The sequence below is a fragment of the Ammospiza caudacuta genome, chromosome 19 (genome assembly GCF_027887145.1).
Source record: "Ammospiza caudacuta isolate bAmmCau1 chromosome 19, bAmmCau1.pri, whole genome shotgun sequence".
In the NCBI taxonomy this organism is placed as follows: domain Eukaryota; kingdom Metazoa; phylum Chordata; class Aves; order Passeriformes; family Passerellidae; genus Ammospiza; species Ammospiza caudacuta.
Window position 1 is genome coordinate 4,499,745 of NC_080611.1, and position 288,358 is coordinate 4,788,102.

General features: G+C 46.0%; 3 protein-coding genes across 4 annotated transcripts; 2 read left to right on the forward strand and 1 right to left on the reverse strand.

The window, feature by feature from the left end:
* The first annotated feature begins 11,076 nt into the window (after nt 1-11,076).
* SEC14L1 (SEC14 like lipid binding 1) lies at nt 11,077-55,000 on the forward strand. Its single transcript, XM_058817081.1, has 16 exons — nt 11,077-11,168; nt 12,960-13,051; nt 35,649-35,798; nt 36,583-36,714; nt 39,164-39,292; nt 39,541-39,775; nt 40,446-40,555; nt 41,267-41,456; nt 44,426-44,514; nt 46,053-46,123; nt 47,631-47,802; nt 48,124-48,258; nt 49,857-49,991; nt 50,463-50,714; nt 51,683-51,861; nt 52,328-55,000. Exons 2-16 carry the CDS (start codon nt 12,989-12,991, stop codon nt 52,431-52,433), a joined length of 2,148 nt encoding a protein of 715 aa, XP_058673064.1. The 5' UTR covers nt 11,077-11,168; nt 12,960-12,988; the 3' UTR covers nt 52,434-55,000.
* Nucleotides 55,001-75,092: 20,092 nt separating this feature from the next.
* Nucleotides 75,093-75,720, forward strand: LOC131566246 (GTP-binding protein Rhes-like). Its single transcript, XM_058817472.1, is given in 2 exon segments — nt 75,093-75,251; nt 75,253-75,720. Coding segments are annotated over 2 exon segments (627 nt in total).
* A 16,492-nt stretch (nt 75,721-92,212) lies between these two features.
* TNRC6C (trinucleotide repeat containing adaptor 6C) lies at nt 92,213-195,246 on the reverse strand. 2 transcript variants are annotated; one of them, XM_058817228.1, is made up of 24 exons: nt 194,635-195,246; nt 173,994-174,093; nt 173,427-173,448; nt 148,421-148,774; nt 127,780-130,365; nt 120,792-121,001; nt 119,397-119,563; nt 118,654-118,758; nt 118,131-118,211; nt 117,475-117,532; nt 117,122-117,267; nt 111,637-111,786; nt 110,280-110,426; nt 109,754-109,876; nt 108,368-108,451; nt 107,586-107,817; nt 105,016-105,183; nt 103,762-103,953; nt 102,865-103,008; nt 100,056-100,172; nt 97,640-97,837; nt 96,294-96,364; nt 94,553-94,692; nt 92,213-92,982 (listed from the first exon to the last, which is right to left on the reverse strand). In XM_058817228.1, the coding sequence occupies exons 2-24, from the start codon at nt 174,054-174,056 to the stop codon at nt 92,622-92,624; spliced, it is 5,919 nt and encodes a 1,972-aa protein (XP_058673211.1). In that variant the 5' UTR covers nt 174,057-174,093; nt 194,635-195,246; the 3' UTR covers nt 92,213-92,621. The 2 variants fall into 2 exon arrangements, with proteins under 2 accessions (XP_058673211.1, XP_058673212.1); XM_058817229.1 differs by lacking the exon at nt 118,654-118,758.
* Between the last annotated feature and the right edge of the window lie 93,112 nt (nt 195,247-288,358).

The following is a 288,358-nucleotide window of genomic DNA, read 5'->3' on the forward strand; positions in this document are numbered from 1 at the left end:
CTTTGCAGCTTCATTGATCTGCCCAAACCATGTGCTGTGCAAGTGCCTTCCTCAGCAGATTTTTAAAGAGCTCACTGCTGCCTGCTGCCAGCCCAGAATGTGACTTGTTTTCTTTCTTTTCTCTCCTCTACCTCTTTATTTTTTGTTTCCTGGTGCAAATGCATGATTTGTTTACCAATCACATTGCATCATTAGTTGCACAGAGTCATCCCACCGGCTGCGTGGGCACGGATGGAGCAGCTGGGAAGGAAAATGTCACTGTCTCCAGCTCACTTGATGTGCTTTGCTCCCAAATCTCCATCCCACGCCATGAAGGCCAAAGACTTTCACAACCCTGGCAGCTGCCAGCAGCTCTCTGCTCTCCAGCACTGTCACCTGTGGTTGTGACACCCCCTGGAAAAAACCTCCTCTCCTCCTGCTGTCCCCAAGTGCTGTCTGTCCCTGTGCAACCACAGCTTTGGATCCTGTGGAGAGGTGTGATGGTGGCACAGATGGCACAGACTGAGGAAAATAGCCTGGAGAGAGCTGGGACTGCCACACCTGTGGATGCAGGAGCAACATGCAGTGCCCCAGGCCTGACAGGGTCCCACAGGGGATGCTGAGCTCCCTTGCTGTGCTTGCAGCCCACCTGCAGGGTTAAAGGGGGTGGAGAGGGGCTCTGTGCAGCACCACAGGGGCACAGGGCAGAACCACAGCTCTGTGGCATGTTTGGTTTCTCTCCTCCAGTGGGGTTCAGCTCCTGTGTTGCCTGGTTGGGCTGAAGCACTGGGTGAGGGGAAGGTCCCTGTGTCCCAGAGGTTGGATACCCAGCCCTGCCTGCCCCACGGGAACCCTATTTTGGGGCTGTCCCCCTGTCCCTGGCACTTCTGCTCCTGGAGGACCCCCAGCCTGGGGAAGGGCTCCATCACAGTATGAAACCCAAGTTTTGGAAGCCCCAAGGCCTTGCTGTGTTTGGGGGTTGGGCAGGCTGTGCTGCACATTAAGGCCTAACCCCAAGCCCATCCTACAGGAATGAAGTGCTGACCCCCAGCAGGAGCTCTGACAGCTCTTCCCAGTTCACAGCACGAGGCAGAGCTGGCTTTTGAAGAGGAGCTTTCCTGCCCAAGGACAGTCCCAGCACTGCCAGGCTGGCATGGAAAACAGCCCTGGCAGCAAGCCCAGGGGTGGGTCTGGGCCAGGAGGGCATGCTCATGTTGAAGGGATGTCTAAGGGGATTGCTTATCACAGAAATGTTCTCCAGAGGGTGAGATTGCAAAACATGGGTTTCCCTCAGCTGTCTCCTGTGCAGCTGGGAATATGGGAGGGACTGGAAATACCCCAAACCCACTCAGAGGGGTGTCTAGTGTCAAGGGTGGAGGTTGGAGAGAAATATCTCCCTCTTCTAACCACTGCCTATGACTGAACATTGTGAAGACACATCTGGAGGGGGGGGTTGGTGCTTCTCTTGCTGTGTGGGTGATGAAAGTGGGAAGAAATCCCTGTCTTGGAGCTGTGGAACATGGGACTGTCCTGCCTCCTGGTGAGGAAGGGGCTTTCTTGGGCTGAGTTTTTGCCCCCAAGCAGCAGCAGCCCTTCCACTGCCTTCCCTTCCCCTTTGGGGATGCTGAATGCCAGGATTCTCCAGGTGCTGCTTCACCTCTGCTGTACAGCAGTGATTTATTTTCAGAAGTTAAACCTGAGGTCTGACAAAGACCCCACAGCTTGGGCCAGCAATATGCTGTGAGTACCTTGCTGGCTGTCAGCATCCAGACTAGGGCTAAATTAATTTCCTGTAAATCTGAAATGCTCTGCCAGTTTCCCAGCTTCTCAGCACCTCTGCTGGAGCTGCCTGTTAGATTTATTTCCCTGGGGTCTTAGGTGTACAATAAGTTTTGCAGAGGTGATGATCCAATCCCATCCCCTCGTGCTGTCAGCACCCAGAGCCTTTCCTTAGTGCAGCTCTTGATGACAGGTTTCTCTTGTGGCCCCAGGTGGCTTCATCTGTCCCCAGCTGCAGGAAGGGCAGGGAGGAAGGAGATTGGAGGCAAGAAGTCTCCTGGCTCTGTCCTGCTTTTTTTGGGGCAGTGTGGGTGGTTCAGCCCCTGGGAGGGGGTGGCTCTGCAGGTTCACCCTGTGCCTGGCAGAGTGGCACCAGGGCTGTGCCAGCCTGGCCATGACTGGGTGCTGGGATGGCAGGGGAGCTCCCCTGTGTCATTCCCCTGCCCAGCACAGCGAGGCTGCAGCAAGGACAGTCTCAGAGTTTCTGTGGTCGAGATGACCCTGAGGTGTTGGAAAGTCTCTATTTCCCAGCCCCGCAATCGAAGAAGGAGTCAGGATTCCTCAATGTGGTTTTCAAGGTTTTTTATTTTCTGTTGTCTATAACATTCTTTCTCTGACCTGCTGAGGTCTGTCCAGCAGGTTGGTCTGTGGCACACTGACCACCCTCAGGGTGGTGTTATCTTTTTATACTCAAAACTACATGTACATTATTTACAGTAATTTTCCAATACCTATCACCTATGCTAGACAGTTGTTTTCTACTCTACACCAATCCAAAAGTGCCACCATCACACAGAAGATGGAGGCTAAGAAGAAGAAAGAAGAAGGACAAGACACACTGAAATCCCTCCATCTTGGCTTCTGAACCCCCATTCTAAAAACCCCAAAATTCTACTTTTCTACCTTGTGACAAACTAACTATCATTCTACTTAAACTCTCATGGCTTGTAAATCTTCACATAAAGTTGGTAATTTTCTCCATGGGTTAAAATCAAAAGCACAGGTGTCTTTGGCTTTATGACAAGGTCTCTGAGCCCCCGGCCAGGGACTCGAGCCATCCAGGGCAGCCAGAGCAATGTCCTGGGTTCTGACAGGGCAGCTGCACTTGGGAGTGCTGACCAAAGGGCTGCTCAGGGGGCAGCTGCCAGGGACAGCTGGATTTAATTGTTGGGAGTGTCACCAAAGCAGCAGTTTCTCTCTGCAACCCGTGAGGGTTTATGTAAAAAATGAAATTTCTGTCTATCTCCTTCCTTGTGGTTTCTCATCTCCGCCAACGGAGCTGAAGATGGGAGAGGATTTTTTCCCTATATTTAGCTTTGGAGAAATTGCTATAACTAATCGGCTTTAGGATTCTGTGTTCTCTCTTTTATTTTATCTTTTCCTGTCACTAAGACCTTGTCATGTGGCTGTGGACTGCAGTCCCTGGCTCTCTGTTTGCTGGGCTTTCATGGAGTCAATTAATAACCCATAAAAATAACACCTCCAGCTGTTCCACTTGCAGCTGCCAGGCTGGAGTCTAATTATGGGGCCTTGGATCCCAAATCCTGCTTTGCATGTAAAAGTGCCAGTGAATAGAAAGAGGCAGAGGAGATGGCAATGCAAAAAAGGAATGTGGTTTGGGGTCTATTTTTAGCCTTTTCAAGCCAAATGCAAAAAGACCCTCAGGCTGCTTGTGTCCTGCTGAATGTGATCACATGCACAATATTGTTCCCATGGCAAAGCGCAGCAGCCAGGATGGGTTGGGGGTTATTTTTGGTAATTAACTTGCCCACATTGCAAACGTCCTTCTGGGTTAGTTTGCACAGTGCCGTGTTGTGGCTCACATCCATGTGCTAATGGGTTTATTGCAATCAGCTCCAGCTCTCTCTGTGTCCCTGAACGTGCCAGGGCAGTGGTGGGGAGGGGAAGCACACAGCTGCTCACCCAGGGCATCTCACTGAGTGGTTGCTGCTAAAGGGGTGCTCAGCCTCCCTCAAAAACTCCTTTCCTGCTGACTGTGACACAAAATTAATTTACCTGGGGCTCTGACGGATAGGTGATGGTGTCTCTTTCATATCATCCTGTCTATTGTGCATCCTCATCTGCTTTCCAAGCTGGATGTTGTCTCTGGGCGAACTGCTGGGCAGATTTGTCCTCTGTTTCTCTGGAGCCTCTGCTGGGCTGGTTCTGCCTCATCTCCCACCACTGCCATATTCACCTGCCTCTTGCCTCCTCCTGGGTGCTTCATAACACTCTCTTTCCTTGCTCCCCACAGAAGTGGTGTGGCAAAGGCCCACAAGGGCCTGTGTGCATGGGGGGGTGTTGGGGATGGGGCACAAGGAAAGCACTGGGCTCGTTTCCAGTCTCTGTCCAGGGAGCTGTCTGGGAGCATTTCAGTCCTTTCCATCACAGGGCTCTTGTTTAATTCAGACTCAGCCTGATTGTGACCAAAAGCAAATCAAACAGCTGTTCATTAGACAATTAAATACTTAGTGGCCACACATTAGCCTGTAGCCAGCAGCTTGTAACCATGACTGCAAATAGGCATCCTGTGCTGGAGACCATCCCCTTTGCCAAAACAAGTTATTTGGAGACTGATACTGAAAGCTGCCCTCAGAAAAAACTCTGACACCTCCCACTTGCACAGGGGCCACAGCTGTGACAGTGCCACCTCTTCCCTGTCTCCTCAGGCTCCCTCTGACAATCACCAGAGCCAGGAGGTGTTAAACACCTTCTCTGGGGGATGGAGCCACTCTCTCAGAGGGTGTCCCTTCAGTGGAGCTCTGCTGTGAGTTCTCTTAACCAGGGACAGAGGATGCTATCAATCCATCCAGCCCTGCCTGGCAAAGAGATTGCAGACGTGGCTTTCCATCACGCGCTACATTAGCCAAATTAATTCCAGGACAGGCAGCCAGCGGTGCTCGAGGCCGAGACTGATGAATGCTGCAGAATGTCAGAATGAGCAGAGCTGCTGCCTGCTCTGTGCCAGCTCCTCAGCTGCAGCCAGTGCCCTCTGCCTTACACCCCTCCAGAGTGCTGAGCTCTCAGTCACTGACACAGACAATTCAATTGCAAGGAACATCTGCTCGGAATTGTGCTCCCATTCAGGCTGCTGCCGCCGCCATGGGGTGACATTCTTCATGTGTCTTGCCTGCTTTCTTTAATCTCCTAAACACAGGCATGCCTGTGGAGCACAGAAAGGTTCCTCCCCCGTGAGAAGGAGAAAGAAATTAGCCAGCAGATCGAGCGTGTACAGCAAATAATGAGATTGCCTTGGATACAGGGCTGGAATTCATGCAAAGCATGATGCTGATCAGAGACGATAAGCAGCGCTTCTGGGGTCTGCAAACAGCGTCACCAAACTTGTGTTTCTCAACTTCTGAGACTCACATGGACGAAGGCTGCCAGCACAGGCCTGATCCACAGACTGCAAGTTAAAAAATAAACCCTAAAATAGCAATACTGGTAGTTATTTTGGTGTGCAAGTGCCTCATAATGCCTCGTTTTCCTCCAGGCACAGGAATAAGCTGTACAGACACAGGCACTGTGGTGCTGGAGGAGCAGCAGTCACAAAGGCAACTTGTCCTGACAGAGCTCCACTGAAAGCTGCTGTGTTTGCCCACAGGACCCAGCTCTAGTGGAGTCAGTGTGTCCTTTAAAAGAAGATGGATTTGTGCAATACTTTTAATAGTAAGTGTTTCTTATTACTCCTCTTTTATTAAAAAAAATAATTATCAACATGTTAGAGGCAAATAGGGACAAAGTTTCTACCTGGTGAATGACCCAGCAGCTTGATTCAGTGCTTGTTGAAGCAGCTGAGAGTATTTGTACTGTCAGACTCATTAGAAGGAGGGATGGTAAACAGCTTTTGTTTTTATTTTTATAGGAAATTTACTCATCGTTTCTGTGAGCCTTTGCCTGAGACTCCTATTTTTCTAAGAAATGAGTGATCAGATGCTGGCAGTGCTTTAAGTCATTTAAAGAGACAACTGGAAACAGGCTGTTCCCTGGAAGGCAGGTACCAGGCAGCTCCCAGGCACATGGACACAAGGGCTGTTTGAAAAGGCAAGTAGAAAAGTCAGGCATCCTCAACATCCCAGTGAACCCTTCCTCACTCACAACTCCAGCTCCCTGTATTATGAGCTTGACATCTTTAGCATCAATAAAATACCTCAGCAAATTAATTATTATCCAAGTGTTTTTCCCTGTATTCCCTATACTTTTATTTTCTTTACTAGAAAAAGGTCATGGAGTTCTCTTTAACCTGATGTCTAAGGGATAAAATAGCCCCCAGAGGGTGTCCCCTGCTCCTCACAGTCCCCCAAGAAAACAGTGCTATCAGCCTTTTCAGTGTTACAAACATCCAACACAGGTATTGTAATAAATGTTGGATCTGATTCTTCACCCAGCATCCCCACTGCACAGCTCCTCACATTTCATTATCTCTGTACGAGCAGCCCCCCCTGCACCACCTGCTCACTTTTGTTTTAGCATCTCACGGCTCCTGAGCAGCACAGACTCGAGGCAGGGAGCCTTGGATGGGTCCAGGCTTTGCAGGGAGAGCTGGGAATAAGGGCTGGGACACGTGCCATGCTCATCCCAACTCATCTATTTTATGAATCAGGACTTGCTCCTATTTGCCAATGTTTGTCTGCGTAACCTTTGCTGTCAATGGGGCCGGGGCTCTGATGTCAGCTGCTGGACTCCAAGCACTGCCAGCTGGTGTCCCTGGCCAGCTCCCAGGCTACAATTCAATTTTCCTACCAGTCACTTGAGAAGACAGGAAAAAACATGTTTCTGCCTGTTTGTGGCATCCAGAAATAAAGGGCTCCAGTCTACAAGGTCATTTAAGGCTTTTCTATTGGAAAGCTCAGATAAATCAAATAGTGGTATGGAGTTAATACACCTTCACTTATGGTGCAATAAACTACAGTAAACGAAGGCTGCTTTAATCCTGAATAAAAATCTCATCATGGAATGTAAAACCCTCTAGGTATTGTACATTAACATCCCCTCTCTGAACACAGGCCAGTCTGCAGATATTTTACCCTTATCCCGATCTGGTGAGTAGTGGAAAACTACTGCAGAGCTAAAAGGCAGGAATTCCTGGAAATAAGGGAACCACCCAGGAAGTGAGGAGCTCTGCTCTCCTTTCTCATACTGACTTTCTGTGAGACTTATCCTGTGGCATTTCGTGAACCTCAGCATTTATACTGCATTTTGGGATTATTAGTGTCTTCCCTGCCATTATAAAGGGCTTTAGGATCTCCAGAGATAAGTGGAGAAATTTTTCCTGCTGTTCACTGTTTCCCAGCATGGGCTGTCCAGGGAGCTTACAAAAATATGTACAGCTGTAATGGATGGGCACATCCAGGTCTGTGTCTGGAGGGCTGAACCTGGGGGTCACAGTTAATTTTAAGGGAAGAGGGGTGAAGGAGTTCACACATCCTCACACCCAGCTTCACCAGTTTGTCTCTCCCTAGACTGACAAGGGTAAAGCAAAAATGGTGACACCTAGTGAAATACCCGTGATGCATTAAATAAAAACTTTGTGCAAACCAGAATCAATGTCCCCAGGGCACAACTCTGTTCCATTAACTGTTTGTCACTCATCATGCTTATTATTATTTCCATCATGCTGGCAGTGTTATCATTTGGGACCATTTCCATGGCTTTGAAGGTTTAGGAGGCAGGTATTTATTTCAATGCAGCCAGTAGTACATAAAAAATCCCACTGACTCAGACAGGACTGATTTGTGAGGGAATGGCTCTTGAAGCACTTCAGTGTGTCTGAACCCAAACTCTCATCCCTTTTCCACTTATTTTAATAAATGTACAGCTTAGCAGCAAGACCTTGAGTGAACACATTCTCTCTTGTCATGAACTGCTGACAATCTCCTCTCTTTAATACAGCAGCTCTGAAGATAAGACTTGATGGACAGTAAGAAATCAGGATGGCTTCACTTTTCTTCACTGCCTGGGATGCAAACAAAAGAAACCAGAGCAAGTTCCTGCCTGCTGAAATTCCAGGAGCTTGAGCTGCATTCCAGCACGGCTGAGAGGCATTTTGAATATTTTCTCATATGCATTCGCCCTGCACTGCTCACAACAACTGCACTTTCAGTTAGTTATTATTAATAGTAAAGGATGGACTTCCAATAGTTGTCATTAATTTCCATGGCAATATTGCCTGAATCAAGATAACAGTTGCTTTAGGTTGTGTAACTAAAGTTCACAACGTGAAGGAATGCAGCCCAGGGAAAGTGCTCGGATGGGGGGAAGTGACCGCCCTTGCATAACCTCCCTCAGGCCAAACTTCCCTTCATATCTAGCAGGCTGTGTTCCTAATTTTCTGAAAATATGGAATGGTTTGCACTTTCAGCCTGTGTCCTCTGGGCTTCAGTCTCCAGCATGCCTCACAGCTTTCCTGAAACATTTCACCCACACATTTATTCATTATATTCCTCCTAACGATGCGTGGCTGGAGCTTCCATAAGAGAAGATGTAACAGGAAAATAAACAACAGCAGAAAAATGTAAACTTATGTTACTTTCCTCTTCTTTGTCTATCTTGCTAAGATTGTTGTTTCTGCAGAAAACAACTGAGACTAAGATTGATTTAGACATTAAATTATGGATTTTCACTCTTATCAATAAACTCCAAATACCTTTAAAAGTCCAAATAAAGCTTTTCTGGTTACCTGGCCATTTGGTGAAGCAGAATAGAGGCAGTCAGTAAGAATTAAAACATTGAATCTAAAGAGGGAAATGTTATGAACAAAAAGAAATCTGAGTAGGCGTAAATTCCTCGCCCTGCTATACCAGTAGGATTATATCTCAGGCTTTCAGAGCAGGAAAAGGATGTTGCAGGCATAATGGCATGGAATATCAATCAGATAACTAAATCTAATTACAGTTAACTCGTTAATTCCAGCTACATGAAGGCAGCTGGCCAAGTGCCACAACAGAAATGAGATTCAGAAGAACAATTTCTCAACATGAAACAGCTTCTTGTAAGGACTAGTTCAGATCAGACAAGGGGCTACGCTTGACTAACTTTAAAAGACACAAGGTCTGTATAAGAAAGAATGGCAGCTTAATCCCTCATTTGTGGTAACCACAAATTCAGCTTTTCTAGGGAAAGAATTGCATCAAAATGTCAGGACATGACTCTGAATTCTAGTAGATTTATATTCTAAGGGAGTGAGCCATTAATAAAAGATGTTGTGGGTAAACAACATGTCTCAGTAGTGCTGCTGAAGAGAGCAGAGACACGAGTTCCTAACTTTCAAGTCCTTATTTTAACACTCTTTGTGATACTCTGGTACTGTAAAAAGCACAATTGTACTTCTTGCTTTTAGTACATCACAGCTAAACCACTCATGGTGTGAGACTGAGCTCTTCGAGGTGTCCCAGAGTGCAAATACCCTGAGCTGGGTGAATGCTGGCTGATTCAGAAAAGGCAGAAAGATGCTCCAGCAGTGAATAAGGTGAGTCCCTGCACTCCCACTGCCCCATGACCCTGGAGCACTGTGCTGTGCCATCACCCTAAACTGACCTTGGCCCTGATGGTGTCTCAAACCCACCCAGAAGCCCCCAGAGCCCTGCCCTGAGGGAGCCACAAGAGGTGTGGGACCACAGGAAGCTCAAGGGGCTGAGGGCAGGGGAGATACCTACAGGAGGTGCCATGTCCCACTGTCCATGCCCTCCTGCACCCACGGTGTGTGTCTGTGACTCTCTGTGTTTGGGTGTGGGAACTCAGGACATCCCTCTGGCTGTCCAGGGCAGGCATCTCAGAGACCCTGGCACAGAGCCCAAAATGCCTGTGTGGTTTTGATTTTGACCTGTGGAGCAAATTACCAACCTTATATGAAGATCAGCAAGCCATGACAAATTAAGTAGAATGATAGTGAATTTACCACAAGGTGAAAAAGTAGATTTTGGGGTTTCTGGTATGGGGGTTCAGGAGGCAAGATGGAGGGAACTGGGCATGTCCAGCCTTTCTCCTCCTTCTTCTCCTCCATCTTCTGCTGTGATGTTGACACTTTTGGATTGGTTTAGAGTAGAAGATCACTGTCTAACATAGGTGAGAGGTATTGAAAGTAATTGTAAATATTGTATATGTTGTTTTTAGTATAAAGACATAACACTGCCCTGGGGGCAGGCAGAGTGCCTGGAACTGTCCTGCTGGATGGACCTCACCAGGGCAGGAGAAAAATTTTTTATAGATAAGATGCAATAAACAACCTTGAGACCAAAACCTGAAGAGCTCCGACTCATTCTTCAAGTGCTTGGGCTGGGAAAAGAGACATTTAACATTTCTTGGGGTCATGGCGACCAGCAAAAGATCCTGAGATTTGGGGGGGCACTCTGCCCCTCTGCTCCACTCAGGTGAGACCCCTCCTGGAATACTCTGGGCATCCTGCACAGGACATGGACCTGGGATGATTGGAGGGTTGGAGCAGTTCTGATCTGAGGAAAGGCTGGGAGAATTTGCATTGTTCAACCTGGAGAAGACTTCAGGTTCAGCTAGCTGCAGCCTTCCAGTATAGAATCACAGAATCACAGAATCTGCTGAGTTGGAAAGGACCCACCAGGATTATTGAGTCCAACTCCTGGCCCTGGACAGGAGAATCCCAGCACGTGAGAGCATTGACCAAATGCTCCTTGAGCTCAGAGAGCCTCAGTGCTGTGAACAAGGTGCTATGCTCTCCCTGAGGAACCTGTTCAGTGCTCAGTCACCCTTTTGGTGAAAAACTGTTCCTCATATCCAACCTAAACCTGCCCTGACTCAGCTCCCTGCTGTTCCTGAAGGGAGCCTGCAAGAAAGATGGGGGAAGAGTATTTACCAGGGCAGGACAAGGGGGAATGGCTTCACACTGACAGAGAGAGGTTTAGATTTGTTTATTCATCAATCCTGGAGGTGTTTAGGAAAGGACTGGAAGTGGCACTCAGTGCAATGGTCTAGTTGGCAAGGTGGTGTCAAGTCATAGGTTGGACTCGGTGATCTCAAGGGTCTTTTCCATCCTAACTGATCCGATGATAAGACATTTGCAAGAAATTCTCTTTTGTGAGGGTGGCGAGGTAGTGGAACGGAGCAGCTGTGCCTCTGGGAGTGCTCAAGGCCAAGCCGGACAGCGTTCGAACCAACCTACTCTAGTGCAAGCTGTCCCTTACACCCGCAGCAGGCTGAAACTCCGTGACTCGTACGAACCCTCCCCACCCGCACCACTCCTCCCTCACGCCCGCCGGCCGCCCCGCGCCGCCCACGGCGCATGCGCCCCGCCCGTCCCCGCCCCCGGCAGCCCCGCGCAGGCGCCGGGCCCGCCCCCGCCCGGCACCGCGAACGACGGGCGGCGGCGCGCGCGCCCCTCCCGCGCAGGACGGCGCTGCCCCGGCGGCATGAGGGGAGAGCGCGGCCGGCTCCGAGCGGTAAGCACGGCGCCGAGCCTCCCGGGGCCCCCGCCCTGCCCCGCGTCCCCCAGCCCCGCGTCCCCCTGCCCCGCGGCAACTTTCCCATTGTCCACCCGCTCCCCGCCGGCTCCTCTCAGCGCTGGCTGCGGGCAGCACCGAGGAGCGGTCGGCGCTGCCCGTGGCGAACGGGGGGTGGTGGCGGTAATAATGGTGGTGGGGTACGGGTGGTGATGGTGGGGCAAGGGTCGCAGTCCTTCTGCGGGTCACGGCGGCGCCGCGGCCGCTGCGCTCCGGCCGCCCCGGGCAGGCGGCTCTGGCCGAGTCCCTCTGGGGCAGCGCGGGGCTGTCACAGGTGTCCCGTCCCCTCCCGGAGTGTCCCGGGGCAATGCGGGGCTGTCACAGGTGTCCCGTCCCCTCCCATAATGTCCCGGAACCCTCTGGGGCAATGCGGGGCTGTCAAAGGTGTCCCGTCCCCTCCCGGATTGTCCCGGGGCTGTCGCCAGTCTCCCTCCATCCCGTCCCCTCCCGGGGTGTCCTGCATCCCTCCGGGAGAGCTCAGGGCTGTCACCGGTGTCCCTTCTCCTCTCGGGGTGTCCCTTCTCCTCTCGGGGTGTCCCGGTCGCTGCGGGTCTGTCCCGGGTGTCCCGGCTCCCTCCGGGAGCGCTCAGGGCTGTCACCGGTGTCCCCCCATCCCGTTCCCCTCGCGGGGTGTCCCGGTTCCGCGGAGTTTCTTTGTTGTGTAACTCTTTTTGTCCGTGGATTAAGAGAGGGTTTGCGTCTGTTTGTGCTGATTCAGGTGTTTTTTTTAAAAAAAAAAAAGAAAAATTGGGGGGTAGTCATGGGTAAATTCTTCTCGGGGCTGGGATGTCGGAGAACTTTCCCGTGGCTCGGGGGTTGTTCTTGGCTCGGGCCGGGGCCGGGAGCGCTCCTGCAGCGCCTTCCGGACAGAAAAGCGAAGCGAACTTGCTGTAGCGAACCCATTTCTTGCTGTAGCAAACTCATTTCTCGCTAAAATGAGGCTGGCTCGCAGCCCGCGATTCATATGCGAGTGCTACTGCCAGGATTTTTCAATAAACGTAATTGCAGTCGAGAGAGTTCGGGTCAAGCGCTTTGCTGGGTAGAGCAGGCACGAAGCCTTTGGAGTAATTCCTCTCCGTGTTGCCAGTGAATCTTTTCTGGCTGCACAGTGGAATTTTTCTCCAAGTTTTTTCCCCCAGTTATAAGTTTTCCTCTAAAGTTTCAATTTTTTTTTTTTTTGAGATGATCAAGGAATGCCATTGATCCATCAGTAATCCATTTTCTTTCCTTCTTTCTGCAAACAAACACTCTTAACACTTTTTTTTAAACCTCTTTTTGTGCTTTCTGTACTTCTTTATTGTTGTTTTTTTCCCCCTGGTCCTTGCTCTGAGCAGGGCAACCCACATACAGTGCTGGGGGACTGGGAAATGCTTCTCTGCCTGTCGCTGGGATGTGTCAGTGTTTGGTTCTCAGAAGCAGCAGCACAGGAAATGTCACCATCCTGACAAAGAGTCATAAAATATGTTGAAGATTTGTTACTAAAAGTGGACTAAAAATGTGCTAATTTTATCTTGTCTTTGGAAGAAGTGATAAGTAATTTCTGACAGAAATATATATAAATATACATAAAGCTTTTCAGGGCCCCTGTTGGGTTTTAAAAGAGGTTGTCAGGGAATTGTGAAGGATTTCCTGTGGAATTGCTAGCGTGGTACCACGCACGGACTAATTGTAAGAGAAAATTGAAAATGGCTTCCTACGTCTGACATATGGTTTTAAAAATTTCTTTTTCAGGTTTGAGTTGATCTCACTAAACTGCAGCCATGGTGCAGAAGTACCAGTCCCCCGTGCGGGTGTATAAACACCCTTTTGAGTTAATTATGGCTGTAAGTATTAATTTTTGCTGCAATTTCCTTCTTGACATTTCCTTGTGTTGCTGAGTTCTTGCTGGGCTTTGTTTGGTAGATACTGTAGAAAATACAAAGCTGAAAACAAAATGCAAAATAAGAGAGCTGTGTGTTTCAATGGTTTCTTCTCTGCCTAGAGTATTTTCTTAGCATAATGTGCTCTCCTTTTCTGCCAAAGTTTAGACAGTGATTACAGATGTATTTGGAAGTTAGAGCAAAAGTAGGATTGAAGTGTGCTGGGAGTTGATTAGTGGGGGCAGACTCTTCTAGAACGGGAGGAAATGTCATGTACACTGATTAAAACATTGTTATGTTGTGGCTTCATCAGAGTTTGTAGGATTAGAGAGCACAGAGAAAGCCATGAAAGCAAGGATATGCCTGAATGAAAAGGGAGAAAGGACCCTGGAAACATTTTGAGGGAAGAGAAGAAAAAACTTTGCAGGGAGGCCAGAGAGATGAACAAAAAGCCTTTTGGGTGCATGTTGCTAATTGGTGTGATAGTGATAGATTTCTTTCTTCCCAAATAGTAATGGAAAGAAAGAAATTTAATTAGGTTCTCTTTTTTTTTTTTCTCTCTTTCCTCTCCCTCCCTTTTCTTTCCTTTCAGAAAACAGAGCAGAAGTAGGTATTTGACATTTTAAAGTATATTCAGTTGAAACCACAGCTGTGGGGCTCTTCTGAGTTACAGAGAGCAATTAAGGAGCTTTTCCCTGATAAAAACAGTTAAAAGTGAACTGTAATCTAAATAATAATTGTTTGATTTCACTTGCTGAAAATACTATGTTTAATGGCTTCAGAGAGAGTTTTAATAGTGCTTTTAGTGTAAATATTTGGATAGATCACGTGGGTTGGAGTGCAGGGTTCCTTACAGAAGTGATCCTTTGCAGTCACAGGGCAAAAAAGGATTGGATCACTCTACAGGGAATACTTGCATTTCTTTTTATCTCACTCCTAAGGGTACCCCCAGTGTTACACATGTAGGTCTTGCTCCTGCAGACACTTCAAGGCAGAGCTGTTATTTTGCTGAGCAGTGAAGAAGCCAACTGTGATCTGTGTAAGGCTTTTTATGACTTCAGTAGCTCTGACAGCTGGGCTTCAGGTGGTCTCAGTGAAATTTGATGGTGTCTGTAACTTTAGCCTTCAGTGAAGTTATACTGGCTCTTAGATCAATCAGCCAAAATTAGTTTCTTAAATGAAATGCCCTGGCTGTTTGGTAAGCTGATAAATCTTTATCTTGCTGCTGAATTGAAGGTAAAAATTTTTCCTGAGTTATTTCTTCAAGGATATTTTGAGTCAAAATGCTGATACCAGGATTGTCCACAATACTTTGCTGGGTGTAATTAGAAACACTTCTGACTATTAGTATTAACTGAGAGTTCTCAAGCTGTTCTGTGGCTTGGGGATAACATCTGAAAAATAATATTTAACAAATATAAAGTCTTCCCTTACATTAAAGCTTTTCTTTGGAAAGCAAGAGGCTATAGTAGGTATGCAACTAGGGTAAAATAATAGTTAAAAATTAAGAGTGAACTAAGAGGAGAAGAATGCTTATAAAAAGGAACAGCCAGACAGAATCCTTTCAGAGACTGGAAGTTTAGCTGAGCAATAATGCATCTGATTTATTTACACTGTGTCAGAACAGTGGGTTATCACTTGTACTTGTTCAGAATGTGAGCACTGGATGAACATCCTCCCCCTGCCATGTTGCTGCTGTTACTGACTTCTAAAACTTGTGAAATTCCTGCTGGTGATCCATCAAAACTGTCCATGCATTTTGTGAAGTGTGTGGAGGAGTCCATGAGCCAAATTCTGAGGAGCATAAACAGTAAATGCAAGTTTGATGCTTTTTGTTACTGTTTTGTTACTGTTTCCTCTTGGTTGAGCAGTGATTGCATAAGTTGATGAAGTGTTTCTGGGAGGAATACTTGTGTCAAATTCTGTGCTCGCTAGAGTGGAAGCACTACATTGCATATTCTCAACAAAAAAAAGTGCTATAATGTTATTTTAACAGTGCCAGCAGCTCTTCTGAAACGAGGCACAGCCTGGCATACACCAGGCTTGAATTTAAAGCACCCAAGAAATGACTTAACATTGTGTGTTGTGTTTGATTTTCCTTTGTACCTCTCTTTTATTTGCAGCCAGCCCTTGAGAGAATGTGTCCTCAAACAGAGGTTTGAACCCACACCCAGAGATTCTCATCTGTTAGTGAAAACTCTCTGGAGAAAACTTTGCTCAGTGTGGCAGCAGTGTTCTGTGTGCTGAATTGTCTTTTTAAAAATCACTGTTTCAAGCCTGGCTCTTGTGTGAGGTCTCATCTTTGTGTTCAGGTGCTGAGTACTTCTAAAAATTTTCTTTGGCCCGTTGTTCTCCCTTCCCTGGGTGTTCTGTGGAACTCCAGGGGTAATTCTTTCTCTGGAGCAGTAATGAAGTTCAGCAGTGTCAGTGAATCCTATGTGGGCTGGGAAGATTCCCTGGACGGATACATGTTGCAATTGCAAATTGTAACTCATTAAATCAAACTAATATTTAGCCTTCAGATGGAGAAATCAGCATGAATTCTTCTGTTCTGGAAGGCACTGAGAGAATGCCACTTGCAGAGTGGGTCATTTACAGTGCAAATTTCCGTTTTCCCCCCCTTTTCCTTCCTGGCTTTCCAAGAGGTACTTGAGGGAGAATGGAGCACAATCAGCATTCCATTCATGCAGCTCTAGTGTGCTCCCAGGGAACTTTGTTCTCTGCTAAAGGTGACTGCAGCTCTATATTAAGACAAAAAACTGAATTTAATTCCACTTTGATCAAAGCCATGATTGTCAAAACAAAAGCGTTTTGCAGGCAATTATGATATAAAGACTTCTAAAATAGACAAGAGTCAAAATTCTTTTCCTGAGTAAAATTGGTGTTGAAAATAAGTTTCTCTGTATACTTCCTGCACTGAAATCTAAAACTCATGTGCTGAAGCCTAATATATCTCTATGACAATATCCTTAAGGCATGACTCCTTATCTCCCAGCTGGGGATTGGTGAGGAGCTCAGAGCTGGGACATCCATGGCTTCAAAGCTTCCTACCTTCCCTCAGCATTCAAGTCCAGCTGTGTAAAATCCAATATCCGCTACTTCCCTTGAAAATTTCCTTCTACTGGCGAGTTGTGTGGTTCCAGATAATGCTTGAGATGCAAATCTTTTAATGGAACTATTCCCTAAACTTGAAAAGATTCTAGAATCATAGGCTAGAAATTACCACACTTTAGTCTGACACACCTAACCCGGGCCAGATGATTTCACCAAATAGTTTCCAACGCTGACATGATGATTTTTGGCTGCTCTGTGGAATATCTGTCATAATTAACTTTTTGGAATCTCTGTGTGTTAGTGGATATGTATTTAAAAAAGCACCCAGAGCAGCAGCTTGCACAGCTGTTCAGGAGACTGAATAGAATTTTGCTTCTCCTCCTGTTCAGAGTTTACGTAATGCTGGAAGCAGCTGAAATGTGGAAAAATGGCTGTTTACTTAGACTCACTTGTCAAGTTACCAAGGTTAAATATACTGGAGAAAAACTGAGAAGCTGCTTTTCTAAAACTTCTAAAGATTACAGATTCCATTTTTTTTATATTAGCTTAAAGAGGTTTACATTTAAAGTAATACAGGGACTTTGCTGAATAAGTAGTTCTTAATATTAAAAGGCAGTTAAGAACTTGAATCTTCCTTAACACACATAAGGGTAAAATTAACTTTAGAGATTCACAGCTCATTTTCAGTCTGACATACTTTAGATAATTCCCCTCGAGTTTAATTTCCAAAGTAAATTTAAATAATGAATAATCACTTGCAATGGCATTTCAAGGGTGGAATTTATGCAAATGGAAAGTAAATAAGATATTTGAAAAAGCACAGATTGGATTGAACCATTGACCAGCGGGATTTTTCTTTTTAAGTTTCTGAAAGCTCTGTGGAAAATGTATTGCTCTTCAGCCCATTTAGAAAATGTCCTATTTACAGTCAAAATCACTTAGCTTCAGAAATAATGTGAATTTTAAAAAATCGATCTCGTATTTTGCCACTGTTCTGATGGAATATCTGAACTATCTCAAGCATGAATCTTTCCTAGTAAGTGTAATGTGTAGTGCCTTTGATTATATTATCATTTTAATGGTTCAAATTTGCTGCTTTTGGACATCAGGCTGACTCTCTTTGGCTTTATAGATCTAAAAAATAGTTCTTAAGGTGTATCTCATGAATTAAAGTATCCCTAAATTACAGGTAAGTAATAAGATTGTAAATGGGATAAATACGCTTCAGTGATAAGAGTAGATTAGAAAAAAAATTATCTCTTTTTCCAGATTGACAAATCAAAGTATAATCCCTTGATCTAGATTGTAATGAGCCTCCTGATCAGCAGTTCATTATTATTTCACTATAAAAGTTATTACTTTAAAAAGTAATTTAAAAAAAATTCAAACTGTATCAAGCTAAGTGCCACACCTGCTCATAAACACTCACCATTTTTATTCCTTCCAGTCTCATTTTGTTTTCCTGGAAAAAATGCATTTCCCACATCATGTGAAGAGGGGTTGAGAGGCTGGGGAGGAAAAGGAAGCTCTTCTGCAAGTGCTTTTGAAAGCACAAAGTAGGCTTTAAATATATAGAGAAGTAATTTATTCCCCTGATGCAGAGTACTTTGCTGAGAATTTGTCCTGGATACTTAAATCCTGAGGAAGGGAATAAACTTGAGTGTTTGCTCCCAAAGCCTCTGAACTGTTTTCCCTCCTGCTGTAGAACTCCCTGAGCCTCATCTGCTTTGCTTCCTGTCTTTGAAAAAGCTGAGTTGAAAACTCAGCCTTATTTGCTGTTGGAAATGCGTTGGTAAAGCTGTGGTGGAGCAGAGCCTTGTGTGGAATTTCTGAATTTTTATTAAATAGCTGCAGTTTCACTGATGGTGGTGGTTCCTGTGTCAGACACTGTGTAAGAAGAAATGATTATTTGGCCACTTGTTTGGAATGAGTTGTGGGTAACAAATGGAAAGTTCAGTACTATGAAAAAATATTGACTTAGCAGCCAGCTCACAGTGCAATTCATGTGTTATTTTGTGTTATTTCTGACCTGCTTAGCTATTTCCATGCTTGGTTTCCTGGTTGTTTTTTTTTGGGGGGCAAACACATGACCTGACTGTAGCTGACAGCTGCAGTTCTCTTGTTCACCAAAAGCTTTGAGTCAGTTTTTAACAAGTCCTTTACACTTTAAAGGCTAAGCCACCACTGCTGTCACACTCTGAGAGGTGTCAGAGAAAGGAAAATATGTATCAAAACAGTTGTTGTGTTTTGTTGTGAAAGCACTCCAAGCTTTTCACCCCTGCAGGTAGGTGTTTCAGCTCTGCTGTGAAGTGCTGCTCCAGGATCTGTTGATCCATCCAAGTGATGTTGCCTTTGAGTTCAAACTCCTAAATATGTGGGAATCTGGCAGAAAAAAAGTGGTTGCACATCCTGCAGAGTCCTGGACACTCAGGGTCCTACAGTTACAGTCTGGAGAAGGTATAATAACTTTCATGGTCATGGGCTAAAGTGTGGCTAGACAGTAAAAAGTATGTGTAAAAGCCTTCAAAACCCTGTGGGGAAAAGGGTGAATTTTTGGGGGATTGATGAAGAAAGCATATCCAGTGAGAAGCCAGAAGTTGCTTAGAGATCAGAATGAGATGTTTCCATATTGTTGGGCACTCTGTGCTGCCCAAGGACTTCACCTTCAGTCAGAGTCCAGAATCTGGAACCCAGAATTGAGGGGGTATTTGTTGTAACCAGTACTGCTTTTGCTTTGGACTTGGTTTGGAGTCAGTATGTTCCTGGAGGGAGGCCAGGGATGGAATCTTTAAGCTCTTGCATTCTGAATGTAAAATGAATCTTTTGAGAATATGCAAGGAAAGCTGTTAATTAGCTCAAGTTGAAATTAATTACAGGTTGGTCTTAAATGGTCTATTTCCTCTTCTCCCAAGTGAATTTGTCTTGCAGTTTTTTCATGTAGTTTAAAAATACTGTGCATGTATTCTAAATTAAGAACTAGGATGTTGAGCTGAATTATTTAACACTTTATTTCATTTCTGTGATAGAGTTAAGACAGGTCAGGATAGCAGCTCCTGTTAAATATTAAGCAAGGCCTGTTACAGGTAGTTTAATAATTTGACTTTGTCACAGTCAAACTGCAGCTGGTTTCAGCCATCAGCAGTCAGTGAGTGTGTGAGATCAGAGCCCTGGTGGGAGCATGGCTGGAGGACAGCCTGGCATCCTTTGGGCACTGCCAAAAGAGCACAAGGCAGCAGTGAGCCATCACAATCTGAGACCAGGTCTCAGGTTCTTGGCTTTTCTCTGCACAGCTTTTGCTTAAGTTCTGCTGATTTCAGCCCAGTTCACAAAGGTTTTCAGCTTGTGGCCTTTTTTTCTAAATATCACCAATATTTAGAAGAGAAATATCACCAAAATGTGGTTTCCCATTGTAGCTAAGCTCATCCACCAAGCCAGCCTAGGGACACAGGCTGGGCCAGAGCTGTCTTGGAAAAAAGGAGGATAAATTCCTTGTCAACTCCATTTCCTTGCTGGTGGCAGCATGGCTGGGAGGACAGCCTGGCATGCTCTGGGCTCCAATGCAGCAGCACTGCCAAAGAGCACAAGGCAGCAGTGAGCCATCACAATCTGAGATCAGCTCTCAAGTTCTTGGCTTTTCTCTGCACAACTTTTGCTCAAGTCCTGCTGATTTCAGCCCAGTTGACAAAGTTTCTCAGCTTGTGGCCTTTTTCTTCTAAGGGTCAGAGAAATATCACCAAAATGTGGTTTCCCATTGTGGCTAAGCTCATCCACCAAGCCAGCCTAGGGACACAGGCTGGGCCAGAGCTGTCCTGGAAAAAAGGAGGATAAATTCCTTGTCAAGCTCATTTCCTTGCTGGTGGCAGCGTGGCTGGGAGGACAGCCTGGCATGCCCTGGGCTCCAATGCAGCAAGCAGCAGTGAGCCATCACAATCTGAGATCAGCTCTCAAGTTCTTGGCTTTTCTCTGCACAACTTTTGCTCAAGTCCTGCTGATTTCAGCCCAGTTCACAAAGCTTTTCAGCTTGTGGTTCCTGGCCTTTGTCTTCTGAGGGTCAGAGAAATATCACCAAAATGTGGTTTCCCATTGTGGCTAAGCTGATGTACCAAGCCATCCTAGGGTCACAGGCTGGGCCAGAGCTGTCTTGGAAAAAAGGAAGATAAATTCCTTGTCAGGCCCATTTCCTCACTGGGTGCCTTTAGGGATGCTGATGAGCCCTGTGGGATCGGGTGCTGATTTTTTTGTGCTGTGGGTGAGCTGCTGGCTGCAGGAACAGGAGTCAGCAGGGCGTCTGCCACTGGGGCTGCGCTCTGGGAGCCCTCAGCTCCCTTGGGAAATAATTAGGGATCTGCACTTTGAAAAATGCAGAAGCTGCTTGTTGTGACACTGAGTGAAGGGGCCATTAGAAACCTGATTCAGCAGCCTTCAGGTATTATTTAGCAGTGCAAAGTACTTGCAAATTGCACTTAATGGTTTGGAGTTGCGGATTCTGTGAGCTGCTTTGGCATAAAGGGGGCTCTATCCTTGCTTCAGAAAAATGAAAATTAAAAATTTCAACGTTGTATGCTGGAACAATCACATGTGAATGGACTGGCTGCCTGTCTTGCTTTATATTTTTTATGTATAAAACTTAACATTTCTATCTTGGATAGAAATTTCTAGCATTTTCTATCTTGGATTTCTCCTGGGTTTTGCTTTATTATAATTAGTTTTGGGTTCTATATATATGCAAATTTGAAAATAAAAATATCCCTGGACTACCAGCTTTAACTCTGGCAGAGGGGTTGTGGGAGGGAGCAAAGAGAAGCGACTCTTGCATTAACAATGAATTTTTGTTTAAACTGTTTTAATTCTCAATGATACATGTTTGGGCTCTCTTAAATTACTGTTTCAAGGTTTTGTCATGGTCAGATTGATGAATTTAAATATCTAAATCTGTGGGGTTATGGATTACTGGATAATTACAGCTGCCTTCATTTTGTTGGTATTTATGCTCTCATAACTTGAGTGTGGATGCTTTTTGGAACATATGCAGATCAATTTGTGCAGGAGTTGAAAGCTGCACTGCAAACCTCACCATCTCAGCCTGTCTGATAACTTTCTGCTGTAGTATTAGATCATATCAGTGTGACAACAATAGATCTCATTTTGTGAAAATGAGTATTTCCCTGGTGATGGTCAGGGTGGCAACGTGCCATTGAGAGTTGTTTATGCCACAGCAGAAGGGAGCAGCTTCCTGATGAGAGCACTTCCTTTCTTGTGTGCATTGTGTGCCTTCATTTAGTGTAAAATTCAAATGCCACAGACACTGGGTCCAGTTCAGGCATAGCAAGCAGCAGGAGCCTTTCCAGAGGATGTTTTTTTCAGGTTATTTCATTCAATGTGTGAATTATACTGTATAATTTGCAAAACTGTCTTTGCTGTGCAATTCATTGGCTTGTAGATAAGTTCTTCATTACTGAATTCAAGGCACTATGAAATTACTTCTTTCTATTGAAGTGTTTCATGGTGTGTGTGGTGCAGCCACCGAAGTTGTAATGAACAAGATTTAAAGCAATTTCACTTGAACTTGTTTGTCTGTTTTGACTAAACCAATTCATGCTTTTGTTTGCCTTTCTTTGCTGTAAAGGAGGGTGAAAGAACTGATTGTCTGTAATCTCTGACATTTATTTTCTTTTTAGAGAAGAATCAAATGACTCTTGACTGTTTGTTTTTATTATTATTATTATTGGCTTATCTTTTGAAGCTAGGTCATGTTTTCTGTCTGTGTTTTTTTTGGGGTGTAGAAGCTGTACCATGGCAGTGATGGATCTTGCACTGGTATTACCTGGTTATTGAGATATCTGGATGATGAATTTGGATTTTTATTCTGTGTCTTAATTGAGGAGCACAGGTCTGGATTGCACCATGAGGCCTCTCTAGTGCTGCCTTTCAGGCAGTGGCCAAGGGCAGTATCTGCCTGCAGGGGAGAAGATAGGAATGAGATAAACATATGGTAACACTCTCTTAGGATACTCTCTCATCCTCCAGCAATGTGTCTTGACAGCCCTTCTGGTCCAGAATGTGCCATTGTCAGGAATAACATCTCATGTGCTTGGTTTCTTGTGCTCCCAATCCTTTCTGGAGCCCAGTGAGCTCTGTGCTGACACCTCCAGCAGGAGCTGCTGTTCCATGACACTGTCAAGAGATGGATCCTTTCCCTGGAGCCTGGCAGAGCCTCACACCTCCTGCTCCTGTGGCAGCACAGGCAGCCCAGCCTGGCTCAGCCCTCCCAGAACTGCCAGGTGCCTCCCTCAGGCCATAAATTACTCATTTGCATGGTGCTGCTCTCAGTTAGTTCAGTAGTTTATGATTTCACATGAGGAATTGCTGCTTGTACTCTTGGTTTTCCACCATCAGTTTTTTTTACCTTTTTGAGGGTCTTCTGATACATCAGACATGATGGAAGGTATTTTTATTACATTTCCTAGCTTGAGATAAATAGTGTGCAAACTCCTGACCCTATCATGCTGCATTTTGCTGGCATTCCATTGACTTAAAACTTATTAATTTGTTTGCTTAACATAATATGGCTGCTGTCTGCCTGGCAGTTGATATTTTAGTGATCCAAAAGCCAAACCAAGGTGTTGTTATTTATCTATTTATTTAATTTTGTGTTCTCCTGCTGCAGCTCACTGCACTGACAGTATTGGAAGAGGGAAATCACTGGTGCAGGGCTTAGAAGCCAATTGCCTCTGGGCCAAATGAAAACCTGGTGGGTGAAGTCTGAGGCAATGAAGTCAAACCTGTTCCACTGAACCTTCATGGAGGGTGGGGGAAAGTCTGGAGAGTTTTTTCCTTGTGCTGGTACAAGTCTTTAACCTCTCAGGCAATGCTTTAATGAGGAATTCTGCACCCACACTGTAGCAGTGCTGTAGTCATCCTGTCCTCCTCCACTCATAAATTAGATTTTGTCTGTACAGTAATAATTTTATTTAAAATAGCCTAACATATTCCAGATGTTAAACACGTTGTAACAGACCTTCTTATTGAAAGTGTCTGTGATTCTAAGACCAAACAAGTGACGAATATTAATTATAGGACTCATAAAAGTGAGGCTTAAACGTGGTACAATAGAGCAGCAAGGAATATTTGACTGTTCTAAAAATAGATCCTCAGTGGACACAGTGAGATTGCAGCTGAATTGTAAAAAACTGACTGCAGAGGAACCAAACACGCAATTTTGTTAACTGGAAAAGAAAAGGGGAAGCCAAGCACCAAATTCTGCTTTCAGTGTGACAATACCCCGTGCCTGTGAAATGCCTGTTGGCAACACAGAGCAGTGCTTGTGATTGTTCAGCTGCTGTAGGACAAGGAATGGTAATTAAAGAAACGGTAGGACAAGCTTAATGATTTACAGTTGTTTTTATGTGTGTCTCTTAAAAAATTCACAGGGAGATATGTTCCTGTGTTATGTAAAGGGATGTGCATTGCCAGCGTTGCAGAGAATTAGGAAGTGCTTGGGAATAGCTCCCATTCCTCAGTAATCACGTGTGAGGCTTTCCTGGCCTGTGGCCAGCCTTTGCTGTGATGCTCTTTTGGAGGTCAGCCTCCTCTCCAGAGAGCTTTAACCTTCAGCCAAAACAGTCGTGTCCTGTGCAGTTGGGGTCAGAAGCCAAGTTTCCTCTCGGAGGAGCTCCTGAGGTTGGCTTTAATTGCAGGGCACATTCTGTCACACAAAGTGCTGTGCCCAGGGCTACGCGGCTTCTGGGCCAGGCTGATTTCCATCTGTCTCGCTGGGAACACGGGCAGGGCAGGCATTTTTCTCTGAATATACAATAATGTTGCAAATGTATTTAATACAAACGGGTTCCAGTGACACTGCAGGTCCATCTGGGATTGCCGTGGCCCCCACGAGGCCAGGTAAGATCTGTGTGGGGTGAAGAGCAGCTTGGAGCTGTGAAGTCTGTCCTCGGTGTTCCACCTTCAGTCTAGACCAGAGCAATGCCAGTTGTTTTCTAACCAGCAATTTGATCTTGGGCTCTCAGTCATAAGCCAGCCTAACCTGAATGGTCAGGCTTTGCCAGCTTACTCCAAAGGAAAGGAAGATGAAAATTATTTTATTTGCATTCAGTGTGGTTGTTGGGCTTTCTGTCCTTAACCTTTTGTTTTTCTTGAGGAAGGAGTGATTATTGCCCAACTTCTCTATTCCAGCTTCTCATTTTAGAGGTTTGTGTTTCAGGATTGTGCAGAGGCTGCAGTTGAAGTTTGTCTTGCTCACTCTTCAGTGAGGGGCACTTGGGCACTTTGGGCTCTCTGGACTTCCAAAGGGAGGAGGAGGAGAATTAAGAATTCTCTTGTGTGTGCCTGGAAGGGTAAGCAGGTGTAACCCAAATTCCTGCACAGGCTATCCACTTTCTCCTCTGTCCTGCCCTCACATTAAGGTGTCTTCTGAAGATGGACATTTAGGTTCCCATACAAGAATCAATTATTACACAATTCCACCTGTGCAAATTTATTTAAGCAAACCACAGATGACTCAGATCTGTTTTAGAATAACCACTCTTCAAATTAAAGTCATGTTGAGGCATGTCTGTGGTTACTGAAGATCATCTTTGACAGACAGAAGATGGAATGTTAACCCTTTTCTTGAGGTTGCATCCTTTATCCCCAATTTATTCTACCTGCTAAATTGGTGTACCTTTAGCCATCAAAACTTCAAATAAAATTGCATTAAATCATCAAAAGTTTAATTTTTATCTGGAAGGAGAGGGAATCTGTGTGTAGCAGAATGGTTTTCAGGTAGTCATGAGCCAGTCCCCCTTCCAGTGTCACTCCATGCAACATGAGGCCCCTGTAATTTTGCTGGTAAAACTTCCCTGAGCACTTTTCTGAAATGAAAATGCCCAGATTGAATGGGAAGGGAGCACTGAGGGGGATAGAGTAGGAAGAGCCTGCATGGGTGGCTTGACTGGTCCCAGCCCTGATGAGGATTGAGGTTTCTGTGTCTGGCTGTTTCCTTCTGCTGCAGAATGAGGTTCTTTGCTTGCTCTGCTGAGTTGGTGACCACAGCTGAATAACTCAGCAGTGAACTACCAGTAAAATTCCACTTACCGAGAACAGAACCTCTTCTGAATCTCCTGCTTTATTTATAAGGCCTAAATTATTTTAATGAAATATTAAAGCATTAAAATAACTTTAGGCATGCTTGAAAACCCTGAACACTAAGGCTGAGGTTCTTCAGCTCTGTAGCCAACACATTTATGCTGCCATACAGAGGAAATTTGTGCAGACTTCCTGTTCCCCAGAAACTCCTTTTTTAGCTTCTATTCCCTTCCTTGCTTTTGGTTTTGGGCAGTGTTAAGTGAATCTATGCTATTTTTAGTATAACTCCGATTTGTCAAGAATGCTTAATGAACATATGTTGTCAAGTATTTCCTTGGACAGGCTGGGAGTTTTACTGATATTTAGTTGCAGGTGCTGTCTAAATGGAGCATTTTTTCAATCAGCTTCCTCTGAAATCCTTTTGATTTCTGGTTTTTGTGCTGGTAGAAAAACAAGCACTTCTTTGCTTCACATTTACTTTGCAGAGAACATAATCTAAAATTCTGAAATGTGTGTAAACTTTTAAATCACTACAAGAAAATGTGCTTTCCCCCCCCTGAAATTGTTACTATCTTTTTGATAGTAGGCAGGGTTTGATGTCTGCTGTAACTTAACAGCAGTAGAAAATCAGTTCTAAATCCTTTCCTGGAAGTGATACTAATATGCATAATCCCATCTAGTTGATTCTTAGCCTGAATTTCTCCAAAACATTCTGTGCAACAGCTACCAGAGGTGAATTTGTTGCTGTGTCCTGTGATTGACAACTGAGATAATGTCCCAAAGCCCTCATGGTTTGGGGTCATGTTTGGTGCAGTAAGAATGTTTTGCTTTCAGTAGGAATCCTGCTGCTTTCTCTGTGTGATGACCTCAAAGGAAAGAAGTTTAAACACAAGCAAGACAAACTAAAATGGGCACCAAATTTTGGGAAGATGGTGTGGATGCTGTGCTGAGTTTCCTTGGAGGTCTGTCCATTTCAGTGACATTTTGCAGTGACCTGGAGGATGCTATGGGCAGTGTGGTGTTTTCAGGGCAGTGCTGGGTTAAGGGTTGGACTCAATGGTTTTAAAGTCTTTTCCAGCCAGAATGAGTTTATGATTCCAAGTGCATTCCACCTCAAAGCCAGGTTACAAGAACTGGCCTGCTGGGTTGCCTTTAGAGCTGTTTAAAATGCCAAGCTATGCATTTGGTCTGGATTTGGAATGTAATTAAAGCCAATAAGTGATCAACACAGTAACCATGGAAATGCTGCCTGAACCACAGAGAGGAACAGAAATGCCAGTAATTGTGTGTTGGTGCAGTTGCTTTCACTTGGAAGTGCTTTGTAGCAGATTAACACATGAAAAGTCCTGCTATCAGAAATCCAAGGTGGTGTGTGATGTGTAAGCAGCACTCTGAGCTGCAGTTTCCTTTATAACACCATTTCAGTGATATTCCATGATTTTTGTGATTGGCTGTGTGTATCAGCTATGGTTTTGCCTGACATTTAACATGAAGCTGTTCCTTTTGCACTGCAGAGGAATTGGGAGAGATAAAATAGGTGTGAAGTAGCCTGGATTGTGTCTCAGAGCTGTGTGGAGATAAAGCTCTGTTCTCAAAGGTTGTTTTGCTTCCCCATGCACATCCCTGGTGTTCTGGATGAGTGGTGCTAAGTGCTGTTTGAAGCCAGGAACCCAGAAAAAATTGTCTCTACATTTTTATGGCCTCAGAGTAACTCAGTGGAGCCAAAGCACAAGGAGAACTTCTGTGCTGTTTCCTGTCTCCATAGAGATTTTTAATTTACTGAATCAAAGCCCTTCATGCAAGATCACAAAGCAGTTATTGAATTTGAGTTTAGTCTGTATACTGGGTTATTTTGTAGTGGTTATGGGCAATGTCCTCATTGTTTTCAGGAATTTGCAGAATGGATGTGAAGCTGGGAGGTTTCTTGCTGTGTTTTTCTAGGATTTGAGCAGCAAATTGCCTGCTTGGCACGTGGGTAGGACTGTTAACCTCTTTGGTAGAACAAATAGATATTGTTTGTCCTGTGGTGACATCCACTGAAGACAGGATCACTTTAACAGGTAGAGTCTATTTGAAATGTGCAAGAAACTTAACTGGGTATTTACTTAACTTGAAAGTACTGTGGGCTTCTAATACAGCTTCTAGTATGTAAAAATGGACAGAGCAGTCTTACCCTCTCCTTTTTATAGGAAGTAATAAAATCTGAGGCTTTATATAGTTAAGCTAGGGGTGAATTTAAATGTGTTGGAATAAATCTGTTCATCCTTTCTTCCTCTTTCTTTATGGACATTCACAAGGCACAAGTGAGTTGTTCATAGCAGTGTAGAGCCTGAAATCCTTTCCAGTGAAACTTGACTAAATCAAGAGAAGTCCTTAAACAAGTATAGGCACCAAGAGAAGATGAGGACAAGTAGAGATGATGCTTTTCTGGACACTTAATAAAACCTTTTCTTCCATGCAGGACTCTTGAGTGCCAGAGGAGCTGTTGAGGGCAAGAATTAATGGCTTTGGTAAATGCCAGGAAAAGAAATGTTTTCTTATTCACCTCATTTTCCTCAACTGCTTTAATGGTGAATTTCTCAGGAATTTCATTTCCATTCCACAGAAGGAGAGGTGAGCTGGGGAAGCTCAATTTGGTGGCTGCTAAGCCAGTTATTCTTTCAGATGCTTTCTTGAGACAAGGATACTGAAAAGTCCTTGTAGCATTTCATGATTGAGCAAGGCCCAAGGAAGCCCTGGTGGTGTTAATGAAAAGGTTTTGCAATGCCCTTCAGTGTTGGGTGTAAGAACAGCTTGGAGCACAGATTATTTAACATCTGTGGGTGTTGGAAGCCCAGGGAGTGCCCACAGACTGTGCAGGGTTCTGTAATGCCTGGGAGGTCAGGGCTCGTTCAGTGTGGGAAATCTCCCTGGATCTTCTGAGGAGAAGAGATGCAAACCTGGGCTGTAAATTTGAGCACCACTTCAGTGCAGTGGCATAAATACAGCGTTTGAAGAATCTGAATATCATGCTGCAGTAAGTTTTTGAACCATTGACAATTTCTCTTCCCAGATACTCAACCTGAAAGCTCTGATCTCTGCCTTGGAGAACATCCAAGGTTGTTTTCAAAGATTGCTTCTCTTGCTGTTTGAGAAATAATTAACCTTCAATTACAACTCATGAACAACATCTGTGCAAAGTAGGTTCTTGTTAGTACTTGTCTGATTTGTATAATAATGTTTGTTGGTGTATTAAAAAAAAAAAAAAAGACAAACCCCTAAACTTCAAAAACAAAAAAGCCATTGTAATTGTAGTCCAAGGATTTGATGCATCATTATATAAAACTTTTACAGCGTTCTTGATGAAAATTTTTACTAACTCCATTGTTTATGAACTTTAAGGTAGGAATGCACTCTGCAAAGCAGAAGGAGCTTGGCCATTTTACCAATTACTTGGGAATGCTTTGCTTTGGAAGACTGGATATGAACAGTGCTGTAAACTTACACTCTTAATGCACTAAAGATCATTTAATTAGAAAGTTCCAGGTCACTTCTTACACTCATGTAGTAAACAGGAACTCTTTAGCCTCTAAAACGGAGCAGAATGTTTGTCTTACTGATATTGACTTGTCCTATTGATTTTTTGGTGTAACTTACACAAGGGTTATTTATTTTATCTTGGGTACACTTAATAGGCATCATTAATACTGAGATGGCCAAATTTCATTGTACCAGGGAACAGAACAGAGGGTGAAGACAATCTATTGTGTGTTTGAATGACTTGTGCCATTCCAGGGTAAAATGGACTTTTTTGGGACTGTAATGGAGGGAGGATACAAGAGGAGCAAAGTAAAATCAGCTCAGGATGCAGTTGTAGGAAAGTGTGATGGGGAGAAAGGAGAATTGTGCAGTTTTTTTTCCTGTAGCTTAGAGTAAGGGTCCGCTCTCATTTGCCAGGAGAATGTCAGCTCTCATTTTTGGAATCCTTTGGGATTCATCCCAGCCGTGGCCAGATCTGCCTGCAGAGCCAGCTCTGCTCCTCACACCCTGCCCAAGGACAGCTCTGCTTGGAAAGGCAGGATTTTCCTCTCTTCTGTGGAATTCTGCTCTGCATGGAGTGGAAGAGCTTTTTCCTGTTGTAAAATGAATGCATTTAAACAAAGGTATATTTGAATGTGGGGCATTGGGATTTAGTTTCCCTTTTAACAAACCAAGATGAATCAGAGCTTTCCTTTTTAATGAATGCTTGCTGCCTGCTTCATCTGTCTTCATCCTTAAAATCTCTGCAGTAGCTCTCCTTCAGGTGAAGAGTTATAATTTTTAATTCAAATTGCTTCCACACAAAGTATTTCCTGATGTACTTTCTAATTACTTACTCCAGTTCAGTGATAAATTGTTAAGCAAACATTTTGTTTGTTGATCTTGCTCTGGTAGCCAGCAGGTTCACCATTGGTGAATCTTGCTGGAAAAGCTACAGTGTATTTGTTCTAATTCTACTTGAACACTATTTTAAAGTAGAAATTGCAATGGAAGGCTTAAATTCTTTTTTTTTTTTTCCCTTTTAAAGTAAGTCATAGTGTTCTTTACACTCTGGTCATGTCTTGGTGGCATAGACTGTGCTAAGATTTACAGAGAAGTCAAAGGACTGTTAAACAACCTCATATTTGTTGAGGACCAGAAATGGCACATAAAGGAAATTTTTGTTTAGAAGACACCCAACCATTCATGGACAGGTTGTCTTTAGTCCCCACAAGCCTCAGCTGTGGTCTGTAACAAAAACCTTCATCTTTTCCACAGAGAGTTCTAGAACTGGGTGCCTGCCAGGCAGCCTTTGTTTCCCAGCAATAAGAAAATAACTCCTCTCTTTGTAAATGAGAACATTTAATGAGGTGAAAACACAACAGAGAGAAAAACCACTTAAACCTCCTGAGCAAGGGCTGCTGTGGGGAGCTGCTCTGAGGGGAAGGTCCCTGCACCAAGCCAAGGGGAGCAGGGCCTGCCTGGCACCCTGAACGTGCCCTTGGAGTGTGGAGGTGTTTGAGGGTCCCCAGGATGAGGGAAGAGATGAGAATCTTGACTCTATGTTTCAGAAGGCTGATTTATTATTTTATGATATTATATTATACTAAAAGAAAATTATATACTACACTAAGAAAGAGAAAGGAGACATCAGAAGGCTTGAAAAGAATGAATAATAAAATCTTGTGACTGACCATAGTCTGACACAGTTGGACCATGATTGGAATTCACATGGAACCAATCAAAGATACATCTGTTGGTAAATGTATCCACAGCCAGCAGATAGTTATTGTTTACATTTCTTTTTCTTTTCTGAGGCTTCTCAGGAGAAAAATCCTAGTGAAAGGATTTTCATAAAATATGTCAGTGACACTTGGAGGACTTTTCCCTGCAGAGCTGCCTTCCCAGGGGAGGCTTTTCCCAGAGAGCTGCCTGTGTGTTAAAGATGTTTGTGCTTCCCCAACGTGCAGTTTGCTTCACGTTCCCTCTCCCCAGTGCCTGGGAGTGTTACCTTACCCCAACCCCTATTTCTGGAGCTGTTTGAGGTGTATCCACTGTAACCATCTGCTCCCTTGCCTGCACGCCCCCGAGCTGATCTCTCCCATGTGAGCCAACATCCCTCAGAGCCACTGAGATCACTGCTTTGTTCAGGTCTCACGATTTTTGTGCTGCTTTGAACAAGTGTCATGATTTTTATACATATGTATGGGTTGTGAAGGGAGTGATGGAGAGCTCTGAACAGCAGAATACAAGGCATGAAAAGTTATTTGCTGATCTGTGAGAGTTCATCCAGAATTGCTTCTTTTCAAGTTCAGCTGCCAAGAATATGAAAGCTCTTGGTTGCCCTGCTGTGGGTTACTGCTTTTCCTATTGATCTGCAGTGCTCTAATGCAAGGGGAGGAGAGGATATAGAGACACCATCCCAAAAAACTCACTTCCTTTTCAAACCAGGACATGCAGGAATCATCAGGCTCCTGGAATGCATCCTGCCTGAGTGACCCTTCTTGTTTCTTGTGTTTGTGAATAATTCACAAATCCCACACGCTGGAAGTGGATAGGGGAGCACAGTGAACTTTGCTATGCACTTGGATTTTGGTGCCCACACATGGTCAGGCTCTGCAGGCAGAGATTAAAATTAGCACTGAGTGCTGCAGATGAGATTGGGCTGCCAGGATGAATCTGTTCATGGCTTCTCTTGAGGTGCCCCTGGAGAATGTGCTGCTGCTCTTGGAATATTGCTCAGCCAGGAATTTTGGACAGAAAGCATCAAAAAGAAAAAAAAAATCTTAACAGCTTGATTCATGCCATTGAGCTGTTAAAGCACTCAATATGCTTAATTTCCTAAATGGTAATTGAAATTCCTCTGTATTTCACCAGGTTAGAATTTCTGTTTGGAGGATTCACCTACTAGAGCAGCACAGCATAAGATTACTTGGAATATTTTTTTCCTCTTTTAGTTAGTTTTGAGTCATTTAATGGAAATACTAAATAATCTCTGTCCTGGAAGGCAGGAGACTGGGAATATATTAATCTGGCCAGAGAAGCTGAGTAATTTATTTGCATGGATGACTGACTCTCCCTCCTGAGGACTGAGCACATGCTGATTATCAAGGGATTTTATTAACCCTAGGCATGGTTTGAGAAGCAAAAAAGCCAGAAATCTTTGAAAACTGGGTTGGGGGTCATACCTAAGTGCTGTTTTAAAAGTGATATTTGGAAAGGAACTTGTTATTCCTGATACTAGAATTCCAAAATCGAAGGGCTGTGGCAGCAAGTACAATTCCCTTGGCTATGAAGAACGACTGCAATGGGTTTAAAATAGTCTGACTTCTGAATTGCTTTCATGTCTTCACACTCAGCTGAAATACTAGCAAGGATAAAAGTGGTATAAATCCTGTTATTTTGACTCTACTCTGAGCATGAGTTGCTAAGGGAAGCAGTTGGAAAAGCAGCTTTATTACAGTGCTATTTTGGTTGAAATTATGCTTGTCAGTGCTCTTGCTGTTAACATGCATTAAGAAAGTTAAATTTGTGGTTCAAGCTGCTTCACCAGACTGTGTTTTTCTTGATGCACAATGCAGCTTCTAATGGATCAGGGTACACAAATGTTCCAGAGGCTGGTGGGAAATGTAAAAGTACATTATTGAGGAACTGTAGAATTGCAGGCTCAAAATCACGTTTTGTCAGATCTGTACACAGGTGTCTCAGCCACAGAAGTGTTGTGACTTCATGTCAAGCCCAGCAGCAGCTGCAGAATTTTGGGGATGAGCACATCTGTGCTCTTGACTTGTGCTCTGTGTCAGTCTCCACACACCCTGTGTGTTAAATGTGACAGTGACAGTGTCATGTCCTTGAAATGCCATTCCTGGCTGCACTTAGTGCTACAGCAGCAGCCCTTCACTCCTGCATGGAGCCCTTCAGGGTTTTCTGCAGCTGCTCATCTTTTGAGGAACTAATTGTCTTTGATTGTATCTGTGCAGTGAAATTGGAACACTGAGACAAAGGTGTGGAATATCTGATTTTATTTGTGAACAGAGACCTATCTGTCCAGGTTTTACCACAATACTGTCATACAAGGAAGGAGCAATATTTTATAATAAACTCTGCTTTATCAGCTTGCTGGAGCAACACTGCATAATGCAGTTATTTCCTGTCTGCAAAGCTGGATTTGAGACAAAATTTCTGGTTCAAAACACTTCAATAATGCAGCAAAATCCCTTCAGTTCTCTTGGAAAATAAAAGCAGTGTTTGATCTTTCTTTAATTTTCTCATGCTCCTTGAATAGCTCGGTCTTGGCCATGCATGTGCTGCTCTGACTCACGTGGCTCTTGCTGTGTTGCACCACAAATTACAGGTTTTCTTCCTGTGCTGTGTAGGTTTGTGGTGGAAGATCTGTCAGTGTCCTGTAGCCTTTAGCAGCTTTTTCCTGCCCACTCTGCACTGTGAAAGTGCAGTTTGTCCCTCATGGAAGGCACAGCTGTGCTTGAATCAGATTGAGTATTTTGACATGGTTTGCTCTGATCACCTTTTATTCAAACTGGGCTGTACTGGGAAATGGTGCATTACAAGGATGTGTTGGCAGTGAGGCATAAAGAAATAAAATCTGATTTAAGAGCCCAGTAAATTTGACTGAACAGTTTTCTGTGTCTACTTTCTATAGAGAGAAAGAATCCTGAGTTGCTGTTAATCTCTTGGAAGCCTTCACGATTTTTTTTTTTTGCTTTTCTATGAGCATTCAGCCTGCCAGCTTTTGGCAGATAATTATTTTATTCTCTTCTGAATTGAACACATTCAATTCAGTCTTGCCATTTAAAACAACATATTCTTTTTGGGCATTTTTTTGTTCACAGTTCAGGGGCAGGTAATGCTCTGAATTGCAAACATTCACAGGGCAAACATGAAGTGTTTGGAGGACTGAAATGAGAAAAGTGTCAGTATGTGCAATGAAGGAGACTTGCAAAGGCTTTTGCATAAAGGGGGCTGTTCAGATGGGGGAAAACTCCTCATCCAAAGGTAAAAAAGACTGAAAAAAGTGAGAAAAATAGATACCTGCCTGTTAGATACCTACCTATTAGGTACCTACTGCCCTTGTCCTGTCTATAAAAGAATTGTAACATAAGGTCCTTAAAATAAAAGCTTTAAATGAAGCAATCTGAAACTGAGAAATGCTTCTAAATTCTGCTTCTTCTAGACATGTTTTCTTTTTCTGATTTCAACTACAGTCATTGCAGTTAAAAGGGGGATTAATTTATGAAGAATGCTGAGACTTTTTCAGGGAGAGGGCTGAGATACTCATGAGCAACTAAAATGTGCAGCCTTCTGTCCAGAGCAAGAGCCTTGTAAAAGAAATAAAGCTGCTTTGCCATCCCAACAGTGCTGAATATTGTGTTCCAGCACCAATGCTCTGTCCCTGCTGTTGTGCCCCCATGTCTGAGCCCAGGAATGATTGCTGTCCTTCAGTCAGGCCCAGCAGCTGTGCACAGATGGGCTTGGAGCAGGGACTGTGTGTGACCCCTTCCCTGGCTCCACTTCTCTGCCTTACACAGCAGCTTTATGAACTTGGGACAGTCATGCTGCAAAAATGGTTTAAAAATATGCACAAAGGGGAAAAAAGCTGATGCTGTTTTAGTGCCTTACACCGCTGTCACCATAGAAACACTGCCTTCAAACTAGGTTTGAACACTGGTAATAAACTGAAGTATTTTAATTGTTCTAAAGGGAGAATTAAGAGATCTTTTCTGTTCCAGCCCCACCATTGCATACTTTGTGCAGCTGCTGCTTGTTTTGTTCCCCACCCTCTCCCTCTTGGTGCTGCAGCCCAGCTGTTGTCGGAGTAGTTGAAATCATCTAAAAGGACAGAGTGGATATTTACCTCTTTTAAAGATTTGTTTCATGATGCCCTCTCAGATTTACTTTATCTAAGCTTTCTTCTGCATTGGGGCATCTTGCAAAATCCTACCTCTTCATCAAAGCCAATGAGATTCTGACAGTAGCAAAAATGAAGGGAAAGCAAGCTAAAGAATTAGTTGCTTCACTGCTACCCCATGAGGAGAAAAAAAAAGCCAAAGAGAAGCAGAGATACATCAGAGAGTGTGAAAGAAAAAGAAAAAAATAAGAGCTCTCTTGTATTCTCCAGCCACAGTGGTTTTAAAATCAAAATTCTACAAGTTTACCAGTGGGGATAAAGCCCATTTTCCTCTTATTTGTTTTACTGATCCCAAATCCTTAACTCTCCTGTCTGATATAATATCATCTTCTCTCTGTGTCAAGTATTTAAGGGATGAAGATATTTACATTACTGTGGTTTTTAACCAAAATCAAAGCTGTTGCTAGCTCTGCATTATTACAAGAAGTTTTACATTTTCACAAGTGTGAAATGAGCTCATTGTATTAGACTGACTGTTGTTGGACAAAACTGGGAACTGATAAACTGCAGTGAAATCATTAGGAACACTCTGTGCCCAGGGAGCTTGAGAGCTCCATTAGCTTAAGAAATAGCTTTTGAAATGTTTTTATTAGACCTTGGGGAGCTGTATGAAATCCCTCTAGACAGCTTGGTGAAACACCGGTAATTAGTAAGTGGGTTTTTTTAATGCAAGACATAATTGTTTTGTCTTGTGGTATTTTAAGACTGGAGGGTCTGATTTTCCTGTTATCAAGGGGGTTGTCATGGTACAGAATGAATAACTTCCTTTCCAGAGGGAGGGGAGGAATGGGTTATTTTGTGTGGTTAAAAACTGCTTACTGGCAAGGAACATATTAATAACTGGATGGTTTGGAATGCACTGTGACTCTTTCAGCTGTCATGTGGGTTCAGGAAGGTTCCACAGAAGCTCTGAAGGGCACTGAGCCTCCAAATGCTGGAGGAGCTGTGCACACCCTCAGGAATTAATGGTGATGATTGTTTGTTCTCTTTCCATCGTGACAGGCATATGAAAGGAGGTTTCCTACGTGCCCTCTGATCCCCATGTTTGTAGCCAGTGACACAGTAAATGAGTACAAGAGTGAGGATGAGGCCATCCACGTGATCGAGCGGCGCTGCAAGCTGGACATCGATGCACCACGGCTGCTGAAAAAGGTGAGGAGCTCTGAAGGGCCTGCTTTGTGCTTCTGGATATCCCTTCACCTGAATGCTGTGCTGGCTTGGTTTTACAGACAGGTGTCTGCTAAGGGAAGGCAGGAACCGCCCTTGAAATGGAAAATATAAACCCTCTCCCTCTGAATTATTATAATTTGAAATTAAGGGGTTCTCAGGCAAAGATATGGGAATAGGAATAACAGTTCTGTACTAGAAAAACTAAAAATACAAATGTAATAGTACAAACAAAAAAAAAAAAAACTAACTGAGAATAGGAGCTGTGACCCCCTGTGTGTCGGGGGTGTCCCAGCCCCATGCCATGGGGGCTCAGCCCTCCTGCAGTGCCAGCTGTGGCTCTGCTGCAGCAGGGATCCTGCACAAGGGGGGAGTTTTCCTCTGCAGCTCCAGGGCTGCTGCAGATGGGCCTGGGCTCCCTCTGGCCATGCAGGGCAGCAGAAAGCTGCTCCTCTGGCAATGCAGGGGGCAAAGGCTGCTGTGCTGTGCCAGGCTCAGATTGGATCCAGGTAGGAATGCTTGGCTCCTCCCCTGGGCGGAGCATCTCCCCATAGGATGCTGGGATTGGATCAGCCCTGCAGGGACACTCAGTGGCCATGGAGAGCAGAGATCTCCTGCAGGGAGGGTTGGCTGTGGGGGAGATAAAGGAAAAACTGCCCAAAGGACAGCAGAGAACTGCCCCAGCTCTGACAGAGAGGAGAAGAACACCCCAATCTCCAAGGTCCAACCTAAGACATGTGCCTTACCAGAATCTGTGCCTCTTCCCCAGATTGCAGGAGTGGACTATGTCTACTTTGTCCAGAAGAATTCTCTGAACAGGAGAGAAAGGACTCTGCACATAGAAGCCTACAATGAAACCTTCTCCAACAGAGTCATCATCAACGAGCACTGCTCCTACACAGTGAGTAACACCAGGCCCTTGCTGGGGATGCAGATGAGCCAAGGCACTGTTCAGATCTCAGGATTCAGAGCTTGGGTTTTTCCTGGCTTTTGCCTTGCAAGAAAAAATAACCAACATGTTATTTGAAATGAATTTGTAGAGAATGTACACGTCTGTGTGCAAACCTTGAGATAAGAAATGCTGACTTAGAAATGCCATGGAATAAGACAGACATTGTTGAGAGAGAAATGGAACTAGAAACAAGTTTCAAAAGGTGGCCTTGCAAGAAAGACTGATACTGTGGAGAAATAGAACTATGAAAGATGCATTGTAGTAGGACTCACAAAGGGTAATTTTAGATTGGCTTTAAAGCATTTACAACATCATGTGGCAAAAGCTGATAGGCCAAGAAATGCTTGTAGTGTATTGTAATTAGAAAAGAGTTGGCTTCTGATTGTGATGGTGTGAATTATAACATTTGTATTTTCTCACCCTTCACATGAGTCTGAAAATAGAATAAAAGTTTTTAAAACACCTCTCAGTTACTTAATCTCTGGGTCAGAAAAGAGCTTAATCCAGCACCAACACACTGCCCTGAGTGATAATTGTTAGTGTTAAATGTAATATACTTACTTCAAAAACTGAGACATGTTTGGCACCCTCTTGCTTGAGCAGCTTCTCAGAGGGCAGAACACAACACAATTTGCTGTGTTTGACAGCCCTGTTTAGGCAAATCTGTGCTTTGTAGCAGCAGTGTGGGACTTGGTGAGGCTGTGACACCCTGACAGAACTGCCAGAGGAAAGTTCAGCTGATTTGCCTTCTGCTCAGCTCAGACAGGAGTTCACTGAGTCAGCTCTGTGTTTTAACCTACCTTTTTTCATTGTTCTTGGTCTTCAGTGCAAATGTTGATGCAGAGGAGTCTGGTGGCAGGCCTGCTGCTCTGCCCTGCTCATGGTTTATTTCTGAATGGCTCAGCCCACCCTCATGGGCACTTACAACATGTGCTGGAGCAGTAGAATTTCAAATTGATGTTAAAGGTCAGATCAGAGCTAACAAATGTGACTGATTTATCTGTATTGTAGCACTTTTTCTAGGTCATAAAATTTTCTGTTGTGTTTAACCTGTGGTTAAAAGATCACTTGGTGCCAAATCCACTTGACACTATTATCTAATATTTTTATAATTATTTCTGCTGTAACTTCCAGGGTAAATTTAAGAATACTCTTTCACTTACCTGCAGTTTTTTTATGTGAAAGCTCTGTTTAAACAGGGGAAATGCTGTACAGAAAAGTGCATGTGGTAAATATGTACAAAATACAGCACTTCTTTATGCCCATTTGCTCTACTCAATTGAGAAATTAGGTAAATACAAAAGCAGGTTTTTAATGGAAGAATAAATTGTTTCTTAAAGTTCATTTTTATTCAAGGTAACTTATAATTGAATTTATGAAAATACAGGAAGATTCTTAAATGGTGTTATTATGAGTTGTACTTACTGAGGCTGTGCAAGCTATTCTTGTACCTCCCATTCCCTAATGCAGAAACAGAAAATGAAGGTAAAAGGGTTTTTTTCTGCAGTTGTCTCCTCATAAAGTGTTGATTCTGTTCTTAGCCAAATTTAGCATGTTTTGAGGGGGAAGGGAACCCTAAGGCATCAGGCCAGTTACATGCTCAGAAATCCAGCCTTTTGTGATGTTTTTGTAATGACAAATTCAGAGTCCAGCGTAGAAATTGCTTGAGCAAATCTATTTCAGCTGAAGAGAGTTTAAAGAACAACTTTTCTGTAACAGTATCAGTCATAGAATTGTTTAGGTTGGAAATGCCCTTTAAAATTGAGTCCAACTAAAAGTCTGTTTCAGGATCATGTCAGTAAAGCAGGAGATAAGCTAAGAGGGAAGGTGTCAGCTGAGTGAGGAGTGTGCACTTCTGTCTGTGGCATTATCATGGGAGAGCAAACTAAACCAGTTTTCATTCTACAGAATGCTGAAATACCTCCTAGGTCAGTGTGGGAACAGTGTTTTGGCTGTCTTGAAAATGTTGGGAGTGCTGCCCCTGCTCTTGCTGCAGGACTCAGCCTGGCTGAGCTGGCCCTGGGCTGTCAGCCACAGCAGAGCTCCCTGTGGAGGCTTTTACCCTGTTCCACACACACCCTGCAGTCCCAGCCCTTATCTGGACTGAGGGACTGTAGAAATGTGCACTCCTCTGGCTCTTGGCTGGTGCACTTGTGTTTCTCCACCCTTCACTTTCTTGTTTAGACCAAAAGAAAATGGCTGTGGGACCAAAAGCTTCTCAGCTTTTTGTCCTTTGGTGTTGCCTCTTCCCAACTGTGAAGCAAGGGAAGCAAATTCCACTTGAATGTTTTTGACTGTGTGAACCTGTAAAACAAGAAACATTTCAAATATGGTGAGGGAGAAAAGGAGAAAACAACCCTCAATGGATAACTGAGCTGTATGATCTTCTGACTTGCAGGTTCATCCTGACAATGAAGATTGGACCTGTTTTGAACAGTCAGCAAGTCTGGATATCAAATCTTTTTTTGGTTTTGAAAGCACAGTGGAAAAGATTGCCATGAAGCAATACACCAGTAATATTAAAAAGGTGAGCCTGCAGTTGGGAAGGATGTGCCTGGCTCCAAGTTCCCAGAAGACAATGAGGCTGCTGCTAAGTAACAGGCTGCCCTGCTCAGAAACCTGGGCTGCTGTGCTAAGGGCCTGGGGCACTGTGTCTGTGTAGGGCTGTTCCAAGTGAAATCTTCAGAGATCTGATCACTTAATTTTCATCCCAGTCCTTTCTGTGTCTAAATGTGTGGGTTTTTCAGCAGCTGAAGTAAATTTTCTTTTTTGAAGGGAAAAGAAATAATAGAGTACTACCTGAAGCAGCTGGAGGAAGAAGGAATAACCTTTGTCCCTCGCTGGACTCCTCCTGTTGCATGTAAATCAGAGAGCAGCACATCTCACCCAAGGAGACCAGTGTCACCTGCCATTAATATCCCAGAGTCTGCCACAAAGGAGGGCTTGAGCAGCAAGGAGATCCTCAACACCTCCAGCAGCCCCTCGGAGCCCACTGCAGGAACACCTGATGGTATGGGGGTCTGATGTGTTCTACTGGGAAGCTTTGGGCTGGAGAGGCCCTCAGCACTGGGCACTTCTGGGCAGCTGAGGAGCTCCACATTGCTCCTGAGTTGGGGACATGCAGTGTTCAAGGGTGGGCTCACCCAGCAGTGACACGTGGCAGGGCTCAGGCAGCTGTTACAGGCTGAGCTTGTGAGTAGAGGTCAGGTGTGAGCAGAAAAACTCTTCTTCTTTGGGTTGCAAATGAGCATTCTGCTCTTATCCTGAAATTCAGAGATGGGTGTAATTATAGGAAGGATTGGGAGGAAACAGCTGAAACTTCCCTGGATAGTCTTCTGGGAATATGGGAGAATTCTTGCACTGGGAGATCAAAACTTCTCTAAGTATTTCTAGAAGCAGCAACCCCAGTGGTGCTGTGAATTGATGAATCTGAGTAGACTGGCAAAATGCTTTTAACAAATGCCTGCTTTTGCTCCTTCCTTAGCTGCAGAAGGAGAATTTTATATTCTTGTTGAGGATGACTGTGTTTGTTGCCTTACTCATCTTTTCATTGATTCAAAGGAACCTTATTCAGTTCTGACTGTGCCCAACACAGCAGCCACTTTGAGACAGCAGCAAATCAGACCACGTGGTGCTTGGTCAGGTCAGGATCTCTCTGATCACCTGTAATCTCTTTTCAGATAAGCTGGATGCAGACTACATCAAGAGGTACCTGGGGGACCTGACCCCCATGCAGGAGAGCTGCCTCATCCGCCTGCGGCAGTGGCTGCAGGAGACACACAAAGGCAAGGTGAGCTCCTGGGGTGTCCCCTGGCTCAGAGAGAGTCACACACAAACTGAGCCTGAGGAAATGCCCTGCCACACCCCCTGGGGCTGACCCTTTCTGCTAAGTGGCTCTCCGTAATCAAAACCTAAATAGGAGTTCATTGTGACTGTCCAGCTGACTTTGGAGCTGTGGTGCTTCAATAATTCGCTTGAAAAACTCTCAGACTGTCAGTTAAACTGCCACAGGGGAATAACATCAGTTTTATAAGTCTTCCTGGTATCTGCAATGACCTTATTTTTATATTTGTTTGTTTTGGCCAAACATCATAGTCTTAAATACTGATTGGTAGGAGTAGAGCACTGATAGCAAGGCTGGGGTTTTTACAGTGCCTTGTGATTTGCATGTGTGTCTCAGCTTCCTCTAACTTAACAATAAAACACAGTGTGTGTTCTGTCCTGATTTATTTAAATTGGACTGGCTTGGTATGGTCATGCAGGTGGAAATGATTACATTAGAGTTCATGAAATTTTTATATCCCTTATGAAGGTAGCTGCAGTGCCTGACAGGGCTCATGATTTTGTTTCAAACAAAGGCTGATTTTCTTGACTGACTCCCAGTGTTACACACCATCCTCATGCATTGGTGCAGGGCTGCGTATTTTTCAGCTTCTATTGTTTGGCTTTCTGTTCTTGTTTCATACCTTGAATACAAAATTTGGTTTGGTTTTGTTCATAGATCCCCAAGGATGAGCACATTTTAAGATTCTTGCGTGCCAGGGACTTCAACATCGACAAAGCAAGAGAGATCCTTTGCCAGTCACTGACGTGGCGTAAGCAGCACCAGGTGGATTATATTCTGGACACCTGGAATCCTCCCCAGGTGCTCCAGGATTACTATGCAGGAGGCTGGCATCACCATGACAAAGGTATGGTTTCAGTACAAAACATGTATTGAACAACCTTTTTGCATTTTGAATCAAAGGTGATAGTTGCTGTCCCTCTGTTAACTAGAGGTGGCCGGTTAGAACTTCTAGAGACATTTAAATTGATAGAATGTTTTGAGTTGAAAGGGAATTTAAAATAATCTTGCTCCATCTCACTCCATGGACAGGGGCACCTTCCACTAGACCAGGTTGCTCAGAGCCCTGTCCAACCTGGCCTTGAACGTTTCAGGGGCATCCACAGCTTCTTTGGGCAGCCTGTTCTGGTGCCTTGTCAGCCCTAAGGGGCTGGAGGCAGAGCCCTGGAACAGAGTCTTTCTGACTAATACTGACATACTTATGCTTTGCCAGGAGCTTAAAAAAAGTGATTAATTTCACTTCTCTAGTGCTCTGAGATACTTAGAAGGGTGTTAGGCAAATGCTGAGTGTGCTCTTTCAGTGATTAAAAGGTGTTTGTAAATAAGTATATCTTCGTAATCAATTTATTTCTGATGTTGAATAAGTCTGCTGATGGCATAAATGAATATTTATTTGATATTACAATCAGCTTAATGATGAGAAGTGGAATGTTGCAAAAACATCAACTAGAGCGGGTTTGTTTAAGAAGAGAAGCAGCTTTGGCTGAATTCCCTTTGTGCTGTGAGCCACAGCCTGCCACACTCCCCTGTCCCTCTGTTTTATCGTGCACCGATCTCGTTGCTAATACATACATAGAAATGAAACACGTTGGAATTTGTGCCTTGAGGCAAGCTGGGCTCTTCAGATAAGGAAATGATCTCTTACTGTGAGCGATCTGGGCTCTGATTGAGTCTTTTCCCACCAGGCACCATTGTTTCTGCTCAGCTCTTCCTTTTCCAAGCAGCATGTGAAACAGGGCAGGATGCTGTCAGCAGTGGTGGCCAGGAGACAGGGAGGACACAGCAGAAATTTAATCACAGAGCTTGAATGGCTCTTCCCTGCTGCTCTGGGTTTGACAGACCTCAAACTGAGAAAATGGAAAATGAGAATGTGCTTGTAAAGATTGTAGGGAAAAAGACCTGTTAATAAGTTCTCCCTTTCAGCCCGTTCCTTGTCTGTGCTTTGCAAAGACTTCCTCTGTCAATGGCACACAACTGGGTCCTGCCAGTGAGCAGAAAGGTGCAGAATGCATCAAAGCCTTGTTTAATGTTCTTCTGAGAAGTTCTGCAGTCTTGTGGTGAACTTCATGCCCCCTCCCTTCCCCTGCAGTTCCTTTGATCTCTCTTGCAGCATGCCCACAAGTAAAGCATGGCTTTGTCAATAATGGAAACACCATTTCAGAACTGAGCAGTTCTTTATAATTTAAAACTTTACAGTGGTAGGTTCTTTTTTTAAACTCTCTTTTCTAGTATTGCTCCTTTCCTCCTACATATGTTAAATGTGCCAAACTTAAGCTGGCTGAATGCTGTGTGACTTTTAGGGCTACAGCAAGGGCAGCAGTGATAATGAAGCATGTTGTTTAGAATGAACTATCAGTGCTAAAGAAAGAAGTTATTATTTTGGCTTGCAATTAGCACAGATTTGTATACATCTGAATGGCTCTTATTTTGACAGGAATGCTTCAATCTAATGTCTTTTTAAAGCCACAAAGCTCTAATGGAATATAAATTGTACAGTGATAACAGAGCACTGTCAGCTGAGAGTCTCCTTCATGTGTCATTTGGATGGACCAGGGTTACTGAGCTGTTGGTTTGGGTTTGGAGAAATCTCTGTCTGGGAGGGAGGGAGGGAGACCTGCCATGAAGCTTAATAGCAGTTTTTGTTTAGTGTTTCAAAAGCTAAACAGTACATTCCAAGATAAGTGTGTGCCCATGTTAAAACAACATTTTCTTTTAGTCCACCTGATAAAACATAAAACACTGTGAACTTTCATGGGGGCAGTGTCTTTGTCAAGTAAATAACTGGCCTTGACTCTGCAGTTTTGGTTGTTTGTTGGTTTTCTTAATAGTATGTTTTTTGCAGTTTCTCCCCTTGTGCCCCAAAGGTAATTTGATAACCTCTCTTGCAGCTGTTGGAGGGAAGTGAAGCTGCACAGACAACAAGACTTGAGGGAGATTTTTATGTAGAAAGCTTCCTCTTTTTCTTCTTTTTATGTTGTATGCTAACATATTCCCTTTTATAAGATGGTGATTGTTTAGCCTGTGTATTAAAATAGATGAAGAAAAGCCCAACAAGTGCATCACAACTTTAGAGGGAGGCTGGGAGCTGTTTTCTACAACTAAGAGCCAAAAAAGCAAACTTTGATTATCAATTTCAGCCAACACAGTAATTCACCTTGATGCCTGAGTATGCTGCCAGTGTCAGGCTGACTGTGGATGGGCAGGGCTCTAATGCAGAAGGTCCAGCAGAAGCAGAGTCTGTTCTCACCAGGCTAACCTGCATTAGCAGGGCTGTGTGCCAGTTCTGCACAGCGTGCAGGGGCAGAGCTGAGTGTGGCTCCATCCAGCACGGTCTGCAGAGGGCAGGCTCTGGGTTAAACCTTGGTTTCTTTGATTCCCAGATATCAGGATGGCTATTTCTCCAGAGCACTGGAGAGTTAAAAAATCACATGTGATAAAAGCCTTGGAGCCTTCCCTGCAGCTCTGCAGTCACAGGAAAGCTTCAGTTCATTGGTGTACCTGAGCTGTCCTGGAAGCTAAGAATAGTCTGTGTCATTAATTGTGTATACCAAGGTCTGGAGTGAACTGATGCACTCCAAGTCCTTTGAACTTTCCATGAAGGTCAGGGAGCTATTTCTCAATCAGGATACGATCATTTTGTAGCTCATTTACAGATAATCTGTTGGTGTGGCTGCACTGAGTGATGTTTATGTTGCCGGCTGCTCTTGATTCTTCCTCCTACAGGGGAGGTTTAACTGTTATGGTTTGTTTCCGTCTGAATTTTTTAGAAGAGCTCTCTCAAATGTCTCGTGCTGTGTTTTTTGTGTCTCTGTGCAGACGGGCGCCCTCTGTACGTGCTGAGGCTGGGCCAGATGGACACCAAGGGCCTGGTGCGAGCGCTGGGGGAGGAGGCCCTGCTGCGCTACGTGAGTGTTCCCAAAGCAACAGCACAGGATTGCAGCCAGAAACCCCATGTGAACAATGCCAATGGCTTGGGTGGAAAATTTTAAATGTTTAATAGTAATAAAATGGTTAGAAAAATAGTAATACAATTAGAGTAATAATAATCTGGACAATTTGGATTAGGACAATATGAGACAATAGAAACAAAGAGTTATGGATGTCTGGGTACCTTTTTCTGGGCAAAATAAGCCCGAAAAAGGACCCACGTTAACAAAGGATTAACCCTTAAAAAACAATAACCTGTTGCATGTTCATACACCTCATACATGATGCATAAATTCCATTCAAATACAGGATTCTCTCTGGTCAGTGTCAGCTTCTTCCTCTTAATCCTGATGGCATCATCCTGCCCAAGCAAGGCAGGAAGAAGTTCAGAAGTTCGTTTCTCCTGATAATGGAGCAATAAATTCTCTTTCTCTGAAAGATTTAGGTGTCCTGTGGCTGCTATCTCAGTGCCAGTCCTTTCTTTAGAAAAAAGGTGTCCCACATAGCATAGTTTCTATTTTAACATTTTGTTATAATCTAAAACTATATTTAACACACTACTTAAGGGAATAAACCAGCATTACTTTCTAACACAACACATATAATATTCATTTCAATATTTGTGAAAAGCCAATCATAAAATACACATTTTTCACACCCCAGGTGTTCTCATAATGCTTCTCTTGGGGCTGTTTCTCTTGTGCTCCCTTCTGCTGCAGAGCAGTGCAGCCCAACTCCCAAATCTATTTGTGGGGGAGATTTTCCAGGCACTGGGCATTGGTGCAGGCTGCCAAAAAATCAGGCCATGACAGTGTTATGGGTAACATTTCCATCAGTGTTTGGTTGGAATACCTCTGAAAGCCCCTGGTAACTGTTCCTGATGTGTTCTGCAGGCTGATGGAAAGGTGGAGTTCATGGCAGCTCCTGTGGTTACTGATGGGGATTTGCACAGATTCTTCTGCACTTGTGCAGGGTTTCAGACTGCAGTCTCTGCTCTTGTACAGAAGGGAAAATGCCACACTCAGCAATTTGTCCAGTCTGTACTCCAGGGATAAGAATAATTTATTTTTAAAGATAAAGTGCTTGCCTGTACTTCTGCCTTCTTCATCACTCAGACTGTTACTGTGGTTCTGCTCAGCTTCCAAGCAGACAGCTGGCAGAATTCCAGGTTTGCACTGACTTTTTTTGACTCCTAGTAATGACAGGAGTAGCCATAGTGACTATTAAAAACAGGGAGTGGGTTTTAGTTTTCTCTCCTAGTAGCGTTTCCAAGCAGACACTAACTTTTGTTTGCTTGCCCTAGTTGTTTCAAGGTTACTTTCTGTGATTTCAAAAGGGGCTTTAATTTCTGAACAATTAAGGGTATTTGTAGTGATTTTAATGAATTCTTTGGCAGGGGGGCAAGTTTATGCTGGTTTGATCTTGTAGTTTCAATTAATCTTTGGATATAAACATATTTTCCTTATCCTACTGAATTTGAGACTGTCTTTTCTAAACCCCACTCTTTTTTGTGCAGGTTCTTTCAATAAATGAAGAAGGGCTGAGGAGATGTGAGGAGAATACAAAAGTATTTGGCAGGCCAATAAGGTAAAGTCTGCTCTGTGGGAAGGAGCTGCTTTCCTGGGATGTGGGGGGAATGTCAGGCAGTGGAACAAGCAGAGGGTAGGCTGTGTCTCATATGCAGGTACAATCATATGGTTAATTAAGAGCCTCCCCAATTAGTGGGGCTGGAGGGAATGTGCCTGGGGCAGCCTGAGGGACGCACATCACCTGCCCAGCAGCCTTGGCCTTGTGCTCATCATGGTTCTGTTGCGGCTGTTTCTCTTCTGCTCCCTTCTACTGCACAGCAGTGCAGCCTAACTCCCAAACCTGTCTGTTCTGTGGGGGAGATTTTCCAGGCACTGGGCATTAGTGCAGGCTGCCAGAAAATCAGGCCATGATGGTGTCATGAGTAACAGTTCCAGTAGTTTAAGGTGTGGCTTCCATGTCACTTGTTCATCCATGACTCCAAGGCTCAGTACACAGTTCTGCTTTGCATTCTCCATTTATTATGTGTGGCTACTCAGCTGTTGATCCAAGGTGAGGTCATGAGGCTCCTGTAAAACCTGGGATCTAGTTTTCCAGGTTTTGGCCTGACTTCATGTGAAGTTCAGTCAAAAGTGGTTTTCTAGCCCATCTTGAAGTCATTGTAGGGGTCAGTTGTGAAAGTGGTAACTGCAAAATGGATTTAAGGGCATGGAATGAAGGCAGGACCAGCCCTGAAGAGATGCCACGTTTCTTGAACTCTCTCCAGTTTCCTTCTCCTAATCTGCAAGGTCCAGGGTGTGGGGTGTGCCTGCTTATCATTTCCTTGTCACAGACCTTGCTGCCCCAGCTCCCCAAGGGAGCTCAGATCCAAGGGAGAGCTCCCACGTGTTTAACAGCTGAATGGTGCTGCCTCCTGCATCTTCATTTGTAGCCATAATCCTAAAGGGCTGTGTATTAAACATTTAAAGTGAAACAAAGAAGGGTTTGGTGTTTCATAGGAGCCTTATGCATAATGTAATGTCTGCTGGCTGGTACAGCACAGCTGTAAATCTTGAATTCCTGCCCAGGGCAAGACCTGAACTTGGAAAGAAACTGAAACACATGCTGCAGCTCAGTGGTTAGTATTAAGAACATATCTCTTCCTATAGAAAAAGCTTCCTTCCCTGAGATCTGACAACAGAATTAGCTTTGACATGTATTGGCACTGTTGTGCAGTAGAAAATCTGCTCTGAGAATGTCAAATTGCTTCAGAGCAGCATTGTGGCCACTTAAATGATCTCTCAGTAAAAGCAATGGTTTAATCTCTGGGCTGACTGTTGACAGGATCCTTTTTTGGCTTTATATGAACTGAACTTTTATCTGGAATCTAAAATGTCTGTAGGAGAGTGTGCAGAGTGATCACTGCACACCCCTTAAACTCCAGTGCCTACAGGCAGCACAAAGGAGGTAAAACAGAATAAAGCAAAACATGCACAGGGTCCCCACATTTCAGTGTGTTGGGCACTTGCATAAGCAAGGAGAATTTTGATGTTATTGAGATTTTTCTTTTTATCTCTCTCAAATTCAGCTCTTGGACCTGCCTGGTAGATCTGGAAGGTTTGAACATGAGGCATTTATGGAGACCTGGTGTCAAGGCCCTTCTGAGAATCATTGAGGTGGTTGAAGCCAATTACCCTGAGACCTTGGGTCGTCTGCTTATCCTAAGAGCACCTCGAGTATTCCCAGTTCTCTGGACACTGGTATGTGTGTAATCCAAGGTGTTCCTCAGCTCCCTGAGTTTGTAAAAGCACTTCAGAGATCGGGCTGCATGTGCAGCAAATGTTCCCATTTGGAAACATGTCCTTTATATATAATTCCTGGAGTGGATTAAAAACCATCACCTAAGAAGCTGATTACACAGTTGGTTAATTTGGCTTGTTTGTGCTGGGGACTTTGCATAACCAGGATGGTAATGCTCAGTGTGATCAAAACTGATTCCTTCAAAATTGACTTGGAAACAATGTAAATTGACTTGAGAAAAACATGAGGGCCTGATCTGTTCTGTTTTTCTTTCTTTGTAGGTTAGTCCATTCATTGATGACAACACCAGAAAGAAATTCCTTATTTATGCTGGAAATGACTACCAGGGTCCTGGAGGACTGCTGGATTACATAGATAAAGAAATTATCCCTGATTTCCTCGGTGGAGAGTGCATGGTATGAATATAAACTATTGCATATAGCAACTTACTTGTGGTTTTTTTTTAATTATTATTTTTTCTCTAAGCAAAGAAGTCTTTAAATACAGAATGATTGTTGGTGCAGTTTAGAGGTGGGGGTTATGGTGTAGGATTTCAGGCTCAGTGCTGTTTTCTGGATCCCATTTAAAAAGAACAGTACAGTGCTTCTCTTGGATGAGTATCTTGATCAAATACCTTATCAAAACAGCCAAGCACAGCTAAAAGCCACACTCTGTTCCCTGGAAAGTTCAGGCAAACATGGTAGCAGAGCTCAGAGCAAGAGCTGTCACCACCAGCTGATCCAGAGAGTCTGTGTCACCTAAAAATCTGATCCCATAAGGAGCCCAAGGAACATGAGGCACATCTGCTAGGAGGGCTCAGCAAACAGCCCAGTCTCTCCACACAGAGTGTGCAGTTACCCCCAGCAAACCAGAAAAGTGGTTTTACTGCAGGATACTGTAATTTCTCAGGCATGTGACAATGCTGCTGTTTCCTGCCTGGACCTTGGGTATCAGTTGGATCTGGCATTTAACATCTCACTGATAATGTAAGGTTTGTTTCACATGTAATGCTTTTGACAACACTGGTTGGGTGTGTTCTCTCAGCCCCTATACACTCTCTAAATTAATTTCTGTACCATTCTTGAAAATTCAGCTGTGTCAGTTCCAATAGAGTCTGAAATGATAATGAAGTACAGTTGGATGTGTTGGAGTGGAGCATATGTTTATCTCCAGTGGGCTGGTTTTCGTTGCAGCAGTAGCTTTCAGTGTTATCTAATTTGGAGCTCAAAACTGGCAAAATCCACGGTTTATGTAAGCAAAAGTGAATGTTACCAGAAAGCAAATTGCTACAATACTTCCTGCTAGTACAGGCAGTCTCTCCCTTCTTCTTTATTTCTGAGTATTTGAACAAAAATGACTTCTCTGAGATCTTTTCAGTTCTCTGTTGTAATTCAATTACCAAACATTTCTACTTCCCCAGACACTTCTATGGAACCTCCTGTCAACTTCATTGTTACAGGCTCCTTAAAACAGAAATTTGCTTAGGGAAGTTGTGTAACCACTTCCAGTTCTGAGCTGTCAGACAGCTGTAACTTCAAAACTGTAAATTTTCCTGGCTGCAGTATATTTTTACCTGCTTGGAAACTTTTTGTATCTGCCCACTATCCATCCTTAAATTTAGCTACCACTGTTCTTTCAGGTTACTGTAGCTCTGTTTTTCAGACTTAGTCACTGTTGCCACTTCCCTCAGGATTCTGAAGTGCCTCCCATCTTTCTTCAGTGTAAGGTGGTATAAATGATAATTACAGCCTTTACACAGTCCCTTTCTGGGTGCTGGCTGTTGTGTATGACAAGATCTGTTCCCCTGGTGTGCAGTTCTACCTCACCCAGATAATTTGATAAAGAATTACCAATATATCATGTACAAGCTGTAAAATTACTTTCAGACTGTTCCCTTTTCCAGAATATTGCTGAATGTTTGTTTCTGAAGCTGGAAGGCAGAGAACATGATGGGATGGTCACAGGAGATAATTTTTAATGGTTTTTTTGGGTTTTTTTTGTTTTTTTTTTTTAGTGTGAAGTACCAGAGGGTGGGCTGGTTCCCAAGTCCCTCTACCGGACAGCAGAAGAGTTGGAAAATGAAGACATCAAGCTTTGGACTGAAACAATCTACCAGTCTGCAAGTGTCTTCAAAGGAGCTCCACATGAGGTACAGCTCCAGCTGCCCTTTGCTTTCATTTTCATCTCAGCCCTCTGCTCTGAGCTGTCTCTTGGCCTGGGAATGTTTTATTGCTTGTTTATTTAGCTCCTGTGCTTCCACCTTCTGGAGCTGGTGCCTGCTGATGCTTTAATAGCTGAAGTTTGTGATTGTTCCTCCTGTTATTTTGTTGCCATTTAGAGACTATCACTGGTTTTCATTCTATTCAAAGCCATATTCTTCTAAGCAAAGCAAACAAACTTCTCAGAAGCTGCTTGAAAGCTTCTGAAAGTAAGAAGAATAGGCACCCCCATCAGGTGAGAATGTGTATCTGCAATGTCTTTTTTTGATTATTAAAAAGCCCTTTTAAGAGTAGAAACTATGCCCAGCAACAAAAAAGCTCTGTTCTTTGTATTTTTTTCCTGTAGGAGTTTGTTTTTAGAGAGCAAATTGCTGTTGTCTAATGTGCCCTTCCTGCCTCAGGTTCTCATCCAGATCGTGGACGCCTCGTCGGTGATCACGTGGGATTTTGACGTGTGCAAGGGCGACATTGTTTTTAACATCTTCCATTCCAAAAGAGCCCCACAGCCTCCCAAAAAGGACTCTCTGGGAGCTCACAGCATTACATCGCCTGGTGGGAACAACGTCCAGTTGATAGACAAAGTCTGGCAGCTGGGGCGTGACTACAGCATGGTGGAGTCTCCCCTGATCTGCAAAGAAGGGGAGAGTGTGCAGGTGAGGCAGGCAGAGCCCTGTGGGGGCAGATGGAGCCCAAACTGCCTGTTCTTACTCACAGCACTGATGACTGAGTGCTGGTGACTCAGTGCTGGGCTTGCTTTTGGCCAGCATTTAGCTGCTGTTCCAGGCTGGGTGCTGCAGGGAGCAGGGATGGGATTTATGTGGGATCTGCTGGGAGGGGAAGTTGCATCAGGTCTGCTAAGGACTGAGATGGATCAGTAAGGAACATGTGGAGGAACACCTAAAATGCACAGCCAGAAAGTAACAAAACATGCTTTGGGCTGTAATTCTGACAGTTATTTCCTGAAGCAAATATTCTGTGTTTGAGGAATATCACAGTGCCTGCCCTCAGTGATGAGAGAACGCTGGAAATCAAGGCTGAGCTTCTGTGTGTTTGCCCTCTCAGGGGCAGTGTAAGAGCTCCTGATGGCCAAAGCTCCTGAAGGATTTTTTATGCCATTTGCAACCTGTCCTTTAATTCCAGGTTTGATATAACATGCAGCATTTTTACAGTCCCACACTGCCACTGCTGTTCCTGTTGATTTGAAATGAGACAAACGAGCCTCTGAAAAAGCAGCTCCTTAAGTCACCAAGATGGAAATGTTAAACTGGAAATATGGGCAGTGACCTCTTAAACTGTGAGGCAGAAGCCTTGACTGCTCTTTTCACAGTCTCAAAGGACAGCTGTGAATGAAAATAAATTGAAAAATTGATATTGTTTTAAAGCAGAACTTGTCCTTTTAGCATATTAAATCCTAACCTCTTGACACTGTAGAACTGCTGGTGTTCCATCCCAGATTTGATAAGGATGTTGTGTGGGGGGAGTCTTCCAGCACTGCCAGTATTAGCATTGGGCAAAAATTCTGGGCATGTAGGCACTTTTTCTAAGCTTAGAAAAGCAAAGTCAAGCCTACAAATCTCTGTTAACCGAGTTAATTTTTGATTTTTGTTGTGTCTGCTTGCAGGGCTCCCATGTGACCAGGTGGCCTGGCTTCTACATTTTACAGTGGAAATTCCACAGCATGCCTGCCTGTGCTACAACCAACCTGCCTCGTGTGGATGATGTGCTGGCATCTCTACAGGTGTCCTCTCACAAATGTAAAGTCATGTACTATACAGAAGTGATAGGATCTGAAGATTTCAGGTATGTCTGGCCAAGGGCAGCCAATGTCAAAACTTCACTTAAATACAAGTAAATTGTATTTAAAAAGTTGCACTGATGGCAAGTAATTTATAAAAGGGATTAATTAGTTGTCTGGTGGCAATATCACTGGTCATTTGGCTCTGCTTTGAGAGTTTGTTGGGCTTGGCAGCTTGTCCTGTAGAAGGAAGTGCGATTCAAATTCCAGTTGTTGAATTTCATTTTCTGCCAGTGGATAAATTTGACTGAAATGAAATCTCTGTCTCTTTGAACAGCATCTGGTTTTTGAAAGAAGTGCAGTGTCCTCATTGCTTTATGTGGTGAGGCAGAAAAGCTTTTGAGTATCTGCACCAAAGCTGTTACTTGCTTTTTATTCAGTGTGCAAACATAGTATAGATACAGAGCAGAAATCAAAATCTTTGTGTGTTCTGAAGCTTTAAACTGCTTTCTTCTTTTTTCCCTCCTGCAGGGGATCTATGACCAGCCTTGAATCAAGCCACAGTGGATTCTCCCAGCTCAGTGCTGCCACCACCTCCTCTAGCCAGTCCCATTCCAGCTCCATGATTTCCAGGTAGTGCCACAACAGCTGAAAAGCAAAGGGATGTGATGGCTGGACCCTCGCCCGTGGCAGCTGACTGCAATACAGCATATTCAACTGGCAATTGTGCAAAAAAATCCCTACCCCAAAAAGCCTTTTCTAGATAGTAAAGTAGCTGTTTGAATTTTACACTTAGTGGTTTTGATCTTTGTTAGATCCAACAGCTTGTCTCTTAACTTTAACCCTTTTTCCTAAATCAGCCATAAATATTTTTGCAAGTGTGCTTGCACAAATCCTAACTCTGAACACAAGGGCTCTTACTGAAAAGGAAAAACAACCAGTGCATCAGTTAAGGATGATTTCTTTTTTTAACTGTGTAGATGTTAAAAAGGGAAAAAGAAAAACCCTACCAAAAATGCTCCGTAGTGCATTAGAGATCAACTGCAAGTCTCCTGTCAGGACATTTCTTTCCATCCTGAGAGATCCCCTGTGATATTCCAGTGCTGCAAACTGTTCTCCTGTTGCCACTAATGATGTCCAAGACAAAGAACAGCAGTTGCTGGATACTTGACTTTGTGAGTCCATTTTTTTCAAAGCATGCCCACAGAGCTGTGGCCAGGCTGTAACACTGAATATACTTTTTGTATGAGCACATTTCTGGGGAATTTGAGCTCTGGGTCTTGCTGGGTTAAAGCAATTTGTTCTTTGCTTGGATTTGTGCATGGAGCACAGTGGAGAGAGAGGTGGAGAGCAGGCTCTCCCTCACTGTGTCACTCTGGGCTCATCCAGAGCTGCTCTGAGCTTCTTTTCCCAGCCCTGTGCTGGAGCTTCACTCTGCTTCCTTAGTGCATTCCAAGCAAATGGATTTTACTGAGGTTTTCTTCTTGTCAGGAATTTATGCAGAGCTTCAGCTTGCTGCTCAAAGCAGTCTGAAGGAGGTGTGGCTTCCATCCTTCCTGAGCACTTCTCCCTCCCTGAGACCTCCTGTCTTTCCCAGTGCCTGGCAGAAATAGAGCACCTCAGTTCTGGTCAGCCTTGCTGTGAGCAGGGAGCACAGGGATCTTCCCTCTGAGTGATACAGGAGAAAATATTTAAGGATTTTCTCCACCATTTTCACTACTGCCACTGCCAGAGGTGATCTGCCATTTGGGATTCTGTCCCTGTTGGCCAGGGATTTGGGATTCTGCCATTTGGGATTCTGTCCCTGTTCCAGGCCCAAGCTGGACCCTTGCTGAACTCTGTTCAGTTGTTCTTCCTTCTCCAGCCCTCTCTCTATGCACAGCAAAAGGCCCCAAACACTGAACTGTCAGACACAGACCACACCTGGCAGTGGAGCAGAGAAGATTTTGTTCTCAAATGCAGCAGGATTTGCACAGTTAGACCCTTCTTGATCTTTCCTTACCCTTGCTAGAGCCAAAATGTCCCTGCAGGCACAAGGAGCTTCTGTGCTGGCTGCAGTCCCATCTGGAAAATGGGATAGGGTCTGGCTTGGGTAAGGGGTGGAGGAGCTTCAGGAGGTGTTGCACTTGGAAAGCAGAACTCACTAGAGATTCTGGATCCCTGCCTGAGGGATGCTGGTCCTGAACTCAGTGTGAAGCTTTTTTATGCCTGCAGAGCTCTGGAGAGGCAGGTGACAGACCCCTGACAGGAGCAGCTCTGCTGCAGCCCCGTTCTGGCTGTGGCACCAGAGCTGACAGGTATTTTAGTAACAGAGGTGCTCAGAGACCAACCTCCTTAAACTGAACCAAGTGGATCTGTTCTGGAGCTCTTTTAGGACTCAGAAGCTGAAGGTGGAGGTTTGGCTGTTACTTAGGGACTCAGGTCACTGCTTTGGTGTCACACAGCTCCCAGCCACTTGCACAGGCTGTGGCTCCAGGGCTGCTCCCAGGACCTCTGCCCAAATTCCTGACCCCAGGAGCCAGGTTTGATAGCACAGGGAGAGCAGCTGGAGCACAGTGAGGTTCACCTGCTGACACTCATGACACTCACTCTTCCATTCACCAGGCTGTAAGGGCTGAAGATGGTCCCTTTCTCTCTCTCTCTCTCTCTCAGATGGCGATTTTGCTGACAACTCTAAAGAATCTGCTCCATTCAACACTCCACATCTTGTCCAGGTGTCTGCCTTTGTAGACCTTTTTGAGTTGCAGTCCCTTTTCAAGTCTGAAGAGCTATATTTTTGTTTTTCACTTGAGCTGGCTCAAAAGTGGCACTTTGGGTTTTTCCTGCTTTTGATCTTAACACATCATTTAGAGCTCAAAGCACATTGCAGCACAAACAACCAGGGAGATAAAATTCCAGAAAAACAATAGTTAATCTTCCTGTAAGCAAAGTGCTGTGGCAATATGACTTGATCACTGCAGTCTAACTAAATTTCCCATACCCTGGTCTTTCTTTGTGTGATACTGCTCTTCCTTCTCTCAGCCAGTGACTCTTCTGTTGGCACCTTTCCTGTTATCAGTGTCCTTCACTTCCCTGTCCCTCCTCATGAACTGCATATCAAATTCTGTAAATGTTTTGTATACATAATACCTCATTCTTGGTAATAAAATACAGATAGTCTTTAAAAGATTTTTTTATTGTTATCAATAAATGTTAACTGTTTGGAAAAAAATTAAAAAGGAGTGAAGTGTCATTATTTCATTCATCTGCTGCAAAGCTGCTGCATTCAGGTCTGCCAGTGCTGGATGAAGGAGGGGCTCCTTGGCTGCCCCCACCCCTGCCACCTCAGGCAGGAGGCCCAGACAGTCACACTCAGGAAATTATGGTTTTTAATTAGCAGAAGTAGAATAAGCTTCAGCTATTTCAGAAAAATGAGCCAATAAACATCAAACTGGGTTTTCTAATTCCTGGAGCTGGAGCAGAGGCTACAGCAGGTTTATGGTTGGTCTTTCAAATTTGATCCAAGCTGTGAAGTTTCTCTAAACGAGAATCTTTGACCATGGTCATGGAGGTCTGTCAGCAAGACCAGATGGCTGCCTGACCTACTAAAGGCTTCAGCATGTGGTCAATATTTCCATGCCAGCAATGGGAATGGACCAGCTCTCAGCTGCTCAAGGGTTTGCTGAGTGCAGCAGCCCTTGAGAAGGTGCTGTGTGAGGAGGTGGCTTTGCTGGTCAGCTGGAGATGAGGGGGAGCTGCCTTTCTGGCCAGTGCCCCTCTCTGAAATGGCAACTGAATAATCCTGAGCCTCAGCCCTGGCTTGACCTGGGCAGGTGAGAACGGTGCAGGCCAGGGCTGCATCAAACAGCTCCTCTGGGAGAGGGGTCAGTCTGAAGTGTGTGGTTAGAGATTTTTTTTTTTTTTTCATTTTATTATGGACTTTTATGAGACAAAGCAAAACTGAAAGAAAATTCACCTCTTCTTTTTTTCCCATCAGCATCCCCTGCCCCACAAAGCTGAGGGCTTCCTGTTCTTTAGGTGTCTCCATCTGCACCCTTGGTTTGCCATGGAGCTGTAAATCCCCAGGGAAGGATCCTGAGCTGCCGTTCCCAAGTGTCCCTGTAGGAATGTGCCTCTTGTTGACGGAGTGACAAAACTATCCTTTGTCCCCTTAAAAGGAAAGAAGTCTGGAAGCTTCTCTCCTTGATTAAGTGAAAAGACACCTCGTAAGACTTAGGAGACTTCACCTACAACTTAAGGACAGCTAATTGGACAGAAGCCAAAAAGTCCCGCCCAAGCAATGAACTAGAAAAAGGAGCGAACAAAGAAACGAATCGATTTTGTGAGGTGATTTAGGAGGAGCAAGAACGTCTGGCACCTAGCTCAGTTTTTCTGTTTGTTATTTTGCCTTTTGTTACACCTTTTTGTTTCCAACACTGCAACAGAAGCCATCCCGCTGATTGTTGTGCCTCCAAGAGTAGCTGGGCTATCTTGGGTGTGTTTGAGGCCAACCTGGAGCTCATCAAACCCAGCTCGAAGAAGTCACCAGAACATGTCCCCGTGTGTGAACATGTCCCCAGTGTGTCCCGGCCTGCCCAAACAGCAACACCCGGGCCCCCAGGGATAGCTGCTCTCTGTGAAAAATGCCAATCGCTTGGTTTTAAAATTTTAAAACTTTAATAGTAATAAAATGGTTATAAAAATGGTAATATAATTAGAGTAATAAAAATATGGATAATTTGGATTAGGACAATATGAGACAGTAGAAACTAGGAGTTATGCTGAGGAATTTAAGGTTGGGGTTTTGCAGCTGGTTTTATTCCCTTCCCTGTGAGCCCTGCTGATCTCCTCCCACTTTGTGCCATCAGCCTTGGTCCCCTAGCAGCCACAGGCCAAGGGGAGCAAGGAAGGGACCCTGGATTTGGGGCTTTTCCTCTGTGCACAGGAGGGAAACCAGAGAGACAGAGCTGGGCCTCCCCCAACCCTCTTCTTTATTTAACCAACCCACAAAGAAATAAATCTCAAGCTTTTCTTGGTGCTGATGGAGCCTTTCCTTGTGCCATGGATGACCTTAGCAGGGCACTTCTGCTGGGATGGGGAGCCTGAGGAGAGCCCTGAACCCCAACATCCCTCAGGTGGGGCTTGGGGTTTGCTGTGACCCCAGCACTGCCCCACACCTGGGAACTGTGCTTTAAAATGTTGGCAAAGAAAAGGGGAAATGAAGGAGAGGAAGAAGAGAAAGAGGAACAGGGGAAGAAAAAAAAGGGAAAAGAGTTAATGTCACACAGCCTGCAACTAAAAAGGTGTAGGGCAGCCCCAGCCCCTGGTTTGCACACTCCCACTTCTCCTAAAGGCATTTTGTGCAGGAAACGTCCAGCTGGGTGTTGAAGGGCAAGTGCAGCGGGACCCTGGGTGACTCCCCCACAGAAGATCCACGGCCCAGCCCAGGATCAGGGTCTGGATCCTCTGTGTGGGGTCAGTGGCTCACCCAGATGTCACCCCACAGCCCAGTGTCCCCAGTGACCCCTCAGACCCCGTGGGGAGGGTGAACAGGATGAGGCCAGGCCATGCTGAGCCCGTCCAGGGGGGACCCAGCTCTGCCCTGTGCCCCCAAACCCACCGTGGGGCACCCCTGGTACCGTGGGGCACCCACGGGGGACAGCGGGCACGAACCCACCCAGCCAAGCCCGGTGTGTGGGATGGGCTGGGGCAGACCCCCAGGGGGAATTGGGGCCGGGCTGGTGCCCAGGGACAGCGCAGGGACACGGGGCTGTCCCCGCACCAACCCCACTAGATGGTGCCAGCAGCCCGCGCACGGCCCCGGGCACCCGCACTGCCGGGAGGACTCTGTCCCTGCTGTCCCTAATGCCACCGGGGACATTGTGCCTGCTGTCCCTGCTGTCCCTAATGCCACCGGGGACATTGTGCCTGCTGTCCCTGCTGTCCCTAATGCCACCGGGGACACTGTCTCTGCTGTCCCTGCTGTCCCCAGTGTCACTGCTGTCCCCACTGTCCCTGCTGCCAGGGGGACTCTGTCCCTGCTGTCCCACTGTCCCACTGTCCCTAATGCCACTGGGGACACTGTCCCTGCTGTTCCTTCTGCCACCCGGGACACTGTCCCTGCTGTCCCCACTGTCCCTAATGCCACCGGGGACACTGTCCCTGTTGTCCCTGCTGTCCCCATGTCCCACTGTCCCTGCTGTCCCTGCTGTCCCTCCTGCCACCAGAGACACTTCCTGCTACAAAGCAGGGACAGTCCCCACTCTCTCTATTGCCACAGGAGACACTGTCCCTGCTAGAAGGGAGGGACACTGTCCCCACTGTTCCCACAGTCCCTGCTGCTGTGGGGACACTGTCCCTGCTACACTGTCCCTCCTGCTACAACAGATAATGTAATGGTTGCCAGACATATTAATTATCTTACCATTTCCTAGGAACTTATATTTCAATTCCATTTTACGCATTCATTTTTTTTTATCTTGACATTTTTTATTTTTTTTACCAAATAATCAAACCATATATCCCTAAATTATCCAAATCATTTGTCATCAATACACTTTCAATGCACTCACTTTGGAGCTGGGGCTGGAGCACTGGTCAATACTGGGAGCCACAAATGGGGCAGGGGACCCCTGTGTGACACCTCTGCCCCTGATGCCTTGTGCAGGCTGACCTAGAGCAGAGGCTGGACAGAGCTAAAGAATAAAGCAGGGATTTATGAAAAGCATCTCCTCCATGGATCCACCTTGGGCAGCACAAGAGCCCAGCCAGGGCTGCACCCAAGATGAACCAAAATGGTCCCAAAATGCACGACCGGGCACGGGGTCTCTCACTGTGATCAGTTCTGCTCCATTTGCATCTTGCAGTTCATTGTCCCATTCCAGCTTTAGCCCATCCAGTCCCATCCTTGTTTTTCTCTCTCCAGCCCACGGTGTTTGTGCTCTTGGGGCTGAGATTTGGGTCATTTGTCCTTGGTGCCCAGCTGGAGCAGGAATTGTTTTGTCTCCCTGCTCTGTGCACAGAGCTCACATCCCCTTATGTGAACCCAGACCCACACACTGAAGCAGCACAGAATGTGAAAAATAGAAAAGCCAAAACCTGAGGCATCACCCCCAGCAAGGACAGCCCATCATTCATGGAGCAGCTGCCACTCCCAGCCCCTGTCCCTGTGCCCTGCATATCCCAGAGGATGCTCCATTCACCTCCAGGCACCATCCTGGCTGTGGGTTTGCCCTCCCACTGCTGAGAACCTTCCTAAGCAGTCACCATCTCCCAAGAGTCCTGAGAAACTTAATCACCACTGGAGAAACCCTTGAGGATCTGATGGGAGAAATGCTGTAGAAGTGCAAAAATATCCTGCTAATTTCTTGGCTCCAGTATGGATTGGCCCACAAGCTGCAGTGAGCTGTATCCAAACATTGAATTTTAATTATCAGCAGGATTTCACCAGGGACAGTGAGATGAGAAGAAGAGCAAGCCAGTGAAAAAGATTGAAACTGAAAATGCAAGTTCTCCCAAACAAAGAGCCTTGAAGCTCTTTTGTGGAAGCCTTTGTTCAGCAAAACAAAATTTTTCTCAAGCATTTTTGCCTTTGCATAGATATTTATTATAATAATATTTATTGCAGTAACATCCTGCCTCTTCCTGGAGGTGCTGACACAGCAGCAAAGGGGAGGGAGGACCCTCAGGTCCAAAATGTGTGTGGCAGAGCAGGGAGGGCAGGACCTGCTGCTGTCTCCATGGCTGGCACTGGCACTGCCAGCTCCCAGGGGCTTTTCCAACCTGGGGAGCAATGGGCAGGGCAGGGCAGGGCATCCCTCTGTGGCACTCACATTCCCTGAAAAATCCCTTAGCCCAGGATGTCTCTCCTGGGAAGCTGAGAAGCCTCAGAGAGAAGGAAAACAATTCTCATCTCATTTGCTTCTCCTGTGCTGTGCTCATGTGGAATGTGTTTGGAGATTGTTCACCCACAGGTGATTGTTCCATTGGATTCTGCTGTGAGTTGTTTTCACTCTTTGGCCAATCAGGGCCAAGCTGTGTCGGGACTCTGGAAAGAGTCACGAGTTTTCATTATTATCTTTTTAGTATATCTTATACTAAAAATATATAGTATATATTTATACTTATAAAAGTATCTTTTCTGTATTCTTCAGTATAGGATAGTATATTCTGATTACTTGGATTGTGTTTGGAGATTGTTTACCCACAGGTGATTGCTTCACTGGATTCTGCTGTGAGTTGTTTTCACTCTTTGGCCAAGTGGGGCCAAGCTGTGTTGAGACTGTGGAAAGAGTCACGAGTTTTCATTATTATCTTTTTAGCCTTCTGTAAATGTCCTTTCTGTATTATTTAGTATAGTTAGTATAGTGTTGTTTAATATAATATAGTATCATAAAATAATAAATTAGCCTTCTGAGAACATGGAGTCAGATTCATCATTCTTGCCTTCGTCAGGACATTCCCAGCAATACAATATCCCTGCTTGGAGTTTCTGCCATTCCCTGCAGCCTGGAGGGTCCACAGAGCCCCAGCTGCTCTGGCCACATCCCAGCAGAGCTGCAGAGCCCATCTGTGTGCAGGGAGGGCTGCAGTGGATGCAGGATTCCCTGAAATCCCTCCCCAGGCACTGATGGATGCTCCACAGCAGCTCCCAGACCTCCTGCCATCCCAGTTTGTGCCAGCAGAGCTCTGCCAGCTCACACTGAGTGTGCAGCCCCTGCCTGGCCCCAGGGGTGAGGCTGCCCAGGACGAGGTGCCCAGGCCAGGCTGTGCCCACACTTGGCATTGGCATCAGCCCAAAGCCACATCCCCACCCTGGACTCTGCCCCCTCACAGAGCTGTTTGGGGTAGGGGGCCCTGGAGGACCCCAGCACCCACTGACACCCAGAACAGACCCAAACAAAGCAGCCTGGAGGATTTTCTTGCTGGACATGACTCACTCTGGGGATGAAGGCTCTGAGGGCAGCTCTGACCCCACAGAGGAGCCAGCTGCAGATGGAGGCTGCCTCCACATGGTTTCCCCTAAAAATCCCTATTTCCTGAGCGTTCCTGGGGCCTATTTCTCCATCACCCATTCCAGCAGCCCCTCTGCAGCTTTCCCCAAGAGCAGCAGGGACACAGTGGCACGATGACACTGCTGGCCTGAGGCAGCCTTGGGCAGCCACAGCCGCGGGTGTTTGCTCATCCTTCACAAGAAGTTAAAAAGAAAGGAAGCAGGGAAGGATGATGTGAGGTGCCCCCAGGAGGGCTGGCACTGCCAGGGACATCACCCAGGGCAAGGTCACTGGGTCCCTGCAATGCACTCAGTAACTCTGCCCTGTCAGAACCCAGGACATTGCTCTGGCTGCCCTGGAGGGCTCCAGACCCTGGCAAGGGGCTCAGAGACCTTGGCATGGGGTCAAAAACACCTGTGCCTTTGATTTTAACCCATGGAAACAATTCCCAACTTTGTGTGAAGAGTTACAAGCCACAAGAGTTTGAGTAGAATGATAGTTGATTTATCGCAGGGTGAAAAAGTAGAATTTTAGGGGTTTAGAATGGGGGTTCAAGAGGCAAGATGGAGGAATCTGGGTGTGTCCTGTCCTTCTCCTTCTCCCCCTTCTCCTCCTCCTTTCTTCTTCTTCTTCTTCTTCTTCTTCTTCTTCTTCTTCTTCTTCTTCTTCTTCTTCTTCTTCTTCTTCTTCTTCTTCTTTATTTTCTGCTGTGATGGTGACACTTTGGGATTGGTTTAGAGCAGAGACAGACTGTCTAACATAGGTGATAGGTATTGGAAAATTATTGTAAATAAAGTACACGTAGTTTTTAGTATAAAAAGCCAACACCACCCCGAGGGCAGGGACTGTGCCACAACCCGACCTGCTGGACAGATCTCAGCAGGTCAGAAAGAGAATGTGACAGATAAGAGGAAATAAACAACCCTGACAAGCAGAACTGATGAATCTCAACTTCTTCGGTTGCAGGACTGGGGAAAAAGAGACTTTTTAACACCTGGGGGTCATCTCAACCCCAGAAACCCGAGATCTGCCCTGCTCACCCCTGCAGCTCCTGGGCCTCACAGAACCATCAGCATCCCAGGGGTGCAGCAGCCTGAATTCTGTCTGAGGATACCTGAGGCTGTGCTGTGCCTCAGAGAGGAGGGGGCCTGTTCTCCAGCTGGGCCCTGATGCTGCTGAGAGGAGCCCTCACTGCAGGTGAGCACAGCCCCCCTGCATCCCAGCCCCTGCCTGGGGCTCACCCCACACCGGGGCACACTTTCTGTGCCATTCTGTGCCATCCCTGCATCCCAGCCCTTGCCTGGGGCTCACCCCTGGCCCCAGGGCACACATTCTGTGCCAGTCTGTGCCATCTGGAGGTGCAGCCAGTCCCTCTGGTGGGGCAGAGGATTGCCACACACATGTGGCAGTGCCAGGTCACCCCGCCCGGGTGGCGCTGTCACACGGCGCTGGGACAAAGCCTCGCCTTTGTTTGCTGCTCCTTGGGCGCCGCAGCAGCTCCTGGGCAGCATGAGCTCACCCCAGGCTCGGTTTGTCTTCATGCTAAAAACCCTTCCTGGAGATGTCAGCTGCCAGAACGGGTCATTTCTGCTTCACAGCACTGCCTGGGCGCTGCACGGCTGTGACAGAGTGACAAACAGACAAACAGCAGCAGCATCCTTGGGGAACGGCTCTGGCTGGGGGCTCTGAGCTGGGCTGGGCTGGGCTGGGCCGGGCTGGGCTGGGCTGGGCTGGGCCGGGCCGGGCTGGGCCGGGCTGGGCTGGGCTGAGGTGAGCCAGGCCACGGTGGCTCTGCAGGGGCTGGGGCTGCCCGTGGAGGTGGCCGTGGTGGGGGGAACCACTTGGGGACTTTCCTGACACAGCCTCGCTCACTGGGATGAGCGCTCCCGAATCCCCAAGCAAGGCTGGGGCTGGCACAGCTCGGTGTCAGAGCTGGCAGGAGCGGTGGGACCCTGCCCTGCCACACCCCGGGGGTGCTCTGTGCCCACCTCTACGTCCCAGGATCCTGCCCTGCCACATCCTGGGGTTCTCCGTGCTCAGTTCCACATCCCGGGGTGCTGCCTGCCCTGCCACCATCCAAATCCCGGCATGCTCCCTGTCCCCATCCACATCCCGGGATCCTGCCCTGCCACACCCCGGGATGCTCCATGTCCCTCTCCCCTTCCCGGGGTGCTCCCTGCCCTCCTCCACATCCTGAGATGCTGCGTGTCCCCCTTCACATCCCAGGATGCTCTCTCTCACATCCACATCCTGGGATGTGCTCCTCCTCTCCACATCCTGGGATGCTCCCTTCTCACCTCCCCATACAGGGATCCTGCCCAGTTCCACATCCCGGGATGCTCCCTGTTCCCTATCACATCCCAGGATTCTATCTGCCCAGTTCTACATCCCAGGATGCTCCCTGTTCCTTCCCCTCCCCATCCCAGGATTCTCCCTGCCTAGTTCCACATCCCAGGATGCTCCATGTCCCTCTCCACACCCCAGGATGCTCCTTCTCATCTCCACACCCAGGGATGCTCCTTCTCACCTCCACATCCTGGGATGCTTCTTCCCCTCCTTCACATCCCCTGTTCCCCTCCACACCCCAGGATTCTCCCTGTTCCCCTCCACATCCCGGGGTGCTCCCTGTGCCCCTCCCAGGCTCCAGTGACTCCCAGCACATCCCCCTGGGAACCAGGATGGCACTGGGAGGAACTGGGTTGCTCCTCTCCGTGCAATGGGCAGGCTGGAATGGCAGAGTCAGCTCTGGGAGATGAAATCCTGGGGGTCTCTGCCTGTTGTATCTGTATTTATTGTGCTCATGGGGTTCTTTGTTCCTCTCCATGCCAAGAAAGTGCTTCCCCAGTGTGAGGCTGCCCCCAGAGCCCCAGCACAGCCCCTGTTTCTGGAATCACAGCCTGGTTTGGCTGGGAAGGGATCTCAGATAGATCCAGCCCTCTGCCAAGGTCAGGAACACCTTCCACAGACCAGGTGGTTACTCACAGGTTACTCCTGGGATTTGATCTCTGATTTGAACCCTCTGATCGTCCCCAGGCTGGAGCAGATTTCCCAGAGGTGCTGAGTGTGGAGCAGGAGACCAGTGCAGAGCTGGTCCAGCAAGTCACCCCTGCTCCCCCGGGCAGCTCAAGGCATCCTGAGGGATGCTGGGGGGCAGTGAGGAGCATTGAGGGCACTGGGGTCCAGCTCCTGGGGACATCTCTGCACTGCAGCCCAGAGAACTGCTGGCATTTTGGCATTTTGCAGCTTTGCACTTTTATTTTTACCTGCAAGAAGCTGCTCCAGGAGGGGGGGACGCAGCAGTGCCGTGCCCTCCTTGCCTCAGTTTACCTTGTGAAAACAAATCTCGGCTCTCTGCCCATGCTGAGGTTTGCTGAGGTGTTCAGCAGCTCCCTGCAGCTCTCAGCTGGAGGGATGGAGCTGGGGATTGATTGTTGATTTTCCCTTCCCACATTCCTGCTGGGTGAGCAGAAGGAACTTGGCCAGCAGCAGCACCAGGAGCCACATCCATCAGGGCTGGGTAAACACAGCCAATTGTTCCCAGCCCTGCAGAAGGGACAGGAGGGAGCACAGGAGCACCCACACAGGTCACTGCACCAGGAAAACACAGGCAGGGCCATGGGAGGGCCTGGCTGACCCACGGCCCTGCCTGGCAGATGGGAAATGGTATCCAGGTCCTGTGTTAGAGCAGCATCCCTGTCACAGACATCTTTTATGGAAAATCCTTTCCTTAGAATTTTTCCTCCTGAGAAGCTGAGAGGCCTCAGGAACAAAATGTAAACAATGATTATCTGCTGCTGTGGAATGCAACAGGTGCATCTGTGATTGGTCTCATGTGGTTGTTTCTAATTAATGGCCAATCACAGTCAGCTGGCTTGGACACTCTATCTGAGCCTCAAGCCTTTGTTATCATTCTTTCTTTTTCTATTCTTAGCCAGCCTTCTGATGAAATCCTTTCTTCTGTTCTTTTAGTATAGTTTTAATATAATGTATATAATAAAATAATAAATCAAGCCTTCTGAAACATGGAGTCAGATCCTCGTCTCTTCCCTCATCCTCAGACACCTGTGAACACCATCACAGATCCCCTCCCCTCCTGGTGCCACTGGGGCCACGCTGGCCTTGACAGAAATGAGCCCTGAATGTGAGCACAAGGCAGCAGCACAGGAAACCCAGCCCAGCCAGCTTCCCTCTGTCTCACAGCACTGCAGGGAAGGCTGATGGAAGTGCACATCATTCCCATCTCCAGAGCCAGGGAAGAGCCTCAGGGCTGGGCTCAGGCACCTGGGGGCAGCTCTGATGCAGCTCACAAAGCTCACAGCCTTTCCCTCCATCCCTGCAGGGAGGGGACTCTGAGCCCCCATCTCCAGCAGTGTCCCCAGGCTGGCAATGTCCCCTGCCCTGCAATATCCTCCTGCAAATGTGACTCTGGGTTCTTCATGTTTCAGTCCCAGAACATCACCTGCGCAGCCTGACCTGGTGGGTGGCCATGGCAGGAAGTGGGAATGAGATGATCTGTGAGGTTCCTGCCCACCCAACCCGTTCTGTAACGCCATGGTTTTGGGATTCTGTGGTTCTGTGATCTATGGGTCTGGGATTCCATGGCTTTGTGGTTCTGTGATTTCATGGCTCTGGGACTCCATGGTTCTGGGATTCCATGGCTCTGTGATTCCATGGCTCTGTGATTCCATGGTCCTGGGATTCCATGATTCTGGGATTCTGTGGGTCTGGGATTCTGTGGGTCTGTGACTGCAGGGTTCTGTGATTCCATGGTTCTGTAATGCCACGAGTCTATGATTCTGTGGTTCTGTGATTCCATAGTTCTGGAATTCCATGATTCTATGATTCTGTGGTTCTGTGATTCCATAGTTCTGGAATTCCATGATTCTATGATTCCATGGGTCTGGGATTCCATGGTTCTATGATTCCATGATTCTGTGATTCCATGGCTCTGTGGTTCCTTGGTTCTGGGATTCCATGATTCCATGATTCTATGATTCCATGGTTCTGGGATTCCATGGTTCTGTCATTCCATGGCTCTGTGATCCCATGGCTCTGAGATTCCATGGTTCTGGGATTCCATGGTTCTGGGATTCCATGGTTCTGTCATTCCATGGTTCTGGGACTCCATAGCTCTGGGATTCCATGATTCCATGGTTCTGTGATCCCATGGCTCTGTGATTCCATAGCTCTGTGATTCCATGGTTCTGTGACCCCATGGTTCTGCGATCCCATGGCTCTGTGATTCCATGGTTCTGTGATCCCATGGTTCTGTGATTCTGTGGTTCTGTGATTCTGTGGCTCTGTGATTCCATAGCTCTGTGATTCCATGGTTCTGTGATCCCATGGTTCTGTGATTCTGTGGCTCTGGGATTCCATGGTTCTGTGATTCCATGGTTCTGTGATTCCATGGTTCTGGGATTCCATGGCTCTGTGATTCCATGGTTCTGTGATTCCATGGTTCTGGGATTCCATGGCTCTGTGATTCCATGGTTCTGTGACCCCATGGCTCTGGGATTCCATGGTTCCATGGTTCAGTCATTCCATGGTTCTGCGGTTCTGGGATTCCATAGTTCTGTGATCCCATGGTTCTGTGATCCCGTGGCTCTGGGATTCCATAGCTCTGGGATTCCATGGTTCCATGGTTCAGTGATTCCATGCCCACTCCTCCTGGCTCAGCCTGTCCTGCTGGGGTCAGTCCCCAGTGTCCCTGCTCACAGTGGACGCCCTTGCTCTGCTCCCAGTGACAGGAGGGGGCTGGAGCAGGGCACTGCAGAGTCCTGCAGGCCTGAGAATGGCACAGCCCATCCTCCAGAGCAGGGACAGCCCCTCCACAGCAGCCAGGCCAAGCTGCCATCAATGGCTCACCAGCTCCGCTGTGATTCCTCCCGAACAAAAACCCGGAGCAAACCAAAACCTCCAGAGCCGTGTGGATGCCAGAAACTGGGAGCCAGCTTGGAGCCAGGCTCAGCAGGGCGGTGCCCCTGGGCACAGCCAGGCCTGGCTGCTGCTGATCCTCCCCGACAGGAACAATGTCACAAACATGAGATGTGCTGACAGCGCCGGAGCCGCCGGCTGAGGCTGCGGAGCCGCCGCGGCGCTGCCCGAGCGGGGCTGTCAGGAGCTCTTAGGGTGACAGGGGCTGCACCGGGGGGCTGCTGGGCACTGGGGGGGCAGGGGCTTCCTCCCTGAACCCAAACGATGAGAGGTTTTGGGGACAGGCAGTGGTTTCTCCTCTGAACCCCAAAAGATGAGAGTTTTGGGTTCACGCAGAGGTTTTCTCCTCTGAACACAAACGATGAGAGGTTTTAGGGCTGGGCAGAGGTTTCCTCCTCTGAACCCAAAAGAAAAGAGGTTTTAGGGCTGGGCAGAGGTTTTCTCCTCTGCCTGCCCCCAAAAGAGGAGAAGTTTTAGGGGTGGGCAGAGGTTTTCTCCTCTGAACCCAAAAGAAAAGAGATTTTGGGGCTGGGCAGAGGTTTTCTCTGCCTGCCCCCAAAAGATGAGAGGCTTTAGGGGTGGGCAGAGGTTTCTCCTCTGAACCCAAAAGATGAGAGGTTTTGGGGGTGGGCAGAGGTTTTGGGGGCATGCAGAGGTTTTCTTCTCTGAACCCAAAAGAGGAGAGATTTTAGGAGGGCAGAGGTTTTCTCCTCTGAAGCCAGAAAATGAGAGGTTTTGGGAGTGGGTTTCAGAGTTTCCTCCTCTGAACCCAAAAGATGTAAGGTTTTAGTGGTGGACAGAGGTTTTCTCCTCTGAACCCAAAAGAGGAGAGGTTTTGGGGGTGGGCAGACCAAAATGCTGAGACTCCACAGTGAAGGAGCAGTCAAGGAGCTGCCACCCTGTCCCCCACACTGTGGGGCCTGGCACATTCACAGGGAGCATCTAACTCCCTTGTAAAATGAATGCAAGCCTCATTTTATTTTAACCTTGCTTTTGGCTAGAGCTGTCCTTTGCTCCTGCCCTGAATTGGAAGGAGCAGTTTGACCATAAATGTGTCTAGGGCAATAATCAGCTCAGACTCAGGACAACACTGAGGTCACTTGTGCCCCATCATGTGAAGTTTATTTGGTTATTTAAGGACAAGAAGTCACTGGGGGAAGAGTTGGGAGCTGTGGCATGAAAGCCCAGGGAGCCAAGGCCATGCAGTGAGTGGGGAAGGGCCCCTGGGCGGTGACAGGCAGCCCTGGGCAGGCAGAGCGCTGGGGGATGTTTACAAAATGACATTTTCATGCACTCTGGAAAGGAAAAGAGAAAAGCAGCAGTTTGTTTTCAGGGTGAGAGCATCAGGTCTGGCTGTGCATGGCATGGAGCAGGACAGGGGCAGGGGAGGCTTGGCTGCCAGCACTGCCCTGGGCAGGGGCACAGCCTGGAGCTCTGGGGATGGGGCAGTGCCCTGACAGCCTCGGTGACAGCCTGGCACAGAGGGATCCTGGCTCAGTTTGGGCTGCAGAGCACCTTGGAGGGGTGAGGAACCTCTCTGTGCTCCTGTCTGCCAAACCTGGGGTGTTGGGCATCCCCTGCCAGCACCAGACTCCCTGCACCTTGTGTTAATGCTGTGGATCTGCTGAAGATCCCATCTCCTTCTGACACTGCCATGAGAAGCTTCAAACCCACTCCTGCCTCCCCAAAATCCCTGCAGCCATCCCTCGAGGGTGCCAGGCTTCCTCTGAGCTTTGGAGCAGCTCCCTCTCCCTCTCCCTCTCCCTCTCCCTCTCCCTCTCCCTCTCCCTCTCCCTCTCCCTCTCCTCTCTCCACATTTCAGGCTCAGGATTCAGTCCCACATGGAGGAAACTCAATCCCAAGTGGAGGAGGCTCAGGGCTCAATCCCAAGTGGAGGAGCAGCATGCAGAAAATCAGCTACAACTGGCTGCCCATGTACCTGGTAATACCTCACCAGTCTTTACTGGGCCCCCAAGCAGATCAGCACCAATATTCAGCCTTGTCTTGTGCCTAGAGAGGTTCAGGCACCTGCCAGGTCTGGGCTTCCCTCCTTGATGCCACTGCAGTGGGCAAAGGCAGGCAGAGCCAGGCAGAACAGAGCTCTGGGGCTCTGCTCCCCCTTGGCACCCCAGGGCTGCAGGAGCCCTCAGTATCACACATTTCTCCCCCTGATGGCCTGAGAGCTCTGCTCTGTCACCCCATGTCACCCGAGGAAAAGCCGTGCTGGTGGCCTGGAGAGAGGCGAGCTCTTTGCTGCAGCCAATAATCCAGCCAGAGCAAGATAAGGGATGTTATAGGAACTCCTCTGAGCCTGAGCACAGCTACACTAAATCCCTCTAGTCCCTGCTGAGGTGTTTGTTTACAGGGAGGCTGGGTTCTGTTACCCGAGGTGGTTCAGAACAGGCTGTCCGTGGTTCCTGCCCTCCCCAGGGAACAGGGCTGGGGTCAGGGAAGGGTTCCACACCCCAGATGGTCTCCTAGGCATGGAAGAGGATGAGGGGCAGAGCAGCCATGCCAGGGTCATCCTATGCCTAAAACTGGGTGTCACAGCTGAGTTTCTGTGCTGCTGGCAGCACAGGTGACCCTGCTTTCCATGAGCCTGGCTGTGAGAGGCCTCAGCAGGTGAGGATTCAGTTCCCCTAAGTGATGAGTGATTCCAGCAGGGATGTCCTCCCACAGCTCCCTTCAGGGAGCTCCCCAAACCCAGCCCCACTCTCCTCCATCCCCACTGACCCCCAGCCCGGGGCTGTGGGCAAAGCTCAGCCCTCAGCTCTCACACCCGGCTCCTCTGAGCCCAGCTGGCCCTGGGGGTCTCAGGCAGGAGTTTGTGGGACCCTCTGTAGGTGCTGCACCCCCGGCTGTGCCCCTCGGGGTGGCAGGTGGCCCTTGGTGGCCCCGCAGGGAACAGGATCCGGGCTGTTCCAGGCGGGAGCAGCACGTATGGCTGATCCATGTATGCATCCCCTCCAGGGGGGTGGCAGCCGCAGGGCTCGGGTTTCTCCTCTCACCGGCCGCTGAATCAAAGGCCATTCGGATTTCATCTCCGGAGAGGCAGCTTTAACCCTTTCGGGGGAGGATCTGCCTCGCTGACCCTGCGCCCTCCTGTGCCTCACACAGCCCGGGCTGGCCCTTTGCTGTCCCTCAGCAGCTGCTCCTCCCTCTCCTGTTTCACCTGGGCTCATTCCAGGTGGGAGAAGCCACGATCCACCCTCCAAGGTGAGGGGCACAGCTGGGGCACAGCTGGCAGGGCAGGAGGGTTCCCAGTGCTGCCACTTCCCTCTCAGCACCTCAGCTGGAAACACAGCTGGAAACACAGCCAGCCTCCCATCCACCATGGATCTATGGCTGGAGAGGGGATGGGGACACAAACCCTGTGAGGAACCCCCGAGGGAGCTGGGGGTGCTCAGCCTGGAGAAAAGGAGACTCAGGGGTGCCCCCATCACTCTCACAGCTCCTGAAAGGTGCCTGTGCTCAGCTGGGGCTGGGCTCTTTCTGCAGCAGCACTGACACAGCCAGAGCACACAGCCTCCAGCTGCACCAAGGGAAATACAGGTTGGATATCAGGGAAAAGTTTTTCACAGAAAGAGTGATAAAGTTCTGGAATGGCTGCCCGGGGAGGTGGTGGAGTCCCCATCCCTGGGTGTGTTTAACAAAGCCTGGATGTGGCACTGGGTGCCAGGGGTGAGTTGAGGTGTTGGGGCTGGGTTGGACTCGATGGTCTTGAAGGTCTCTTCCAACCCAGGGATTCTGTGAATTCTGTGAATTCTCCAAGGGGAGGAGCAGAGGCAGGGGCACGAGCAGGTGGGGTGGGGTGGGAGCATCCACCCAGGCTGTGCTCCCTGTCCCTGTGCTGCTGTGGGGTGCAAAGGCTGCTGAGGCACTGGGTGCCCTTTGCAGGACTCAGCAGCAGCTCCAGCAGCTGGCTCAGGCTCCTGGGAATGCCCCACGGTGCTGCAGCCTGCTCACCAGCACAGCCACAGTGCTGCTTCACTGCCCGTGAGCTATGGGCCAGCCAGGGCTCTGTCACCCTGTGAGAGCAGCAGAGCTGATCTGGGCACCGTGTCCAGGGCTGGAGCAGAGCCCAGCACCAGCAGCTCCAGTGCTGAGAACATCAGAGCTGCTGTTCCCTGTGAGCACCGAGGCAGGAGCTCCCCAGAGCACACCAGGCACAGCACAGGCTGTTCTGAGGGTGCACATTGTCTCCCTCCCATCTGGGAGCAGCAGCAGAGCTGGGGAGCCCTTGGCCAGCGGGAAGGGCTGCTGTGCCCTGCTGGCTTTCTCCTCACTCAGTCACTTTCAGGCACCAGACATAAGCTGAAAAGTGAGACAAATATTTGTAAAAGATGTCTCAAACCTTGTCAGGACATCCGGATGATTTTGGGGAGAGCACACCCCTCCAGCAGAGGAGCTCTGAGGGCCGGTGCAGGGACAGAAGAGGCACCACGTTGTTCAATATTCCTGCTGGCAAACAGCCTGTGAGGGGAGCACACCCCAGGCTTTCTGCTGTGCTGTTGGCTTTTCCCAGGAGCAGGGTTCAGCCCTTTCCTGTGTCCCTGTGCTCCCTGGCCCCTGCACCAGCTCACAGTGGGAAACAGCAGCCCACACACCATTTCCCAGCATTCTGACCCAAACTGGCCTCTCCTGTCTGCCAAAGGCTGCCCAGCCCATGGGGGCTTGGTTCAGGCAGGAGCCATCCTTTACCCATCCCTTGGCTCAGGCAGGCACCAGCCCGTACCCCAGGCTGGGCTGATGGCTCTGCCTGAGCCCTGGGACCCTGGGGAGCATCCCTCTCCTCCCACAGGGCACCCCCTGCTCTGTCGGCCCTGCACAGGGTTGGATTTGGGGTAAGGATGACCATGAACATCTCCAGGCTTGCTCCAGACCTGCCTGTGATCATTGGGGCGGGGACTGCACCCGCCTCAAACCCACCCCACACCTCACCCTGCCCCAAACCCACCCCACATTTCACCCCAAACCCACCCCACATCTCACCCTGCGCCAAACCCACCCCACATTTCACCCCAAACCCACCCCACATCTTACCCTGCCCCAAACCCACCCCACATCACACCCTGCCCCAAACCCACCCCACATCTCACCCCAAACCCACCCCACATCTCACCCTGCCCCAAACCCACCCCACATCTCACCCTGCTCCATCCCAGCTCCTGCTCAGCTCTGCTGCCATCCCTTCCCCATTCCCCCTCCTCCCTGCCCTGCTCAGGGCTCCTTTCCCTCCCTCCCTGTCTCATTCCTGTGTCCCTGGGGTGTCACAATCCCCTGTCCCCTGGGCTGGCTCTGGCTCAGCCCTGGCAGAGGCTTTGCCCTGCCATGCTCCAGTGCCTGTGGGTGCAGGATGTGCCCTGGCTGCAGGATCCAAACTACACCTGGATCACAAAAGCCCACAGATGGATGCTGGGCACTCCCACGAGCCATCCCAGCCCCACTGGGCAGCACACAGAGCTTTTCCATCCATCACTGTCCCCATCTCCAAGTGCCCATAAAGGCCCTGTGAGTCTTTCCCTGGAAGAAACACAGACTGATTTTTTTTTTTTTTTGGGGGGGTAATACCTGACCCAAACTGCTTGAAAAATTCAGAATTTAGGGACTTTACAGTGAGCAAACAAGTCACTGTGCTCATCCTTCCCTGCTCAGTCCCCCGTGCTTTGCTTTCCCTGCTGTCAGGGGCCATAAACTCACAGGGAACAGCTATCCATGCAAAAGGCCTTTGGAAATATTCATTGCTCATCTCCTAACAAGATTACCCTGAAATCCTCCATTGCTCTGAGGGAGATTTAAAACCTCGCAGGCTGTTGGTAACCATAGCAGCACAGATGTGAGAACTGAGGGGAGACAAGTGATGTGAAAAACCAGGGGGGCTGCAGAGCCTGGCTCTGTGAGGCTCTGTGTGACTCTGGGTGTGCCCACAGTGCCACAGCTCTGTGCCACAGCCAGGCTGGCCCTTCACCCTGCCCACACTCTGCAGGAGTGACCCACACCAAGGGCAGTGGTTGTGATGTGCCCCAGTCCTGCCTCCCACAGCACCAGGGTCCCTCCCCAAGCCCAGCTCTGGATGCCCTCCATGGATGGCATTGCTGCCTGGCATTTGCCTTCCCTGGGTGCCAGCAATAAGGGGGATGGTTTAGAGCCAGGATGGGGTGCCTGGAGCCCAAGGTTCCCATTCCCTCCTGCCATGGGTTCCTCCTTCATCCTGGGCATCATTTCTGCACCTGTCAGGGAGATGCTGGGTGTTGTGAGATTGCACATATCCATGTTTTGAGGCCCTTTGGAATGAAATTCTGGGAAAATGAGCAGCAGCAAGGTCACCACAGCCCCAATCACATCCTGAGAGCCTGCAGAGCTCTGCTGCAGCAGCTGGGAGGGACTGTGGGAAACCCTTTCCATCTCTCTTGAAAACCAAATACAAAGAGGCATTAACCAAATTCTTTCCTATTAAAAAAATTAGGGGGTTGGCTTTAAACAGCTTCCAAGGGCTGGCTTGAGATTACTTGTCCTGCCTTGCTGCCTTCAGCTCCTCATTTGCGCTGGCACCAAGCCCCATCACTGCTTCCTTCATGCACCCTCTGTTCATCCACTCCATCTCCTGGCTTTTACCCTGCCATCAAATCTTCTGCATCCCCAGCTCCTTCCAGTTCCCACAGCTCAGTCCTTGACAAGTGGGATCTCCTCATGGCTCAGGAAGTGTCCCCAGAAGGAGTTTCACGTTGGTGAGGGAAGGTGCATCACCAGTGATGCTGTGGGGCACTGGACACCAATCCCACTGTCAGTCCTGCTGGGACCCAACCTTTCCCTTCTCCCAGGGCAGGCTGACACCAGGACACGGCCCTGCTCATCCTGATATAATCTCTTGGCTCTCCTGATAATAAGATCAGCTGGGAAAGCTCCTAACACGGCTAAAATGTACAATAACTGGAGAATGAAAAGGCAGGAGCAATTCCAGTGAAAAGGGTTTTGGAATCAACAGAACAAATTCATCCAGAACTAAATTCTGGACCTGGCACTTGGCTATGGAAGAAAACCTGAGTTAAAGCTCCAAAAAAACCACACATCCGCAAATTTAGGTTAGAAACTTGTGACAGTGCTCACAGGGGTCTGAGGATGAGGGAAGAGATGAGGATCTGACTCCATGTTTCAGAAGGCTTGATTTATTATTTTATGATATATTAAAACTATACTAAAAGAATAGAAAAAAGGAATAGAAAAAGAAAGAATGATAACAAAAGCTTTGGTCTTGGACAGAGAGTCTAAGGCAGCTGACTGTGACTGGCCATTTATTAGAAACAACTGCATCAATCACAGATGCACCTGTTGCATTCCACAGCAGCAGATAATCATTGTTTATATTTTGTTCCTGAGGCCTCTCAGCTTCTCAGGAGGAAAAATCCTAAGGAAAGGATTTTTCATAAAACATGTCTGTGACAGAAACTTATTTGAACTTCTGTGCAAGCTCCCTTTGTGTTTGTACTTGGCATCAATCAGCTTCTGGGACAGCTCCAGGCTCCAGCGAGGGATGGAAGGTGAGTGCTGAGCAAACACACCTGGCTGGGGCAGCCTGCACCTCCAGAGCAACCCCAGTGCTGGGTCAGGGCCGTGGCTCCGGCATCTGCTCCCGGTGAGCCGCGCGTCGTCTTCGCGGAGATTTCATTTCCCCCTCTGGTTAAATATTTCACAAAAATCACCGGTAACTGACAGCTGAATGAGGAGGTTATGACAGACGGGAGAGCTTATTTTCCCCTTCCAGCCAAAGATTTCATCGCTTCACTGGAGATTGGGCACGTTCACAGCAGCTCTGTCTGCAGACGAGTGCACAGGAAATGCCGCGGGTGCCACTGTCCAGCGCTGGCCACGAGCCACTCCAGGGCTGGGGATGGGCACTGAGTGTCCCCCACGCCAGGGCTGGGGATGGGCACTGAGTGTCCCCCACGCCAGGGCTGGGGATGGGCACTGAGTGTCCCCCAGGCCGGGCAGCTGCCGTGGCTCTGTGGGGACTGGCGGTGCTGCGCTTTCCTGCGCTAGCGGCGGCGATGCAGCAATGCTGCTGCTGCACTCCAGGGCTGCGCTGTGCGGATTGGCCCGCAGCACCCCGCTCTCCTCCCTCCCTGCCCTCCCTCCTCCAGCACCCACAACCCTCAGAGATTGGACAGCTTGGTGCCACATGGCACAGAGGGACCAGGATAAAAAAATGAGCCGGGCTCGGGGCTTGTGGAGTCCGCGGAGAGAAGTTCGCGGAGCGGTGACACCAACATTCCTTGGCTGCGCTGAGTCACAGGAGGACGGGCAGACGGACACACCACCGGGGCTGCAGGCACCCAGGGACACCTGCAGGGTGAGCACCAGCTGCGGAGCATCCTGTCCCCTCCGTGCCAGCCATGTCCCTGGTGGCCAAGGAGAAGAACCACGTCCGCTTGGTTTTCCTGGGAGCCGCCGGCGTGGGCAAGACCTCTCTGATCCGGCGCTTCCTGCTGGACACCTTCGAGCCCAAGCACCGGCGCACGGTGGAGGAGCTGCACAGCCAGGAGTACGAGGTGAGCGGGGGCCACGGTCAAGGTGGAGATCCTGGACACCAGCGGCAGCTACTCCTTCCCGGCCATGAGGAAGCTCTCCATCCAGAACAGCGACGCCTTCGCCCTGGTCTACGCCGTGGATGATGCCGAGTCCTTCGAGAGCGTCAAGAGCCTGCGGGAGGAGATCCTGGAGGTGAAGGAGGACAAGTTCCCTCCCATCGTGGTGGTGGGCAACAAGGCGGAGAGCGGCGGCGAGCGGCGCGTGCCCCTGGAGGAGGCGCTGGCGCTGGTGGAGCTGGACTGGAACGGCCGCTTCATGGAGGCGTCGGCCAAGGACAACCAGAACGTGCTGGAGGTGTTCAGGGAGCTGCTGCAGCAGGCCAACCTGCCCAGCCGGCTCAGCCCCGCGCTCTGCAAGAGGAGGGAGACGCTGCCCAAGGAGCAGGCGCTCCGGCCGCCCATGAACAAGACCAACAGCTGCTCCGTGTGCTGAGCCGCTGCCCCGCGGCTGGCACCGCCTGGAAACTCAGGTGGGCTGGGTGGCAGAGGCTCTGCCTCGGCCAAAACCTCCCCTGCTGCCTCCCACCCCTTCCCTCCTGTTCCCCACCCAGCCCACAGGAGCGGAGAGGGTGGGAGGTGACAGGGCGGTGGGATGCTGGGTGCTGGATGGGTGTGGGGAACTCCCAAAAAAGCAGGAGGCTCACCTGGGGAGCAGCCGTGGGTCAGCCAGGGCAGGACGGGCAGGGGGCACAAACACCAGGGCTCTGGCAGATGTGGGCACCTGCAGCTGCATCACCGCTGTCCCAGGGCACTCAGGTCCGGTGTCACCTCGTCCCAAGCACCTCCAAGCTCCTGGCATGGCTCTGGCACCCACAGCACATCCTGAGCCTGTACCTGGTGTAGAGCATGTGATAGGGTGGTCTGTGCATCAGTTTGGTTTTCTCTATTCTCTTTCTGTTTGGTTTGTTTGGTTTTTTTTAAGCATTCCAAATAAATAAATTGTTGCAAAGTGGAGCTGGAAAATGTCTTGGTTTCTTTCTCCTGTATTTCAGGTGCTGCAGTGCCTGCTATCAGTGTTTTATGCTCTTATCACTGAATTTTGCCTTCTCTCCTCTGTGCTCCAGCCTCATGTGGAGTGTCCTGGCACTGGAGGAGCCTCCCCTGGCAGTGCCAGGACATTCAGAGTTATAATTTTTCTAATAATTTACCTACCCTGAAGTTTTTACCAAGCAGCAGAGACCAACAATAAAACACCTTCTCACCTCTGAGCACAGAAAATAACACCCAGCCATTAAAAGACAGCTGATCCACCGAAATAAAAACACAAACATGTTGAAAGGACATAATAAATGGCACAGGGGGAGGCACAGAGGAGCCGTGTTTGCTGTTCTGAGTGTGCCCTGAACTGATTTACTCTCCCTTCACACAGCCCAGCCTGGCTGTAATGAGCACTTAACCTGCTCAGCAGCCCCCCCCACACACCAGCAATGGAGATATCAAAGCCTGATGGATAAAGAGTCACCCTCCAGACCCACAGGGGATGGGTGGTTTGGGGTCTGCAGCTTTCAGCAGCCCAGCCCTGCAGGAGGGGGGGCCCTGATCAGCTGGGGAGGCACCTGGGGGTCCCAGGGGAGCAGGTGCCAGCAGGGAGAGCTCAGCCTGCCCTGGCATCACTGCTGGCACACCCTGGTGCCACCCCTCCCGTGGGCACTGCAGCCACAACAGCGAGCTCCAGACAGGGAAAACCCTCCCAGGGAATGGGGTGAGGCTGGGGACAGCCAGGGCAGGGCACAGCTGGGGGGGACAGGCAGCACATGGGACAGGCAGGTACCACCAGGACCCGCTTATCAAAAAAGTGAGGATGAGGAATCAAATCCAGCTTGTAATAATATTTCCTGAATGAGAGAAACTGTGGTTTATGTCTTCACCCCATAGAAATTGCCAGCTAGGTGGCCAGAGGATTGTTACAACCTAGTCTGCAGTTTATTAAAAAGGAAATTTGTCTACTTCCCCCTCCTCCAACTTCCTCATTGTCCAACCAAAATATAGTATATCCATGGAATAAATAATTGCCTTTTTTTTTTTTTCACAACTTGAATAGTCCAGAGTAAAACCCTGTGCACATTGGGGATCTGTGGATTACAGATGAGTATTTCTGGAAAATAAAAATACCCAGGTTGCCCTCACCTCTGTCTCACAGCTGTGTGCCTCATGCTGCCACCAGGACGCTCTGCCCCAGGTGTGTGGCTGTCCCTTGTCCAGAGGGTTGGGGACACACAGGGCTGCCCAGGATGGAGCCTTTCTTGGGGAAAGGGGATTCCCTGCAGGGAAGGACCAGGAACAGCTCATTTTGGGCAGCTGACCCAACCTGGTGCCTGGGGAAAGGGAATGAACAGGACCAGCTCACTTTGGGCAGCTGACCCGGCGTGGTGCCCCCTGCCCGCAGCAGGGCCGGGTGTGAGGGATGCAGGCACAGGGATGTGCCCACCAGGGACCCCTGCCAGGGCTGTCCCTGTCCACCCCAGCCATGCAGTGCCCCCAGCTCTCAGTAGCAGCCAGCCCTGCCCCAGTTCCGCCCCTCCCAGGGCGGGTTTTGGTTTGGGGGATGCAGAATCAGGAGCCCCAGGCCCTTTGGTTCACAGCACTGTGCTAAAAACAGAAGGAAAATCTCTCTGCAGTGTGGAGAGAGGACGATGGGATGGGCAAGGCTGGCTGTGATCCATGGCCATGGCCTGGAAACAGCCCCTCTTGGGGGTCCCAGCGGCCTCCCCAGGCTCAGAGCCCCCCGAGCTGCCCCCTTGTGCCCATCTCTGCCTTCCCTGGGGGCTCCAGGACCCCAAATCCCAGCCAGCCCAGCCCACGACCTGCGGGGTGCAGCAGCCACTGCTCTGCAGGTGGATCCTGACCATGAGATGCTGCAGCTGCAGCTGATGCAGGAACAGGGACCCTGGAGGTGCAGGAGATGCACAGGGAGATGCTGGAGGCTCGGAGCTGCAGGAGGAGGCGATGGAGCTGCTGAGGAAGGGGCCGGAGCTGCAAAGGGACATGCAGGAGATGCTGGAAGTGCAGCGGGACATGCAGGAGGTGCAGAGGAACGTGCAGGAGGTGCAGGAGGTGCAGAGGAAGATGCAGGAGGTGCAGAGGGACGTGCAGGAGATGCTGGAGGTGCAGGAGGTGCAGAGGAAGATGCAGGAGGTGCAGAGGGACCTGCAGGAGATGCTGGAGGTGCAGGAGGTGCAGAGGAAGATGCAGGAGGTGCAGAGGGACGTGCAGGAGATGCTGGAGGTGCAGGAGGTGCAGAGGAAGATGCAGGAGGTGCCGGAGCTTCGCACGCAGCTCCGGAGCCCGGGCCCGGCCGCACCTCCTGCCCCTGCAGCGCGGGGCTCCAGCAAAGAGCGGAGCCATTGGAGGAGCTCTCCAGCACCCATCGCCCCTCGCCCAATGCCCGCCAGCCTTGTAGAGCCCCCCCGCCCCCTGCCAGCCTTGGAGAGCCCCCCCGGGGCCGCCCCCAGCCCCATCGCCCCCCGGGCAGGGCAGGGCAGGGGCAGCGCACGGGGATGGGGTGGGGATGAAGGGGTGGTGTGGGGTTAAAGGGATGGGCCAGGGACACAGGGATGGTGTAGGGACACGGGGATGGCGTCGGGATAAAGGGACGGTGCAAGGACACAGAGGGTGCAGGGACACAGGGATGGTGTAGGGACACAAGGATGGTGCAGGGATACAGGGATGGTCCAGGGGTGGTACAGGGATGGTGTAGGGACACAGGGATAGTGTAGGGACACAGGGATGGTTTAGAGGTGATGGAATGTTGGGGGGACACAAGACAGATGATGGACTTTGGACCTGGTTAACGTAAGAGATTTGATAACAGGATGCCTTGGCAAAGGCAAATGGAACTTTGAAAATTAGACCTGGATTGCGAGAAGATTTAATTAGACAGGTTTACCAGAGAAAGAAAATCCCATTAAACTCTGCAAGCAAGAGATGTTATATGCAGAAGTTTGTATATGTGATTTAAACCTCATCATTGTAGTACACATTACTAGTCTCCTTGAAATCGTATATAAGTGTTTGTATCCCACAATAAAATCGGATTCTGATCACCAAGTCAGTCTCCATCTCTCTCATCTCCATCCCCTCACATGGGGGTGGTGCAGGAATGGTGTAAGGGCACAGGGATGATGTAGGGATAAAGGGATGGTGTAGGGGTGATGCAGGGACAGTGTAGAGGTACAGGGGGAATGGCGTAGGGGGACGGTGCAGGGGTAAAAGGATGGTATAGGGGTACAAGGATGGTGCAGGGACACACGGGTAACGGGGTGCAGGGATCCCCAGCCCTTCAGCCCCCACCTGCACCCCTCTCTGGGCACTGTGGGTTTGGGAGGGCGTTTCATGGCTCCCATGCAATGCTGTGGCTGAGGTGGCTCTGCTGGGGTTGCAATCACCTTGTTGGGCCTTGGGTCAGGCAGCTCTGCCCTGGAGCACTGGGCTGTGCAGAGGAGTTACCTGTGACCCTGGGTACCCACAGCTCCTGGGGCTCAGGGGAGCAGCAGGTGGAGGAGATCTGACCTTCAGAGCAGCTGCTGGTGCCCCCAGCCCACAGGAGATCCAGCATGTAGAGGGGAAGGTTCCCTGGTTGGGCACTCAGGGCTGCTGCAGGGGCAGGGGATCCAGGGAAATCTGGAAAATCTGCAGTGAGCCCTGTGCAGGCAGCACCAGCTGTCCTGGCTGCTCTGTGATCCCATCCCTGGGGCTGCAGGGATTCCATTGCCTGGCTCTCCGTGGTCAGGTTAAAGCTGGAGCTGCTTTTCCCTGCCTGGGCTGGTGTGATGTCCGTGTGCAGAGGGATGGGAAATGTTCTGCAGGGGACAAAGGCACAGTGGGACAAAGGCTCTGCCTCTGTGGGGTGGCCATGGCTGTGGCTGTCCCTGCTCCTGGTGCTCTGGAGATCCCAGAGCAGTGAGGGGTGTGCCAGGACACAGCCAGATCCCCAGTGCTGCCCTGCCTGGAGCTCTGGTGCTGTTTTCTCTACAAAAAGCATCACAGTGAACTCACAGAACCCAGGGTTGCTCTTCCAGTTCCCAAAACACCAGAAAGATCTGGAACATCTTCCTGTTGTCCCTGTCCTTCCCCCAGCTGCACCACTTCACTCCAGACTCCTGCCTGTCCTCACCTTGGGAGAAAAGCTCCGTGTGATCCCTCCTGTTCTGTTCCACATTGTCAGGAAGATTAATCCACAAACACCAGAGGTTTCTGTCCAAAAGGGAGACAGAGGAGTCCTTTTACTTCATTTGAATAAAGGGAGAGGCCATGGGGCATTCCCCTGAGGCCTCTTAAGTTTTTGGAGGATGCAGCCTCCTTTTTATCCAATTTCCCTTCTCCCTTTGCCCATTTCTGAGGTACCTGAGAGGTACAGACTTCCTGAAATTCTTGATACCAGAGATTTCCCTCTAATGTACAACCCTAATTTTTAATTCTTATAGAATTTATGTTTTTTCCCCATTATTTCTTTCATCTTTCAATATCCAATTCCATTTATCAGCAAACCTACAAACAAACAGTTTAAAGGCAAATCTCTTTTTTTCCGTCCATTAATCAGCAGAATCCTTCCCATCGTTTCTTTTATACTTTTATCTACCAGCAGCCCCACAGTTTGTTTGTGAGGACAAACCCGTCGTTCCTCTCAGCATCATGTGGCACAACCCCGAACAGATGAGAGATGCTCGAGCTTCATTTGTGAGCACAAACAACTCGGGAAGGGGCAGAGGCTGGGCCAGGAGCAGCTCTGATTAATTGGCTTTGATTAATTGGCTCTGATTAATTGGCTCTGGCTGCTGCTCTGGGCTCAGGCCCTGGTTGATGGGCACTGAAAAACGCCAACCACTTGTTTTTAAAATTTTGAAAGTTTAATAGTAATAAAATGGTTATACAAATAATAATATAATTAGAGTAATAAAAATTGGACAATTTGGATTAGGACAATAGGAGACAATAAAAACAAAGAGTTACAGATGGTCCAGGTACCTTTTTCTGGGCAAAATAAGCCCGAAAAAGGACACACATTAACAGAGGATTAACCCTTGAAAACAACAGCCTGTTGCATATTCATACACTTCATACATGATGCATAAATTCCATTCAAACACAGGATTCTGTCTGGTCATCTTCAACTTCTTCCTTTGAATCCTAACGGTGTCTTCAGGGTTGAGTGAGGCAGGAAGAAGTTCATTTCTCCTGATAATGGAGCAATAAATTCAATTTCTCCGAAAGATTTCGGTGTCCTGTGGCTGCTATCTCAGTGCGAGTCCTCTCTTAAAAAAAGTATCTTACATAGCATAGTTTCTATTTTAACATTATGTTCTAACCTAAAACTACATCTAACACACTACTTAAGAAAATTAATACAACATCACTTTCTAACATAACACATACAATATTCATTTCAATATTTGCGAAAAGCCAATCATAAAATACGCATTTTTCACAGGCACGAACGCCCACGCCAAGGACACACGACAGAGGAGCAAAACATTTCAAACCCCAGAGCGGCTCTCACTCGTTGAGGGGTAATTAAGGGTGTTTGCCTTGAAACGCTGAGTGCTCTGCAGAGAACAAACCCCATCACATGAGCCCCATTAGGGCTCTCCCGGCGGGCTGCCATTCGGGGAATTGTGGCGTTGTTGAGGCTGCAAAAGGCCTGGAAGGTCGCCGAGTTCCCGGCGCTGAAGGGAGCAGCGGGAGCATCCTCGGGGCTGCATCCCCGACACGCAGCTCCCGCCTGGGAAACGCCCCAAAACAGCCTGGGGACCAAAACGTGGGTCCCTTCTGCCAGGGGGATGAGAGGGAACGGCCTCGGGTTTCTACAGGGGAGGTTTAGATGGGACACTGGGGGAAATTTCTTCTCCAAAAGGTTTGCCCAGCCCTGCTGTTATGAGTAGAAAAGTTGCCCATTTTTTTACAAAAGGTTGCAGAGTTCTCAGGTTGGGCCAGTTGCTGCCAGGGTGGAGTTGTAACTGTTTGTTGTTGTAATCACCTGTTGTTAATAGATTTTCGTTAACTGCCTGTCGTTGATGGTTGAGAATTCCCCTTTTTGTCGAGTGGAGGATGGCACACGGGACGGTGAAGAGGCGGGGACATCGGGGTTGGCATGCAAAGGAAGAAGCCCCTCACCAAACCTAGCAAAACCCCTAAAAACACCGAGCCAACACTGAGGGATCGAAGTGATGTCTAGACGTGAGGAACAGAATCCGGTGTCTGCTAAGACCCTTTCACCCCTCACCCTAACCTCAAAAGATGTTGACTGGACAGAGGACCCTGAATATCAAACCAAAAACTGGGAATTTTGTGATGTTCTCATGAGGATGGAGCCCCCGGCTCTGCCTACAGACCAGCAGACAAAGCTGCGCTTATTTTCCTCCTTCTCTGTGCCACTCCTGGGAGCAGTGGTGACATATGTGTGATCCATCCATTCTTCCCACCCAAGCTGATTTTTAATAAAGGCATTAAAAGGAGAGAAATCTCCTGCCCTGTTTATTTCACTGGCACAGGGCAGTGGTGGAGTCACCGTGGCTGGGGGGATTTAAAGGACACGTGGATGTGGCACTTGGGGACATGGGTTAGAGGTGAGCTTGGCAGGGTTGGGTTGGCCATCGGATTTCTTGGCCTTGGAGGATTTCCCCAGCCCTGGTGATGCCATGGCTGGATCCAAGCACAGCTCACGGTCCTGGATTCACCCTCTGCCTGTGGAGCCAGCCCCGTGCGGGGCGACCCCAGCGCCCCCTGCTCTGCAGAGCGGCCTCCAGCACACGGAGCTCCCCCGGCAGCAGCGCGGGACACAAAACCCACCTGGAATTGTGTCCTAGAAAAGAATTTTATAAAGAAACAAACAAAAAAAAAAAAAAACGAAAAAAACCCCCAACCCCAAAACAAAACAACCAACAAAACGGGGCCGGGGCTCGGAGCGGTTTCCTGGCGCCACCCTGTGGGAATACCTGGAATTGCAGCAGGGACAGGCGGGGGGCTCGGTGACACCCGCGACAACGGGAACCTGTGACCCCTGACCCCTGCGACAACGGGATCCTGTGACCTCCGACCCTTGTGACAATGGATCCTGTGACCAGTGAGCCTTGTGACAATGGGATCCTGTGACCACCAATCCCTGGTACCGCCAACCCCCCCCCCCATCATCAATCCCCTGTGACCACCGACCCCTGCAAACACCAGCTCCTCTGACTGACCCCCTGTGACCACCAGTCCTTCTGACCACCAGTCCCTCTGAAACACTGACCCCCCTGGTGTCCCCCTGTGACCACCAGCTCAGGCATGGAGCCACTGCAGATTTCTTCCCCGGGAACAGAACAGATTGCAGGAGCTCAGGGAGCCACACACTGCAGGGCTCCAGGTGTTTGCAAAGAGGATTTACAGTCCTCTGCCTTTTAATTGGCAGCTCAAAGCTCAGCGTGCTGTGCTTTGCTTGACACAAAGGCTTTTCAGAATCAAGGGGCTCCACGAGGAGCTGCTCTGCAAACACCTGTGTCCATGGCTGCATCCTTCAGAGTACCCAGCAGCCCTCAGGACAGCTCTGACCCTGCAGGCTCATGGTTGTGCCTTCACAGAATGGAGATGGGCTGCTGCAGAAAATGAGAGGAAAAGTGGGGTTTGTTCCCTGGCACAAAGCTGTGCCCTGCAAGGGCAGGGCTCCCTGAGCCTCGCAGCGGCTCCTGGGCTGGGCAACACCACCACAACCACAGGAATCGTCCACTCCAAGCAGGGCCTGCCCAGATTTCACTGCAGGGCTGCTCATTCCCCATCCTGGCTCTGCCCTTAATCCCAGGGCAGCAGAATCCAGCCTTGTCTGTGCTCTAGGAACCCTGATGTCCCTCTTGCTGCAGTCTTGGAACCCATGGGGACATGCCAAGGTGCTGGCAAACATTTCTTGTTTGCAGACCATGGACTTTCAGAGATTTTCCGTGATAAATATGTAAAAGAAAAAGTGAAAAAAAAGAGTAAAAGTAAAATACTTGATAAGTCCTCTGATTTGTTATTTCTGCTCTCAGGTCCCACACAGGACAGCAGCTGGGCACACAGCTGATCCCTCTGTGGTGACAATGAAACCAGCAGAGCACTTTTAAGAATGCATCAACCTTGCTGTGCCAGGGGAACGCTGTGCTTTAAATGTCTCCTATTGACAAGAACTCTAGGAATAACCCCTTTTGAAAAATGTGATTTTTGGCCTCTTAACTTTGTTGAAGGTCCAAGTAGAAAAGGAGACTGCAACCAATTCCCTTTAGACTCACTTCAGAAAGTTTTCCTCTCATCTAAAGACGGTGCCCACAGGGGGTTCCCATGTCCTAGAACACCTGGATTCTCTAAAACAGATCAAAATTCAGTGTTTGAGCTGCAAGGGCATAAGGATCACCATCTCTGCTGTGAGATGGCTGTACTAGATGACACAACCTCCTGTCTTTTACTGGGTCCTGTTATTTCTTATTACTTTGCTTTTCCTTCTGCCCCCCCCCCCCCCAATTTAAGGACAAAAGCAAAAATTACCAACACTGTGTCTTAAATTTTCTATTATGAGGGTTTAGTGTTTTGTGCTTAGCTCACACTAAATAACAAAAAATACTTTTGTGCTGCAGACAGAGTTTTAAAGCTTTATTCTCGACTAAACCCAGTTTGAGTCCCTGAATGCTGCTGTGCCCAAAAGCAGCACCAAGGGGTGTCCAAGGACTTGTCCTAGGCTGCAGTCACTGCTGGTCCCAAGTGCCCAACTTTGTGTTTTGTGCTTCAGAAGAGCCCCAGAAAAGGATTATTCCAAGAAAGGTGCTGAAGCAGTCTGAGGAAATGATTTTGAAACTACTCCCAGCTGTGCTCCAGCCAGGGGACTGTGGAACCCAAAATTCACAACCCAAGAGGCACAGAAAGCTCAGGAGCAAGAAATAAAGGATGTGAGTCAAAACAGTGACCTGGACACAGCTCCAGAACCAGCTCAGTGCTTGTGTTTACACAGTGCTGCTGTATGAGAAATGCATCACTGAGCCAACAGGGAAAACAATTTTTTGTTTTTGTTGTGGCTCCTTTCCTTTCCTTTCCTTTCCTTTCCTTTCCTTTCCTTTCCTTTCCTTTCCTTTCCTTTCCTTTCCTTTCCTTTCCTTTCCTTTCCTTTCCTTTCCTTTCCTTTCCTTTCCTTCCTTTCCTTTCCTTTCCTTTCCTTTCCTTTCCTTTCCTTTCCTTTCCTTTCCTTTCCTTTCCTTTCCTTTCCTTTCCTTTCCTTTCCTTTCCTTTCCTTTCCTTTCCTTTCCTTTCCTTTCCTTTCCTTTCCTTTCCTTTCCTTTCCTTTCCTTTTCCTTTCCTTTCCTTTCCTTCCCCTTTCCTCTTTCCTTCCCCTTTCCTCTTTCCTTTCCCCTTCCTTTTTTCCTTTCTTTGTTTTTTTTTTTTTTTTCCTTTTTAATGTAATTTTTAGTCCTTTCAGCAATGAGTCTCCCCTATAAACCTGGCAATCCCTGTGCAATTCCCTGTCCCTGTGCTCTCCAGCTCCATCCTCCCTTGGATGCTGCAGGCTCAGGCAGCTGGGGAATTGTGCTGGCAAACACAATCCTGGCAGGTTTTTTTTGGGAAAATCCTCATCAATAAAGGCATCACAGGGTGATCAGAGCCATTTGCAATCTTTTCCTTCAGGATTTGTGATTTTCCCAGCAAAGAGCCGAGGGCTGCTGAGCTGTGGGGGCTGATGTCTGTCCCCTCCTCTGGCTTTCAGGTATTTTGTGCCTCTGCTCAATCTCCCACTGGGATTACAGCTCTAATTAGGCAACTTCCAGACTTCACACAGGCAGAAGCTGCCATTCTTTACCTGGGGAATAATCAGCTCCTCTGCCTTTATCAGAAGTTCCCTGGCATCTGTAGGTAGGGAAGAGATGGGAGGGACAGAGACAAGTGACAGGAAGAGGCAGAAAAAGTGGGCCTTGCTGGAAATGGGATAAAATAATGAAAAAATGTGAGGTTTTTCTGCCCCTGTGGGGTATTCCTGTGAGTAAAACATAATTGTAAAGCCTGAATATTGTAACCAAAACAAGGAGGCCTACTGTAAAAATGGAAAGAGGATCTGCTCTTTTCCAAAACCACCAGTCACACAAGTCTGCAGCCTGTCTGAATATGTTCTCAGTATAAAAGAAGAATTAATTCAGATAAATTAAGAACTGGGCAAAGGATCCAGGAGGTGGAACAACAGAAAAATTACAGAGGAATTTGCCACAGTGGTGAATATTGTCAAGACCATGCCTTGAACAAAACGAGCATTTAAAATCATGAAGTATTAACTCAGGACAGACAGATGGGACAGACACACCTCTCCCAGGAGTGAGCAGCCCCACAGGTGGGTCAAGGCAAACCCCCTTTACCAACATCCACATTTACTGACAGCAGAGCAGCTCATTGTGTTTGATTCCATTTTAATATCCCTGAAACCAGGACTGCGCCGGGACCACAATTTCATTCACAAGTGACTCATTTCCAACACATGGGATGGGAAAAAACGAACATGGGGAGGGCACACAGGACAAAAATCATCCAGAAATCATCCAAAAATCATCTCCTCTTGGTGGAACATCCTCCTGGGAGAGTGGGAGCAGAGCGGGCACTGTGATGTGGGCACAGGAGCTGGAACAGGGGAAGGCACAGGAGAGGGCACAGGAGAGGGAACAGGAGCTGGAACAGGAGAGGGCACAGGAGAGGGAACAGGAGAGGGAACAGGAACTGGCACAGAAGGGGGCAAAGGAATTGGAATAGGAGCTGGCACAGGAATGGGCACAGGAGCTGGAACAGGAGCTGGGTGTGCCGGGCTCTCTCCCGAGTTACGGGCACGGAGGCAGGGGGGGCTGAGGGATCAGCGCAGCTCCCGCAGGTGAGTGAATCTCACGGAGGTGACACAGGGACACGGGGTGACAGTCCCGGCTCCCGCAGCTGAGGTGAATCTCACAGAGGTGGCACAGGGACACGGGGTGACAGTCCCGGCTCCCGCAGGTGAGTGAATCTCACAGAGGTGGCACAGGGACACGGGGTGACAGTCCCGGCTCCCGCAGCTGAGGTGAATCTCACAGAGGTGGCACAGGGACACGGGGTGACAGTCCCGGCTCCCGCAGGTGAGTGAATCTCACAGAGGTGGCACAGGGACACGGGGTGACAGTCCCGGCTCCCGCAGCAGCTGCTGGAGCCGCGGTGGCCCCGGGCTCGGTGGCACCGTGCGGGGACACCCGGAGGTCCCGGAGCCCGGTTCTGCAGCGCTGCCCGGCCCCGCAGGACACCCAGGGTTGGACACCCAGAGCAGCACAGACGGGTCCGGGGCTGTGACCGTGTTCACAGGGTCTGAGGGAAGAGATGAGGATCTGACTCCATGTTTCAGAAGGCTTGATTTACTATTTTATGATATATATTATATTAAAACTATACTAAAAGAATAGAAGCAAGGATTTAATCAGAAGGCTGGCTAAGAATAGAAAAGGAAATTAATAACAAAGGCTTGTGGCTCGGACAGTCTGAGCCAGCTGACTGTGATTGGCCATTAATTAGAAACAACCACATGAGACCAATCCCAGATGCACCTGTTGCATTCCACAGCAGCAGATAATCATTGTTTACATTTTGTTCTTGAGGCCTCCCATCTTCTCAGGAGAAAAAATCCCAAGGAAAGGATTTTTCATAAAGATGTCTGTGACATCGTGTGACATCGGGGGATGCTCAGCTCACCTCGGGTCCTCCACGCTGTGGCTGCCCACAACCCAAATCCTAAAATGTTTTCTAATTTCATTTCCAGACTCTTCCAACTGCCGTAATTCTTAACATATACAGATAGCCATATACATTTTTTTTGTTGTTTTTAATTTAAAAGCTCCTTCACATACACAATCATATATTGAATTAGCAAGAACAATAATATATTTCTGGGAGAATAGCAAAACATCTGCTCTGCCAGTGCCACCCACAAACTAGACAAAGAACTAAGAAATCTGACAGTTTCAGACCACTTAGGAAAGAGAAATTCTCTTGGCCTAAAGACAGGGAGCCATGCAGTGAAGGTGCCATGGAGGGTACAGCAAATGCAATATACAGAAAAACACAAACTGTTAAAAATGTTTTCTTGTAAAGATTCTGCAGCCAGAGGGTGAATCCTGATCATCAGGAGCTTTCTTTACAATTTAAGAAATAATGGATAGGATTGAAGCAGAAGAATGACATTGAAAAAAATAAAGAGCTATGCAAACACTGAAAGATCAATTTTGGCCTGAAGCTGAAATTTCCTTTAATGTATCGGGAGGGGTTCTGAATTTTAAGAGTGCATCTGGTTTACAAAAAGTTGTTGCTGCCAACCTCATGGAAGAATAAAACATCTGACTCTAAGGGACCTCAATGTCTTGGCAACAAGGCCCAGAGACACCAAAACTGAAAGCCCTCCTTACCAAGGACAAAATGCCCAACAAAACACAAACGCAAGAAAGAATCAGAGAAGGAAAAGAAAAGGCAACTCTCTTTTATGTTTCATTATAAACACCTGGAAGAGAAAAAAAAATGGAGGTAAGAGTGGAAGCAGCTTCCAGTGAAAAACAGCAGCGTGATTTTGGGGCCAGATCAGTCAAATTGGCAGAACAGGCTCCAGACTGGGAGGTTTTGCTGTTTCCATATCAGAAGTTATCCCAAAGGTGAATTTGAGTATTTTAACTATATCATATCTGCCAGCACAACTCAGACCCAACTGCCCACTGGGTTTTTCCTGGGAATTCTGGCTCATGGACAATCCCAGTAACTTTGGGTGGTGCCTCAGGGCTGGAACAACCCTCAAGGACCCAACTGTTCATGGCAGGTTCTCCTTCCCAAATGGAGGTGGGGAATGAGCTCCTCTGCACAAACTCACACCCCTGAGACCCTGCTGAGCATCACCCCCAGCACCAGTGGGGGCTCAGGGACGGGTTTGGGGAGGCAGAAACCCCAGGGAATGGAGCAAGGCTGGGATCTCTCCATGAACCCCCAGCCCCGCACTGACATCTTGGGGCTAAAAGAACATTGAAGTGGTGAACATCTTCCTAAACTAAAACCCTGCAAGGCCAAACATGAAGAACATGTTTTCATTAGAGCTGCAATGAAAATACTTTGCTGTTTCTCCCCTTTTTAAGGGCTATTGCTCACCTCAAAAAGATCAGATCTGTAAAATGGCATTTAGAGACACCCAGGGCCAGAAACTGGGGAGGAGCTGGGGGAGCCCCAGCCTGGCTGGAGAGGGTAACAAACAACCTACTGTGTGACTGGAGACATGGATAAATGAGAAAAAACCAGAATCTGAAGGCAAAAATGGGATCTGCTGGTCCTGGATGAGATGTGCAAAGTGTTGATGGAAAAGCTCATGAGTGTCACCAGCAGAGAGCAGAGGGGTGACCACAACAGGAGGGGTTTGCCTGTCTGTACACAGCATTCTCATTCAAAATTAAACTCCTTCCATGAAATACCTTCACAGATTTAACAATATATATATATATATATTTAGTATCCCCTGCATAAAAGAAAAGTACACATTATTTCAACAGCCAAGAAAAAACTGCAATTTATTAAGTTTCAAAGAATCTTCGTACTCTTGAAAGCAACTTTCGGTGCATGTTCTTTTAACAATCACATTCTATGAGGAGAATAAACATTAAAAGCCACAATTGTTGGTTTTCTTTTTAATCTCAGAGTTACAGACATCTTGAATTCAAAAGGAAAGGCAAAAAAAAAAAAAAAAAAATAGCCCCTAAAAACAAAACCCACCCGTTTCCCCCACCCCAACCCCTCCAACAGAAATTTTCATTCCCAATTTGAAAATATCAGGAGTTTTTCTACAACTCAATGCTAAACTTCAGCATGGAAAATTGTATGTAAACACGCACATACACACATACATATTTTATATAAGTGTGTGTGTGTATATATATGTATATATAAAATATATATGTAGGAGGCGTGTAATGGCAATGAGATGCAATTACTCTGAGGAAAGGTTATTCAGCTAAATACACTACTAAAACTTGAGGAAAAACAAAAAAAAAAAACAAGTCTTGAACCCAGTTTGTGCATAGTTCATGATCCTCTATAAAACCAGCTTTTGTTAATTTGCAATCTTGCAGGACCCTTTAAATCTGATAAAACCATTAAAAAGCTAATCTTCCAAAAAAAAAAAAAATGTAATGCACAAGTTTCCTGATCCAAGCAGGCAGGGAGCACAATGTTCATATAATTTTTAAAACATACTTGAAGTGTATGTTATTCCATTGTCTTTCTTCCTTTCAAAACAATCAAAAACATTGATCTTTTTTTAAACATAAAGCGATTTTTTAATATATAAAGCACTCTTCAAACATCTATTTCTTTTGAGTCCATTATTTGGTAAATATGTAACTGCTACACATTAGATTAGGTATTTTTCTTCTTTCTTACTGTCTTTTTTTTTTATTTTATTTTGTTTTTTAATAATATCTTCAGTGCTAGGAGTTGGGTTTTAAAAATACATGAAATGGTGTGGAGTTGCTCCTCGGGAAACCCGGCTTTCCTGAGACATCTTCCACCATGTGCAAGATAGTGATCACAAAGTTTTCGCCACTTTGACGAAGAGGAGGAAAACAACAACAAAAATAGTACACAGCAATGGCCAAAGAAAAGGATAATACAACAACACTGTTCAATCCCAGAGCTCTGAAGTAGCATATCTTCATTCTGAAAATAGTTTTCTTTACGATGGAAGTCTTTTTTTTTGTTTTGTTTTTTCTCTTTTTTTTTTTTTTTTAATTTTTTTAATTCCTTTTTTTATTTTAAAGTTTGAAGGAGAAAAAAAGGTCTGTAAACAGGTGGGAGCCAAAACTCCTGGCTCCTCCAAAAGCAGTCAAAACTTATGTCCAAGTGCTTGTTTCTGTTCCTGCTTGCAAGGGAACTATCAACTCTTTACAATTATCTATGGCCACAGTTCAACAAGAGTATTTTTTTTTAAACTTTATATTCCGAATGGAAAAATGGTGCAATACTCCGGTAATAATTTTCTTGCATTAGTCCACAATAAAAAGCCGCTAAAGGTAGATATACATATTATTCTCCAGAGATACACACTGTAATTTTAAAATGCAATAAGAGTCCTTGAGTAAACATTTACACGTGAATTGTCGCCGGCCCCTTCTATCAGTTTCTTTCCTTTTTTTTTAATATTTCCTTTTTTTTTTCTTTTTTTGTTTTTTGTGTGTTTTTACCATTACAGGATTAGCTACAAGAAGGGCTGCGGACACTCAGTGCAAAGTTAGAAGCTAATAACAATTAAACATTTGACCAATGAGCAAATAAAAAGCATATACTGAACCAAAGGAAAAAACTTCACACGTTGAGTTAAACCACACGTGGGCACACGCACACACAGGCACACACGCACACTCACTCACATCTGTCCCAACAAAAACATAGTCTGAACTTTTAAAAAACAAAATTCTTAGAGCCTGTTTTTTGTGTACTGATGCTGACCTGGAAGTGTAATAATTCAACTCAGAAAGTGTTCACATTTTGTTATTGGCCTGCTGGATTCAAGTATTTGCATGTTGATATGGTTTGTTGCTTTTTTTTTTTTTAAGTATTTTTTTCTTTCTTTGTTGATTTTTTTTTTTTTTTTTTTTTACTTTTTATATTTTTTGGGATTAAAAAAATGACATGAAAAAGTAATGAAACAAGGGTAATGTGCATAGGCAGATCCATGGGAGTAGTGGACACAGAGATACCCCAACCCTGCCCTCCCTCCCCCCCTCTCAACCTGTACAGTCCAGAGTTGCCACTGGGAATCGTCACTTTTCTGTACCAATGGTAAAATATCACACTTCACCCTTTCTGATTATTGGGTCCGCCTCTGTAATGTGCATAATAGTCACAGGCTCATTTAAATAGGCTTTCATTTCCCCTTCCCACCCCCCCCAAGTTGATAAAATAACCCTTTCCAGCCCAAATTCTGAAAAGTGCCCTTCATGATAGACCTATTCTAAGCAGCTTTTATACTTGGTTTTGAAAAATCACCATACAAACATAAAAAGACGACATAAAACAAAACAAAACAAAAAAAAAAGCCATGAAAAAAGTAAAACCTGTCATTAGCATGTGACACTGACCAAAGGAGCCCATACTGTTTCAGGAACAGTTCACAAGGACTTCTGCAGTTTCAGATTCAATATTGGACAGAGGTACTAAGGAGGGCTGCCAGTCTCATGGGTTAAAGCTGGATTCTTCATCAAGCCCGGGACTGGAAAGGGTTACCATTTTTGAATTATTTTTTTTTTTGAATTTTTTTTTTTTTATTTTAAATTCTCTGTTCTCCTTTAGTGCTGATGATTGTTACTTCCACCGTGTCTCCTAGATGGACTCGCCGCTGAGCAGATCCCCCGGCAGGAGGGTGTTGAGGGGCGTGGGGCTCCCGATGACCCTTCCGTCGTCGGCGCTGGGGGGTCCCCAAAGGCTGCTGGAGTACTGGGGCACCCCCCCCCAGAGCAGGTCGCTGCTGCCCTTGCCCCCCAGGCACGGGGGGTTCCAGTGGCCGGCGTCGGGGCGCACCAGCCCGTGCGAGCTGCCCGAGGAGCCCAGGCGGCCGGGCGTGGATCCAGTGTTGGACTGCCAGCTGGAGGTGGGCGGCAGCGCCTGCCCCTGCGCCAGGAACCGGTTCACCTCCTCCTCACCTGCAAATTCCGCCAGGATGGTGGTGTTGCCCAGGACACACCTGAGGGACAGCAAGGTGGGAGTGTTGTTCCAGATTGCAATGCAAGACCATCGCTTTATGTTTTCTATTACCATCTGTATGGCAGATTAGCTTTTGTCAAGCGGGCAGTTTGCCTTATCTCTCTCTGAGTGCCCACAATCACACCTCCCTCAGGAGGGGACATTGCTGATAACAGCTATTGAATGTCCCTGCATGGCTGATAAGAACTACAGCATCCCATTGGGAGATGTGAGCCCAGGGGGAGGAGCCAAGCATTCCTACCCAGATATAATTCAGAGGTTTTTGAGACACCAGCACAGCTTCTCCACTGGATTCCCAGAGGAGCAGCAGCTGCCTCTTCTTCCACTGGATCTTCAGAGGAAGAATCCATCCTTCTCTACAGGATCCCTGCTCCAGCAGAGCCACCCCTGACACTGCAGGAGGGCTGAGCCACAATTCCAATGGGACTGCTGCCAACACCCTGACCCACAGGGTGTCAGGCTGGGTTCTGACTCTGTCAGTGTTGTTCTAGTGTACTGCATTGTTTATTTTATCCTTTTATTTGTTTTCTTCCCTATATTTCCTGCTCCCATATTTTTTGCCTGAGAGGCCCTTAATTTAAAATTTATAGCAATTCAGAGGGGTGGGGAGAGGGTTTACATTTTCCATTTCAGGGGAAGCTCCTGCCTTCCTTAGCAGACTCCTGTCTTTCCAAACCAAGACAGGTTAAAGGGTGCTTTCTGTCAGGAATGGCAGAGAGAATTGGGATTGGTGCTTGTTATTGTTTATTTAGTGGGGATGGAGGTAGTGTTTGTTTATTCAGCGTTGTTGGTGGTGGATCCTTACCCAGAAGCCTGGGCTAACTGGGGTCTTGTTGGTTATGGCCTTGGGATAGGTTTGGTTGTGTTTGGGATAGGGTTGGTTGTGTTTGGGATAGGGTTATGTGGTTATGGCCTTGGGATAGGGCTGTTTGTGATGGTAGGGCTTGCTATAGGGGGTGTCCCCAGAACCTTCCTAGCTCCTCCTTCCATTAAATGTCAATCCCTCCCAGAACCTGCCCTTCCCTTTAGAAATTTCCCTGTCAGTTTTGTATCTTTGAAACACCATTAGTTCACTTAAGCTGCTCTCCTCCCTTGAAATCCTCCCCATGGTATTCCCTGCCTTGTGTTCCACCCCAGTTCTCAGACTGGTTAAAGATTGTATCCTCCTCTGAGACCTCCCCTGTTTATAAGCTGTTGCTTGCCCTCAGTTTGGGGTCCTGTGACCCTGGATTTGGGGAGTTTTGCCATCAAATAAAGTTACCCCCGTTCACCCCGGGCCCATGCTGCTGCATTTTTGATTCTGCAGAGTTTGAAAGGGGGATCTGTCACACCCCTGATATCACCTAGCTGGGACTTAGGGTGCAGCAAGACAATTATTTATGCTGAACAAAATTTTCTAACACCCTTTTATTCAGTATCTACCCCCAGTTCACTTTTTCCTCTCTCATTAGGTAATCTTGAAAACCAAGACTGAATTAACTAGTGATCGGTTACGCCTAAGAAAATCTTTTCTGGCTTGGTAATCAAAGAAAAATGGAGCAGGAACTTACATGTGCAGAGACTTCTGGGCCTTGGCTGCTTCCTCCTTGGAACTGTATCGGACCACAGCATTGCCTTGGGTCAGGTTCAAGTGGAATGTGATGAGGGGGCCGTGCTGCAGACACAGCGTGCGCAGCGTGGAGCCATCGATCTGCAGGGACAGGGCACAAAGGTTACAGCTGCTCCTGCCTTCCCTTCTGCTCCTCTTAAGGGGGGATTGAAGGGTTTCACATGGTCTTTTGTGTTTAGACGTGTATGTTTATTTTTATCCATATTTATTATTATTATTTATCTTTATTTATTATTATTATCCATATTATTATTTTTATCCATATTATAACTTGTGAGTTCTATAGTATTTTACTAATAAGTTAAAAATGGTTAACTATTTTTCTAGATAAGGTTTTTTAAGGCTAAATTATCTAATTAAGAAATGATACCTAAATTATTTTTACTTTGAACTCAATAACTAATCCTTCCAAGTCCACAATGTGGACTTTTCTATCTAATTACAAAATATTACTCAAAACTATGGAGAAGAAGAAGGATTAATTACTATCCTAAAACTTCTATTTTGCTTTATATTACCCAAAACTATGGAGAAGAAGGTGAAGAAGAAGGATTAGTTACTATCCTAAAACTCCCATTATTAATTATTTTTATATTACCCCAAACTATGGAGAAGAAGGTGAAGAAGAAGCATTAGTTACTATTCTAAAACTTCTATTTTGTTGTATATATATTGCTATTTCAAAACTTTAAGTTTTTAACTTTAAGTTTTTAAACTTTAAGTTTTTAACTTTAAGTTTTTAACTTTAGATTTTATTCTTTAATATTGTTTAAGTTTTATTGTTTAATAAACAAGTTTTTTCCCACTTTTCTCCAAAGAAGTATTTTCCCCCGAACTGGTGATATTTCACACGTCTAATTAAACTACACACCCATAATCCCAGTGCTATTAATTAATTTTTGAAGCTTTTTTTATGGCTTTAGGTTAAATGTAGTATTTTCTAGTGAGTTTGTGCCTTTTAGTATGGAAAGTTTAAAATTCTTAGCATCCTGAGTTCCAACAGGTTACCTGTGGTATTGTCATTTTACCTTATATGCTTAATTAACAAGTATTTAAAAGCTAAAGAGAGAGTACAAGTGAAAGTAAAGTACTTAATTGCACAATTATTGCTCTCTTCATTGAGGGAGACATTCTGATTTTTAAAGAATTCCTTAGAGTCCAGAGCACAAATTTTCTCAATTTAGGTTATACAAATTATATTTATCATTAGACATCTATAGAAATCCAGACATAAGTCAAAGGGAAAACACACTACATAAATGTAATTAAAATTTTCCCAAGGTTAATTTGGATGTCTGCATCCAAGGCTTTGTGGCTTTTGTTCTCCCTTTGGAATGACACCATGAAGGACAAGTAGAGGATGTGACAGACACATGAGAAGAACCCAAAAAACCCATAGGAAAATCAGATTTTACATCTCTGTCTGTGCTTTATCATTCACCTCCAAAGTTACACACAGAGAAATGGTGCCCACTGAATGACTAATTACAGGCTTGAAAATTCATACTTGATTTGACAGCACTTTGAAAACATAACAAATTCCCTGTAGAAGACAGGTGATAAATGCAGAATAATTATTCTTCTTTCAAATGAATCAAATGGCCAAGGCTGCTAGATGTTATTCTCATCATCTCTTATACTGCAGTGTTTTTTCCTGGCCAGTTTTGCAGAGTTGCAGTTACCTGGGGGGTGAGGTTCCGAAGAACCAGCCAGCTGCTTGTTCTCCCTGAGCTGTCAGTACTCCATGCAGAACCTGCAACACAAATTCCACAACAAAACACTTGATCAAGGTCTCTGGAGAGCACCTTACAGGCAAATTTATCTGGAATCACAACAGACTAACAAGCCTCAGCGCTGCTGAAAACAAATCCTACAGCAGTTTCCTCACATCGTGATTTACTGCCTCCCTTGGAAGGAAAGGCTGCTGAATGAAAAGCTGCTCTTGTTACTTTTCAAAGATCTGTGGCATTTTTCATACTCCCACAGTAAATATTAGGGAACTAACAGATGCAGGTATGGCACTGCAACAAGCTGGATCCTCAGGATGCATTGCAATTAATCTGGAGGACACATTTTAAAAGCAGTTCTGATGTCCAGGCTCAGATTGCTGCCGGCTAATGAAGATTTTTATAGCACTGCAGCACTCTGCTCTCTTGTCAATGACAGATTAATGTGTATGACTTATTCAAAACAGGTATTTCTGCACTGACAATGTCCTGATTGAAGATACAAGAACATAACCAAAAAAACCTGCCCTAACAACCTCAGCCTGGTGCTTTACAGTAAGAAGCTGTACAAGCTTGATATTTATGAGTGGCATTTGAGAGTCACAGTGCATTCTGTGGGTGCTCCAGAGAGAATCCTGGAGCTTTATCTGACCTTCCAGGTGTGGGTTTGGTGAAGAAATATTCAAAATAAATGGCAGGAAGAGGGAAGAACATTTATTCTCAACTAAGTGTAAGCAGATTATTAAAAGAGCTTTATAAAATAGAAGTAGTATCTGCATATATATCTATATTTATATCAACAGAGATACCTAAATACAGATATACATATTTAGCCAGATCCATGGCTTCTCAAATTAATATTAAAGCAAACAAAGGCATATAAAAAAAGGGGCCAGCATGAAAAAATTAAGGCATTCCCTGAGGGCCCTGCAATGCCATCAGGGCCTAAATGCTTCCCATCCATGGTTTCCATATAAAATTCCACAGGCTCCTCTTGGAGTCTTAGATCACACCACAGAACAGGACACATGTTTGTAAGACATTTTTAGAAATTAAGGAACTGGGGGAAAAAAATCCTAGTTGAGAGTTCAAGAAATTGGGCAATTCCTATGTAACATCACCACCATGACCAGCTGAAAGGTGCTTCATTTACAACTCATTCAAAGTGAAATAAAGAGACAAGAGATGCATCCCCAGCACAGAACACTCCAGCTGTGTTAAAGCTCTGGTTTCTGGAGCCTCACAGGCAGAGCAGAAGCAAACAATGCTGAAAAGAAAGCAGAAAAAGGAGCTGTGAGTACCAGAGGAGTAAGAAGAGCTGGTCCAGCCCAGGGGACTGGCACCCCACGTGGAGGATGGCTTGGTGTTGGTTAGGCCTGGAGGAGGTCTGGTTGGAGCTGTAGTGTTTCTGGGTACCTTCCAGAGTTCGTGGGACAGAGAGGCTTGGGTGTGAGAGATTGGGCCAGAGGACCACGTGGACTTGATGTCTGACAGTTTACCTGCAACAGAAAAACATTTTGGTGTACATTGGGGTGTTCTTCACCAATGGGCATCCTGGGCTACATCCTCCCAGCTTCTCAGGAGGAAAATATCAACTTTCTGTACCATTAAGTGCTATAAATCCTGTATTTTTTGAACCTACTTAAACCAGTGTTCACAATTTTCAGTACTTCTGTGTTTACTGAGCCTCACACTACCTGCTACATACAAGATCCCTTTTGAAAATCTATTGTTTTGTTTTCTTGTAAAAGATGATACATGGAAACAAGTCCAGAAAATGAATGTAGGTATTTGAAACCTGATTTCACCAAAATTATAATGAAAACTTCAAGATTGTCTCTCTCAAAGGTTTAACAGGACTTAAACACTTTTTCTTGCACAACTCATTGTACCTAATATGAAGAATTCAGTATATCTATGTGTTCTTCTGATGCATTATTAAAATTCTGAAGATCAAAGACCAACAAAAACTTTATTTCTGAATATCTGAAGTAACCTATATTCTTTTTTCCAAGTATTTTTGAGAAAAACTAAGTCTTCAGAAGATCAGAGCACACCACAACCGTTCAGTCTTTATAACTTTCTGTTGTGCTTGTACTTTCCCTGATCAGTTTTCAAACTCTTACTGCTGTAACTGCCAATTCAAAGTTTTATAAAATAACACAAACCCAACAACAGCAGACACATTACAGCATTCAGAGGGGCAGACTGGATTGATTTAAATAATGGATAACAAAACAAATCTTTATTCACCTTTAGCCTTTCTTCCTGATACCAACATGTGCTGTGCAATCGGAGCCCAATTTCCCTGTCACAGCCCAGTCCTGCTGTTGCCAGCACTGGCAGCACATGGAGGGCTGGAATGGACTGAAAAGGACACAAATCCTGCATCTTCTGCCCCAGCAAATGATGCTGTGACTGTGCTGCCCCAATGTTTTAATGCTGATTGCACAGAATAAGAAAATATTTGGTCTGATAAAGTCCAAGATGCAAAGATCTTGTGAATTTTTATAAAACTAGAACTGGCAGTTTTAATTTTCAGTGCTTAAGACATCAGGCAGGCACTGAGTAATTTTATAAGTCCCAAAGCCAAATTTACCAGTTGCAAAATCCCAGGCTCAGTTACACACACACACACATTCCCCAAATTGCCTCCATTTATCTCAATCGTTTAACTCAATTATTTCATATTGAATCATAACAATTTAAGTGAAAGGGCAACCACTCTCCCATCTTCTGGCAAATTGTAGCAACAGAAATAATTTGACAATGACAATGAGGACATCAATGAGTGTAAAATGGTGAGAGGAGAGGAGGAAGTCTGAGTTTGAGAGCTCAGAGCAGCCCCCAAGACTGGCACAGCACCACAGGCCAGGTGTTGCAATGTCACTACTTGTCATGGGGGGTAAAACAAACATTAGATGACACTGCAAAAACAACTGCAAAAAAAGGCAGCAAATAAAGCAGAAATGCATGGCAGATAAAGAAAAGCAAGCCACTCCTTTATTTTCCTTTCACTGGAGGAAAACATCCCAAATAAGTTCTTTTTGTTTTGCCTTCTGCAGCCTGACCCAGAGGCTGCACCCTCAAAGAAGTGGAGGGGCTTCAGCGGATCAGCATTTTCTTATCTAATTCATCTACACAGCACAACTTTATAATGGGACACAATGCATATTTAGGCAGCTAGTTTGCAAGCAAATTTCCATGTTTTGCAAAAAGGAGCTCCAGAATTTAGAGCTCAGTAACGAAAATGGGGTAATTATTTAGCTCACCCATATAGGGGAGCATCAGGCTTTGGCCTGACTATTAGAAGACACTGCAGAGCCCCAAACCCAACCCCCAGAGCCATGACAAAAGTACCCCTTGGAGGTACTACTGAAACTGAGGTGTTTCACTTTTGACAGTGAGTTTTTTACACAAATTTCACATCAGGTCTTCCAGGAAGGGTCTGTTCCTGCTGAGGCCCTGGGCAGTGTTCCTCCCCCAAAGATCTTGATGCCAGAGTGACACCAAGTGGGAATAAATCCATTTTTCCTCAGCACAATCCCAGGCTCACCATCCACCACTCCCCACCGCAGAGCTGCCAGGAGAGCTGCCACCCAGCACAGGGCTCCAAACTCACTTCTGCCTGGGGTAGCCCTCCTGTCAGCACTGGAAAAGCACTCCCTAGGGGCTTTTCCTGGGAATGCAGAAGCTGTGGAAGCAGAAAGGCCGTACCTGCAATGCTAGGTGCAGATGCAATGCTGCTGAAAGAGCTACTGTAGCCGGAGGCACTAAGCGGCCAGGCACTCGATGAAGGCAGCGTGGCATTCTGAGATGATGTTGGGGATGACCCTGCAGAACCAGCAGAGAAGCAACTAAGAAAGATGGGCATAATGATGTCTGGTGTGACATAAGCAAATCTGTTATGTGCAAATACAAACCATGCAAGGAATTCTCCTGAATTAGCCTGGTCTCTGAAGTCTAGGAATGAAATGTTGCTGGAAGCGTGATAAAGTAGAAGGAAAGAGAAGCAAGCTGGCACAGGAACAATTCTAGTGCAGAAGGTAAATTCTGTATTTCCTTTAAGATACATGACTCAAACAGTCAGTGTTAAAGTGTTTAGTCTCAGAGGAAAAGGCTTCATTTATAAATGTCCTCTGCCAGCTGACTTAGGCAATGGGAAGTGTAGATGAGCAGAGATGTGTATGATAAATTAACCTCTTACCATGGGTGATCTGTCCTAAATTACTCAAGGTAAACACTTCCCCTACATCCTAATGCCCACAAGTATCTTTAAATTTTTGCAGACTTTCAGTAAAAGCAAAGATATATTTCAGCTATCTCTTCTCAAACTGATAACATAAATGAAACAGCACAAAACCACCTCAGTAAATCATTGATAATCTGAGCAGCTATCTAAGCACATGTACAATTTCCTTACTGGCAGCAAATGAAAGAAACTGAACATAAAATCAAAAATCTTCATTGCAAAGACCAGGAGAGCTGGAACTACTCTCTCTAGCCACCAACAAAATCAAGTGTGTATCCTGGGTGAGTTATCATTTCTGACACACAGAGATGGGCTGTGATACTGAAACATCTTTAACTGACTAATAAAAATAGGTGAGCTCTGCAGCAAAGAGCACTGTGTTGAGGTAGAAGAGAAGAAGTAAAAGGACAATCTCATCCCTCACAGCTCAATAAAAAACACAGGCTTTGTTTTCAAATGGAACAGCAAGCAACCAAACTTCACCTTAACCAGACTCCCTGTGCTCCAAGGGACACTGATGCAGACATCAGTTTAAGGCAACAGAACTCTGTATCAAACCCTGTCTGGAAATAATCTATTCCCAGGCAGGAAGTATGGAATTATAGCAGATTCAAAGGCTCACAGAGATGAAAATGGTGCTGATTCCTTGTGGCTGCAACTCTCAGCTCATAGAAGCTGACCTTCCAAAGTTCTACTAGCAAACAGGGCAAAGTAAAAATCAACCCAAAAGCTGAAGTTTTACCTGTTTTTAAGTGCACAGGGCAAGGACAGCACACCCCACAGCCTGACCCTCTACCTGAGGAGCAGCTCTGTCAACACAAGCTCTGTGCTTAAGGCTGCAGTTATACAAGCATAAAGAAACAGACTCTGCAACTATAGTTCTTAATAAAGTTCTATTATTACCAAGCTAAAAAGCTAATCAGGAAAAGAAGCACACACTGACCCCCCAGAGGCACTGGTTTTAAGGTCTGACCTCTTGAGGGCCAGTTTACTTCTGCTAAGACCATCTTTGTTGACTCTGTCTAATGAGAGGAGCTATTTCTTCAATCCACAGGCAGATTGTGCACCCACAGAGCTCATGTTCCTTCTCTAAAGCAGCAAGACCTGTAGTGGATATCATCTGATTTTACAGGGAGAGCTCTGCAGGTTTAGGTTTTTGGCCTGAGGAGTATTTCTTGGGTGAACTCTATTTGAAGTGTCACTGAATTAAACATTTTACAGCTTTTCTTTTTCTAACTTCAAACCTGCCTGTCCCCTTGGAAGCACTTTGGAGTCATTTAAGTTTATTCAGCCTTACTCATTACCCAAATACATCGTGTTTCAGCTGAAAGAAAGGCTGCTTCTTGCTAAGACACAACCAAAATCAACACTTTGCATTCCTTTCCCTCATGTTTCACAGCCTTTACCTGAGGTAACAAGCCCAGAGCTGGACCCCCACTTCAAGGGGGTCACAGATTTACAATCTGGGCTGGCATCACAGATGTAACTGTTAGAACAAACCCCACATTTTCACTCCTGACAGGTCCCTCTGGACAGCCTGGTTATGCTATTCCTGTGCTAACTGCAGTGCTCTGACAGAGTGCAGGTAACTTGGCTATTTTGGCACTCAGATCACAATTAACCAAGCCACCTTTCCCTTGATCAACTTCCAGCACATGTGGCTAACAAGTATCACAGTCACAATGCTTTCTTGTTTTACAGAATTCCCTTTTTATTCTGAAGCAAGCATTGCCAAGACAAAAGGAATGGAAACAGTACTGGGAAATACTAGTTTACTAGTCAATTCCCAATTTTTTCTTTTATGGTTTTGGAGATAAACCAATTCTAATTTATTTTACTTATTGATCTTCTAACAAATCTACAATTAATTAATGTACCAGAAGCCTGCTGTCTCTGCAACAACTGTGGAACTTTGTATTGAGTCTTCTGAGAATTTCACTAAGTGTGGAGGAGGGTGGGCATTGTGGAGAGCAAAACATTGCTCAAAACCTTGTGATACAGGTCAGAAAAACTTCCAGTGACCACAGAAGTTTAAATTACATCTCACAGCCTTTTCCAATATAAAAGTATTTACATTCCCATGGAAAACAAGAAACTTCTTAATCCCTTCTTTTAAAACAATTATTTCTGGATATTCAGTGACAGTTCTGAGCAGAAGCATTATTAGATTAGGAGCACATGCAAAAAATATGTTCGTCTGTAACAAATGAGGCCAAGCCTTTTTTGGAAGGGAAAAGAAATGATGCAGAGATGTGGAAGCAGTTTGTTGTTTACCTCCACTCTTGAGCAGATAGCGATTCACATCCTGGATCGTGGTGTTTATGGTAGGCCCAGTTGGAACACTGCCAGGAGTAACATCAGGGTCATTTTCAGGATCAATATTCTGCAGTCCTTTCCATGGCACTCCTGGGTGAAACTCTGTTTCAAACACAATAAAAAGGGAAATGTGTGAGGCTGTAATTCTCCAAAGCTTCTGTATTGTATTTACAGGGTGTCCCGATGAAGGGAGGAATGATGAATCTGACTCCATTTTCTCAGAAGGCTAATTTATTATTTTATAATACTATATTATATTAAAGAATACTATACTAAAGAATACAGAAAGGCTGCTTACTAAATGCTAAAAAGATAATAATGAAAACTTGTGACTCTTTCCAGAGTCCTGACAGAGCTTAGAACTGACTGGCCAATGAGTCAAAACAACTCACAGTGGAGTCCAATGAAACAATCTCCAAACACAATCCAAGTAAACACTATATACTATACTGAAGAATACAGAAAAGATACTTTTATAAGTATAAAGATTTAGTATATATTTTTAGTATAAGATACACTAAAAGGATAATAATGAAAACTCCTGACTCTCTCCAGAGTCCTGACACAGCTTGGCCCCAATTGGCCAAAGAGTGAAAACAACTGACAGCAGAAACTAATGAAACAATCACCTGTGGGTAAACAATCTCCAAACACATTCCAGACAAGGAAAATACAAGAAGCAAATGAGATAAGAATTGTTTTCCTTTTCTCAGAAGCTTCTCAGCTTCCCAGGAGACAAATCCTGGGCAAAGGGATTTTTCAGAGAATGTGAGTGCCACACTCCTGCACATCGGGAGGACTCAACAACACATTTGAGGGACAGCAGCCCAACAGCAAGGCTTTGGATTGAGTTACCTGGTGGCCAGTTTATGCTGGAGCCATTGGATATCTTATCACTATCGGATTTGGCACGTGACCAGCTGTGAGGAACAGCTACAGGTGGGCTGGCAGGAGATTCACTGTTCTGCATCAGATCATAGCGGCCGTAGGAGTCATCGAGGGAGGACTTGCCCGGAGGACCAATGCTCAAACCTCCAGGGATAGCACCTACAAGGAGCCAAACAGAGATTGTAGGATGGAATTTCAGCAGGATATATTTTGTTATTATTTGCCTTTTTTTGTATCACAAAGATAAAAAGAAAACTAAAATGCAAACGCAGTAAGCCAAGCTTAATGGCATCTGAAGCCTTAGGGATTACAGCTAACAGACACATTGCTGGTACAATCTAGATACTCAAGTTAAAGAATTCTGCATTAAATTCCTGCCAAAAAGAGACTAAGTAATTCAAATCATCACTCTGTTGGTAAATAGGAACTTGCTGAGGCAGCATACCAAGGAATATCCCTCATTTCATCCTTCCCCAAGCATTCAGTGCTGACAGGATGGATGATTTGAAATGGCTGCTCTCATGTTCCTACAAACTATCAAACAACAATTTGGCATCAGCAGTGCAGCTACTTGCAGAATAAAAAACTGCTGTAAAAGAAGTAATTCATGCTGCTCAGAATAAAATCCAGGATATAATAAAGTTAACAGAGCCCCATGTTCTAACAGAATAAATTTGATACAGGAAATAAAGGAATAACTGGCTCAGGATACTTGAGGTGTTAAGGATAACGGTATTCAAACAGATTAGCAATCACTTCTGGAAAAGTAAGAAGTTTTTACCCCTAATTCTAGGCTGAGTAACTATGTAATCCATCATACTTTGCACAAGGAAAGGTTGATGATACTGGAAAAATTATGGGAGAAAGCCAATGTAAAGTTTTTTTGGATTAAAGGTATGCAGGTCTGGAATAAGGGGAAGATTGTGGGACTTGTTTTGCCAACACTAAAGGCTTGTTTTACTTGAACTCCATGTTCTCAGCAACAAAATTCAACACATGAAAAATACATTCCTACAACTGCATGCAGGGAGTGACAGCTGCAAGCCTTTCACTGCAGAAATCATCTATAAAATCTCACAGGCTCAGAGGCTACCAACCTTTTGTGAGCACTTACACAAAAAAGGAACACGAGGGAAATAATTCCAATTGCACTGTGGCTGGAATCACCAAAAGCCAGGCAGGCACGGGGACATGGGGGGGAAAAATGGCAGGGGACATTACCGTGCTTGCTGGAGTTCTGGTCAAGAGAAGAAGCAGCACTAGACAGATTATCCATTGAGTTGGGGTGTGTCCACTGAGGAAGGCGAGACTGGGACTGAGAAGTGTCCTTCACTGACAAACCACCAGTAATGTCCATGTTATTTACATTCATGTTCGGGTTCAGTCCAGCTGGGAAGGGAAAGAGATCCTTAGAAATCCATCAGACACTGAGGGATTGAAAAGCTGGGTTTGAAATCCAGCCACAACATTGATTTTCTATCTGTATGCATATGTGGCATTTTCAATGCACATTTTCAAGAATTTTTGCTTTTATGGAACACCAATTGAACTCCCATGAATTCAGAAAAAAGTTAAAACCTTGCTAAAAAGAGGGCGAAACAAGATGCAAGGCTAATATTTAAAAGCTGTCAGTGTTTTTACTTGCAGTCTCTTCACTTGTCTCAGAAGAATGTACTGGAATCTTGAGTTTAAACCAGTCTGCACCATTCCATGGCTAAGCCAAAATATTCCTAATGTCTCCCCAGCATCCCCCACAATGTCTGCCACTTAATTTTGCTAAAAATCCCCCAAAAAATGAACTAATTAAAGGTCAGAAAAACAGCTGCTGTTTTTCATAGCAGGTTCTGCACTAACTGGTTTCTATTTTGTATACATAGAAGAGAATCACTTAGACTGTTATTAAGGGAATAATTTTGAAATGCTTCTGTGACATGAATCTGGGTCTTTCTTGATATATAATCCTGAATGTTAGCAGATCACAGAAAGCTGAGATATCATAAGAACCTCTCAGACTTAGGCCTTTAATTCACAATTTTTTTTTTGCATTCTGATGCTGCCAGGCACAACAGCTTACCACAGCAGTCAGAATTACCTTCTTAACTGCTGCATGGCAGATAAAGCTTGGCAATGCTATTGTATTCAGCATAAAGAGAGTCACAAAGAGATTAAATTAATTCCTTTATGTCAGAAAGGAAGTCTGTAGCATACATCAAACAATAACACAGCAAACAGGTCTGAAAGGTTGCCCTCCTCCCTCTGTATCCAGGCCCAATCAATTATTTTGCCTTCAATCATATTTGACAGATCTATGTCTAATCTACCACAAAATGCTGGTGAAGATTTCAGGAACTTCCTAGATCATTTATTCCAGTACTCTACTCTGCTTAAGTGATCCTTAATGTCTAGATCTTTTAATAAACTTAACTTTATTACCTCTTGCATTAGGAAATCCAAAAAATTATTTCTAGCTCTCCTTTACATTTTTGAAGATTCTTAAATCTCCTCTTTAGACTTCTGAGCAGAGTATTTTATTTTTTCCTTACCACTTGTGTTTTTGAAATGCTTAATCACCTCCACTACAATCTTTCTGCATTCCTTCAAACTGATCCACGTATTTCTTGAAATACATTGACCAAAACTGATCCCTCACCAGTGCTGACTACAGCAGAAAGATGACTTTGCACAACATTTTCCTAGATGATATTCCTGTTTATCAATATGACATTTGTATATTTTACAGCATGATGCTGTTTATATTCAGTTCATAAATAGCAGCATAGGGCATGGGTTGGACTCTATGATCTTAGAGGTCTCTTCCAACCTCATTATTCTGTGATATATAAGTAGTTAATTAGGCAAATATTCTGATATTTGTAGGCAGAGCACAGGTGAGCAGGTACAGCTACCATAAAGGCATGATTTTGTTCTGTGATTTCAGTGCTATTTAATTTAAATTAAAACAAACGCACATATGTATATTTAAAAATTATAATTACATATATATTTTTCTCTCTCCATATATCTATATCTATCTCTATATATTTTATGTATATATATATATATCTGTTCTATACCTATACATCTATATATCTCTCTAAATATCTATATCTATCTATATATATACATATATATATATACACACACATATCTATACATATATATATATAGATATATATAGATATATATATAGATATATATATATATATAGATATATGTCTTTGTTACAGTGTGGAGCATAATATTGAGGTGTAAATTGAGCAGATGCCTATACATCTATACATCTATATACCTATCTAAATATCTCTATCTATATCTATCTATCTATCTATATATATATAGATATATATAGAGTGATATATAAATATATATATAGATATATGTATTTGTTACAGTGTGGAGCAAAATATTGAGGTGTAAATTGAGGAGATGCCTATACATCTATATACCTAAATATCTGTATCTATATCTATCTATCTATAAATATAGATATATAGATATATATAGAGTGATATATAAATATATATATAGATATATGTATTTGTTACAGTGTGGAGCAAAATATTGAGGTGTAAATTGAGGAGGTGGCTATACATCTACATATCTATATATCTATCTAAATATCTATGTCTATATCTACATCTATCTATCTATCTATCTATATGTATAGAGAGAGAGAGACATATAAACATATAGATATAGAGATATGTATTTGTCACAGTTTGGAGCAAAATACTGAGGTGTGACTGGAGGAGCTGGGCTCCCTGTGAGGAGCTGCTGCAGGAGGAACTCACCAAGAGGGTAAGGAGCAAAGGTGTTCGGTGAAGACTGTTGCTCTTTGGTCTGCAGGTCAGGAAGGCCGGGAGCCTGGGGATGGGGTGAAAAGCTATCCATGGCTGATTTGCCTGCAGAGGGGTGCAAAGATAGATGTGGAGGGGGAGGCTGCTGCTTCATAAGCAGGGCCTGGGCCAGCTGGCGCTGGTGCTGCTGGATCTGCTGCTGCATGTTATTGATTGTACGTGCAACCTGCAGGGAGAGAGCCAACAAACAGCTGTCAGTGGGCAATCCACACAAACACACTGCGCTTCTCTGCCTTTCCCTACAGTGAGACAACACACTGCACATCCTTACAAATACAAACTGCCTGTGCAAAGGGCTGGAGAGCTTTCCTCCAGCAAGGCTGTGAATCAGCCTGATTTTTGATTTTATTGTACTCAGCACCCTCCCTGCCCAGTATTCAAGCCACACACTGCATCCCAGATTTAAAGATGCTTTAGCTGCTTTGCTGTAACAACAAACACTCTGCCTCTCCCTACAGTGAAACAACACACTGCATATGTCCTTACAAATACAAACTGCCTGTGCAAAGGGCTGAAGAGCTTTCCTCCAGCAAGGCTGTGGAACAGCTTTATTTTTTATTTTATTTTTACTCAGCACCCTCCCTGCCCAACACTCAAGGCACGCACTGCATCCCTGATTTAAGGATGCTTCAGCTGCTTTGCTGTAATGTCACTGAGCTCTCCAAGCTACTGAAACCAACCCCTGAAGCAGAGATTGAGCTGGCAGGGACACCTACTTGCTGCTCCTGTTGTCTCATGGGTCCGGAAACGTTACGCTGAGCCTGTAACATCTGCTGCTGGATTTGTAAACGTTGGTACGCCTGTGGGGACAGGGACAGTCAGACACAGCACCTCCCTTCAGCTGCTCTGCTGCACCACAGCTCAGAAAAGGCCAGCTCTGCAGTGCTCTGAAAACACTCCACCAAGCAACAGTAATAATCCTGCATTTTAGAGTGCATTTATTTAAGTCTCGTGTTATTTTTAAAACAAAAACAACCAATAAATCCACGTGGCAAAAAGTGGTCTATAAAGAGAGGAAGCTACTTTTTTTCTGAGATAACTGTAACAAAACAAAAATTAAAATAAAAGTTTATGATATTATACAAATAGTACAAATACTGATGGTTGTTTTTGATTTGGCCATTTCAAGTTCTGCCAACAGTTTCTAGTTAAATCACTTGTGCTGCTTTATTCCTGAAAAAAATCCACAATTTTCAAGTAGCTGGCTTGGCAGCTACTTTTGCAAGGCAAATCCTTTTGCAAGGTTAAGTTCCTCTGAAACATCTTGATGAATTCATCAACATTTTGATAAATTCAAACAAAGGAATTCTGTACAGGTATTTTCATGTAGCTGGGTACTGTTCAATTATTATGAGAATAATGCTGTGCTCCTCAAAACTAGAGAAAATAATCAGAAATGAGTAATAGTATCGAACACTGAATGAAAAGAGTTTGACTAGCACACTGAGATCAGCAACTAAACTAATCTGCCATCTGTAATTTTATTTTTAACCCTGGCCAATACTGAGTTCACAAGATTTCTTTTTAAAATATTCTTAAAATCCAATTAACTATTTTCATATGCATTAAAAATACAGATGTAAAATTTGCAAACACAGCAGAAGTACGCAGAAGTAAGCAGTTCTTATCACCAGACATGTTTAATATACACTCCATTAACTAAAGAAAATTCACCCTAAGCTTCATTTTTCAGTGAGGCAAGTGAAGAAGTTCTGTAGGTAGCTCAGGTGACCAGCACTGCCAAGATTTCTCTTGTTCTGTTGTGACACATGTGCCCAGTTTAATCTTTCCACTGCCATGTAACACACAGGCCAGTGCTATTTCAGAACACATTGTGTTATTCACACCAGTAGGAAGACAGCTGATTTTTAGTTCCACTGATCAGCTGTAAAGGATAATTATTCCACAAATGACTATTTATAAAGCCTGAGGCAAAAAAAAAAAAATTACTGTGCTTCTTTAAAAAGAAACTTTAGCAAAGAAATCAGCAGCTGATTGTTTTGAAGATCTGTCACGTCATTTAAAAATTTAGTCATTCTGCTATTTTATCTTCATGCCTTCAATTCTGATTTAGAGCTTATCTGCCATGTCTTTTAACTTACCAGCTGCAGCTGATAGAGCTGGTTCAACATCGTCATATGCTGAGGATTATTAATTGGCGAGGTTAACTGTGCAGGGCTGAGACCAATGTTTTTTGCTGCAAACTGCAAAAGCTGTGCTTGAACCTAAAGGAGAGAAGAGTGTTAAACATTCTACATTTAATTCTAACAGTGGTAACTGTGCGAGCCATTAATAAGAGTCACATCAGCTGGAAAATGTTATTATCACCATGAACTATCAAAAAAATAAGAAGAGGCTCTAATACAATCATAATAGTCGTAGTCAAGTGTTCATGTATAAAAAAAGAGATGAGAATAAATGCCTCAGAAACACCATTGTACAAAAAAGAGGATAAGAGTGTGCTCTCAGAGGTAATTATATGACATGCAAGTAAGAACACCGCAGCCATGCCACATCTCCCTGCCTAGGAAACAAACACATAACACAGACACAGCCAGGCAGCAGCATGACAGAGCACCTGGGAAGAGTTCCAGGGAAAGGGAAAACATGAGTGAGGTGTTGTCTGACCTGAGGGGATAGAAACTGAGGCACTTGAGCACGAAGACTAGGCTGGGATGAATTAAGAGGTTGCACTGGCGGTTGCTGCGGCTGTTGCATGGTCCTGGCTTGTGCTGCTCCGCTATTGCCAAACATACCCAGATTGCCACTCGGTATCTGCAGCAGGACAACAGTGACACAGGCACTTAGTGACACAACCTGGCTGCTATTTGTCTGTGCAGGCTTTATTCTTAGTGATTATGACAGGCAGGAATCAAGAGACCAGCACATACAAAATTTAAAATTAGGCAAGGCAAAGATTGCCATGTACCCAACATCTCAAACCCCCAAAACTTTTTACAGCTGCCTGAACAAAAGGCAGCTGAAGTTGGAGACGGCTTTTATAAGGATTCAGGACCCTAGAGGGTCACAAGGTGAACAATCAAAACTACTTGCCAAAAATGTTTGTATTTGTATAGCAAGGGACAGGAGAATGGAGGCATTAAACTCACAGTAACCCCATCTCCAGCTGGCTAAGCAGTTTTTTTACTTAGTCATTTTACAAAGCTACTGATAATGGACAAGCTGTTAGTGGAGACTGCTTTGGAAAGCTGTGCTTAATGGGCTGTGGGTGCTGGACAAGTATTGCCTTAAGAAAACTGACTTTAAAAGAATATACATAATAAAGAGCCGCAACAGAATGATGAAGATTTTCAGTGTTGTTATTTCATATCTTTGCTGGGACTTCAGTTTGATGGCAAAAATATCCTTATCATAATCAACAGTACTTAATGGCTTCTCACTCTCATGGGGGTTTTATCAGTTATCATCCCCTTCATCTCCTGTCCTTTTTTTTCCCTCTCACCTGTTCTACACAGGAGCCACAACACCCCCTTAACTCAATGCTCTACCTGACCCAGGTGCTGAAAGCCCCGTTTCTTTCTTATCACCTGTTAAAACCATGAGATGCTTTGACACATGGAGAGGGATAAAGAAACCCCCATCACATCACAGAATATTTATACTAGCCAGGAAAGATGAATTAGAGCAATCTCACTGCCTTACATTCTGGGACAATTAGCAATGCCTCAAAAAAAGAGATTTCTCATCAATGGAGGCAGAGCCACACCAGGGTTCAGGGGTATAAATCCACAACATTACAGTCTCTTCTGGATGGATATGTGTCATCAGATTACAGTTACACTGCTTTTTATGTCCTGTAAGGTGAAACATTTACACAGCAGGCAGCTCCTCTCTGATATTTCACATGAACAAAGCTGTTGCACCTCCAGTTTAAACCCGTTTTTCCTGGGGAAGAGGCTGACAGGCACTAACAGCTACTCCAAGAGAGCCAAATTCCCCTGGGCATCTCCCCCAACAGCCTTACCTGTCTAGAAGAATTCAAGTTTTGCATGCCCAGCCCTGAGGCAATCCCGCCCAGGGTCTGATTAGGGAGTGCACTGTTTGAAAGGGGGAGCTTCAGGCTTGGTGAAGGCAAAAATGGTGAAGTAGTGGGCTCTTCCACTAGGCCGCCATCCTGATTGGAGAAAGAAAGGGTGAGCTGTGTGCATGCCACGAGCCCACAGCACAAACCAGAGTCCCATGGAGACACAGGAGGATGAGGATGAGTAAAAAGAGATACATAAAAAAAGGGATGAATGGCAGGGAATGGAAATTATGGAGTGAAGGGAGAAGAAAGAGAGAAACAGGATTAAGGTACTGTTTTTGGTAACTTTGTTGTTACTTCATCCCCCAAATGCACAATCACCCTCACCCACCTTCCCAGAGGAAAGGGAGAATTTTAGCAGCTGATGGCAGAGCTATCACGTGGCCACTGCCTCCTCCCCACTTAGGTTTTCTCCTTTCTTCTCCACCAGACTGAAAGGTGGAAGAGGAGAGGCCCAGCACATTTCAGGGAAGCCCCTCTGTCTGTCTGGAAAACTCCAGACATAACCCAACACTTTAATAAACCCAAGACTTGGGAAAGGCCAAATCAGCTTATTTGACACCAGTCTGGATTAGGTTCCACATCATAGCTCTGCTCATAAAAAAGCATTTTTGCATTAATCCCCTTTCCTAACTGAGACACACGAGCCTCTTTTAATATTCACACAGCGCTGAGTTATTAATACCACACTCTGAAACATTACACTGCAAGGCAGCCAGTGAACACAAACCAGCAACCCCAGTAATGACAATATCAGCTGGGCAGCCTTCCTGAACATCCCCAGGAGGAGGCAGATTTTAGCAAGGCAGGAGGAGCCCTCTCTGCTAACTGGGCTGTGAGGAAGCACAGCTGAGCGTGGATCTGATGCACAGGAGGGGGCAAACAGCAAGGCAGAAAATAAAATAAATTACAGCACCCCCAATCAAACAGGTAGATCTCTCTGCTCGTGTTTCAGTGGGGCACTGAGTTCCATCTCAAACTGTGCTTTGATGTCTGGGAAGCCTGGGGTAAGCATGATCAAATAACACTGTGTACAAAGTAGGGCTCCAGAAAAACAGGCAGAGAGAAAAAGCTTTGATTTGCAATGTGCTGGGTTGGTGCTTTTCAGGCAGTATAATCATTGTAAGGAAAGGATTTTTAAAGAGGTGAGGAGCTTTATTTCAACCAATAAATTCAATGCCCCTGAAGACTGTGAGATACTGGTGAGGCTCCTTTGTTGAAAAAGAAGCCCAGTCTGCTTCCCACATACCCAAACAGATGACCTCATGCAGCAAGCATGCTCAGTGAATTATATGTTTTAAGTTAATCCTGAAAAATGCATTTTCTACAGCTGTCCTTTGATGCAAAGGAAAAGTTTCTTTACTATCAGGCAAAGTGACACTTGACATCCTATCTGACTATCCTGAGGGGGACACTGACATTTTCTAATGATATCCCCAAGGCCTTTCAGCTTGAGATATTTTACATTCTACTGGACATCAGTCACACTCCACAAACAACTGCAGCTTGCATGACAGTAACAGGTTCAAGGATTTCTCTTTAGATCACAGACACATGTTTACAATTCTACCCTTCCCCCTTTAAAGTGAAAATAATTTCAAGCTTGGTGCTCGCTCTCCCCTTCAGATGCCATTGTTCCCTATGTGACAGACCTACTGACCATGAAAAACCCTCCCTGCCCCCCAAATTTATTCAAGTCTTGCCTTGCTGACATTATTTTTTCTCAATTTGGATAGAGGCAATGCCAAGGGTGGTGAAGGACACACTGGAGACTCAGGCATTTCATTTCCAGACTCCTTCACAAGTGTGTTCCTTGGCTGAATTGCAGCAAATGGCTTTGTGTGAGTTTATAACATTTTATTCATATTCACCTGGTTCTATTTTATTTAATTTGAACTTGTTGCACTGTGCTGCACAAATCTGTGCTCTATAACTGAACTAAAATCAATTTATTTAACAAGAAGTATTTTAGTTTGTCAAATTAAGGCACCCTTTAGCATTTTCAAGCCAGACTAGAGGACAATTTTACTGCTCACAGTGGTTTCTGACCCATTATTTCTCAGGATCCCTTATGTAATAATTGTTTCCTGAAGAACAATCCTTTCCACCTAGCCTTTCCTCTTCAGTGATTTTCTTACAAATTTATGTTACACTTCTTCCTCAGGCTACTCAATTAAAAACTGAGTCATCACATAAATGCTCAATCCAGCACTGCTTTTAACTTTATTTTAAGGGATTTGGCACACCCACAAAATCCTACTGGTAGCAATGTTTCCTACTATAGTTATCTAACACAAAGCACCACACTGGAGTTTTTTAGGATTTTAGGAAGTCTCTCACAATAGTCTCACATATCAAATGTGACAGAATGCAAGTGGAATTATTCAAAGGTTTTTAGTCTTATGAGATATGGACAATTTAGCAGAGGACGCCTGGACACTTTGGTAGTCACCTGCCAACAACTGCCACTTCATGAATCAAAATGTCTCAACAGGCAGATGAGAGGCTGATGAATCTGCCAGAGCTCTTTGTATAAAGTCACTTATAGAAGTAGCTGGTGGAAAATATACACTGACTTCTTAAAAAAAAGATTGAAATAAAAAAATCCTTTCCTAAAAGAGGAAGTTAAAGTAATAAAATCTCATCTAAAATAAAGTTATCTTCCAATCAAACAGGAATTAGGCAAAAGAAACCTGGAGGAAATGCAATAGTCAAAGAACTGCTCATCATACAAGGGGTGATGAAAATGGCTTCAGTCACTGGATCACAGGTGGCAGAGATGAAGCAAAGAAGAATTGAAAAGGAAACTTCAAAATCCTAGTGATCATTATCTAATTGTGACCTCTAAAAAAGTTTCTCCATATTAACACAATATTCTCCTTATTGTCCCAAAGATGAAAACCAATCACAGTCCCCAGAGATTACTGGGCTCAGAATGTGAGGCTGAAAAATCCCAACAAACACCATGTTCAAATCAGAAACAAGGAATAGGTTTAGTCAGAAGATTTTTGGAAGATTTTTTTGGATGCTGAGAGGCATCAAAGCTTGTAGACCTGAATTTTGCAGTAGTAGAGCAGAGGAGCTGATCACTGACTGTGAGGGTAGGGGAAAAGGACACTTCATCTGCAAGGTAAGAATTTCAGAGTCACAAGCCAAACTCTACACTTGGGGAAAAAAGATCCCTTCTCTAGGCTTATTTCTGGTATTTTAAGGATGTTTCCAAGAAAATCTGACATGTTTTTCTTACAAATCTGATGGCTCCAGAGGGCACCAGGTAACATCTTCAGGCAAACCTGACACCTAAGCACAGCATGCCTGCCACCATGTGTGACATAATGTGCTTGAGATCACGTATCAGGCCTGCATCTTTATTCCCTCAAGGCCACTGGATATTCTCCCCTGTCCTTTTATGGTGCTACAGGTCAAGATAACATCCTGAGGAATAATAAATTAACAAAGCAATGAGTGCTGAAGATTGACTCAGTGTGACATGGAATAAAGAGCACCTGCAGCAAGCAGAGAAAACAAACACTCAAAGGTGATGTTGAATTGCACAGATCACTCCTGATGCAGAGAGAACAGGGAGTTCACTGGGTCCACAGGCAAATGTCAGGGTTGGAAATTTGCCCTCCTCAAATGTATAAAGTTAAAAAAATATTAAGTGCTGGCTTTAGCTGTTTAGAGAAAAATGATGGTGTTTTAATGGAGCTGAGCTGAGTGGTAACAATGAGCCAAATTACACCACCCCAAATTACAAATTCATGGAGAGGAACCTTGCAGAACTTATTGAGGATTAAACAAAAGGATGATGAGTTGATAAAGCAGTAAGTAAAACAAGGAATGCTGGCTGGAGTGCTCTGTCCAGCTGTGTGGAGAACTTGTTCCTCACCAAGGATGACCTAAACAGAAACAAGACAGCTCCAGACTCATGCCTGGAAACAGTACCTCAAAGGGCAAAAAGGTTTTGGAGGAACTGCTTAACTAGCATGAGCTGTAAATCTGGAAAGAATTTCTTTGGAGGAATAAAAACTCTGTGTTCTTAGAGTAGGAACTATATTTATTTAATTCACTTAGCAAGTTGCTCAACACTGTGATAGCTAACAAATACAGTGTGGGATTATTTCCTTTGTTAGAGCCAAGTCACTGTGACAGATTATGCCTAGACTGATAGATTTTACTTACTGTATGAATATTAATGATTTTAGTGCTCCCTTCTCAATAGTTGTGTTTAACATATGTTTCCAGAATTATGCATCATGCTGCACATAATGCACCTCTCTCTCTGGCAAGGATTTCACTGCTGAAGGTATTGTTATCCAAGAAAAGGAAAGGCTAACTGGCATGCATGCATCTTTTGTGGCCTTCAATTAACACATTCATTAAAGTCTGCCATGGCAAAGAATGAGCTTTATATGAGTGGATTTCATTACTGCCTCACACCCTGTGCACAGCTCATGTGAAATGAATTGGTTTCAGCACAGTTTGTCAAAAGCACTGATTTCTGTGGTCAGAATCCTCTACCACTCATCTGTATGAACCTTTAAATAACCTGTGAAACACAGAATGACATCTGAGATTCTTCTTTACTTATCAATAATTTTCAGAGGGATTCTTAGGTGATTTGTTAAGTTTCTGTAGGATTTTCTGTCCAGGCTGTAAATCTAATTTCCTAATGAAATTTTGGCTGCACTTTTCCATATATTCTTTTCTTTAGTAACTTTGAATCCCTGACATCACAAACTTCTGGAGCCTTTTCCTCAGTTATTAAATAGTGCTGGAAAATTTGTCATATGTGATCACAGAAAGGGAAGCTCATTGGAGAAGCTATTTATGACTGTGCATGTCTGCTCTGAGATAACAAAAATACCTGAACTCTTCCTTTGTATTTAAGCACTGAAATTTTCACTGAAATTTTTAAGAAGCTCAAATCTAAAAGAAGAGAAACTAAGAGCCTAATTCTTGGAATATTTTGAACTCCTCCTTCATATTTAGGTACTGAACTTCCACTGACATTTCTAAGAAGCTCAAAACTAAAAGAAGAGAAATTAAGAGCCTAATTCTTGAAGATTTTGGCCTTGGTCCTGCCTGATTGTGAATTTGAGCAAGGTTCACTGACTGCACTCTCATAGATTGCTGTGGTTAATTTTTTTGCTCTTTTTTTTTCCATTTCTAGTTCTACTGTGTTCCTGATTCCTTAGCAAGTTTTCAAGTGTAAAACTGGGGATGATCATTCTTTATTTCTATGTAAAAATCAAATCACTGCTCCTTTCCACAAGAACTGAATTCCCCACAAGACTGAAAAAACACAAGAAAAGGAACAAAACCACATTCATCACATTTCTTTCTACGCTTTCTAAGCAGACAGTGGAAATCATCAGCATTTTTACACTGTGACTTGTGCACCACGTTCCTGTGCTGAGCTCACCTTGTCAAGGAAGGTGGGGCGGTCCATGGAAGACTCTTTGGAGATTGGTGGTGGGCGGCAGCCAAGGGGTTTGGTGACCATTCCATTATAGTCGGTCACTCCCATTCCACGCTTGTCCATTTCCACCTTCTTTTCCAGCAGAGCACCTGCATAGAAAAGGGAAATATATTGAAAAAAGTGAGGTAAAGGGAGCAAAGTTGCCAACAACAGTTCAGAGAAATTCATCTTGCTTACGAAAGCAAGGCAAGAAAATAAATATTTTCTAATCAATTGGAGTTTAATCAAATGTTTATAATCATGCAGGGTTCCTGTGTTGCTTTAAAGACAAAAAAGTTACTTACACAGATACTTACTCATGGCCTGATCAAGATTCATACTGTTGCTCTTCAAGGCCTCTTCCGCTGGCTCTCTCTGTTAAAAACAGGAATTATGTTAAGAGGAAAAGCAATCATGTCCATGTGATTTCAAAGTAACCTGAGAAAACAGACACAACTCTTAAATACTGGGCTTAATGTTTACTCAGCAGCCTAAATAATGTCTGTGTGTGGTTTTTTCCTGCTTTCAGCAATTCTCACAATTCAGGTATTTCAGTTTGTCAAGGAAGTACTGGCTCTACAAGGCGAAACACATTGTTCTGTTTAAACATCTTCCTGTTTTCCATGAACAGCTCAAATATCACAATGATATGACTTTCTCTAAGAAACAACCCAGCTTTACTCTCATTTCACCTGTTTAATGAAAAAAGAGGAATGGGAGGGGATTATTACTGCACTTCAAAGTAATACCTGTTGTTATAAAACTATGAACTTCAAAATCTTATCCCAGTTCATCTCAGAGCACTGAATACGTTTAGAGTAGATTTCTGAAATCACAGTATGTTTCAATGCAGGTCAGAGCTACTTCCTGGCCTGGAGACTGAAGATCTTGGTGTAGCTACAGTCTGAAACAGCCACAGTCAGAAGTACAAGCTAAAAGCTAAGGCACAGTGTGCTGCCTGAGCACTACTCACAGGGAAGCCCATGTCTGTGAGCTGTTTTATCAGACGGTTCATGATCCAGGCCTCATCCTGCTTGCTAGATGTCTTCATGCCCTTAGTAAATAAATGGGAGATTCCATTAATGGGCTGCTTGCCACGTTCATTGTAGTGAGATGTACATAAAAGAAATGGTAAGTGGTTTTTATTAATAGCACATGCTACTGAAAGATGTATTAGTACATTAATTCAGAAAGTATTGAAGAACCCTCCGAGCAACGCGACTAAGATTCTCTTCCCCCAAAAGTGTAAAAATTTATCTCAGCTGAATAGGTGTTCAGTGTACTATTTAGTATTTGATTTGCTGGCCACTGAATTAAAGCCACCTTTGAATTTAAGTATTTCATTTTAATCCTTGGCAGAAAAATATAACGAAATAAAGCTGAAATAGTACAACACTTCCTGAAAAACATTCCCAAAAACAAGTTTGCAACCTTGAAGTTAAGAATGTTACTCAGTGTATTTTCTTAAAAACAAACAAGAGCGTCTAGATAAACACCTTTAAAAGATCTTTGTGCAGCTTTTCTATCACAATATCCTTAAGAAGTCTCTTCTTTTCAGTTCTCCAGAAAGTACCAAGGGACAAGCGCGGATTTGTTTTGGGCTGTGGACAGTACAAGAAACAACCATACTTGATCAAATCACCGGCCTAACTGTTGGCTAATGGATTAACAAACAAAGTGGCTAAAAGCATTCCCAATTCCTTTAAGTTACAGCCTGGCCTTGTCCTGAAATAAAGGCTGTGCAATGGAAAATTTCCTCACACAACTGTCTACGTTCTCGGTTGAGTGCAGCATTAACACAAGTTCACTTTGTTCTCACACACACACACACTGTCCTCACAAATAGAAAACAGCATTTTGTGTTAAACAGCTCCATCACAATGTTTGCTTTTCCACCACCATGGGAAGTGTCTGAAAGCCCCCTTAACACCTTCTTCTCTTTCTGTTAATACATTATAATTTCTTTAGAATGCATGGAAGTTTATAAAACTTAGAGAAAACAAAGGCAACAACAACAAAACTCCCGAAGCATCTGACATGCCTAAATTCAAAGATCTCCCATTTTCCCCTGAAAACAAGGTAGGCTGTACTTGAACCACTGTAGTGGCAAGCTGTGCTTATGTTCAGGTGTCAGAGCTTTAATTTCAGGTGTAATGCACCAGCAAATTTGTGACAACTTATTCCACAAACGTTACACTAATTCCACTCTTGCAAGAGAGTGTCTTAATTTTTGTCTTACCTTTTGAAGTCCTTTCTTCGGGGCATTCCCCCAGGAATTACAGGAGGAGCTGCTCTCTTGTGAAGCAGTATTATTCCACATATCTCCTTCTTCATCTTCCCACTGACTAGTACTGAGATTCACATCATCCCCACCACTGCCCCAGCCTTCTTGCATAGATTTTGAAGCTGGAAGGAAAGTGGGAGAAGAAAAGTATTATTCAGTTTCCTGCAAATTTCACAGAAATAGTCTTTTGTGCCATATCCAGTGTACTAATGTGAGCATTTTCAAGAGACAAAGTTGTTCATCACATAGCTTAGAATGTCTTCTTTGAAGCTAGCAACAAAAAAGGGAAGTTTTTTAAGAGAAGAAAACATCCAGCAACTTCCAAGTCCTGCTTTTCCCAGAACCAGTAAGATCTGTGGTCATGGCCACTCCACTCTCCCAGGAACAAGGAAGCAAAGTATGAGCACACATTTGTTAAGTGCTATTTTGCTTTCAATAAATCTCACCATTTTACCTACCACATTTTTCCATGAACAAACCAGATTTCCAAGTCATTAATGCTCAGACACTCATTCCCATCTTGAAGAATGAAGAATCTGAAAGGAGCTTGTGGGCTGCAGGAACACTTCACATTCAGTGATGAGGTTGTGTCACCTCAGTCTGTTTTTTCCTGTTTACTCTGTTTAAAGCTGGGATTACTCATCTTAAGAGTTCTCACTCCCTCTTTTATGTTTTCTGGGAATTCTAACTATGTCTCACTATGCAGGAGAGAATCTCTAGGCAACCTGCAAAGCCAAGAGGAGAGTCTAAAGCAATCACAGTGGCCCTCAGGACATTCAGAGATGGAGGAGATTTACTAAATACCACGAGTTAGGAATCACAAAGCAGGAAGTAGTTCAGGATGTTCCTGAACCTGGCAACAGTTTTAATGGCTGAAGAAAACACCCACTCACTCAGTTTAACCCAACATGAGGTTGTTATCATTAGTGGGTCTCAGGTGTTGCTTTTCCTACCAGAATCAATTCTATCTTGACTGTTCTCCACTGCTTCTCATCCCAATACAGGTTTCTTTTAGACACCAAGGGTTTAAGACCTAGTCACGTTCTTCTGCAGTTTCACAGTTTCCTGCACCTCTGCCATCCTGCTTTTCAATCAGACAACAGTACTCTCCTTTAAATTTCCAGATGGATGCACCATATTCATATTTTTGAATTAACTGGGTATTTGGATTAGTGTGGCCTTGTGACAGCTAACAGTTTTGAGAATGAAATAATGAAGGCGGCCCTGTGACTGAAATGCAGAGAAAAGCAGAAGTGGCAAAGCAAACTCCTGTGACTGAGATGCAGAGAAAAGCAGAAGTGGCAAAGCAAACCCCCTCCCCTGGCAGGACAGTGGCAGCCCTGTGTGTACCTGGTTTGCACAGTGCTGGGGCAGCAGCTGGAGCATTTGTTCTTCCATAGGTCCCTGCAGGCTCGGCAGGATTCTCTCCCCACCCAGTCCCACTGCTGGGGGGCTTCCCCCAGGCTGAAGTGCCATTATCAACTGCAGCAGAAGGGGAGGAAGGCTCTCCCCAGGAAGCTTCACTCTTGGTGTGGACAGCAGGCATCTCTCCCCAGCCTGCTGGAGCAAGGCAAGGAGAACAGTGATGAGAGGTAAGGTTTCTTCATCAAATAATACAAAAAAAGTTTAAATTTTGCTCATGAGTTTCGCAGGAAAGAGCATGAACCAGTAAGTACATACAGTGATTGTAGTTAAGTGTGTTTAAAAAAATCCCTTAAATTTGGTTTTAGGAGTTTTTTATTAATTCAATACTAATGCAATATTGTTAACACAACAGAAAGAGGGTTTTTCTCCAGCGCCAGGAGCAACCAGGCTGCCAAGTGAGCACCACACTGGTCCCAAGGTGCAGCTGCTCCCACCTGCCCAGGGCCAAGTTCCAGAGACCAAGACCCCAGTCTGACTTGGGCCTTGCTTCCTTGAAAGATCTTAACCTTTTTTATTTCCTTTTCACTGTTTAAAAACTATAAAATTTCTTTTCTCATGCCCTGGCAGTAAGATGCTGTTTGATTGTATCTAATCTGAGTGAAGATTATCTGTGCTGAATGTATTCCTTAAAGCTATTATTACAGCTCATGGTTACCTACCTATCCCTCATCACTGACCCTAAATATTATAATAAATATTATTTTAAGGGGAATTAATCAAGACTGCAATGAGAATCCATAATCAAAGCACAGGGAATGGCAGGTAGAAGCCACTGTTTTCCTACAGAGCATTACATGAACTCACTGAAGACGTAAGCTACTCCAAAGAAACAGCTTTAGTCTTGCTGGCCTTGAATGTAATGCTCTTAAATCCATCTGACAGGATTTCAGCCCTGCAGCAACAGCCACAGGGCTCCTGAGCCTACAGAGCAACCTGACCAACACAGCAAAGGGGTAAACTGAATTTACAGCCATTGTTACCAGAGATTTTCTGGAGAGAGGACTTGGATCACAGGTGGAGTTCAAGGTACTTTGTAAACCAGCACAAAGAGAGGAACAACAAGCAAGAAAACAAAATTCTTACAGATACCTGACACTAACCTATTTTTCTACAATTGTAAAAAAACCTACATCACATTACATGACAGCTGAGATCTTCACAAATATTGTAGAATTCAGTCTGTTTAAAAATTCCACTTGTAACTAGGCTGCTAAATTAGGAACTTTTCCCTTTTCATTGGAGATGAATGTTATTAAGATGAGTATTTTCGAAGTGAATGACCAGATGCTGCTTTGCCACAGCATTATTTCCTTTTTTTCGCTCCACAATGGCATCTGTAAAAATACTCTGGAAAGGTTTCAAAAAGCAGGAGTAACATTTTTTGTACAAATTGACACCCAGAATAGGTAGGCAATGGCAAGGGAGTGTCTAACAGCACCTTGAAATACACTGGAATACCCAAACATAATGGTTCACTGAGCAACAAGTCCTTGCAGAACTCACTGAATGCCACAGAATTCCCCTTACCAGAAGCTGCAGCAGCATCCATTGCCAATAACAACTCAAACATTGCCTGGCAGAGAAAACAATCAAATAGATGGGCCCAGAGCTGTGCATTGATACCATGTTTCTCCATTATATATTTATCTTAGGCTCTATTCCTTACAGCAGCTCTCTCAGACACTGATGCCAGTGCAGATGGCACAGCGAGTGCCAAAGTCTGCACTGGTGTGTGGCAGCTTCAGAAAACTCCTTCTCTACCAGCAAGAGGCACTGAATTTAAAGAGAGCTCCTAAATTAACTCAAAATATCACTGTTTCATTCAAGCTATTTCCATTTGAAACAAAAATGCCATGGTTTAGGCTCCAGCAATGTACCTTACATTTCTGGTTATTTTAAGGTGTGTAAAGAAGATAAACTGGCGGATCCACAGATGTACCTAAATGAACCTGTACTTAACATGACAGCTTCCTTGGTGTTGCACCTGAAATGCTAATTTCAAGGTTCCTGCTTGTATTTTCTAGGCAACTTTATTTAAGGGAGGCTTTGTTTGAGTTTCTGCCTCACTACTCAGGAGGCAACTGGCAGACAACTGTGAGTATTAAATCATATTGGCAGCTGCAAAAGATTAACTGCAGGCAAATGAAACACTAAACAAAACATCTCCACAACACCACCCAGACTGCAAACAGGGACAGTGCAGAGTATTAACATCCCCCTGGCTTCATGCAACCTCTACTAGAAACTTTACCTAATTCAATTTAGGAAATCATCCTTAAAACACAATTTATACATTAAAAAGCCAAAGTGTGCTATGCTATAGAGTAAAAACCTCAAAAAACCTGGTTCCTCTGTTGCCCTTAGAAATTCAACTTCAACTAAAGGCCACAGATGTGTCATGTACAAATTATTTTAAGTGCTTTTAAATGCACTGAGCGGGAAATAATATGGGATTACAAATAATGGAAGAGCCAGCCTTTACTAACAGAAAATAGTACAAGTACATAAAAGCAAACAAAATAAATCTACAAAAAGTTTTCCAAACTATCTTAACAGATAAAATTAAGTGCAGGAAATTAGTAAATAAAACCTGAAGGCTGCTGGAAAAAATAACCTGTGCACTGCAAAAACCTGAAAAAACCTGAACCTGGCCAAACATTTTCAAAAGTTCTGCTTGGAGAAAACTTCCTATTTTCCGATGAAAATGATACAGATTTAGGCTGTCCTGGCAAAAGCTCCTCAAAACCCACCCAGATCTTCACAAATGTTGTTTCACAACAGAATGTGCTCCATTTAAAGGCTTCTTTGGCAAGAAAGTGAGGTTTTAGTACTGAAGTTTTGAAACATTGTTAGAATTGCAAGAAATGAAAAGATCCCAGTAAGTAATAAACATGGACACATTGGCAGAGCTTTGTTTTATAGAAATAAAAACATAATTAACATTGGACCACAGCCAACAGGAAATCCTCAAGGGAAAGTGAAATGTTAACTAAGCTGTGGCAGGATGCAGTTGTTTTCCCTCAAAATAACCCTATAGCTATTTGGATGGCAGAAATTGTTTTCTTTCAAGTTGTTGGTCTGTGATAAATACCAAAGCACACGAGCACAATACAGGCAACCCAAAATTTTAGAACCTTATATAGATAAAAAAGAAGATATCAGGCAAAAAAAGAGGTTGTTTACTAATTACACACTAATTATTCTGGGTTTAATATATATACATTTAAGAGCCATCTACAAGCTTTAATCTTTCAAATTCTCATTTTCTGAAAGGGATTCCAGTTCATCACTGAGCATTCAGAAAGCTCTAATTTGGGTTTCAGCAGTGACATCACCCTTGTGTGAAAATCGAGGGCAGCTCTCTCAGCATCACTTGGCTGCCCCCCAAAACCTGGCTATTCATGGGCTGAGCACCCACCAGAGGGTTTTAGGCTTTCACATGAGCACCCTAAAGGAGCCCAAAGCTGAGCTGCTTTCAAATCCATTCTGATGGAAGTTCAAAGTAAGAAAAGCACTGCCATGTGAGCTTCCACTTAGCAGCACAGGATTATAAAAGGAACAGAGATGTTTGGAGCTTTCAGAACTTAGACCCAGTTCAGGTTTTTAAAACTTAAGCTCCTCACTCTCTAGTAACCACAAAGACCTTAATTTGTGACCTACAATCCCCACAGGAAAGGCTGTGTTATCTTCTGTTGTTTCTTTCCTCAGCTGGAGGATGCTGGAACCCTGCCAGGCTCTCCTGATGTAATGAGCAGGAAAGCATCAAGCCCACTCCTCAGCACTTGGAGGGAGGATCTGATGCTGTTTGTGATCCAAAAAAAATCTCTTTAAATAAATTCTGTTTGCAAAGCCATTTCTTATTTCCTATTCCCCCCATATCAAAGCTGCATGAGTTAGAAATGTTAGGAAGAATTATGCACAAGTAATTCTGATTAAACCCCAATCTAAGCCAAACCCACCAGCTTTCTGCCCCTCTTTCTAAATAATTCACTAGTACCTTAAAAATAAGCTCCTATAACCACTAAAGACTGTATCTATCACATCATCTATTTCTTTCCCCCTCTTTTTTCCCTCTTCTTTTCCAATGGAAAATGAAACTCCTTAGAGCATTCCTTATTTTCACCAAGTGTTTACCAACATCTGCTTCCCATCAATGGCTTTTAAGTTCTGCCTTCAAAGGATCTGGAGAACTTCTGGGGATGGGTGACAACTTGAATAACAAGACTGTAACTTGGCCTCTATTTCCACACTAATAAAGCATACACTCCAATCCCAAAAGGAACTGTTAATCCTTTGTGAACTCCTAACTAGGGCTGTGCAGCAGAATTAAAATCCACTTCTTTGCCTGCAGGACGTGTGACTGTGACAACTTCCATCTGCCAACTCCTCTCTACTTATACAGGAATGCAATCCATGATTCCTTATTATTTATACTCCCTGAAAGTGACTGGCAGAGCTCATCATGACCCACGCAGGTGACAAAAGCCCATGGTAACTACAGAGTTCAAGAGTTGCAGGATTTTAGATGAGTGTGCACTGTAGAACAGGCTCTAATAACACAATCATGCTTTGCATGGAAAAGAATTGCTGCTGGATGAACTTTGGTTGTGGATTGCAGAAGTTTCCTGGTGACAGGATTCTCTGCAGAGGCTGCAAATGCTCATACAAGTGGAGAGGGATTGGAGTAGGAAAAAGAGTTAAACAGCACAAACCCAAAGTGCAGGGCCCTGTCTGTGTGGGAGACAAGACACTCACTACTTGCTTCCCATGTTTTGGATGATTTGTGGATGTTTCAGGTCCGTGTACATTTCCCCCAGAGCACGAGGATGCTGCTGTGCAGCTGCCCTGGGAAAAGGGGGCTCCTGCCCAATTCCTGAAGGGAAACCCCTGGGATCCATCCCTTGGAATTGCTGCTCTGGGTGGGAGATAAGCACAGCTCCCTGTCTGGCACAGCCACAAGCAAACACAGCAGAGCTCAAGACACAAGGAACTGCTCCTTGCTTCCATTTAGACAAAAATCCTTCCAAATATTTCCATGTTTCACCTTTATACTTGTACTATACCAAGAGTTGGTAATACACCTTTATATACTTTATGTACACTATATCCAGAATTGCTGTACTATAAAAGTATAAGGTTTAATTTATGCCTGCTACAACTTGATCTAAATTTTCATATCAGAACCGTATTTTTAATTGTCTTCACTATTACTCATTTTGTACTTTTCCTGCATGCTGACTGAAATATATTCTGAGAGCTGGCTTTGCTTATCTTGGAAAATTAAAAAAAAATAAAGGAGAAGATCAATGATCTGTTATCTTAAAAGATCTTAGAATCTTTCTAGCTCACATTTTTCAAGAAGCCCTACACTCACTTGAACCTGGTTGGGGGCAGCTTGAGCAGGTTGGTTATGTGCTCATAGGCAGCTTTCTGAATATGTAAACAAATTGCTTCAAAGAAACCCTTCCTTTGCTGCTGTCCATGCTCCAAAGGAATCACTGCAGATTAACACCAGCTTTTAAATTCCATTTTCGAAATCTGAAGGGCTCAGGACCGTTAAGTTTTCCTCTATAAGGTGATAATTATTTGAATAATATTAACAATGCATTGCTGTGTATGAACAGTTTCACAAGCACCAAAGTAATCCTCCAAAAATCACCTTAATGAAAAACAAAACCTCACCTCAACTCAAACAAAAATCCACTTTCATGATACTTCCATTACAATTCAGGAATCTGAATTGTTGTTTCATGGATAAAGTTTTAAATATGGATTACATGAGGCAGTCACATATGTTGGGCTGACCAAGTACAAAGCCATTTAAAGATTCTCCTTCTGGAGCACATTATTTCATTAAATAGGTACCCTCTACTGTTAACATATTTGACCAGAGTGGGGAACCTAAGACTATTTTTATACAGACATTAAAGCAAATTTGAAACATTCCAAAACATCAAAGAGAAAAAGGATGGGAATGAGAGAACAAATCCCACTTGGAGAAAAACGTGGCTAAAAAGTCAGTTCTTAGCCATGACCATGATGAAACAAAAACCTGGAAACAAAACTCAGATGGAGAATTTAAAAGAGTACTGCACGATTAGATTTATTTTGGAGAGGTCTGTGGTCATGACATAGATATGGGCTACTAGTGTAACTTTTATTTAAATACCTCTCTTTTAAGCATTTTTCCCATTTTTATTCCTTGCTGCTTGTCTGCAACAGCACCTTGCCTTTGATTACAAAAATTCCTAAATGTCTAAATTCTTGTCTTTGAAACACAGCTGAAATTAGGATAACCTAACTTCAGCAACCCTAAGTAACACCTTGAATCAGTCCTGCTTTTTGAGAACCACACAAAATCCAGGATGCTGCCTGTGCCTGACCCCTGTCTTTTATTCTTCATAAAAGACAACAAGCTGGACAGAGAAACAGCAGCAGCCTAAATTCATGCAATTGTTAATAAACATCTGTTGCCAAGAGATGTTTTGCAGAAAAGAAACAGATGCAGACTGTCTAAACACATTGAGCCTGCGCAGTGGGGACAGCAGAAAATAACAGAAGAAAGGTTTGCCAAAATCCCCCAGCCTCTCAAATGGCTGAATTAAAAGGTGTTAAAAAACTGTGGAAGAGATGTTAAAATGAACATGGATCCTCAACCTAAAACCTACCATGCTAATGACTAAATATTGCTTCAAGCCTTTCTTACATTCATTTAGATTATGGAAATTTGTGTCAGGTTCCATGGGTTCTGTCCTCAAGACAAGACAGAGAAAAGGAACAAACATATTCTGGACATAAACACAGGATTTCTACCCAACACACCAACAGAACAGACAGCATTCAGCAACTGGTACTGGTATAAAGCATCTCTTAAACCTATTTTACGAAATATTTCACAAAACTGTTGCCATACCTGGGCCAAGCAGCGGGGACCGGTTCGGCTGGGCACTTGACTGGTGCGATGGCTGAGGTTCAACCATGTTGGTGTTGATAATGGTGCTAGTGGTGGTGGTGTTGGTTGTGGTACTGCTCTGAATTATAGGATTATTTCTATCCCACATGTTTACAGTCTTGTTGTTGTTGTAATTTGGGTCGCCCCAAGCTGAGGTACCATCATCGATTTCCATCTTGCGGCGAATGGACGGTGGAGATGGCTCTTCCCAGCCAGTTGCCTCACAGTTCTCTTTTTGTTTGGCTGGCACTGGCCCACCAACCCACCCTGACCCCGTCTGTTTTACAGAAGCAGCTCCTCCCCAGTTACTCACATTGTTGTCCTGGGGTTTATTAGCCCAATTTTGTTGGGGGCCTGGCTTTAAAGATTCCCCCCAACTTGTACCTGTATTAGCCTTGCTGTTTGTGCCATTCCCCCACCCACTGGTCCCAGACTTTGTGGAATCATTCCAGCCAGACCCCGATCTATTGTCAGAATCCCATCCAGATCCATTCTTCTTCCCATCACCCAAGTGTCCAGGAACAGATGATGAATCTGTCCAGTCTCCACCTCCTGAAGTCCAGCTTGGATTTGATTTCTGTCCATCTCCCCAGTTTTGAGATTTGGGTTTCTGAGGTTCACCCCAGGTAGGTGATTTGTCCTCCTGATTTGCGGTCCCACTCCAAGTGTGGCCGCTTTTGGCAGCAGCAGCATTATTAACAGTAGTAGAGCTTGCTGACTCTCCCCACCCCCCTGGGCCATTTGGTGCTTTGTTGTTATTGTCTCCCCAACCTGTATTTGTTGGAACAGCTGCCGGTGGAGAGTTGACCCACCCAGATACTGAAGAGGTATTTGTACTGTTCATGATGGACCCATCGTTCTTCCCCCCTGAGTTTGAAGATTGAGTAGCTGCACAACCCCAGGCCTCAGTTCCATTGTCATTCTTCCGTTCAGACCTTGGGGACTCTTCAAATTCCCAGGCAGTGTTTTGCTTCACAGGGGTCTGTCCCCACCCCGTATTGGACAGGACCCTGGGGTCAAGGTCATTTCTTGGCAACTGAACTTGCCCTTGGTCTATCATCCCTTTGTCTCTCCTCCTGCCCTCTCCAGCCCCCTCCCTCCCAGTACTGCCTTCATTTTGACTCCCACCGCTGTCGTTGCTTCCTTCACTAGCCGTGGTGCCAGACGCCGCAGCTTTGGCCCAAGAGTTCATTTGTTCATTGCCCTGCTGCATGGCAGGATTGGGACTGGTAACACTCGAGCTATCCCACCCTGTTGATCCTTTCCCATTGATGTCGCTATTGGAATGCTGGTTTGGGGGCTTGCCCCACTCGCCGTTGACGCCGTTGCTGGCGCTGCGGTTGGGGTGGCCCCAGGCTCCAGAATGCACACTGCCAACCCCGCCACCGCCCCTGCCCCACGCCAGGACCCCGGGGCCGGAGGGAGGCCCCGAGTCCCACGCGTTCGCTCCGTTTCCTTCCTTCTGCACAGCGCTGCTGGATCCGTTTTGTTTAGCACTTAATGCTGAGTTCACAGTGTCTCCATTCCCCTGACTGAACCCAGAATTGCTGTTTCCTGCGGCAGGATTACCTGGGGACATCCCCCATACTGAACTGCCCATTCCTTCACCACTGCCCCCGCTGACTTGAGAAACCGCTGTCCCGTTAGCACCAGGAAGGCCTTGCAGGTGGGGCGGGATGATGGCCCCCATGCCCACGGCCATCCCCCAGTTCGGCAGTCCGTTTGTCTGCATTGCATTGATAGGGTTTGGTGAAGAGTTCATGGGGTTAGTGTTATTTGGTCCATCAGTGTTAAGGTTCTGAGGTTGTACGCTGAAAGACACATTCTGAGAAGTGGACGTTTGTGGTTCTGTGCTCTCTTGCGGCAGCAAGTTTCCCCAAGCACCTAAGGTGCCTGGTGGGTTCCCATTCTGGTTGCCCATGTTCTGACCTATGGCACTGACTGGACTGCAAATACTGGAAGGGTTGCCTGCTCCCACAGTTCCTTCATGTCCAAGTACAGGCCAGGCAGCTGGATTGGCATTAGGGTTAAGGTTAAGATTAATGCCAGCATTCGAGTTGGAAGCACCCCAGCAGTTCTGACTTCTACCGTCTCCCATCATGTTGTCCATCTTTCCATCCCCACCACTGGCAGAGCAGTGAGCTAGGCCAGAGCTGGAGCCCGCAGCCACCCCCCACACCCTGGCCGAGCTGCCGTTGCCGTTGGCTCCACCAGCTCCAAGGGCACTCTGGTTAGAAGTGCTTTGGACGAGTGCTCCGTTGGCGCCATTATTGCCATTAGTTTTCTTTGTATGTCCAGTGAAGTTGCCTTGGGCACTCCCTGTAGCCATGCTACTGTTCTCTGAGCCACAGTTGGAGGCAGAGTCAGTGTCTGTAGTACATTCTGAGGCAGACTCAGTCTCAGCTCCGGTAATGGAAGGCCACGCTTCCTTGTCAGTCCTGTCTATTATCACTTTATCCCAGCTGCAGTTGCCTTCACTCCTGAAAGCGGGCTGCTGTCCCCAGTGGGAATTCTCATAATGGTCTCCCAATCCACTGTGGCTGAGATCTGAAAGGATCCAAGGTTAAAAATGAGTCCACTGTTCAAGCACTGCAAAAGCCCTCTATTAAAAGCGCTGTTTTACATCACTAGTTACAACATTACATTCTGCTAAAATTTAGAGTACATTCTCTAACATAATGCAATTTTCCTCACTACAATGCTACAATTTTCCTCACTACGATGCTCCTATTAACTTGTTTGGGGTTTTTTTAATCTGAAAAAATTATCAATTAAAATAACTGAACAATTTCATTTTAGAACAGAGAAGTGTTTTGTAGCCCTCAGTGTACCAGTAAAAATAAAAAGCAGGCAATAAATAAGAAGAGCAAATATAGTAATTTATGTGTAAAGTCAAAAAAGCAAATTTGGAAAAAAAACAGAAGAGTACCTAGCAGACTCTTACCATTTATCTTGACTCAATTCTCATTCTTCAGAGAAACACAATGAAAGTGCATTCAATAAAAAAATGTAAAATGTCATCCTGCCCTGAGATATCACATACACACCCACATCACAACACAGAAAATTCATACAGTATTTAAGTTTGCAACCCTTCTTGGAAACAAAGAAACAAATCCAGACAGCAACCTTTACTGTTAGGTGCCAGTTATAAACACCACCAATGTATATTTTAGCAGAGAACTTGGGCATCTCTAAATAACTGACAGCTTTGTCAGGAAACTTACCTCTCCCAGGCTTTACTCGTGGTTAATACATCATTTGGGATTTGTACACACAATCCCCTGTGTCCCCAAGCCAATGAAAAGTGATGCTGTGCCTTTTCAACACTGTCACAGCCTCAAACACAGACACTAACCCAAAAATTAACCAAAAGCTCTTGAGCAGCTGCTTGCTCACCAGGGTATGACGATAAACTGGAAGGCACAACACGTCTCATGTTAAGAACTCAAGCTTTGGTCAAGGCTTTGCATTTCCTTTCCATCCCAACTGCTCTGTGCAAGATTATTTCTCTCAGTTTCTTTTGACAGGAATTTGATAACAAGTATTTCAGTCTGATCCAATCTGCAGAAGAGCTCGTCTTAAATGCTTGCACATATCAAAGTAACGAATTTTGGATGTCAACTATGTTAACTTGCTTTGAATCTGCTGCAACATGGCTTGTACTCTTTTTGTGAATAAAATGAATATTTTTGTGGGGAAGATGGATGCAACAAATCTCCCAAACAAGTTGTTAACAACGAATGCCTAATATGAATTAATTTAAATCGCAAATATGTTGGTGTGATGAGCTCCTCTAATTAGAGGTGTTCTGATACTGCAAAATTTACTCCAGAGATGAGAAAAAGCTCTTTCTCTCTGACAAAGTCTTGTTCACACATTTTACCTGTAGCTTTTTAAGGTGGTTGCTTGGTTGCCTTATGAAAATTTTGCAAGATGAACAAATAACGTGCTAAACCAACCCAGATTGCTTTTTAAAAAAAATTTAAATTAATTGAAGCAGAAGAAAGGATTTTAGAGAAAGGAAAGGAAAAACAGTATTAGTTGATTATCTATCTTTTCATCATACCAGGAAAAGACCTAAATAATCACAGAAAATAGAATTGCTTGGGTTTGAAGGGACCTTAAAAATCATCTCATTCCACCCCCTGCCATGGGCAGTGACACCTTCCACTGTCCCAGGGTGCTCCAACCCTGTCCAACCTGGTCTTGGACACTTCCAGGGACCCAGGGGCAGCCACAGCTGCTCTGGGCACCCTGTGCCTTACCACCCTCACAGGGAAGAATTTCTTCCATAATAACTGACAAGCACATGAAAAATCTGAAAGAATGTGAACAGAACCACTTGGATTTACCTAGATTCCTTCCTCTACATGCAATGGCTGGAAAGGAAGAAAGCATCCAGTTATTCCTGGATGGATACAGTCACTGCTACAGCACGTTAAACATTTACCTGATGATCTAAGATTTGCTACACAGGTGTTAAACTGAGCCCTGAATCCCAGATAAGACATGGAAGGGGAAGGCAGGCTGTGCAAGGACTTAAAAAGGGGTCAGCAGGGTCAGAGAAATGAGCCGAGGAACATTCTTAGCAGAGTAGGAATGAACAAAGGGAAAAAAGCAGCAGCAGGCCAGGCCAGAAGAAAAGAAGTTGAGGCAACCAAGGAATCAGATAAGAGGAGTTACAGGAGATTTTATTCAACCCTGTGGGTGGTGGGACTCAGGGCTGCGTTTGAGGCTGACAGATGGATTTGAAAGTGGCTGGAAATCCATTGTTGCAATGAAAGGTCTCCTCAAAGCTGAAAGCTCAGCTCTGTGTGCAGGTGCTGCCCCAGCAGAGCCCTGCAGGGCAGGCTGGGGAAGGAGGATCAGGAGAGCACCCAGGACGTCTCCATGCTCACAGCACCATGGCTGATGAGATGAAAGGGAGCTGTTTGTTTAATCATTTTCTTTCTCCTCTCCCCAAAGACATTGGTTAAAGCAGTGCTCAAATTTGAGAACACTTTGGAGACAAAATAAAGGGAAGGAGAGGGACTGAAGATTAAAAAATAGCTTGGAATGATTGCTGAGAGTAGGGAACAAAACAATTTGTTAAATACAAGACCAGATCTTCGGGAGCAGTAAGAGAAACCATGAAGAAAATAAAATTATAATGGAGAAGAACTGTTAAAACCAAAGAGATGACCATATTAAGAGTAGAAAATGGCCAAGTGCCTGGGCTTGGTTGGCCAAGCACAGCTTGGCAAGATCCCAGCAGGAACGTGCAGCTCCAACCCCTGGGCTTCCCAAGGCTTTGCAAACCCAGGGGCTCCCTTTCCTGTCCCACTCTCCCTGAGGTTCAGATGATTCCCCCAACAATACCCATGGGCTAATCTGGCAGTGGTGGCTGTGGTACGGATTACAGGAATTCTGTGGAGGGGATGTGAAACCAGGGATCCACTGTGGAGCAGCAGTGGGGTCCTGCTGGTACCTCCCACAAATCACAGCTCAAAAATCACAGAAAAAACTTCACAATAACCTCAGAATGTCCAACACACACTGGAAAAATCAGTTGTAACACCAAGGCTGCTGTCATAAAGCTCGCAAGAAAAGGACATATGAAGAAAAGGGGAAAAAAAATTCACAGCATGAACAGACACCTGCAAAAACTGGGGCTTAGCTGTCAGACAAACCAAGAGCTTGAATACAGATCTTGAATAAAGTAATGTAAGTTTGATATTCTTGTCTCTAGAAGCAAATAACAAAAAGGCTTTTTTCCATTTTAACTAAAAGGGGCTTGCTGCTATGAAATAAATAATGAGTAGCACAGTCTTACTTAATCTGTAACAACCTTAAACATTTGGGAAAAATAATGAATGTGAAATATTTTATATGATTAAATCAAGAGAACTTTTCTGCTTGTTTATTTGCTTGTTTTTTGAAAAAACATATTTACTCCAACTTTCTAGGAAACTAACTGTTCACAGAAATTCACAATATTTTGTTTTCTTTTCAAAGCTGTTAAGATTGAAATGGGAAACTCATTTTCAAAATTCTTAAGAATGGGTTCCTCTTAATTTATGCAAAGATGTGAAATAAAAGCACTGAGTCCACCAGAAGCATTTCTACCACTCCTCTGTGAGCTGAGCAAAGACTGTAAACAAGGCACAAGGAACAGGAACCACAGGTATTCTGTGTTAGCAAATCCTAGTGCTGGGACACCACAGAGTGAGAACTATTTTTAAATTAATGCTTTGTGTTTCAATATCTTAATTATGCATCTTTTATAAAATATCATTCCCCTGATCAACAACATTTCTTCAGCCATCAGGAAGGAAATATTAATTTGAGGATAATGGCTTAAATTTGTTTTTAACAAGCACAGAACTTCTGTCCAACTGCAACCATACACATGACCTGGAAAATGCACAGCTCTGAGCAGTATAAATAACAGCATGAGGGAGTTGTTTTGTTTTGGATTGCTGTTTTTTAAAATAATATCCTTAATGGGGTGGGAGGAGATTGCTGGTGTTATTATGCACTGTAGCCAACATACTTGACCAGCTTCAATTCAGTACTTATTAAAAACAGAAAACATTTTTGGCTGTGTTGGGTAATGAATAATTAGTTACAAAATCAGTTTAATGTTTACATAGATTACAAGTGCAAAATATGAGTAGAGTGAAATGGGAGAAGCTGTTGCATGCATTTCTCAGAAAAGAAAATACTCTGCCTGCACAAGTAACTGACCCCAACTTCCCTCCTCTTGTGAAAATCTCATTTACAATCATATTTAATTTTTTTTTATTCAGGTGAGTTAAAACTAACTGTATCTTCATAGCTTCCATTGCAATAATTAGTTCAAATGCTGTGCAGTAAAACCCTGTCTCCCCAACTATAACACAGCATTCAGCTGACTTTGGAACCAAAGCACGGGCAGGGTACGAAATGGCAAAGCCTGGGATGAACTTTTAATGGAACATTATTAATAAATTGTGCTCAGCCCATTTTAAATCAGATCTAACAGTGACTCCTCTCTTATGACTTGTTTTGTTTTTCAGCCCACGTCTGTCACGTAACAACAACCAGACCCCCTGGCTCGCCCTGTGCTGCCCAAAGGACAGATGACAGACGGTGCTCCCTGCTCTGACATGCAGAACACAGAAAAATCCCAAGGGCTGCTGACAGTCCCACTGGGGATTTTCCTTGGCACATAAAGGTTAGTGATCCTGAGTCAGAATAGGAGGAAAAAAAGGGCAAATTATTTTCTCTCCCCTCCTCAAAATATAGTTTTCAATTCAACGTGAGCAGATCTTTAAAATACTACAAATGAGTTTTTCCAAATCTGAATCAAATAGGAATCGCCAGGAACATTTAAAGTGCTAAATCAAATGTAGCCTAATTTCATAAAGAAAACATGACATAAGCATCTACTCTGAATCACAAAATATAAAAAAGCAGAAAATTTGGGCACTGTAGTGCTAACATTTCAGGTTACCTGCTGCATCCAGCTCTAGGCACAGAGACAGATTTGAAAACTGGCATCTATCTGAAGCCCCTAAAAAGCTCACTCACAAGTCTCATGGATTGAGGAAGCTGAAATCTTGCACAGCACACACAATGTGGAAAGGCAGAAAAGAGATGGAAGCATTGAATAAAGCAGCTTTATTTATTTTAAAACTAAACCATAGCTAAGCCCACACGGGGGAAAGCCTGTTATCCCCTTTTCATTTTCCGCACTACGACATTCAAACGTCGCTCCTTCCCTCTGATGCTGAAAGCTTTCAAATGCATTAAGAAAACAAGCAAAAAAATAAACAAGATTTTTCATTATTACTAGAGATTCCACTAAATGCTACCCCTCTGAAACAAAAGCAGCAGTAGAAAACATCAAATCATTGCATTTTTCGGCTCAGTGCAACATATCTTTACAAGCAGCTCGCTGCGAAGACGCCATTTTATCAAACCTGAAACGCAGCCAAAAGCTCAGGACGCTGTGCTGCTGCTCTCTCGCTGAAATGTTATGTAATAAATTGATTTAACAGAAGCAGATGCTATTTTCTCAGGGTTAGGGTTACTTTCTCTCTTTTTTTGGCTCTAAAAAGGGCTGATGGGTAATAAAATACCTGAAGAAAGGAGCCGCCCAACCATCCTAGGAGACGCTACATTGTGTGCAGAGCTGTTTCTACTCCTGCCTCTACGTTCTCCAGGGCTCCCGGCTTCAATATGTCGGCTGTGTACAGTGTAAGCCTCATCCTGTAGAGCTGCCAAGAAAATCTCTCTGTGCGAGCGCGCGCCCAGACAACCTGCGAGCTCGGCCGGGCCTCGGCTGCACTGGCTATGGAAATGCCCTTTCCAGCACAGCCCTCCTCCTCCTTTTCCCTGCTCCGCTCCCCGGCTCTAGGTGAAGGTATCAACAGAGCAGGATTTTTAAGCTTTGATTATCTAATTGCAGCTGACACTAAACCGATCTTCCTTCCTCTTTAAATTCTTTCAACTGTCACAAAACATTTTCACTTTGGGACCTGGCTACAATTAGCGCCCGTAGCTGCTTTTCTGCCGCTTTTGAAAGTCAGCCAAGACAAGATGCGGGCGCTGCTGAACGCCTGCCCTGCTTGGAGTCCTCCTCCTTTCTCCTGCCCCTGCTCAGAGTCCTCCTCCTTCCTCCTGCCCCAGAGCTCCTGCCACTTGCCCAGTGCCTTCCTCCCTTTCCCAGCCCCATCTCCTGCCCTGTGTCCTCATCCCTCTCCCTCCTATCCACTGCCTTCCTCCCTCTCCCAGCCCCATCTCCTGCCTCCTGCCCGGTGCCCTCCTCCTCTTCCCAGCCTCATCTATGCCTTCTCCCCTCTCGCAGCCCCAGCTCCTGCCTGGTTTCCCCCCCCTTTTCCCAGCTCCATCTATGCCTCCTGCCCAGTGTCCTCCTCTCTCTCCCAGTCCCATCTCCTGCCTCTTCCCAGTGCCTTCCTCTCTCTCCCAGCCCCATATTCTGCCCAGTGTCCTCCTTCCTCTCCCAGCCCCATCTCCTGCCCATCACCCTCTCCCTGCTCCAGTACCAGCTCCAGCCTCATCGCTCTCCTCCCTGCCCCGGCTCCTTCCTGTGCCAAGCGTCCTCTCCCCTGCCCCAGCTCCCTCCCGCCGCCCTCCTCCCTGCCCCAGCGGCAGCTCCCAAGTCCCAGATGTACCCTGGACTGCTGCCAAGCCCTTAATGACTTCCCTGCCTCTATCTAAACCAGCTCTAAGTGGCAAATGCGAGCGCATTAATCAGCGGCACGGTTGTTTATAGAGGCAGGGAAGAGCTGCCTGAACAATGCGGAGAGAGGAGAGAGGGGAGAGGGGAGAGGAGAGAGGGGAGAAAGGAGAGGGGAGAGAGGAGAGAGGAGAGAGGAGAGAGGAGAGGAGAGGAGAGGAGAGAGGGGAGAGGGGAGAGGGAAGAGGGAAGAGGGGAGAGGGGAGAGGGGAGAGAGGAGAGAAAGGAGAGAGAGAGGAGAGAGAGGATAGAGGGGAGAGGGGAGAGAGAGGAGAGAGGAGAGAAGGTTAGAGAGGAGAGAGGAGAGAAGGGAGAGAGGAGAGAGCGCTGCCTGAACAGCCGGACCAACCATCTTGGAACACTCTGGGCTGGCAGTCTCAGCTCCCTCCACAGCATAGGAATACTCACAATGGGGTCAGCTTTACATTTTTAGGGCCTAAAGATCATCATAAATGCATAATTGCACATAGAGGGCTCTTATCAGTGCAAATCTCAATGGCTAATTCACACAAGCTTCCAGCATGCCCAATATGCTCCTTTACGATGATTTCCCCTCCTACCTGCCCCAAATACATATTAATGATGTGGTAAATGGGGCACGTTTCAGCTGTGCTGTTTCACTTCTCATCAGAGCAGTGTTGCCCCTCTGTCCTGGATCTCACCATGGCTCTTTAAAGCTTTGGCCACGCTCTCAGGGTCTCTGCCACTCCATCACTGAGGCACAATCACTGCTGCTATTCTTGGCTAAAGAACTGCTCCACTGAAGGACTCCTGAAAATAGTTGGTTTCCTCCTGAAGACATTTATTTTCTGTTTCTCTACAATAGTCTCTGAATACTGATCGAGTTCAACCTCATCTCAGAAACAACAGATAAATAGAAATGAAATCTGTTTGGTTTTGTTTCTAGTCAGAAAATTATTTCAAATGCACCCAGGAACTAGGCTTGAGAGTCAATTTTGCAAGAACAGTTTTAACTGTAACTATTGTTGTGGTATTATTACATTCCTTTAAAACTAACTATATATGATGGGAATTTCCATTAGTTAAAAAGATTAGTCAAAACTTGAGTTCCTTGTATTTTTCCTATAAATGACATAAACTTCCTATAATCAACTCCAATTTATGAAGATCAGTACTTATATAGGGCATCTATTGAAGGGCACTGTTTTTGCCAGTCAGGGCACACAGAAAGGCAAAGAAGAACCCCAAGAAATGAGTCACAGTCCAATAAAAAGCTTGGGAGTAAAAAGAAGTGCAGCTTCCAACTAACTGTGCTGGCAGAGCTCATCCTTTCCCTTCCTGTCTTGGGCCAAACTTTGATGGGGAATGTGTCTCATAAATTTAAAATTCATAATTATTAATACCTGAAGACTAAAAATGGGGATTTGAGAGGTGATGCAGCCTGCTCACCTGGTCAGAGGAACTATTCCTGATACACACAAGGTGACATTATCCCAGCCCAGCAAGGAAGCCTCCAGAAATGGAGCCTGCACATTCCCAAGTGCTCTACCTCACTTCTCAAGATTGCTTTCATAACAGCAGGATTTTCCTAATGTCCCCCCTCAATCTTCCTTGTTGAAAGTTTAGCCCATAATTTTTTATCTGATCCCTCACAGGCACGTAGAAAGTGTAATTTCCTTCCCTGCAGCAGCCATTTAAGTATCTCAGCATTTATAATTCCAATCTTCCTTTCAATCAGAAGCTCTGATTTCTTCCATCTTTGCAAGGCTTTTCTCCAGGATTTCTTCCCATTCCTGTTGCATTCCTCTGCTTCTTCCAAGTGGTTCCTTCTACCTCCAGCTGGAAAGTTCAGAGGCCTTACCCACATGTCCCTCAGGAACAGCTCTGCCTCTATCCCTCAGGCTCTGTTCTCTTTTTAACACATTAATCAAGCTTACCCTGTGACCAGACCCGTTTTTGCACTGTGAGACCCACACATCTGTATTTGGGTACAGAGCTGCTCTGGCCAAAATAAAGAAATTTTATATTTCTTTATTTCTTACCCAATTATCCAGTTGTATCACCAGTATTCCATACTGTAATTTTGCCTTTCTGTTACGTAGCACTCTTCTCCAGTTGGTTTTAACCAAAAATTTATTGAAGGCTGTTGTTTAACCATCCCCTTTGGTATAACCTGCTCTCCACAATCCCCAGTGACTCTGCATTTCTCTCCTGAAAAGTTCAACATGCACAGAAATGGCTGTTTTGGGGTTTTTTTTCCTCCTGGGATCATTCTAACAGTTACTCTGGCTGATTTACACTTCCTCAGTTCTATCTTCTCACCTCTTAACATGGGTTGGCTTTTTTCTCTTTTGTAGTTTTCACACTCTTATAGTGACCACATTGCTCCAATCCCTCCTCTGCTCAGTCTGCTACATGATGAATGATGCACATGATGACATGTCATTATTTCCACACAACTGGAAACTTTATTTCCTGAAGTCTCTAACTCACTCTAGCTTTAGTTCTAAGTTTACAGATGAAGGAGAAAGGTATTTAAAGTATTCCTGATGCCACCCATCAGTGGTTCCCTCTGTCCCACTGCCCTTGCTCTTAACTACTGACTCACTTATGAAAGACTCAGCTTTTTGTTCTTTGAGGCTCTTTTCCCTCCAAACTGCTACAAATGTCTTTATTTCTTCCTAGTATAATTATATATAATTCCTGAGCTGTAAAAATTCAGGTTTCCAGTAATTTTCACATGACCTGAGTGTGCACCTGGGGCTTTCTCATCTTCCCAAGGACTAAACTCCTTCCTACCCCTGGCCACTGTGACTTTAAGTTGTGTTGTACCTTTTACTTCTCCACCATCAGGACAGCTCCTGCTACTTGGTCTCTTCACATACTTTATCAGAGGCTGCCACCTGCACATTTGACCACCTTGCCAGGCTTTTTCTGACCTTTTCTTCCTCACAGACACCTCAGCAGGGCAGTTCTGTCCCTGGCTGTCCCTGCAGCACAGCCATCCACAGTGAAGCTGGAGAAGAGCTGCAGCTCCTGAAGCAGAAGCCAGGTTTTTGTACAGCCCCACTCTTTGAAAGTGAGGACAGCAAAAGTACAAAAGCACCTCAGTTATTTGTCCTTCCACAGATTTCTATTTTTCTTTCTCCCTGTGCAAAATTCTAATCACTGTCAAAGAGATTTGAAGCAGCAGATTTATTTTTCATGCTCTGCTGCCTGATGTCAGATAACATCCACAATACAGAAAAATTTGTTCCAAAGATTAGTTTACTGATGAGTTTCTACCATTTTTCATTCCTAATGCCCATATTTGGGCTAGGAGATTGCCGTTTTCTTGTATTCAAAGCATTAAAAGGAGTTTTTTAAAATTTTAATGGGAGACAAAACTCTCAAGTAGCTGAGACTCACTTCCCACAACTTTCCTCTCACTGCAGTTCAGAAAATGTTCCTCACCCAGGAGACAGAGCCATGGGTTAGATCCCTTATCAGTGTTATCTGCTACATTTATGGCCTTGTGTGGTGTTTTAACTTCCTTTTGTCTGAACCTACACCTGGCACTAGTGGCAAAAAATGCAATCAAGCCAAATTCTTGATTCTGGTAATTTTTCAAATTTCTGGTAATTTCTCAAATTTTTTAAATAACCAACATTTGCCAAATTCTGGTGATTTTTCCCATGTTTTGATCCCAGTATAGGAAAACTTTTCCACAGCCACATTACAGAAATGTGTGGACATTGATGTACAGGGGACTGCTCTGCAAATCATGGCAAACAGAGGAGAGTAAGGATTGCAGCTCTCAGGAGTTTCTTGCAGGATGGAACTGTGTGTTTGTCACACACAGTCACCTTCCACTGAAGCAGCATGAAGAGCCAATTCCTGTGTTTCCAAAAAACATCTCCATTTGAGATCAACAGTCATGATTCTATGAAGCACATCATCAAGGTATTGTGGATAATTTTTTTTAAGTGTATTTTCTATATAAAGTGTTAAATTACATACAGAGCAAGTGTGCAAACACAATGAATTAATATTACCAAATTTCTACTTTAAAGCTTTTAGTGTTTCAACTATTACAGATTAAAAACTCTGCTCTGGGAAATCCAGAATAAATCCATTTTAAAGTCTCTGGTTTTAATTGTGTAACTTTCCAACTAAAAGCAAAAGCACAGTAATGTTTTGCCAGCAAAGATATACTGCTAATGGAATTGCAGAATATGAGCCCAAAGAGGTGAAGTTCAGCAAATCATTTCCATAAAAGCACTTTCCACATGTGCTTTGTTTGTCAAGGCTCAGCCTGTTTGCAATGCCTCCAGGAGATCAAGTAAAATCTTATTTCAGACTTTTGAAATTAAACTTTATTAATATATTTCAGAACCTCTTTGGCACGTGCAAGCCTTACCTACAGCCCTCACAAATCACAATGAGCTGAAGTGCTCAAGCTGAATTCTTCAAGCATGACTTTAGCAGAAAGGTCTCATCACTTTGCTGGATCTGATGAAACAACTGTATGTCAAAGCTTATCAGTGTTTTCCAACCATATTGACTGAAGGCATGATAATCTTTGTCTAAAACTTCTCTCCAAATTTGATTTTACAACCAAATAAAATTCTGAGGGAATTCTGAAGTAACTGCAGTTAAAGGATTGGAGTTTGGAATGAGTATTGTCAGACATGATTTTAACAGTAACCAGCATATTTTAATCTTGCTTCCTAAAAAACTATTAAAATGAAAGTTAACACAAAGGGATTACAAGAAGAGTTACCCTGTCACAGAAGAGCACTCAGCAATTTCCAGCTGCCCACTTCAAGGTGCACAACACACCATGCCATGAGCATGAATCTCTCAACTGCAGCTAAAGAAATCTTCAAACACAAAATAAACCTTCCAGCTCCAGAGAAAAGAAGAACAAAGTTCAGCACAAAATCTGGCATCAGCCCACACATGGAAAATAAATCTCTGTTTCTAACTGCTGTCAAATTCTCACTTCGCAACAAACAACAGATAGAAGAAATTAAGAGTGTAACTCGAGTTCCCACAACACTGGTGTGTTTACTCATTCTGATTTACTGCAGGAGTTATTTGCTCTCATTTCTTTCTGGACTTTGGAAACAGATAATGTGGATCTCCACTGCAAAATAATCTACTTGCCAATAAAAAGATGCGCACAAGTTCCACCCTGACTCCTGCAGGTTGCTTTTGAGTTGACAGATGGTGATTTCATATTCCTGAATTTCAGGAAAGTCAAAGATATCTTGGAGAACTGATTACTTCTTTTGATCTCTACTCTAATAATCATCAAACACACTGGTTGCCTGGAAACTCCCATATAAAATTCATCATTTGTAAAGAAACTAAAATATCTCTATTACTTGTTATTTTTAATCTCCCATGGTAGCTTCCAGAAATGATCCTAATTCTTTTAGATCACGTGGCAAAGGATCATTCCAATAATTCAATTAATAGGAAAATGCCTCAGACCTTAATGAGGGAAGTTATTTACTCACCTGTTTGGTGGAGTTAGATGACAAAGTGGGAAGAGATAGAGAGTCACAACTTTAAAAATAACAAACTGGACTAGATAATGGAATACTGCTCATAAATTAGAGATACAGCTTTCCTTCAGTGTAATCCTGGAAAGGATTACAGAGGGGGCAGGTCAAGAACAAGCTCTGTGGCTCAACACAGACATTCCAGACAAATAACTATTCTACTCCAAAGTACTTCAAAAACCAGTTCCATAATTGTTAACAATGAATAAAAGACTGTTTTCAAGGGGTAAGATTTCTAAAATATTCTATGCAATCTGAAATGTTTTCATTTCATAACAGTTTGTCTGGTTAATGTTTTAGAGATTACCTTAAGAGAGAAACAAAAGATCCCTACTCTCTTCCACTTCACTGACACTTCCAGGTGATAAACCTGACAAAGAATATATTAGTGGCCATTAATTTCCACTTGCCTTACATTGGCAGAACATCCTTTTTAATTCATGACATTGCAGTTAAATTCTGATAAGTGTTTTGGATAGGCGGAGGCAGTAGATAACAGGGGCTGCTGATAAGAGAATAAAGAGATAAAATAGTGTGATTGTTAGAGTGGAGAGACTGGCAGTGACTCTCTAACAGTATTTCTTGTAGCTGGGTAGTTAAAAATAAGGCCTGAAAGGAGCATGGAGGCATAATTACAAATCAACTCGGAAGGGATATGAAGCTGTAAGAAGAAAAGCTACAGACATGAACTTACATCAAAAATCTTCTGGGTTCAAGATGCTCATGTAGGACAATCCTGACACTTTGATTACACCAGATCATCCATTAAAATGTGCTGCTGTGGTTTGTGATGAGCCTAAAGAAGCCAGCCCACGTCTGAGGGGCTCTGGGCAGGGTAGGACAGGGAGGGAGCCCTGAGCGGTGCTCCTTTGCCCCTGGGTATGGCCAATAATGCCCTGAGCACTGCTCCACCTCTGCCTTTACACCCTGAGTATGGCCAATAATGCCCTGAGCACTGCTCCATCTCTGCCTTTACCCCTGGGTATGGCAAATAATGCCCTGAGCACTGCTCCATCTCTGCCTTTACACCCTGTCCAATAACGCCCTGAGCACTGCTCCATCTCTGCCTTTACACCCTGTCCAATAACGCCCTGAGCACTGCTCCACCTCTGCCTTTACACCCTGTCCAATAACGCCCTGAGCACTGCTCCACCTCTGCCTTTACACCCTGTCCAATAACGCCCTGAGCACTGCTCCATCTCTGCCTTTACCCCTGGGTAAGGCAAATAATGCCCTGAGCACTGCTCCACCTCTGCCTTTACACCCTGGGTATGGCAAATAATGCCCTGAGCACTGCTCCATCTCTGCCTTGACATCCTTGGCATGTCCCAATCATGCCCCTGCAGGGATGCCTCTCCCACACTTCAGGTGCTGTTCAGGCAGACAAAATTCCTCTTCAAAATTCCTCTTCTGGACAAGTTGATTTTTTTTTTCCTTCCCATCATTTCCCCAGAGACCTTTTACCTGCAGACTCTTCAGTAAATTAAATATCCAGGGAGCAAGAAACAGACATTTAAAGAAAACAGTTCCTACTGATGCTGAGAGGAGGATGGTAAAAAACTTTCTTTTGATTAAGTATTTCTTGGTGAGAATTCTCCTGTTTAAAATTCTTCATTTTCATATTCACAAAACCACACCAGTTGAAGATTTCTGGGAAAATCTTCATGTTTATAGGACACAGAATTCCCTATTTTTTCTAAATCTAACAGTCACTCAAACCCCAACAGCTGTGATAAAAAGGCTTTGGCCTTCCCTGGATATTTTTCCTACTTCTTTCCTCTTCGTGCTTGACAAGATTAAAACCAAAGCCTGTATGAGAGATTGAGTAAGATTGTGGATATGTGCAATTCATGGCAACAAAGGTCTCTCAGGAGAGAGATACTCCTCCTGGGCCCCCCAGGGCAGCCAGGCACAGAGCTGCTGTCATTATAAACTGAGCTGGACATTTCTTTTTTCCTCCTGTGCCTTCAGTCAGCAAATGAGCTGATGCTCCACCTGCTGGAAAGAACTACGTGAGCTCCAGAATTCAGCAAGTTCCTTCTGAGTGCAAAAGGGCAGCACTGAAATCTCCAAACATTTCATTCTCCAAAAGAAATCTCCACCTTGTGTCAGCAGACAAAAGGTAGCCAAGATTTAGTCTGTTTAAGATCCTGTTCCAAAAGGTGCAGATCTTGTGGTGCCTTTGAAATCTTTTGTTTTGACTTTAGAGAGTAAAGAGCAACAGGACAATTGTGACTCTATGGACAAACTGCTATGAGTAATTAAAATTGCAGCTTTAGATTTGAAGCGAGGGAGAAATTATTTACTCATAGTAGTAAGGTCAGAGGAGGCCATGGAAATGTCTCTGCTCTGGAGCCAGGCTGGGAGAGCTGGGAATGTTCACCTGGAAAAGACTCCAGGGAGAGCTCAGAGCCCCTTCCAGAGCCTGAAGGGCTCCAGGAGAGCTGGAGGGGACAAGGGATGGAGGGACAGGACACAGGGGATGGCTGTAAGCTGAAGGGTAGGTTTAGGTGAAATATTAGGAAGAAATTCTCCACTCTAAAGGTGGTGGGACACTGGTGCCAGGTTGGACAGGGCTTGGAGCAAGCTGGTCTGGTGGAAGGTGTCCCAGTTTTTGAGATGAGCTTTAAGGTTCCTTCAGCCCAAACCATTCCATGATTATGTTGCCAAGTAGCACTTTTACAAAGAGTTTGATCTTGGTTAACTTGTTTAGGGCAATAAGATAAAATGAAGCTGAAAAGCTGCTGCACTGTTTCTTTTCCTCTCATTTCTACTAACCTTGACTGTCCTCTGAATTTTTCCAATGGTAACATAAAAGAAGCAAAAAAATAAAACCCCCTGAACGAATTCAACAGTGTAAAACATCTGCTGAGGGTTGCCAATACTACACATACAGCAAGTTAAAATAGGAATTGGGAAAAAAATAAAGCCTCAAGGTAGAAATGCATCTGGCAAGATCAAAGTCAGACAGCTCGTACTATACTCTTACAAGGAAAGTTCTTTTATGAGTTATGTTATGATTTACAGTGGCCTTTGTTTCATTAAATTCAAACACAGATGCTTCAGATCCATCTACAAGGATGCCTGGAAGAAACCTCCTGACCCTCAGGCAGCCTGAGCCACTGCAGTTGGCTGCTCTGAGTGTGCCACATAAATAAAGATGAGAGGGGCAGCTCCAATCTCAGCTCCCCAGGAGCTGAGGGATGGCTGGGGCTGTGCCAGGGGAGGTTGGGATGGATTTTAGTGAAAGGTTTTTCCCCCAGAGGGTGCTGGGCACTGCCCAGGCTCCCCAGGAATGGGCACAGCCCCCAGGCTGCCAGGGATGCCCAGGGTGGGGCTGTTGGGGTGGCTGTGCAGGGCCAGGGGCTGCACTGGATGATCCTTGAGGGCTCCTTCCAGCTCAGAATATGCTATGATTTCTATGGTTCCAGAGCTCTGATAATAAAATAATAAACATATCTCTGCCACAGAACATTAGTCTGACAGTTAACAAACATTTCCCAATCCAGAAGAAGCCAAGAATGTCAGAACCATCCCTGATGAACTGGGATTTGCAGGGAAGACTGCTGTCAGAAAAGTTAGAGAACTGCTGGGAAATGATTACTTTCCATCACACTAAAGCCAAATACTTGAGAATACAGAAGCAGAATCTCTACCCTTCCTAAAAAAGAACCACTTTAATAAATAATAAATTGTTTCATTTTGTCTGTTCAGTTTTAGGTTTCTGGGGAGTAGCTGAGTGATATTTTCAAATGCATTTCAATAACCATAGAAGCTGTAATTTCAGAGAGAGATTATTCTCTTATCTAACTAAAACTTCTAAGGACAACACCAAAGAATTTTCTCTGTTGTAGTTCTGCTCAGCAGCAAAAATAGTGAAAGATTCACTAATGCCCAAAGGGAAAAACTGCAGACAGTTCAGATCCAGATTTTGTGATGTTTGACAGTGCTAATGAGTGATAATGAGCAACACTTGAGATCACACAGACATGACGAATATTCAAGATATCAAACCCCTCCTTTATGATTTAGTCCAGATCACTTTGTTAAGCCATGGATAACTGTATGGCAGAACAATCCCTGCTTTGCCTGACATCCACACAAAGCAGAGATGGAAAAGGGGATGTGCAGCACTGAGCCCATCCCCACTGCAAAGCTCACACCATTGAAGAGAGCTCTTATTTCCCATCAGGAGCTTCAGGAAAATGAAGAGATTTATTCCTCAACGTCCAATTTCCAACAGCCAAAGAAAGGCCTGTGAGTCCGAGAGCCACCTGCAGTGCTGTGTCCAGCTCTGGGGCTCCCAGCATCAGGAGGATGGAGAGCAGGAGAGAAAAGTCCAGGGGAGGCCATGGAGAAGCTCCAAGGGCTGCAGCCCCTCTGCTCTGGCCAGGCTGGGAGAGCTGGGGATGCTCACTGCAGAGGAGAAGGATCCAGGGAGATCTCCAGGGAATGCCTAAAGGAGCTCCAGGAGAGCTGGAGAGGGACTGGGGACAAAGGATGGAGGGACAGGACAAGGGGAATGGCTTCTCACCAACACAGGGCAGCATTAAATGGGATATTGAGATTAAATTCTTCCCTGTGTGAGGGTGGGAAAGCCCTGGCACAGGTGCCCAGAGAAGCCCCTGGATCCCTGGAAGTGTCCAAGGCCAGGTTGGACGGGGTTTGGAGCAACGTGGGACAGTGGAAGGTGTCCTGCCCATGGCATGGGGCTGGAAATAGCTGTTCCCTAAAGTCCCTTCCAACTCAAACCATTCTGTGACCTGCAAAGGACAGAATGAAGTGGTAAAAAGGCCTAAGACACTCAACTCCTTTTCCCAAACTATTCTTTTCCTAAGGTGAAAATAATAATTGAGAGCATAACCAAAGGTATAAAAATGTCACGACAGAACATAAGTTTCTATTCCTTATTCACAAACTTGCAAAACACTGATCAAGAAACATTAAAATTATCAGAATGATAGATAGAACCTGTAAACACCCAAATTACCAATGCTTCTGTAAGAATCACCACTAAATATTTACACTTCCTGAAGATCCATTACAGCTACCAAAGAAACACGAGAGGGGAAAAAACCAAACTGGAGGAAGACCCCACAGCTTTGAGCACATGAACAAACAAAAAAATATTTTACAAGTGGATGCCAGAAATGGCACATTGTGTCAGAACAGGAGTATATGGCCAAGAATTACAAGTAATCCTCAAATAAGAAGATGTTACGAGAAAGAATATGAGCTGGAATTTTAAAATGCCATTCTAAAACAGAATTTTAAAATTGGAATTTTCAAATGGCATTTAAAAAGGGAATTTTCAAATGGCATTTCAAGACCAGAATTTTCAAATGACATTTAAAAACCAGAATTTTCTGATGACAATTTAAAATGAAATTTCAAAACGGCATTTAAAACCAGAATTTTAAAACGGCATTTTAAATGGAAATTTTCACATGGATTTCTAAAGCAAAATTTTTAAGTGGCATTTTAAAAGGAAAATTTCAAATGGATTTTTAAAGCAAAAATTTCAAATGGCAACTTAAAAATCGGAATTTCAAAATGGCATTATAAAATGAAATTTTCAAATGGAATTTTAAACCCAGACTTTTCAATTGGCATTTAAAACCAGAATTTGAAAATGGCATTTTAAAACGGGACTTTTCAAACGGCATTTTAAAACGAGAATTTTCAAATGGCATTTTAAACAAAATTTTCAAATGGCATTTTAAAACAAAATTTTCAAATGGCATTTTAAGACGAAATTTTCAAATGGCATTTTAAAACAAAATTTTCAAATAGCATTTAAACCAATCTCAGCAGTGGAGGAGGCAGCTCCCTGCTGCAGCAGCCGCTCCCCCGGTCCCGCCCTTACCTGGCTGCGCCTTGCCGGGATGCTGCTGCTGCTGTGCCGCTGCTCCCTGCTGAGGAGGAGGAGGAGGAGGAGGAGGAGGGCTGGCTCCCGCTGCTGCTGCCGTGCCCGGCGCCGGGCCGGGGGCACCGAGAGCCCCGGTGGGCAGTGGCTGCCCCCGCTTTAGGAGCTGCTTCTGTTCCTGCTGGCGGAAGCGGGGAGGCACCTCTCGGGGCAGGTAGCGGGACGCCGCAGGCTGCTGCCCGTTGGCAGACGCGCGCTTGCCATTGCTGCTGTTGGTGAGAGTGCTGGTGGAAGTACTGGTACCGGTACCGGCAGGTTGGGGCTGGCTTAAACTGGTCTTAATAGGTTCTGGCACTAGGGGGGAAAAAAAAGAATCGTCATTGGTTTAGGATCTGAAAAGCTATCAGGTTGGTTTTTAACTAACAGGTAAACTGATGGCTTGCCGCCTTGAGGAGTTGGCAGTGTGTTGCTTTCTGTGTAGGTTTGCTCTCTGTGATGATACTGGAAGCTTTTATGCCCTACTGAAATAAATCATCTGTATGGTTTCAAACAGCAGGCTGCTGCCCTTTGGCAGACACACGCTTGCCATTGCTGCTGGTGATAGTACTGGTACCAGTACAAGCAGGTTGGGGTAAACTGGCTTAAACTGGTCTTAATAGGTTCTGGCACTAGGGGGGAGAAAAAGAATCATCATTGGTTTAGGATCTGAAAAGCTATCTGGTTGGTTTTTAACTGTAACAGGTAAAACTGGTCTTAATAGGTTCTGGCACTAGGGCAAAAGAAAAGAATCATCATTGATTTAGGATCTGAAAAGATATCTGGTTAGTTTTTAAGTTTTTAATTGCTAAACTGATGGTTGGCAGCCATTGAGAAGTTGGCAGTTTGTTACTTTTTGCATAGGTTTACTTTCTGTGATGGTACTTGAAGCTTTTATGCCCTACTGAAACAAATCATCTGTATGGTTTAAAACACCAGGCTGCTGCCCATTGGCAGGTGTGCTTGCCATTGCTGCTGTTGGTGAGAGTGCTGGTGGAAGTACTGGTACTGGCAGGTTGGGGTAAACTGGCTTAAACTGGTCTTAATAGGTTCTGGCACTAGGGGGGAAAACAAAAATCATCTTTGGTTTAGGATCTGAAAAGCTATCTGGTTGGTTTTTAACTAACAGGTAAACTGATGGTTTGCAGCCACTGAGAAGTTGGCAGAGTGTGTTACTTTTTGTGTAGGTTTGCTCTCTGTGATGGTACTGGAAGCTTTTATGCCCTACTGAAATAAATCATCTGAATGGTTTAAAACAGGAGGGAGGAGAAAAGAAAGCTTTGGCAATTCAGTATTGAACAGAACACTCATTTCTGCTGCACCCACCTTGAGCCCCCACTGCCTTTTTTAGTCCGGGGGTGACCTTGCCAATATTAACATCAAATCCCAGGGCCTACATCCATGAAAACAAACATTTTCAAGCTTCTAATAAGCTCCCAAACAAACAAGCTAAAAGATCTGATCCACCAGCTTATTCAGCACTCACACAAACTTTGGGTTTCTTGTGGTCTTTATCCAAACCTTAGGACATCCCAGCCACCAACATCTGCACTCCAGGCATTCATGTGATGCCTCCCACACTATCCCAGCCTGCAGTGAGCCAGCCAGGCCGCCCTGAAATGTGCCTGCACACCTGGCACCAGTAACCAGCAGTGCCAGGTCCCTCTGGGACAGGAGGGAGTGGGCATGGTGCTGGGGGATGGCAGCCCTGGCTCAGCTCACCTGGCAGCAGCTCTTTGGTCACACAGAGAAACTCTCTTCATCACAAGTTACATCCAACAAGTGCAAAACTGCCGCTCTCTCAGTCACAGAATATGCTGAGTGGGAAAGGACACACATGGAACATCCCCCAAATGCTGGCCTCACACAGGACCCTCCCCAGGAGTGCCCAAGGACACTGTTCAAATGTAGCTTGAATTCTGTCACAGCCACTACAAACCCACAGCCTCTCTCCAGGCTCTGACACACTGAGAAAAAAGAACAACTTCTACAGCTGCAGCAGTGATCAGCACCAAGGGAATGCCCAGGGTGGCTTCAAAACAAGCAGGGACTTGACCAAGTAAAATATGCCAAAAAGTCTGACAGAGCCATCAGCACTTCACTTCTCCAAGCTATTTGTTTTGGAAGCCTAAATACTTTCACCTGTGACTCTGTCTGAACAAAAAAGGAACTCTAAGAATATTAAAAAATTTGAAGTACTACTAATACCTGAAGAGCAGAGAACAAACCTTCCTTAGCTTTGTCACCTAAACAGACAGTTTTGAAATTTAAAAAGTAGCTAGAAAGAATTGTGGTATGCAGAGTAATTATTTTCAAATACCAAATCTGCATATTCAACATGCATATGAAAACTATTCTGTTTCCACAATACAAATAGATAATTGATGTGAAAGATATAAGTCTGACTTCATTGTAATGGATTTATTTTAGCTCCTACTGCTTCTGCTACTACTGGTACTGCAATGTAAGCATTTACCTCTACTACCACCACCATCACAGAGATGCAAACATTTACAACCAGTGAGATCTGAAGGACTCAGGATTTCTGCAAAGTCATTTACCACAAGGTTCACTCAGAGCACTGCAGACACAGGCTGATCAACCAAAAATAACCCAGCATGGCAGCCAGGGAGCTGCTCCAGCACACACCCCCTGGTGCCAGCAGCTGAGAGGGAATGCCAGGCAAGAGGAGGAAAAGGACAAGAGAATGGAAACCACTCACTGGCACCATGCCAGCAGAGCTGGGATTTGTCTGGCCCCGAGATTTTCGTGAGGAATATTAATTAAATGGAAAGGTATTTTAGAGAACAAGACAGGCAGCTTTTTAAAAAGCATTATATTCTCAATATTGTATATATAAATCACATCTGATACTTACACAGAGGTGTGCATATAGATATATCTTTTAGAAATCACTGTTCTATCACTAAGTCATAGAATAGACAACACTTTTCACTTCAATGTAAACAAAGGTGTTTCATCACAAAGGTGAGGCCAGAGAAACCCATTTTCCCAGTGTTAGAGACAATGTTCCCTCCACATATCTGAATTACAGATGAGAGAAAAGAACAAAGAAAATCAAATTATCACAGTATTTTAGAATGAAAATATTTCTGCATATTCATGCTCCTGGTTTTTTTCTCTAATCAACACAGCAAAGTAATTTTTATTTTGTACATCAAAATCTCTTTAAAGAGTGCTTAAATGGAAGCTCTTGCAAGAATACTATGTCTACAAATCATGGTAGCTGGAAAAGAACTGCTTGATTACAAAATGACAGGGAATAAAGAAAGAAGAGTGCACAACATCACAAGAATGGGCTTGAGCCCTAAATTCCAGCTTCGTACCAGACTGGAATTTAGACTTCAAACACAGCAACAATACTTAAAGAATATATATTACAAAGACAATATGACTGTGTTCTAAAAGCCATCCTCAGCAATGTTTAACCAGCAATTTTCACTTGATATGCACTGTGAGAAATACCAAATGTTTCAAGTGTCTGCCCTGGCTGTCCTAATTCCGAATTTTGCTGTGTGATATTGGCAATAACAGCATCTTTATGAAGCCTTGAGCCATCCCACACCCTGAGATGGTGGGTGCCCCTTGCAGCACCCACTGTGGGCACCAGGGCAGAGCTGCCAACCCCCAGAGAGCCCTGGCAGCCCCAGGAGCAGCCTGCCCAACCTCCCACCTGCAAGGAACCCACTGTCACTGCTAATGGCATGTGGGCAGCTGCTGGAAAGGCAGGAATTAAAACACAGATTTTAGCCATTTTATAGCTGAATGCAAAAAATGTTGTTTAAATCATGTGGGGGAAAGGATTTAACAGGCAGTGATTTTCATAACCAGCACGTGATTAAAGAGCTAAAGCAAAAACATTTAAGTGGAAAGGCTCTTGCAAAAATACAATTAAAGGCATAAAATGAAAGCCTTGAGATTGCTTGCTCTTAAGATGTTTGTGATGGGTATCTGCTTACTCTCCATTCCGAGCTGTACACACACTAAACAATGAGCTTGCTTGTAATAATTATCAGTACTTAATGGTATCTAAACTTCTTAATCCAATTTTACCCAAACAAATCCAATAATTACTCCATATGCTTTTTGATGATTACAATCTCGGGAATCCCAACTGCATAAAAAAGTGTTACGAGCAATTGTAGGTGGATTTTATTAATATAATGAATAGGATCAGTCCAACAGATTTCAATTACAACAATAGCTTTTAAGTACATTTCTATGACATAAGGAAAGAACATGCATAAATGAAAGAAACTGGTTAAGCCACATAATACTGATTTATGGCAGCTTTTTCCTTTCATTCACCTCATTAACATGTCTCTGTATTTCAGAATCCCCCACTCCAGCTCTATAAAACTTGCATTTCTAAAGCCTTCCAGGACCAGACATTCCAGAAGAGAAACAGTTAAAGCCAGAAATGCATTCTTGGCTGCTACTGTGACAGGATTTATTTACAGCTTCTATTAAACACAGCAGCTCCATTACAAAGTGCTGGATGTGAGGAGAATTTTTGATTATACAATGCCAATGCCTCACTGCGTTAAACATATCATGCCAGTGTATTATTTTTTTCCTTCAGCAATTCGTTCAGGTCATTGTTTGATGGGTTTATGAATTCATTACAGGAAACAGATGGATCCCATAATTCAGAGCTATTCTCCCAGCCAATCATTTGGGCAATTTTTTCCCTCATCTTGCTCCCCCCTCCAAATCAACCTTAATGAAGCCACTTCCTCCACGGCCAGTTCCCTGCACTCACACACACACTGCAGCACATCACTGCTGCTTTCACCTCCCTCCAAACACTAAAGGCTTTCCAAATAAAGCTGAGCAGCAGCACAAACCCACAGACACCCCCTCCAAGGTCACACAGAGCACCAGGAACTCACCCAAGTCTGGTGAAGGCAGCCACCAAACACAGCATTAGAGTGGGCAAAACCACAAGTCCTCATTAGGGAGAAACCCATTTTTATTTGCTCACAGAAGTCTGTTGCTGGAAAAATATTCTTGCCTTCCCCCCCCCCTCCAATCTACTTTCAAAGGCTGAATTTTCATTTAGCAAATTACCTCCTTTGTCTCCTAAATGCTGGGATTTGCTATCCACAGTGACATCTGCTGGTAACAGCAAAGGTGCTCACAACTATTGCATAAAACCCATTTCTAACGCTTTTACACATAAAATGCCAAATTTTCTGCCTGGATCATCCCCTCCCCCAAAATCATGAACTTCTGGGGAGAAAAAACCTGCAGTCTAATGCCAAGATAACCCCCAAACTTCTAATAGCTTTAACACTGTAACCAGAAGCTGCTGTTAGGCATCAAAGCCCACACTGAGTGATAAAAGTAAAAATACATGAGTTATTGTGGCTTTAGAACTTTGTCACCATTTATTTAAAGAAATGCCTTGACCTTGGGCCAATTCCTGATGATATCATTTATCTAATACCCAGAACAAATGAAGTCTTTTCCTGGTTTAACTTCATTTCCCCCCCTCACAGCTGATCATGGTGCAGCTTCTTCTGCTTCCTCTTCCAGAGGTTTCCTCTCCACCTTCTTCTCTTGTCCTTTACAACATTTCCTTCCTTCCTTAGTCTTTCACCACCCCAGTGCAAAAATCTCATCTAAAATCCATTTCTCCTGACAGACTTCTGACTTCTACCAACTTGGACTTACTATACAGAACTTGATTTTTTTTTTTATTTTTTTTTGGCCAGGCAATTAAAGTCAGAGTAAGAATTAACAGGAAGGTGCAAAATTCATGGAAAATTTCTAAATTAGTTATTGGAATTTCTCAACAATAGAAGGTCTTATGTTCTTAACAGCTGGCTTTATGCAAAGCTATGAAATAGAGAAGCATTGAGGACTCCATTCCCCACCTCCACTTTGACTCTAAAGCAATGTATCCACAAACCCAGCTGACCCCAGACACTCCTTTGTTCCTCCCACCCCTCAGACTCTTTCATTCACCTCAGTTCAAACAAGTTCTGTCTGTTTGCTCACATTTCCCACCCATGTCCCACCAGCCAAAGCTCACTCTATATATCCTAACTATGTAATGGCTGCTGAAATGACATTCTTACTTGATATTGTCATAAGCAAAGTGGGGAAATGTGAGCAAAATGTGAAATTGGTTGAAATGTTCTCTGGGAGAATCAATGGCTTGCTGTCAAAACAGAAAATGTTTCAGAAGAGATTCCACAGGGACTTGATCCGAGCCTACGCTGTTCAATATTTCCTTAACAGCTGGATGATGGACTAGAGAATATCCTTATTAAATCTGCAAATGACACCAAGATGGGAGAAGGAAGATGGGGGTGGTCAGATCACTGTGTGACAGGATCAGAGCTCAGCAGTGAGGAACTGGAGAAGAGATGTGACAAAACTCCTACAATTCAATAAGGAGAATCACGTCATGAGCAGGGGGAATTAATGCAGAACAGCAAACAACTCACCCCACAGCACTTCTGCAGAAAAAGAAGCAATGTTTTAGCAGATCATAAAACAAAAAGGAGGAAAAGATCATTTTAAAAATTGTAACAATTCCAATTTGGAATTTTCCAATTGGATTGTAAAGATTCCAATTGGTGGAACAGGATAAACAACCAGTAACCCATCTACTGGAGCCTGGCATCACAAAGCCTTCCCTGGCTGTACCCACAGCTCTTCCAGATGGAGCTGGACCACCTGAAAAGGGCACAAAGGAATTGGGAATCTGGAAAAGGAACTACCACAGCAGGCAGAGGTAAGGGAGTGGTCAGTGTACAAGACACTGGGTACACAAATTTTAAAAAACACAAAAAAGAGGAAATATTTTGCTCTGCCCCACAGTGAATAAAACAAGACTTGATGGGTTTAAATGGCAGTCAGGGAGATTTGGATTTACATTTCCAACAATAAGGATGATTAAGGATTATCTGCAGACATGATACAGGTTCGGTGATCTTGTCTCAGGGCAAGAGGATGGAATAAATGACCTCTCAAGAACCTTTAGAGCACATTTTCTACCACTCTACATGTAAAACAGAGCTCCAAATCCATCTTACTCAGTTCTCCTACTTCCCTCAGCCATCACAAAGAAATCCTTTTTCCCTCAGGCTGATATTCCACAGCACTCTCCCCCCCAGCTTCTGCTGGTTTTTAAATAAGTTTCAGATGTGGCCTTTCTTCACTAGCCCTGCTTGCAGATCCTCTCCATTTTGTTCTTGATTAATGTAAATTTGAAATTATATCAGTTCTGAGTGACATTTTATCCATCCACCACCACAGTGAATCCTCTGTGTAAGCCCAGCACAGCCCACCCTGAGGCAGAACTTCTGTGCAGCAAAGGGTCAGAGCCCAACTCTATTCACAAATTGAACTTTTTTCTTAAGAGCTGGACAAATTCCTAACAAAAACACAGATTCTTGAGTACTTCAGAGCTCAGACATAGGATTTTGTTTCCCTTTCTAGAAAAGCATCTACATTTTTTCTTTCAGATCTGTCAGCAGAGATGGTGACAAATACATCTTTTGACAGAAAGATACAAAACCTGTTTTGGGTGACTCAACATGTATTTTTATGGTTTTTTTTCAATCCTATTCTACATTACTCAGGTTGGTGTCACATGCAGCAATCTTGTGAAGAATACTTATACTTTTAACAGTTTTAATATTTGCCTCACTGCTTTCCTCCATGTTAACACTGATTATAATTTTAATTTTAAATTCACAATTAATTAGCTGTGCCATTAAAAATGGTACAGCTAATTAGGTTGATAGGTTGTCATCAACAATAGATTGATAATCCAAAGTAAATATGATGCTCTCCCACTGCAAGCCAAACTCTCTCATGTTTATTGAAAGCTCTGAGTGCACACACATGGGGTTTGCCATCAGCTAATTGATGAGCACAAATTGGACTGTACACACCAGGCAAAAACTCAGCAGCCCAAGCAAGGAACCAGAACTGTGGTTAAACAGTTAAATTCACAGAGCAGCATTCCTGCAGGACGAGAACTGAGAACAGATGGTAACTTTCAAGAATTAACAATTCATCTGTTTCCTTTCAAGCGAGAGTTCTCCAGTACCAGCATTAATCATGGACATCTCTGCACACAGACCTGCCCGAATGCTACCCCTGAAAAGCAACAGATAAAAAATCAATGAATTCACCTAACTAAAAGCTGCTCTCTGTCCTGAAGCCTCTGACACCTCAGCACAGGAGTATTTCCTTTAACACATCATCACACTTGGAATTCAGACTCCTGCAAACCCAACTCCCACCTCCAGAGAACTTGGCTATTCTAAAGGAAAATAATGAAGCTATTAGAAGTTTTTAATCACCCATATTAATAACATCAAGAAACAACTGCATTAACAACTGTCTGAAAAGGACAGGAGGGAGATAAGAGTCATTGCTGAGATGAATTAACTGGTGCAGGAAATTACTACTGTAAAATTTAAGTGAGAGGGCAGCTCAGATTTAAGTGAAGGATTCTCAGCAAGTGGTTAGAAATGCTGGCAGAGTATTTTCAGGTTTTATAACACTTTCCTATAGACTGTTCAGAACTCTTCACAGAGAATTCACATCTTGTATTCCTTCTCAGAGTATTTAGGAACATCTGAACTCCATCAACTAATTGCATAAAGACCCACTAGGGAAAAATATAAGTTCTATCCCACCAACAGGACATGAGAGCATCCCAAACACAATCCCAAACACAATCCCAACGATTCAGGAACACAGCAAAGTATGTCAGGAGCCAGCCATGGGCATGTGCTCCCCCTTGAATCCAAACCCTCCTCAGTGCTGCTCCAGGCAAGGTACCCCCAGCAGGAACTACACAATAAAAGAGTCAGAGAAGACAGGACACAGTTTAAAGTTAAATGACACAAAACCAACACCATCATCACTGCAAGTGCCAGTGGGAAAATTCAAGCATATAATAACAGATTAAATAACTTCATACAGAGTCACATGAAAAGTCTGGGCAGACCCAGGAAGTGAATCCTTCAATTTTAAACTGACTGTGTGCATTTAATCTCATTACACAATGTTTTACACAGTTTTCATATGCAAAAGAATTTTTTAAAAACAAATTTACAAATGGCACAGCCATCACACCTGACGTGTTCTTCCTCCTTTCCACAGAGAACTTCCAGGCACAGACTGAGGAGTAAATATTCTTTACAGCAGAAATCAAATTGTTAAACTATACACACAAACAGTTAAATATGCAAATTCCCAGTAAATAATACATTCCTAAGAAATTGAAAATGAGGATATTCTCAGTATCCACTGATTTACTGGATACAAGAGCCTGAAATTTCCTTCACTTTGAATAGTGATGAATCTACACATACAGCTCACTCTTCAGCTGAGGCTTGAAGAGTGAATCTGAGTGAAAATGCTTCCAGTTTCATACAGATGTGGTTGGGTATTGTAAAGATACCCCACGCCTCACATCCCCCTTGTTTCTGCTGGGGTTGCTCCACAGAGATCACTCAGCACTGGCACACACAGTGCACAGAGTCTCAGACACAGATTCCCACTTGGAATGTGTGCTGTACCATGGCCTGTCCATGCTGGGTGGGTGCTCCTGGAGTTTCAGGGTGTCCCAGGGCACAGCCAGTGCTGCCATCCCACCCAGGACAACTGGGAATACCAAACACTCATGCTACAGCAGGTACAACACCTTTATTTCCACTTGGACATTGGAGCTGGAAGGAAGGTAAGGGCTCTCTGGGTGTTTTCTGGAATGCCTGCAATCACCAGTGTGTATTTCTGGATCAATATCCTAATGTGGATAGAGAGATCAGTGAGTGCAGGACACCTCTGGGCTGCCAGGTGTGCCTGTGTGATTTTGTGTACCCAAAATTCAGTGTCCAGGGAGCCCCAGGCCTGGAGAGGGTGGACACACCCAACAGCCCAGACACATCCCATCACTACACACAGGCACTTTCTTCTCCTGGAAACCACAAATACAGCTCCTCCAGGTATTTTATTTCTGTTTTGGGGGATATTTAATTCCTCTCAAACATGCCCATGGCAGCAGGTTGGGACTGCCTGCAGATGACAGGGCTGCTGCTCACATGGGAAGTGTAATGTTGCCTGACACTGCCTGTGCTGCTGGAACCATGGCACTGGGCACACATGTCACACTGACTAAAGGCTGTGCAAACACCAAGCCTCAGCCCTCCTGTCATGGGCATTTATGGTACCAAATGAATATTTTATGTGTGACACTAAAATAGCAACAATTCTGTGAGCAACCAGTAACCGGCTTCTGTAATTTTGGCATAACCCTTCCAGTTAATTTTCTATCTCAAAAGAAGACTTAATATGTTTATACTACAGCTCTAAAGATAGTGTAGAGTTATCTGAGCTATCATTTTAAATCAGTCAGCAGGAAAAACTGAAGCAGAGCCAAGAGAGTGTCCAGCATGGAGCAGCTTCCCCCACTCCTGGGCAGTGTGGATTTATTCCAATTTTCAGGTAGCATCACCCTGAGAAATTGTGCCAATGGAGCCAAGTCAGTGAAAGGTAAACCTAATATATTTTGGCCTTACCTGTTAAAATCTTGTGTCCTTATTAGGATAACTGAAGATGTGTTCATTTATGTTTCATAAAATTATTTTGAAAATTGTTGCTTTGAGCAAGTAGGTCTTTGACATACAGAACCCATAGGGATATCATTATCACTTTAGGGAGTCTAATAATAAAATGTCATAGACTTTCTAATATAAAAACCTGTTTGGGGCTCTACATCCTCCTTTGGATGCAGTTCCTAGCATTTGAAAGACATGAAAATGTCATTCTTGCCTTCAGAAAAGAGCAGCTGAGAAGAACTTGAAGCCCAGAATGAAGAGTGATCCCTTATTCAGCTAAACCAAATGAAATTAAAGTCATGCTCTCGAGATAAAACAAACTAATGAGTGTTTAAGTCTGCATACAGAGTTGCAGTGGGGGAAGGAAGAAAATACCCTGAACTTAAAAATCATATTTCAGTTTCTTCAATACTTCCTTTTAAACCTAAACATGACATTTCATATGCAAGTGTTTTTCTGAATGAGCTTCTCAATGCTGGAAGGTTTTTGTTTGGAACTCTAAGCTCATCTACCTGACAGTCAGACCTGGAGAGTCAGAAACAAACTCTTCATTTCTGATTCAACACCAAATCTGAAGCAAACTCTTCATTAATTCACTTAAGCTGAACAGATTTTTTACGTTTCCAGTACCATTGTGCATTAATGCTACATAGGAAAAACAGGATTTAAATTATTCAGGAATGCGAAGAAAGCACTTCCAGAAGTTTACACACCTTCTCCTACTCAGGTTCCTCAGGAAAATTTCTTCAAGAAAAGCAGACTAAAAGCTGATGGGAGCTCAGCAATCATTTCCCTGCAGGTAAGGTGGAATCAAAGGAAACCCCAAGTGAGTTCATTTGCTGAGCACATCCTGCAGGACAGTGTCACAGACATCTTTTGTGAAAAATCCTTTCTTTAGGATTTTTCCCCTTTCTGAGAAGCTGTGGCCTCAGCAACAAAATGTAATCAATGATTATCTGCTGCTGTGGAATGCAACAGGTGCATCTGTGATTGGTCTCGAGTAGATGTTTGTATTTACTGACCACTGTTCTTGCTTTCTGCCTGGACACAGAACTTTGTTATTTATTCCTTTTCTATTCTTAGCTTACCTAGCTTCTGAGAACTTTCTCTCTATTTCTTTTGAGTATAGTTATAATGTAATATATATAATAAAATAATAAATCAAGCCTTCTGAACATAAGGTCAACATTCTCATCTCCTCTCTTCACCTGCAACCCTTGTAACAGGACAGCCCAGTCCCTCAGTGAGCAGAGCCCAGGGAAACTCTTCTGAGATCCCAGTACCACGTGGAGCAGGAGAACAAGGCCACAGGATCCACCCCATGTTTCCAGCAGGGTTGTTGTCCCAGTGACAGCCCTGTTGTAACTTTCATGTTTTTCTTTGCTGATTTATGTCTGGAGATAGCTCAGGGATGCCACTTGCTCGGTTTCTCAGCTGTTTAGACTTGTAAGTTTTCTGTGCTGTCTAGGTGGCCTGGAAAGGCCCAGGGATGGCCTTGAAGAGCCGACGCTTCAAAGGACGAGGAGAGACTTCTGATCTTGTCTCAGTCTCGGTGTTTATTAATTGTTTATCTAAAAGATTTTCTTTCAGCCCGACAGAGGTCTGCACAGCAAGTCAGCCATGGGCACACTGCGAGCCCCCGGGGCGGTCACTTATCATTATACCCGAGTTACGTGTACAATATTTATCATTTCTCCCCAATACCTTCTACCCTTATTAACCGGTGCACTTCTAGTAATAACCAATCCCAAAGTGCCACCATCACCACAGAAGATGGAGGCCAAGAAGAAGAAGAAGAAGAACAGGACACGCCCCAATTCCTCCATCTTACTTCTTTAGACCCCCTTGTACCAAAATCCTAAACCCTGTGTTTTACACTCTAATTAACTTATCCCTTCACCATTCACCCAGTGGAATCCTCCCAGTCCTCATGCAGGTGTCATCTCCTGTGTAGGATCAAAGTCCAGCCACCAGACACTTCTGGCAACATTCCAGGACTCCCGAGCCCCCCAAGGGTGGTCTCGGCCTCTCTGCACCTCCATCCTGGGGTGCTGAGATCCCACACCCTGTGTCACCATAGCAACTTTCACCAAGAACTCACAATGCACCCAAACCAACTCCGAGCTAAATTAACTTATTGCATGTCACCAGTGAGAAATGACTGTTCAGAGGTAATTTTCTGTACTAATATGTAATAGAGTTAACTCTCTAAATTGAATTAAATTAATTAAATGCCACTCCCAGTAAATCAGATTCTATTACATGAATGTTAAAAGAAATTAAAGATGTTTTAATAAAGATTACTAATAATAACTTAATATTATTACTTCATTTTAATTCAAAAATTCTGCTCAGTTTATTTTAGACACATGTCTTTCCCTCACTAGGAAGGAATACCTAATTACTCCACATGCATTACACACAGTTATTTCATAGAAATGGGCTTAGACTTAGCTAAAAGAAGTAACACCAGCACTTTAAGAAGAAATACAGCTTGGTTTAATGAGTGGTATCCTAAGATTCTTCCTCCCCACTCACACTTTGGGTAAACTCCACACTTTCAATGAGTGTGTCCAGTTTCCAAAGGGTTTCATTCCTGCTTTTTGCAGAAAAAAATGAAAATGTCTTGCAGTAAAGCCAATTGCAAACAAAGAGGAAAACACCATGTCTGCCCAGGCAGGGTACAAAAAACCAGCCCTTTAATGGCTTTGCAGATCTATCCAACAATGCATTATTAAGTTTGTTTTTTAAGGTAGAATTTTGCACTTTGGAGGACAGACAGCTGAGAGGCAAATCTATCACGCTCCAAATTTCTCATGTAAATAAAAAGTGAAAATTGCAGCTGATGGTGTTTGTGCTGTCCCACCACCCTGACTTGAACTCATGACACACCAAGACACTTTGGGCAAAAACAGGGGCTATTTAACAAAAATCACTCAGAATTATGAACCACATGATCCAGTTTTATCCATTATTGGGGTTTCAGGAAGAAGCTGTGCCTGTGCTGAGAATGCAGCTGGTGACAGCAGAGGGAGCACACGGAGCTGTCACATCTGCCACTGGCCACAGGGTGACAATGACGTCAGCCCAACACCCAGAGGAAAGGCAGCACTGCCACTAAAAGAATAAAAATGGTAAATAAGGATTAAAACATCCCCTGAATCTCCAGCAAATGTGAATTAAGGCTGTGACAACCCCGTGGGGTGGAGCAGGATGAGCTTCAACATCCCACCTCCATTGCAGGTATCAGTAAAATGGGATTATGGATTTAAGTGTTCAGTGTTACTATGCTTTTAAGTTATCAGCCACAGATTTTAAGTTAGAATTATATATATTTTTTTAAAGTCTTAGTAGCTATAATAAGGCAGCAAATCACAAAGTCTTCCACAGATCTTTTCTGGGTAGGAATAGCTGAACAACTGAGGAGGCTGAAGACAACCTCTCACCTGATTTCCCAGAGTGATCACTGGACAAGATTAGAGATAACTATACAACAAAGGAAAAAAAATTAAATTATTGCTCTTGGAAACTGGCAGGAAGATATAGAAGCTGTAGCAAGATATGAACTACAATGGAGCCTGTGTAAGAAAGGTGGCACTGAACACATTTTCATCCTGGTCCACTCTGAAGCCTTTCTCCTGTTTTGAAAGGAAATTCTAGGTGTTCACACAGCAGGACAGAACTGCCAGTGCAGGACAGGAGAGCCTGACACCCCCAGCACCTGCAGGAAGGGTGCTCATGGTTTGTCAATCAAGCCCAAACAACTGCAGTGGGAAATTATAGCAAGGAATAGATTTAAATATATACAGCAGGGAGAAAATGGGTAGTGAATAAACAGGAGAAATGGGGATTGAAAAAGAAACTGCACATTATCAAATTGAGGTTTTTATGGGATAAGGTATTTGAAACTTAAGAGTTTTTCATGAGTTTGGGGACAGAAAAGTGAAAGAGAAGGATTAGCACTGCCCTGAACAGCCTGGATTACAGAGTTGTGCAATGGGGTGAGCCTGAAAAGCAGAGACAATAAATCAGCCTCAGGTTTTACCTGTGAACAGCAGCAGGTTGCTGTCCACAGATCAACTCAGGGGCATCTTAATAACTCTCCAATAAGAGCTGGTTTTGGCTGGGACAGAGTTCGTTTTCTTACAGGAGCTGGTGTGGGGCTGTGGTTTGGATGTGTGCTGATAACCCAGGGTGGTTTTGTTCCTGCTGAGTGGTGCTCACAGAGAGCCAAGGCCGGCTCTGCTCCTCTCCCCTGCCAGGAGGCTGGGGGGACACCAGGGGCTGGGAGGGGACACAGGCAGGACAGCTGACCCCAGCTGAGCCAAGGGAATACTGCACACCAGATGGTGCCATGGTGACCACACAGAGCTGGGGGAGAAGGAGGAAGATGAGGATATTTGGGGTGGTGGTGTTTGTCTTCCCTCAGGGATGGCTGAGCACCTGCTTGCCATGGGAGAGGGGAATCAACTCCCTGCTTTGCTTTGCTCTGTGTGACTTTTGCTCTACTTATTAAACTGTTTTCATCTCAACCCACGAGTTTTCTCACTTTTACTCCTCCAATTCTCTCCACATCCTGCCAGGGGGGGAGTGAGCCCCAGCTCCTGCCTGGGGTTAAACCACAATATACAGATACTGCATTTTAAAAAAATAATTCTCCACTAACTGGAAGGACTTCCAAAGAAGAAAAACATAAATTATAATAGTTTGAAAAACAGCCTGAAAATGGTAGCACCAGGGAAAACTGGATGGGCTGTTCAGTAAACAACAGGAGACACAAAAAGGTCTCTGCAGTAGAGGGGAAGATCAGCTCTCCTGGGCCAAGCAGGAGAAGGGGTTCTAACAAAGAAGGGGCTTAAATTAGAGCAAAGACAGGCTGAATATGAAGATGCCTTTCCAAGAATAATCAAAATATCTTTCAAGAACATCTGTTGGGCCTGTCTGAGAGAGGGGAGAGGGTTAAGACCATCCCTTTTTGCCCATCTAAAGTGATATATCTAGTGCTTTGATAATAAGACCTCAAGGTGGCATTTGAATTTTTAACAGAGTTGAAGAATCATCAATTCTCACAATTAGTAACTGATGTGCTTCAAAACAGAAGTCCATGAGAGCTGTCTGGCCTCCTAAAGGTGAAAAAAATCTGGTTTATGAAAAAAAAGATAGCAACAGCAGCCAAATCAGAAATTCTGCCTGAAATTGTAAGAGCATCCTGGTAACAGGACAGGTCTTTAGGAGACTATGCTAAAACACAGAATAATTTCTGTTAACATGGGCAAGGTCACCAGGAGCCTGAGTCACACCAAGTTCAGCTGTTCCCATGGGGCAGGTGACAATAACAGTGGCTGCCACGCCCAGGGCAGGATCCAGTGCTGCTGTTAAACACAGGTCCCACAAGAAGCTGAGCATGAGCCACTGCTGGCACCCCACAGGGGCAGGATGCCTGCAGGGAAAATCACCTCCTCTCTGGATGCTGATGCACTCTGCACTGCCTGAACCAGTTCAGGAATAACCTGAAGGATCAGCTGCACCATGCACACCTGAGCAGCAGCTTTGGAGCATTTACCAGAGTGAGCGTGGTTGAAGAGATATTTTAAATAGTCCTGTAGGATTTGTAGAGTATGGGCTACCACCTTTAACAACTCAGGAAAAACATTAAAATAATCTAGCAAAACACAGGGAAGCCAAGGGCTCTCAGAGTAGAGGAATGTCAACACCAGACAGTCAACAAGAGAACAAAGGTCCCTCAGGCCAAACACTTCACACACAGTGTAAAATAATCAAAAACACGTTTTCATTCCCTTCCTTTTCCCAAGATAACCCTCTGCAGCATTTGTACAGTGACTATTCCAGGAGCACCTACTGGTGTTACAGTTCAAAGTGGATTTCATCCTTCCCTTTGCTTAGAAACCCAGCATGTATCTCAAAACAATCATTACCAAAGAGAGCTAATGCATTTCCTGATGAACCTCTCCTCCAGCTCACAGTCTGCAGATCTTATCAACATTATATTTATATGCCTTACAAGCCTCCTCCAGGTAGCAAGATGATAATCTAATAATGGAAAGTGGTCAGCACACTGCAGATAAATCAAAGCTGATAGGTCATTTTTTAATGGGATACTGTTAGCTGCCTTCTCCATGAAAACCTGTGTGAGCCAGGCCTCAAGACAGAGAAGAAACTGCCTTCATGGACATATTTCTCTAAAAGAACAATAAAGTGAACAGCAGACTTCAGTTCAGAAAGTAAAGAGAGAAAGAAACACACTGATGAACAGTGCACTTATATTTTTGCTATAAAATCACTTCCAAGGAAACAAATCTCTGCAGGGTGGGGAGGAGATGTGGGATGGGTGTTTGTTGCTATCAGTAGTTACAGAAGTGGCATCTACAAAGGAAATACTGGGGCATACATGCTCTGATGGAGGGCAAATATCAGACAACATTCTATTTATAATTGGAAAACAGTTATTTTACAAGCAGACTGACAGAAGAATAGAGCATTTGCCAGTGCCTGGGCTGCTGCAATGCCAAAAGAGCAGCAGTTTGGCTATTTCACAGCCCACAGCCTCCACACACTGCACTGGGGAACAGCAGCAGGGAGCAAAGCACCCACTGTGGGCAGATAAATGCCCATAACCCAGCGTGCAGTTTGAGCATAACCAACACCATGAGCACTGTGCAGCTGGGTTAAAATTTATCCATTAAATACCCAGTTGTCCACACCTGCATTGGCAGTTTTGCTGCTGGGAAAGCAAACTGGGATTTATCTGAAAGCATTTCCCACTGACAATTAGTCTAAACTAGAAAAGCCTAGCTGTGTTACCCGGTCTCTGCTTGCTCTCTCTTCAAAGGGTATTCTTGGAGAGAAAATGTCCTAGGCTAGAAGTGCATCTGACAATGGATCATGTAAAGAGAAATCTGATGATGCACAGGGTATCAACCCTTACAACCTAGAGCATTTGAAAAGTGCTTTTAACCAATTGTGTCTAGTGTTGGAAAATTCCCATTTTTATCTAATTTTAGAACTAACTATTTACAGGTCAGGCTCTTGCCATCTTCAACCTGATAAACCCATATCATTCCTAACTGAGGAAACAGAAAAAGCAATATTCTGCCTGTATTTATATTATGAGCACATGCCAAAATCTGCAGAACAGCAAACTACAACAGACCATCTCTAAGGAGAATAAAAACTACCTGAGGAGCACTAGGAGTACCTGCTTGAGCCCTTACCTGCTTTTCCATTCCTAGATGAGGAATCTGCAAAGCTCACAAGGCAAGCACTGATCAGTGATGCCTTAAGTTTTACCTTTCACATTTTTCAGATTCTATAGCGCCTTAGTGTGTGACTCTGAACTTCATATAAAGTGTTGGCAGGTTCTCTGCACAGTTCAGTCACACAAAACAATCCTTTTCCAGTCTGAGAAGACTATTGGGGCTTTTGGGCTGTTTCAGGACAGAAAGTGTAAACAACAATAAATTGAAGAGAGCTGTTTGGGAGGATGGGACTGCACAAGCTGGAGCTGTAATTGGACAATTAACCCCAATACCAAAATGGACCAAAACCTATAAAAGTGTGAAAACTCATGACTCAAGGTCTATCTTGGGTGTAAGCCCAGACTGGGCTCTTGTACTGCCCCAGGTGTATCCTCTGAAGGCCTTTTAATAAATATGGTGTTGTGAGGTTCTCAGGACGAGGTGAGAGATGAGAATTTGATTCCATGTTCTCAGAATGCTGATTTATTATTATATTATATTTAAAGAAATACTATACTAAAACTACAATAAAGAAAGAGAAAGGATACATCAGAAAGCTAAATAAAAATGATAATAAAAACTCGTGACTGACTCCTCAGAGCCCAACATAGCTGATGGTGATTGGTCATTTATTAAAAACAATTCACATGGAAGATGCACCTTTTGGTAAAAGATCTCCAGACCACATTCCCAAGCAATCAGATAATTATTGTTTTCATTCTTTTCTGAGGCTTCTCAGCTTCCTAGGAGAAGAAGTGCTGGCAAAAGGATTTTACAGAAAATATCATAGTGACAAATAAATCCTTCTTTTATTCCTTTAGCTCTGTCCAGCCTCTGTTGCAGGAGCCTCTCCAGGCACCACCAGGACTGGAGGTGCTTCACTGGAGCAAAGCAGCAGCAGCTCCAGGCAAGGACATCAAAGCACCTCTGAGGGGCAGCTGTTCTGTAAATCCAGCTCAAGCTTGGAGTACATTAGGAAGAATATATTTCATGGTTACTTCTTTTATTTTCAAATAACCCCAGAGTTATGTGTTTGTTTGTTTTCCTTTAAGAGATAAATGTTTCTTCCCAAAAGCCTGTACTAATTGCTCTGCTGTCTGAAAAGAGCATTTCTTTGAAAGCTGGGGAATCTGTAGCTTCCCAGGAGCTACAGAAGATTTAAACCTTCAGAAGTGTCAGTGCTTGCTTGCAGGGCTCAGGCTGTCCAGCCCCGACAAACCCTGCAAAAATTATCAATGCAAATCTCTCTTTGGGCACCTTTGACTTGCAAACAGCAAGACACACTCAGAAAGAGCTACAAACCCAAATAATGTTTACCACAGATTATTTATACATTTACTGTTTACCTTTTATACTTCACAAAGGCAATACTGAAGGTACTCATAATATTTCTTGCACTTGTGAGAGCAAAAAGCTTATTAAATACCTCACAGTCACTCCACTTGAAAGAAAAGCAGGTAGGAAAGCAAAGTTTTTTCTTTAGTATTTTAACTCCAATTCTCCCAGCTCATCCTTCTTGCTTTGTCTCCTTGACTATGCAAATTACTCCTCCTCTCTGCTTCAATCTTTTTGCATTTTCTACTTCTCTTCACCCAGTGCTGGACTCACAAATTACCTCCATCCTCTGTTCTGTGCAGGCTGTAAAATGGTAATTACTGCTCTATCAGAGAAGTGATATCTCAGTGGGTTTTATGAACAAATTCATGTTTGTTTAAAGATACTTATAGCAGCAGAACACCCCCATGATAACGTTTATCAAAAACAAAACATTTCTGTGTTACAAAGCCTTAACGTATGGCCACAGGTTATCATTAAGTTATCAACTGACTGCATATTAAGATCTAATTGAAGAACTTATTGCAGGGCTCCCCCTCCTTCTGCAATGATGATTTATGGCACATTTTGTCACTACAATGTGCAGCAGTTCAGTACAAACACAGCACTTAACTAACAAGATGACAGAGGCAGATATTCCAGCACAAGCTATAAATACTCAAATGAGTCAGAGGTTGTAAATCTGTTGTAAATCATACCTGATTTGTAGGCTGGAACACATTTTCTAATCTTATGGAAAATGCCTCTGCTGGTTCCTACAATAATATGACGCAAACTAGAAAAACTCAAGACTTTTCTTTTGAAAAAAGACTGATTGTGTTACACTCTGTCAGAATTCTACTTAAAATCCTGATGAGATTCTCTAAAAAAGTTTCATTTTCCCTTTTTCCTATGGAACTACCACTAAACATCAGTAACATCTACCACAGCCAGAAGGAGCATATTATCAATATACACAAACTTCATTTCTGTATGAGCAGGATGGAGGTTACAGGAAGGTGATTCACACACACATGAGCACAGGCAGAGAAAATTCTAACAGCCCATTTGAGCAGGGTAAGTAAAGAATCAATTTACAAATATGCAATGATCTACATGACTGATTTGGAAATAAAAATAACCCAGCTTTGGAAACAGGTATGCTGCAACTCCTGTCATCCCAACAGAAATGCCAGAGCAGGGGGTGGGATCTCAGATCTTTTCATCCATTCTTTTTTTCCTTTTAACTCTCTTTTCTAATAGAGCAGAGCATGTTCCTCCAGGTAAAATATCCAGCTCTGCCTGTGGGGTAACAGATAACCTGAAGGAAGTATGCCAACATTTGTGACACCACAATGGTTTACCCAGCAACCACACACTGTTACATGATTTCTGTTCAGTCCCCCAAAATAAAATGTATGAAAGCATAAACGTTGGCAGAGCAATCTCCCAGCCTGCAGACAAGCTCCCTGACTCTGCAAGCTGCATATTAAAATCATCACACTCTGAGGAGTCCCAAGGCACACAGCCCAGACGGCCTGGGGGAGGGGACAGCTCCTCACAGAGCACAGATGGAAGGGGATGATGCTCAGCTCAGGAGCCACTGCACCTCTGGGACAGAGGACAGCCAGTGCTGAGCCCCAGGGTCACTGCAGCCACTCCAGCTCCTGCAATCCTGCTCCATCACTTCCCAGCATGAGCTGAAATTCCCATTTTCCCCTTGGAAAGCCCACCTCTCCCTGCCTGGTCCCATGCCATGAACATGCCAGACAGACCTGCAGGGATCATGGAGGTTCAAAGGCACAGATTGACCAGCTCTGCTTTACAGTCAAGGGATAAAAATATTTTCCAGCTAACAATTCTAATAAAAATATTTACCAAAACACTTTTTATGTTAGACTTACTGCAGTATATAGGCTTAACTGTTTTTACTTCTCTGTTTGCAGATTTAGCACTTACCTTTATTGCATATAAAGCTGGAGGGTTGGATGGATACTTTCCCTTTCAATTACCAGGGTGGATGTTTGAGTAACAAACCACTTAAGCTATTTTGTATCAGCTTTAAACAAATGCATTCAGATGAGGTGGGAGTGGAGCAGGCCAGGAACTGATCGCCTGTGCTGACTAAACCTGCAGGAGGATGGCTAGAAGAAAAGCAGGCAGCAAAACCCACCCTGGCAGTCTTTATGACAAGCCCAGTTCCCTGAAAGCCCCTGTGGTTATTAAATAAAAGCCATTCCTATGCTAGTGACCCTTTACCACACAGAACAGAGCTCACAATTACAGCTGAATGTTTTCATTAGAAAAGCCTTTATACACAAAGTTTCTTGATCAAGTGCACATAAACTGGCAAGAGTTTATACATGTAAAATAAACACTAATAGCCTGTGCTCAATAGTCCTGTTCTGAAAAAAATTACCATAAAAGAACAACAACTTGAATTTGCAATAAAAACCTGCTCATTTCCCACCTCATCTAATTCTGCAGTGCTTCTCTCCAGCTGAACAGGAAGACTACTTTCATTTGTTTTCAAGTAATTGAGAAACATTTCAGGTCTTTATCAGCTCTCCAATCTCTTTTCTTTTCACATTCCCTAGAATTGTTGCCAACGGGGTATTTATAAAAGATCCAGCCTCACAAAAATACTTAGGCAAACAACGCTGCAGGGAAAAAAATAGAAACTGAAGGAGCTGTAGAGAAGATTTAAATGGTTGGATCATTGTTAAAAAAGAGAAAAGAATTTATTTCAGTGGATGCAAGAGCTGTGTGAGGGAGCACTGCTAGCCTGGGCTCCTGCAGCAGCACATACCTTTCCCCTAAGGGTGGAAATGTGTGTTTATTTTGGAAGGGTTTGTGCTCCACATCACAAATGGAAACATTCAGCTGGGGCTGAGGCCTCAGAGCAAGGCTGAACTGACAACACACCACAAACACACCCCCACAGGAAACCTCCTTCCTCTTTCTTCCCTTCTCTTTCCTGAGGCCTCACCAGAGACTGAACCTGCAGCAGCCCAGACCAGCTCCGAGCTACATGAACAAACCACGCGAGTTCATTACTGGCCAGCACAACAACTCCACGGCTCTGGGACAGACAAATCCATGAAAAACTAACTATTAATTAAAAACAATTAGACCTTGGTCACAGGTTTCTAGCACAGAAGAAGCCAACTCCTCCCTCCCTCTCAAGCCTCACCACCTGGCCCTTCCTACCCACTTCAGCCAAGTGCCTTCTCCTCACAAACACTGCTGAGAGCAAACAGGGGCTGCACAAACACCCTGCCCCAGCCAGCTGAAAACAAACTGAAAAACCCTGCCAGATCCCACCTGCACTTGTGTGATTTCTTTTTCTCCACTAGGACCCAACTAGTGCAAGCACCTCTCACTGCCATGGCAACCCATTTGCAGAACTCAGTGACACACACATAAAACTAAGCAAATTTTTTTTTAAGTTACCACAAAGAGCTCCATTAAATAATATTTATAAAGATCTCACCTACCAAAATCTACATTTTGCAAAATGTCCAGCTTTAATCTCTGATTTAATACATCCTGCTCACTGGCATGCATTACCTGCTGCAGTCCACTCACTCAGTTTTGCTGTGCCATGCTGTCATCAAAACTAATTTAATTGCTGTGTCTCAGATAGGAAATAAATTAACTAAATTCAATGATAATCCCTGTGTTGCCTTTTAGTTCTAGTAGCATGTGTCACTTATCCTCAAAAATGTATCCAAATAAAGCACTTGGTGCAGCATTGCAATAAAGTTTACAGTCAGCTCTGAATATTGTAGGAAAAAAGTTCAGTCAGATTCCTCCTCTCGTTAATTTTGTATTAATATTTTATCTATTTTAAGAAATTCCTGCTACCTCTCCTAAGCTCATGCACATCCCTCCTAAAGATAAATGTAAGGAACTGCACTATAAAGAGGAAATAAAACATTTCCACAAAGCAACCTGAAAAGTAACAAGGCATTTGGCAGACAAAGGAAATTCAAAGAAGGGTCACTCACAGGACTGTAAATAACCCCTAGCCCTTGCCCTGAGCATGAACAGGAGGTTTGGGTTCTCTGTAGGACAGGTCCCCCCTTCCAGTGATGCTGAACCACAGAAAGCTGCATCACTGCTCTCACAGATGAAACAATAAATGCCAAAGCTGCTTAATCTCTAACACAACTATCCTGATGCACTGCTGTCTTCTCCCTGATCCATATTTTATGGCAATAGAAGATTCTTAAATACATGGATAATGAACAAAAAAATCCAACAGATGGAGAAATGCAGTCCCTAAATTTGAAAGAAACAAACTCACAAGCATACCTGAAAAACTGAGGTTATTAACTAGAAACTTAAACGTGGCAGTTTCAAGCAATTAAAAGCAAAGCTGTCACAACACAGACAGAAATAGTAACATCCCACAGAGGGAAAGCAGAAGGCTCCGTGTCTCACTCCTAACAGAAATGAAGAGCCACTGCATTACCACGTGAAAATGAATTTAGTTACCCTGACAGCAGAAACATCTGCTGCTGAATTGTGATATTAAAAAGTCATTATAATCCATTATAGAACAGTGAAACCTTTTCACACAGAAATGAGCTGATACAGAGAACAAAACAAGCAATGCTGTGAAAACAGAAATATTCCATTTAGATAGAAATTGCTCCTATGTATCTGAATTCCAAGGTTTTTCATGTACCTAAGTTTTGGTGGGACTCACATACCTCTGCTCCCTTCTCCTGAAAGTAAAATCCAGTGTTATAAATGACATGAAATCTCACAGTGCAGATGCTACAGAATTTAAACTAAAACTTTCTGACCTCTCCCTTTCTACATAAGAAAAACTCAGAAAGAAAAGGACAAGGTTTTGATAAATTACTGTTACAGTATCTTCATCATGCAGTTATTACTTTATTTTTCTGAATTCATCTCATCAGAGTAATATTTAATTTCTGCTGTATAAATCATAAGTGTTTGAAACATAAATACATCATAAGTGTTAGAAACATAAGTTGTTTAGTCCAGCCCTTATGTCAGGCTTGGCTCTTCCCTAATTCTCATTCTTTGGGACTCTGGGAAGCTCCACTTGCCTGGTTGTCACCTAATTACCCACCAAGAAATGACAATGCATTTGAGCTGCCTCAGAACTGAGACACAAAAAGCTCTGTAGGCCACCAGATGCAGAAGAAAGACATTACCTTGCCTCTCTTCCTCACCCTTCTGAAAGGCACAGCTTCATTAACTTTTCTCCCAGGGAAGCTGGCAGCCCAGTGCCCCCAAAGAGAAAGGCATTTCTTACCTCTGCTGCTTCCTGACCCTGCTGCAAAGCAGCTCCACTCACTTCCCAGGCAGAAAAGCCACACAGAAAGAAAAACAGGCAGCGGTGGCAGCAGGGGAAATAGTTTCTTCTAAGCTCCATGAATTGAGTTTACACATTAAATTGAGTTGAATTGTGTAAGGGGAAAGGGGCAATTACTTGTCTTTGAAACAGATAAATAACTACTAACAACTAAATGGAAAACTGCATCTGTCTTGACAAAAGAGATGACACATGCTGTGTTATGGTTCACAGAAAATTAATCCATATATTCTTGTCAAAAGGCTGCCATAGAATACACCCAGCAAGATAAGCCACAGCTTATGCTGAGAATCCCAACAAAACTTTAGGAATATAACAATCCTAGTAAGATATACTCCCCTCATTAAACCGACACAATGAATAAAAAGTACAAGCACATTTTTTAAACAAGCTTATCAAAATATCAAACATTTCACAGAGAATAAACATGAATTTACCTTTGGTTTTTTGTTCAGCAGCCTGAAAGAAAAGAAGAACAAAACAAATCAACCACTTGTCAATACTGCAAATGATACCTACCAATTATAGGGCTGCAGGCCTAACTTTTTGCAGAAACTGCTTACATAAATCAGGCATTGGTTTCATTTAAGGACTAGAGAATTTTAGTTTAACTCCATGTGACAGAAATGTCTGCCTGAAGCCAGAAGGAGATGCCAAAGAGGAAGTGTAAAGAATGACAAGAGAGGGCAGCAGCCCCTTCCACCCAGCCAGCCTTCCCTCTCCTGGGGGGCAGAGCCTTTCTGGGCCCTTGAGCACCCAGCACAATGAACTTCTGTGACTTTATCCAGCATCCCTTTGAACCCACCCACACCAGCACCTTGCACAGAGGACCTGTTTATTTTATAATCTGTCTGGAACTTTTTATGATGCCTGATTTTTATACCAGAAAAGACAGCCATCGATTCTTATTTCAAATTAAAATTCCCACAAGTGGAGCTGCAGCATCAGTAGCCATAATCACATTAAAAAGTGAAAGGATTATTACAACAGGAACATGAACAAACCTTTTTCTGAGCACCTTCCTTCTTTTTCTTTTCTTCCTGCTTTTTCTTTTTCTTTTCTTCCATCAAATGTTCCTCTTCTTGTGTTTCTTGTTCTTTCTCCCTGGTAAGAACAAAAGTTAGGAAGAGTTTTCCAGTAAGATGAAGTTTCTCCAGGAAGGTGAATAATCCATATTTGCATTGCTAACTTTCTACATCTCATGTCTAAAAAAGGCTGCTTCTAATGCTGCAATAAAAGCTCTAAAAAAGAGCTGTTCCAAAATTGAAACTCACAACAAATAAAATAGCAGGCAGTGAGAATTCAGAAAGGACAGATTTTATTTGGAATGTCTTTCCACAATCACTCATAAGCACTGTTCAATATTAGCATATCCTGGGTAAAGAAAGTTTGAAACTGGAAAAAAAAAAAGGAACAAAGTAATGAATGCAAGTTCTGCTGGCTTTCAGCAGCTGTGATTCACAATACACCTTGAAGAACATAAGCAACTACATTACTTTCATTACTTTGCAACTATTTTTCTCTTTTTGATCAAACACATGCTGCATTAATTTTCCACACGCATCAATTTTGTTCTCAAGAGTTGTAAACTAAGGCCCAGATGAATTCCAATAATCATATTTTGTGCTCATCCTATAAATTCTTGCTGAAGAATTTGCATTAATGCAAAACAAGACTGTTCCAGTATCATCTTGATTAAAAATTAACCTGAATACTCCCAAATCAAGAAGGAAACCCATCTGAAACATTTTCTCTGCTTCCTATGTCCATCACTGAAATAAATGGTTATAGCAATGACCCTCCCAACATCCTTTCCAATAAATACCAATGCAAATAATTCATTTACTTCTCTATAACTGCTTTATCTTCCTTGACAGCTCTTCAGGTCCTGATCATTTATCAGTCTCACAGATCTTCTGAGAAGGCTGTTTCCGATGGGCTGAAGCCATTACCATCACTATTATTAGATTCAAAGCCTTCCAATTACTCCTCAAGATCACTTTTAGCCTAATTTACTATTGCTTTACATCTACCTTGCCAAAGCCTGTAGCCCCCCCCCCCCTCCCTTTTCTTTGTTTGGATCTTTGTTGGTGTTTAAAAAAAGAGGTTTTTAGTTACAAAACTCTTTATTTTTGGTCACAATCTGTCAGACTGCTCTTTACCTAAAGAAGAAAACAAACCACTCTTCAGATTTTGATTGTGTCTTCAGACATTCCCCATGAAACATTTTGCCTCTTAACAAGTTTCCATTTTCCTACATAGTTTCCCTTTGTTATAAAAAAGGGAACATTGTAACTTCTGATATTTTGGTTCTGGAGGGCGTTCTGGGATTTGGCTTTTTCCCTTGCCTGTAAATACTGACCCTGGCCATGCAGATGCTTTAATGCTTACACAGATCCTGTATGGAGCTCCAGACTAAATTAAAAGCAGATTCCCTTTCCTTGTGTCACCCCAAACTATAAACACTACAGAAAGCAATTCACAGCTCTAAGCTTAGGCGTTGGTGCCTTTTTAAGGCACTTTACAGCACTCAGACTATTTACAGAAGTCAGAGATATGGCAAGACCCAGGGCCTGGAACAGCAGCCAGAGGTTGGGCACATCTGGGAGCTCTTGGTGCACCACTGGAGGTCCAGGCAGCTGGGATGGCATTAATTATCTGCTTTTAAAATACTGATTCACCCTTCTGTCATGGCCAAAAGTTCACACCTGCTCAGCTTCTGCCATTCCCAAGGGGTCACCTTTTAAACCCTGAGGTTTGGGAAACATCTGCCCTTAGGAACTGCAGGTGGGGATGTGCATTACACTAAAAAAATGTTAAATCACACTTAAGACAAAGATGCATGGAACTGAACTTCTAAATGCCTTCTTGTAGGACTTTGCAAAAAGTGATGACTTAGGTTGCCAAAAGAAACTGAGTTGGAACTGTAACAGATTTGCCTTTATCCCTATTAGCTCAGTGGAGAATGTGGCATTAAGTATCTGGTTTTTAAATACTGATTTACCTTCTGTCATGGCCAAAAATTCACCACCTGCTCAGCTTCTGCCAGTCCCAAGGGGCCACCTTTTAAACCCTGTATGTAAACTGAGGTTTGGGAAATATCTGCCCTTAGGAACTGCAGGTGGGGATCCAAAATTGTTAAATCACACTTAAGACAAAGGTGCGTGAAACTGTACTTTTAAATGGCTTCTTGTAGGACTTTACAAAAAGTGATGACTTCGGTTGCCAAAAGAAACGGAGTTGGAACTGTAACAGATTTGCCTTTATCCCTGTTAGCTCAGTGGAGAACTGAAGTCCCCAGGACCTCAGAAACTACAAAGAAACAACATCCAGGCCCTTCATTTGCAGTGCTCCCTACCCAAGTCACAGCAGACTCTACAAAGGCCCAGTTCCAGTGAACTCCCCCAAGCCCTCACACTGCTGCCAGAGGAAGTTCAGCTTTTTCTGGTTTTTGAAAGCAGGTGAATGAAACAAGTCCATGTAAAATGAGAAACTTTTTGGTTTTCTCTTGCTGGTATTTAAGAAACCCCATGCCATTACAGCCATTCCAGAACACCACAGTTACATTTAAATCCCCTTCAATACTCAGGGCAGTATTTAAAAACAAAAACAAAAAACCACACACAAAAACAAACCACCATCACCACTCTGCCTAACATGCAGAGTTTTCTTTAAGCTATAAATTATCTATTACCCAACTTCCTTTTTAAGCCTCCTTTATAATATCAAGTTCTTTTCCTAAAATACCAAGTTGAAAGGGATCTTAAAGATTATCTGGTCCAACCTTTCTTGTTCCAGCCAAGTCTTTAAAGGGTTGGACATTTTCACCACTGCCAAAATCATTCCTTACACTGGACTCCACTATCAATTTTTGTTTCCAGGCAATGTAGTGGAATTTCCAAATATTCCAAATCTCAGGTCAGTGAAATTTGGAATAGTTGGAAATCCAAGAAGAGCAAACATTTTCCTCCACTAAGAATCCAATGTATTTTATGACAATATTAGCACAGCAATTACAACATCAGAGGTAGAAGCGCCGCTCCTCACAAAAACCTGAGGTTTGGTTGTGGGGTTATTTTTTCATTTGTGAGATTAAAATAGCCTTGGATTAGCTCAGAAAATGATACTGCAATTTTTAATGGAGCTCAATTTTCAAACCTGATTTACATAATGACACTTGTGAATACATGTGCTTTAAATATGCTTAAAATAGAAATAAAGCTCCGAGCGGCCTCTCAGATGGCAACTCTTGCTGTCACTTTTAGGCAGAAATTAGTCATCTAAGAGCAAAACAAAAGGAAAACAATAAAAACATGGCTATATAAAGTTTGATTACGTTGTCAAAGGCACATGTTACAGCTTTGCTTCCTGAGCGACAATTTAATCTTTATTGCAGGAAACTGGCTAAAACATTTCTGAATACAAAGCTCAAGTTCTAAAGCAGGAGTGTCTCAGAATATCCCTGTAGGAGTTTGCCTTGTTCTTACATATGGATCTGAATGGGGAGGGATTTTTATGAGCAAGGAGTTTTACTACAGAATGAAGTGGTGTTTTCACAGATTGCAAATTGCTTATGAAATCCAAGCCTAAGCCAAGGTTATCTTTAAAGTGGATGTGCTTGAGAGCTCTCTGAGAGCAGGAAAGCAAGAGGAGCTCAGGTCATGGCCACAACAACTCCAGCACTGTGGCTCTGTCATTGCCTGCTGCTGAAAGGTTTATTAATCCCTTTAAAAAATTAACAAATCTAGCTAAGTAGGAACTTGAGTTTTCCTGCTTCCACAGCTTAAGGCACAGCTGGCATTGTGGACCAGCACTGAGGGGACATTTTGGATGAATACTGCATATTTTGCAATATTCCTTTTGGGAACAGTGTTCTTCAACACCCTTCAGGTAGAGTCTATTTGTATTATTGCCCACACAGTGTTTTAGAGTTCAGAAGTTCCTGCAGTAATTGTGGGCTAAACACAGACCTGTCTCTCTTGTCATTCCATGTCACACTGCTCCTAACCTCAACAACCTCATTAATTTTGTTGTACAAGCAAGATGCTGAAGGTTTATTTACTAACATAGGAAAACTGCCTTTTCAGCACAGCATTCCTAATCCCTGCCTACAGATGCCTTTGTCTGGTTTAGCCACCATACTTTAATGCCAAGGTACCTCTTGCACCTTAAATCCTATTTTATGCTGGAACAAACTCCCCTGACAGTGGTGGAAGTTGCTCTTACTGACAGAAATCCACAATTTGCACACAGCTGCTCAAGCACTGCTCTGGTTTTGACTTTCCTCACCATACAAGAGGTCATTGTGCATTCCTGCACAGGCATTTTTACTAACAGTGATGATAGCAGGGGAAAAAATGGGAAAAAAAAGGAAAATCTTATAACTGGAATTGTAAGGAACTGGCAAATAATCATCCAAATGCAGGGTGTAGAGGTTTTATGGAAGGAATGAATAGATCCATGCATGGTTACAGGAACAGATAACAGAGGGTTTGGACAGCACAGACATGAGCTCTCAAAGACAAATTCTCCAAATTTGGTATCACAGTTTCAAACAGAAAGGAAGAAAATGGCTACTTAAGAAATTCTTCAAGATCCCATTGCAAGAAAGAAGTGGCTGAAATCTTTAGGGCAGAAAAGAGCTTGAAGGGTGGTGATGAAATGGGATTAAAAATTAACATCAAAATAAGAGTATCAAACTCTGGAAAGGCAGACTTGGATTCCTTCAGGACACCTGAAATACTGTCCCACATGAAGAGGCAGGTGCTGTTTCTTGGAAGTCACCAGGAATTTAAACAACAATGCAGATACCCACATGTACAGCAGGAATCCTACACAAAGCAGGAGGTCACCAGAGCATCTGCAGTCCTTGTTTTCACAAGTGCTGCAACAGATAAACCAAAAATCTGTATTTGCCTATTGCTAATTTTGTTTCCTGCTTCATCTTTGCACGGTGCAGCTCTGTGACCTTTGCAGAGTAACTATGGGTGAAGGGAAGGAGCTGGTGTGACTGGTAAAGTGCCAGCTTTGTTCCCTTGATATCCAGGCTCAGTCATTAATCAAAAAGAGTCAAGCTGGTCCCTAATTACAAGCTCTCCAATCACCTCAAAAAAGAACGCAGCATGCAAAACTAGGTCAAATAAATAAGAAGGAAATATGAAAAAAAAAAAAAACAGTGCAAACACACAGGGACAAACTGAGAAAAGCCAAAAAAATATCAGCAAAAAGCAACAAATCAACCTTTAAGTGCTTCATTAACATGCAAGAGGAAATATTAGTTTTGATTCTTTCTGGGGAAGGGGGAGCAGTGACAGATGACCCTGTGAGGGCTGAAGTGACAGCACTTGTCTCTCTGTTCAGCCCTCCCTAAAGAGGTCAGCAGGGAACAGATGGCCAACAACGGCCACGCTGCTGTGGTGACGACACCGATTTCTGCCAGGGATTTCTCCTCTCCCAGGGATTTCTCCTCTCCCAGGGATTTCATGGGCTCTGGCCAAGCTGGTGCCAGGGGCAGCAAAGCACCCACAGCCAGGCCTGCTCCTGCTCCACTGTCAGGATCTTTTGCTGCTCACAGTGACCCAAGATGTGTTAGAAAGTCTCTTTTCCCAGCCTGGTGCTTGAAGAAGGAGTCAGGGCTCTTCATTTCTCTGTCTCAAGGTTGTTTGTTGTTTCTTATCTATAAAAAATTTTCTCCTGCCCTGCTGAGGTCCATCCAGCCGGACAGTTCCAGGCACTCTGCCTGCCCCCAGGGCAGTGTTATGGCTCTATATTAAAAACTACATATACAATGTTTACAATTACTTTCCAATACCTCTCACCTATGTTAGACAGTGAGCTTCTACTCTAAACCAGTTTGTAAGTGCCAACATCACAGCAGGAGATGGAGGCCAAGAAGAAGAAGGGGAAAGGCTGGACATGCCCAGATCCCTCTGTCTTGCCTCCTGAACCCCCATTCCAAAAAAACCCAAAAACTACTTTTCCACCTTGTGATAAATTCACTATCATTCTACTTAACTGTCATGGCTTGCAGATCTTCATCTGAGGTTGGTAACTTGCTCCACAGGTCACAATCAAACCCACAGGTGTTTTGTGCTCTGTGCCAGGGTCTCTGAGCCCCCTGGCAGGGGTCTTGGCCATGCTGGAGAGCCAGAGGGATGCCCTGGGTACCCACACTCCACCTCCATCCCTGCAATGGCCCATTCTGGCTTCCTTCCCACAGCTCTGATGAATATAGCACTAGCTATATGTGGGAACTTAGGGGACAGAGAATATTTTGAAGTACTGGTTTTGATTTTTGCTTACAGAGAGGGCTACTAAGACTTTGAGATAGACTAAAGTTCACTGGAGTGTAAAACAGATAATAGAGAACAGTGTAGTTTGTTATTAGGTGAGTGTAGCCATGATATTTTCTGAAAAATCTTAGGATTTTGTCTCCTGAGAAGCCTCAGGAACAAAAAGTAAACAATGATTATCTGCTGCTGTGGAATGCAATAGGTGCATCTGGGATTGGTCTCATGGGGTTGTTTCTAATTAATGGCCAATCACAGTCCAGCTGTATTGGACTGTCTCAGTCAGTCACAAGCCTTTGTTATTAATTTTTTTTTCTATTCTTAGCTAGCCTTCTGATGAAATCCTTTCTTCTATTATTTTAGTACAGTTTTAATATAATATATATCATAAAATAATAAATCAAGCCTTCTGAAACATGGAGTCACATTCTTATCTCTTCCCTCATCCTAAGACCCCTGCAAACACCACCACAGGTGAGAAATTTAAGTTTTAGGACTTTTAGTATAGACATAAATAGGAAATAAGATTAAATATTTTAATGTTGTCTTTGTCTTCTTACAGTGCTTTTCCTGTACACTAAATCTAGTACAGACAATGTACCAAAACTTGTAATAAGATAACAATAAACAACAAACTGAAGACCAAAAAAGTCCCATAGGTCTCTCTTTCCTAACACAAAACTGTTACAAAAAAGTTTCCCCCATCAAGAGAACCAAACAACCATACAGGCAAAACACTCAAGATGTGTTTAAAAGTCCCTTTTCCCAAAATCTGAGATGATTTGGCGTCTCAGGAAAACTTACATGATATAGCAGGGAAGAAAAGGAGATGGAGATAAACATTTTGCTACCACTCCAAAGAGGAAACCAGGCCAGCAAAGGCAAGAACAGCTTAAAAATTCCTGAGAGAAATGGGATGTTCCCCCCTGGCTGGGCCTGCTGACATTTTACCATCTCTAAGTCATTGCAGGGTACCTAAAGCACGAGCAGGTGGATGGATGGCACTCTGGAAAAGCAGCAGATGGCAAAGACTGCACAAAACTTACAGGGAAGAGAGAAAAATATCAGCAAGAGATAACAAGGATTTGTGGAGGTTAAAAAAAGCCTGATTTTTTCCCTACAGCACAGTCCTAGTATTTTTGGAAAAGATGAAAGAGAAGCAACCAAACTACTTTTCAATCCACATGGAGATTTTTGTTAGTAGGAATATGATTGCTTTATTATTTAATCATTTTAAGAACTATTATTTAGTAATTTAAGGTACATACCAAAATCAGTAGTATGTAAAATAATAAAAAAAAAAATAAAAACCCACAAAACTCCTCCCCCAAGGCAGGGACCTGATGAATTTCTGTTGCAGTGTGCCACATGCCCAGCAGTAAAATTTTAATGAACCACTTGGCTGCTGGGAAAATGTGTCCACTTAGTTTCTAGAATATATCAAGTCATGGGGCTGGAAAACAATTAAGGAGGGACAATACTCAGAACACCCTGATTAACTCAAAAAGGCAGAGAATCAGTGAGAAAAAGCACAAGGTACCATGTTTGGCAGGAAATATCCTATATAAATACAGCATAGGGAACAAATGGGAGAACACCAGTTTTGGGGAGACAAAAAAGCAGGTGCTGCAGTGGATTTCACTCCAAAGGTAAATCAACAACATCACAGATGGTCAGAAGTTCTTTAGCTGATGTGCTGTGTCCAGTTTGGGACTTTTACAGCAAGAGAGACACAGGTCAGCTGGAGAAAACCCAGAATACAGCACCAAAGAAATCAAAAAAGCACAGGCTCTTGGTAAAAACTTCACTTAATCTAAAGAAATAGCAACCCTGCTATTCAAAAAGGTGTTAAAGACAGAGGTAGAGAAGCAAGGAGTAAAATCTTTCTCCTTTAGCTGTGGTAAGTAGCACTGAATTTAAATTGCAACAAAGAAGATTTGGATTAGGTAAAGAAAAATCCTCCACACTGAAGCATTTTTAAAACTCCCAACATTAAAATGTATATCAAATCTTTATAAATATACATTTGGAGAAGAGGAAAAACATAAAAAGAAGAGATTATTTCTTTTTTATGAAGCAAAATTGATATATGGCCACACCAACTCCTAAACACAAAAACAATTAGACAGAGAACTGGAGGCCTCTGCCCATGTACAAAGTGAAATCCTACAATCTCCTTTCCAGGGAATTAGTGGGGGAAAGCCCCCAGTCACACCCTGTGCACAAGATAAATCTATGGAGGAGTTACAGGTACAGTTGTGAGCACTCAGATTGAAACTTCACCCTGTAATTTGAAAGTCTGGGTGCAAAATTTGTTCCTGTGGGGAGTCATAAGTTCAATGAGAGTTTTTGTTTGACCACAATTTATGATTCCTTGATGCCATGTTTTGGGGTTTCTCACTGTCCAATTATGTCTCTGTCCTGCAATTAACCCTCATTAATAGATTATTTGCCTTGACAGGAGATTGCTTCCTCTGAAACATCAAGATATCATCCATTGCTAACAGATGTGGGCTGGGGCTTTGCTACCTCCAGTTTCTGATGAACTTATCTTGAAATGTGTAACAGAAAATTCATCTGAACAGGGGCAGCAGTCAGATTTCTGCATCCACTCAGAAATTCCACCAAACCTGGAGTCTGCAGGAGCAGAATGGAGCTGCCATTCAAAACCAACCAAGAACATCACAGCATTAGCTGAGAACATGGTGTGAAAAACATTCTATTAAAACTGCTGAAACTAGAGGCAGATTTTAGGTTGTCCAAGAGATTAAATTAATAATCCTGCTCCTACAAAGTGTAAAACAGAAATTCCAGGATCAGAAAGTGTCTGTGTTCCATGCTCTGTCTCAGTAGCACACAGTGTTTCTAAGATGTCACTTTGGAATATTGGTTGAAGAGCAATAAAATCCTGGCAGGACCCCAAGAAGAGATAAAGAGAACTGCAGCTGGTGTGAGCTGCAGGACCTGGGCTCCCACTGGTAGTTTCCAGCTCAGCCAGTGTTAACTTGCTGTGACCCTCCTTTGTGTGCACATAAGGTAAATAACCACTCAAGCAGATTAGATTAGAACAAAAATAAGGCAGAACAGGTAGTTACTATCATTCAATTCAAGGTATTTTTCAGAAGCACACCAACCTGGCCTTGTTTTAGCTTCTCCTGGTTATCACCAATGACTGGAAGAGGAGGGAAATTCCAGAGAAGAAAAAGTTTTATAAACTAAAGATGCAGATGAACTATGACTGGCAAACCAGAAGTTTGAAGAGCCCATATTTGAACACTGTCAAGTTCCAGCAAATGTTTGCAGGGTTTGGAGTTGTTTTTTTTTGCTCATCTAAAGACTTCATTTTGGTTTTGTTAAACACTCCAGTTTCTCCTGGTGTGTTAGCTGAGAGGGATGGGTGCTAAGGAGAGCACTGGAGTAAAACCAGGAATATTGCAGGTGCTGTTAACCCTTTATTACTGAGCAAAAGTGACACTGCAGAGGATTTCCTACTGACACCATCCCTGCTCCCGGTGGAGCCAGCTCCAGCCTGCTCCCATGCAGCAGGAGAGCATTAACTGCACCCTTGGAACTCATCACCCAGTGACATCTGATTTAAAAGGCATCTGAGAACTGCACTCCAAGACACATGACACCAATCAAAGCACAGCAAGTGGGGACAATCACCTGATCAATCATGAAGTTGCAATCCAAATGAAGAGATTCATGTAGATAATCCCACAGGGATGCCAGCACACAGGTCCATCCCCGCTCCTGTGGGAGTGCTGCTCTCCACAGTGCAGGGACATTAGTGCTCATACAAGCTCCAATATGGAGCAGATCAAGGAGTTATAGGTAAATGTGGCCATGGGCAGTTCTAGCACCCAGTTCTACACCAAACCTCAGCCATTTGTGCATTTCAGGCATGAACCATACCAGAATTTACTACCTCAATCTGCTGACAACACCACAGCTCACGGGCACCGCTCATGCTATGCAAGCACCAAAAGTAAAAAAGCCCCACATGCCCAAAAAAAAGCTTGCCTTAAATTCATCACTGAAAGCAGGCTACAAACAGCAAGGAACACACTCTGAAAAACAACTCTCCTCCCCCAGCAAACACAGAGTGATGGAAAAATTAAGCTCCACACAGTGAAGGGTGCAGATAACCAGATTTCCATTCCCTCCCAGGCCTGATGATAGTTACCAGCAGTTGATCTGGCATCTGCTCCACAGCTCGTCCCAAATCTTCCTGGGACATAATGCACAAAGGAAAACAGCTTTGGAATCCAGCAGCTCAGCAAGAGCACAGCATGTTTGTCTCTCCAGATACTGCTGGCTATTTTGGTTTCTGGAAATACTTCAGAAGATGAGAGCCCTGTGCCAGTCCCCCTCAGTGACCAAGTGCCACCCTTTAGCTGACCCAGGAGCCACAGACAAGCTGATGGCTCTATGCAGCTGAACTCCAAGAACAATTTAGAGGAGCTCTGCTTCCTGGGGCAGCTGCACAGACAGACTGCAATGTAGGAGGCCAGGAAATTGGAACAGGAGCAGCAGCTCCGCAGGATGTTTTGCCATTCCCAGGGAGGGAGGCTGCTGGAGCCAGTCAGTCACCTGTCATCCTGAAGGGACAACGGGGTCAGGAGGGACAGGCCACAGCTGGGAGCACTGTGCAGTGAACCCTCAGAGCCCTCCAGCAAGCAAAGCTAAGCCTTCATGCTCCTCTATTGAAAAAAACTTGAAAATCAACTTTGTGTTACTACAATGATGCACCATTTTACCTCTAAGGATTTCCACCTAATCCTCCTTTCCCCCTTCCATTACAGCTAGGTGCCAGTGCTCAATTATCTCTGAGCCCAATCACTTTGTCAGCAGCAGGTGAAAGCACAGTGAACTTATTTATTGCCAGAGCTGAAGACCAGGTTGGTGCTGTCACACAGGTGGGGTGGACAACACAACTCACAGCATCAAAAAAAGGAAAGAGAATTTACTCTGAAGCCAGGGTTTGTGGTGCTACCGTTGTGATTATTCTGGGAAGAAGGTGGTGTTAACACCTTCAGCAAAAGACCCCCAGCTTACAGCAGCCACAGCTCCATTGGGTGTCCACCTTCATGAGTGGCTCGGTGTGATGACACAGGCCCAGGAAGGTGAGCAACACCTCCCCTGAGGCAGAGTGGAAAAATGCACACACACTGCCCTCACTGCAGCCACAGGCAGGGACACTGCACCAGGCAGGTCCAGGAATAAAACAGCACAGCAGCAGGGACCTGACACACATGTGTCACCCCAGCCGAACACTCATCTGCCCAGCTGAGATGACCTGAGGTCCCCTCCAGCCTGGGCTGTCCTGTGACATTAAAATAATTTCCTAGATGTGTGGCTGAAGCTGTAGAAGCCAATCTCTAGGAAGAGAGGGGGTGAGCCTCTGTTACCACAGCACTGAGACCTCCAGGTGTCACCTTGGGGGCACAGGTGGGTGAGATGCAGGACACTGGGTGGGGGAATCACAGGACAGCAGCCCCACAGGGAAGGGATGTCCCCAAATCTACAATCAGAAGAAAAATAAGGACACTGCTCCTCATGCTGCAGAGCCCAGGGTGGGCAGGATGAGGTGCTCTCTCCCCACACTGCCTTGGGCAGCTGAAGTCCCTCTGTCCCTCTGTGCTGTGACACCTCACCACACCTGCTCCACAGGCACAGGTAAACTAAGGCAAGCTAAATCCACAGCTGCTGACACAACGAGGCAAAACGAGATGAAAAAGGGAAAAGAGATGTCAAAAAAAACTCCTTGTCTTAGAAACCAAATGGGAAATACACTCAAAGCAAATCTGAGGATGGAGATCTAACTTTTTGTAAGATGTTTATTCTTTTAGAAGATTTCAGAATACACAAACCCATAATTTCCTTCTGCTGCATTTTTAAATTTGCTGAGTGAGCTCATTGAACATTCAAGCTGTTGTCTTCAAGTTTTCCAAATACCATTCTATTTAAAGGCACTGTGAATAGGGAATTCAATTTATCAAATGAATGAAAGAAGAATTCTTAGCAGGAACCCTGGTGAGCTAATCAAGAGTCACAATAAAATGTCAGGGGTCCTGGAATTCTCGGCAGGAGGTTAACACCAAATTTGATCCGAGTCAAGGAAGACAAAACACACTATAGACTAATAAACTGTACTAAAAGTTGTGCACTGTGAATTTCTGAAAGTTTAAACACAAATGAAGAAAATTTACTTGGTCTGTGCACTTTATACACTCCTTGTATTTCACTGCAAAAATCAAAACACACTGTTCACCCTAATAATGTCATTTAACTTAAAGAAAATACTTTCTAAAGCTTTTAAGTTTTTGTTCCACTGCATCTTCAGCTGCAAGACTGTTTTGAAAATTAAGATGGCAGCATAATTTGAGTAAGATAAGAAACAAAAACTCTGTACCTATCTTTAGGCTGGAAACTGGATTCAGTTCAAGATTTATCCTGTCATCCAAAATAAAGGAAACAGCATAATCCAACCACCTTTCCTTCCACAAACCTACCAGAGTTTAAAAGATTAGCCCTGGGTGCTGAAAGGGTAATCCTTAAAACTTGTGCTTAATGAAAATCAACTTCTCTGCTCCTCTCCTCACTTTCCATACTAAAAGCATAAATTAGAATATCAGACCCAGCATCAGAATGGGCCATCATGCATTTTTCAACTTAGCAAATGAATAGCAGCTCCACGGGGGAGGAGAGGCAGGGTGGGGGAGAGATGGGCAAAGGAAATAGCCATAAATGATCTTCCAGGACAGGAAAACTAGTTGCAGTAAATACCACTTTGGAAATCAATTTATGGTCAATTATGATCTTAGTAATAACTATTTTATGCCTTCATTTAGTGCATGAAATGCCAAGGGGAGCAAATATTCTCAGAAATATATCCAATATGTCTCCAACTATTTTATCTGATCAGTAGATGCAGCCAGAATCCCAGAAAAAGCAACTCTTGCTTGTCTGGATGCTGAGGGACTGGGGATGGGGCAGGATGGAAGCACAATTTCAGGGCAGGTGGACTATCAGTGCTGCAATATCACCTAGATAAAAAAGATTTTATCAGTCTGGGTTGTTGGTTTCACAAGCAATGAGTTTTGTCATCACTGCAGTATTTCACCCAGAGATCTGTGAAGTACATTTCATTCTCACAAATGTAAGAAAAATTTAAAGTTAAGGGAGAGGATTTCTAAGAAAAAATTAAAGGGTTTTTTTTTTTTAGGCAAATCATTACGTAAACATCCATCCACTAAGCCAACCACTGCTTTATTCAATTAATACATGTAAATGTGGTGGCAGAGTATAAACACTGACATCTCTAATGCACTGTTGGTGTAATGAGACTTATTTGGACCATTCTTTTCTCAAGTGAAGGAGTTGATTCTATGAGATTGATTAGAAGAATAAAAATAGTAAAAATTCACCACATTCACCAAACTCCACCTAGATGATAAATCTTTCACCTGAAACAGAGCTATTTATACAGAGACTGCTTCTCAACAGCAGCAGTTCTTTTGCTGTGAGACACCAAATTTAGCTCCACACCTGGATCAGACATCTTTTATTATGATCATACTAGAAAACATTAAATAGCATTTAGTTTGCTACCACTAGGCTCTCCTCCTTCCTTATCAAAAGATGTTGCATTCCCCATATTAATTTATTTTTGAAAGATTCAAGATAAACATATACTTCATTATAGTTTACATCAGCAAAGAGAAACCAAATAATTTCACAGGCAGGAAGATGTGAACAGCACATGTATGCCAACAGGTTATTTTTAACTAAGAGCAATTTCTTCTGCATCACAAAACAGGAATGAGTACTGGGCACTTACAGCATTCCACCAGAAGGAGATAAGGATGATTCAATTTGCAGAGATGGAGCATCTTTTGTAAGAGAAAGAATTTCAGGGTAGCACCCATTTGAAAGCTGCCGATGTGGTAAAAACTCAGACAATACAAACACTGGGAGCAATTCTCTTCTGTTAAGTTTGGGCACTTGGAAAGTGCAACTAAAAACACTGAGGGAAGAGGAAAGTTGAGACCTGCAGATGGACAGAACTATGTTAGCACAGAGATAATGAGGAATCCTGCTCCTGCCTTTGGTAACACACTCGTGTAGTGTAAGGAGTGATTTACTTGTCTTACACACACCCCCATTAGGTTATGCCTGCAGTGCTACTGAAGATTTTAGCTCCATATTTCATGCGCAGGATCATCCTCAAGGCTACTGTGAACACACACTGAGTTCAAGCAAAAACATTACAAACACCACCAAGAGCACCTTCCATGGTCTACGAATGACCTTGTAGGAACACAGGAAAATGGCAGTCAGCACATTATGCATCTGTACAGCTGATTTTTATTTTTTTCCCTTGGCATTCTCCCTGAACTGCTCCTTTTTTCTAGAACGGTTTGTGTTAAAGCACTGGGCTGATGCTCTTTTGTTTACCAGTAACCAGCCACTGTTTAAAAACAAGGATCTCCATTGTCAGCACCAATGAATGACGCGAGCATCAGCCATGAAAACACTTTGGAATTCTGAAGAACTCAAAGACCTGAGAGTTGGAGGCTTGAGCAGGACTGAAATCAAACTGACACAACACAGATATCTGGCTGAGCTTAAAATAGACATGGCAGAAGTCAGCCTGGACTAACAATCGATCTGTAGACAGACACACTGACCACCCAGAATGTGTTCAAGCCGCAGCAAGCACTCCCCATCCCTCCACCAAAACAAACAGCTCTCCCACTTCCCATGGGGAAGCTTTGGAAATGCAGGATGAGAGAGAAAACTGTAAACTTTGTGCATACAGAGCACGGGAAGGGAAGAAAGGAATAGGAAGGAAAAGAGCACAACCAAGAAAAATCAGGTAATGTCATTCTAAGAGACTCCTCTTGGGCAACACTGTAACAAAGGCAGCAGCACCATCCCTACAGAAAATCAGCATGGGAAAACACGCACAGACCCCAGAACAAGGAGATGGGGGAGAGAAATAGAGGGAGGAATGGATCTCCCTCTGAAAACACCCATGGGCAGCAACTAAACATAGCCCAGGGTGGTTGTTTTCCTTGCTGTGGAAGGGGGGTGGCTGTTATCTTTTCCTAAATGAGCCTATACCTGGTAGCTGCATGATAACTATTTTGAGATATATAAACATATTTTTTCTCTAGGGCTTAATTACCACAAAGGATGCCAACCGATTTGACAAGTCAATTTTTCTCTCAAATAAAAAAAAAAAAAAAAAAAAAAAAAAAACCACCTGAAAAATCTTATTGTCTAGCAATGCAGAGCTTAAAAAAAACAGCGCAACATCCAAGGGATAAATATTAGGTATTTTCAATACAAAGCAGTAAGCAATTGTTACCATTTCTCATAACCAAGTTCCTAAAACACAGAGGTTCCGGACTGAAATCTAAGTAAATGTACATCTGGTTTGCAATTTTTTAAATGGCTGTACATTTCAAACCCCAGAAAAAGCAGGCTGCAGATAGCTGTTTATTACAAATGACTTCCACCTCCTCCACAGCCCTCAAAGGCAAACTATAAAGCTGTGTGCAAAGCCAGACAATCTGGGCAGCCAGCCATAAACCATCACTGCTGCAGCACAGATAACTGTTCTCCCTCTCAGCCATCCCTGGCTGCAAACCCACGGGGAAGAGCTCCAGAAACCAGACCTCAGGACTGCCAGGGCTTCTAATATTTTATGAACTTGAATTACAACTACGTTTGAGACCTCAGCGCTGAAAAATTACAGCGCTGATTCACACCCAGGGCTGAGACCAAAACTCACTCGGATTTGCCCGGTACCCTGAACCTCGAGATGCAAGAACAGCCAGTGATTTTACAGCTGCCTTCAGTGACAGAAGCCTTTTTATTGGGAGGAAGAGACAGACATGCTACTCTCTTCAAAAATAAGACAAAAGAATCAGATGCATGTTTTAGAGTAGTGCTGTATTTTCCACCATCTTTGACACGACCTCAAAGAGCCCAGGGACTGCTCGGTGCCAGTTTCTTTATGATCAAATCCACACATTTGTACCTTGGGCGGGAGATTTTAAAACATATTAGTGACGAGGCAGGAAGGAGCACAATGAAGTTTCAGAAAACACAGTTGTAACTGTATTTGGGAATCCACAGCGAAGTTAACCATGATTAAGTAATGATAAAATAAGCCCAAGTACATCTCCTTCTGGTATTTAAGATGTACAACTCAGCCATGCCTTCAGTTGACAATTTTCCTAACTAGCACAGATTCCTAAAGGGAGATCAAATACTACTTTGATTCCTCTGCTTTCATACATTAAGAATAACCATCTTTCATTTTACCAACACCATTTGCCAGTGAAGAGACGGCACAGAGCACATAGATCATTTAGTAATGCAATTTACTGTCACTTCTAGATCATCTCCCCATTCAATAAAGTATACTTCTCTTCTAAACACTATTTGCCCTGGCTGATATCTTCATAATACAGCTGAAAACCTCAAGCCATTATCACTAGAAAGCATCAGCTGATCCTAAATTGGCTAGACTGCAGCGTCACAGGCATTTAAGAGGTTTCCTTATCATTCATCTTTAATACTGAGGGATCGACACATTCCTACCTGCAGCTTCCAGGCCAAGGGGAAACCTTCTAATGGTATTACCATTATCTTGTAATCTGAATTTTAAACAATTAAAACAATAGTACTTTTGTGTTGCAGGTCTCTTACTGTTACCAAAGATGATACATTTTTTATCAGTTGTCGTGTTCAAAGTCTTACATAAAACACTGATTTTTTTTAAAAAATGCAGAAATATGCACTCTGCACTAAAGCTGCTGAACCTTCAAAGAGAAGCAGCACTGTAACAAGGCACTTAAATTTAAGCCATCAAGAGAGACCATTTGATTTACTCAGGAAAGGTTTGGTCATTTTATTTAAAATCTGCAGTTCTTTTAGTCAATACGATCTGGCAATTCTTTCCAAATGAAAGCCTCTTTTTACTGAAGCAGGGGATGGCTCCACCCCTGACCTCCTCCTTCAGCTTGTTTTGGAAAGGGGCCAGATGACAGCATTTGGAAAAGCGCATGTTTATCTCGGCGAGGCCAGCTGCTAAGTTAACATATTACCCGTTCCCACATCCCCCGCTCTTGGTTAAGTCTTCACAGCTAAAACTGAAAGTAAACGCTGCCATTGGGCTTTTAATAAATGTAACATGAAAGAGAAAAGGAGTCTCCATGGCACGGAGCATCTGAAGGGGCTGCAGAGGTCCCGGTCATTTAGAGTGAACAGCAGGCAGTAACTCTGTCAATAAAATTCCTGCCCTTTCTGAATGAAGTGAATGAAAAACTGAAAAATAAGCGGGTTTATTTCTAGATTAATTTAAGGCTATGCTCTCTATAAGACTGCCACTCAGCAACAGTTTGCTTGACTACACAAGATTATAAACCCCTGCTTGACAAAACCTTTCACTCGATCTTGTTTTATTGTTAGTCCATACTGGGCAAGGTATGGAACATAAGAGCTTTGAGAACTTCAACAAAGAATCTTCAGATTAAAATAGTCTTATGCCCAATTCTTTCTTATTTTAAGGAAACTTCATCTCATTATTTTCTAAGTCTTAAAAACCTCTTTCAAGCAAAAAGAGTACAGAATTACCTTACTTCCTACAAACATCAGCGAGAGACCTCAACTTATTAAAAGCAGAGTGCGAGATGTTATTAGAAAAGGCAAATCCTGGAGAAGAAACCAGAAATTAAGGCGGAGCTGGGGTTTTCATTGATCTCATCAAATCCAGCAGGCTTTGCAACGGGCAAACCCATCCACTCACAGGCGATCAGAGACAGATTTTGGAGGAAGCCAGGATTCCATGGCTGAGGGTGAACCTCCAAGTCCCCAAACGGTTTTCAGCCCAAGGGCAGTGTCCCAGAGCAAACTCCACTGTGCTGTGGCCAGCGGGGAAATGGCACAGCCCAAGGCTGCCCACAAGGACATTCCCAGCACTGGGACTGGCAACCTGCACCGCTGACAGCCCCAAAATAATCCATGTGCTGCAAAGCTGATGTACAGCACACGCACAACAGCTCTTAGGCTGATGGATCCCAGACTTAAATCTGTCAATATGGGAATCCACACATAGAACAGAAAAATGAATATATCCTGCTGCAATCCAGAGGAGCTCTCAATAAAAGGTTTGTCTTGTTTCTTTCATTGCTATGAACAAAACCTTTAGACAAAAGTACAAAATATTGGCTAAAATGAGCCCCTACTAATGCCCACCCCTTTCCCCCTGGAGCAAGTCCTGGCTGCAGCAGTTTTCCCCGTGGCAGCACCTGCTCTCCGGGGGCTGGATTGCAATGAACCCTCCTCATCTCAGGCAGCCAGGCAGATCACTTCCACTCAGAAATGATCCGTTCCCCTTTGAAGATAAGGACAAAGCCACACAAGGCATTATTAAACTACTGCTGCTGCCCTGAAGCACTCATTTTCCCTAAAAAAGTTGAAATTAATCTGATTTACTACAGGTTTGGTTTTTTCTCACAGACTGAGTCCAGGGCTCAGAAGCTGCCACGTTATCCACGAGGAATCTCAGCCAAAAAACACCAAGTGTTCCCCAGAGCAGCCCGAGCTTCCAGAGGCTGGAGCCGCTTCCTCACTGGGGTATCCAGGGCTGACACTGCTGCTTTCACCTTCTGGAAAGAATTCCAGAAGCCACAGCAGGGACGCCAGCACATCCGGGGGCTGTTGCTCAGCACACACCATTTTGAGCTCACAAATAACACACAGGAGCAGCCAGCCAGACATCCCCGGGATTCCTGAAGCCCAGGAACCGCGGGAAGGAAACTCTGTGATGTGCTAAGCACAGGTTGCAAGTCACCTCCTATTTCCTTGGAAAACACCAGGGGAAGCAGTGAGAACCCGTGTGTACCTTGTCGAAATTTTTTTTTTATTTTAATGTAATATCTGAGAGGAAACTCCATTTAAATTCTCATTTAAATTTGCTGGGGAATCCAAAAAAAAAATCCAAAAAAAACCCCACCCACCGCAGGGAAGGAGGGCAGGATCCGGAAGCCGTGCCTGGCTCTCCCAGTGCACCCAGCAGCAGTGCAGATGTTCTCCTGCTCCTCAGCTCTGGCATTGTCCTCAGGTCCACAGCACCACCAACACCCACCTGATTTAAAGCTTTGCACCACTAACAGCGGGATTTATTGGAATTTTAATTACCTTAACCGGCCTAATGTCCACAGCAAATTTCTGTACATAAATTAGCATAATTCGCCAGATACATACATATGCAAACGAGAAGGAAAAATATGCAACAGACATGGGTATGACGTCCCAAAGATTATTTCTAAATTTAAACTGGTTGTTAGAATAATTGAATAAATCTCATCTCGCAGATACACTCGAGTTGTAGCAGAAAATAAACTAGTCACAAAGACCTGCAGTATTATTTTTAATGGGAAAAGAGGGGGGGGAAACCCAATTGAGTTCAATAAATCCCATAATTGAACCTTCAACTAATTACATATTAAGAAGATTAACCTTTGACACAAACTTGTGATACAAACAAAGAAGCCTCGAACAATTAATAAACTTCCAGTGTTTCAGGATTTCTCAGGTTAACAACTGAGCCCTCCCCATTTTCCTACCCTTCTGCGTCGCAGTTAAAGGAATAAAACTCTGTTTACTATTCTCTCTCCCCCTGGACATTCCAGGTTTAGACGAAGATCTCTCTGTGAATACTCAGGAGAAAATTACTGCGGATCCTCACAATCTCATTTCGCGGAGTGGGGGGGGTTAAAAAGAGGAAAAATAACCCAAAGCTAGGTATTTGAACTTTTAAGAGAAAGCAGCTATGAAGGACAAAGCTGGAGCTCATGTGCTCGCCCACAGGGCAGCAATGCTGGCCATGCCCACAATTTTCCAGCCCTGGGATCATTTCCAAGGCGCTGTGCGATAATTTTCACACGTGTAAGTTCTAAAGCAAGAGCACACGGCCGTGCCTTGCAGCAGGAGCTGCCTTCGTGTCATGTCTGAATGGCACAACACGCTCACAAATGGCACTTTCTGCTCGCTGTGCGGGGAGAAACAGCGATTCCGGACACAGAAAAAACACCCAGTTAATTCTACATTTAAAAAACATCCGGAGGTTGCTCGTATTTTTAAAAAAATCGTATAAAAATAAAAGATTTTGAAATGTTCTGGGGTGTTTCTTGCTTCGCTGACTAATAAACAGTTTTAAAATAATAATAATCTAGTTTAGACTTGTGAAAAAGGAGCAATGCACCGGCTTTGCAGGTCTCTTCCCCTGCTAACTTCTACCGTGCCCGGATTAAGAGATGCTCTTACCCCTTCTTACCTTTTAGTCTTTTCTTTATGGGGCTCTTTGGCAGCTTTCGATTCAGTCTTGCTGTAAGGAAACAAGTGAGTATTTTGTCTAGCGTGTAGGGGTCTCTCTGACGTGTTCCTTTCTTATTTTTAATGCTTCTTTTTTTTTTTTTCAATTTTTTTGTAAGTGTACCCGTAATTTCACGAATATGAATACGAAAAAAATCTCACACGGCCAAAAAAATTAAGTTTTTTGTTGTTTTGTCGTCGTTTGTTTACCCCCCTCAGGGAAAAAAAAAAAAGTCTGCCACACAGGAGATGAAAAAAACCCAACAGATCAACAGGAAAACACTATCCAAGTAGAAAAGCGAAGAGCTTCAGTGTTATCCAGCCCAGAGGAGAAGTGCAGCAAAAGCAGGTCCAATTCCAAAACAAGCTTTTGATTTCCAGTGAAGCAAAATTAAAAAAAAAAAAAAAAAAAAAGAAAAATAAAACAACAAAAAAATAACCAAGACCAAGAAACCAAGACAAAATACACGTTCAAGTCCCCAGCTAAATTTCTGCACGAGTGTGTCTTAAATACAAGTTTGCTTTCATGTGTTGCAGCAAAACCCACGGAAAGCCAGGATTTGGAGTTGATCGGGATGAGTTCTCGTGTGTGTGTCTTGATGGGTTCTCAGTCCACATGGAGGAGCATTTGAGGGTTTTTCAAAAAGTGCAAATCAAAAAAAGAGAAACCGGGATCCAGAAAAAGAGTTTTAAGATGGATCCCCCCTTCAAAATAAAAGGAGGAGGGGGTGGAAAAAAACAAAACAAAAAAAAAAAACCCAACTGAAAGAGCACGGCGGAGGCACGGGGGATGCGGAGTCTCACATGGGGCTGCGGGCAGGAGGAGGATCCCGCCGGGAGCTCCGGGGGGGCGGAGGATCCAGCGGAGGCTCTGCCAGGGGAGGAGGGTCCGCGGCTCCGCAGGGACCCCGCGGGCGATCCGCGGCGGGAGGAGGATCCGGCAGCCGCTCCCGCAGGAAGGAGCGAGCGCGGGGAGGGGATCCGGGGAGGAGGATCCAGCAAAGTCTTTCACGGAGGGAGGAGGGAGCGGGGAAACCCGACAGTCTGTGTGCCTGGCTCGCAGCGGGATCCGCGGGCAGGCGGGAGCGGGGCGATCCCGCGGCTCTCTCCGTGTGCTCCGCAGGGATCCGGCAGAGACCGGCGGGGAGCGGGGCAGCCGAGGCGGCGGCGTGTCCCCGGGGAGCCGCAGCAGCGCCTCGGGCAGGGTCGGTCGGTCCGCCGGGGTGCTGAAGGGGAGGGGGGAGGGAACGCAGCGTCGCTCGCCGTCTCTCCCGCTCGCTCTCGCCTCGTCCGCTCGCAGGGCAGGCGGTGCCGGGCTCAGTGCCGCCGGGCCGGTCCCCCGCTCCTCCGCGCCGCCGCCGCCGCTGCCGCCGGTGCCGCCCTGGGGAGCAGAGGAGCCGCTGCCGCCGCTGCCGCCGCCGCGGCCATTTTGTCGCTGACTGACAGAGCCCCGCCAGGCAGCGCGAGACCGCGGGGCGGCTCCGCGCGCGCCCCCTCCCGCGCTGGCTGCCAACAGGAAGTGCCGCGCTCCCCCTCCCCCCCCCGCCCGCCGCCACCACCACCACCACCGACCCGGCCCCTCCGACCACGTGACGCGGAGAGGGGAGGGGGAGCCCCCGCCGGTATGCAAATGAGCGCGGCGGCCGCAGCCGAACGGCGGCGAAGCCGCGCGCGCGCGCCGCGGGCCACGCCCCCACCCCGCCGAGGCGCGCGGGGGGAGGGGGGAGAGGGATGTGACCCCCCCCCCCACATCCCCTCACAGCCCAGAGGGGAACAGGGGGGTCACCCCCACCCCGGCAGGCCGGTGCTTTCACACACACACACACACACGCCACCCCCGTGACAACGGCAGCGAACGGCAATTCACTCCTCCCTCGCAAACCTCCCTCCACCCCGTGCGTGAGGGGAGAGAGAGGGCGACAGAAAAGTGTCCCCCCCAAAGGGGTTGTGTCCCCCCAGAAGGGCTGCGAAAGGGATGCAAAACATGCACACACACACACACACACCCGTGCATATGGGTGTCGGAGCATTCATCCCTCGGTCGCACACCCCCACGGAGAGGTGGTGGGAGCGGGAGAGCTGTGCCCCCCCTCCAAAAGACACAGAGGGGCTTCACCGCCACCTCCGTGCAAAAGGGGGTCGGTGCCTTCACACACACAACGGCAAACGGCGTTAGGTGTGTTCACTCCTTCCTCACAACCCCTGGGAACGGGGGTGCAGGAGAGCTGAAGACCCCAAAGGTGTATAAAGGGGTGCAGAGGGCTCCCCCCACCCCCTGCAAATGGAGGTCGGTGCATTCACACCCACAAACCGCAAAACAGGGTTGAGTGCATTCATCCCTTCCTCACAACCCCTGGGAACGGGGTGGCAGGAGATCTGACCCCCCCAAAGGTGTATAAAGGGGTGCAGTGGGGCTTCACCTCCACCCCCTGCAAATGGGGGTCGGTGCCTTCACCCCTCCTTACACCCTCCCGCGGGCAGGGGCTCTGTGGGGCTGGTCCAGGGGTGGAAAGGGGGATCACACACACATCCCTGCTGCACCCCAAGAGCACCCCTGTTTGTGGCAGGTGTGAGCACACACTGCAGGGACACACCTGGGGACACTCTGGGCTACCCAGGGACACGGCCCTGCCCTCCAGGGCACCTCCCTGCACAGCCCTGCTGGGCTCCGGGCCATCGGAGGGGATCCCCGTCCTAAACGGGGACTCCAAAAACAATTCCCCAGTTTGAAATGCAACCCTGGCTGAGCACATGGAAATGTCACATTTCAGAGTGGCAGCGCTTGACTTGTCCCCCACAATAACCACATTAAGTGTTTCTGTCAGGAGAAAGTCAGGGTCTGATCTCAAAATCCCACGGGAAGAGTGGAATGCAAAAAAAAAAATGAGTCTTTTTTTTTTTTTTTTTTTTTTTTTTTTTTTTTTTTTTTTTTTTTTTTTTTTGCTAAAAATTGTTGTGTCTGGGTCTTCCAGCAGATCTCCGGTTCCCTCTCCTCTCCTGTTTCCTCTCCCCCTTCTGCAGCGAACGTTTTGGGAACTGCAAGGAAATCCAGAGCCTCAATCTTTATTTTCTCGGGCTGTTCCACTGAAATCTGAAATGTGAATGGAGCAGGGGTTACAGAGCAGGGGTGGTTCTGCTTCCTGGCACCCGCAGGGGGATTTGGGGGCAAAGAAGCACAATCCCAGCATGATTCCCGTTGGCATTTTTGATGCCAGCCCCAAAGCCGCCCTGTGCCAGCCCCTGGGCAAACAACACCGGGAGCCCGGAGCCCCTTGACCACTGGAGGGAGCCCATATTGTGCCAGAATGCAAGAGAAACACTACGGGGAAGACAAAAAAAAAATACTAAAATATGAAATATCAGATCATTGTAGTCAGAACAAAGTGTCTTCTCCAGGTCAGACCGTGATCTATAGCAATGCAAAATGTTATAAAAAATCAGATTTAAATGTCCCATTGTACTTCATCAGCACAAAGAAGAGAAAGAATTATTAAGAACTAGGCTCTTTTTTTTCTCCTCTCTTATTTTGAATGTCAGTCTGGCACCTTTCACCGGGAGTGAATTCATACGCCAGGATGGTGACAGACCTGGCTTGGAGGGAAAATGCCCTTGTGTCATCCCAAGGGCCAGCTGAGCTGCCCCTCATTCTCCTCACTTAAATGTAGGTCAGCACCTATAGACTCCTTCCCAACACACCCCCGAGCTGCAGCAGCGCACCACTGCTGCTTTCCGAGGAGACTTGGAAAGGAGATTCCTTTTGGAAAGGAGATTTCTTCTGTTCTGCCTTTCTCACTCCAGAGATGTCATGTTTATGGCACAACATGCACTTACAGGAGGCTGCCCTGCACCAAAAACTCTGCTTGGCAACTGTGCCCAGGAATGTTCCTGGTCCCCTAAATTCCGTGGTGTGAACGTTGAAATATTTGTAATTCAAAACACGCTCTTAACACACAAATATTTCTGGCTTCGCAGAGTGATGCCAAGTTGCTGGAGACCCTGAAATGTCAAAATGGAATAAAACTGAAAGTGATTTGTGTACTAATCTGTTTTCTTGGCCCTGGAGAAATTACCACCAAAAGCATGATATAACCACAGCCCCACAGAGAGCCTGTTGTGTTTGACACCCCTGTTCTGAAATACTGTCCTTGATTGTTCCAGTAAACACATTCCAGTAAACTTTTCCTGTCTTACCTGAGCTCTTTGCCATTGAATACAGGGCTATATCCAATGTAATTTGATTTTTTTTCTCCCCTATTTTGGTCTCCCACTGGGGTTTTGCCCTCCCACTCTCCTGGGGAGCTCACACAGATCCAGGTGGGTTTGTCACCCCAGCACCTAGGGCTCTGTAGCAGCTGGTGGCTGCTGTCACCACTCATGGCACATCTGTCCCCTAATTGCCCTGAGCTGCAGGACCGTGGCAGGGCACAGGCTTCTCCTTGAGCTGTGTTTTTCCAGAGCTGCTCCAGCACAGGAACCATCACTCCAGGCAGCCCCTGCTGCCTTTGAAGGCTCTCCTTCTCCCCAGCAGCCAGGTAGTGCTTTTGTCACATGTGGGTAAGAGCAGATGTCAGCTGGGGTGAAGGGAGGCCAAGGGACAGATGATCCAGGGCTCAGTGCTCACAGAGCAGGAGTTCCTCTGCTGCCTTGTAAACCTCCTTGCCCAGTCTGCCTGTGTGTTAGGGAAAGGGCTGTGACCACAGTGTCCCCAGGGTGGGTGGCTTTGAGCACACAGAGCCAGGCACTCACACAGATACAGCTTTTTTCTCTGCTGAGAGTGACAAAACCAAGCTAAGCAAAGGTCTTCACACGTTCAGGGCTGTGTTGGAATGGCTCAACACCCAGGCAAAATATTCCTTGCTTGGTTTTGTATCACCCAACCGAGCACAAAATCATCACTCAGCATTTCTTACAGTTCTTACCCAGTATTGCTGTGCTGAGAAGGCCCCAACGATGGAGGAATGATGAGGAGGACTCCATCTTATCAGAAGGCTAATTAATTATTTGATTATACTCTATTATTCTATACATCTAAAACTGAACCTGCCAAGCACTCAACCCTGCACACAATTGCACTCCAGCTGCACTAAATCTCGTGACTGTCACTCAACAGTCCCCACACAAACACACCTGGCCCTGACAGGCCAAGGAAACAAAACACCATCACTGTGGGGAAACAATCTCCATATTGCATCCTACTTTTGCACAAGCACAGGCACAGCAAACGAGATAAGAATATTCTTGGGAAGAATTGTGCCTTGCTTTTCTCTGCAAAGAGAATTGTGGGGCTACAACCCAGCAATAAGGAGCACACACAAAATTAAAGTGAAAGCCTTGTGCTGTGCTCCTGTGAGACAAACAGCCCCATTCCTTAAGGAGAATCCAGTCTCTGGTGCTGAACAGGATTTCCCAGAGCCCACACAAAGTGAAGCTACAGCTCCAAGGCTCTCCCTTGTCTGAGGTGATGCTCAGAGGGCAGGATCACTCTGGGAAGCCAGGATCCAGGACACCACAGGCTCTTCCCAAATTTTCCAAGGAAAATATGAAAATATGAATGTGCAAACCATTTGTACAAAGTCCCTCTGAAGGATGCAAAGCACATCCCTCCCCGACCACCCTAACACAAATGGTGTCTTTAGGGTGAACACTTAAATAGAATCACAGAATTGTTGAACTGGAAAAGACCTCAAAGGTCTTTGATTCAACCATTAATGAACTGTACTGAGCTTATACATAATTTTTTATTGGAAAAATTCACTTTCATAACTTATATTTCTTTCCCCATGTTTTCCTCCCACTTGCTGGGACCATGCCCTGCTGTGACACCTCCACATCAACTATGAAATGTCCTCTCATGGCACTGGCCCAAGCAGAAAGAGCTCCTGAAAACCTGGTACCCCATGTTCCTCCTGATGCCTGGCACAGACATTTCACATCAGCAAACCCACTGTGGTGAGCATCATCCCAGGAGTCTGACACTTCACCTTTTACCCTGCACTGGATGAGCTTGTTCCCCCTTTTTTTGTGTGTAACAACCAAATACTTGAAACATTTGCCCAGAAAACACCAGTTCACCTTTTACCCTGCACTGGATGAGCTGGTTCCCCTTTTTATTTTTGTGTAACAACCAAATACTTGAAACATTTGCCCAGAAAACACAACATCTGGATTCAATTCCCTCCCCAACCCGAGAGTCTCCAACCTGTATTTCCCACGAGACAGATGTAGCACGATGCTAAACAGCAATCTGGCAGGGGGGAAAACATGGGATTTTTTATTCTTGCTCTCCAAGCAGAGCTATTGTACAAACAGGAACACAAGTGTCCTGAGGCCAAAAAGCAAGCAAGAAGCACATGACTCCCTACCCTGCCTGCCACAACAGCAGTGATAACATGTTCTGCTTATTATCAATAGCTGTTTTACAATAAATACATAATCTGCCCTGAACAGAGGGCTCAGAGCCCAGGATTTGCTTGCCCCATAGCTTATTTTGGGGGGGAGGAAGCAATGATTTAGAGGTTGGAACCTTTGAATGTGGCACCCTGAGATAAGTCTATAGGCTGGAGGAATGTGCAAAGATGCAAATTTCCCGTTGTGCTTCTGAGAATAAAAGTATTGCCATTAATCAGCCTCTCCTCCTCTGTTTTTTAGGTCATCACATATTGGTACAAGGGGACTGGAATAAGCAGAGGGAAGACACAGGGTGTTTCAGTGGCACAGGCAGTGCTCATCATCCAGGCACTGCAAATGTTACAGAAATCCCTGGTTTTGCACAGAAAACCCTTGCTGAGCATGTGAACCCCAGTGAAATACTGGAGTTGTCACCCCTGGTACTGACAGGGGCACCAAGCCAAGTGTTTGTAATAAAAATCCTGCAGCAGAAAGGGAAAAAACCCTGATTACCCAACATTTCAATTAACTGGGAGGAAGCTGCCAGTGCTTCTTTGCTGAAAAGAAGCCTTTCCAAAAAGGTTTTTCCAAGTCTCCTTCAGCTTGTAGATTTTTATCTTCACCCCACACAGAGCCTCCTGCACATGGGAAGCACTGGAACTGTTTTCATGATGTGCTTAAAAGTCAAGGTGCTTTTGGTTTTCTTACCTGTCTGCAAGTCTCTCACCCCAGTAAAAAAAAAGCAGATTTGGGGCCACAAAAAAGGTTAATTTGCTGTATACACCAGTCTGACTTTTTTTGGCAGCTCAAACAGCTGCACCCAAGAAGCACCTAAGGGATGAAAACTCTTCAGAAACCAGGGCTAGGGAGAATACCTCCTAGCACCCCATCAGCCATTAAAGCAGTGGTGAAAGAACGTGCAAATGCTTAAGTTAAAAAATAAACCTCGGTCCCTGCACTGTTCCCACACTGGTTTGAGCAGTGCCTGTGGCAGCCCAACACCATTTCCTCAGGGCAAACCAGCCTTTGGTGGGGTTTTGCAGCAGGACTTTATAATATCCAGTCATCCCATGCTGGCAGTGGAACAACAGAACAGATTTCAGCCCCCACCATTTCTGTCAGAGGATTTCTTCATGTCACATATGCTGAGTGTGGATGAAATAAACAAGGGCCAGGAGACTTCTTCTCCTGTTTAACGCCTTTATTAAAAGCGATCAGCTCAGGATTGGGTAGCTCGGCGGGGCTGCAGTCTCCTGTCGTCTCTCCCAGGGCGACTCAGAGGAGGAGGATATGCACAGCTCTGTCCACCAGGGGCAGAGCTGGGGATCAGATCCTCTTGGGAGCCTTTAGGGCCTACTGATCCCGTCAGATGGTGCCCCTCCCATTCCGTCAGCTTGGTCTCACCGCCGGGGTCAACTCTCGTGGTCAGGGCGAGAGGGTCCGAAGGTGTTCCGCATCTCTGCAGGCTCAGCACTCGGCTCCTCACGTCCAGACATCACTCCAGTCTCTCAACTCTTTGGTGGCTCGTTGTTTTTGGGGTTTCTCCGTGGGTTTGGAGTCGGGGGTTCCACAAAGCATTCTGGTCTTGGGAGTCACTTTGAATAACCCCCGCCACCCTCTCAGGTGTCTTCACTATTCTGGGAAAGGTAAAACTTAGCCTTGGGAAGGTCCCCACCCGTTACAGTCTCAGGAGAAGGGCCATTAACTCGCCCCAGCCAGGGCTTTTACTAATACAAAAACAACCATTAACGACAACGACCCGTGATTACAATAACAAAGGCAGCAGCCCAGCAGTAGTGGTAACTTTTTCTCACAGAAAAAAATATTAACCGAATTTTTGTTCATAACAGTGGACATCACCCTCCCTCCATCACCTCCTAATCCTGGAGCTCTTCAGGGTAAAGCATGGCAGAGTGGCAATGCTTACAGCTGCAGCTCCTTCCTGAGCAGTTACTGGGCCAGCAATTTCAGTCTTCAAGGTAAAAATGAGTTATGATAGCCCCTATGGATGAGAAAAAAATGAGATTTTTGGGCAGTTTTTATGGGACCCAGTGGTAAAGGAGTTTTTCCCAATGTGCTGGCTAATACACATGGGAATAATTTGACCTCTGTAAAATCCTCAGAGAGCCACAACATCCACTGCTTTCTTTCTTTTTTTGATTAAGCTGGGCACCCTGGCTGCTGCTTTCCTTCTCTGTCAGTGGCAGAGGACGTTTTGAAGGGGATTGATGCCAATATAATGTACATTTATTACATGCCTTGGGAACTTTGGGTGAAAACACTGAGATGTGATGACTGCTGCTCTGCACAGACTCACCAGGTATCAACACTTGGGGTTGGATTGTACCTAGGGCAGCTTCTGTATTCCTGCCAGAGCTGATATGACTTATCCCTGGGGTGAGGAGGTGGGAGAGAAAGAATTGCTTCTGACAGATACTAGTCATGTTGCTTAATGAAGTTTTGCAAGGTGTTCAGAAACAGCAGGATGGGGTCAAATCAGGGAAGGTCACACTGCTGGAAGCTGCAATCCTGAGTCAAGACCTGGCTTGTCCCCAGAGCCTGTCACTCTGCTCCCTACCCGGCTGGCGGAGCCGCTCGGATTGCAAAGAATTTATTGACACCCACCCACCATCCCTAAAATTTTATGGCAATATAGATCCATTAGAAATCCATTTTACAGAGATATTAAAATAATGAAGGTGAGAATTAAGAGAGCAGCACGCTCCTTGGAAAATCCACTGATCATAACACACTGCTTTAAAGAAAGTTATTGTGCAGTCCCCTTAAAGAAAGTTATCAATTAGTCACTGCATCAGACATGGGAGAATTGTTCCCTGAAGAGGATTTTAGGAGGAAAGGCAATGACTAAGTGATGAATTTGTCACTGGGGGTTGCTTGGCTCCATGGATTAAGATGACATGGCACAGAGGGCTCGGAGAGCTCCTGGTGGCCCTGGGGGGGTTCAGGCAGGAGCAACATGGGCTGAGATGTGACACAGCTCCCAGGCAGGGTGATGGCAGCTCAGGGAGGAGACACAACACCAGTGGGGTGGGTCAGAGCTCTCACACAGGCTCAGGGCACTGGGCAGATGCTCCCACAGCGTCAGGATCTCTGCTTATCAGCGACCCCGAGAAGAGTTTGAAAGTCTCTTTTCCCAGCCCAGCACTTGAAGAAGGAGTCAGGGCTCTTCAGTTCTCAGTCTCAAGGTTGTTTATTGTATTTTACCTATAAAATTCTTTCTCCTGCCCTGCCGAGGTCTGTCCAGCAGGACAGTTCCAGGCACTCTGCCTGCCCCCAGGGCGGTGTTATGGCTTTATATTAAAAACTACATATACAATGTTTACAATTGCTTTCCAATACCTCTCACCTATGTTAGACAGTGAGCTTCTACTCTAAACCAATCCAAAAGTGCCACCATCACAGCAGAAGATGGAGGCCAAGAAGAAGAAGGAGAAAGGCTGGACACACCCAGTTCCCTCCATCTTGCCTCCTGAACCCCCATACCAGAAACCCCAAAATCTACTTTTCCACCCTGTGATAACTTCACTATTATTCTACCTAAACTGTTGTGGCTTGCTGATCCTCATATAAGGTTGGTAATTTGCTCCATGGGTCATAATCAAAGTCACAGGAGTTTTGGGCTCTGTGCCAGGGTCTCTGAGACCCCTGTCAGGGATCCTGGCTGTCCTGGACAGCCAGAGGGATGTTTTGGGTTTCCACACCACAGCTGCCTGTACCTGCTGCAGTGCTGGTTTGGCCATGGTGCCTATGCCCTCCTTCCCCACAGCCTTCCAGAGCACCACAATGTGCTGTGGAGAATCAAAACAGGATGGATTTTCTGGTGCAGATGCCCCAGTGAAACGAGGGGAATCAGGGCTGATGTCAAACTGGCCCTGGTCAGGGGCTGGGTAGGGGAGGTTTGTCTGTCCCTGCAGAAATGCCCTGGAGTGAGCCAGGACAACAAAAGCTGAAGTCAAAGTACAAAGTACAAAACCTGCTTGGCTCCTGCAGCTCAGATAACTGAACATGGACAGAGGAAGGAGCCACTGGGACATGGCTTTTCTCTGTGGGCAAACATCACCTGGTAACATCCAGACAAGATGAGCACACATGAGCCTGTTCCATCCCAGCGACCTGAGGGAGACAGCACAAAAGAAAGAAGGTTGTCAAATGAAAAGGTTGTGAATGTTGCCTAAAATTGGGAAAAATCACAGGATTTCCATGGAATTGGAATAAACTTGCAAAATACTTTGTTTTAATCCAAACCATCCCTGGAAGTATTTAAAAGATATGTAGCTGTGGTGCCGAGGGACATGGTCTAGTGGTGGTTTTGGCAATGCTGGGTTAATGCTTGGACTTGATCTTAAAGGTTCTTTCCAATCTAAACAATCCTGTGATTCCACAAATCTACATTTCTCAATGCAGAGGCATTTTGGGAGCCCAAAGCTGCCCTCCTCTATTGCTGCATGGCTGAAAGGGCTCCTGGGGTGACCACAGCAGCCACTCTCTGCCCACACCTCACTGGGCTCAGCTGAGAAGCTCAGCAAAGCCCTGACAAATTGCCAAGCTCTCCTGAGATAAATAATCACAAACAAAAATATTTGTGTTTACTGTGGGGATTTGTCTGTGCATAATTATGCATTAGTCATTACGAGGACTACAGGAGAGTTTTACACATGTAAATATGTTCAGTTAATTAGACAGGACTGCTTTTGGTTTGTTTCTTCTCTGCAGTGTGATCCTGAAGTCATCAAACACTCCTGGATCACGAGGCGGGGTGAAGGATGTGTGTGAGGAAAACAGCTCTCTCCCTGCTTGTAATGCAGCTCTGGGTATCAATATCTATTCCTTTAAAACACTTCTTGTAGCTTTTCTGGTACAGCCTCAAGGTACTACACACGAACAGCACAACCTTCACACTGTTCTCTCATGTTCATGTTTCAAGGGGAGATCAGATGGATTTCTCAGGTAATACAATATAAGACATTATTTTCTTCTGAAACATTTTTAAGTGCAGCAGCTTTTAGTAATCTTCTAGCATCTTCTCCTATGTATGACAGAGTCTATTAATGTCATTTGCATGAGAAGTTCACAATAAATCATTCATGCACAGTTTAGTACAGGTTAAGTGTAACAGCCTAACTGTGATTTTCTATAAGAAAATCAGAGCAGCTCATCAACTGGTGTAAATCAGCAGTTGTTCCATCAAAGCCACTGAGTCACACCAACTAATTGCTTGGCCCATGGGAAAGATTTAGGCAAAAAAGCAGCAGGGAAGAGCACGATTCCTGCCTCATTGGAAGGACCTTCTCCTGAGAACTTCTCTCCAAAAAAACACCTTTCCTAAGAAAATCCAGAGTGGATTTTCTGTTAATCCTGTGGGGCCTGCTCAGCCTGGCTGGTCCAAGGTCATTGCTGTCCTGCTGACAGCCCTGGACTCTGCTGGGGCCACACTCCTGCAGGGTGAGGAGTGCTCAGAGGAGCCAGCCTGGAGCAGGGCCAGCAGCTCAGCAGGAAACCCTGGGCTTGTCCAGGCCCTGAGAGCGGCAGGAAGATCAAATTCCCCAAGAACCTGCAGCTGTCATTTAGGCAAAATCCTGGAAAAACAGTGAAAGCACTTCCATCCCCCCGTGGTAGGGATTGAACTCGATGACCTCTAAAGTCACTTCCAACCCAGACCTTTCTGTGACTCCATGATTTGGGACAGTGTGGTGCCCACGTACCCATCTCCATTTCAGTGCTTGGTTATCCTCGTGTTTGGAGCACTGACCCCTTTGGTGATGGCAGGAGGAGAAGGAGGAGGAGAAGGCATTCCTTGCCCCCGGGGCAGCACAGGAAAGCCCCCTCTGTTTGGAGCACGGACCCCATTTGCTGATGGCAGGAGGAGGAGGAGTAGGACGAGGATGAGTAAGAGGAGGAAGAGAAGAAGGAAGAGGAGGAGGCATTCCCTGCCCCCTGGGCAGCACAGCAAACCCCCTCGGGAGATGCCAACGGGGAAGGGGCCACCCTGCTGCACCCAGCCTGGCCCAGTACCTCGGGAAGTGAAAGGAAATTCCTTTGCAATGATGTGGAATTTGTCACCCCTCTGAAGAGGGGCCGTGTGGGCACAGAGGAGCGAAGGGTCCCCGAGGGGGTGGCTGATGGAAAACCCCACACTGTCCCTGGGCACAGCTGGCAGGTGATGCTGTGGCTGGGCACCGAGCGGCTCAGTTTGCCCAGGCAGGAGGGGCACACGGGCACAGCTTCGCTCAGAAATGAGGATTTTTCTCCTCCCCTCCTTCTGTTTTTGCTCTCTGTTTTTCGGCCTGGTTCTTGTTCGCGCTGAGGCGGCGCTGGGACAGAGGCTCATTGTTCCCGCTGCTACTCGGGGAAAGCGCCCAGCGCTGATCGTGTTAGAGATGGGGCGTGCCCGGCCGGCCCGGGGGAGCCAGCACAGCCCGGGGGACAGCCTGGGGACATCGGGGGGACAGCCCGGGGACAGCCTGGGGACATCGGGGGACAACCTGGGGACATCGGGGGAACAGCCCGGGGACAGCCTGGGGACGTCGGGGGGACAGCCTGGGGGACAGCCCAAGAACATCGGGGGGACAGCCTGAAGGACAACCTGGGGACATCGGGGGGACAGCCCGGGGATATCAGGGGGACAGCCCGGGGACGTCGGGGGGACAGCCTGGGGGACAACCTGGGGACATCGGGGGGACAACCTGGGGACATCGGGGGGACAGCCCGGGGGACATCAGGGGGGGACATAATGGGGGACCATCAGGGGGGACATCCTTAGGGGGACATGGGGGGTACAGCCTGGGGGACATCATGAGGGACAGCCCAGGGGACATAATGGGGGGACATCCTGGAGTACATCATGAGAGCACATCCTGGGGGACATCATGGGGGACATCCCGGGGGGATAGCCTGGGGGACATCAGGGGGGACATAATGGGGGACATCAGGAGGGACATCCGGGGGGACATCCTGGAGAACATCCTGGGGGGATATCATGTGGGACATCATGGGGGGACATCCTAGGAGACATCCTTAGGGGGACATATCCTGGGGGATATAATGGGGGGATATCCTTGGGGGTATATCATGGGGGACATCCTTGGGGGCATATCCTGGGGTACATCCTCAAGGTGACATTCTGGGAGTAGGTCCTGGGGGTACATCCTGGGGACACGTCCTTGGGGACACATTCTTGTGGGAACACCTAGAGAGAAGCCAGGACAATGTTTAGATCCTACAAATGTGGGGGAGAAGAACTAGAGGAGGGTCTCTACAAAGTGCACAGCAACTCCCTGGCTGTGCTCCTGCTTCAACTGAGAGCCAGCCAGGCTGATCGAGATGCATCTTCTAAATGCTCAGATACCAGAAGGAAATTGCACAATCTCAGGCTATTTATTTGTTACTTATAAAGAATATATTTTTAAATGTACTGGCTAAATAAGAATTAATTGTGTTTAAAATTCAGGTTAACAAATGCTGTAAGGGGAAATAAAGGGGAACAAACAACAACAACAAAAAATCTCAGGCACTAATGATTAGAGCAAAACCCTGATGTTAAGAGGACTTTGTCTCAGTGGAAGAAAGTTGCTCATCTTTTCCAGAAGATACACGCATGCATTGCAAAATGTTTATTTTGTACTCTCTGAAGTGGTTAATCTACATGCAAAGCAATGAAAAGGTGCCTTATTAGGCTAATTGCTAATAAAAAAAAAAAAAAAGAGAAAAGAAGCCCAGAACTACTGTGAGCAAATATTTAAAAACAGATGCAGAAGGCTGTGAAAACAAACACAATCTCGTTTTTCCATGAAGTTTTCCCACCAGAAATCAGAGAGTTCAAAGAGACGTCCGGTTAATGCGGTACCTCCAGGCTCCCGGCGCTGGAGCTGTTCATTAGCTGCTGTGTAATTCTGTGATGCAGAACTGGATTAATGGAAAGGTGACTGGGAAGCCACCAAGGGACCTGCTAATGAAACTGCTGTGTCCTCAGAGAAGTCCTCTCTAGCCTTGCCCACGTGCAGCAAAACACACACACACCATCAGGATACAATGCCACATTATCACAGGAAAACACTTTGGAGAGGGGAGGAAGATGTCATCACCGAGTGGTGCTGGGAGCTGGTGAAACCCAAGATGGAAAAATAATTGCATGCATGTTTTTTAATACAACAGGATTCCCCCAAGCTCATTAAAGCAGATGGAAGTTTTAAAACCTGTATTACTTTAAAAATTAATTTACAGCTGTGGGGCTTGGTGGCCCAGAGAACATTAAAATGATAAATCTAGAAAGGTGATGTGAGCAGAAAGGAGGATTGGTCATAACGTGGCCTTGTGCAGCTGGGAAGAGGAGATGGCACCGTTTTGTTGCTGTTTGACATTTACCTCTGCTGAGCCATATCTGGGCTTAACCCAGATTTTAAAACACTGTAACAAACCATTAAAATTTCCTCCCAAGTGATGTGTCAGCCAGAAACGATCTTGGTGCCTCTCTGCTTCATTAGATACTGGCTGGCACTGTGAGGGAGCTGACATGGACAGCTGCACTTTGGAGCACAGGAGAGCCCTGTCAAAGCTGGATGGGTTGTGGCACTAGGTCACAGCCTGGACATCCATGGCAGAGGGTCACAGCCTGGACATCCATGGCACTGTGTCACAACCTGGAAATCCATGGCACAGGGACATAGCTGGGACATCCATGGCACTTGTCACAGCCTGGACATCTATGGCACCATGACACAGCCTGGACATCCATGGCACTGTGTCACAGCCTGGACATCCATGGCATTGTGTCACAGCCTGGACATCCATGGCACTTGTCACAGCCTGGACATCCATGGCACAGGGACACAGCCTGGACATCCATGGCACTGTGTCACAGCCTGGACATCCATGGCACTTGTCACAGCCTGGACATCCATGGCACAGGGACACAGCCTGGACATCCATGGCATTGTGTCAGAGCCTGGACATCCATGGCACAGGGACACAGCCTGGACATCCATGGCACCAGATCACAGCCTGGACATCCACACCAGCCCATGGTACTGGCTCCTGGCACCAGCTTTCCACCTCTGAGGGCTGAGCAGTGCTGCTGTGCTCCCCCTGCTGCAGCCCCAGCCTCCAGCCCCAGCCATGCCCGAATTCCCCACCTCAGAGCTGCCTCCCAAGACAAGCTGTGCCTGTCTGAAAGCACAGCAGCGTGGCAGCGTGCCCAGGGCCAGGATGGGGCAGGGGACAGGAGCTTGGGGCAGGTGCTTGCACACAGCTGGCACAACAAGCCAGTGCAGGAATAGAGCCACCCCCCTCAGCTGGGACATCCCTGGCTCTGGGAAAGGCCATGAATGGATGGAGTGGTGGGACAAAGCCAGGCAGCTCCTCTGAGCCCTGCGGGGGCTGGACCATCTCTTTCCTGCTGTATATTTGCCCAAATGCCGAGCACCAAGTGCTGGGATGGGCGAGGTAGCACGGAACAAAGGCTGGAGGCAGGTTGTATTCAGCTCACACCAGCTACCTCTGCTTGCTGGGAAGAAAGGAGCCCTTTGTTTGGAAAGAGCAGCTACTGCCACCAAACCACCACAGGGCAGAACCCCGTGTTACACACAGGAGTGGTTTGGCACAAAATGGCCCCTGTTCCCCCCTCCCCGTGCTACCCTCACCTCCACAGGTCTGTGCAAGGAGTATATCCTGGCTCTCTAAAGACTGGAGTGCTTGGCCAGGGATGGGGATGAGATCACAGCCTGGGAATGAGCCCCTTTGTGCAGCCCCACAGAGCCCACCCATCCTGTGGGCAAAGCACAGCTGCTGTGGCCGAGGTGCTGCCTGCCCCTGCCTGAGCTGCAGCCCCCAAAACACACACCAGGTACACACCAGCTGGGGCTGACATGGATCGGGGGCAAACACACACCAGGTACACACCAGCTGGGGCTGACATGGATCGGGGGCAAACACACACCAGGCTCACTCCCACCTGGGGCTGACATGGATCTGGGGCTCGGGTGGCAGGCTTGGGGCTGTCCCCAGTGTCAGGCTCGGAGCTGTCCCCAGTGCCAGGTTTGGGACTGTCCCCAGTGCCAGGCTCGAGGCTGTCCCCAGTGCCAGGTTTGGGGGAGCTCATGCCCATCCCTTCCCTGGCATCACTCCTCTGCTGCTCCAGGGCATTCCTGGGTGAAGGAGGTTTCTCCCTGCAGAGAGTTTTACTGGGATCCCTGGCTGTGCCCTTATGGTAGATGAGTAATGGGATGGTTGACTCACACAATTAAAATGCAAATATCATGTGTATATGTTAGGAGAAGTTTTATAGATTTATAGTTGTGTTTTACCCCCTTGTGTTGTTATCAGGGGACTGCCTGGATTTGGGACATTTGGGAGGGTCGGCTTGTAACTATGGCACCATCTGACCTCCAATCAAGATGTAAAAAAGTAAAACTCCACCACTGGACAGTGAAGAAGAAGATGGACAGAACTTTGGGAGGGGCAAAAGGGTTAAAAGGTGAAACCTCCATTGTGTGGATGAGCATGGTGGGGAAAATCCTTTGCTCCTGATGCCATAATATTTTCTCTATCCAGTCTTCTGTTGTATTTTTGATAAGGTTTAATAAACCTTTTTAAACTTTGGAAGTGAGCAGCATCTCTCACACCCTGAAGAGACCCAAAGCCACAAGGGCCCCGTTACCCAGGCACAGCCCTCACTCAGAAACTCTTCCTGCAGCCTCTCTGCTGCTGAGTTTATTATAACACGATTCTCGTTTCCTTTCTCTCACCCAGCAAATTAACTTTAACAGTAAATTAACTTTATTCTGTTGCTGGTCAGCTGTGGGATGGGAGCAGGGCGGGTTTTTCCCCCTGGCCGTTCTGGAGGCCCCGCAGCCCTGCCGTGACTCACCGGCTTTCAGGCTGCCTATTGAAGGGACAGAGCCCGAACAAAGCCCCCATTCACTCCCAGGCCTCGGCTGCTTTTCCTTTGAGCCCTCACTGCTTTATTTTTATTCTTTCCCAAACACTGTTGGCTAATTTCATTGACAAAATTCATAACTTGGGGTTGGAGAGCTCGCTCCTATTCAGCTGCGAGCGCTGGGGGGTTTTGTTTTGTTTTTCTTTTCCATGCTGCCCGTCCTGCCTCACTCCAGTTTCCAGCCTGAGCCATGCTGAGGGATGGAGCTGAGGGACACAGCCCTGCACAGAGAGTTTAGGTGCTCCTCAGTTTTTTATTAGGCTGGTGTGGAGGGTGGTGGCAGCTTTGGTTGCTATTAGTTGTAAGTTGGCTGGTCCTTCTGGGCCTAGTATTCTGTATCAAGAAAGGTCAATTAGGTGAGAGGCAATATTTTGTCCTCCGTTGAGGAAGTTAGTTATGCTTAGGCAATGGATTGAAGGGTTAAAGTATCCTGGGGATGTGGAGAAGTTAGAGAAGGTTTGTTTTGTGACAATGAGTGTTTGGGCTATTTTTGAAATTTCTAGGGCCAAAGTGATGGAGATGGAGTGGAAAAAGCACCACAGCAAGGTCTGAACCCGAAGCACAAGGTTGACTCTGAGGGCAGCACGGACAGGACTGAAATCGTGCACTACAGAGCTGAGTGACCCCTGGAAGGACACAGCAACTATTTAAAATCAAAAGCCTGTTAAACTTTTATATTTGCAATACTCTGCATCCAATCCAGTTAATTATAGCCCTTTAAGAACATCTGCATTTCATAAAGGACTAAGTTTCCTTCCCCTCAGGCTGCCCCTCCTGAGACATCCCTCTCCAGGCTGCTGGGTTACACAGTAATTACAAGCCACAAGTACCTGACATCACCACCAAGTGCAGTGCATTATGGTTTCGAAAACAAGAGGAACAATATTGCTCAAGATGGGGCTGAGCCAAAACCCCAGCTCCAAACACCATCATTTTTTCTGGCAGAGCTGAGAGCCAGGGCCCTGCGTGGCAGCCAGGGCCCCCTGGAAATGTCACAGGCAGAGAATGAAGGAGCTTTGGGAAGTAAAGTGATATTTCTTCTGCCTTTAAATACATGCAGGGCATCACTGGGAGACCTGCAACCCCTCTGCCACCTCTGCCCTGGAGGCAGAGCCCCCTTTGTCCCATCCAGCCCAGGGAACATGAGGGTGCTGGAATTGCCAGACATAATTTTGGGAAAGGATTTGGGCTGGATCCAAAGCAGCTCTGGGATGGGAGCAGGCAGCACCAGCCCCACAGCAGCACAACATCCCAGGGAGCTATGGGGAAGGCACAGTGTGAGAGGTTTGGGTTTGTTCTCTCCCTTGGGAGGAGGCAGAGCCTGCCTTGAGAGAACCTGCAACAAGCTTTTCTGTGTTCCATACATACACACATAATAGATGCACATCATTTGGCTTACGGCCACCAAAGTGCACTCAGCTGGTACCTAAAGCAAAGCCCTTAATGGTGTTTTATGTGGTGAATCCCTCTCCTCCTCCCCTCCAGAGACAGGGGCTGGTTCTGGGGTGAGAGCAGGGCAGGAGCATTGGCCTCACCAACCTGCAGGAGCAGCCTCCATGACCTACCACCTCCTTGCTTTGCTAAGCTCTCGAGGCCAGGTCTCTTTCCTTGTTCATTTATCAGCTTGTTTCCCTGCAGAGAGGAGCTGGTTAGAGGAGAAAGAGTGTGATTTTCAGTCCACAGAGCAAGCAGTTTGCTTTTTAGAGTTGCTTGCCAAAACCACATTCCTGCTTCAGCTCCCAGCCCAAGCAGAGGGGAGACTGAGATCAGAAACAGGAGCCAGGGACTGATTTTGCTCTTTCTGCCTCGTGTGAGAGCTGAGCTCACTCAAGGGTTGAGGCATCCTCTGTACCTTCACATCTGAACAACAAGCAGAGAAAGCAAAAACCACAGGATTTCCTCTGCTGTCAGCAATACCCAATAAATTCACAGCAAGAGCGAGCCTTTAAAAGAAAAAATAAAACTAAAAATCCCCCAAACCAAACACTTTATCCTTTCCTGGTCTAATTGGGGAATAAACTTAATATCTAATTTTAAGGGTGAAGTGAAAAGGGAAGGGATGAAAGGGAGCTGAGGCATTGCACCCAGCAGTGATCACAGGCAGCAGGCTGGGGCTGCAGCTCCAGAGGAAGCAGCAGCTCTGCCTTGATGTGCTCTGAGCCAGTGGGGCTGGGGCACGAGTCAGGCCCTTCTCTGCCCCATAGGGCTGGTGGGAGCCCGTGCCTGCCACCACCAGAGCCTGGGAAACCATGGGGAACAAGGAGCAGCCTCAGCTGGGAGCTGCTGTGTGCTGGGAGGAGCTGGGGCACTGTGGGTGCTGGGTGTGAGGGGCTGAGCTCAGCCTCCCTCATCCTGGCTGCAGCCCCACTCAGGTTAGTGGGGTGGCTCCTGGGTGATAACCCATACATGGATTATCCCTCTGTCCCAAAGTAGCCTTTAAAAGGCCTTAGAACTCAATTAAAGGGTGCTCTGGTGGTGCAGGGACTTCAAAATGGCTGCTGCCTTGCACCTGTGTAGGGAGCCAGGCTGGGGGTGGGAAGCCCAGCTGGGGACATAGGGCCTGACCTCTCTTCCCTCAGTCCCCACTCTGCTGCTCACTAGGCTCCCTCTGCTCTCCTGCTGGTTCAGGACCATATCTCCAGCAGGATGTGCCCAGCTGGTGACACAGGAGTGTCACAGGAGTGTCACAGGAGTGTCCCTCACCATGGCTGCTTAGCACAGCCATGAGGCCTGGAAGCTGCACACTCAGCTTTCCCTCACTTCTTCCCAAAGCCCCACCAGGCTTCTGAGCATCACAAAGCTCTCCCTGCTCCCCATAACAGTGGGGACAAGGGGCTGCTCCTGGGGAGCCCTGGACAGGTCACCTGGGGCACTCCTGGGGCTGTGTACTCCAGGTCCCCTGGGTTCGGTGCCACTGAAGCAGTCCCCAGGGAGAAGTGGCACAGCCCCAGAGTGGGGACCTTGCTGACAGCCAGCCACCCCTTGCAGCTCCCCCTCAGCTTTGCAGTCCTCCCAAAGACACCCTGCAATTCCCAAATGGGGGTGATTCCTTAAGGAAAGATGAGAATTTTGTGCTTGCTTGTCTTTAAAGAGCAGTTTACCCAAGTAATGCCTACTTTTGAGATCTGTTTCTTCTTTCTTTGCTTTCTCTTCCACAAACCACCCCCTACCTCTGCTGCCTGTGGAGCACCCAGCCACGCTCCAGAGCAGTGCTCCCATCTGGGGTGCTGGCCACCCTCTTGTTTTTGGGTATGATATCACTTCAAGGACAGTTTAACATGCATTGCATACTGCTCCTCAAAGGGTTTTCCATGTGCATGAAGTGAAGCTCTGGGTCCTGCAGGGAGGTGCTGTGAAGTCCCAGGGATGGGGTCAACAAGGTCCTGGCACCCTGGTCCATCCTCTGAAAGAGCTGGTGGCCCCTTTCACCAGCAGTGCTGGGGTTGTTCTTAAAATGAGTCTCTTGGCTAATTATTCTGTCTCCCCATTGCCCTTCCCTTCTCCTGTCTATAGCCCTTCCATCCTGTGTGTTTGCTTTGCTGCTCCAGCCTCTCCTCCTGCACGGCTGCTCAGACATCAATGGTTGCAGCAGCTTTTGTCCAACCAGGAGCATCCCAGAAAAGCCTGGAGCTGCAGGGGGAAAGCCATGGTGCTCCTCAGTCCCCCTCACAAAGCCAAAATGCCACCCAAGGGCATGAAAGCACCGCTGGGCTGATGCCCCCCCCTGATGCCTCAGGTTTTGGCTTTTCTATTTTTCACATTCTGTGCTGCTTTAGTGTGTGGGTCTGAACTTCAGATCAGGGGATGGTGAGCTCTGTGCACAGAGCAGGGAGACAAAACAATTCCTGCTCCAGCTGGGCACCAAGGACAAATGATCCAAATCTCAGCCCAAGAGCACAAACACCGTGGGCTGGAGAGAGAAAAACAAGGATGGGACTGCATGGGCTAAAGCTGGAATTGGACAATGAACTGCAAGATGCAAATGGAGCAGAACTGATCACAGTGAGAGACCCCGTGCCTGGTTGTGCATTTTGGGACCATTTTGGTTCATCTTGGGTGCAGCCCTGGCTGGGCTCTTGTGCTGCCCAAGGTGGATCCATGGAGGAGATCCTTTTATTAAATCTCTGCTTTATTTTTTAGCTCCGTCCAGCCTCAGCTCTAGCTCAGCCTTCACAAGGCATCACCCACTTAACAGTTTCTTAACATTCAGAGGTTCCCCCTCCATTTCCACAGTGACACAGGGACAGAGGGCACGGCCCAGCTTGGTAGGCTGGCATGTCTTTAGGGCAAATACATCCTTCAGTGGGAAGGAAAAGGATTTGTCTGTGAAGGATTTGTCTTTCTACATGCAGAGAAAAGATATTTATATTAAAAAAAAAAAAAGGCTTGTAATGTACCAGAATACCTTCCTCCCTCACCAAAGGTCAAACTTAGATCCAATTTCAGTCAGGAGGGAGACGTCTGTCAGACAAGCACTAATCACTATTTAGTATTCATATTCACCTATTAGAAGCTCCATGCTGTAAACATGTCTATGAATTAACAAGGCATCTGGCCTCTCTTATACAATATGAGCAGCTTGGATCATAAAGTGTCTGCAGAAAATAAAAAGTGCCTTCCATCTGTCTCTCCCAAATATCACTGCTATCACCAAAGCAAACAGAGCGGCTCTTCCAAGGCAGCGCCGGCCCCCTCCCCCAGAACGTGTTAGTCAAACAAAAACAAGCGATTCACCCAGAGCACTTGACAGATCTGAAACGGCTCCGAGGAGGAGCCAGGCGCAAATTAAGAACTGGGGAAAAATTAGCTGAAAGATAACTGGGGGGGGGGGGAAGCTTCCTAATAACAAGGTCTTTTCTTAGCTCTGTGAGTAATTACCCACAGTGCTGGCGCTGCTGAAGCGTGGGAAGGTCAGTGGTGCCCGGCAGAAGATGCATGGGCATGCCAGGACCTGTGCCAGGCCAGTGCCACCGTGGGAATTGCTGTCCCCAGCTGTGACACCTCTGCAGCTGGTGGCAGAGAAGGGTGCTGTGGGATCATGGTGACCCTTGGAAGGGCCAGAGGGTTCACTCAGCCCTGCAGCGTGAAAAACCAGACAGAAACAGAGGACAGAAACTCTGACAGAACCAGAGGACACAGCCTCAAGCTGCACCAAGGGAAATTTAGGTTGGATATTAGGAAAAAGTTTTTTACAGAAAGGGTGATAAAGTTCTGGAATGGCTGCCCGGGGAGGTGGTGCAGTCCCCATCCCTGGGTGTGTTTAACAAAGCCTGGATGTGGCACTGGGGGCCAGGGTTTAGTTGAGGTGTTGGGGCTGGGTTGGACTCAATGATCTTTAAGGTCTCTTCCAACCCAGTGATTCTGTTAAAAATTGAAGCCCAGGTGGCCCTGAGCCATCAGGGAAAGGCCTTGTGCATGGCTGCCCAGGGGACAGCTCAGCTCCAGCAATGCCACCATCACAGACTGGCTGCAAGTCCCATCCCAGCTCCATGGGCTGTGTTTTCCCCCTAATCCAGAGCCCTTCAGCTCCTCACTCTGCTCCCTGGGTGTCTGTGTGAAATACATGAGAGCTGAAGGTTGGTAATTTGTGCCTGTTCCCAGTCCATGGGGCAATTCCAGAGGAGCTGTGCCAGTGCAGGATACCAAAGTGAGCTGCAGGCACCAGTGAGGATGGGAGCTGCCCTGCTGGCTGTGGGAGGGAAGGGCTGGGGCAGCCCCTCTCATGGTCCCTGCTGGGTTTTTGAGGTCAATGGGGACAGCCAGAGGCTGGTGGGACAGCAGGAGCAGCATCAGAGGTGGGGCAGGAGACCTCCCATCCCCACAACATCCACTCCCCTTGTCTCCATGCTCCCTGTCTCACCTGTCTCACTGCCTTTCCTTGCCTGCTTCCCCAGCCCACTCCAGATTCCAGCTCTGGTGCTTCCCAGGGAAACCCAGAGTGGCTTTCTGCTGGCTTAGCTCCTGCCAAGGACTGCATGGGCCTCAAGGTGAAGGCAGGACCTGGAGCAGAGAGATCATCACTTTTGGGGGCAGCTGCTCACCCGAGAGGCTCCAGGTCCCCAGGACATCACTCGTGCCCTGGTTAAAGCTGGTGGCCTTAAACCAACTCAGGCTTCTCCATCTCAAGGGAAGGGAAGGTCTGCTCTAAACCCCGGCTTTGTTTTCCAAAGATAAATTTAAACCAAGGGGAAGGAAGAATGAGGTTCATAAATCAGGCAGGCCTGAAAATGAGGCATGAAAAATGAATGAACAGAGTGCATGTGCGAGCGCTGCCGCCCAGACCCCACTGGCACAGCCCACCCTGGCTGGCAGCCCCCAGCCCAGCCCTCCCACAGCCCCCAGCCCACCACACTGCCCCAGGCAGACGTGATCCTGCCATTGCTGCCCCTTCCCCAGCTCAAATCCACACACAAACACCTCTATGGCCTTTAAACTTGAGCTGCCCGGGCTGTGATGGGCTGGGTGGGATCCAACCCCTGTGCTCCAGCTCTGCCTCACTCCCCTTCCCTTCCCAGGTTTAAATGATGTTTTTAAGCTGATTGGACTTCTTGAGATGTTTAAACTTAAAACCAGGGGAGGAGAGGGAAGACATGGCTTTCTGGAAGTGCTTCTCACATCCCCCACATGTGTGGATGACAGGAAGAAGAAAACCAGGAGGCTTCCAGACCTCCCAGCTGCAGACATCTGAGGAGTTGGCTGTATCCAGTGAGCCTCTCTCCGCTCCCTGCCTGGCCAACAAGCTGTTCCTAAAACAGCAATGCAGAGTAGTCTGTCTCCTCAAAATCATCTCCTGGGACAGCATCTCCCTGGGAATGGGGCTGGAGCAGCCTGGCTTGGTGACGGACTCAGACAGGGGGATCTGCACCTTGCCCTAAGGCTTTGCTGTGTGGGGTCCTCAACGTGCAGACCTGCCTTGGATGGCTGAGAAACCCTCACACTTTGCAGCTCCAAGTGCATCAGGGGTTGGGGCCACAAATATTTGCATTTTGCAAAGGAAAGAGGCCCCAACCAAACAACCAAACAAACCCAAACTGGCCACAGCTGCTGTGCTGCGATGTGACAAGGCAAGTTCTGAAAATACCCACTTTTGTCATTTGCCATGCAAATAATTCAAAGAAATAATTCAAGCTGGGGCTTAGGGAGAAATGGTGGGAGAGTGGCCAGTGGCTGAGACAGCCCAGAGCAGCTGGTATGGAGCTGGAAAAGGTGGGAAGGAGGGAGAAGGAGGAATAATGATGGGGAAATTTGATTTTGGCTGCCTGCGGGGTGACCTTAAGTGTCCCATCTGAGAGACCTGTGGCTGGGAAAAGGCCTCATTGAGCATCACCATTCAGAACATTACCAGAATCCATCCTTACATCCTTCTGCTGGGGAAAAGCCTCTGAAATATCAGTGTTTTCCTTCCCATAAGGATTTACCTGCCTCTGTTATGCTGTGTTAAGCACTTGCAGTGCTGCAGAAATCTGCCACAGAAGATTCCCAGCCACTTCCAGGGCCAGGCAGCACCTCCACAGTCCCCCTGGAGCCCAGGACAGGAGCAGCTGCTTTTCCCAGCTTTGGGATGGCACAAAGACCCAGGGCTGCCCTCGGCCACGCTGCTGCCTGACCCCAGTCCTGGGCCAAAAAATCAATAGGGAATTTGTCACCAGCCCCAGTGGGGCCAGGATCAGGCTCTGCATGCACAAGGAAACCCCTCGAGCATGAAAGCTAATTTAAGAGGAGCTCATCTCCTGGTGTTCAGAGACGTGGAGCAAGGAAAAAGCATGACAGATTTTGGTATATTTTAACTGAATTATTGTCCACTGGGGATTGAGCCAAGACCACAAACATTATTTCACTTTCTGGCGAGGCTGCAGTGATGAATATGGGTTTCAAAGGAGAAAAGCTGGGTGGTTCTTGTTTCTAATCTTAAAGCATTCCTCCTCTTTTGGAGGCTGAACACCACAGCACAGAGATGCTGAAACAAAGACTTCCATTCCTTAGCAAGGCATCAGGGTCTGCAGGTGAATGCAGCAAGGCTTAAAACACACATATCAAAATGCAACAGAATTTTGCACTAGGCTCTGTTAAAAATATTCTGTTTAATTGATTTTTTAAAAAAATCTATTATGCTGCTCTAGGCATGGCTATTGATCTGCAGTGCTGGAGAAGTAATGAAGAAGCCTTCAAATCAATAAGGCCAAAGTATATCTCAAACTATATCTGCTCCACCAGCACAACAGGGATGTGGCCAGTGAAATTCCCCAGTCAGGACCGGGAGTATGAACAAACCTGTTCTGATGACTGCAGAGATTTATTTCTATTGGCATAAACATAACTAATGAAACCTCGGCGACTCTTCACTTCCGTGAAAGCTGATAATATATTGTGGTGCTCACAATGAAATGAGCAAGAACACATTTGCAAAGGAAGAAAAAAAACCCAACTCCCTCAACCGTGAGCTGTATTTTCTTCTTGGTGCCCTTGATTCTCCTCCACCCCCTTCCCCCAGACAGGGTAATATTTCTTCAGAGCTCTGGTACGGGTTTTAACAAGGCTTTTGTAAGTCTCCAAGGCTGCAGTTTTAGGTTTTCTTTTATCCCTCGCTGTCAGGATGGAGTAGGTAGGCAGCTAAAATCACAGGCTGATAATATTGTTTGGGGCTAACAGCCTTATCTTATCTTGTTCGTATTATTCATATTACCTTAGATAAGCCACCTGGGGCCGCACACAAGCAAGATCCAGGGAAGTGACCTCATTACAGTTCAGGTGCCTATTTACTGTAATAAGAACAGCTGGACTAACACAGCCACACTTTGAACTTGGCTGGCACTTTCCATCTGAGCCTTTGACTGGATCCCTTTCACACTTCAGAGCACAGAGGAATGGAGGAGCTGGAGTTAATCAGCACCACCACTTTTCCTCCAGAAGGGATTACAGGAGGGTTTTGGCCACTGGACATGGAAGGGCTGTGGAAGGGTGAGTGCTCAGCACCCCCAGAGCTGGGGGGGGCTTTTGCTGAGAATCCCCATTGATGGAACAGAGATGCTTAAAGCACCATCAGCTCTTTATTCCCCATCTAAAGCTGAGGTAGGAGATATCTTGGTTGTGCATTTCTACCCCAAACAGATCCAGCACAGGTTTTCCCCTGCACAAGGATTTCCTGTGCCCAGGCTGGCAGGAATTCAGACAGGTTTCCATGGGCAGAGCCGTGTCCAGGGTGAGATCCTGCTGCCTGGATTGCCCAGCAGGAACAGCAGGGATGGCAGCTCTGGGGCTGCCCCAGCAGGCACACACTGCTCAGTGCCACGCTGGTTCCAGCTGAGGACCGTGACACTCACTGAACACTTCAGGCGCTTTCAGCCAGCAAATTAATCTAATTTTTTTTTTTAAAGGAATCTCCTAAGTTTAAAAATATGGTAATGCAATTAGTGGCTTTGGCAGGCTAATGAAGCCACTTTAAACCCTTGCAAAAATACCATTAAAAGAGAATGCTTAAGAGCCTCTTCAAACTTTCCAAAATGAGAAGTACGTTCGTATTCAGAAGATGCCAATCTAGTCTCCTTTCTCCAAGGTTCAAGATTAATTAGGGACTTGTTTAGTGCATGAATGAGGAAACAAATGAACTCTTGGATCACAGAGCACTGGAACCAATTTTTTAATCATTTTTTTTCTTTACAATTACATTCCTATCAAGAAAGTCTCCATTAGACTTTCTGTCACGGGGCCACATCATGCCAGGTAACTGTTACAAGTGCTTGGCTTCCACCCAAAGACTGAACAATATGAGTTTTCTGAGAAATAAATACACGTGAAATGTATTTAACGCTGCATTTTCTCATTAAAATGTTATTGCATTTTTGTAATAAATACATATAACCTTTCCTACCTCAAAACAAACGATTTAGAAAAGACCAAAAACATCTTCCCCTTTACAAAATCTGCCTGGGTATTTAAAGATTATCTTTAAGAAGTACATTAATGTCTGATCTAAAAAGCACCATACAATAGGTGCAGATTACTCAGGTAAGGAATAATGGATGGGAAGAGAAAAAATATGTAAAAATGATGGGGTTTGCTTGTTTAGTAAAGGAGAAAGGAAAAAAGTAACTGCTCACTTCTTTCTTTTTTAATGAGTTACAACCTGCCCTGGAGATTGGAGGGATTGGTTTGGCTAATCCCATCCAAAATCAAATGCAGATTTGAATCAAAATGTACCAAACAAAGAAAAAACTGTACCAAAATTCAGGCACGAGGATCAGCTGAGAGAACTCACTCCTCATCACTCCCTTACCCACACACCAGGTTGATTTTGATGCTGAGAATTTCTCCAGAAAAAAAAAAAAAGCATTAAAATAGATTAATTTGCAGAAAGATACTGCTGTAGTCATGCAGAGAAAGGGAACCAGAACTCCAATGAGGCTGAGCTGCCAAGCACAGACACACAAAGCACGTCACGAGCAAATGCCAACGACATGTTCCTTCACTGCTGCTTACGAGCTTTACTAATTAAAAAGTTTAATTGCGCTTAGGTGAGCTGCATCCAAAACACAGATTGCAAAATCCGTGGTGCCAGGAGCTCCCTGGCAGTGAGAGGGGCCCTTGTGTGCCCAGGTGTGCCTCTCATTTTCCTTACCCAGGTGATGAAGAGGAGGAAGGTTCCCCACACAGCTGGGGAAGGGATGGGGAACACGAACCATGACTGGCACATCTACTCCCTGCTTGCCCTTAGCACCCATTTATACCAGCCAGACCTCCACCAGAGTGCCCAGATAATGTTCTCCTAAGTGGAAAGGCAAGGGTGTAATTTCCATAGCTGATTTGTTCCTCTCTACCTCGCTCTGTCCTTGGAGCAATCACGGGGCAGAGCGGCGCTGCCCTGGTCTCCCTTCCTTGGGTGTTTTTATATCAGGGAGTTTCACCTCCTGCCCAGCCTCCCTGACCCCCCTGCTGCCCCACAGCTGATAAAGTCCCTGCAATGGATACTCCCTCTGCAGGGCCAGGCTGCAGCATGGATCACACTCTTGACCTCCTTAGCACGAAATTTGAAGATTTCTGTGGAGGATTTTGTGCAAAGACCATGAGGACCTGCAGGCTCTTTGCAGAGTAACTATGGACCAGCACTGAAATATGGACTTGTTTTGCTTGTAGACTTCACAGGACATCTCTAAGAAAGCACCAGCAGGCACCTGAGCAGTGGGGAAGGTGCCCCTTTGCACAGTTCTACCACCACCAAACCCCCAGCTGGGACCCTTTGCTGAAAGGCCAGAAGTCTTTGTTTCAAAAACCTCTCCTTCCAGGATTATTACATTAATCCAAGTGATTAGATGGGTCCAGCTGCTGATGTTTTATGTTGGATGAACAGGTCCTGGGTGCTGCAGTAGCTGGCTGGGCTGTGCTGTCTCCAGCTGGGCACTTCAGTCACGTCTGTGACAGTTAGTGGTGGTAATTTATAGCTCCATAATCCACAGTCCCAGGATGCCAATAACCTAAGGATACAAACCTCTGAATGTTCTGCTAGGAATGCAGAATAACATCCTGCTTGCCTGGATCTTGTCTTTGCCAATACTCTGCATCTCAGGCAGGCCTGAAGTAGTTTGTGAGATTCCAGAGACCTCACAGAGTTCTGCATGTTTTGGTGGTTCTCATTTCATTTCTTCCATCCTCCTTAGTGCTAGTGACACTCATTTCATGCAGTGACACTCATTTCATGTAGCAGGGAGGTGTTTTTGTCAGATTCCCATATTTCCTGTCCCTTTCCAGAGAAGTGGTGGAGTTACCATCCCTAGAGGTATTAAAAGAACGTATGGATGTGGCACTTGGGGACATGAGGTGCCCTTGGTCTTGGGTTAATGGTCCAACTTGATGATCTTAAAGGTTTTTTCTAACCTAAATTATTTCATTATCATCTCTGGAGTGCCACACCCCAGTGGATCTTAGATCACTTGAGGATCTTGTTTGTTGAATTTAAACCAATTCCTGGAGGTTGACTGTGTATGTGGTAAAATCTGGCAGGCTGCAGCCTCTGCCCAGGAAATCCCAGGCATCAGGATCTATTCCTTTCCAGAACTGACTCACAGAGGCTGTGTGAGGAACATCCTCTCTGCCACTCTTAGCTAATATATCAGGCTGTGATGAACAACACAGATTCAGATTTGCATGTCTGTCCTGCTAGGTGGCTGCTCTGTCTGTCTCTGAAGGGAGAGATTCTGCATTCTACTTGTGTTACAACCTGTCTGAAACTAACACAGGGCAGAGAGGGGGAAATTTCCCCCAAATTGCCAGTGTACCCAATATCTCCTCAAAAAAGACATTCCAACTTTCACCTTTCACATGACTGCTGAGTCTGCTCCCACCAAGGGATGCTGATGCTAGAGCAGAGCCATTTAATTAGAAGAAGAGCCAAAGTTTTCAAAGGAAAAGAAGAAGGGAGTGTGGGATGCTGGTGCAAGAGTTATGGGATAATAAAGACCTCTGCCATCCTCCAGTGAGATGCACAGATCTCAGCAAGTTGGTCAGAGATCACTTATTTATATCAAAATTACAAAATACTTGACTGAAGGAGAAGGACTGTGTGAATCTGCCAATCTTCCAGTCCCATTATAACCCCAGGAGCCTTAAATCCAGTTCAGTGCAACTCTAGGGATGTTTTGCTTTCTTCTAAGTCTAAACTTTGTATCTCAGATCCCTCCTTGCCATAAAATATCTGTTTGCATTAAGTAACTGTTTACCCTGTCCCAACAATAACACTGTAAATTGGACAAGGATGTAAGAATTCCCAGTGAGGATGGGGCTGTGTTAATGCAGCAGTTTGAAGATCAGGCTCACTGAAAAGGCCAGGAAAGATGGTTTTATTGCCAGTGCAGGTGCACTTTCCTCAGTGCTTTGTTCTAAGCTGCCTGGATGGACAAATCTGTGCTCACCTCACAGCAAAGGGGCTGCTTTGCCAAAAACCAGACCCAGTGAAGAGGAGTTTTGCATTGCAGGTGCCAGACATCAACCACCTGAAGGTTTGTGCCCAGATTTTTCCTTCTCCTGAAGGAGCCATCTCTGCTCTGTGCACAGCACCTATTGTCCTGGCATCTTCCAGTGGGGCTTTTCCTGGGGCAAAACCTGGGCTGCCAGGCTTTGTCTTTAAAATGTTGGCTCCTGCCTGTTGCAGTGGGAATCTTGCATCTGTGCTGTGATGTTTTGCTGGGTCTGGCAGTGTTTGATCACACCAGGCACTGGCAGACCTGCCCTGAGTGTGAGGAGCAGGTCCCTGAGAACAGCAAGTCCTGGAAGTGGAGTGTGGAAGGAGAATTTGCAAACTGCTGTGGCTTTTTACTCTTTGCAGCTCAGGAATATGGAGGAACACCTACAGCTGGACTCTAAATAACCAGGTTAACTACCCTGTGCAAATAGACCAAACCTGCTGCCCTGATCCCTGCTGCTCTCATAGTGTTTTAATAGCTCCTGCAATAAAAAACAGTGAGTCCCAAAGGAGAGCTCTCCATTTATTCAGAAAGATGTTGCTAAATTCCCCTACACAACAGATTCCACTGCTGCAATAAGTGCCTCTTCCCTGGCAGCTCTTCTTCCTGCCAGCCAGGCAAAGGCAAGGCACAGAATTATCTGTGTAATCTGATTTGGAAGGTTAACTTCCCTGGATCATAAATAAGCAGGGATTTATGACCATAAAGGTGCACTACCTACAGCTTCAAGGGAAAAGCTCCACGCTCACACCTCCCTCCTTTCCCACTTCTAAAAAAGGGAGAGAAGGATGCTGAGACCCAGAAATTACCATGGTGTAATGGAAGATCCTCAGATAGGCTCGGTTTAATTACACACTTCTATCATTTCCTGCCTGCTCCCTGTCCCATTAGGAAATTACAGCAGTAACTCAGCTAATAGAATCTCACTGTGCAAACAGCCACTGGCCTGCAGGCTCCTGCTCCCAGCTCCTGCCCCCAAATCCTGCTCAGCTCCTGATCCCAGCTCCTGCTCCCAAATCCTGGATCCCAGCCCCTACTCAGCTCCTGCTCTCAAATCCTGCTCAGCTCCTGAACTCAGATCCTGCTCCCAGCTCCTGGATCCCAGCTCCTGGATCCCAGTTCCTGCTCCCAAATCCTAGATCCCAGCCCCTGCTCCCAGCTCCTGGATCTCAGTTCCTGCTCAGCTCTTGATCCCAGATCCTGCTCCCATCTCCTTCTCCCAGCTTTTGCTCCCAGCTTCTGGATCCCAGCTCTGCTCCCAGCTCATGCTCAGCTCCTGTTCCCAGATTCTGGATCCCAGTTCATGCTCCCAGCCCCTGGATGCCAGCTCTTGGATGCCAGATTCTGGATGCCAGCTCCCAGCAATGGAGCACACATCTGGTGGGGAGTGGGAGTCCTTCCTGCCACAGAGAAGGGGTTTTCTTACTCTGAGGAACATCCAGTCTCCCTGGAGGGAGATGCAAGGCCCTTTTCCACATGCAGGCAAAGCTGAGGGAGCCTTGTGGTCTGGGGTCTGTGCTGGGAAACACCCAGAGGCTGCAGAGTTCTGAGCTGGGCACGAGAAGATTTGTTGCACAAGGACAGGAGATAAAGGCTATTAAAGGAAAATGTCATTCACCCCCCAAAAAAGAAAAAGAAATCCTTTTTTGCATATTTCTTTGCTGCTGAAGGTACAAAAGTGCCTGCTGGAGCACAGCCTCTGCCCATCGTGTGTGATACAATAGCACAGGAACTACAGAGGGAAGGACGGCCTTAAATCAGGCACCAAATCTCTTCAAACACCACGTTTTCTGTTCAGCCTTTCAGCACTTCACTCATCCTTGGCAGTGGAGCTGACCTGGTCATTTTTCCCTTTGTACTTCTCCCCGCCACATTCCATGGCATTTTCATGAATTAACGCAGCAGTGTGGTTTTGTGCTTTACAGATGGAATAAAACCCCCCTTTCCCTATTTAAATAAAGACATGTGGCAGCTGACATTTCTTGAAAACACTTTGACTCATATTAAGCTTTGTAAGTCCTTTCATTATCTTTAAAGACTCGTAAAAGGCAGGTCTGTGGCAGCAGGAAGAATGGAGGCAGGCAGCCTACCTGGGGGAGGTGGAGGGGCTGGAGGTATTTGGGGCTCCAGGCTTCATCCCCAGCCAGCTCCAGGGCTGCTGCTGGGACACCCAACATCTCCCGAGCAAAGAGAGGCACTGGTGACCACAGCAGCTGAAAAATGTGACAAGTGACACCTAAGTGTCACCATCCCCTTTGTCTTGAACTAGGGAGGGAAGCACAACCAGGGGAGTGAGGGTGGAAGGGAGGCACTTTGCTGTGCAGAGGATTTCTGGTTTCCTGCTGGGTTTTAAAATGCTCTTCCCTCCACTCCAGGCTGCCAGCTGCCATCCAGAGCAGCACAGTCACCCCCTCTGTCTCAGCTGGGGTGATGCCTGCAGGGCAGAACCTTCCCTCGCTGGGTTCCTGCTTCCCAGCCCTGCTGAGAGGGGCAGGGGGTGCTCTGCTCCCTGGTGCTGCCTCTCCAGACCTGTCCCTGGGCACAGCAGCTGGCACTGAGCCCCCTGGGTTTGAGCCCAGTTGAATTCCTGAGCTCTGAGCAGCATCCCTGATGGAGCTGGCACTGCTGTGACCCACCAAAACTTCCCCTGCCCTGTGCTGGAAAACATCTACAGCTTCCTAAACGGTCTCTAAAAAGCCACAAACCAAATTATTTGGAGGAATGAATGAGGGGCATAAAACTGTTTTCAAGGGTGGTGACAATGCTGGTGCCCAAGCAGAGGTCAGGGTGAAGGTCTGTGTGCCCAGCCCATCCCATGGCACTGCTGAGCTGCCAGAATGAGGTGAACCACCCCTGCCCTGGCACAGCCTCACATCAGCCTCCTCTCTGGAGCTGGGCAGGGTGTGGGACCCCAGCTCTGCTCCTGTGCATGGGCAGCCCTGCCCAGTTCTCTCCACTGGCCCACTCCTGACTGGCAGCAATATTTTATTGCATTTATTAAGGCACAGACTGTCCAGAGAAGCTGTGGCTGCCCCCTCCCTGAAAGTGCTCAAGGCCAGGTTGGAGGTGGCCCTGAACCCTCTGCTCTGGTGGAAGGAGTCCCTGCCCATGGCAGAGGGATGGAACAAGATGTTTAAGTCCTTTCCAACTCAAACAATTCTGGGATTTCTAAGATTCTATTCCAAAACCCTCCTTCACATCTGTCCCTTACGGCTGTGCTCCCCAGGACAAGGCTGCACTGACCCCTTTGGCCTGAGAAAGGTGAAGCTCAAAGGGTGGGAGGTTAAACAAGAGGAGGACTCAGGAGGAAGAAAGCAAAGGGGAAGCAGGGAGGGGAAGGGGTGGGGAAGCACTGCCCAGATGGGCTCTCAGCTCATGGAAAGGCAAAAGGGGCAGTGCTGGTGTGTGGCTGGTGCCTCATTGCACCTGCTCAGGTAATGGAGCTATCACTGCTGAGCCACACACATCCACACTGTGCTAACCCCACCACAATGAAGGAAATCAGGCACTCTGCATATCATTGTTTTCTAAAAATTAAAAGAAATTTTCTACCTCCTTGTAGTTTTCCTCTCTCCCTCCTTCTGTGCCAGACTCCAGCTGCTCTCATGGGTGACCCCCCTGCCTGGCAGGGGACAGGAACCCATAAACGGTGGCCCTGAGTCCATGACTGAGGTTGGTGGGTGCCAGACTGGGGTTGCTGTGGCAGTGGTCAGCTCTCACCCTTGGCTGAGAGGATGGTGCAGGTAGGGGACATCCCAAAGGAGCCAGTGTGGAGCCCAGGAGTAATGAGACCCAGTGACACCACCCCAAAATGCTGCTCAAGGGCTTTCCCTGGCCTGGAGGGTCCTGACAGGGGTGGTGGGTGCCAGGTGCTGCTGTCCCAGCTCCAGCCCCATCTAACCCCAGCAGCAGGCTGGCAGTTCTGCCTTTCCCCTTCCCCACCACACAGCAGGTACCCACACTGTCATTCCAGGTGGGGTTTGGTCCCACAGAGTCATTTCAGGTTGGGGTTTGACCCCAAAGAGTCATTTCTCAGGTGGGGTTTGGTCCCACAAAGTCATTCCAGGTGGGGTTTGACCCCAAAGAGTCATTCCAGGTGGAGTTTAGTCCCACAGAATCATTCCAGGTGGGGTTTGGTTCCACAGTGTCATTCCAGGTGGGGTTTGCTCCCACACAGTCATTTGAGATAGGATTTGGTCCCACAAGTCATTCCAGGTGGGGTTTGGTTCCACAGTGTCATTCCAGGTGGGGTTTGGTTCCACAGTGTCATTCCAGGTGGGGTTTGCTCCCACACAGATATTTCAAGTTGGTGTTTGGTCCCACACAGTCATTTGAGATGGGATTTGGTCTCGCAGAGTCATTCCAGGTGGGGTTTGGTCCCACAGAACCATTCCAGGTGGGGTTTGGTCCCACAGAACAATTCCAGGTGGGGTTTGGTCCCACACAGTCATTCCAGGTGAGGTTTGGCCCCAGGGAATGGCTGCAGACCCCATGACCCCACACCCTCTGCCCCAGAGGTGAAGGACAGTGCTCAGGGCAAGGAAAACCTTTCCATGGGGCTCTCCAAATCAAACCTCCCCATCACCACCCCCATGGCTTCACACTGGGATGGCAGCACCAGCTAAAATCCCTTTGTTAGCACTGACCTAGTTTATGGACAGGATGTCTGAGGCGACCCCAGCCCCTCGTGTGCCCTGTGCATGCTGCTGGCATCCACGGAGGCACAGAATGATGAAAGGACACAGATTCCAGCACGAGTTTTCCAAGGGGAACCAATTAAAAATAAAAGAATCAGCAAAAACTGTTCAAAGCCTTGTGAAAAAAAAAAATCACTGGGCAATATGCTTTTAAGAAAGGATCATCTCACCTTCCTCATGTGCTGCATCCTGGGGCAGCCTACCCAGCCTATTGAAGTGGGCATCAGAGGGATAGGGACAATTAAAATTTACCAGGCTGCTGAATAAACTGAGTGGCACTGGGGCTGCCACAGGGGAAGGCAGCATGGCAGGGTGGGCTGGTGATGTCCATCTCTGTCCTGGGCACCTTTTTCCCTGGTTTTCCATGAGGAAGAAGGTCTGAGCCTCAGCAGCTCATCCCTGCATTGTGTGCACAGGGTTTAGTGCAGATCCAGGGCCAGCAAATGGGGTTTGACCCTGCCTAGGCATGGCTTGGGGGTCCTGCTGCCCTTTTTCCAGCTCTGGTGATGGCTCTGCAGTGCTAAACACTCACAGAGCATTGTGTAACTCCTGCAGAGAGGAGTCCCTATCAAAGAGGAGTTCATATCAGGCTCAGGCTGTGCAGGTTTCCCAGTCAGGACCTTTGTGCACAGCACTGGCACCCTGCATTTGGGCAGAGGCTCCTCCAGGCCCTCACCCTGTGCCCCCCAACAGGGCAGCTCAGACCTGGGTGGAGGGGCAGCCCCCTCCCCAGCCTGGGAAAGGTGAGGGGGCATTTACCCAAGGACGGAGAGGCATTTTTCCATTTTTCCACAGTTTCTGCAGGAGGGAGGGGCAGGCTGGACTGACACACCCAGAGCTCAGCAGAGACACTCAGACACAGCCACTGGGTTATCCCCCAGTGCCAACTCCCAGGAGAGCTCATCAGGGGTGTGACATCACCCCCAGGACCCCCTGGTGCTGCAGTGAGCTGTGGCCTGGGCTGTGTCACCCTGCAGTGTCACCCTGAGCACCCAGCAGGGCAGAGCAAACGGAGCTCCAGCACTGCAGGGTGTGAAGGCTGAGCTAAAGCAGAGACTGGAATAAAGCAAGGATTTATTAAAAGGATCTCCTCCATGGATCCACCTTAGGCAGCACAAGAGCCCAGCCAGGGCTGCACCCAAGATGAACCAAAATGGTCCCAAAATGCACAAGCGGGCACAGGGTCTCTCACTGTGATCAGTTCTGCTCCATTTGCATCTTGCAGTTCATTGTGCAATTCCAGCTTTACCCCATGCAGTCCCATCCTTCTTGCTTTTCTCTCTTCAGTCCAACGCTGTTTGTGCTCTTGGGCTGAGATTTGGATCATTTGTCCTTGGTGCCCAACTGGAGCAGGAATTGTTTTGTCTCCCTGCTCTGTGCACAGAGCTCACCATCCCCTCATATGAACCCAGACCCACACACTAAAGCAGCACAGAATCTGAAAAACATAAAAGCCAAAACCTGAGGCATCATCATGACCCAAGATTCATCGTCTCCCTGTAATTACCAACCCCTGTGGTCACTAAATTCACCACCAGGACATGCCTTGGGATTTTTTTTCTTTTGGTGGCAAAGCCTTCTAATCCCCATCTGCCTCACTCCTGGGGGCTGGGGTGTGAGGATGTGAGGAATGGTTTTTAAATTGCTGCAGATCCATGTGTACCCCCTCAGATCTGCTGCAGGGCCGTGCCCAGCCCTTGGTGTGTGCCCTGGGCATCACAGCCCAGCAGGAGCCCAGGAGAGCCTGGCCTGAGGAGACCAAAGCAAATATCTGCAGGGGAATGGCAATTAGAGCCTCTCCCAGCAGCAGCCCTTTGCTGAGAGCTCCTGGCTGCCACAGCTCCCTGCCTTTGGCTTTGCAGGGGATGTAGGCACATCCTGCCTGCCCTCCAGGGAAAGACCAGCCTCCAGAGCTGCCAGAACCTGTGCCCTAGGAGCTGTGCCAGGCCACAGCCATAAAAAAGGCCAGGGAGGAAAATTAGAGCTTGTCTTTTATGCCCTTCTAAGGCATTTGCCACGGGCAAAGGGCTTAAGAAGTTATTTCATGTGGCCACTTGGTTAAAAATTAAAAGCACTATGATGATGATTATTGTTATTTGTGAAGCTAGAAGAAGGGCACTCAACTATCAATTATTATTATTATAATTATGTGGAGCTGGAAGAGGGCACCCAGCCTGTGGTGACCCTGGGGCTGTCTGCACCATCCTTGGGCACCATCCTTCACTCACCAGGGCCTGGGAGGTCCAAGGTTGGCTCAGCACCCACCTGCACTGGTGTCCTAGGGTGACGTTGGGATGCTTGTATCCCCATTCATGTGTTCTATTTATGCTGGATATTATGTTCTGTGCCTTCAAGACTGGCTCTGAAGAGCAAAGTTTTCTTTTGCTATCAGCCTGCTCCCTCACAGCTGGCAGGACACAGAGATGGGGCAGTTCATGGTGCGGCTTTTGCTTTTTGCTTTGCTCTTGCTTTTTGCTTCAGCTCATTAGTTAGTTTAGCTAAGCAGTCCAATTTTTCCTGGATTGTTTTTCTTTCTCTTTCTTGGAACTGTTTGAACCTGCTCCAGACTGGGACCTGGGAACACAGAGTTTGCACTTTGTGGCCTAGCAGGGCCTACTCTGGGCCGCAGCCTTTCCCAGCACCGGAGGGATTGATAACAGAGCGAGCACCCACAGGAGAGACTTTCTGAATTTGTTGTCTTTTCCAGAGTGATGAAAGAGTGTTGCCACCCAGTATTGTTCATTTTGTGTGCTGGGGGGTGCTGTGCCTGTTAAATAACCAGGTTCTTTCCACTTCTCTCTCAGGAATCCTTCCTGAACCGGTTGCAGTAAGGGGCTGTGTGGGTTTGCTGTCTGGAGGGGCCCTATTGGGATCTCTAGCTGCTCAGAGTGACCCCAAGAAAAGTTCAAAAGTCTCTTTTCCCAGCCTGGTGCTTGAAGAAGGAGTCAGGGCTCTTCATTTCTTGGTCTCAAGGTTGTTTATTGCATCTTATCTATAAAATTCTTTCTCCTGTCCCGCTGAGGTCCATCCAGCAGGACAGTTCCAGGCACTCTGCCTGCCCCCAGGGCAGTGTTATGTCTTTATACTAAAAACTACATATACAATGTTTACAATTACTTTCAATACCTCTCACCTATGTTAGACAGTGAGCTTCTACTCCAAACCAATCCACAAGTGCCACCATCACAGCAGAAGATGGAGGCCAAGAAGAAGGACAAAGGCTGGACACACCCAGATCCCTCCATCTTACCCCCCTGAATCCCCATTCTAAAAACCCCAAAATCTACTTTTTCACCTTGTGATAAATTCACTATCATTCTACTAAATTTGTCATGGCTTGCAGATCTTCATCTAAGGTTGGTAACTTGCTCCACAGGTCATAATCAAACCCACAGGCATTTTGGGCTCTGTGCCAGGGTCTCTGAGCCCCCTGGCAGGGGTCTTGGCTGCTCAGGACAGCCAGAGGGATGTCCTGGGTTCTGACAGGGCCCCCTTTGGAGGTTTTCTGCCAAATTTGCCCTAAACCAGGACAACTGGGCAGGGCTGGGAGCAGGATCCTGTGTGCTCCTGGAGCTGAGCTGGCTCTGCCAGCCCTTGGGGCTCTGCCAGCAGTGCCCAGGGGCTGTGGCTTGTCCTCACAGCCCATTCCCACAAAGTGTCACAGCAGGCAAAATCAGCGAGGGTGAGCCCAGGAACCAGGAGATTTACTGCCCTGAAGGGGAGCTCATCACATCCCTTGCTCCACCACAAACACCTCCTGCACTGGGGGAGCTGCCAAGCCTCAGCAGCAGGGTAAAGCTGTGGGGTTTGCAGCCTGTTGCTTTGAGGTGAACACCAGAAGTCAAAGGTTTTTGCTGAGAATCTCAGTTTTTGGTTAGTTCAGCAAAGCTGACAGTTCCTGCTCTTGGTTTCTGCCTTAGGGGGTGGGATTTGTTTTGAAATTTGGAGCAAAAATAGCACAGCAGCTCTCAAGAAGGCACATGGTGAAGAAGAGGTCATTTTAACGACATGAAAATACTCCCAGGCATTTAAAACCAAATGTTCCTTGCATGCTTGTGGCTTGGAGGAGCAACAGGCAGCTGTGCAGCACCTCTACTCAGCACATATGGGGCACACCAGTCCCCCCCTCATCCTCTGCAAAATCAGATCTGACAAACCTAAAGCAAGAGAAAATCAAGACATGACTATGAAGGACAATACCAGGCCAAGCCTGTTAAATTATCTCCCCCCTTTCTGTCATGTCTTATTTGCTGCTGAGCTGTCAGGTCCCACCCCCATCAGCAGCTTCCACCACCCTCCCATTTCATTTTCCATCCTCTCTAAGCCCAACAAGAAGGATTCTCCTTAAATACCTGGAGAGTCATCCTGTCCCTTCTCTTTAAATGCCTTGAATTTTCCTTGCCACACCTCCAGAGATGTGATCCAAGTTGTTTTTCATGCTTCCCAAGCTGCAGATCTGGCAGAGGGGACAGAGCCAGAGCTTTGTGCTGCCCCAGCCATGCCCACGCTGTCCCCCACATTCCAATTGCAGCAGATCCATCTCTGCCACCCCCTCCCGGGCTGAGGACACCAGCAATGCACAAGAAACTTTTGATTTATGGCTTGTTCCAGCCTCCAGCAGAGAACAGGAGCTCATTCCAGAGCTGGGACAGAGCCTGAAGAGAGAGCTGGGCAGGACAGTGAGGGGATGCAGCCACCTCTTCCTCACCTTCCTCCCCTGAGCACCTCACCCAGACCCCACACTGCTTCCTCCACTCCCTTTTTCTCTCCTCCCACAGCACAAGAAGAGACCTGGTGGCAGCTACAGAGGAGCAGGAGAGAAATAACACCAGGGAAAATAACCCAAAGCATCCTCTGGTCACCCAGGACAGGGATGGCTCCACCATCAGAGACCTCCACTGCTGCTCCCAGCAGGAAAAACAAAATAAAACCTTGCACAGCTCCACTTTAATTTGCCCTGAGGAGGATGACAAGCACACAACATCTGCACGTCCCCTACACCCTCCTGGCCTTGTCCCCGTGTCCCGTTGGAGCCTCAAGGTCAGCATCACAGCAGATTTCAATCCTCAGCCAAGCAGAGCCCCGTGGGGCTTTTACACCCCGCAGCTTCAAATCAGCAAGAGCTGCAGCTTGTTGGAAATGTAAATGTGCTGGGAAACAAGCTTCAGGTGGGGTTCAGCAGCAAACCTCTGCACACGATAGCGATCACGTTTCTTAATGTTAATTTCTTATCTCGCCTCTCCAAAGTCCTTTGCAAGGATTTTATCCTGTTACAGGAAATCCATCCCCCTGATTTTCCCAGGCTTATAGAAAAGCAAAGAAAAGTATTGATCCTAATGAGATAACACTGAGAAGAAAACGACAAGAGCCAGTTCTATGTATTTAAAACCAACTCTGGTTTTGACTGGTGAGAAAAATATATGATTATCAATTATCCATGCAGATGGGAGATGTCCAGCCTGGATATCCACTCTGCTTTTCACAGTAACCTCCAAATTCCAGCAGCCTCTGCAATGTTGAAATGTTTTTCTCTTGTGTGAAAAAAACACAAGTGTGAGTGTGTTTTGTTCTTTAAAAATTTTAAATAAAATAAAAAATAAATAAAATAAAATAAAATAAATCCCAAACTGACAATGGTCCCTTATACCAACCAAATCTCAGCACCACCAGCAGTTTCATATTAAAAGACCATTTGGTGGCATTTTAATCTCTGAAGGTAATGTAGATATTTGTCATTTCTGATCTCCCCTTTCTGCAACTGTCCACAGATGACGAGATCCGTGAAATTGCTCCTGCCAGGGAGTGAAATGAGAATTAACCTCGTGCCCATCAGCTGCCTCAGCACCACCCTTTCCACGCCAGCCCTGGCCATGGCCAGCAGAGAGGTGGCTCTTGGGGCCACACTGCCGCTCACCCTGCACACCACAGCCCCATCTTTGCAGATAATAAACACCCCGTGCTCACAGATTGCTTTAAATCCAGCGCTTTCTTCCCCATTCTCATTTGCTTTGCCTTTCATGCTGCTTTCTCATGTATGAAAGGGGAACTGGGGGAAAAAAAGAAAGAAAAGACACATGAACACCTGAAAATCCTTTTCATATACCTGCTGCTGCTACCACTCGGTGCTGAATCTGAATAGAAACGGATGGGAGGGAGATGGGGAAGGATGAATAACATTTCATGCCCTGTAGTCAAACATAATTTCAGGCAGGAGACGAGCAGGGACTGGTAGGATGGCTCATCCTGGCAGAGAGCTAATGTGCACTTCAGAGCCTGCTCTTTGAAGGCTGGGGTCTAATTTCCAGCCTGCAATTACTGCACTGGAAATAATTTCCCAGAAAATGGGGTCACTTTTTGGGGGTGGGGTAGGGTTGGATTAAGGAGGGGGGTCAGAGTCCTGGTGTGGAGAGGTTTGGGATTGGTGGATGTGGCAGTGTGGGCATGCCCTGGGATGCTGGGCACTGCTGCTGATCTCCTGAGCTTCCAAGGACTTCTGAGTCCTTCTTCTCACACTGTCAGCTCCCTCTGTTCTCACAGATCAGGGCTGTCCTTGCTGTCCTACAGCCAAGATTTTCATACAGGTCTGTGTTTCACACTCAAAACCTGTGGCCTCATTTTCCAAAGCTCCCAAAAAAATCTGTTTCTCCTTCCAGCCAGGAGCTCAGGCTTTGCACAGGCAGTTTCTGGTTTTCAGCAGCACTGCAAGCACAGAAGCTGTTCCACCAAGAGCTGCTCTGCCCCCAGTTCCAGGCAGGCCATGTTCCTGCTTGGAGGTTTTGCCTTTGCTCCTGCTGGAGTTCCAGTCGCACACAGCACAGGTAATTTTGGGCTAGATCTGCCCAAAAACCCCACAGCACAGGGAGAATTTTGACAGCAGAGTCTCTTTCTGTGGTACCTGACAGAGCTGAGGCTCTCTGGGCAGGGCCCACAGGGAAGGCTCTGCCTTTCTGCCTTACCCATGATAAATCTGCCAAAAGCAGAATAAAGCAAAATGACCAAGGACATATGGTGTCCCTCAGCAGGGCTGGGGACCCTGCTGCTTGCCCAGCTCAGATTTATCCCAAATAACTGTCTCCAGATGGGATTTGCTGCGATTCTGCTCTGACCCAAACTGACCACACTCCACAGCTCAGACTCACAAAGGTTTTAGGGCACCTAAACATGCAAACAGGCACCTGGCAAAGATTTTCAAAAGCAGCTAAGAAGATTAGATGTCCAAGTCCCATTGGGCTCTGAGAATTAGGCATGTAACCTGCTTAGGCGCTTTTGGAAATTCTTTCAGGGATTTAATTGTTTGGGTTGAAACTTTGTGCAGCAAGTGGGTGCTTCTCCAGCTGTCCCAGCACCATCTCCAGCTGGTTCTGTGGGGAGGACAGGACAATTGTGTTGGCAGGAAATTTATGGACAATTTTGTGTGCTTTGGAGGAGGAACTTGAAATTCAGAGCATGGTGGCTGAGGCCTTACTGTCAAATCTTAACTTCTTTTTGCCAGGGTTGGGATTAAATGCACGAGAGGATATTTGGTTTGGACTCAGATGTTTATTAGTTCTCATCTATGTCACGGTCTCACAAATCCTGAATTCTACAGCACTTCACTCTAACAAACTAAAAATGGAGCCCCATCTATCTCTCTACAAGGCCTTTTAAGGATAAAATGTCCAGTTAAGAAATGACACCTCAATTATTTTTACTTTTAACCCAATAACCAACCACCTGTGGCCTGCAATGTGGACTTTTTCATCCAATTACACAAAACCACCCAAACCCATGGGGGAGAAGGAGAAGGAGAAGGAGAAGGAGAAGGAGAAGGAGAAGGAGAAGGAGAAGGAGAAGGAGAAGGAGAAGGAGAAGGAGAAGGAGAAGGAGAAGGAGAAGGACCAGCCTCTGCCCTAAAACCTCCACCTTGCTTTATATATATTGCCATATTCTAAACCCTTAAACTGTAAGTTTTCCACCCTGTGATATCACACATTTCTATCCAAACTCCACACCCACAATCCCATTTCTATCATTCCATTTTGGAAGCTTCTCCACAACCTCAGGTCAATGCAGTGTTCTCTTGGGGGTCAGCACCTGTCAGCACAGAAAGTCTGAAATTCTCAGTGACCAGGGTTCCTACCCCTTACCTTTGCCAGGTACTTTTCTCTGTGCTGATGAGGAGCTGCACAAAGGTGAGGAGGGAGGCAGGGCTGTGCCCTGGAGACTGCCCTGGTGCAGAAAAGGAGATGGGAAAGAGCCAGGGAAGGAGAAATGAGCCTGGCAGAGTGTGTGGGGAAAGGGAGAAGGGGACAGAGGTCAGGGATGGAGGATCCAGGCTGAGGTGCCCCCAAAAGCTGGGATGGGACAGGAAATGCAATAACTGGGACAAACTGTGGAGGTGACAGATTTGTACCAGGCTGGCAGGGTCAATGTGGAAAGGGTCAGGAGAGCAGGGAAGTGGCACTGTAGCTTATGCCTGCTAAATCCTGTAAGCTCTCCTGGGCCTGGAAGGGAGCCCAGGGCTCCTGCCTGGAGCCAGCACTCAGTGCCAGCAGGGCTGTGCAGCAGAGCCCCTGGGCAGCCCCCAGCACTGCCCCTCACAGCCTGTGCCAGCCTCATCCCAGCTTCCCCCTCTGCCTCTGGGAGCCCTGGGGATGGAGGACATGACAGCCAGGAAATTTTAAATTATAAAGAGCTGCAAAACCCAAAAAGAGCCTGTCCTTATCAATAAGCAACCTGCAAAACAAATTGCTCTGCTCTCCCCTCACGCTCCAGCAGCTGCCAGCAGGCAAGGTGTGTGTGCCAGGAGCTCGGGCACCAGCTCAGGGCTGGGGTGAGTCCCTGCTAATTCACAGGCTCACTCCATGCTTTGGACAAGGCACTTGGCCCCTCTCTGCCTGTCAGAAGGACAAATTCCTCTCCTCACCTGAGAGATGTGCTGCAAATTAGACCGGCTCATAGGTGTGCAGGCAGCACTGCTGGTACATAGGAAGGACAAGATCTGCAGGGCTTTATCACAGTCAGGGAATGCTGAGGGCAGCAGGAGAGGGCACTTCCCAGGGCTCTGGGGCACAGCTCATGGCTGGTGGTGCCAAACACAAGTGCTGGAGTTTGGCCAGGCTGAATCTGCAGCAGGGGCTCCCCTGGGATGCACTGCCCAGCCTAGCAGTGGTTACAGGGGTTGAGTTTTACAGCTGCCACCTTGGAGCACTGTGGGCAGTGAGGAATTCAGCTCAGCCTCGATAACACCTTGGCTTCGCCTCCCTTTTCTGGTCTGGAACTGGGAACAGCAATCTGGGCTGGGCTCAGCCGAGCCTGCCTGCTGTGAGCCATGGGCAGGTGAGGGTGTGCCCCTCTCAGAGGTACAATCAGGGGATGGTGTTCCTCTCAATCAGGGGATGGTGTGCCTCTCTCAAACAGGTGAGAATGTCCCTCTCTCAGAGGTGCAAACGGGTGAGGGTGTGCCTCTCTCACAAGTGCAAACGGGATTGTTGTGCCCCTCTCAGGGGTACAAACAGGTGAGGATGTTCCTCTCTCAAACAGGTGATAGTGTGCCCCTCTCAAAGTTACAAACAGGTGAGGGTGTTCCTCCCTAAGAGCTGCAAACAGGTGAGGATGTTCTCTCAGAGCTCAAACAGGGGATGGTGTTCCTCTCTCAGACAGGGGATGGTGTGCCCCTCTCACAGGTACAAACAGGTGAGGGTGTTCCTCTCTCAGAGGTCAGCCAGGGGATGGTGTTCTTCTCTCAAAGGTCCAAACAGGTGAGGATGTTACTCTCTCAAAGATACAAACAGGGGATAGTGTGCCCCTCTCAGAGGTACAATCAGGGGATGGTGTGTCTCTTTCAGAGGTCAAACAGGGGATGGTGTGCCCCTCTCAAAGTTACAAACAGGGGCTGATGTGCCTCTCTCAGAGGTACAACCAGGGGATGGTATTCCTCTCTCAAACAGGGGCTGATATGCCCCTCTCAGAGGTACAAACAGGGGATGGTGTTCCTCTCTCAAACAGGGGCTGATATGCCCCTCTCAGAGGTACAAACAGGGGATGGTGTTCCTCTCTCAAACAGGGGCTGATGTGCCTCTCTCAGAGGTACAACCAGGGGATGGTGTTCCTCTCTCAAACAGGGGGTGATGTGCCCCTCTCACAGGTACAAACAGCCACACCAGGGCATGGTGACAGCCCTGGCACCTTCATGGCACCACCCCTCTGCCATCACTGCAGTATTGCAGATCCAGGGCAGCACAGGTGGGAGCCACTTGCACATCTCTGTTTTCCTGAGAAGGAACCACACCCTCCTTCCTTTTTCATCTCCCTTCTTCTCTTTGCCATTTGGACAGGGCTTGTCCTCAGCCCAAATATACCTTGTTCTCCAGCCCAAATAAACCCAGCACTCTCCTCCTGCCTTTCTGCAGAGCCTCCCTTCACTGTCTCACCCGCAGAGAATTTATCCTTCTCCACTCCGAGGGCTGCTGGCAGTTCATTAAATATATTAGAGGTGTTAATGACTTTTTAAAAAAAGACCCAAAGTGTCTGATGTTTTTCCAGCTCATTTCCTGCTGCTATCTCCCCAAATCCGGTGGGTAGTAATGACACGTCTGAGGCAGAAAATGGGATTATGATGAACAGAGTGAACTCTGCTGATATTGGACAACATTAAACATTTCCAGATCCTTTTCTTTACCTCTCCCTTCTGCAGGTATCTGTGTAAGTACATCTCCTGGCACTGAGCTGAGCTCTGGCCTTCTGAAGAAAGCCAGAGGAGAGATGAGGCAAAGCCTTATGCAAACAGGAATTATTCCTGTTTATCTCACCAGAAGCAACATGTTGGATAAAGGCACATTTTCTCCCTCTGTAAAATACTGCTGGAGTGCCCATGGCTTGTCCTTCCACAGACAGATGGTGCAAATACAATATAAGAGAGAGATCCAGGACTGCATCTTCCAGACACAAAAGGTTTTGTATTTTAATGGGCAAAACCAGGGAGTTGTGGGGGGAAAAGAAAAAAAAAAAAAAAAAGGCAAAGTCCTGACTCTGTTCAGCCAGGGAAAGGCCAAGAGGTTAAATGACTCACCCAGAATTCCCCAGAACAGGAGATTCAACTTGGACTTTCCAAACTGCTGGAATTAAATTTCAAGCTCTGTAACTTTTTGCTCTGAAGATCCTTCAGGAGGAAGATCAGTACTTTCCAGAGGGGGAAAATAGGCAAACCCCCTCATTTAGTGAGCCTGTATTTGTGTGTCAGGCAAATACAAAAAAGCCTGTGAGTGAGCACCTTCCTGCCTACTATGGCACTGAGGGAAGAGGAGGATTTTTCTGGAACTGTGTTTTTCCCTGTGAAATGTGTGTCTGGATGAGGGAGAAAATTATAGAAAACAGCTGGGAGTTTAGGAGAAAAATGTATTGGCTATGGTAAGCTTATGATTATCAAAGGTTCATAACTCAGACGAATCAAATCCAATTTCTTGCAGAACAAGGAGAAGCACTTCTCAACAGCAGCTCTTCCCAGGCCAAATTTCATCTTTGGAAATGACACCCTGCAAGTACTTCTCATATAACAATAGGAAAAAAAAAGGGTTTATTACACTGCCTTGCCTGCTGCAGCCAACTAATCTGCCCTTGCCCAAATATTCCAACTATTCAGCTTTGTAGAGACACCCAAACCTGCAAAACTTCAGCTTGCCCAGGAGATAAATGTGTGGAAAAGTTCTGTGGAAATTCAGAGCAGGGCTTGGGGGGAGCTGCTGCCCTGTCCAGGCACTCCCAGCTCTGTGCAGGCTCCTGCATTCATTCCAAACTCGTGGTTGTGATTTCCAATTCCTTAGAGAGGCAACTATTAAACCCCAAATGTCAACCAGTTTGGCACTGGGAGTGTTTGAATCGTGATCCATTTACCCTCTGGGTACCAGCACAACAAATAGGAGCAAAGGGGAATAAAATGTGTTATAAATAGAGGAAAAAATGTGTTATAAATAGAGAAAAAAAAGTGTAATAAATAGAGAAGAAATTGGTAATAAATAGAGAAGTGGTGGTGCTGCACTGTGGGGATCCAGCTCTGCCATCCAGTTTCTCCAGGGAAAGGAAAAGGGCTTGGAAAACTGACACAGAAACCCTGGGGTACCATCACAGCCCCACACTGCCCATCTGGATCATTTCCCTGCCCTCTCCAGATCCTTTATCCTGGCACACTCGTCCTTTTCACAGGGACACTGAGGAGACTGGGCCAGCCCTGGGCAGGAGCTGGGTGCTGCACCACTGGCCAGGAGCAGGGCACCTTCACCCCATTTTTAGTGCTGATTCCCAGGTCATTTTGTGAGAAATAGCTACTCACTTTTCATAGTTTAGGAAGGTTTATTAAACCTTAGCAAAAATGTAACAGAAGACTGAATTTAAAAAAGGTTATGGTGCTGGGAGCCAAAGATTTTCCCCGCCATGTGCTCAGCCCCCTTAAAATGGAGATTTTTTCCTTTTTAACCCTTTAACCCCTCCCAAAGTTCTGTCCACCAGCCCCTTCTTCACTGTCCAGTGTGGAGATCTCTTCCTCAAACCCTGACTGGAGCTCAGGTGTTCCACAGTGACAATCTGACCCTCCCAGATGTCCCAACCCCAGCTGTCCCTTGATAATCACATGAGGGGGTACAGCATAACTATAAATCTATAAAACTTTTATTAACCTATCGACATGATATTTGTATGTTCATTGTGAGAGTCAATCATTGCATTACTCATCTATCACAATTTCACAGCTCAGGGATCACAGGTGAGGACCTAAACCTGCCTCAAACACCACCTTGATTCCCAGCAAGGGATTTGCTGCTCCAGCAGCCCTGTTCCATGCACTGAGCAGTGCCAACATCATCCCTGAGCATCATGCCTCAACATCATCCCTCAACATCATCCCTGAGCATCATCCCTGTGCTCCCACAGGGGGAAATAAAGGCTGGAGAGCTCAGCTGGACCACCCAAAGGTGGGAGCACAGGTGATGCTGCTGCTCCCCAGGCTGGCACCTGAATCCCCCCTCAGCCTCACCCCATTCCTTCAGCCAAACCATTCCTGGGAGAAAAATCAAGCAAATACTCCCAGGCTTGCCACAGCAGGCAAATAAATGACTTGCTGAAGTTAAACAAAAACAAGAGATGTTTCTTCCAGCTTTCTTCATCTTGCCTTCTTCCCCTCCCCTGAATCCAACCAAGATTACAGTTTTAAAAAGCACTTTCTCTTAAATGTGGGAGGAAGATTGCCTGAGCTCTCATGCGTTCACTGCTATATTGTATTGTTGCTGCTTTTAACATGTTTCGCTCAGTTAAATAGTAACTGATGACAGCTACACACTTAAATCCTTTGGTGTTTTTATCGTGGATTTTATATATATATATATCTCTTATAAAGAACAGCACACTGCAAGGCCTCTTACCATATCAAAAACAACAAAAAAGCCCCTATTTTTGTGTAAGGTATCAAAGCAATAACGCGTGCCCGTGCACAGAGCCAGCCTATCAGAGCTTTATCGGCTTTTATTGGCCTTGGGCAACTCTGCACATGACGGTCTTTAGAGTGACATGGAATTTATTAAACTTTTCCACAGCCTGACAGTCTTCTCCCAGCTTGTCCCCACCCCCAAGCTCTTTTCTTTTGAAAAATGATTTCTGCCAATCTTGTGCTTTTAACATTCCCCCCCTCCTTTATTTTTTTTTCCCCTCCTCTTTTTCTTCCCTCTCTTCTTTTTTGATATTTTTGTTTTAATCACTGCTCGCTGGAGTAGGACTCCTCAAGCATCTGTTTAAAGAGCACCATTAAGGTCCTGCTGTAACAACAACAACAAAAACACAGAGAGAGAGAGAGAGAGAGAGAAAGGCAGAGCAGCAGCCACACAGCCCATTACTGCCTGGTTCAGCCTTATTGCACTGCATTACTCGATATGACAAGCTCTGCATACATATCACACACACCAAGGGGTTTCTTTTTTTTTTTTTGTTGTTTTTTGGTTGGTTTTTTTCTTTTCCCTTTTCCTGGGTAGCCTAATTTAGGCTTTGTGTGGTGCCCTGTGATAAATTTCCCCTCTCAGACAATAGCCTTCAGCTGCCTGCCCCTTCCATAACCCAGCCCAATAAAGCATCTCCTTCTCGTGCCACTTCCCATCAGTGCAGTGGGTGATGCCAGGGGCTGCTGATGGGCTCAAGGTGCTGCTGGGGGTTCCATCAGGCTGCAGTGCCCTCCCCCTCCTCCCTGTCTCCCCAAATTCCCGTCTGCTGGGCTCTTTGCAGACGTTTCTATGGGATTTACGGGGCGACCCCAACGTCAGGGAAGAATAATGTGCAGAACTCCGTGATATCAGAAGGCTAATTAGTTACTTTATTATACCATATTATACTATAATCTACTATTTTGTGTACTATAATATACTATTATATACTATATTATACTATAACTATATTACAAAGAATCCTAAAGAATAATAAAACCTATAATATACTATTATATAGTATATTATATTATATTACAATGAATCCTAAAGAATACTAAAAGATACTAAAGAAAACTTGTGACTCTCTGCCTGACACCCACACATGGATCCAATTGGTCAGTGAATCAAAACACCATCACCAGAATCCAACCAAGTCATCACCTTGGGTAAGCAATCTTCCAACACATTCCACATGTTCACAAACACAGGAGTAGCAAATGAGATAAAAATTGTTTGGATCATTCTTTTCTCTGTTTCTCCCCATTCAGAGGGCATGTGGATGCCACACATTTCCAGCAGCCCGAGGCTGTGCTGATGCAGGGCTGCAGCACACACACCCCCTTGATTTGTGAGATTTTCCCTTCCCATCCCAGGGCAGGTGTGCAGAGAGGGAAGGAGCCCATCCAGAGCTTTGGCTGCAGGCTCTGCTCAGCTGCTGCGTTGGTGCTCCTGCTCTCCTGTGCCCAGGAGTGAGGATTTCTGCTTCTGAGCTCCCACCTGGAGCTGCTTCCAGCTCTGGGGTGCCCACATCAGAAAGACCTGGTGCTGCTGGACAGAGTCCAGTGGAGGCCATGGAGATGCTCCAAGGGCTGGAGCCCCTCTGCTCTGGAGCCAGCCTGGGAGAGCTGGGGGTGCTCACCTGGAGAGGAGAAGGCTCCAGGGAGAGCTCAGAGCCCCTTCCAGGGCCTGAAGGGCTCCAGGAGAGCTGGAGAGGGACTTGGGACAAGGGCCTGGAGTGACAGGACACAGAGAATGGCACTAAACTGAAAACCCTGCTTATCTCCTCTTCAATCTTACACTCAGTCTCTGGCTTTATCATCTCCCTGTGCTGGTTATTCCCCCTCCTGAGCAGCAATATCGAGCTGCTGCACAGCTCCCTGCGCTCCCTGCCCCAAACAGATGGCAGTCCAATTTCCAAATATTAAACCTGAGTACATTCCCTAAGCAGAGTGCACCGCACACCTCACACCTCCAGCTGCTGGGAACACCCAGGCTGGGTCTGGCTGCTGAAATCCCCCCTAAAAGAGGCTTCCCCACCCCTCCTCTCCCACAGGAGCTCCTCAGCAGTGCCCCTGAAACCAACCCAGTCGTTGGCAGGGGTGAGCAGGGCACAAGGTGCTGCTTTCTCTGAAAAACATTCATTAAAGAGTTTGCTGCTCCAGGAGTGAAGAGGGGCAGCAGGGGACTCAGTGCTCAGGCACCAGGGGCAGGAATCACTGTGCACAGTTTCTCTGCAGTTTGCCATCAGTCCCCAAGCTCAGGGGGCCCTGGGGACCCAGGTCAGCACGGCAGGAGCTGCAGCCTGGCAGCTCAGTGTGCCCAGGACACCTGGCACTGGTCTGGGGCTCCTTGCTGGCACTAAACCCCCAGAGAGCTGTGGGTGTGGGGTAGTAGACTGATGCTACCTGGGGAAACAGGAATGCTATCAGCATCCTTTCCCACAGAACAATGGCCCTGGCTCCCCAGGGTGGGGGCTCCCCCCACTCCAGACATGCACAAGGATCTGCATCTGTGCTCGTCAGCACAACCGCCTGTAGGAAAATGAGCACATTGAAAGCACAATCCATCTGACCTATTTTCTGACATGCACCTTAGCAGGAGCTGAGCTGTGCACTAGCACTGCCTAGCAGCTGCACTGGGAATCTGGAGGGACAGCTCAGCTGAAGATCTGGGTGCTTTAACCCAGGGATCCATCTCAGCTTCCTCACAGAAGCCACTGCCAAAATTTTGTTTGCTGCATTTGTGTCCTTCTGCTAACACCCAGCTGTCTCACCTTGCAGCACTTCACTCCCTGCCTCTCTGTGTGAGATGAAGGAGATGTTTAAAGACAAAGCACACCTCGAGGGGGGCTGGCCAGGATGAAAGAGAGAGCTGGGAGGGGGGGGTGGATGCTGGAGCCAAAGCCTGGAGCCACATCACCTCATATGATGTCATCCCTGTGCTGGTGCTGCCAGTCCAGGATGTGAATCCAAAGAGCAGTGCAGCCCTTCAGCACTTCTCCTGACCTAGAGCAGTTATTCCCAAATAAATGCTCCAGGCATGAGGCCCACAGCCCCCTCTGATTCAAAAAGCAAATGCATAAGTGACAGTAAGTGACAGCCCAGAGCTGCAGAATCTGCATGAAGCCATAAAGCAGAAGACACTCCTGAGAGCTCATCTTCCTGCAGAAGAAAACATATGATGCTCGGCTGGGTAGCTAAGCATAAAAAGAAAAAAATAAATAAAGCAGCATCATTAGGATGTAAAAAAGTCCAAGCAGCCAGCACATCTCTGTCTGGCAGCAGCTTCAAATGAAGATCTCACATTTTTCACCAAGCTTCAAAACAAAATTGATAAGATAGAAAATAACCCCCCGTATTTGTGCCATTTCCATGGATTCATGAGTCTGACAGTTGCAAGCAGAGAAACAACCCTTCCTGGCAGGAAAATGAGTGCTGCTCCCCAGCAGGCCATAATGACACTTTGCTGTGACCGTGTCACTCGGGTGCCTGCCTGCCCGGGCCAGTCCCTGTCTGTGCAGAGCTGTGGTTTTTCTCACAGCGTTCCATTTCTGTGATTAAAATAGGCACTAATGGAACAGCCACACATTTGGTACAGCAGGTTTGTGTCTGAAATGCTTTCATCCAACAGAAAGGAGCCGAGGCTGCTGCTGGGTGAGATCTGCTCTGGCTGTGCTGAGGTCCCTGAGACTGGGAGCACAGCCTGGCACAGCCCAGCCCTGATGTGCCCCTCCAGCACTGCAAAAAGGATTTCTGCTCCTGTGCAGAGCATCCTGACTGATACAGCCCCTCATGCAAGGCAGCTGGTGACCCCCAGACCAATGTTTGCTGGATGTTGGGATCTTCCCCACAAGCCCTGAGCCCACTCTCTGTCCCCATTGGGGTGTGACAGCAACATCAGGGGTGACACTGCACAGGGAGCAGCTGGGGAGGGAGCAGAGCCTGCAGGCAAGCTCAGATTTACCTGGGGAGGGGATGTTTGAGGCCTCTTCATCCACTGAAGGGTTTTAAATGACCCTTGCAAATGGCACATGGAGAAGCATCAGGAGGGGCTGATCCTACCTGCACCAGGGGGTTCTGGTTTGGAGCCTTTTGCCCAAAGATTCTGCAAATGCTGGGACATTGCACAGGAGATCACACTTTTATCCTGTTTTTGGGAGAGACAGGATGTTTCCTGGAAACTGGACACAGTTTGGGAGGATTAAGGGAGAGGGAAATAACAGCAACAGTGCAATCACCTAGAGCAGGCAATGAACAGGAAAGGGGCTGGATCTGACTCGTCAGTGGGTCCTAAGGAAATGGGGGATCCCCACAAAATCCTCAAGGAATTCTCATCCCAAACCACAAATGAGATGTCCCAGCCCAGCTTTCTCTCCCTCCTGCCCTCAGCCCTGCCTCTGGAGGGGGGAGTTCCTTGCTCCTGCCAGTGTCCCCTCTGCAATGTCCCCTCCTGTCCCCTCTGCAATGTCCCCTCCCAGCCCCTGCCAGAGCAGGAGTATCAGACACTGAACTGCCTTGATATTTAATAGATCTCTCTCCACTATGCATTTCCTTTATTAAATAAAGAAATAAACCAGCATCTCTTTGCCCTGGAGAAGCTTTCAATAAGATGGATAAATATATATAATTAGCCAAGGAGAGAGCAAACTCCAGTGAATATAATACACCCTGTGAGACAACCCTCCATTAAAAGCTTCCTTGTTTAAACTTCAATATTTTTGCAATAGTGACAAAGATACGTAGAGAAAAGCATTTATTTCTTACTTTTTATTTAATCTCATCAAAGGGGTTGATCAGATAATTCCCTGTCAATTTCTCATGCCTTGCATATGCCATCCCCTCTCCAAAAATTCAGGTTTTCTCAGTTTTCCTCTCTAAGCTGGAGACCAAAAACCTCTAACAGAGATTTCTTGCTCCAGCAATCTGCAAAATCTCTTCTTGACCTCCTCATTTTTACTGGGCTGCCCTGGAGGATGCAGAGTAGAGACCATGGGGTGGTATCCTACCAAAAGCCATGACACAGGGATGGTGACTTGAACACAAGGGGGGCAGAAAGAATTTGACCAATGCCTACACAGGCTGACAAAGTCCATATATATATATATATAGATAGATAGATATAGATATAGATATATAGAGATATAGAGATATAGATAGATAGATAGATAGATAGATAGATAGATAGATAGATATAGATATATATAGATATATAGATATAGATATAGATATATAGAGATATAGATATAGATATCAGGGTATATAGATCAAATATATATGTATATCAGGGACCTAGCCAACACCTACACAGGCTGACAAAGTCTATAAATATATGTATGTATCTCTATTTATATCTCTATCTCTCTACCTACCTATACATTTATTTTATTTATTTATTTATTTATTTATTTGTGTACCCCTTTTACAGATCTGTTTTCCCAGCTTGGCCAGCTGCCACCAAGACATCCATGCTCAGGAAAACAGGGGAAAAAAATAAAAGTCTTCTCTTAAGGAGAGGGAAGCAAATCCTGGTGCTGTGCTTGGCTCGTGTGTGCCTGAGCCATGGCAGCACAGCAGAGGAGCTGGGGCACTGCTGCTCCTCATGCTCCTCTGTTTCCCGACCTAGAAAATGGGAAGAGCCCACTGTGAGACAGAAACCAAGGGGTGAGAGCTGCAGAGAGGTTTGGTTTTTGCATTATTTCCTTGGGAGACAAGATGTGCAGTGAGCGCAAACAGCCGCGCTCCTCTCCTGGGGGAGCGCACGGAGCCCGTTCCCCCTGCCCTGGCAAACGCCTCCAGCTCCCCGTGCTGCACAGGCCCCAGCCAAGGCTGGGCCATTACCAGCAGCAGCCCCCTTCCTTTTCAGGGCTGTTGTACTGAGCAGATCCAGAATATTTCCCCAGGGAAGAGCCAGTCATTCATTTGCACTGTCTGCTAATTTAAAAATGTGAATCTCCGCTCGATTCTGCACGCCAGAGCTCAGCCCCCGACATTTAGACCAGTGTGAAATTGAAATGCAGGCAATGGCAGTGATCTCAGGACACAGCAAGGGGAACAGTTGGTGGAAATGATGCTGCAAAGCCCAAGCTAAAAGAAAAGGATTAGCAAAGTATTCACTCAGTCCAAATAAAACATGATGATATCTGTGGCCCAAATGAGATCCAAATCAGATAGAAAGAACCTGGATTCTTCTAGAGAAAAAAGGGCTGAAAACCAGGGATTCAAAGCACCAAGGACTCTGGATTAATTAAAAAAAAAAAAAAAAAAAAAAAAAAAGTGTGGTTTTTTTGAGTCTAAAATGGCAGTGCTGCCACTTTTTTAGAGAGCAGACTGCAGGTAGGGCTCATGTCTGTGAAGCCACAATGCACACAGCCCTCATCAACCCTTTCTTGCCCTGTTCTGCTTCTGCTGTACATAGGAAAAGGCAATTCCTGACATTTTAAGATCTCCCTATAATCTCTAAGTGGATTATAATCACCCTAATGAAACAGAAGGTTAAGACCAAATACTCAGTTTTTGTCCAAGTTCAAATACTGCATCAGCCACGACCCAGAATCAGCGTCCCTCCTCTTTTATCTCAACCTTTATTGAGTAAAAAGTGAACAAAACGAGGCATAAAACACTAAGTCCATTATTAGCTGGATTTCTGGTTTAATTTAGTTTACATTCTGAAGGATTTTCATGAAGTTGCACTGAAAATACTGCCATTTCCACAATGGTTTATCATTGTTATACTATTGCTACAATTACCTGTCATTACAATCAAATTTATATCAGGACAAGAAAATTATTCCTCAGAAATTAAACAGCACTCCCTGGTGGGATAATTCCTTCTCCTGAACTTTCCAATAATGAAAACTGTAAGTAAATTTGCTGTAATTCAGACCACAAAAGACCCTCTACTGTTAAACCAAATGCTAACATTTTCACCAGGACAATAACTTGACGTTCAGCAGAAAATTCCCAAAGGTACCCAGAGCTGTAAGAGGGTTCCTACACGAGGTTACAACATCCCTTAGGAAGTCATGCTCCAAAATCAAACAGCTGAGGTGTTTCTGTGAATTCCTCCAAAGCTTGTACAAAGTTATTTATTTTCCTGAAGTTGCTTTTTGCAACTTTAGGCAAATAAATACCTTTGAAAATCTGCCTGTGCAGGGAACTGGAATGCCAAGTGTGGGGTTTTCCTGGACACAACTCCAGGGCTGATTCTCAGGTGCAGATGGACACGTGGACAGCCTGGCCTGAGGTTGGTCATGGTCACTGTGGGTGCTCAGCATTTTCAGGTCACTCCTGGACAAATAAGACTCAGCCACTGGGACCCAGAACATTGCAGTGAGAAACATTCCTGTTAGCCTTGCTGGCCTCAGAATTTCCCTCTAATGAAGTGGAGCCTGATCCTCTGAAGGCCATTTTCCCACAGGGATTGTGCAGTGGATCAGCACATAAATGGTTTCCACCTTCACAGGGAGATTTGTGCTACGAGTTTCAAGTTTAGATACTTCATTTAAATCTGGACTCAAAAGCTCCACCTAAAATCAAGAGAAAAAAGGATCCCTCCAGAGAAATCACTTGATTTATCACAGGCTGGGATGAATTATCCTGTTTTTTCCAATGACTAAAGGCATTCTACACAACCAGCTCACCTTGATGGCCATGTTGCTAAGTCAAGGCAGGTGGATTCAGATAAGGAGTCAAAAAGGGGCATTACCCCAGCCTGGAGTGAATCTGTGAAAAGTGATTTTAGTGCAGCCAATCCCCAGACCAGGAGCCTGTGGGGGCCTCCATTTAGCAGCCTGTATTTTTTATTCTTTGAGTGCCTCAAAGAGGCTCCACTGTGCTATTCTACCTCAAAAACCCGAGTCCTAGAGATCCCACAGGTTTTCACTGCCTTCCCGTGGTGCTTTATGAAATGTCACTGACCAGATGCCTGATCTGCAGCACCTCTGGCCAGGCTGGGTGGGCAGATGCCTGCTGGGCACCTGAGACCCTCCCCTGGCACTGGGGACAACGGAGGGCATCAGGTCAGGCAGAAATGCAGAGACAGACAGACAGACAGAGCTCCCCTGGGACCACAAATGTGTCTGCATGAGCTGGGCATGGAGAATGGGTGATGTGACCTCCAGCAGGGCAGGGGGGCTGTTCTCAGCTCTGAGCTTCAGGGGGTTTCCAAGGATGGAAGGTCCTGCCCTGCTCAGGGCGCTGGAGTGAGCTGGGCACGTTGCTGACTCTCATTTTCAGGGATCTGAAAACAGCACAAAGAGCTGGGCACATTGCTGACTCTCATTCTCAGGGAGCATTGCCCTCTGGCAGCCTCTCCTGTCAGGCCCAGGGCTGGCTGCTCTCCCCTGGGGTTCAGAGCCTGGCTGTGGGTGCCAAGGCTTTGCCACATCTTCACCCCAGGAGCTCTGGGTGTGCACTCACACCTGCCTGGCCCCACATCCACCCCCTTGTCGCAGACATCTTTTATGGAAAATCCTTTCCTTAGGGTTTTTCCTCCTGAGAAGCTGAGAGGCCTCAGGAACAAAATGTAAGCAATGGTTATCTGCTGCTGTGGAATGCAACAGGTGCATCTGGGATTGGCTCATGTTGGATGTTTCTAATTAATGGCCAATCACAGTCAGCTGGCTCGGACTCTCTGTCCAAGCCACAAACCTTTGTTATCATCCTTTGCTGTTCTGTTTTAGCTAGCCTTCTGGTGAAATCCTTTCTTCCATTCTTTTAGTATAGTTTTAATGTAATATATACCATACAATAATAAATCAGCCTTCTGAAACATGGAGTCAGATCCTCATCTCTCATCCTCAGACCCCTGTGAACACGGTCACACCCCCTCCATCAGCCCTGCTCCCCTCACTGCCACTGGGGAAAGCTGTGACACCAGCCCAGCTGTGCTCCCAAGGGAAGCAAACTCACACTACTCAGCATTTCACAATGTTTTTTCCACTGAAACAGAAATTCTCACGCTGAAAACAGAGATTCTCTGGAGGAGAAACGATTTGGGGGAGTCCAAACCTAGAGCAAAGCAGAAAGTGAGACTCACAGCAAAACCCACCACTTCTGCTTCAGAGGCTGAGCACAGCCCTGCCCTGGCTTTCTCTGGCAGAAACACACCACAAGGAGGGTATTTAAAGCATTAAAAAAACCCCCAACTCAAAACTCTGACTTGAACCCAAACAAGAAACTCCATTGCATGCACTTCCTCCCCTGGGAGATGGTGAAAAAACAAAATAAACCTGTGTGAGTGCTGCTGGTCACCCTGCTGAGGGTACAGCTGCAGGAAGGGGCTGTGCTGAGCCATCCCACAGCTCCCAGTGTGTGATGGTGTTCACAGGGGTCTGAGGATGAGGGAAGAGACGAGGATCTGACTCCGTGTTTCAGAAGGCTTGATTTATTATTTTATGATATATTATATTAAAACTATAATAAAACAATAGAAGAAAGGATTTCATCAGAAGGCTGGCTAAGAATAGAATAGGAAGGAATGATCACAAAGGCTCTGTCTTGGACTCTCTGTCTGAGCCAGCTGACTGTGATTGGCCATTAATTAGAAACAACCACATGAGACCAATCACAGATGCACCTGTTGCATTCCACAGCAGCAGATAATCATTGTTTACATTTTGTTCCTGAGGCCTCTTAGCTTCTCAGGAGGAAAAATCCTAAGGAAAGGATTTTTCATGAAAGATGTCTGTGACACAGTGGAGCCAACACAGCAGGATTTGTACGTTTGTGAGGGCACACCCAGCCTGTTTCAGTGATCACATCACTCAGAGCTGCAGGAGCTGGAGCCCCCTGGCACAGGGCACCAGGGCAGGGATGCCCTCACTCAGCATCCTGCTGGTACCAGGGGCTCCACCTGCACTCCAGGGCAGGAGCAGAGCCTTATCTGAGCCAAGCTCGCCATGGCCAGCTCAGCAAAGGAGTCACAGCAGCCCTGGGGTCAGAGAGGCACACTCGGCCTTTGAAGCTCCCCCAGTGGGTGGGGTGACAGTGGCTGTGTCACTCCAGCGGCCCCAGGGTAGCCCCAGAGCACAGGGGAGAGCTGGCAGGGCAGAGAGATCAGATAAGCTCAGCAAGAGCTCCACCAGCCCCATAATCCTCCTGCTTTTCATCCCTCATGGGGATCCTGCAGCTGCCTGCCTTCACACCGAGCCCCCACCCCTCCTCATCCTCCACCAGAGACCACCCTGGTGCCTGCCCCAGCCTGGTGGGCACAGCCTGGTGCCCGTGGTTTCAGGCCTGTTGGAGATGCAGCAGCTCAGGGCAGCTGGACTCCCATCCCCTGCATCCTCTGCATCCCCAGTGAGCTCCTGCTCCAGCACCACCCAGAACAGCTCCAGCACCACCAGGCAGATGCTGCTCACCCCAGAGAGGTGAGCCCTGGGGAGAGGGGAGGGTGTCTCTGTGCCCCCTCCCCCTTTGTTTAATGTAGCTCTGGCGTGCCAGGGCAGTGCCAATAACCCCCCCGAAAGAGTCCAAGGTGTTTGCACCCTCCCTGATTGTACCCCCTCTCCACTTGTGGAGCTGGATGCTCTGGGGTCCCAGGTGCCCTTCCAGGCCTCCCTGAGGGCTGTTAACCCCCCAGCAGTGCTGCAGATGTCCCAGAGCACCATTCAAACCATTCAGTCCCCTCAGATTCTCCCTGGTTTCTGTCTCCCAACGAGGGTGACTTCCAGCCCCTGATTTCCCTTCCCCGTGCCACTCACTGCCTCCTTTTTCATCTGCATGCATCATATCCTCCCATATTTATCTCATCTTCAAAATAAATGTTCCCCCTCATCCTTCAGTCTCATCTGCAAGGTTTGTGGTGTCTCCAATAATTTTTGTTTCCTATCTCCTGACCATTCCTGCTGTATCTGTTTGAGATGGATTGACTGGAAAGGAACATGCCATGCCAGGCAGGACCTCAGCACTGATTTATGGGCTGGCATTAGAATACACTCAGCAACCTTTTTAACCCCATTTTTCCTCAAATTTCCTTTGCTTGTCTGGTGATGGTTGTACCCCAGAGCGGGGATTTGCACATGGATGCCTCTGCTGATGCTTCTCCCCCCTTCCCAAACATTCACAGCTAATTTGGAGCCCATCATGGGCTCCCTCCCACCTGCAGCACGCTTTGCATTCTCCTCTCTGCTGCCCAGCCCTCCGGCTTTATCAGGGAAAACCCCTGGGAGCTTTTCCACCTCTTCTCTTGACAAACCAAAGGCACTTGCAAGTTTTGCTGTTCACCCATTCTCTTTTTTCCCCCCAGCTCATAAACGACTGCATTACACAGCACCAAGTCCCCAACACATCCCTGCGGTAAACCTGCAGCAAAATTCTTTTCCTCGTTGGTTTCAGGTGGTTTCTCCCCTCATCAGAGCCTTCCCCTTCTCCCAGCTCTCCCATTTTCCCAATTTCAGCCCAAACGCCACAAAGGGCACTGAGGATCCCCCTGGTGAGGCCACAAAGGAGAGGCTGAAATCTTTTCTGTCCTCCCTGGGATTTAAGATTTCAGACAAAACAAAGACAAAGGATGGGGAAGAGGGTGGGGAACACTGATGTGGATTTGGGCTCCATCTTTGGGTCCCCACAATCCTGCCCAGCAAGGGGGTCCCCGTTCCTGCTGGGCAAAGCTGGCAGCAGAACTGGCTGCTGCAGGCAGATCTCCACTCCAAGCTCTCCGTGTTTTTCCAAGAAATGTGTTTCCCCCCTCTCCAGACATGTTTTTATTCAAATCAGTATCAGCCATTCTGCGAGATATTTGCCTTCCTGCATTTATTTCCCAATAACAAAGCTGTCCTCAGCTTTTTAGAGCTGGTATTTTTATTTTATTTAGTTAATATTTTTAAACATTACTACTGCTATAATAAATGTTAACTATTTGTGCTGAGCTCTCATTGCCTTGGCAGGGGCCTTTATGTGTGCAAAATAACAGCAAATCATAATAAATAATAATAATAAATTATTATGGTTGATTACAAGGGAATGTGCTACATTTTTATAAGCTCTAGACCACCTACAGCTCACAAAATATAATGGGAAACATTAAGCCTTTAACTGGTTTTATACATTCCCTTCCCCCTCTTCCACTCCCCATGTTCTGTAATAGATTTACAAACAGTGCAAGGGGGGAAAAAAACCTTCCCTTATAAGAATAGCATCAAAATTCTCCTCAGCTTTCCAGCTGCTGAGTGTTTCTGAAGCCTTCAGTGAAATGCAATTAGTATCTTTTACCGCCTGCCTTCTGGGGATACTGACATTATTATCTTATTGCAGTTTCACCTTGACATGCAGATCACAAGGCAGCGAGCTGGATTCTGTCTCCAGACGCCTTGAATTGTGGCATTGCCCCAGCTGGCTCAGCGAGTCGAGAAAGGAGAAGGAGGAAAAAAGGAGAGAAGAGCCATTTTCTCGTTTTTCTCATCGTGTGGAGCTCAGCTTAAAAAAAAAAAAAAAAAAAAAAAAAAAAAAGGGAAAAAAAAAGAAAGAAAAAAAAAGCCCAAAAAATGCAGATAAATACAGGGAAATGAGAGCTGTGGGGGAAAAAAGTGTGTTCCCTCTCAGCTCCAAGGAGGATGGGCATGGCCAAGGGGGATCTGCTCTGTGCCAGCCCTGGGCTGCCAGCACAGGTCTGGGTTTCCAGCAGGAGCTGCTGCTCTCCCCTCCAGCTCCCAGCAGGGCTCAGTTCCACATGGAAGCAGTCCCAGATCTCTATTGCACTGCAAAAGGGAAGGGGGAAAAGGAGGAAAAGAGAGGATGAGAGCAGGAAAACCCCAACATCAGGACTGCTTCAGAGGTCAGGAGTGATCAGAGGGACATCCCTGCCATCCCTGTCCCTGCTGGTGAGGGTGGCCCTGTCAGTGGGGAACGGCTGCAGCCTCACTTTTCTTGTCTGAGGCTTTTTCAGCAAAATGTGACATTAACCTTCAGAATATCCACCTGGAAGGCTCAGCTTTCCTCCTGCTTCCAGGCAGCATTTTCCACAGCAGTTTTGGGGAAGCCCTGAGCCTTGCCGCATTTTGGGTGGGAGCAGCAGCCTGGAACCTGCCCTGGAGAGGTGGGTGAGGATTGGATCCCATCCATGTGTGCATGGTCTCCTCTAAAGCAACCAAACCTTGGAAGCTTCCAATATCCTTGAGTTTAAAGCAATAACCTCACTGTTAATCTCACTGAGCACTGATGGACCACAGCTGGGAAGCAATATTTAATGGGAATGCACAAGATGGATGGAGAGAACCTGGGTGGCTTCACCTTCCTCAGGTGTGACCCCAGGCAGATGTGGTGACCCCTGTGTGACAAATAGCTACTCACTTTTCATAGTTTAGGAAGGTTTATTAAACCTTAGCAAAAATACAACAGAAGACTGAATAAAGAAAAAAGTTAAGGCACTGGGAGCAAAAGATTTTCCCCACCATGTGCTCAGCCCCCTCACAATGGAGGTTTTTTCCTTTTTAACCCTTTAACCCCTCCCAAAGTTCTGTCCACCAACCCCTTCTTCACTGTCCAGTGTGGAGATCTCTTCCTCAAACCCTGACTGGAGCTCAGGTGTTCACAGCGACAATCTGACCCTCCCAGATGTCCCAACCCCAGCTGTCCCTTGATAATCACATGAGGGGGTACAGCATAACTATGAATCTATAAAACTTTTATTAACCTATACTCATGATATTTATCTGTTAATTGTGAGAGTCAACCATCCCATTTCTCATCTATCATACTGGAGGAGGAGCCAGGGATGTGGTTCAGGTGCAAGGCCTGTGCTGGAGCTGTAGGAATTGTATTCCAAATTACAGATGGAATCAGCTGAAAATCCAGCCTGTTCCCTGCTTTTCTTCAGCCCATTCTTGTCTCTTATTACTCTTAATTAACACTAATTCTCTGCATACAATGCCAACAGTCTCATACCCCTGAGAATCCACTGCGTGATCATGTTCGAGTATTGAGATCTCTGTACCCTCAAGGGGGATGAGCCAGGAAGGCTCACAGGAGTCACACCCAGGGATATCCCTCCAGAACTGCCTTTCCCATCCAAGTTCGGGCCCTTTTCACTCCAGCAGGGAGTTTTTAATCATCCCAAATTCCTCCTCTGCACTGGCAGGCAGGGCTGGGACCAGCTGAGCTTTAAGGTCCCTTCCAACACAAACCATTCTGAGGTTCTGTGCAGAGGGAAGGGAAAGCTCTGAGGTGCTTGGCTACTTCCATTCCCTCACCATCCTAACCCAGAGAGCTGCACAAGAGCATTTCCAACCTTCCAGTGCCCCTGATGCCTCCCCTGTGACCGTGTTCACAGGGGTCTGAGGATGAGGAAGAGATGAGGATCTGACTCCATGTTTCAGAAGGCTTGATTTATTATTTTATGATATATATTATATTAAAGCTGTACTGAAAGAATAGAAGAAAGGATTCCATCAGAAGGCTGGCTAAGAATAGAAACAGAAGAAATGATAACAAAGGCTTGTGGCTCAGACAGAGAGTCCAAGCCAGCTGACTGTGATTGGCCATTAATTAGAAACAACCACATGAGACCAATCCCAGATGCACCTGTTGCATTCCACAGCAGCAGATAACCATTGTTTAAATTTTGTTTCTGAGGCCTCTCAGCTTCTCAGGAGACAAAATCCTAAGGAAAGAATTTTTCAGAAAATATCATGGCTACACTCCCCTGCTCTTGGCCAGCCTGCTGGCTTTGGGCTAGCACTGCAAAACTCACAGCTCTGTCTGCCCAATGCAGCAGCACCACATCCATCCCAAAGCTGCACCTCCTCATCAGGGTAAGGGAATAAAACTACAAAACCCAAACATCTGGACCAAAACAGAGCTTCCAGCTAATGCCAGAGACCACAGTGCCTCTCTGGAGAGGAAATTTGGTGTCCTAATGCACTAAAGGCACCATCAGAGCAGGATTGTAGGACCCCAAACATCACCCCAGCTCCCTTGCCTTGTCCCATGGTGGTTTCTGACAAATAATCACAATAGCCCAGCCTATGACACTCTCATTTTTCTGTCCAAATGGGATTGGGGTTGTAAAAGAGGCACCATGCAAGGAATCCCTCTCTCTTGGAATGTCTGTACATTTTTTTTTTCACTTAAAAATATTTGGAAAGAAGGGATGGTTAAACAAAGAAACAAATACTAAATAAACCTCCTTGTTTTTCTGATGTTAAACTGGCATGGGCAGGCTGTAAGAATTAGAGATTCCAGAGAGCAACTGGCTAATTTCCAAGGGAATAGAGAGAGAGGGAAGAGAGGAACAGCAGTAATTTACAGTTTAGCCTATTTGTATTTTCTCTTTACAGCTCTCATCTGGATTACCAAATGCAAATTATTTATGATATTTCATTGGCAAACCCCTTTAGTGCACTGGTATGTGAAATCCCTTCCAAAATCCCAGTTTTTCAGCTAAGGGGCTGCACACCTCTTGGTTTTACTTTGAAAGGTGAGTGTCCCTCCAAGATTTGGGACCATCACCTTTACACTGCCACAGGACACCAGCAGCACAGCACAGAGCTCATTTCTCTTTGGCACCACCACACGAGCTCCTGAACTATTGTTTGCTCCTCTTGTTGTGATCATCGTGTGGATGCAACGAGAATGCAAAAGAACACAGCTGGTATTGAGACTGTTGCTTTCAAGATTCTAGGAGAGGATCAAATGAAGGAGAAAATTAAATTAAAAAAGCAGCACTTAATTATGTAGGCTGCTTTTGTGCTCTCTCCTTCCTCTGTGTAGTAGTTTCCACCTGAAAATCTTTAAGTGCTTTAGAGCTGGTAATTAAATCTCATAACTACTGCAGAGAAGGATGCAAGGGAAGCATATGCAGCTCACTTGATTTGTCTGTTTGATTATACATTAACTTTGCATCTCTCCAGCCTCCTGCTCTGCCAGGACACTCCTTGCAGTTAACTCAAGCTCTGCAGAATGCTTGCAATGCTGTCCCTCAGCGAGGGATTCTGCAAAAAATGGAATTGTAAATGGGATTGGTGGGAGCTGGATGCTCCTGCTGGGGCTGGGGAAAATGTTCTGGGGCAGCCACAGTGCCAGGAGCCTCCCTGCCCTCCCTGCTGTGGGCACCCCACCTGCAGCAGCAGCAGCAAAGTGCTGCTCCCCAGCATTTCCTCTGCTCGTGGGGATCCACCCTCTGTGGTGGCCAAACCTGATGTGAGGGTGGTGGCTTGGGAAGCTGGGTCACCTCCCTTCCTCCACTGGGGATGTTTGAAACCAGCAGCTGGCTCAGAGTACAACCTGGGGCCCACCAAGAGCCAGATTTATCAAAATAACCCAGAGGGTGATACTCAGAAATGCCCCAAATCCTGTGGACACAGGGCCTGGTAACTCCCAGGGCTTGGTAACTCCCAGTTCCAGGGCACAAACCCCTGAGCTGAGCTCCTCGTGGGCCAAACACTGCTCAGCAGGGAGGGCTCCTCTATCAGGGTGGATCTTACCCCTCTCAGCAGCCCTGGAGCTGGGATCCTCCTGCCAGGACAGCTCTTTTGGGATCCTCCTTGCCAGGGCAGCTCTTTTGGTGATGTTTGAAACCAGCAGCTGGGTCAGAGTACAACCTAGGGGCCACCAAGAGCCAGATTTATCAAAACAACCCAGAGGATGACACTCAGAAATACCCCAAATCCTGTGGACACAGGGCTTGGGAACTCCCAAGGCTTGGTAACTCCCAGTTCCAGGGCACCTGAGCTGAGCTCCTCATGGCCCAACACCTCATCAGGAGGGCTCCTCTATAAGGGTGGATCTTCCTCTCTCAGCAGGCCTGGAGCTGGGATCCTCCCTGCCAGGACAGCCCTTTTTGAGGTCGTCCCTTCCAGGGCAGCTCTTTTGGTGATGTTTGAAACCAGCAGCTGGGTCAGAGTACAACCTGGGGCCACCAAGAGCCAAATTTATCCCTATCAAAACCCACAGGATGATGCTCAGAGATGCCCAAATCCTGTGGACACAGGGCTTGTAAATCAGCAGTTCCAGGGCATAAACCCCTGGGCTGAGCACCTTGAGTTGAACTCCTCATGGGCCAAACACCTCATCAGGAGGGCTCCTCTATCAGGGTGGATCTTCCCCTCTCAGCAGCCCTGGAGCTGGGATCCTCCCTGCCAGGACATTTCTTTTGGGATCCTCCTGCCAGGGCAGCCCTTTTGGCACCACTGCAGCCTCAGTCATCACCACATTGCTTCAGACAGGGCTGCCCTGGTGGCATTTGAGAGAAGCTGTTGAAGAGCAGCTTCAGCAAATGTGGTTTAAGATGTTATTTTCAGAGACCAAGGAAAGCACGGGGTGATGCTCATCTGGCAGTCCAAAGCACTAACAGAATTCTGGCAGTGGATCCCAGAGATGATGAAAATTAAAATGTTCTTGAAAGCATAACTGTGGCTGGCACAGATGCTCTTGCAACACCCAGACAGCTCTAAAGATTGGGAATCTTCTGGGAAAATGCAGTTTCATGGCATGAGAAAGGCCAGCTCATGTTTTCAGCCTCCTGAAATGAAATTGTGTTTGCTTCTCCTGGCTTGCTGCTCACGCAGGAGCCTCTGGGGAGGCTAAGATGGAGAGGGCACCAAAGAGCATCTCATGGTGGCCCAGGGGAGCTGTGGAATCAGCAAGGCTGGAGCCTGAGCTCACAGAGGAGGCACAAAGTGGAAAAAGGAGACTCAGGGGTGCCCCCATCACTCTCACAGCTCCTGAAAGGTGCCTGTGCTCAGCTGGGGCTGGGCTCTTTCTGCAGCAGCACTGACACAGCCAGAGCACACAGCCTCAAGCTGCACCAAGGGAAATACAGGTTGGATAGCAGGAAAAAAACGTTTTACAGAAAGGGGGATAAAGCTCTGGAATGGCTGCCCAGGGAGGTAGTGCAGTCCCCATCCCTGGGTGTGTTTAACAAAGCCTGGATGTGGCACTGGGGGCCAGGGTTTGGGTGAGGGGTTGGGGCTGGGTTGAACTCAATGATCCTGAAGGTCTCTTCCAGCCCAGTGATTCTGTGAATTCTGTGGAAGGGGACAAGATGCCAGCAAGGGACTCACTGCACAGCCTGGATGTGACATCAGCCCTGGCTGAGGGTCCCTGCCCACAGGAATCAGCAGCTGGAAGGATCCATTTCATCCCCAGTGTTCTCTAGCAGTGAGGAAATACTTCAGGAGTCAACAGATACCTGACATTTTTAATGGTGCAGGAAGGTTCTATGGTTTTATATTTTGTTTTGGATAGCAAAGGCCTGATTTTTTTTTCCTTATTTATTCCAAGAAAAGCAGGACTAACCCAGCTGGTCTGGTCAGGAGGGTGCTTCTCTGTGCCACCAAAAATACTCAAATGGAGACAAAAACCACAGTCACAGTATTTTGTGTAAAACAAAATTTAAAACTGGAGAGGACAGCAAACAGCAATTAGTATTGCTAATGAGAGCCTTTGTAAGCTTTCTAAACATTACTATAATACATTTAAAATCTGACTGTAAAGAAAAGAAACCTGGAGTGGGCTAAGAATGTCAGAACAGATGTTGTTCCTCCTCCCTTCAGAGAAAAGTTCTGCCAACCATTCTGAAATGAGATTTTGCTGAGCTCAGTGTAATTCTATGAAAAGCTCCAGGTGAATTGGAACAACCTTTTCCCCTGGAAGCTGTTCCAACAGCTGAGCTCCCTGAAGGAGCAGCTGTGGCTCTGGAGCCTGGCCATAGGCAGAGGGACAGAGGGACAGAGGGACAGAGGGACAGCCCTTGCTCACAGCACCTGGGCCAGTCCTTGTAGGAACATTTCTCTCAGACCCACCTTGACAAGCTTGGGTTTGGGGTTTTTTGGTTAGATGTTTTGGATAATTGGTTTTTTTTTTTCCCCTTCCTGCCCTCAAACATAATTTTCATGTACAGGACCAGTGGAAGGGACAGATCCTTCTCCTGGCTGCATTATGGGCAGAGGAACTCGGTTCATGCATGGAGAGATCAGGAGGCCAAGCCTGGTCTCCAGTAGCCCTGCAGGGATCCCCTGGTGTGCTGTGTCCTCTTCCTCCTCCACACAACCCCTCAGCTCCTTTCCAACCCCTTCTGGGACTGGAATCCCATGGGAAGGAGCAGAAAAGCCAACTGAGCCCAACCAATGCCAGCAAGGAGGGTCTCAAAGAGCAAGAGCCCATAATAAACAATAATAAAGCCCAAAATAAAGCTTTGGCTTGCAACACAGAGGAAGAAGAGTTCCTAATTGATTGAACAGAGAGAATTTAACTCCAAGGTAGAGTCTCAGTTCAGTTCCACCTTCACCCTGCCAGGGAAGCTGTCCACAAACTGATTGCAGAGGGGGTGGATGGCCCTGGCTGCATCCTTCCAAAGGCAGATTTTCCATCCTCCTACCCAGCAGAACTTTCTGCTGGAGGCCTGGAGCTGCTGCGGGTGTTTTCCTCCAGCCCAGCCAGATGTGGCTCAGAAAAACCAGATTTCAGTGTGGTCTGGGGGGTTTTGCTGCATGGTCCCTAGCACGGGGGTCCTGCAGTCATTCCTGGTGCAGACACTCGGGCAGGTCTCTGCTATCATCCTGATAATATTTGCATGATTTGAGCTCGAGCTGATAAAACAATCCATGGTTTTAAGCGCTCAGGACTGCCAGCCAGCAAGTATAGGAAATAGGTAGGGCTTATTTGCCAGAGCATTCAGCATTTTGCTACAGAGGTTTCACTCCTTCTCCACCCAAGATACCCAGGAAGAAAAACACAGATAGCGAAGATTTAATCGTTCCCATGCTTAAAGACAATCTGCTCTTTAATGCCCATCAGTACCACCTTGGGAGGCATTTTAATGCCAATTCCAGCTCCCATTCCTCAGCACTGCCCTAAACCCCCCTTTCCCCATCACAAACCCTGAGGCAATGAGCCCATCTGAGCACGGCCGGCCCCGAAATTTCCCCTTCCCCGACCGTGCTCCCAGACTCTCTTGTGATGTTAAAGGGCGAGAGATAAAAATAACTCGGGCTCCATTGTTCTGCTATTTATACACCGAAAATCAGCAGCAGAAAGGCGAGCGGGGCTGCTGATCCCGCTCCGCCCGCCCGCCCTTGCGGTGCCACGGGGGGAGCAGAGGAAATCGGGATGCTGCAAGATAAAAAAGGCTTTTGAAAAGCCCAAAGGGCAGCCCAGGCCGGCCAAAGAGCCCCATCGGGGCCATTGTGTTGCCAATGGGCAGCAAGTCCATGACAAAGGCTGGGGCAGCCAGGGCTGGGTGTGGAGCGATGAATGGAAAATCTCCCTCCCAAAGAAACAGATGGGTTTGGATACAGATGCGAAGCGACCTCGTCCCTGGGCCATCAAAGAGAACCAAGCCCTGGAGACAGAAAGTCGGGCAGATAATGGGGCTTTTCAGCGGTGTAAAAACGGAATTTCCTCCTTGGCGAGCATTAGCCGCGGGAAATAAAACTCCTCTGGCAAATTGAGCTTCCAAAATGCCCCTGGTTTACTAAACAACAGTTTAAAGTTGTTATTTTGGTAGGGAAACCAAATGGTTTCAGTGGGTTTAGTGAGGTAAAAGGGACGGACATAGGGGCAAAACAGTGCGTGGTACTGCAAAACAAACAAACAAACAAACAAAAAAACCCCAAAATCCCACTTTTTATTTTCTAACTACTCATACATCTCCTTTATCCAAACTACTAATCTCATAACTTTCTTCAATTTTTATTACAAAAACACTCCAACAAAAAAATCCAACCGTAACATTAACTTCTCTTCTTTTAAGTTTCATACGAAATAATCAATCTCTCATTCAACTACACTTCCTTCACCTTCACACTTTCAGTATCCAAATCTAAACTCAGATGAGTTTTTCTTTAACAGAAGAGTGTCCAGAGACACAAAGTGACCAGCCAGGGACATCTGCGGGGTTCACTGGGGATAATGCATCACCAAAGTGAGAATCAGGCAGCAAAATTCATTTTCAGAAACAGAAAATATGTTCAGCTAAACAAACACCGTTCAGAATGATGGGATGAGTTCTGTTCATTTACTTTGAAATTCTCCATTAACTATTGCACGCTAATTTTCTTCCTTTCTGCGTTTGAGTTTTTTTTTTTTTTATTTTTCACACTGGAAAATTTTGTTCATCTTAAAGCCAAATAAATGCCAAGAAAAACCTGCCACCCACTACATTTATGATCAAAATAACTATTTCTTTTGATAAGTTCCTGCAGTTACAGTGGCCTAGAGAAAATATATTCAGTGAAGATCACTCACTGCTGAATACTTTCCTCACTGCTTCCCTCAAACCGGTGATGTCTTTTTTTTCATTCCCCTTGTATAAACAGGGTACTTTTTAATGGGGTAATTTGTACTACAAACTCCTGAAAACATGTTTTGATTTTATTTTGCTTTTTTGTGATTCCTAAAGCCCTAGTTTTGAGGCACACACAGATAAAAAGTGCTTTTGACGATTTTATTTCTGTGTCTCCAGATTGCTCACTAGAGAGCCAAAAGTCACTCCTCGCCTCTCAATCAAGGCCCGAGCGAAATTTAGCCCCTTGCAGAGATAATCAGACTTGTCAGGTTACTCTAAAAGGCAGCAAGACCTGGGCCAACATTTTCCAAAATGCTGACACGACACGCTCCAGATTCTGCAGACCTTGATGTAGGATTTGAACACAAATTTATCTGTAGAAAAGGGAAGTTTTACTCTATTTCCAAGCAAAGCAGAGTGGAATAAAGGAGCGATTTGTTGCTCCAAGGGAAAAGGTGTGAAATGAGTGAAGTGGGCTGGGACAGATCCCCTGCTCTCCTCCAGCCTGGCTGGGCCGGTGGTGGCACTTTGTCACTTTGTCACCCCGTTGTCACTTCTCATCCCAGCAGTCTTCACTTGCCAGCCTCCCCCATCTGCTCCCTGCTGACACCGAGCAGGATGGATGGCACAGGCAGGGCCTGTCCTGGGCTGACTTTATGCTGCTCATATCCCCTTTCTGTTCAGCCCAGAAATAAGTTTTGCACTTTTAAGATTGGTTCTGAAAGCAAAACTGGGGGGAGAAGAAGAATAATGCAATTTGTTTCCAGAAATCTTTCTCCCCAACCAGTAGAGAGGCTGCTTGAATTTGCTTTCTAGAGGAAACCCCTTTAGAGGTTTTTCTCCCAAAATTGCCCTAAACCAGGACAGGGGCTCTCTGGCAGGATGTTTTCTCCTGCCATTTATTTAAGACGTCTAATTTGGGATCCTTGCCCAGTGCAAGCAGCCACACAAAGCCACCCTGAGCTTCCAAAAGAGGAGGATCAGGGGGTACCATTTCAGACCTGCAGGGCTGAAACATCAGCATTTCCAGCATGTGCCTGGTTGGTGCTGTGGGATCACTGTTGCCATGGCTAAACCCTGGATTTTGGCTGCCTGTGAGGAGAAAAGGAGTTTGGTTTTTGGGAGTGCAGAGCGACCACCACCCCAGAGATGGGGACACTGTGGGGTCCTGCAGCCCAGGCCACCAATGTCCCAGCTGGAGGAGCCCCCAGCAATCTGATCTTTGTGCTGGGCTCTGCTCTGGTTCTCATGGCAGACCCGAGGATCAAGGGTGAAATCAGCTGAGCTCAGGGAAAGCAACCATTAATGGCCCCAAACACCAGAAATTTCCACCCTCTGTGGGTAACCCAAAACTAGACACCCAAAATGGACATGAATGGGCAGGAATAAGGGTTTTAATCTGAAAAAACATAAGTCCTGTGTCCCACCATCATGTGGACACCCCAATTCCGTCACTAAGCACCTCAAATTTTGAAAAGTTTTTAATTTCACTTCCTGTGGACATCCTCTATAGGAATAACCAAACCACATCAAAGAAAAATCCTCCTTGGGTAGTCTTAAAAGTGTTTTTTTCCTATTCCCCCAGGGATCCCTTCAGCTCTGTCATGCCCCAACCATAATCCTTTATGTGTGGCCTTTGGAAAAGTTATTCCCAAAACATTAACAGGCTCCTGGAAAAACAAAATGCAGTATCTGAACCTTGTTGGAAATGATGTAACTTTTCTAATTAATTTTTAATTAATTGTTTTAATTAATTGTGGACCTTGCCCACCTTAAGCCAGCACTAGTGAAGTTCCTTCATGGGTCTTTATTGTTATTTTGATGATTAAACCACCAAAATCTTACTTTTGTTAAAACTAACACTGACAAGCCTTAGTGAGTTGAAGATTGGACATCTGAGATCTTAAATTTATGGTGCTTCAAGGACATTGGAATAACCAGAAGATACAGAGATGATGAAGGCCTGGAAAGCTGGAGATTTCCCATCTGAGGAAAAGGTGATAAAACCACAAAAGAATGTGGAGCAAAGTAGCATGAAGAGTGAGAAATCAATAACCAGTAAAAGATAAAATACTAATTAATGAAGATAATGATGTAACTTAGAACCAGCGAACATTAATTTCTCTGTTTGTTAAAAATGTATAAATGAGTGGAAAAGTTTTGTATCACCATCTGTGTGGAGGGCAGAACTTTGTCAGACACACACACCCCTCTTGGCCAGGAATAAAGTAGTGCCCAACTCTCTAACACTAAAAAGATGGTTTAGGGGTTTTATTTATCCTAATGATTTTGGAGGATTTGGGTAACAACCTCAGCCTGACATCCATCTCACCTAAAATCTGATATCCACCATGAAAGGTGATGCTGGAGTTGGAAATGGTGCTCCTAACTAGAGGGAAGAGGAGAAGTGGCTGGACAAACCATAAAGCAAAAGGCTGTAAAAACCCATCCCAACTGACCCCAGTACTTCTCCAAGCCCAAAATGGGTCCTTCCCCCTTATTAGGCACCCATCTGTGTCCCCCAGCTCTAATTAAGCATCTGCTCTGCAAGAAGCTAACAAGTCCTTGTGCTGATAATCCTGACCAGCTTGGCAGCATTATTTACAACACAGCCAGGGTGAACCCTGCTCTGGCCCAGTCACTCCATTGTCAGAGTGAGATGTAGCTCCAGCATTATTTTAGCAGACATATAAAATATAATCCAATTACATGGCAGATCCGTGGAATTCCCAACGATTTCAGAGCACGCTGCTTTATTCAGGAGGGGGGAAAAGATTTAAAGAGACAGGTTGTCACTGGGCATCAAAGGATTTGGGATGATATTTAGGATAACAGTTTATAGACATGGAGCAAATCCTATTATAATGCCACATGGCCATCAGGCTGTCACAGGGGCTGGTACAGTGCATGTCTGGGCAGAGATGCCAGCCAGGAGAGTGGGCACCTCAGAGGTGTGTGCTGTGTCCTGTGGGAGCTGGCAGGGTTGGTGTGCAGCACTGGGACAGCCTCTGTGGTGTCCCCTCTGCCAGCTGCACCCAGGGCTGTGGAGCACCTGAGCCTAAAAGGGCTGAATTGGGGTTCATTCTGCCATCCCTCAAGGGGTGAATTTGGGTTTACCTACAATCTCTCAAGGGGTGAATTTGGGTTTACCTGCAATCCCTCAAGGGGTGAATTTGGGTTTACACTGCAACCCCTGAAGGGGATTTGAGGGATGTGGGCAACCAACACCACATGGCACAGGAACACCCCTGGATTTTGGCAACAAATTGTGCGGTATTTTTGGGGTCCCCCATTGTGGGGAGGAAAGATGAATCTGACTCCATCAAGGGGTGAATCAATCAATCAATCAATCAATCATCAATCCCTCAAGGGGTGAATTTGGATTTATCTGCAATCCCTCAAGGAGTAAATTTGGGTTTATCCTGCCATCCCTCAAGGGGTGAATTTGGGTTTACCCTGCAATCCCTCAAGGACAGGGAGTGGAAAGAATGGAGCCAGAAGAGTAAAAATGAGCATTCACCAGAGTTTGGGGTCTGTGATCACAGACAAGGCAACAGCAACAACCCTGATGTCTCAGTTTGGTCCAGAGCTCTCTTTCCAAGGAGCTGAGTCAAATTCTGTGTACAAGGAGCCTCTCCATGGCTTCACCCAGCTTCTGTTTGGGCCTGGCAGCCCCGGGAGAAGGGGAGAGGAGAGCTGGGAACCCAGGGAAGCACTCAGAGCACAAGCACACTTTGGGGCTTTTAACACATGACTCATGATGAACGCAACTCCTCCGAGGCCTGTGAAAGCACAAAAGCTGATTCCTCACCCAAATACCAGGGGGAGTGCCACAGGATGAGCTCAGAAAACAGCCTGGATGGCTGGACATGTGTGTCAGCCCCAGGAGCTGCTGGGGACACTGCAGAATTCTGTGCAGCATCCAGCAGAGCTGCTGTGGCTGAGCAGGAACCCTCAGCCCATGCTGCTGGGGGAACATGAACCATCTCCAACAACCCCTCAGCCTGCAGTCAAGCAACACCAAGGAAAGCCATTCCTGCTTCCCTTTGCTTTTTTTCTCTTTGTTTGCACTGTCCCCTCAGCTGCACTCACAGGTTTCAGGCTCTCCTCTCCCTCCTCAGCAGCTCCCACCTCTGCTCACTGTTACAGATGGATAATGAGATAATGTTCAAAGTTTCTCACATCACCATCCACCCTTCACATTTGTATTTTGGGTCCCTGGAACTCAGCAGCACCTGGAACCCTGCCATGGTGTCCCCTGCAAGGTGATGCACACTGAGATGTCACACCACTGTGGTGAACAAGGATTAAAGGAATAATAAAAATCAATTTGCTGAACAGGAGATACTTTCCTTTGTGTGCAGTCCCTAGGGAGCTGGGAGGACTAACAGCAGGAATACAAAAAGTCCTGGATAGTTTATAAAACAGCAGAGATTCATTAGTGCCTGAATTATCCAGCACAAACAGAACCCCAGCCTTGCTGCTGCCAGCTTGCAAGGAGAGTGAGGATGTCTGTGACTTACAGGAGTGACAAGGTGGTTTTTTTCCTTTCCTTTTTTAAAATACATGTTAATCCAGCTGGTGCAGAGACAGGAACACCCACAGCATCCTTCCCTGGGGAAGTCCTGGCAGCATTTCTCAGTCTCCCCTGAGGAGATCCACAAAAGCAGACAGAGCCCCATGCCCAGGTGACACAAACCCCAAGCTCCAGAGGATTTTGGGGCCCTGCAGGGCCGTGCTGGGATGGAGGAGGTGCAGAGATGTGGCAGCAAGGAGCAGCTCCAGCAGCAGTGACAGGGACGTCCCCGCAGCAGCCAGATGGGTGCAATAAAAGGCTCATTAATGGGGATCGTTGGACCTCAATTTCAGAATGCTGCATGAAACCTCCTCAGTAAGTATCATTATTATGGCACTCTCAATCAAGTCAAGCAGCTTTATGACAAAATCAAAAGTTGTGATCCAAGCAGCAGAGGGATGGGGGAAGCAGCCTATTTATTTTGCTTTGGGTTCACAGCAAGGGCCCAGTGGCTGCCAGGACACAAGAATGATGGTCACATCCCCCAGGCAGCTGGGGACAGCTTTAAATGTCATCACAGCCCTCTGCCCTCTCAACCCCAGACCTCTCTGGGTCCACTGTGGGATTATGCAGATGCCACTGTGCTGCTCTGTGGCTCAAAAATAAAGAGGGGAAAAACCTCATGGAATCATTAAGGTTGGAATAGATCTCTAAAATCATCACTCTCAGCTGTTAACCCAGCACTCTCAAGTCTGCCACCACATCAACACATCTTTTAAATCCCTCCAGGGATGGGGACACCACTACTTCCCTGGGCAGCCTGTGCCAGATCCAGACCACCCCTTCTGTGAATAAATTTTTTGCTCTAACCAATCTAAACCTCTCCTCATAATTTCCTCTTGCCCTGTCCCTTTCCCTTGGAGAATAGATCAACCTCCATTCATCTACAGCCTCCTGTTAGGGGGTTGTCAAAGTGAGAAGATCCCCCAGAACCTCTTTTTCTCCAGGCTGAGTCCCCCCAGCTCCCTCAGAGGCCAAACCCAGCCAGACCCATCCAGGGACGTGCTGGGATCCTCCTACAGAGCACTCCATGCTGCATTTACTCCCTAAAACTTCTTCCAGATACCTTTTCCCATCAAAACCCTTTTCACTGGTTTGCACTGCCCTGTCTCCATAAACTTCTGCCACTTTTTTTGTTCCACATGTGGAACTGAACTCCACAGAGTTGAGATGCCACCAGAGAGAGCTGGTGCATGCAGCAGGAACTCCCAGTCCTCATCCCAGTCCCAGTCACTCATTCCTTGGCCAAAGGTCTGATCTTTCTGCTTCTCCTTGGTGTGTAAGGCACCTCCAAAAGAAGGAGCAGGATTGGTGATCCAGGCTGGTGAAGGGGGGTAACTCAGCCAGGCTGGTCTATCATGGCTGTGGGCAACCAATACCACATGGCACAGGAACACCCCTGGATTTTGGGAATGACTTGTGTGGTATTTTCAGGGTCCCCAATAATGGGGAGGAATGATGAATCTGACTCCATGTTCTTGGAAGGCTATGATATGATATGATATGATATGATATTAAAACTATACTAAAGAATAGAGAAAGGATACTTACAGAAGGCTTAAGGTAATAATGAAAAACCCATGACCTGCCAGAGTGTTGGCACAGCTGGTTGTGATTGGTCATTAAGTTAAAACAATTCACATGAAAGCAACCAAACAATGACCAGTGGGTAAACAATGTCCAAACTACATTCCAAAGCAGCAAAACACAGGAGAAGCAGATCAGATGACTATTGTTTTCATTTTTCTCTGAGGCTTCTCAGCTTCCCAGCAGAAGAAATCTTGTCAAAGGGATTTTTCAGAGAATATGACTGTGACAGACTTGTGGAGGCCTGTGAGCCTACCCAGGGAAGGGCAGTGGGAATTCCCTGGACAGATGCACCGCAGGCTCCAGGCACTCCTCATGGGGTGAGGAAAGAGGGCTCCCCATTGCGCTCTGCAGCGCTATGTTAATTTGCCCCAGTTCTGCCCTCCCCTTCCCTAGCGCCTTTGCCCCTATATGCTCATGTTCTAGAGAGTTCTCCGTTCCCTGTTTTCCCATTGGTCTGTGTAACCCCGCCCATCCACCCTGGCACTCCCTATTGGCTCCTGTCCTGTGCTCCGCCCCTGAGCCCTCAGACCATTGGATCCCTGATGCTCTGCTCCGCCCCCTTTCCCTGGATTTATACTCTGGATCCTGCTTTGTCTTTGTGCCTGGATCTCATTGGTGTTGGCTGTCAATAATTCATTTTTGGACCCCAATAAGTTGTCATTGAAACTCCATGCCTGGACCCTCCTGTGCCTTTACTGCTGAGCTGCTCTGTGTGTGTGTGTTTGTCTGTGTCTGTGTGTCCTGTTGTGTGTGTTTGTCTGTCTGTGTCTGTGTGTGTCTTGGTGCGTTTGTCTGTCTGTGTGTATGTGTCCTGGTGTGTTTGTCTGTCTCTCTGTGTCTTGTGTGTGTACTGGTGTGTCTGTCTGTCTCTGTGTGTGTGTGTGTGTGTTTGTCGTTCTGTGTATATGTGTCCTGGTGTTTGTGTGTCTCCTAGTGTGTCTGTCTGTCTCTTTGTGTGTGTCCTGGTGTGTCTGTGTCTGTCTGTGCTGGTGCTCTCATGGCTCCCACCCCATTGGCACAAGGCCCTCTCAGGGAAGGTTACATCCACCACCACCATGGAACACCACACCAACCCTCCCTCCACGGTGCCTCTCCATCCGTGGGTGTCTCAGCTCCCCTCTGCTGCCACCTCCATGAGGCAGGAGCTGAGCTGTGGGGCTGCAGAGCTGCCAGGGAGGGAGGGAAGGAGATCAGAAGATCACTCTGAAGAATCAGGATCCTAATCTGCCTTAAGCTGCTCAGCACTGCCACGGGCCCTCCTGAGGCAGCAGCTCCTCTCATCCCCTCCACAAGGACCAGCAGATGAGGCAGAGCCTGGCATGGGGTTCACAGAGACAACACAGAGCCTGGCAGAGTGAAGATCAACCCCAATTAGACTTTACCTTTCATTATGTAGTTTGCTGTTGCCTGGGCTCATTAAAAGCCAGCTGCAGGTAGGAGTAGGCATCAGAGGAATTATCCACAGCAGCTGTGTGAGGAGATCTGAGCTCTCTCAGCAGCAGCAGGAGCAAGAGCCAAAGTCTCTTCCTGCTCCTTGGGTGATCCTGCTGCCCCTGCAGCATCCCCTGGGTGCAGAAGCAGCCACAGCCTCTTCCCAAATGTGTTCTCTTCTTTTTAATGGCATTTATGGCACCCAGGAGACAGCACAGCCCAGAGCAAGGCTGAGCCAGGGGCTTTTGAAAATCCCAAGGCACAGGCACACAAGGGAAAAGAGAGTCTGACCTGGAGCCTCTGGCTGAGCCCCCTGAGGCTGCCAAAGGCGTTCTGTGAGGAGTGAGAGTGGTGTTTCCATACTGACCCCAGGGAAGCCTTGCAGGGATCACTGATGCCATAGGAGCCACACTGGACATCCTTGCCCAAGGGACACTGACACTGAGGGGGTTTTGTGCTTCCTCCAGGGCACTTTGATCCCAGCCAGGTTCCAGCAGACACCACTGCCCGATCCCTCAGCTGTCACTGCAGAAATTTGGCACCGGGCAGGAAAGGGACATCTATAACCTGTGCCAGAGGGGATGACAGGGGACAGCTCTGAGTGCCTGCTCTGTGCTCCTCTCACAGGGAGTGGCCAATTTGGGGGCTCAGAGCTGCAAAACTCCAGTGATCTTTTCCTTCATTACTTCTTCCACCTGGGAGCAATCTCCTGCTGTTGGAAATCACACCAGTTTAAAAATTTTTGTGTAACATTAGTCAAGGGGTTTTGTTTGCCTTTGCCCCAGGAAAAAGAATTTTAAGTTTCTTTGCAGGGCATTGTTCCACCAGGTGGGGTGTGATGAGCTCAGCACACCGACAGACTGGGAGCACCCAAAAGATAAAGGGACATCAGTGCCATCTACAACATCTGCCCCAGACCTGGCAGGGTTGGAGACATCTCCAGAAAGAATGGTAAGAAAATCAAGAAATGAAGATCTAATTAACATCAGAAGCAGATCCAATAGGAAATCAAATACTAAGAACTACTCGGGACCAATGAACACTGACCCAATTCGTTTCTATGAGTTTTGACTGTATAAAAGATCTGAAAAATCTACTTAAAGCCATGTGCCATGAAATGATTCTCTGTACACCCGGGCTATGTGAGGATGAGATGATTTCTGTGGTACATCCTGGCCAGAACATCCTGGCCAGAAAATAAAGCAATGCCTTGACTGTCTAACTTTAAAAACGTTGTTGGAGGGTTTTTGTTTTTTGGTGGCACTGCAGCCTGGCTGCTCGGGGGGACCTTTCCAGCCCAGTGCAGCTGCTCCTCCTGCAGCACTGTTCAGCTGGAGTTCAGCTCCCTGCCACAGAGCATTTGACTCTTCCCAACCTCTCAGCCTTGGGCTGCTGCTGCTGCAGGGTGCCAGTGGGAAAGGCACGTTCCCAAAATACACTGAAATCAAAACCACACAGTCCCTGCTGTGCAGTGAAGGGGAGGAAGGGAGTCAGTGAACAAATATTTGCCTGGCTGCCCTGCTTTCTAGCACAGAGAGTCTGCAGAAGCAAAAGCCCAGCTTTCCAGTAAAACTCAGCCCACTGGTGCTGCCCACACTCCAAAACTGTGGTAGCTTGGTAACTTCCCAGTGTTTGGTCTCATTTTCTGTTGAAGAAGCCAGCAGAACAAGGGGAAGGAGGTGGTTTCAGAGCCAAACTGCTGAGTAATAAATCAGCCAACTCCTCCTTTGCTGCTCCAGGACGCTGAAAGTTGTGCCAAGTGCTTTTTCTCTCAGCACTGTTGGTTTTACACCCACTCCACAAGTCCCAGGACTGTTCTCACCGTCTGTCTGGGGTCACATCTGGAGCACAGGGCAGAGCCTGCACTTGCAGAGCAGCCAAGGTGGGCCCCAGCGTGGTGGAAACCTGCTGAACACACATTGTCCTTGGTAAGGAAAGCAATTCCTCCAGCAGGACTGTTCCCTGTGTCCTGTCTCATTGTTTGGCATTTTATCCACGGCAGTTTGTGCGTTCAGCCCCTTTAGCAGGCACTAAAGGATCCATATAGCCATGATATTTTCTGAAAAATCCTTTCCTTAGGATTTTGTCTCCTGAGAAGCTGAGAGGCCTCAGAAACAAAATGTAAACAATTGTTATCTGCTGCTGTGGAATGCAACAGGTGCATCTGGGATTGGTCTCATGTGGTTGTTTCTAATTAATGGCCAATCACAGTCAGCTGGCTCAGACAGAGTCCAAGCCACAAGCTTTTGTTATCATTCTTTCTTTTTTTATTCTTAGCCAGCCTTCTGATGAAATCTTGTCTTCTATTCCTTTAGTATAGTTTTAATATAATATATATAATAAAATAATAAATCAAGCCTTCTGAAACATGGAGTCAGATCCTCGTCTCTTCCCTCATCCTAAGACCCCTGTGAACACTGTCACAGATCCAGAAGGGAGACAGATGTGGACAGATGTGGATATCCTGACCATGGGGAAGCTTGTGAGACGATTCATCAGTCACTGCACTTAGAGAAACCTTGGTGGTTTCCAGCTCTGGTGCCCAAAATTTCCCAATGTGGCTGTATTTTCTGCTTGGGTTTGAGGTTTTTTTCCCTGGGTGGGTGCTCTGGTGTTTCACAGGGCCTGAATCCACTCTGCAGCCCTGCTCAGTGGGGTTTCTCACTGCTCAGGTCTCTTTCCTTTACCTGCTCTGCAGCCTTTATGGAATGTGTAGTTAAAATCACTGAGATCTGACTCTTTCAATCACATCCCAGTGGAGCAGAGCTCTGAGCTGAGCAGGGAATAGGGAAGGCTTGACAGCCACTCTCAGCTGAGCACAAGGAGTGCAATCACCTAATCCATGCTTCTTTAGGCTCCAGACTAAAAATAACACAGAAAAGTTGAAGAAATAGGAGCTCTGGTATTTTTTAGGGTGAAACAAGTGTGAAGTCCTGATGTGAATCCTTGCTCTTGCTTTCCTGACGTGCTGACATTCCCCACCAGCTCTCCCAGCCATGACCACTCTGCTTTGCCAGCTGCTGGCACCAGCCAAGGAAATTCCAATGTCTGTGGCAAACTCGAGCTCAAGAAACAGCTTGTTTTCCACTGCCCAGAGCCTGCTGCTTTAAATGTGGCCCCAAGTTTGGAAACAGAGCCCTTGTTTTCCATGGAAAGCCTCGTCCATCCTCACAAATTCCACTGCGTCCAGGCTGTGTCACAGCGTGGTGCTTCCTCCAACCTGCCCAGGTGCAAAATAAAAATGAGAAAAGGAGCATTGTGAGAGGAAGGCAGCATCACTGGGCTTTTTTTTTTCATGTCCTAGGCAGGGAGATGGAAATATTCCCAAGATTCTGACCTGCCCCAACCCTTAGGAACATGAGGCTGGTTACAAAAGCAGCGTCTCAGTCTGCCCAGGCAGTGATGGCTGATGCAGATGAATGCTGCAAGGGAGAAGAGCAAAATCCCATCTCCCTGCCCAGAATGGCCCTCTGGGACAGCTCTGGGAGTCTGCTGACAGCCACCAGCCTCACCTGGGCTGCAGGAGAGGGAAGGAGACCCGCTGGAGGCATTCTGTGCATCATGCCCTGATAAACAAGGGGGAAATGATAAATAGGGAAAGACTTGCAGAGTTTTCCTCCTGTACCAAAGCCCTCACTGCCTCTGCTCTGCTGTCACAACCCGGGCAGCTGGGAGAGGAGAAGAAGCAGCAGGAGTAGGAATGACACAGCCTGAGCACAGTGCTGTGCTCCGGGCACCCCCTGGCACCCCCTGGCACTCAGGAGGTGGCAGAAGGGCTCAGCACCCCCAGCCACCCCTGCCGGACAGCCCGGGGCTCCTGGCAGCAGCAGGAGCCACAGCTGCACCCACCCAGCACAGAGATGCTAATTGGGTATGAGAGAAGGGAGGAGGGAGACGAATGAAGAAAGGAAGGGGGGCGGGGAAAAATCCCGAAGCCCCAAATCAATGGGAAAACACTAAAATCCAACGCAGGCAGGATGAAACCAGCCCAGTACAACGTTGTCCGGTTAAACTCGCAGCCCTGTATTATTCCCAGCTCGCATTAAGTAGCTCTGTGGTGTTAGTGCTGTGCTTGAAAGATAACTTCACCCTTGACCTCTTAAGCTCCCAGACACTCCTAAAAGTCCCAGCGTGTTATTACCAACAGAAGAGCAGTGTTAATGCTGAAATGCTCTATCCCCTTCTCCTCCCTCCTTGTCACCGCTGGATTTTAAAGCACGACGTTATTAAAAAAAGAAAATATGTGCTGGGTATGCTCCATCCCCTTGCAGCAGCAATCCCTGCGTGTGCAGAGACCCCTCTGGGTTTGCACAGCGAGGGATGAGGAGAGGTTTTTTCCAGACTCCTCTGGGCAATTCTTTTCCAAGGTTTCTGCTGTTCCCTCCCCAGGGCAGCACAGGATGCTGGCCTGTCCCTCAGAGGGTGGGGGTGACACCACAGAAGGTCAGGTCACCTTCACACTCTTGAAAACATCCAAAAAATGCCCAAAATCCAAAGTGCTCTAAAGCTGCTGAGACACAGCTGGGGTGAGGTGCTGGTGCTGGTGCTGACCCTGCATAGAGTGGGCTGGCATGGGCTCCATCCCAAATGAAAAATCTCATTTTTCAATTTTTCCAAATGAAAAATAAAGAGAAATCTCTGTCTTTCCATCCTCTCTCCTTCATCATCATCAGCTGCCTCAGTTCTTCCTCCCGGGCTCTGCTGTTTTATGTTTGTGTTGCCTTCCTCAGACTGTAAAGTCTTTGGGGGCAGGAGCAGGCTGTAATCTGTGTTTGTCAAGTGCCATGTAAACGTCTGGCTAAATGTGTTTGTTTTCAGCCGCTTATTTGTTTTTCGAAGGGGTAGTTACAGGAGAGTACACAGCAGAATAAGTAATTGGTGCAGAGCTGGGAGAGGATGGCAGCAGTGCTGTGTCCCTGTGGAGAGAGGCAGATGGCACCGGGGTGGTTTCCCTCCTCCTTCCTTTCCCTGACTCCCCCTGAGTGTTGGAACCCAGGACATTGCTCTGGCTGCCCTGGAGGGCTCCAGACCCTGGCAGGGGGCTCAGAGACCTTGGCATGGGGTCAAAACCACCTGTGCCTTGGCCATGAGCTGAGGATGCCAGGGCAGGTCACAAAGGTGTGCCCCGTGCCAGCTTCTCCCTCGGGATTTATTCCTGCAGGCTTCTCTGTCTCTGCACCGCTCTGAATCCATGTGGATTTTCACATATTTTGTTCAAAATGAGAGCAGGGTCCCAGCACTGAAGTGATTTCAGCATTTATTATAATAAAAAGGGCCCAAAGCAAGGGGGCCTGGGCCGAGCAGGAGCGTTCCCTCAAGGATGGAGCAGCGCCGGCGCTGGGGCTGCTCAGCAGCGATGGCCCCGATGCTCCAGGGGAACAGCACAGCTTCCCTGGGTCAGATCCCCCTTTTTATCCTGTTTTTGTCCCTCTGGATTGGTTTCTGTTTGTATCCTCCATTTGCATGAAGGTTGAAGGCCTTGCTTGGCCATTACAGTTCTGTCCAGGCTGGCTCATTTTGGTGGGGGTGCTGCACTTTACTGAAGTGTAATTTCTTATAACTCCCCTTTTAACCCCTTTTACAATATAACAACCAAACTAACAGTACATGTTAAACAAGAGAGCAGGCTCCTGGCACTGAAGTGATTTCAGCATTTATTATAATAAAAAGAAGGGCCCAAAGCAAGGGGGCCAGGGCCTTCCCTCAAGGATGGAGCAGCGCCAGTGCTGGGGCTGCTCAGCAGTGATGGCCCCGATGCTCCAGGGAACAGCACAGCTTCCCTGGGTCAGATCCCCCTTTTTGTCCTGTTCTTTGTCCCTTCGGATTTGTTTCTTTTTGGATCCTTTATTTGCATGAAGGTTTAAGGCCTTGGTTGGCCATTACAGTTCTGTCCAAGCTGGCTCGTGGTGCACTTTACTGAAGTGTGTTATGGTACCTTGAGTACTGGATTTCTTATAACTGCCCTTTTAACCCCTTTTACAATATAACAACCAAACTAACAGTACATGCTTAACAATCATCAACTATTTTACAACAGTTTCTAACCTATTTTTGACATAATTGAGAGGAATGGTGGATTTGTCTTTACAAACAAGCTGTGGGTCTGCTGGTAGATAAAACCAGCACTGAGAGGTAAAAGAAACGATGGGAAGGATTCCACTGATTGATGAATGGAAAAAGGTATTTGCTTTTACAAATAAACTTTGGGTTTGCTGATAAATGAAATTAAACATTGAAAGGGGAAAGAAACAATGAGGAAGAAAAACCCCTAAATTCTGTAAGAATTAAAAATTAAAAGGGAGGGTTGTACATTAGAGGGGAATCTAGGGTATCAGGGATATTGGGGAGTCTGTACCTCTCAAGTACCTCAGAGACAGGGAAAGAGAGAGGGAAATGTGGCCGGGAAATTGGAATAAAAAGGAGGCTGTGTCCTCCAAAAATTTGAGAGACCCCATGGCCTCTCCCTTTATTCAAATAAAACCAAAAAAGGGCTCCTCTGTCTCCTTTTTGGACATAAGCCTCTGGTGTTTGTGGATTAATTTTCCTGACATATTTTACTGTGTTCTCCTTGACAGCCTCAGCCCGTGTCCTTCCCGCTGCCGTCTCCAGCCCCTCCCGCCTGCCTTGTACAACTAATGAAACTGTAATCGCTTCCACCGCAGCATCTGCGGGGCTTTGAGGGTGGAACGGAGAGCAGGCCATCAGGAAACAGCCTGATTAAAAAGTACTTTGGGGAGGGGGCACTTTGCCTGAGGGTGACAACGTCTCTTACACTTGAAATGAAATATATCCTTGTTGAAGAGTGGGAAAGAAAAGAGAAAAACTTTGGCCCCTGCGGAGGTTCAGAAGCCCTTAGGCTGTTGGCCACTGGATTCATGTACACTGTGCTTTAGTGCTTTAAAAAGTGCCTAAAAAAGCAAGATACTGCTACCCGGTGGACTGTAAAATATCCTATCACCAGCCAGCCATACAGAGCGAGGATGTCATGGCATGGGGTTAGCAGCAGTATCATAGGCAAGGTAAAGATGCTTCATTGCATATATTAAAGGCAGCCCGAGCCCTAAATGCGCCCTAAAGAAGATGGATCTCCTCGGGAAGCTGGGATCTATTCATCACAATCTGATTCCTAAGTGTCAATTAATCTTACAGCCTGTGTGTTGTTCCCCGGCCCTGACACATCTCTCACTGTCTCTGACTTCCAAGAGTAATGGCAGACAGTGTTTGAGTATATAAAAGATAATTAATAGAAAACATCCTCCCTTTAAAAAACAACCACCAAACCAACCTTTTAGTATAATTCGTCTTTCCACCAGCACCCATTTCCGCAGATCCAACTGGCAGCTTCTGTCATTTGGGGAATGTTAATTGCTCTGCAAGGAACTAAGTGTTTTAAAAGGGTGAGAAGGACCCTGCTAAAGTATGCGGCTAACACAAAAGAAATGGTGATTTTTTTTTTTAACGTTCATTGTTCCCCTCTCAGCACCGAGCCTGTCCCTGGCTCTTGCCCTGACATTACAGAAAGCCCCTGCAATGAGATAAAGTTATTTTACTTCTGACTTAACTGGGAGGGAAAATAAAGCGTGTGCATGGAGCCTGTTGCTCGCAGGGAGCCATCCCGGGATACAGATATATACAGATATAGACAGATATATACAGATACAAACACATATGGACAGATATAGACAGATATAGACTGATATGTACAGATATATATAGATATATACAGATATAGACAGATATAAACAGATATGTACAGATATATACAGATATGTACAGATATAAACAGACATGGAAAGACTTCTACAAGAAAGTCCATGGAGTCTTCTGGGATCCTTTGACTTTTCTTTTTGCTGAGTGTTACTGGGGTGCTGATTCCCAAATTTCCACTGGGGGTTATAGGAATGACACACATGATCAGTGAGGGATCAAAGCTCTGCACCCTCTGAGCCTGCCAGGACACCCTCACAGTCCAGCCTTCAAGCAAAATTTGAGATTTTTAAAATCAAAATTCTGTTTAAAATCAACATTTTTCTCTTGCTTAAATACTCATTTGCTGAGAGTAAGAGTCTTAGCATCAACAGTTTTGACTCTAAGATCTTCCGCTTGCTTCACCTTGGGTTTTAAAACCTGGTTCTCAAGTTCCTTTCTACAATTTTTGGGTATGGACTGATAATAAAACAAGGCTCTCCCACTTTTAGTTCCTGTGAGTAGACAGCACAAAGGAGAGCAAGTGAAGCACCTCACTGGGACAGTGAGCAAACGTGGCATTTTCCTACCCTGAAAACAGGAAAAAATATGTTCAGGGACAATCCTGCAGAGCAAACCACTCCAGCATCACCCTGGCACGAGCAGCAGATCAAACTCCCTGCTCTCCGAGGATGGGAGATACAGTTGTAAGTCTGGAAGTGGAGGCAGGAGCTGTCAGACCCAGTCAGGTTTCATCAGCCTGAATAAACAGGCTGTGAATCTCCTAATTACAGGTTCCCCCTTAGGATTTTGGTACATCTACTCCTAACCCAACCCTGGAAAGTGCAGGAGGTATAGAAATGAAACCTAATAAAGCCTAAATATTATCTCCCATATTCTGAGGCTCAGCAAAGGTTTGATTTACATTTCTAGCAAAAGGTTCTTGCATCTGGAGCAATGGCTTGTATATTGTATTTGTCTAAGATTATAGGTGCTTTATGGCATTTACTGGATCTTGTAAATATTCTGTAAAGCACTATCGACAGAACAATTATGGGAGAGGAATAACAGTTCTGAATCAACTCCTCTTGGAAGAAAAAAAATGGATTTTGCCCTTTGCTGCTGCAAATGATCTGCAGCTCAGTAATGCCTAACAGCACATATGAGAAGAGCACTGTCAAATTGAGCCCCCCTGGCTGGTTTTTCCAAAACTTGGCCTCCCTGGGAAAGAGAAGAAGGTCTGGGAGGCTCCAGGTTATGGGGGAATTTGGGGAATGGGCTGTCCTGCAGATGAGAGCAGCAAACCTCACCCTGCTTGTTCTCAACCAAATCTGCACTCTGCCAACTCAGATAAGACCTCAGGCTACACCCCTGGAAATGACCTCACTCTTCACCTTCACTTGTGGCCTCTCCCTGTTACTTTTCCAACATAAGCAGCAGGGACAGAGCTTTGGGGCAGCAAAGAGCCCGGTGTGAGTCGGTGCCGTGTCACATTCACATTTTCTGAAAAATCCCCTTGCCCAAGATTTTCTCCTGGGAAGCTGAGAAGCCTCAGAGGAAAAAAAATGAAAACAATATTATCTCATTTGCTTCTCCTGGGTTTTGCTGCTTTGGAATGTGGCTGGACATTGTTTATGCAACATGTGAATTGTTTTAACTTAATGACCAATCATGGTCAGGCTGTGTTAGAATCTGGAGAGAAAGTCATAAGGTTTGATTATCATTCTTTGTAACCTTCTGTCTGTATCCTTTCTGTATTCTATAATATAATAGAATATATATATGATATATGATATAGAATATAGGATATATGATATAGGATATATGATATATTGTATATTATATATTATAAATATAATATCATATCATATCATATAATATCATAAAAGAATAAATTAGTCTTCTAAGAACATGGGGTCAGATTTATAATTTCCTTCCTGCCACGGGGCCCCTGAAAATACCACAGTGCCACATGGAAAATGCAGCTCCTGGGAGAAGCTCTTTCCTTCTGGAAGGAGCGTCCTCTTTTCGGTGTGTCCAGAGCTCTGGGCAGCCTGGGAGCCCAGGGAACAGGCAGCAGCATCCCCGTGTGCTGTGCCACGGGTTGGGTGGTGCTGGAGGGATGATGATGATGCTCTCATCCTATTTTTAGCACAGCCTGCAGCAGCTTGGTGAGCTGGGAACAATGCCACGGTGGGCAGGGACAGCAAAGCACCACATCAACACCGAGATAAACAGCAGCTGGCCAGAAAAACACCTTCCCTGCCTGCGGGGAGCCTCCCCAAACCTCTGTAGGGAAGCACTGTCAAACACCTTCCTGCCTGTGGGGAGCCTCCCCAAAGCACTGTCACTGTTGAGACAGGGACGACACAGACTCTGAGTCAGAAGCCTAAAAGCCCCACATTTATTGAAACCCCTTCTTTTATACCCTGGTCAATCCAAGTGGACCTGAATGGTCCTTTAATCAACACATTTCACATGATTGGCTAATTAAGAAGACACCCTTTGGGGTAAACATCTTCTGAGAACAACAACTTGTCACAAACACCACCTGCAGATTATTTACCATTTGTTTACTGTTCTTTCTCTCTGCCTCCCTAAAATTTCCCAGACCAATTCATGGGGAAAGCTTCTCTGGCTTTCCCTCTCTCTGACCAGACTGTCATTTCCACAAAGCTCACAGAGGTTTAGGTGCTCACAAAGCTTCTCCCATTGCTGCTGCCTCCATCCCTGTGGGCAGACAGGCCAGCCTGGTGCAGAGACAAACCCTGCAGCTCTGGTGCCCCCCCAGAAGGAGGGATGGGCACTGTGGTGTGTCCCAAGCAGCTCAGGGTCCCTGGAGCAGTTCTGCTGTGTGTCCCTGCAGGCACAGATCCAGCACTTGGGGCTGGAATTGCCAGCAGACCCTGTCTGCCAGCCCAACCCCAAATCTGTGCTGTGGAGGCACTGAGGTGTCTCCATCCCACGTGCCAGCCCTGCAGGCAGCAGGAATCTCTGCCATGGGTCACTTCTCAGAGCCAGAGATGGTGCTTGGTGGATTGGAGTGTGACCTTCCCTTGCCATGTGTTCCTCTCTCTGTGAAACACCTGAATTTCAATGCTTTCCCAGTCCATAAAATATGAAAATCTGAGCTCCAGTGCTGCTACAGGGGAGGTGGGAGGCAGCCTGAGGAGCCCTTTGAGGGGACAGAGCAAGGCCAGGATCATGTGCAGTCCATGCAGAACGAGGGTGGCTCTGGGCACTTGGGAGTGCCTGGCCCTTCCCTGCAGCACTGGACCCTGCTCTCTCTGCAGGCAGGATGGTCAGAGAGCACAGCTGTGGCATTCACATTCTCACAACAGAGAGAGATAATTCTCTCTCACAGGTGTTTTCCTGGAGAAGCACAGAGAGAAGAGAAAACAATTCTTATCTCTACTTGCTGTTTTTGCTCATCTGGACTATGTTAGGAAGATTGTTTACCTGAAGGGAGTTCTTGATTAGGGTGATGGTTGTTTTTATTAATTGGCCTGTTTGGTCAAAGCTGATTGTCTGGAGACAGTCATGGGATTTTCTATAGTATGTATCTTGTATAGTATAGCATAGTATGGTATCCTTTTAGTATTCTTTAATATAGTATGGTATAATGTAATATAGTATAGTTTAAATAAAGCAATTGTTCAGCATTCTGAGTCAGTGGAGTCAGATGCCAATCATTCCCTGCATCAAGGGCTCACTGTTTTACTGAGCAGTGTCACCTGCCTCTCCTGGGCACTGTGCAGCCCCTCAGGGATGCCCAGGCACTGGTGCTGCACAGAACCTCTGCCCTGTGCTGGGCAGGGACTCAGGGCATGACCCCACCACCAAAGGGGTCTCTGCCCCAGCCCAGGCTCTTGCCCCAAGTGATTTGAGGCATTAAAGGCTGATGAGGCATTGAGGCTGTTTCCTCTCTGGGGGAGCAGCAGAGGTGCTTGTGAAGGAATCCAAATGGAACCACAGTAGACAGGAGGAAGATCTCTCTGCAGGCAGCTGGGGTACAAACCACTTGGAAATGGTCACACACATGTCAGTGGTGCAGGCCCTGCCACAACCTGCTTGGCACAGAAACAACCTGGAAACCCCATGGGCAGCTTTTGGGGCCTCACTGGGCCAGAAATGCACCCTCTGTGTGAAAATCCCACATTCCTGGGGACCCCCACCAGCTGCAGCTCTCCAGCCCCAGTGGGGATGGCTGGGCCCAGGAGAGGACATCTGTCCATGGCCTGAAGCTGGAGAGGAAATGCTTCACCATCACCCCCAGCCAAATACAATCCCCAGTGAACCTTTCTAACAATCTGAAGTTGGGAAATGCTCCTTTGTTTTGCTGTATTTTGAGTTCCTCCATCTTCCCAGTTTGTCTCCAGGCTCCCTGGGCTCAGGCCAGGCCTGTCCAGTTTTCCAAGGCACACCCAGACTGGGCCAAGGGAGAGCTCATGAATCATTTTCTGCCTGCATTGTGCAGTGTGAGGGGCCAAGCAGTGATGTGGCTGCTGATCCTGGTCCCAGCCTGCTGTCCCTCACCCAGCAGGAGCAGCTCCAGTGGCATCCCATGGACTCGTGTCCAGAGGGAGCAGGGCCAGCTCTGGCAGGGACATTTCTGAGGGACCAAAGGCAAAGCAGCAGCTGTGGGGAGCCCTGAAGAGCTCTGCTCAGCTCTGTCCTTCACCAGCACCAAAGGGAACACTTTTCCTTCAGTATCAGCAGCAGGGCTGATCCCACTTCAGCTGAGCTGTGGGCATGGTGACACCATGGGCTGGCCACAGAAACCCTCACAAAGCTCTGGGGGGAGCAGAACACTCTGGTTCACTTTCCTTGATGCCTTGAGAAAGAGTTAAAGAATAGAGAACAGAGTTAAAGAATAAAGCAGGGATTTATGAAAAGGATCTCCTCAATGGATCCACCTTGGGCAGCACAAGAGCCCAGCCAGGGCTGCACCCAAGATGAACCAAAATGGTCCCAAAATGCACGACCGGGCACGGGGTCTCTCACTGTGATCAGTTCTGCTCCATTTGCATCTTGCAGTTCATTGTCCCATTCCAGCTTTAGCCCATCCAGTCCCATCCTTGTTTTTCTCTCTCCAGCCCAGGTGTTTGTGCTCTTGGGCTGAGATTTGGATCATTTGTCCTTGGTGCCCAGCTGGAGCAGGAATTGTTTTGTCTCCCTGCTCTGTGCACAGAGCTCACCATCCCCTCATGTGAAGCCCAGACCCACACACTAAAGTAGCACAGAATGTGAAAAATAGAAAAGCTAAAACCTGAGGCATCATCCTGACCTTACACCTTGAGGCACCCAGCCCCGTGTCCTCCCAGTGCAGAAGTGCTCAGAGAGTGGGGAACAGATCCTGGGACTGAGTTCCTGTGGGGATATCACATCTGGGCTGTTGCTGTTTCCTCTCCTACTCCTTTCCAGGATGGTGAGAGCACCTGGAGTTTAGAGAGGAAACACCACTGTGAAAATCCCCCCCAAAATGTCCCAAGGATTATTTAATTACTTGATTCCCTGTGGGATCTTGCTGCCTGGAGGTGTCCCCTCTATAACACAGAGGATCCCCAAGATGTGAGGATGCCCCTGGGGGCTGTGTCCAAGATGCACCCATGGAGAGCAGGCTCCAGTTGTGCCCTGGGGAGCTCATCCCTCCCAGGACATCAAACCCACATGAGTCACAGCCACACAAGCACAGAAGGCAATAATATTTTACCACCTAATCCCATTTAGCTCTTGGCTCACCTTTTGTTCTGCCCTTCTCACGCAGTAGGAAATCCTGTGTATCCTGTGAGTAGTTTGGGCAATCAGTCATTCCTTGTGAGGCTGGGAGCAGGGAGATATGAGCACCTGGGTAGTTTTATGACATTTAAACCAATGCAAATAGCAAACACCTCCTCCGAGTCAGGGATTAACTCCAGACTCCTCTGCTTTAATGATAAATATTTCGACTTAATGAGAACAAACTAACACCCCTTTTTTTTTTTTTTGAGTTAGCACTTCTATATTAGGGACACAATGCCTGCTTCTGGCAGTGGCCAGAGGATAAAATTTAGAGACATGAATCTGTCTGCCTGCTCCTCTTAGTAATTCAATTTAAATGGAAGAAAAAAAAAAGAACCTCCAATAATTTAGACCACAACAGAGATGCATATTAATGTAAAGACCCTGGAGTCCCATTAAATTTGAGGTTGTGCTGGGCCAGGGGTTGGACTCAGTGTTCCTTGTGAGTCCCTTCCAATTCAGAATATTCTACAATTCTAGGAAAATCCACTTGTGAGATGCAGTAGATTCTCAAGTGTTTGCAGCCTGGATATTTTCCACTGAGGTATTTTGTAGCTTGAGCAGAAGCTGTGAGCTTGGCAAAGGAGTTAAAGGATGGCATCCTTGGGGGTCAGGACTGAGTGAGGGCAGGTGAGTCCAGGCCATGCAACAAACTCTATGGATTGGAGGCTTTTTTAATTCATTTACTGCACCCAGAACTGGGCAGAAATACCTGAAGATGAGCAATAACTGAGCTCATCTGCCACTGCTTTCCACCGAGGTCTGGCACAAAGGAAAAGGAAAAGGCTCTGTTCAAGGAAAAGGCTCTGCTCTGCTGCACCAAGGGCAGTAAAATGAATTTAAGATGCAGGATAATTTTTTTAAAAAGAAAAATACAGGAGAAGTGAAAATCCAGTGTCTGGTGTCACCCATTGCTGGTGACATTTCAGAGTAAGGGTAAAACCAGGGGAAAGCACCCATGGAAGGAGAACTCAGCCTCTCCTGGGAAGCCCCACAAAACACAGCACTGAAGCGGAAACAGAGCCAGGACATTAAATACTCACTGAATTCCCAGCTTATCAGGCTTCCAGCATCTCCTCTTTAAAACAGATTAGAAAATCCTATAACATCAATTTAAAATCTGTCAGACCTTTCTCCCCTCTCTGGCACCACCAAAATTTCCACAGGACCCCCCCCAGCCCATATCAAAATCACCAGGAACTGCTGTGTCCTGGGATATTTATGCAAACCAGGAGGCATGGCAGGATTTCACAGCAGGAGGACAAATTCATTTTGTAAAAGGTATTTATATAGTTCAATAGGTGTGTGCAGTGCTTTAGAGGTATAAAACATGAGATCCCTGCCCTGAGGGGCTTATAATCTAATAACATATACTAGGTAAATTAAAACATACATCACGAGGGCGATGAATGCCCAGCCCAGCAGAGACAGGAGGGCATTTCAGCCATATGACAAGGCAGAACTCAATTTTCATTTTAGATTTGTAGTTTGCCTTTAAACAGCCGGCGTTCCCTAACCCCCAAGCGAGGGAGAAATTTATCAGCATTACATCTGGGGGGAGGGAGTGCTTCAACACAGGATCATTTATTAATTGTTATTTATTATCTGTTAAACAAGGACAGTGTGTGCAGCAATAGCATTCCTTTTTCTGGATTAATTGTTGCCGTGTAATTCCTAGGTTTTATATTTTTAGCAGCCCTGTTCTAGCCTAACCCACTGAAAAGGGGGGAAAATGGAACAGGCACTCACACAATTAATGTAATGAGAGTAATTAATTTGAAAATAATACCCAGGGGGTGGGAGGGTTAAGGCTTTCTTTTTAAAGAAATAAAAGTCGAACCAAAGCTCCCACGTCCCTCAGGACTCGGTGTTACACTGACTGCACTCGTTATGTTCGCATTTGAATACTCATTCGAGCACATTTCTCATGCTGTTATTTCACCACTTCCTCAGCCTTGCATAATAGATGCAGTCATTGCCACTAAAGAGCCGCCGTTTACCCGCAGAGGTGAGGAAGGAGACCAGAAAGCAGGCAGGGGGCAGAAATAAAGCTCTCCACACCACCTCCCTCCTTAGGGCTCGCTCACTCCCAGCAAAGGAAAAATAAATAAAATCAGAAGCAAAGCACCGAAGCAGCGAGCAATCGGTGCCTGGGGTCCCTTTGCTCCAGGCAGGTGGTGGAGCTTGGCACTCTGCATCCCTCCTCTTCCTCTTCCTCTGCAGCTGCCAGGACCTGCCTAACCCACTCAGGGATGTGTCTGATTCCATTTTATGCGGCCACTTCTTGCTCTAAAGTCAGGGAAAGACAACCCAGAGTTCACCATGGGTGATGTCCAAGTGGCTTCACAATCCCAAGCATGGGGTTCACCTTACAAGGAGGTGTCTCATGGTGGTGAAAACAGGAGAAAATCTCACAAGGAACCTTCCTCCTCCCTCCAGAGCCACAGAGACTCACTGGGATGCTCTGCCCATCCTCAAGAAGCTTAGAGGGGCTTTTATTTCTTGTACGTCTGCAACAGGTAGCACCCAGATCTACAGGGGAGGCTGGAAACACAAATTGGGTGATGGTGATAAGAAATTGCACCATTCTGGTGGACACCACCTCTGGCTGCTTCTCAGCTCTCACCACAATCCTGGGTTAGCTCTGAGGTGCTGCCTTCAGCCAGAGCCTCCCAAATGAATCCTCAGCTCATTGCTGGAATGGGCAGAGAGCCCTACAAAAAGCTCTGCTTCCTACTTTTCTGTGGCCACACATTTGCAAGAGGGAATTCAGGACTGAAACCCTTCACTTGACATTTCTGACAGGTTTTCAGAAATAAAGAGGGGCAGGTCTGGTGCTTGTCTGTGAGGCTGCATTTCTGTGCCCTCCACAAAGCACCTCGAGCAGAGGAGGACAAAACCTGACATGACAAAGAGGAACTCCACAGAGACCAGAAATTCAAACTTTTCAGAGGTCATAGGCACCTCCAA

Coding starts and splice junctions, on each gene's coding strand:
- SEC14L1 (XM_058817081.1), top strand. CDS start 12,989: ATGGTGCAGAAGTACCAGTCCCCCGTGCGGGTGTATAAACACCCTTTT. Junction 44,515..46,052: donor AGGAGGCCCTGCTGCGCTAC/GTGAGTGTTCCC, acceptor TTTTTTGTGCAG/GTTCTTTCAATAAATGAAGA. Junction 48,259..49,856: donor TCCTCGGTGGAGAGTGCATG/GTATGAATATAA, acceptor TTTTTTTTTTAG/TGTGAAGTACCAGAGGGTGG.
- TNRC6C (XM_058817228.1), bottom strand. CDS start 174,056: ATGGAAGAAAAGAAAAAGAAAAAGCAGGAAGAAAAGAAAAAGAAGGAA. Junction 119,564..120,791: donor CCCAGCACTGTGCAAACCAG/GTACACACAGGG, acceptor CTTTCCTTCCAG/CTTCAAAATCTATGCAAGAA. Junction 105,184..107,585: donor CTTTGCTCCTTACCCTCTTG/GTGAGTTCCTCC, acceptor TTCCCTTCCCAG/CTGGACTGAACCCGAACATG.